The sequence below is a fragment of the Passer domesticus genome, chromosome 32 (genome assembly GCF_036417665.1).
Source record: "Passer domesticus isolate bPasDom1 chromosome 32, bPasDom1.hap1, whole genome shotgun sequence".
Classification (NCBI taxonomy): Eukaryota; Metazoa; Chordata; class Aves; order Passeriformes; family Passeridae; genus Passer; species Passer domesticus.
This window is the reverse complement of record NC_087505.1, coordinates 1,900,761-2,172,458: the sequence shown is the minus strand read 5'-3', so window position 1 is coordinate 2,172,458 and position 271,698 is coordinate 1,900,761. Positions and strand designations below refer to the sequence as shown.

The following is a 271,698-nucleotide window of genomic DNA, read 5'->3' as shown; positions in this document are numbered from 1 at the left end:
GCCTGTTTAACTGCAGTTCTTGCCTTCCTGTTTCCTTTCTTGCTGCCTCTTGTGAGCTAATTGTTGTTTTTTTAACATATCCTCCATGCTGACACCAAGGACTTTTAGTTTCCTTCTGTGTGGTTTCTGGATCAGCAGGACCTGACTTCCTTCTCTTTTGCAAAGCCCCCTTCCCTAAAACACACAGCCAGTGCTCATGTTAATGTTGCTCTTCCTCTCTGGCATGGGGCTGGCATGGGGCTGGCATGGGGCTGGTTACCAGCCCTGCTTTGCTGTGGCATGGGGGCAATGCTGCCAGGGGAATGTGGCACCCAGGAGGGATGCAGCACCCAGGGCACGTCCCTGGCAGGGCAGCATGGGCAGTGCCAGCGAGTCCCCAGCCCCACGGCAGGCACAGCTTAGCATTGTTTAGCACCTCTTTATCTCCAAACCGAGATAAAAACCGCACAAACACGCTCGAGTCTCCTCCAAAGCTTCTATTCTGGTTTCAGGATGATGCTATCTGGGTTCCTGTGTCGAACCTCCAGATGCAGGCAGGGGGAGGGGAGAGGAAGGCGGCCGAAACATGGCTCCAGAGCAAACCTCCTGAGCTGCTCAGAAACGCAGCTGCCAGACCCTGCCCGGGGCCAAATCCCACTGGCCAGGCAGGTGCCAGCCCGGTGCTGAGCTGCCATCCCTCCTGCACACCTGGCACCCATGGCAGGGTCCTGATTTCTCAGGGATGAGCGGCCAAACCAGCCCCCAGCTCCTGCTGCCTGCAGGAGGGAATCAGTCCCACCAGCTGCAGGTAGCTCAGGGGAGCAGGAGTGAGGCTGGATGCAGCCAGGCCCCCGAGGAATCTGAAAGGCACACATATATTCCTGACCCAGATTCAGGCATTCTCTGAAGAAAAGCAGATGCCAACGGTGCAACCAGCTCTGCTGAGCTGTAACAAAACCTCACATCGTGCCAAGCCCGGCAGAGGCTGAGGCAAAGCACGGTGCTGGAGAGCTGGTGTCTGCTGAGCAAGGGTGGCTGAAAGCAAGGATTTAGGGGAAATTATTAAACTGGGGTTGATCTTCTCTTCCCCCGCATTGTGTGTGCCAGTGTGGAGTCAGACAACATCATCACAAGGATGACAGCCCCAACATCAGCACAAGAGCTGGAGGCAGCACCCAAAACAGGAACCCTGGTGCCCTACACCCCAAATCACAGTTTCATCCCACACCACGTGCAGCCAGGGATGCCAGCACATCCAGAGAACATCCAGCACATCCCAGACTGGGGATGTGTTCTGCAGAGAGGGTGACAGCAGGTACAGCCAGTGACCTTCTCTGCACTGCCAGCACGGCCAAAGACAGCCGAGGCTGGAGGGGACACAGGGCAAGGAGGCTGGGCAGGAGCTCCAGGCAAACCCACAGCCCTGCCTGGTGCTCTTCCAGCCAGGGAACCCTCACCCAAGGCAAGGATCCAGTTTCAGGAAGGAAAAGCCTGTGGGACCAGGACAAGCAGGGACCTGCAGCCCCTCACACCACGTGAGGCAGCTGGTCCTCTCTCCTGGAGATGCTAACAGGGACAAATCACTGCAGGGTTTGGAGTTAAACAGGAGGCCTTGGACAGTCCCCTGCCAAAGTGACCTTCAGAGCACCCTGAGAGCAGCAACCAAAGGCTGATGCAGCTGCCAGATTGAGCCTCATGACCTTGAGCAGTGACCTTGATGGTGGCATCCTCGCAGCAGAGGTCACCCACCACCCTGAACCTGACTGTGGTCTCCCAGGTGGCCCAGCAGCTTCCTCAGGGGTGTGCACATCCAGGCTGGGAACCCTGCATGCCCCAGGGGCTCCCCAGTAGGCACACAGCATCCCCTTCCCCAGCGGTACCAAGGGCATGCACAGGGCAGCCCTGTGCCATCTGCAACCTTATCCAGCCTCCAGCCCCATCCATCCTCCATCCCCATCCAGCCTCCATCCCCATCCATCCTCCATCCCCATCCATCCTCCATCCCCATCCACCCTCCATCCCCATCCATCTTCCAGCCCCATCCATTCTCACTCCCAGCCACCTTCATCTCCTTCCACCCTCCATCCCCATTTACCCTCCAGCCCCAACCACTCTCATCATCTCCATCCTTGTCCATCCTCCAGCCCCATCCACCCTCCATCCCCATCCATCCTCCATCCCCACCCACCCTCCATCCCCATCTACCCTCCATCCCCAACCACTCTCATCACCTCCATCCCCATCTATCCTCATTCCCAGCCACTCCATGTCCTTCCACCTTCCATCCCCACCCACCCACCCTCCATCCCCAACCCCTCTCATCCCAATCCACCCTCTGTGCCCAGGGAGGAACATCCAGACCCCCAAAGCCGCTCCCCTTCCCCCATGTTCTCCATCCATCACCAGCTCCAGAGGCAGAGGCTGGGGGTAATTTTTCCCTCTGCACTAAGTAGGGTTTTCTAAGTGATGGGAAGCAAGAGCCCATTATCCAGCTCCAGTGCCCACCCCCACGGCTCCCTGCAGGGCATGAAATAACCACCTGCCAGCTCCCCGGAGCCCCGCGCCGTGGCAATGAGATCTCAGCTTCCCCTGTCACTATTGTCAGAGCAAAATTTAGATACCTGGTAATGAGGAGGTTTAATATGACAGATGAGAGGTTGACTCATTAAAAAAAAAAGAGCGAGAAGGAGAGGGAGCTGAATTTGGGGTCGGATTCTTCACTCGGCAAATCGGGAGGCTGTCGCAGCCCGCCCCGCACTGCTGGGGAGCAGGAGCAGCTCTCCACCCCAAACCAGCCCCACACTGGGGACTTGCACTGCTGCTGAGGCCACAGGGAGGGAAGGGGAGGCATGGAGGGGCTGGACATGGCTGCAGTTGTTGGGGCCACCCTTCTGCTCCCCTCGGAGCTGCCTCCTGCTCTGGGGTGGATCTGAGCCCAGGAGAAGCTGCAGTGTTTCACTCTGAGGCTTTTCTCCCTCAATGAACAGCACAGCAGCACCCCAACATTGCCTCCACCCTCCCTGGCACCCCATTCCTGAGGGTGCACCCATCCCCCAGAGCAGCCCTGCTGCCAGTACCCTCCCCATGGGTCACCATCACCACCGTGGTCACCAAGGACATTGATGATTTGTCACACAACAAGCACTGCCTTCAGCTCCAGCACAGGGCAGGATCTCAGCACTGGGACCCACTGGAGCCCCCAGGGGCAGCTCAGCAGCATCAGGGCAAAGCCCTCCCTGCTGGGAATTTAGGGGCTCTCCATGAAGGGGGTGGATTCCCTCCAGTAGCACAGGGGACAACTCTTCTGCCGGGGGGTTTCACCCAGGGGAAATTCCATCAGACCCAACTGCTGCTCCAGGCCAGCTGTGGGAGTGATGGAAACCCACAACAGCCCCACAGGACACGGCTGAGAGTGCAACTGTGCCAGTGAAACTCTGCCCTTCCCTCCTGGGTCAGTGGGATGGGGACTGGGGAAGTGTCCTCAGCAGCCAGCCTGGCACATCCTACTGCTCCTTGCACAAGGGCACTGTGGCACAAATCATGAAATCCTAGAATGGTTTGGGTTGGAAGGAAACTTAAAGCTCATTCCAACCTCTACCCCATGTTTCTCCAAGCCCTGTCCAACCTGGCCTTGGACACTTCCAGGGATGGGGCAGCCACAGCTGGTCTGGGCACCCTGTGCCAGGGCCTCACCATCCTCACAGGGAAGAATTTCCTCTCAGTATCCCATCTAACCCTGCCTGCTGGCAGTGGGAAGCCATTCCAGGCCCTTGTTCCTCCCCATCCAGGTCCAAAGCCCCTCTCCAGCTCTCTTGAAGCCCCTTTAGGTGCTAGAAGGGGCTCTAAGGTCTCTCTGGAGCCTTCCCAACAGCCCCAGCTCATCTCCATGCCCAGCCCAGACACGTTCAGTGACTCTGTGCCCCATCCCCACCCAGAGCACCCCAGAGCAGCTTTGCAGACCCTCCAGCATGCCAAGCCCAGAGTGGGCTCAGCCTGGGAGCCAGGGCTGCCAGAGGTCCCCTGTGCCACCCCAGAACTCAGCCCACGAGCACAATCCTCCCTCCCAGAGCACGACCTCAGCAGCACCACTCCCAAAGGCTCAGCCCTTCCCTAAGGGCCACCAAGACCTTTCAAAGCCACCTCCCACAATCATTTCTTTGTTGGTTTTGCACCCCCAAGCACTGGTGAGTAGCAGCCCTGATGCCCAAAGTCACGGGGCCGCTGATTTGATTTGATTTGCATGAAGGGACTGCTGACTGCATCCATGCCAAGGCAACCATCCCTTGTGTCGGGTCCCAAGCAGGCAACGTAGAGGAAGATGTTTCTCCTGCATTCTCCATCAGGGTTTAAATGTCTTGAACTCCTGGGGAGGAGGCACCAGGCTCCCCAGGGGCTGCAGGGTCCAGCACTCATCTGGGGTGCAGAGGAGCTGGCGAGGTCAGGAGCTTTTGGGAAGGTGATGGTGGTCACCAGCTGCACTTGAGCAGCAGAAGGATAAAAAGCAGAAGATCTTAATTAGTCACTGGTATGGCAATGCTAATTACTGTGAGGGTGATGCCGTAGCAGAGCTCACTAGAAGGAGACATGGATGGAAAAAATCTGGCCAACACCAACAGGACCAGGCACGACCATGCTCCTGCCTCCACACTCCACCATCACTGCTCCAACCTGCCCGTGGCACTTCCAGCCTGGAAACAAAGCCACGAAGATTGTCACCCTGGCCATCTGCCTCTCTGTGAGGTGGACATGCCCACCCATCTTCACACATTCCCCAAAACCCACTTTGGTCCACAGCCCAGGCTCCTGCTCGGAGCACACTGCTGTACTACAGCTGGAAGCTCACCATCAGACACTGTTATTTCATTTAATAAAAGAAACAAAGGCCCAAATCTAGCATTGAGACACACTGTAAAAGCACATAAAACAGAGATCAAGGCGCTGGGCATGGGAACCTGTCCCTTGGCCCCAAGACCTACAGCTGAGCAGGAGCCACCAAAGCCCACCAGGAGGCACAGACCATGGTCTGGCTGCCACTGAACCCCAACCCAACTCACTCTGAGCAAACAGGAGGAACTGGGACAAGATGCCACATGGCAAAGACGGGTTTAACTTCCTCTTCCCCTGCACTGCCTTGAAAACACGGTGTCTGCAAGCCAGCACATAAATAACATCAGCCACCACCACACTCTGCTATCCAGAGCCCACGCAGGGCACCACTGGAGCATCCCAGCTGCTGCAGCCAAAGCCAGCCTGGGCAGAGACACAAACTCATCCCCAGCATGACTCGGGGCTGCTGGGACCAGGGGATGCCCCCTGTGCCACAAAGGCTTTGCCATCAGCTGGGAGCTGACCCCGCTCCCCAGCTCAGCCCCAGCTTGTACCCACACGCATCCTGAGCCACATGCCAACGAGCCAGAGGGGTGAGAATCCAGCCCCAGCTCATCAGGCAGCTCAAATCCACCAGGACAGCTGGTTCTCAGCTGTTGCTGCTCACTCACAGGACACACATTCTTGTCCTAGGCACACAAATCCTGTCCTCCTGCTGCCCGGCACCGCCCGGGCCACGAGGTCTGCTGACCCCACAGACCTGGAGGATGGTTCCCACTGAGACAGATTCATCCAGAGCCCAGCCTGGCACACATCCTCCAGGAACAGCATCCTGTCCTCAAAAGGGGATTTTTTAAGGCCGAACTCTGTGTTTCAGCAAGGGGGGGTTTAGGTGGTGGGGGGAGGTCCCCAAGCAGCTGAGCCCCTCTCTTCAAAAGCCAGAGGGATGATGATTTTGGCCAGCCCTGGGGATGTGGATGTTGCCCATCCCAGCAAAGCATGGATGATGCTCAGGAGAGCAATGGGAAATGCCAACATTTGGCACTTTCCAGAAGCACTGTGACATCCTGGGTCTGGCACACTCCAAAACCCCGTGCTGGAGAATCACTGACACATGGCCAAGGGCTTGCCATGGCTCCCAGGCACCTCACCAGAGGGATGGCAAAAAAAGCCACTGGGATGCTCCTGCAGCACATAGGAGATGAACCCCGAGGGCAGGTAAGAGCCATTGTGAGTGCAGCAATGTCCTGGATAAACACCAGTCACAATTCCTCTTGGAAAAAGGAAAATATTGGGGAAGAAAATCCAAGACAAGTTTTTTTGCCAATACTCCCCATGCAAAGGTGGGATGGGAAAAAGTAAGGCATGAGTTTGTAGAAAGAAATGAAAATATTTCAATCACAATTTTTGCTGAAGGATGGGGATGTAAAAATGTATCAATAAAGAGTTGCCCAAATGGGTTGTTTGCCCAAAAGAGGAGGAGGAGGAGGAGGAGGAGGAGGAGGAGGAGGAGGAAAAGGCTCTGCAGCTGTTGTTGCTTAGGGCAGTACTGCGGGCAGCCACTCAGTTCCAAAAGCAGAAACCTTGGGACCCTGTAGTGGTTCCTACAACAAAGGAGACCACCCTGTGCCACATTCCCTCCAAGCCCAATAGAGGGGAGAACCCACCTCAGCAATGGGTAAGGGGCAGGGTTTAACCCAAAGCACACCCCAAGTTTATCCTCCATGAGCATCAGTTAGAGCAGCACACGCCTGGGAAGGGAAACTTCTCCCTCCCTCCCTCTTGGGAGGGAAACACTAAAAGCACTTCTGAAAGATCCCCTTCCTACAGGCTCTGCACCTTCATTTTCACCGACATGGATATGAACATTATCAGCATCATTAACCGTTACCCCAAAGCAGCAACAGCACAAAAACCCTGGAAAAATCAAATGGGAACGGATTTTTCTAGGATGAGCCAAGCTCAGCCCTGGTCCCAGCCTCACCACATCCATCCCCACCACATCCACCCCGGCCAGGCTGGCCTCTGGAGCAAAACAAACATTCAGGAAACAGCGAAGGGAGGAGAAGGAACTGGAGAGAGCCCCGGGGTGACACCTGGCCTGACAGCAGCGCCTGGTACCTGCCTCACCTCCGACGCATCCAGCCCTGGCCAAAAGGATCCAGCACCAAGCAGGAAGGTGTTAAAAGTCCCCAGCACCAAGCTCCGAGGAACCACAATAAATAACCTCTGAGTAAACACAGCGGCTGCTCCCCATTCGCCTTCCTGTTTGCTTTCGCAGATCCGGGCTGGGACGTCCACTTCCAGCTGCTGGCCCCATCCCGTCCGGAGCTCCGGGCGGCACTGGCACCCTCCACCCGCACGGGGCACCGTGGGCACAACCCACAAAGGGGTTTATCCCCCGGGACAGGCACTGATCCTGCATCCGAGCCCGTTCCTGCTGCCCCTTCCTTCCTGGTCTGTGTTTGTTTTGATTCCCAGCAGAGGAAATCCCAGCTCGCCCATTCGCCATCAGGGAGCCATGCCCCACTCTGTGCCTCAGTTTCCCCCTCTCTCTAGCACGGGAGGTCCTCATCACTCAGATTCTCCTCGCTCTCCCTCCCTGCCCAACCAGCACTGGAAAAATTAATTTAAAAAAATAAAAAATTAAAAAAAAAAATAAAGCAACGGGTCCTGATTTAAGGGCACTTCTGTGCTTTACCACGAACACAAAGGAGAGGGAAAAACAACAACTCACAGCGAGAATCTGTGTCAGGAGCAACAAGGGGGTCCGGGGCAACCCCCCCTGGCAGAGCAGCGCCGACCGTGGAGGCTGACAATAGATAAGGGTCTAAATTGGGCGCTGGGCTCCGGCCCCGGCTCTGTAAGGCGATCGGGGTGGGGGAGTGCCGAGCTGTTTATTTGGCTCCAAACTCCGCACCGACACTGCAGCGTCACCCGTGTTTAAAATAGGAAGGAACGAAAAGAAGGGGGGGGGGGGGAATAAAAAAATAAATAAAGAAATAAAAAGGGAGAAAAGTGCATGCACGCGTTGAACAATAACAACAAAATAATAATAATTTTTAAAAAAAATCAAGAGAAAAAGAGCCGGGGGAGGGGGGTAATAAAAGGAAACCCAGTTGGGCTGGCGAGGTTTAAAGCGACGCCTGCCTTAAAAAAAGAAGTTGCTAATTTTAACTCTCCAGTGGAAAGAGTGAGAGGTACTTACAGGAGACAGGGTGGCTGCGTCCTTCTCCGCGGCTGCTGCGCGCTGGCGGCCGGGAGGAAGCGCCGGCCGGAGCCGCCATCCCCGAGCGCTGCCCGGCCCCCGAGCCCCCGAGCCCCGATCCCTCTGCAGCTGAAGGGCAGAGGCAGATGCGGAGGCAGGAGGGGGCTGGTGAAGCCTGCGGGGGGAAGGGAGCGGCCGGAGGCGGCCAGAAGCAGCGGCCGGGCTCGCTCCCTCCGGCAGCCCCAGAGCCGGGGCTGGCCCGTGGCGAGCGGGCGCCGCACGGACCCCCGGGGAGGCGTGAGCCAGCTGCTGGGTCAGATGACATTTCTGCGCGGACCAAGCTGGCTTTTCCCCAAGGGAAAAGGGCTTTGAAGACACGTTTTTATCCACCTCCCTCCTCCCGCCAGTGGTAAAATAGCGGATGAGCTCAGAACCCAAAGTGCAGGGCAGTGCCATGACCAGAGAAGGCCACCCGGCTCCACGGGGACTGGAAAGGTGACCTCCAACAGCTCAGCCACATTTCAGCTGCGGCAAACACGGCAGGAACCCGCTGCTTTACCAAATTCAATATTCCACATCCAAAAGGGTCAAGAGTGGGGATTTGGTTTCAGTGTGCCCACTGGCTGGATTTTACAAGCTCTCCCTGGAGATCAGGAGGATCTTGCAAAGAGCAAGGTGCCAGGTGAGGTGGCACACTCACACCTCGAGCACAGTGGGAGCCTGGAACTTGTGAACTCCAGTTGCCAATGAACCTTTAAAAGAACACAGGCAAGGCCTCAGACAGCAGAGGAACAGACCTGGTGACCCAAGGGCTCTTCCCAAGCAGCTGGAAATCAGCCTCAGGATGCAAAATCTCACTGGGAGAGAAGCAAGATGGACACGTGATTTACCGAGCGTGGCTGCAGCACAACGATGTGACCATCCTCAGGACACGAAAGAGTCGATTCAATTAAGGTCACAGGCCCTAGAAGAATCTTCTGTCACAGAAGAAGCTTTGCCTGGTTCACCTCAAACGGGGCTGGCCTCAGACAAAATGCCTATTGATCGCAGGCAGCGATGCTGCACGGCCAGGACGCGAGGACGCGGCTTCGCTGGGATGCAACCGCCCAGTGCCGGCCGTCACACGCTTCCGAGGCTGGGTCGATACTGCTCCTCTAATTGCTCAGCTCCTGTCACTCGCACAGCGAAGGGGACAAGGCTTCAAGCAGTCCCCAGAGACGCTTTTTCCAAATCCTCCTCCCCGAGCGCACCGCTCGCCGAGCTGCTCCTTGGAGCGAGCAGTTCTGCTGTTGCGGCCATCACTGAACTGCTCCTCCTCGCTCAAAACTCTGTGCTGGCACCAGTGGTGGCACGAGGGCTTTGAGGGAGGGCACTGCCAACCCAAAACCCAAGAATTTGTGTGAAACTGGAAAACAAGGAGCTGTTGTCAGTGCTGGCAGAGTTGGGCAGATGAGGGGGAGAAGGCAGTGACCGAGAGATCCTGCCACCGCCCACCTGCATCCGGGCTGGGGCACGGAATGGGCACGGTCCAGGGTCCTGCCCTCCGTGCACACCCCACAGCAGACAGACCTACAGCCCCAACACTCCAGGTAATCACTCACCACACCAAAACACGTGCCCCTGAGGTAGTGTTCATCCCACAGCAGCCCCCAGAACACTCCCGGAGCACTCAGCTCAGCCAAGCCCTCAAACCCTCCTGTGCCCTGGGCACATGGCTGGCACACACCAAGCACCACTGAGACACAGCAGGGCCCTGCTGCTGCACTCCCCTGACCCAGCCTGGGGAGCTGCTCTTGGTTTCTGTTAGCAGATGAAGCCCTTGGTGCTGACCTTGCAGAGGACGCAGTGATGCTGCCCCCATCTCCCATCACCAGGCCTCCAAATAAATTACCTGCCCCCTCTCCAGCACTAAAAGTCATCACAACCCCACAGAAGTGCTCACTAAGCAGTCGTGACAGAGCCCCCTCCGTTCAGGAGCTAGGGGCATATTATTTTTAAAAATCTTTCCTTTTATTGATTTCACTCTCAGGTACAGAAGATGCATTTCATGAAACCATAGAGCCCTCATAAACCAGCCCGCAGTGGTGTCTGTACCACAACCTCACTGCAGACACAGGAGACACAAACATTTACTGTAAGAGCAGTAAACAGGCCAAGAAGGTTGAAAGGGAAGAAAACCTGGACATGAGGCCCTCTCCCAGCAGCACCTTATTTTAGAGGAATGCAAGGAACAAAATAACAGCAGGTTTGGCCACAAGTCTTGCCCACACAGAAGAAAACAGGGCAGGAAAACCTTCATTTGCACTGATACACGGGGCTGTGTTGCAAAACACCCAAAGAGCCCCAAATCAGTGCTGTGGCTACGGCTGGGAGCCATCAGAGCTGTGCCAGCTGGGGAAGTGAAGGGGAAGACGGGCACTGGAGAACAGCAGCAGCACCCACTGCTGGGCACCACCTCCCTGCCCTGCTCTGGGGGCTCTGCTGCCCACCCCACACAGCAGGACCCCCTTTGCAGAGCAGGGGAGGGGTGCACAGTGCAGCAGGGTGCTCCCTGTGCCCTTCCTGCAGCAGACCTCACTGGGTCTGCTCAGCACCACTGTGGGAGCCTGAGACCCTTGAGCTGCACCCTCTGTGGGACCCTCTGCAGCTCCCAGCCTGCAGCAGGGGAGACAGCCAAGCAAACCCACAGGGAAGGCAGGAACCCAGAGTTTGGGATTTCCCCCATACCTGCTACGCAGCCTCCTGCATCTTCTGCTCCTGGCAGGGATGAGCTGCAGCCACCGCTCCTCAATGCAACTGCAAAGACAAAGCAAGCAGCCGTCAGCCTGAGGGGACAGAGGCAAGGACAGGACTCCCCACGTGTCCCATCAGATGGAGGGAACAGCGAGGGGAGCCCAGTATCCCCTGCAGACCCGGCTGATGGGCCAGGGGCTGCAGGGTGCCCTCCTGCACTGCCCTGATCCTCAGCATCACTGGAAGGGCCATGCAGGCTGGGCAGGCACCTGCAGGGATCCAGGGAACCAGGAGCCCCGGGGCTACACAATGTGGAAAGCACCTCGGTGAGACCAGAGGGAAAGAAATTTAAAAGAGTTCAGCAATGAAACAAATCATAAACCAAAAGTTAACATTAACAAGGGATGTGGACCAGGCTGACAGTGTGGCCAGCAGAGAATTACTCAAATTTTAGATGAACTTTGTGTTTTCTGGGAAGATTCTCAGGCATATCCCACAAGAAAAAGCACTGACCAGCTTGCTCAGACACTGTCCCAGGGAATGCATGCAGCACATGTGCCTGGTCTGAGGAGAATCTGCCATGGCCCAGAAGGAAATACAGCTCCTAAACTCATCCCACTCACCACTGGGAGATGGGAGGAGACCCATGGGGCAAAGCCCAGCGGCTTCAGCTGGCCTTGTGCTGGTCATCTACTGGTGGTCACAAGCATCTGGCACTTGTGCAGAGCCCATCACCACAGCACACTGCCGTGAGGGGAACGGCGCCGAACAAAAGGGAAACTGAGGCACAGAGGCCAGCAGCCTCTCTTCAAACGCACCGCGAGCTCCCAAGCTGCAGCCTCACCCCCAGCACCTGCAACAGAGCGAGGAATTGTGCTCAGCTTTCCGGCATCCTCATCCTCCGCTCCAACCACAAAACCAGCCTTCCTCCCCCGGCTGCCTCCCCTCCCACAGCCAGCTCATTTCCTGACATTACCAAATTCCCCCTGAACAAAGCTGGAGCGAGGAGCGCGTGGCTCCGGCCGGGGCTGCCCCTTCCTCTCGCTCGGGAGAGCGCAGGGATCAGCCCTGAACAGCCTCAAACCTCCCAGCACTCGGGCTGGAGTCCTGCAAAGGGACCAGGCACGGGGATCCCCTCACCAGGACAGACAGAGGAGTCTGTCTTCCACAACGGGGAGCAGCAGGGACAAGGATGGGGGTCCAGCTGCTGCCACGCTCGCACCCATTAAGCCCAGACCAACCTGTCACCCTCCCAGGACCACTCCTTTATCCCCCTGAATAAAACAGAGTCCTGCAGAATGACTGACCTCCTGGGGACAGGGACACCCACAGAAGAAGCACCACGCTCCCAGCCAGGACGAGGGAAGTGGTGTTTAATGCAAAGGGTCCCTCAGAGGGCTCCTGAAGCTCCTCTCGGTGTCCCAGCAGCTCCCACTGGTCCAGCACTGCAGAGCTTTGTAATGCTGGTGGCAGAGCCACGTGGGGACTGGGGACCACAGGCTCCTGAACCTCCTCAGTGTCCCAGCAGCTCCCACTGGTCCAGCACTGCAGAGCCTTGCAGAACTGGTGGCAGAGCCACGTGGGGACCGGGGACCACAGGCAAGGCTGAGAGGAGGATGTGGCCGAGGTCTGCGCCCAGGCTGGCTCTGCTTTGGGGGACTGGGGTCAGCTCTACAGCCCACTAGGATGCAGTGGGGGATGTGTGGCCAGGCAAGACCTCAGATGTCTGTGCAGAGTTGTTTCCTCTCAGTGGGAGATGCTGCTAGACACACCAGGAATGCCCAGGATGCCCACGGTGCCACGGGACAGCCACACAGTCACCACTCACAGATTCTTGCACTGACAGAACTGCCCATGACTGGTGGTGGGCAGCAGCCACATCCCTGGCTCCCACAGCCCACCAGGCCATCAGGACAGTGACTTCTGGACAATAGCTGACCCCACAGAGCCCCTGGCTGTGCCACAGTCCCCAGATGGTGACAACTAACAGCAGTGCCTTGCCAACCCAATCTGGCAGATGAGCTGCCCTTGTCAGACCAAGGTGGGGAACTCCAGGGGGACCAGGGTTGGTTTGGGGGTCTTCAGCCTGCAGGCAGTTCTGACATTACAGGGTTGCAGCCCAGTGTCACCTGAGACAGGGATGAACAGCACACGTGGGGTGACAGTCCTGGGACCCTGACCCTCTCCAGCCCAGCAGCCCCAGGGCTGCTTCACACCCTGCCCAAGCTGCAGAATCCGCTGCCCTTTGGACCTGGTGGGACTTCCAGCACCAGCAAACCCCAGTGAACCCCCAAGCCCCCATTTTGCAACATTTTGAGCTGGTACAAAGGAGCAAAGCCCCCACTCACTGGCACTGCCAGCTCCCTTGCCTGTCCATGCTCGTCCTTTGCCCCGCCAAGCGAGTGTCCTGGCACTGCTCCCAGAACCTCTGGAGGATTTCCAAAGGTGACCAATCGACCTGCACAGTGAGAACGGGCCCTGCTGAGTGGGCTGGGGCTGGGTCAGGCCACTGGCCACTCCCAGGGCTCCTGGGCAGGTCCCAGCTCTCACCCCACCACACACGTGCCTTCGAAACCTTCTCGTTGTAAACAGAGAAATGCTGCCCAGGGAAGGGGGAAAGGAACGTGCTTTCAAAATGTTATTTATGAGCTGAGGGGAAAAACACATAGGAAAGGGATGGAGGTGGCAAAGGCAAGTGAATTCCCCTTTCTGAGTGAAAAAGGGGTAAAGACAAGACAATCTTTATGTCCAGCTTTGGGGCAAAAATGCTGAGCAGGTGCTAACACTGTTCTTATTTGAAAACCAAAGCTTTGGCTTCACCAGCAACCAACCAAAATTCCTGAGGGTGGGAGAACTAGGGGAACCTCTTGGGATCCCCATTTTTAACTGTTGCAGTTAGGCTGGCACAACCTGCCATGCAAAGGCAGCAGGGAGCTGCTCCAACCTGCCCCTAAGGATCCTGGAGGATGTGAAGGAATGGCTTTTGGTGACTTCCTTGGATATCTGCTCAGCTGATGCTCAACAGCTCCTGTGCCACAGCCAGTCTTTGCTTACACCCTCAAACACATATATAACTCCCCAAAATATATATATATATTCCCATATACATAGCCCTCTCAAAACACACATATTCCCATATATGCAACCCACCTATATATATATTCCCATACATGTAACCCACCAAACAGATATATAAATATATATATAAATATATTCCCACATGTACAGATAAACCTGCAAATATTTATTCCCATGTCTATAAACCCCAAATACATACAACCCTGCCTACATCATATATACATAAAACAGCCCCAAATAAATAACCCATGGCCACTGCCATGGGGACTTCCAAGCACACAGCTGGAAAGGCCAGGGGAGATGGATGGGCAGAATAAGCAGTTTTGGGGCTGGAGGGGCCAAGAGGGAGGCGCAGATTGCGGAGGGGAAGAGCCCTGACCGCAATCTCTCCTTCCCCTTTTTTCATGTTTCCTCTAGCAACGGGCTCGGGGCTGCAAACACTTGGATGTCAAACCCAAACTTCCTCACCTCGGGCTCCCAACCCAGCCCGCTGCTCCTCTGCCAGGTGCTCAGGGACTGCCACCCCAAACTAGGGAGACCCCAGACCCCATTTCCCAGAGCTGTGCCATGTCAGTCTCAGGGAGTGCCAACAACAGCAAGGAGCAGACAAAATAAAATAAAAAAAAAAAAGAAAGAAAAAGAAAGAAAGAAAGAAAGAAAGAAAGAAAGAAAGAAAGAAAGAAAGAAAGAAAGAAAGAAAGAAAGAAAGAAAGAAAGAAAGAAAGAAAGAAAGAAAGAAAGAAAGAAAGAAAGAAAGAAAGAAAGAAAGAAAGAGAAAAAAGGAAAAAAAAGTACTTTCTCCATTTTCTCCATTTCCCCAGTCCACGAAACTAAAGCATCTCAGCCATGGCCCAGGCTCCAGTTTGCACCAGCCACTGGGAATATCCCCAAGGTTTAATTAGACCTGTTCAGCCTTTTCCAGCTGGGTTTCCTCTGGCTTAACACCAAGAGGTGGGAAGGAACAAACTGGGAGGGATGTCACTCCAAGCAGGAGCACCAGGCAGGACAGGCTGGCAGTTAAACACAGTGAGGAGCTCCCAACCATCCAGTGGTGCCAGCGTCCCAGCAGCACAACACCAGGGCTGTGCAAAGGGGGACAGGAGGAGAAAATCCATCTCCAGAGGCACGGGAGGCTCAGCTGCCCAGCAGGACAGCGCAGAGGTGAGCAGTGACCAGGAAGGATGGCACAAGCCAGCTGTGCCAGGGGCACGTGCAGAGCGTGACCACTGAGCTCCTCCAAACCCCGCAGAGGGGTGGCATGAAGGCACCCCAGATCAAGGCAGGGTAGGAACTTTGGGGTCTCACACCCCTGCTCCACCAGGGCACCCTGCATGGCACCAAATGCAGCCCTGGGTTCGGGCAGGGCTCTCCAGGAGCAGCCCTGTGGCACAGCTGTCTCTGCAAGTGCTGGCAGTTAAACACAGCGAGAAGCCCCAATTCCAAACCATGCAGTGGTGCCAGCGTCCCAGCAGCACAGCACCAGGGCTGTGCAAAGGGGGACAGGAGGAGAAAATCCATCTCCAGAGGCACGGGAGGCTCAGCTGCCCAGCACGACAGCACACCAGGAAGGATGGCACAAGCCAGCTGTGCCAGGGGCACGTGCAGAGCGTGACCACTGAGCTCCTCCAAACCCCGCAGAGGGGTGGCATGAAGGCACCCCAGATCAAGGCAGGGTAGGAACTTTGGGGTCTCACACCCCTGCTCCACCAGGTCACCCTTCATGGCACCAAATGCAGCCCTGGGTTCGGGCAGGGCTCTCCAGGAGCAGCCCTGTGGCACAGCTGTCGCTGCAAGTGTTGCAACAGCGGCTGCTGGCCCTGCAAGGACCACGGGGACATGAGGGGGCGTCGGGGGGGGGTTGGCACAAGTGCAACCGTTGGAGCCACCGAGTTTCACTCTCGCTGGCTGAGTTCCCCTTGGGCAGCAGAGATGCAGAAGTGAAACCTGCAGCTGTATGGCCGTGGGGGCGGCCCGAGGGCTGGGGAGGGGAGCAGCACCCAGAGCAGAGCCACGCACCACCACACCAGTGGCCAAAGGCTGCCGGGGGACCAGGGCAAGCAGAAGGAGATCAGAGGCAGGCAGGGGTTTCCTCTGGTTCACAGAGCCCATCTTGCTCCTGCCCTCTCTGCACAGCTGGGCCACCCAGCTCCTCGCAGCTGGCACATCTGGTGGGAGCAGAAATACCCCTGGGCGTGCAGGTACCCACAGCTGGGCAGGCTCCACGAGCCCGTCCAGGGGCTGACACTGCTGAAGGACAGTGCAATCCCAGTCCACTGGGCAAGGGCTGGTCAGCAGGACCATGACTACCTGCATGGAGTGGTCCCAGCACCAGCAGCACCTCATAATGCAGGGAAACTGAGGCACAGAGAGGTGAAGTGAACCACAGAGCTGGACAAATCCCAAATCCCAATTTCCTCCCCCTGTGCAAGCCACTCACCTCCTTCCTTGTCCCAACCTGCTGACACAGCAGCACAAGGAAGACCCTAAAACTGACCCCAGAACTCCCAAGGACATCGTGGGGGCTCCTGTAAGAGCACAGGGATACCAAGATGTGGGTGCCCCGTACCCCAAGCACCCAGTGCTTGCCCTCACCCTGGTGACAGTGACAATACTTCAGGCCACATTGCCACCTGCTGGCACCAGCCCTGGGGGCTGACAGCGCTGGCACCTTCCTTGATGGGGACAGCAAGTGGCTCTGGGTACAACACTGCCATATCCAACTGCAGCAGCCACTCCTCACTCTCCTGAACTCCTTTTGTCGAACTTCATGGCAACCTGGGACAGTGCATGTGGAACCCAGACCCAGGCTAGAGGTGCCCAGAGGGGCTGTGGGTGCCCCCACCCTGCTCACACACCCCATACTCCCTGGAGCACCAGTGAAAGTGCTGCTCCAGGAGACTTCACAGCAGCAGGGAGAGCTGCTCCAGATCTGCACTTCCAGCTCCTGCTGCCATTCCCAAGGCAGAGGTAAAGCAGAGATGGCACCATCAACTGTTTTGCCCCCCAGACTCCCTGCAAACCCTCCTGATGCCCCAACAACCTCTCCTGTCCACTGCTGCCTCTCCCCAGTGGCCACAGATCCAATTCCCACCTCTCAGGCCATTCTCTCCCTCCTGTCCCACGGGGGGACATATCCTCTGTCACAGCTCATCCAGCCACGCACGTCTCCCATCCACACAAACCCCACACGAGGCACGGGGGAGTGGAAATGCCACCTGCACACACGCTGACATAGCCCAGCAATTCATCCCTGACACTCCACGGTCACTGACTGACACAGCCCCACCATGGCTTACACAACCAGAGCTGCAGGAAAACCTTCGAGAGCCACTGTCCCCAGAGGGCAGCAGGTGTGGGAGGCCCTGGCAGGGGCACGAGGAGCAGGGGGGTGATGTTGGAAGGGACCCCAGCCACAATCTCATCCCAGCACCCCTGTGCATCCATCAGCACCTCATCACAGGCAGGGCTCATGTGATGCCCAGCACGGGCAAAGCACACGGAGCCCTGGCAAGCAGGTGCCAGCTCCTCTCACCTCGTGCTTTGGGAAGGATCCTGCACGGGGCAGGTCTCCAAGGACCCCACGGGAGCTGCCCCAGGCAGACACAGCACTTCTCCCTCCCAGAACATGAGAACCTGGCTCTGGTGTCTCCACCCTCGCTGGCGTGGAGGCCAGCTCAGCCCCAGCTTGGCTCTGCCAGCCAGGTCCAAACTCCAGGGCCACGGGGTGAGGTGTGGCCCGGCAGCGTGTGCTGAGCCAGGCGGGGGAGACAGTCACCATCACCAGGAGCAAAGCCCAGGCCATGATGGCCTTGCTCTGCCATCACCTGAGCCAGGAAGCACCAACCCTGGGCACCTTCTTCATTGCCACAGCCTTGGCAGGTGGCTCAGGGCAGCCCCGGTCACCTGGCCTGGCCTCTCCCCATGGAAACCAAACAAACATGATCACCCGTGTCCAAAACATGATCACCCGTATCCAAAACATGATCACCTGGGTCCAAAACATGATCACCCATGTCCAAAACATGATCATCTGGGTCCAAAACATGATCACTCGTGTCCAAAACATGATCACCCGTGTCCAAAACATGATCACCTGTGTCCAAAACATGATCACCCATGTCCAAAACATGATCACCCGTGTCCAAAACATGATCACCCAGGTCCAAAACATGATCACCCGTGTCCAAAACATGATCACCCAGGTCCAAAACATGATCACCCGTGTCCAAAACATGATCACCCATGTCCAAAACATGATCATCTGGGTCCAAAACATGATCACCTATGTCCAAAACATGATCACCCAGGTCCAAAACATGATCACCCAGGTCCAAAACATGATCACCTGTGTCCAAAACATGATCACCCATGTCCAAAACATGATCACCTGGGTCCAAAACATGACCACCCGTGTCCAAAACATGATCACCCAGGTCCAAAACATGATCACTCGTGTCCAAAACAAGATCACCCATGTCCAAAACAAGATCACCCATGTCCAAAATCTATGTCCAGAACTTCCAGCCCACCCACCTCCCCACTCTGACAGAGGGTAGCAGATCCTAAGACACCTCTCAGCTGCAACTGGGTGACATGCTGGGCTGGCAGAGGGCTTCACCAGCCTGGGCTGCCACATGATCCCCCAAAATCCCTTCCACCAGCACTGCAAAGGCAGAAGGAGGAGGTGGGCATGTGAGGTAGGGGGACCAGCTGCTGTCCCCCATCCCAACGCAGCCCTGCAGCCTTGCTGGAAGCTGAGAGCTTTTTTTAAACCTGTTTGTAAGGGCAACTTACAGACTAAAGAGAGAGGAGAGGGGCTGCTGTCAAACACCAGCACTGGGAGGCTCACACTTCACTCTGGGCAGTGCTGCAGCCCCTCTGGTGTGTCCAGAGAGGAGCCAGCCATGCTGCACCCTTCAACAGCCCCTCCTGCAGCCAGCCCTGGGCAGCAGCACCATCAGAGAAACCCCTGCGAGCAGCTGGAAAATCACCTGGCACAGGCATGATCTGAGCCAGAGCCAGGGCTGCTCGGCCTTGGGAAGCAAAAAGGGTGTTCACCCCCCAGGCTGTGCAAACCCTGACCCCTCACACACACACTGGAGTCCCGTGGCTGAGCAGGGCTCCTGGCTGGCTGCAAAGGAAGCTGCATCCACCAAAGCAGGTGGCACATCCTGATGGAGCAAGGCTTTGCCACCCAGCTGCCCCAGGGAAAAACCCTGAGCCAGGGAAAAAATCATCCTTGGGGTCACCCAAATGTCCCAGGTCAAGCCCCAGCTCCCTTCACATCCTTGGCAAATCTCTGTGGGGAGGGTACCTACTCCCCAAACTTCAGATCCACTATTTTAAAAAAAATTTAAAACACACAAAAAACGCCCCAAAACAACAAAAAAAAAGGTTTAAAATATTTCAACCCAGCGAGGTGCAGAGAAACACACATTCGGTGCCGTCGTCAGCAACTCCTACACCACCCCCCACGTACACCACTGCAAGGGGGGAGCACAAGGGGGTTCACAGGCACCCACAGAGAAAAAAGAAGATTTCTGCCTAATTTGGTTAATCAGTCAACCGAAGAGCAGGAATCCATAGGAGACTGGCCTGGGCTCCCCAAAGAGCTCAGTCCACTCCGTGGCCAGTGCAAGCATCACCTCCCCCTGACAGAACTGTGACAGTGATCCTTGGGAAGTTCCAAATCCCAAATGCTGCTCCCGGTTTAAATGTACAACAACAAATGAAAAAAAAAAAAAAAAAAGAAAGAAAGAAAAATAAAAAAGAAAAAAAATGGGGTTTATCAAGTCTTGGAATCACCAGAAAAACTCATAGTGCTGTCAAAGGGGACCATGGACCTCAGAATCCTCTGTGATTCTTCTCCTCAAAATAATTCAGTGGTTAAAGTAAAAATCAGAGGGAAGGGAAGGGAAGGGAAGGGAAGGGAAGGGAAGGGAAGGGAAGGGAAGGGAAGGGAAGGGAAGGGAAGGGAAGGGAAGGGAAGGGAAGGGAAGGGAAGGGAAGGGAAGGGAAGGGAAGGGAAGGGAAGGGAAGGGAAGGGAAGGGAAGGGAAGGGAAGGGAAGGGAAGGGAAGGGAAGGGAAGGGAAGGGAAGGGAAGGGAAGGGAAGGGAAGGGAAGGGAAGGGAAGGGAAGGGAAGGGAAGGGAAGGGAAGGGAAGGGAAGGGAAGGGAAGGGAAGGGAAGGGAAGGGAAGGGAAGGGAAGGGAAGGGAAGCAGCTCACTGGCCCAGAAGCCAATTACAACAAATGGAAAGTGTTTTGCTTTTTAATCTCATGATTTTTTTAGCTAATCTCTCCTTTGGACAGGGACGATCAGCTCAGCAGCAGGATGCTGCCAGGGGGATACAGCACGTGTGGAATGGAAACTCAAGTCCTTGCTCTCCAGTGCTGTCCTTTTGGGCTGGATTTATCCTGTTTTGGATCAGAACGACTGTACAGGGACAGAGAAACGACAGCAAAATTTTGGGAAACTTCTGAACAGGGGATTTTGCTGTGTTTCTGTCTCTCTTTTCTGAAGAGGGGAGTTTTCTCTTTTCAAAATACTTTTTTCACTTTGAGTTTTTCGCCAGTTTGCACAGGAGGATTTGGAGGTGGGAAAACCCTCCCCAGCTGCTGCAGACCCTTCTGCTTCTGAGGGCTTTGCCCTCCTTGGAAGAAAAGCCAAGTCCTACTCCTCACCTGCCCAGAGATTGTGTAATCACAGAATTACAGAATCATTTCAGCTGGAAAAGACCTTTAAGGTCAAGAAGATGATCTTTTTCCTGCAGCAAAAGAAGTTCCATTCTGGGGAAGTTGATAAAAATGAGAAGTTTTAGAACTGAAAAGGACCACACACACCCAAAAATGCCTTTGTTTCCTTCTCCAGTCCTGGGCAAGACCTCAACAAGATCCAGCAGAAGGGGAAAACCAGACCCAGCAGTCCAGGACAGCACACCGGAGCTGGGAACCAGCTGGAACCTTTTCACCCACCCAGACTCTCCCAAGCACGTGGAGAGCCAGAGGAGGGAGGAGGCCATTGGATGCCATCCCCAGAGCCCATAAATTACAGCAGGGAACAGACTTGCATTTGCCCTATTTCTTATCTGCTTGGAAATTGCTCTGCTTTCCCAGCTGCAAAGGCAGCTCTCTGTTCCCAAGAATTTCAGCAAAGCCATGACCTCTTTCCAGGATCGTACAGTATATGGTGGTGGCGGGGAGCCAGAGCTAATTATAGGCACAGGAAAAGGAGAGAGGCATTTGGAAAAGCTCTACCTTCCCAGCCACGGGGAGCAGGGTAGCACAGCCACAGCCAAGCCCCAGACAGGGCTGCAAAACCCAGCAAGGAGAGAGAATCCCAGGGATCCAGTCCTCCTGGACTTCACTAGCCACAGGTTCTGGGAAAGTACAGAAAGATGATGGAAAGATGAAAGGCAGCATAAACCTCATCTCACAATACTTCACAGTTCCAAGGTGCTCTGGTGGAGAGGGGAACCCCCTCAGGGGGAAAAGGGACCCCCGATGCCCTGACAGAGGTACAGCAGCACCCCAGCCCCAGCCAGAACCAGTCTGTCATCCCACACCCCAAATCTGAGTGGCCTGGGTACCCCGCAGAGACCCCATCTCCAGAAGGTGAACGATGCCACGAGCCCCTCACTGTGCCCTCGTGCCCCAGCACTGCCCAAAAGCACGACCTGCAGAGATGCTCCCCAATCCAGAGGCAAATAAATGTGCATGAATTTACACCTCGGGCAAAGCCACGTGCAGGCTTAGAGACAAGTTCATTGTCACTCGCTGAGCAATGTCACAGGAGCCACCTCCCTGCCTCGACCCACTGCAGAAGTGGACAAGGACATGGTGACACATGTGCCCACGAGACCTTCCAGCAGGGAGGAGGGCAGGCAGGGAAGTACAAAACAGGCAGCAACTCTTTTAACCACCGGGCTCCTCTTCAGAGCCACATTTCTGCACGAAACAAAAACCGGGGAAGGTAAAAAAATCCCACCTAATGTTTTCTTTGAGGAAGGAAAAAGAAAAGGCAGGAACCTTCTCGCTCGCCGCAATGGGTTTTCATTTTCCACCAAATTAACTCAAGCCTCGGCTCTGGCTGCTGGCAGATCCCCTCCTGCCTGCTCGCTGCCTGTGTGCCTGCGCTTGTGGGAATGTGTGGGTGTGTGGGTTTTGTTTTGCTTTCTGCACTGGCTCTGCAGACCATCTCCTGCACGGCTCAGCCCAGCTCCGTGGTCCAGCAGGGTGGGCATCCCCCCTCTCCAGCTACAGCCTCGTGCGGGGCTGCTCTCCCCCTCCAAGAACTTCCAGAAACATGGCCTGCAGGTATCCCAGCCCTCGGGGTGCTGCAGAGCTGCTGCCATTGCCAGTCACACCGAGAAGGGCCCTGTGTGGAGGGGAGGGTGCCCTGGTGGGTGCTGCGAAGTGCTGGCATGGCTGTGCCCCCTGGGACAGGGGACTGGCACCAAGCAGGGCACCAGCGCAGCCTGCCAGCAGGAGAGCACCTCTCACTAAAGGAAGGAATCTGCCTGCCCATGCTGGGTCCAACTGATGACCTTTTCCAACGCTCCCACGGCAGTGGGAAGGGGGATCAGGGGATCAGTGCACACCCTGCTCCTGGCGAGACCCTTGGGATCACCTCCTGCTTCCTGGATAACAACCCCAGCTAAAACCCTGCCCTTGGTGCCCGGCCCCAGTGCTGGAGGTGCTCCCAGAAACGCTCTGAAGACTGACCAAGCCTTGGTACAAACCAAAACCAGCACTTTCTACATGACACTCCCCCTCCCCAGCTCCAACACTTCCCATCAAGGAACGGACGGGAAGGCAAACAGAAACAACTTCCCCACAGCACCCACCCCACCCCAGCAGCAGGACAGAGCACGGAATCCCATCCCCACGGAGCCCACCTCGCTGGTGCTGCTGGCACATCCTGGTGCAGCACGTGGCCTTGGCAGGAGGACCAAAGCAGCCCCTTCCCACCCAGCTCGGCGGGCGCCGCCACGCACGGCTCAGCCCTAACGGGATAACAAGCTCACAATGAGATCCTAATGAAGGATTAGCCAAATGCAGTTTAAAGAGATTAAGGCTGGGTGCAGCACTGAAACTTTTTTATTTATTTTTTTTTCCCCAGCAGAGGTGAGACACAGATTACAGCCAACAAGGATGGAGCTGGCGTTCGCCGCCGGCTCCGGCGACTCGCGATGGTTTTCGCATCGCGTTCGTGCAGAGAGGGGCCAGGGCTGTAAAAAGCATGGAGGAACACACAAAAAATGGCTCGTGGCGCCTGCAAGCCCTGCCCAAGGCGCTTCACAGCCAGCCAGAGGCTTCCTTCATCTCTCCCCTCCCACATCAGTCCCTTCCCATCTGCATCCCAGCTGTGCCCGATGCTCTCAGTCCCGTTCGTAATGACTGTTGATGTTATCCGCCCAAGCCGGAGCCTTCCAAGGAGCCCCAGGGAAGCAGGTACTCAGCTCTCATTCAGGGAAAGTTATTAATAGTAATTTCTTGGCTCTACACAAACAGAGCAAGAAGTCAGCCCTGGCCTGGGAGAGCTTGGCGTGACTGCCAGCCCCACGTGCTCCGAAAGGTCAGGAGTCTGGTTCGCCCCCAAATCAAACGAGGATGTTTAAAATAGAAGGCAACACATCTGGGGTTGCTTTTTGGCTTGTTTTGACCACTCGTATTTTTTTCTTCAACCACCAACACCACACATTTTCTCCTCCTGAGAAAGGGCAACGTGACTGTCGCCCCATCACGGGCAGCCAGGAGTGGGAATTTGCCAAACCAGCCCCAGGAGTGCTGATGCCCAGGGGGAAATGGGTGAGCAAGGCTGGTGCTGGGGGACAGCCTTGTCCCATGAGCAGGGGGGCAATGCTCCAACCCACCCCCTCATTTCAGCCAAAAGCCACGCGACAAGAGGGAGGTGGGGAGCTGAGAAACATCCCTGTTGAGAGACTACAAAACAAATCAAATGAAGATGTTTGGAGCAGATCCAGATGTTTATTAGTGACGCACATGGAGGTATAAATAATTATCCGGTAGGAATTTTGTTCACAGGCAGCTCTCCCTTATCTAATCAGATCTCAGTGCGACATGGCCCCGGCCTCCCCCTGCTTAAAAAGTCTTGAGAAAACCAGATGCAAAATAAAAAAACCTCACTAGGGGCACCAATTTAATCCCATTAATCACTGGATACTGGGAGCAGAGCTGCCAGCACTCAGATCTCATCCAGGCACAGCTTAAGGGAGGATTTTTTTCCTCCAGCAGGAGCACTGGCAGAGGGTCAGATCCTGCACGAGGGTGCAGGGAAGGGCCAGGAGCTGAACCCTCACACCCTGCCCCATGTCCAGCACCAGGCATGGGTAAAGTGACATCTGTGGGGACAGGAGCCACCGTGGCATTGGCTGGGCCCCTCCACACCAGCGCAAGGAGCTGCACAAGCTCTCGCCTGTAAGAAACCAACTGCTTAAAATACACTGGCCAACAAACCACTCCCTGTCCGGCTGCGTGGTACAGAGCGGCCTCTCCAGCGCCCGGACACTGCAATTACCTAAAAATAAATGGACCACAAACCTCGAGAGGCCAAATGGCTGAGGGGGATGAGGAGAGCAGGGAAAGTGCCCCAGCAGCACCGAGCCTGGCTGGAGGGACCAGCAGCCATGAGCACCACCACGAAGCCCAAGACAAAGGGTTCACATGCAACCAAAAAACAGGTAGAAAAAAAAGGCTTTAATTGCTCAAAAGCACCACCTGAGCTGATTTTTCCTGGCCCTTAGCATCACCTAGCCCATGGGAGGTGCCGGCCCACTGAGCTGCACCACCACCCCCCGCATCAGCAGCCCCTCACCCTGCCAACCCCCCCAGCACTGGAAATGCCAGCATTTCCGATGGTTTTCCAAAAATTTAACCAACCCAACCCACCACAGCAGAGGCTGCAGAGGGTTTTGCAGTGGCCAGAGAGGAGCAGTGTTGGAAACTTACTGTAGGAAATTGGCCGCTCGGCTCCAGCTCCTTGTCCCTACTGGTGGGAAAGTCTATAAATCTCTAATAAAGAAAAAAAAAAATCCCCTCCCATTTTATTCCTTCTCTCTCCCCCCTTCCAAAGGATTGCGAAACTGAGAGGGCAGCCAGGGCTTGGATTCGCAGCATTTCTGAGTTCCTACAGAGTCTGGGCTCCCTGCCACCAGCAACAGCGGCTCTGGGGGTGTGGAAAAAGGGAGGAAAAAAAAATGAAAAGAAGAAGAGGAGTAAAAAAAATATATTAAAAAAAGTCCTGTTTATTTTGGGGGATGAGAGAGAAAGCTGGCACTGCACAAAGCGGGGTGGAGGGGGAGCAGGGCTCTGGCACTCCTGCAGGCACCACGCGTTTGGGAATCAAAAGGGCTTGGTTAAAACACCTCAATATTGGGTGGGAATCCTGAGCTTGCAGAGGATGCTCCTTCCCAGAGTGTACATGGGCAACAAGCAGTCTCATACAGAGGAAAGCAGCACCTCCCAGAGCAGCTGGACCCCCTCGAGGGCACCCATGGGTGCCAGGGGCAGCTCTGCCCTGCCCTGGCCTGACGCGGCCCCGGGCGCTGTGAGGGGAATTACTGAAGACAGGCTGGAAGAAAAGCCTGCTCCAGCCGTGACCCAGATTCCCCTCCAGCCTGATCCCTCACTGAAGTCATAATCCTTGGAGGGCTTCTGGTCTTTTTTTTTTTTTTTAAATACATCCCTGAGCGTTGCCATGGTGACGAGGGGGATGCTATAATTTCAGCATTATAGACTTCAGCGCGAGAACAGGAGGGAGAAGGTGGTGGAAATGTGGATGAGCTGCACTGGTAATGCATTTTTAGGGGAAAAAAAAAGAATTAAAAAAAAAAAGAAAGAACCAAGGCAGCACCTTTGCTTGGGCAGCAGAGGCTGGAGGAGCAGTGCCATGTCACAGCTGAAGGGATGCAGGGGATCGTGGAATCATGGCATGGTTTGGGTTGGAAAGGACCATAAAGGTGTTCTCATTCCAACCCCTGCCATGGGCAGGGATACCTTCCACTAGACCAGGTCGCTCCAAGCCCTGTCCAACCTGGTCTTTGGAACTTCCAGGGATGGGGCAACCTGGGCAACTTCTGCCTTACCACCCTCAGAGGGAGGAAATTCTTCCCCATAGCCCACCTAACCCTGCCTTCTGTCAGTGTGAAGCCATTCCTGCCTCATCCTGTCACTCCAGGCCCTTGTCCAAAGTCATCTCCAACTCTCTTGGAGCCCTTTAGGCACTGGAAAGGGCTCTAAGGTTTACCTGGAGCCTTCTCTTCTCTGGAATGGGGACCTGCTCCTGTGCCTCAGCCAGAGTACCCACTCTGGGGCATGGCTGGTGCAGCAGCTCCCCTGGGCAGGGGCACTCCAGACCCTGCAGGGCTTTGGGGGATGCAGCCTGCCACCCTGCCAGCACACAGCCACAAGTCCTAAATCCCTCCCAAAAACCTTGTGGAACCCCAGGGGCCCCTGAGCAGGACCTCCCTGTTTTGGGGTGGCCTTAGCCCAGCTCTCACAGCTTAGCATGCAGCCAATGCCAAAACTTTGCAAAGAAGCAGCTCCAAAAGAGCTGCCCCCCACTTTTTACCTCTATTTCCTGCCACCTTTCCTTTCCACCCCTAAATCCCTCCCAAAAACCTTGTGGAACCCCAGGGGCCCCTGAGCAGGACCACCCTGTTTTGGGGTGGCCTTAGCCCAGCTCTCACAGCTTAGCACGCAGCCAATGCCAAAACTTTGCAAAGAACCAGCTCCAAAAGAGCTGCCCCCCACTTTTTACCTCTATTTCCTGCCACCTTTCCTTTCCACCTGCAGGTCCCCAAGGTATCCCATTGCGAGCAGCATGTGGGAGACCCTGTGCTCCTGTCCAGCTCTCTGCTGGAATAAAACCCACCATTGTCCATGTTTTTGCAAGGACATGATGTTCTTAACATCACACCACCTTGGTTCAGCCCTAGAGAGCCCCTGGGCTGATGTCTGTGAGTTTTCAGGCTGGTTAAGTGACCCGTGACCCCACAGGAGGGATGAAGCAGGAACCCGATGGCTTCAGCCCCCCCAGACCCCAGGGAGCTCAAGCTCTCCCGTGGCACAGAAATAGCAAAACTGCACGAAGAGAAGCCAAGCCAGTTTTAGCCACGTTTCCACCCCGCTCGCAGCCTTCCCGCCCCACTGCCGGGCACTGAACCGGCACCTGCTGTGACGAAAAATTTCCGAAAGACGCGCAAATAAAAATAAGATCACACACAAACACCTCTGCCCAAACCCAGACCAACGGCCCATGACCCCATCACAAGAGAGACGGGCTGCCAGGGACTCACGGGGTCCCAAAGGAAGCCAGGTTGTCCCTGGGGATGCCACGTCCACACCACGCACAAGTGGGGAGGTGAGAAAAAGCTCTGGTCTGGTGTGCAGCACTCGGCACTGCATCCTCTGGCCAGGCAGCCTGCACCCCTCAGCCTCTCTGAGGGCTGGGAGAGGGGTCCTGACCACAAAATCCAGGTGGTCAGTGTCAGGGACACTGAGACATCGCTGTCTCATCCTGCACTGGTGCTCTGGTGCCCGGGCACAGCTCAGTGGGGATCCTCGAGGGCAGCTGGGATAAAAGGGTCTCCTGGGCTCTAAAAGCCTAAATAAAACCACAGCACACCACTGCAAAAGTGGGAACTCCAGTGCAGGCTGGCAGCAGGTGCCAAGGACCCCCTACCAGGACTCCAGGCGCTTGTTCCTCGCCGCAAAAAATCCTGTATAACCCCAGTGGAAAAAATATTGTGACCGTTTTGTTTCCATGTCCGAAGGGGAGCCAAACACACAAACTACCACCTTCAGCATCTGACCTGCCAGGCCTTGGGCCATCAGGGCGCTTTCAGCAGTGCCCAGAGCTCCAAATTTAGCCTCGAAGGTATTTATCTCTGAGAAGCTAAAACCAAACCTTCATTTGCATAACAAAAAGACCCCGATGCTCGGTGCAAGTGCTGCTGGCAGGGCAGAGGACATGCAAAGCAGCCTCTCTCTCCAAGCAGAGGCGCTGAAGGTCACCCAGGCAGATGCTGAGCTCGCTGTGGCTGGTCCTCTCCACTGGAAAGGACAAGGCAAGAACATCTTCCCAGAAGGAAAGCATCTTCCCAACCTTCCCACTTCCAGTTGGAGCAGCTCCCTCCAGCACAAAGGCAGGTGTGAAATCCTGCTCGATAAAGCACACACTCACATCTGGCCCCAAAGCTGAAAGACCTGAGGGCAACTACCAGGACTTTTCCAAACCTTCTCAACCTGTGTTGAGAGATGGGCTCATAATTTTTGTCTCCTGGGTGCCAGTGGCTGGCGTGAGGACAGGCAGCTTCGTCCCCTCAGGAGCAGTGCCCATGGGGAAGAAGGAGAGAAACCCTTGGAATTTCCCCAGCAGCACCCCAAGGCAGCCCCCACGACCCCTGGGGCCCCCCAGGAGGCACCAGGAGCCGAGCCCACCCCTCCCCTGGGAGCAGGCACAGCAGCTCCGTGCTCAGCTGTCGGACACCAGGTCAGCACCTGCTGCCACGCGGTGCCGGCGTGCCCGCAGCTCAACCCAGCACCTGTCCCTTTGTTTTGGGACAAAGTCCCTCCAGGAACCGGCGCCACCCGGCCACGTCCTCCTTATCTCACACTGACTGAATCCCCTCCTGCCCTGCCATCCTCACAGCTCACTCGGAGCTCACCCGTGCCAAAACCCCGCGGCGCCGCACCGAACCCAATAAAGCATCGCCGTGCCCCAGGCCGCCCCAAGAGCCAGATGTTCCCCTCTCCCCCCGCAAGGAAATGCCAGCTCTGGGGAGAGGATTGATGGAGGAGCAAGAAGCAGCCACCAGCTGCCGCGGGAAGAGGCCTTGGCTGCCTTCACCAGCAGCATCTTGCTCCAACCATTTGTTCTGCTTCTATTTTCGAAAGCGCTGGGGCTCAGCACTCGGCAGATCCCAGCCTCCCTCCCAAGCCTCCCCACCGCCGAGCAAGGCGACAGATTTCTGCTAAGAGGCAGCGCGGGCTCCGCTCCCCGTCTTGGCAGCGCACCCATGCAGGACTGGGGATATTTTTGAGCGAGCGAGCCGAGAGGTGCTAGTTTTCCCGGCGGCTCGTTGCCGGCGCGTGGGAAGGACGGCCGTGGAGTCAGGGAAGGTTGAGGATGGATACGTGATTGATCCCAGTGCTTAAAAGCCTGGAGATGGGGAGTCAAATCCTCCTCGGTCATGAAAAGAGAGATGTCCAGTGGCACTGGAGCTCTCTGGGAAAGCACCAGGCAAGGGATGAGGCTGGAGATAAGGCCTGGCTTTGGCTGCATCCCAACCCCCTGAGCCTTTCCTGGAGCCCCCACACTGGTGCATGCTCTCAGAGGAGAGCTGGCATGCACACGCTGTCCATGTGATCCCAAGTGCTGCTCCTCACCGGAATACTCGATGGAAAACTGCCCCACATCCAGGTAAGCCCTGCTTTCACCCAACCCTTCCACATCCTGCTCAGTTATTGAAATAAACTTGCTGCTACCGCAGGGCTTTCCTCGGGGCAGAGTCATGTCTCCAGGGAACATGGGGTTTTCCCCCTGGGATCAACCCAAGGGTTGGAATGAGATGATTTTTAAGGTCCCTTTCCACCTAAACCATTCCATGAGTCTGTGATAACTGTGCCTAGAGGCATCTCCTCACCTCCACGACCTCCCCGGTGGTGCCAGCACCAGAGACTTGGTGACACACAAACCCCTTCCTTTCCCCCATGGCTCTTCCAGCAAGTTCTGAACCACTCCAAGCACCACATGTCTGACAGAGCCGAAGCCAGAGCTCCCTGCAGGAATTCCCAGCAGGAGGAGGGTGCTTGGGGCAGAGCCAGGCTGCAGCAACACCGGGATTTTCACAAACTGTGGGGTGTTCAGCCACCCCAAGCTGCCACCCATCATCGAGCCGAGCAGCAGCAGGGTCCCCAGCCAGAGGAGGTGTCACAGGACACTGCACCCCGGGATGGACACCATTCCCAGCCACTGGCATTCAGACAAAGTGGCTGCTCCTCCCAGGGCTGGCAGCTCGATCAGATGCCAGCGAGAAGCCTGAGGGTACCAGCTCCATGGGGATATTTATCACGATATTTAGACAAAGCATGACAGCTCAGCCCTCACCTACAGCTACACAAACAGCCACTCTCTGCCTCTGTGTACCCAAAATGGGTGAAAAACACACACTTCTGGCTGTCCCAGAAGATCCTTCCCCATGGATGCCACCATGGACTGAGAGCACCCATGCCTGGAGCATGATCCCGGCCATTCCCTGCCCAGCCCCTCATCACAGCAGTTCACCTCCTGCTCCCAGCACTGAGCACAGCAGCTGCGGGGCAGGACAGTCTCGGTGACTGCCCCTGCAAAATAAAAAAAGCCTGGTCAGTCAAAATAATTTGTCCACATTCTTTATTGTAATTTTTTTTCTTCCCTTCCAGTGGAAACTCCTGCTCCGGCACCATGTCTCAAGGTTACTGCTAGGGGTGGGGGAGGATTTCAGGTTTTACAACTGAAAAATTCCAGACAGAAACCCAGAAATGTTGCCAGTCTTTCACCGAACAGAAGTTCTTTATCCAATTAATTTATTTAACTTTTTTTTTTTTACACCTGATGCCGCAGGTTTAAGCAAACTCCTGCCCCTCAGATTTTGTCTGCTTTGATAGAAAATTCTCACCAATGTCATGAACATTTCCAATTTTCAATTTCCTTTTTAAGGAAAACCAAACCAGATGAATCTGACCCCACATATTTTCCCCACCTGCACGCCATGGGATGTGTTCCTGGGTATGGCGCCTAGCAATTTTTCCCTGAAGCCTTCCAAAAATTAGAAAGGAAAAAATTTAAGAGTAAAAAAAAAGAAAAATTTCATCTTCAAAATAAGAAGACAAAAAAGATGCTTTCGAAAAGAAGGGAGGAAAGTCACTTTGTTCCAAAAGGCACTTCCATTTAAAAAAGAAGATGAAAACTTCCAAGCAGGGCTATTTATAACCACTGCTTATATCCATCAATAAAACCTTGCACCTGAAGCTCCACCACATCCTCCAGAACAGGTACAGGTACCCCCAGGCCCACAGCCCCAGCACCCCCGGGACCATGAGCTGCAGGATCCATCACACAGCAGATGCTGATAATCCCCCTGTGGCAGAAGGAGAGAGAAGGAAGAATCCCACTAGAACCCCTAAAATGATCCTTTGGCAGCCCTGGGGTGGGCTGGGGTCAAGAACCTGGCCCCAAAGGCAGGCACCGCTTCTGAAATCTCATGACTACTTTTTGGGGACGGGAAGAAGGTAAAAAATGAATTTAGGAGCCATGGATTTGTCCTGACTCCTTCCAAAAAAAAAAAAAAAACCAAAAAAAGGCTGATGCAACAGCAGTGCTGCAGTGGGAGGTCACCCTTCCCCAGAGCCCCCAGCTCCCAAGCCGTGCCCCAAGCACCCCAGCCAGGGGGGCTGCAGGCACCTCCTCCTGGAAGCGGTTTGGGGTTTGTGCCGGACGCTTGCAGCAAGCTGTTTGAAGCTCTGGAAAGAGAAACGATTCCTCCTCCTCCTCCTCCTCTTCCTCCCTGCCCAGAAATAGGTCATTTAATTACCCCCTTTCCAACCCCAACCACCAGTGACTCAGGACAGGAGGTGGGAGTGCTCCCACCCTGCGCCAGCAGCAGCCCAAAGCCACTGTGCACGGCTTTGACCTTGAGCCAGCGTGCCAGCAGCACTGGGCACAGCCAGCACAGATGGCAGGGGCTCAGCTCCCCACCTCTGCATTCCAGCTCGTGCTGGTCACTCACAGCAAGGAGGGTCGGGGCACGGGTGCTGCTGATCCCCTCCACGCACAGCCCGGGAAAACCAAGGGGAAACCAAGCTGGGAAATGCTTTGTGTCCTGCTCGGTCCAGCTGATTCGGCGTGGGACACCATGGTGGCGCCTGGGTGGTGGCTGGAGCCTGGCACATCCCAGCACAGGGATCATCCTGCCCTTCCAGCTTGTCCTCACTGTGCACCAGGACATCGGCACCACTCCGGCTTCGCGTGTGGCACCACAAGAGCAGCACCACACGCCTGCCCTGCTGGGCACTGGAGGGGCACGGAGCTATTTAAAGTCCCACTGGGCAACGTGGCAGTACCCAGCACTGGGAACAGGCCCCAGCAGCTGCTCCAGCATTCCAGCAGTCAACAACCAGGACATCTCACCCTGAGCAGAGCCCTCTGGGTGACACAGATGGTGGCAGCAAGGACCCAGCACCACTGCATGCACCTCATGTCATTGCTCCCTTTTCTACAGGGGAAGGTGCTCACCCATAGCTAAGAAACAGCCTGGGAATTACGGAGCAGCTGCTGTGTCCCCCCAGCCTTGTTGTGACCCACACAAAAACAAGCCAAGTTTCCCCCAAAAACTGCTCCCATGTAGCTCAGAGACCCAAGTCCCCCACCTTCTGAGACCCCATTTAAGAGAAAGCAAACCTAGACCCCACCCCCCCCAAAATAAATCACTCCAAATTGAGGTATTTATCAAACCTTTGCCCTCCACATGGGCACTTTTTTCAGGATTTTTCAGAGGATGTGGGCTCTTGTCTGTTTTGCAAGCAGTGGGGAGCTACAGCAGGGAGACACCAAGAGTGAGGGGAAAGGAAAAATTAAAGAAGAACCACAAGCAAAGCAAAGTGGAGTGCAAGATGCAAACCGACAGATCCGGGGAGGCAGAGCTGCTGGCAGGCAGACGGCGAGATCCATCTTGAAAGCAAAAGCAAACTGCTGCTCACACAGGCAGAGGGAAAAACCTAGAGGTCTTCAGCACTGCCTGAGCTCTGATCAAACAAAGTGATTAACAAATCTCAGCTTTCTATTGAAAGCTTCTCTAATTAGAGGAAAAAAGGAAAGGAAAAAACAAAACCAAATCCCTGAGAGTCACATCGAGTGAAGTCCCAGACAGTGCCGGGGAGAGGCGAGGGGGTGATGCACCCCACAGTCCTGCTGGCACAAGGAGAGGGCAAGCACAGCCAGGGGCACCCTGTGCCACACATTGCCGTGCCTCCCCAGCCTTCCTCCTCCTCCCCTTCCTCCTCCTCACTTGCTCTCTGCTCACCGTGGCGGGCTCAGCAGCAGAGCGGAACCTTCCCGGGAGCAGGACTGTCATCTACAATAGAGTCACCTCTGACCCCCGGGATGGCTCAGCCTCCAGGAACTGCCAAAATAGCGATAAAAATAAGAAAGAGCCCCCGGCCTGAGGAGCTCACCCTCCGAACAGATGGGATGGCGGCAGGGTGAGGCAGGGGGATATTTTTAGCTCTGGTTGCAGATGGGGAAGTCCAGCACGGCAGCCCCACCGCCGCCTGTGCAGCTCACCATGCCTTGGGTCACCTCCATGTGCGCTCCCGGGTATTAACAGGATTTAATGGGATGCTGCCTGCTCACTTCCTGAGCCTCAGGCACCACCTTCCAGGCCAGCTCACACCATCACAGCTCCACATGGCATCTCAGCACCACTGCCAGGGGCACCCAGTGGGGCACGGTGGTCCGAGGCAGCGGAGTCAATGTCAGCAACCCACACCCCGCTGCCTCTTTCCCCTTCATTCCCAAAAAGACCACATCCCTGCAATCCATCACAGAGGAGAGATGCCACGCAGCACCCCATGGCGGGTTCCTCCCAGCGCGCTCCAGGCGATGCCAACCTGACCCTGGCAAGCACTTTGCTTCAGAAAAAAAAAAGCGAAAAGCAATTCCTGCCCCTCACCACAGACGCTTTCTTAGGTTCAAACGACTCGCCCAGGGTGTCGGACACACAGCTCACAGCTGAGCCCTCCACACCTAGCTGAAGCCCTCCTGGTCCTGCCAAGCAGCATCTCCCCCCACCCTCACGCCCATCCTTGCCTCGTGAGCCAGGGCCTGCACCAGCAGGGACACCTCCCTGCCGGGCAGCTGCCGGCACCAGCTCCGGCACACGCCGGCACCGCGGCAGCTGGGTCCCGCTCCCGTACTTTTCGTCCGACACTTTCGGCTTTGTTCTCCCTCTCACAAAGCCGCCGTGAGGCTGCCCTGGCAGCACGAAGGGACCTTGAAGTGGATGCAGTTTATGACCATATTTAGGCTCCTTTATGTTGCCAGAGTCACAGTAAAGGGCTGCAGCATTAAAATGAGACTCAGACCCCACTTGTTTCACTTGGCAGCCTGGGAAAAATCCACCCCGGGTGACTCCAGCACCGTCCATGCCTCCGCCCTGCCCGCTCGGGGACAGCACAAAATAGCAACAGCCCTTTCCAGCTCTGCAGTTGCACCTCCCAAGAGGAGCCAGGAGCCCCACACCAGTGAGGAGGGGGAAATTAAAACGCATTAACCACCTCCCCCATTCCGAGAACACCACCAAAGTGTGGGGAAGCAAAGGGACGTGCCCAAGGTCACCTAGTGACAAAACCAGCACTTCCCAAGGTCCCGAGAGCCCCCCAGCAGGACTGAGCACACACAGGGACGTGACCACGAGGAGCCCCCCGAGCCGGTTTGTGCTGGGGGAGAGCCTGGGCAGGAGTGGAAACCCCCGAGCGACCTGACACGGGAGCTAATGCCCCTTCAACACGAGTTAAATCCCTGCTGTGGCAGAGGCACCAGCGAAACCCGAGCAGCGGCCCCACCGCTGCCGCGGGGACATCGGCCACCTGCTCGGAGCCGGCACAAGTGCAGATGCCTCAGCTCGGCGGAGCCGCGACAACTGCAGGGGCTGAAGGGCAAGGTGGTGGGAGTGGAGAGGAGGATCCATGAGGCCCACCCAGAGGTCTGTGACCTTCAGGAGCCCGCTCCAGTGATCCCGAGGGCAGCGCCAGCAGCTTGCTTTGGAGCTCCAAAGAGACAGGGGCAGCTCAGTGCTCCCACAACAGGACCACCAGTACCGAAATCAGCTCAGGGAAGGAAAGAACATAATGAGAATAACCCTTACCTAGAGCCACAACCTGAACCCCTGGCCTGATGAGCGTCCCCGTCGCACTGAGGCCAGCACAGCCCCTTCCCCGTCAGCAGCAGGATTTCAAGCTGGCTGTCCTGGGACAGTGGTTTGAGAGCACCCACCTTGGTGAAGCAACACCAGCCCAAAAATCCAGACACGGCCACGCACGGCGGGAGAAGGGGCTTTGGAGGGATAGGATCAGGCCTTCCCGGGGTGGGGGCAGGCAGAGGCGCTGAGCTGAAGTGCCAGGGGAATTTGCAGCAGCACAGGTGTCCCTGTCCCTGCCCAGACCCCTGCCCACAGCAAGGGGGAGTCACCAGCCAAAACCGCGTGGCAGCTCCGACACTTGTGGAGGATTAGGAGGAGGGGACAGCCCAGCTGGCGGCCGTGCAGAGCTGGGGGTACCATGGGGTACCACGGTGCAGGGGCAAGAACTGCGTGTGTGGCACGACTGACTGTGCGTGAGGAGAGAAAAGGCAAATAAATAAAAAGAATAAAAACCAACGTCAAAGCCAAAGGGGGTTTGGGAGCTGCAGGGAAGGGATAAGCTGCGGTCGAAGCGGCGTCACAGATGCCGAAGAGCCGCAGATGCCGGACGCCCTGTCACCGCATCCCCGCTCAGCATCGCCGCTGCCTCCGGCCAAGGAAGCGCTCGGCACCCCGGGGAGGCCGCGGCAGCGGCTCGGCCCCGCCACGACACCCTGCTCCGGCCGCCGTGAGCCCCTCCGGACAAACAATCCCAGCTGTCGGCTCCGGAGCCGGCGCACGGCCAAGGCATGGACGCTCCGGGACTCGGTTTACCGCCGGCTCTCCCAAAATCTGCTCTTGCCAATCAAACCGCAGCCCCCCGGCGGCACCCGGAGCCTCGCCGGCGGGTCCCCCCACAGCCCCCATGTCATCACCCTGTCCTGCCAGGCAGAGCACCCCCTAACCCCCGAAACCCACCGGGCCCTGCTTCTCCCTGCGTCCCGCCAGGCCGCAGCGGGTCCCGCTCGGGCTGGACGCGGTGTCGCGGGTGGGCTCACGCTCTGTCACCACGGGGGTCCCACGGGGGACACTGCCCACCGCCCCGCAGCGGGGTGGGCACCCCCGAGGGCTGCCCCCACCCCACCGGCAGCACGCAGCGGGGCCATCCCCGTGTGCCGCGCCCGTGTCCCGCATCCCCCCCGCGCGTGTCCCGCGTCCCCCCCGCGCGTGTCCCGCGTCCCTCCGCGCGCGTCCCGCGCCGCCCTCACCTGTCCCCGCAGCGCCCAGGCCGAGCCGCCACCTCTTCCCCTTCCTCCCGGCTCCCTCCTTCACCTCTGCACCATTTTGGTGACGGTTTGTTTTGAAGCCGAGGGGGGGGAGGAGGGAGGAGGGGGGGCGCGGGGGAAGGATGTGCCGCTGCCGCCGCCGCCGCCGCCGCCGCTGCGCCCGCCCCCGCCCATCCCCGCGCCTCGGGGCGGCTCCGAGCGCCGCGGGGGTCGGGGGGGGGGGGGGTCCCTGCGTTCCCCCCACCCCGAACAGCGCCGGGCGGAGCGGGGCTCCGCGCCCCCCCAAGGCCGCCCGGGGAAGGAGGTGGTGGTGGGGGGGGGGGGGGGTTGTTATCGGAAGTAAGCGCCAGAAACGTTAAAACAAATCCAAAATAATTAAAAATAATAATTAGAAAGGGGAGGGGGGGGGAGAAGCGCGAGAGCGGGGGGGGACCCACCTGAGCGGGGCGCGGACCGGCCGCTGCCGGGGCTGCGGCGGAGCCGGCGGGGAGCGACCATGGCCGGGCCCGGCCCAGCGTCAGGGGCGGCGGCGGCGGCGCGGGCGGCCAATGGCCGCGGCGGGGGGGAGCGAGCGGGGCCGGGGGAACGGGGTGGGCCCGGGGCCAAGCGGGGCTGAGCCGGGGGGGAGCCGAGGCCTAGCGGGGCCGAGGCAGGCCCGGCGGTGCGCTGAGCCGGGGACGGGGAATGGCAGCCGGGAGCTGGGCCGGGAGCTGCCCTGTGCCACCCTCAGGGTCCGGCCTGGCCCCACTCGTGTTCCCCGGGCCGGGCAGCAGTGTCCGGCCCAGCCCCGCGTGAAGGGGGCATGGTGGGTTCTGCCCCAGCTGCCATGGGGGTTCGGGCTCAGCGGGGCCCAGGTGTCCCTAAAGCGACACAGGTGCCATCAGCTGCCCGTGAAGGTGCCAGCTGCGCTGCCAGGATAATGCATACAGCGCTCCGAGGCAGTGGAAGCGCCCAGTTGTGTGTCCAGCACGGTACAAGGTACGATGCTGTCCGGTGTCCGGACACAGCCCAGCTCCAGGAGCTGCTCCTGCCTCTGTTATCCTCACTGCACTGGGCTCCCGGGGCTCCCAGCCCTTCCCGAGCACACGGCACCGGCACTGGGCTCCCTGTGCTCGGCAGCCCAGACCCTGCTCCAAGCTCTGCGTTTCCAGCTCCTAAAGCAGCTGCAACCCAGATAAATCGCTCTGTGCTACCCGCAAGAAACCAAACAGTCTCTATTTGACTCCCCCCCTCCGTGCCACGACAGTTTGGGGCTGTGAATTTGGGCAGGAATCTGGTTTTTAGGGAGTTGGGTGGCCAGTTCTGTTCCTGTCTCGCCTCCATGTCCAGCGTTGCTTATCCACAGCCTCAGAGCAGTGTCGGTGGTGAGCACAAACATCCTTGGGGCTGGGGGGATGGAGACCACCCACCTACACCCCATGTCTGCACTGGTGGGAGCGGGTGATCCTGCTGGATGAGCTCTCCCAGCGCTGGGAATGCTGGAGGAGTGCCATATGGCAGGGCTGGGGGTCAGCATGGGGCACAGTCTGTCCTTTCCCAGGCATGGCGAGCCTGGGCAGGCTCCCATGTGCCACACAAAGCAGTAAAAATAAAAATCAGGCTGGCGTGGGACTGCTTTTGGCAGAAGAAAACTGGTGCCAGGGGTCAGAACCTCCATGGTAGATGTTTCGTGGGTTGCCCTGGCTGGCAGAATGCAGCCCACCTTCCACACTGGTGACACGAGTCTGGTGCAGCTCCAGCGCTCCATAAAAATACCGAGCGATGGCTCTGTCACACACAAAGCCACTGTCCCGGCTCAAGGGGGGCTAGGGGGCTGTGACAGCGATGTCCCAGCCCTGTTGGGTCACATTCAGCTGGAGCACTGAGAATATGAGTGCAGGAGCTGCCAGGCAGGGGGACAGAGTCACTGTTGTCACCCAGATGATGCCCAAAGCCATTAATGCAGCAGCACGCAGTCCCCATGCACTGGCCTCCACAACACAGGGCACTGCACAAGCCCAAAACTCCCAATTTCCTCCCCAAAGGCCTGGGGTGGCCTGGGATGGGGCTGGGGTGTGCTCCCACCACAGCTGTTGGCCACGGCCGGCTCTGCCCTGAGCCCCATCCCAGGCCGGGAGGGCAGGCAGAAGTTCCCCGATGCCAGTGACTCAGCTGAGGGGGTTGTTTTGCAACACGCTGGGTGTGGGAGGCTCCTGGTGTGTGGAAAGTAGGTGGCAAATTATCCAAATGATCCAAGGTGTGCGGTGAGCTCAGGGCCCGGGGAGGCTGGAGCAGCCCTGGGGGCGATGGACCCGCACCCCGAGCTGGGGCGGGGGATCCCCCTGCAGGGCTTTCAGAGGGTGCTGGAGGCTGGGATCAGCTTTCCCTGGATCTGGAGCCTTCCTCACACTGATCTGGGACAAAGAAAGCGAAGGCACAAGGGTGAGAGGCAGCGATGGTCTCAACAGAGAGGGCAGATCTGACCGAGCATCACTGGTGGCATGGCCACCCCTCTGACTCAGTGACACAGTTTCCCGCTGGCTCCTTCCCCCATCCCAGTATGTATTTCTAGTGGACTTTTCAGTGTGTTTGGCTTTTTGGGGCTGTTTGTTGTCAGTTAGTTATTTTATTATATTTATTGTTAGAAATAAGACTATTTTTAGGACGCTGTTGGTTTAGATAGAGATGGGATTAGTCATCTCACCAAGAGCTGTTTGCAGTCTCTCCTCAAGGATTCTCTGGGGTTTGTTTTCCAATCAACTGAGATCATGTATCCAAAGATATAAAAAATAAAAATAGTCAGAATAACACGCAGCAGCCGTTCTCTGGTGCCTCTTTGCGAGTTACAGGATGAAAACGAGGGAAGGATCCAACCCAGGATATTTATGAGACAAAGACGAGAACATTACTATGAACCTCAAAGTATTTTGGAAAGTCAGTTTGAGCTGCCTTTTTTTTTCTTTTTCTTTTTTTTTTTCTTTTTTTTTTTTTTTTTGTCTCTTGGGAACCAAATGCTGAGTAACTCCCTTCCCACACCAGGCTGCTGCTTTGTACAGCTGGTGCGCAGCCTCTTGACAGTGGAAACTGCTTTCCCTTGCCCTGTGCCAGCAGGAAGGAGGCAGGACTCCTGGGTCCTCCAAGATATGCAGCCACCTACACCCTAAGGCTATTAAAACAAAAACAAACAAAAAAAAAGGCACCCAAAAACCTAAAGTGGGAAAAATATTTGTTCCTCTCCTGCACAGAGCTCAGGGAGGGGAGTGGGGTGAGGGCTGGAGGCAAAGCCAAGAGGCCGAGAGCAGAGCCTTGTGCTGAAGAGCAGCATCTCTATCCTCCTTGCCACGACTTTTTGTCTCTCTCTGCCCATTCCTCCCTCTGAACCAAGTGGGAGCAGAGCTCCATGCGACTTTTGGGGAGACCAGTGTAGCTCTTAAAGACTGGGGTTGGACGCAGGGAGGAATCACAGTTTGTGGCTCATCTCATCCCTCCCTGGAGTGGAAGTGCTGATCCAACTTGTCCCTGGGTACGCTGAAAGCTCTGAAAGAGCTTTGAAAGCTCTGCAAGAGGGAGGGGATGGGGGTCCTGCCATGCCACAGCGGCTGGACCCTGGCCCGGGGTGGGGGTGATGCCCTTGGCAGCGGCACAGCCCAGCTCGGGATGGGGAGAGGAGCAGAGCCGTGCACGGAGGGGCACTCACGGGTCATTCCCACCTCTGCCAGGGTCTCTGCCAGGCCCGTTCCTGGCCCACCCATGACCAGGTCATTCCCAGCTCCCCACCCCAAGCCGGGGGACAGTCCTGATGACCACCAGGGTCTCTGCCAGGCCCGTTCCCACACCATCCGTGACCGGGGTCATTCCCAGCTCAGGGACAGCCCCGGTGACCACCAGGGTCTGTGCCAGCCCCTTTCCCAGGCCATCCATGACCGGAGTCATTCCCATCTCGGGGACAGCCCCGGTGACCACCAGGGTCTGTGCCAGCCCAGTTCCCAGGCCATCCATGACCGGAGTCATTCCCATCTCGGGGACAGCCCCGGTGACCACCAGGGTCTGTGCCAGCCCCGTTCCCAGGCCATCCATGACCAGGTCATTCCCAGCTCCCCACCCCGAGCCGGGGGACAGTCCCAGTGACCACCAGGGTCTGTGCCAGCCCCTTTCCCAGGCCATCCATGACCGGGGTCATTCCCATCTCGGGGACAGCCCCGGTGACCACCAGGGTCTGTGCCATCCCTGTTCCTGGGCCATCCATGACCGTGGTCATTCCCAGCTCAGGGACAGCCCCAGTGACCACCAGGGTCTGTGCCAGCCCCGTTCCTGGGGCTATCCATGACCATGGTCATTCCCAGCTCCCCACCCCAAGCCGGGGGACAGTCCTGATGGCCACCAAGGTCTGTGCCAGCCCCGTTCCTGGCCCACCCGTCACCTCCCGCCTGCGCTGGGCTGGCACGCCCGGGCACAGCACGGCACGGTCGCTGCCTGCCCGACCCGCGCGGGGACAGGAGTGGCACACGTGTGGTGACAATGCGGGGGGGGTGGCAGCGGGCAGGGAGGAAGCGTCGCCTTCACGTGGCCCCTGGGGCCCCCCCGCCGCCCACCCCGGCTTGGGCAAGGGAGGAGGAGGAGGAGGAGGAGGATTATTTGCCCTCGCAGCTGGCCGAGGTCCCAGCCCATGCCGGGGACGGGGGGGCACCATGGCATGGCCGCAGCTGCCAGCGATGCTCCGGGGCCACCCTGCCCGGCTGCGTGCGGGGTCCCTCCTGCCCCGGCCGTGCACCCCCGCCCCTGCAAACGCTGCCTTCCTCCCTGCCCCCCCTTCCTCTCCCAAGTCTAAATTCTCCCACAGCGTCCATTGACGTCCTGCCTGCGTCACCGTCTCCAGCACAACCAGACAGCACGTGGGAGAGGCAGGTTAAAGCGGCAGGGCCCTGGGAGGGCTCCAGCTGCGCGCCCCCAGCAGCGGGGCCGGCTGGGGAGGGGCCCCCCGAGCCCCCCACCCAAACGGGACCCTCTCCCGGGCGGTGTTTCCCGGCTCAATCAGCGCGGGTTGCGGGAAGATGAGGATTTTTCTCGCCCCTCGCAAGGCTCGCACGGGACCGTGAACGTTTTGCATCCTCCCTGCCGTGCTCCAAGCCCACCCCAAAGGGGGAGCGGCGGCTCTGCTGGCCAGGGAAGGCAGCTCGCATCGGCCCTGCGAGCTCCCCGAGCCCGCTCCCAAAGCCAGAGCCAGACTCGCGATGTTTTTTCTCCCGGCTGCCGGGCCCCCAGCCAGTCCTTGTGCCTCCACATCTGGGCTTTGCCTCTGCCCGAGTTACGGCGCAGCTCAGCTGGCTCCTGGGGGCTGGGAGCGGGCTTTGCACGCAGGGAAGTGCCAGAGCTCTGCCAGGGCGTGGGATGCAGCGAGTTCTGCAAGGGCTCAGCTGCCGGTGCGCTGACTTTTACAAGGGCTCAGGTACCTCCCCTTGAAGCCCACTCATCATTTCTGCTCCAGGATATTGCCTGGCAGCCGCAGCACTGCAGGACATCCCCCTGGCCGTGACTCCGGGAGCTGGGATGGGCAGGAGAACACCCCGGCACCCCTGAGCACAGCCCCGCTCCCTCGCCGTGTCCACGCTGCAACTCGGGGGGCTATTTTTGTCTCATCCCTTCTATTTATTGTGCCAGAGCCGTGTGCGGTTGGAGAAGGCTGTGGTGTTTGCTTTGTGATTGCTTCCTTCCCGCCCATAACCTTTTGCCTTAAAACGGGATTCGCCCTGATCCTGGACCCAAGGCCGGGAAGCCTGGGCAGCGTGCCACGGGCGCTGGCACTGCACGGCTCTTGGGGGACAGAGATTCCTGGCTCTGACCCTGGGTTTGATGCAAAGCCGAGAGCAAACACGCTGCCCTTCAGCTCCCCACGGAGCAGCCCTGAATCTCCTCCCCTGGAGCACCCCCAGTGCCTCCAGCAGTGCCAGGCTCAGCTCAGAGGGGTGAGTGGGAACCATCGCGGTGAGCCCTCAAACAGGAACCACCACACGAGAAGAGGGAAAAAATAAAATAACTCAAGCTGCAGAAAGCAGCCACACTAAGTGAGGGCCACCCCTTGCAGGCCACAAGGTAGCCCTGCACACCCACTGGGGACCATCCTCATCCTCCCTGGCACACCGAGCCAAGGGGACAGTTCCCAGTCCTGAGCTGGGCTACCATGGCTGCTGTTTGGAGCACACCTCATCAATTAAAGGAGGTGGGGGAGGACCCCACTGCTGTTGCCTTGGCCTGGCCCTGGTCAGGGCTGTTTGCCAACAAGCCCAGCACACCACTCATCTACTGCTGATGGTGATCCTGCACCCTGCTGCAGGGCCTGGGGTCTGCTCACCAGGGCTGACACTGTGGGCAACCACCAGGGCCAAACCCTGGTGGGAAATGTCTAAAGGAGAAGGATTTGGGGCTGTTGGGGACTGAGAAGCTGGATGTCACCTGGCAATAGAAACTGGCAGCCACTACAAGCAATGCTGTCCCACCTGTGTGGGGCTCACCCACAGCGTGGGCAGCACCTAAAGGGGGGATTCTGCTCCTCTGCTGGGCTCTGGTGAGACCCCACCTGCAGAGCTGCCTCCAGCTCTGGGGCCTCCAGCGCAGGAAGGACATGGAGCTGCTGGAGCGAGTCCAGAGGATGAGATATTAGAAGGAAATTCTTCTCTGTGGAGGTTGATGAGGCGCTGGCACAGGTTACCCAGAGGAGCTGTGGCTGCCCCATCCCTGGAAGAGTTCAAGGTCAGCACGGTTGGGGCTTGGAGCAACCTGGGATAGTGGGAGGTGTCTCTGCCCATGGCAGGGGGTGGAAGGAGATGAACTTTAAGGACCCTTCCAGACCAAGCAAGCCTGTAATTCTGTGATTCTGCAGGCAGTAAACCCAGCTGGGGTTTAGCTCAGCCCAAGCTGAGCTCAGCCCAAGCTGAGCTAAACCCAGGCACAGCAGAACTCCCCATCTCTGCTGCTGGGGGTTTATCAGCTAGGTAAGCATCTTTTAGCACATTTTAGCACCCCGGAGGTTTAAGCCCAGCACAATGTTTATCAGCTAATGGAGACTGGGCACACTTTGGAGCACCTTGCAATTTTAAATTCGCTTGATCTCCCCTTTTTCTTCCCAGCATAAAACTGCAGCCCTGTGTTGGTGCAGGCAGCCAGCGGGTAGAGCTCCAGAAGCTCCCCAAGCGTGTCTCCTCGGTGTGTAGGAGTAGCTGCTGACTGGGAGCAGCCCAATTTCCAAGAACTCCCAAAAGTTACAAGCCTTCACGTCGTGCTGAATCAGTGCGAGATCCAGAGCAGCTCCACGCTCAGCAGCTCGGAGAAAGCAAAGATCCTGTCTCTGCAGCCACAACCTCAGTGATGAACACGAGTGTCTCATCCCCTGCTCCTCGAGGTGCTCTCTGATTCCTGCACACACACACCCGGCCCTAATGAAAGGGCCCAGCGCCTCCCCATTGCCCTGGTCCCAGGGATCTGCACAGGGAAGGGAGGCTGGATCCCTCCTGATCCCAGGATCTGCACAGGAAAGGGAGGCTGGATCCCTCCTGATCCCGGGGTTCTCTCTGCACAGGGAAGGGAGGCTGGATCCCTCCTGATCCCGGGGTTCTCTCTGCACAGGGAAGGGAGACTGGATCCCTCCTGATCCCAGGGATCTGCACAGGGAAGGGAGGCTGGATCCCTCCTGATCCAGGGATCTGCAGAGGGAAGGGAGGCTGGATCCCTCCTGATCCCAGGGCTCTCTCCCACAGGGAAGGGAGGCTGGATCCCTCCTGATCCTGGGATACTGCACAGGGAAGGGAGGCTGGATCCCTCCTGATCCTGGGATACTGCACAGGGAAGGGAGGCTGGATCCCTCCTGATCCCGGGGTTCTCTCTGCACAGGGAAGGGAGGCTGGATCCCTCCTGATCACGGGGTTCTCTCTGCACAGGGAAAGGAGACTGGATCCCTCCTGATCCCAGGGATCTGCACAGGGAAGGGAGGCTGGATCCCTCCTGATCCTGGGATTCTCTCTGCACAGGGAAGGGAGGCTGGATCCCTCCTGATCCTGGGGTTCTCTCTGCACAGGGAAGGGAGGCTGGATCCCTCCTGATCCCGGGGTTCTCTCTGCACAGGGAAAGGAGACTGGATCCCTCCTGATCCCAGGGATCTGCACAGGAAAGGGAGGCTGGATCCCTCCTGATCCCAGGGATCTGCACAGGGAAGGGAGGCTGGATCCCTCCTGATCCTGGGATCTGCACAGGAAAGGGAGGCTGGATCCCTCCTGATCCCGGGATCTGCACAGGAAAGGGAGGCTGGATCCCTCCTGATCCCAGGATTCTGCACAGGGAAGGGAGGCTGGATCCCTCCTGATCCAGGGATCTGCACAGGGAAGGGAGGCTGGATCCCTCCTGATCCTGGGGTTCTCTCTGCACAGGGAAGGGAGGCTGGATCCCTCCTGATCCCAGGATTCTGCACAGGGAAGGGAGGCTGGATCCCTCCTGATCCCGGGATCTGCACAGGAAAGGGAGGCTGGATCCCTCCTGATCCCGGGGCTCTCTCCCACTGGGAAGGGAGGCTGGATCCCTCCTGATCCCGGGGCTCTCTCCCACTGGGAAGGGAGGCTGGATCCCTCCTGGTGACCCTCCCTAAGGCTGTGGCCAGCCTGCCCTCGCTGCTGCTCACTTGATCCCGTCTCCTCCCCGCCTAATCCGCGCTCCCCTCCCGGTATCCTCTGCTCCACTTTAATGCCAGAGTTGGCCGGCAGCCACTCGGCTCCGAGGACGCCTTTTTTTCCTGGTTATGCAACGCACGGCTGAGCTGTTTGCCTTTCTCCGTGAGGAGTTTTGGGAGGCTGGGCTGGCCACCCTGTCCGGGCAATGGGCAGGCCCTGGGATGCCCCAAATGGGGGTCGAGAAGCTGCACGCTGGTTCCCCCCTCTCTCTGTTGTCCCGTTCCTAATGCAATCCCCTTCTCCTCTTCCCAGGTATCCCCCAGGGTTCAGCCCTGCTCCCTTTCTACATGGCCTCTCCATGCTGCAAGAAGAGTTTTCTTCAAGCTCATGGTGTGCTTGGCACAGCATCCCAGTGAATCCTGCCACACATCCCAGTGAGCCCTGCCACAGATCCCAGTGAATCCTGCCACACATCCCAGTGAGCCCTGCCACAGATCCCAGTGAGCGCAGCCACAGATCCCAGTGAGCCCTGCCACAGATCCCAGTGAGCGCAGCCACAGATCCCAGTGAGCCCTGCCACAGATCCCAGTGAATCCTGCAACAGATCCCAGTGAGCCCTGCCACAGATCCCAGTGAGCCCTGCCACAGATCCCAGTGAATCCTGCCACAGATCCCAGTGAATCCTGCCACACATCCCAGTGAGCCCTGCCACAGATCCCAGTGAGCCCTGCCACACATCCCAGTGAGCCCTGCCACACATCCCAGTGAATCCTGCCACAGACCCCAGTGAATCCTGCCACACATCCCAGTGAGTCCTGCCACAGATCCCAGTGAATCCTGCCACAGATCCCAGTGAGCCCAGCCACAGATCCCAGTGAATCCTGCCACAGATCCCAGTGAATCCTGCCACAGATCCCAGTGAATCCAGCCACACATCCCAGTGAATCCTGCCACACATCCCAGTGAATCCTGCCACACATCCCAGTGAATCCTGCCACAGATCCCAGTGAGCCCTGCCACAGATCCCAGTGAATCCTGCCACACATCCCAGTGAATCCTGCCACACATCCCAGTGAATCCTGCCACACATCCCAGTGAATCCTGCAACAGATCCCAGTGAATCCTGCCACAGATCCCAGTGAATCCTGCAACAGATCCCAGTGAGCCCCGACACAGATCCCAGTGAATCCTGCCACAGATCCCAGTGAATCCTGCCACAGATCCCAGTGAGTCCTGCCACAGATCCCAGTGAATCCTGCCACAGATCCCAGTGAATCCAGCCACAGATCCCAGTGAATCCTGCAACAGATCCCAGTGAGCCCTGCCACAGATCCCAGTGAATCCTGCCACAGATCCCAGTGAATCCTGACACAGATCTCAGTGAGCCCTGCAGCAGCATCCTAACTAATCCTGTCATGGCACTGTGGCTATCCCAGGCACACCATCCTGGCTATCCCTGGCACAGCATCCTGGCTATCCCTGGCACAGCAACCTGGCTAATTCTGCCATCCCAGTTACCCCTGCCAGCTCCCAGCCGGGATCATCACCCACCCTCAGTGTGGCAGTGCCATTTCACAGTGTGGCAGTGCCATTTCAGTGTGGCAGTGCCATTTCAGTGTGGCAGTGCCATTTCACCATGTGGCAGTGCCATTTCAGTGTGGCAGTCCCATTTCAGTGTGGCAGTGCCATTTCACAGTGTGGCAGTGCCATTTCAGTGTGGCAGTGCCATTTCAGTGTGGCAGTCCCATTTCACAGTGTGGCAGTGCCATTTCAGTGTGGCAGTGCCATTTCACAGTGTGGCAGTCCCATTTCAGTGTGGCAGTCCCATTTCAGTGTGGCAGTGCCATTTCACAGTGTGGCAGTGCCATTTCATACTATGGCAGTCCCATTTCAGTGTGGCAGTCCCATTTCAGTGTGGCAGTGCCATTTCACAGTGTGGCAGTGCCATTTCACAGTGTGGCAGTCCCATTTCAGTGTGGCAGTCCCATTTCAGTGTGGCAGTCCCATTTCAGTGTGGCAGTGCCATTTCAGTGTGGCAGTGCCATTTCACACTGCAGTGCCATGGTGCTGCTGGCCCTGGGTGTCATTTGGATTCTCCATGTGACTCAGAGCACTGTGAGCCCCCTCCCAGGCCCACGAGGCACAGCCCCAAATTCAGCACCCCCAGGGCCAAGCTCCCCCAGTCCAGGGCCTCACCTCCCTGCCCTTCCCTGCAGCCAAGGCTCCAGCAGCCCCTTCCAAGCCGTGGGTTTATCTGCTCCAGCACAGCCCCACTTCAGTGCTGGGAGCTTTAGAGATAAGCAAAAGCTCAGGAGAGTGCAGATTTAAGGCTCCAGCTGCTGCTTCCAGGGATGCTGTTCCTGGGCTGCCACTCACAGCAGCATTTGCACCGTGTGCTGGCTGGGAGCAGCCCAATTTCTGAGAACCAGCTGTGCCACCAGCTTCTTTTGGGGTAGATTTCGGGTTCCTGCTGCCAGTGCCCAGGGTGGGCAAGGTGCTCCCAGCCATGGGTGTAGGTCCCAGGCCTTCCTTGCTGCAGCCACAGCTGAGGCTGCTGTGCCCTTCCAAAACCCACCATGGCATAAAAAGCTGCCAAAGACCCTCTTCTGAGGAATGAAAGATCCCCAAATCTGGCTGCTTTGGGAGGAGACATCCCAGCCAGCAGAACCTGGGGCTCCTGACATCCAGCAGCCTCCCTGCACTCCTCAGGAGCCCGTTGAGGGTGGGGAGGAGAAGTTTGGGACACTGAGGACACTCTTCTCCCTGCTCTCCCCTTCAATTATTCTGCCACACATAATAGATATTGGTGCTATTTTTAGGCCTTGCTTGTTTAATTATTGAGAAAGGTTTTGAAGGATCTCTTGAAGGCAAGGAAACAAGGCCCTGGAGCAATCACTGGATTTCCCTTCCTGAAGCACGGGGCAGGAGCAGGGCTGGGGCAGGGGCAGGAGCAGGGCTGGGGCAGGGGCAGGGGCAGGGCAGGGGCAGGAGCAGGGCTGGGGAGCTGCCAGCTCCCCTTTGGCACAGGAATCTTTGACAGCAGCTCCAGCCTGGAGTGTTGGCCTGCAGGGATGGATGCAGGGATCAATGCAGGGATCAGTGCAGGGATGGATGCAGGGATCAGTGCAGGGGTCAGTGCAGGGATGGATGTAGGGCTGGATGCAGGGCTGGATGCAGGGATCAATGCAGGGATCAGTGCAGGGCTGGATGCAGGGCTGGATGCAGGGATCAGTGCAGGGGTCAGTGCAGGGATGGATGCAGGGATGGATGCAGAATGGATGCAGGATGGAGGCAGGGATGGAGGCAGGGATGGATGCAGGGATGGAGGCAGGGATGGATGCAGGGATGGATGCAGGATGGATGCAGGGATGAGGTCTGGGCTTTGGAACTGCTGGGTGATCGTGAGGAGAGAGGCTCCAGAGCCAAAACAAGGGACAAACCCCATTCCCAAACCAACACTTGTCTGGCACGAGGGCTGTGGCAGAGCTGGGAAATGCTGGGTCCCAGCTGACAAAACCCAGTGCAATCCCAGAACCGGCTTCCATTAGGAGCGAATGTGGCCCAGAACTCACCATTTTTATTTTTAACTGCACGGACACTTTTCTTGCTGAAAAATGACCTTATTCTCAGCTTGCCAAGCAGAATTGCAATGGCAGGATTTTTTTTTTTCTTTAAACCAGCTCCTTTCGTGTTTCCACTTACAAAAAGCCAGAGAATGGCCTTTATTTGAGATTAAAGGGGTTTGGTCAACTTGAAATCCGCTGAGATTTCAGCAAAATGGTATATAATGAAGCAAGAGCCAAATCCTCAACTGGTGTCCTTTGCCCTGGCTTCAGCAGCTTCAGCTTTCCAATAGCTCTTTGTACCTGTCAGCAACCTGGCCCAGGACTTCAAGGGAAACATTGATTTACCTCAGCTGCCAGGCTTAGCCAGCTGGGATTAACTTCCCCCAGCTGAGGATATGCAGGGTATCTGTGATCTGTCCAGGTTTCCTAAGGAATATCTGTGTGTACAGTCATGTGTTTGATCTGCTCATCCTCCCCCTCTCGATCCTGTTAGGTACAAAGGTAAAGACGTTCATTTTAATAGTGCAGATGCAGAGGTGCTACGTGTTGATGAAAATAATTATCCTCCAGGACAGAGCCTGGGATAACTCTGACTCCATCCCAGACATCAGCCCCACCACCACAGCAGGAACGGCCCAACAGGAGTGTCACTGCTTCAAACCCCCTAAAACACCTCTGCCACAGCCCCCCCACCTGCGAGGTGGTCACCAAGTGATGCCACACCGCCCCAGAGGATGCTCCAAGCACTGCCCTGGAGGAATTACTGCACTCAGAGATGATGGGATGGAGCCGGCTCCGGGGTGGGGACCCCGTGGCAGAGCCAGGCTGCTCTGGCAGCACAGGCAAGGGGGGCAAGTTGTCAGCCCCTGCTCCTTAACACCCTGACAAGCTTATAACTATTTCATTTGTTACACTGCGAACCTTTTTAAATTAATGAGCAGAAGGTTGTCACGGTTGCCGTGGCGACGACACGTTGCCGGGGCAACGGCAGCGATGCAGAGCCTGCGGAGTGTAATCAGGGGTCAGGCTGAGATGAGCCAGGATGTGTGGGGGCTGTGGGAAGAGGCAGCCAGCCCCAGCTCCCACCAGCCCGTGGCCCCACGCTGCTCCCCAGCCCCCAGAGCAGCCCTGCCAGGTGGGAAATCAGCGCTGCCTCCCTGGCAGAGGGAGCAGCTCTGCCTGCACCCCTCGGGGTGGGCGCCGTGCAAGCCTGGCTGGCTCGTGGGACATCCCCCAGAGCCCATCCCGTGGCTTCATCACCTCTTCTCTCCAACTTTCCCATCCCCTCTGGCTCTGCCTGGCTCTCTGGTCCTTCCCCCCACCCCAGCAAACACCCAAGGGTGGCTCAGGACAAAAACTGTGGGGCAAAAACTGCACCACCTCTCCCAAAGGGAAAAGTCCCTCCAGGACAAGTCCCAGAGGGACATCAGGACAAGTCCCAGAGGGACATCAGGACAAGGCCCAAAGGGACATCGGGACAAGGCCCAAAGGGACATCAGGACAAGGCCCAAAGGGACATCGGGACAAGTCCCAGAGGGACATCGGGACAAGTCCCAGAGGGACATCAGGACAAGGCCCAAAGGGACATCAGGACAAGGCCCAAAGGGACATCGGGACAAGGCCCAAAGGGACATCGGGACAAGTCCCAGAGGGACATCAGGACAAGGCCCAAAGGGACATCGGGACAAGGCCCAGAGGGACATCAGGACAAGGCCCAAAGGGACATCAGGACAAGTCCCAGAGGGACATCAGGACAAGTCCCAGAGGGACATCGGCACAAGGCCCAAAGGGACATCGGGACAAGGCCCAAAGGGACATCAGGACAAGGCCCAAAGGGACATCGGGACAAGTCCCAGAGGGACATCAGGACAAGTCCCAGAGGGACATCGGCACAAGGCCCAAAGGGACATCAGGACAAGGCCCAAAGGGACACCAGGACACCGAGGTGGTTCTCAGGTGGTTTGAAATCAACTGCCTTGTTCCTTCCACCCGGCAGGGGCTGGGGCAGGGATGGAGGCAGCTCAGGCCACTGCTGCAGCCTGGCAGCTCCAGGGCTCTGGGTAATCCAGAGGTTTTTGCAGCCACAAAACTCTTTAAGGGCATTTATTTTCCCCCACACCAGAAAAGAGAGGGAGAGGAGAGGGCAACCAAACAAATCTGCAGGGAAACACCCCAGAATTCAAGCAGGAAAATGACTTTGCAAGATCTCTGGGCACAGGGGCCGTGAGCTTCTCTTCCTAAGTCCAAGTAGAAGGATGGATGGGACCAGGGGGAGCATTTTAAACTAGAAAAGGTTGATTGAGGTTTGATATGAAGAAGAAGTGTTTGACAATGAGGGTGGGGAGGCCCTGGCACAGGTTGCCAGAGCAGCTGCAGCTCCCTGTCCCTGGAAGTGTCCAAGGCCAGGTGGGACAGGGCTTGGAGCAGCCTGGGGCAGTGGAATGAGATGAGCTTTAAGGGCCTTCCAAGCCAAACTATTCCATGATTTTATGGGTTGATGGCCTCCAGCCCCTCTCACTCCCCAGGAGCAGCTCAGCAGCCCCCCACACCCAGTTCTGCAGAGCATCCACCTCTGTGCAAGAGGTTTTATAGTGATTTCTGTGAGCCAGAGAGAAGTTTGAGAAGAGGATCCATGTTTACCCCTGAAAGAATTTTCTACTGAGGTCGTTGACATAGAAACCAAGAAAGAAAGAAGGAGAAATAAGAGAAACCTGTAACTGTGAGCACTTGTTGTCTTTCCTGACCAATGAGTAAATGTGAATTTATGAGTTTTGGAAGAATGTATAAAAAGCATGCATAAATAAAATAGAATAAAACCAGGTTTGGATCCTGCTGGAAATGGAGCGTTGCTTTGTGCTGTGACCATCCCAGCTGGGACACACATCAGGGAGCTCCCAGAGTGGGGACCCAGCAGGGAGAGGGGGCTCAGGGGCCAGCCCGGGCAGGCACAGCCCTGCTGGGTGGGGAGGAGGCTCTGCCCCCCCTGGAATGAGGCAGAGCCATGGGGTGAAGCCTGGAGGGCTGGGACAAAGGGAGTGGGGTGCAGGATGGGGACTGTCACCTCCCCAGCACAGGTGTGGTGCCCGCCCTGTGCTCAGCATCAACACCCCAGGGCGTGAGCAGGACAAAAATGGGGTGGGGAAGGCAGATTGTGGGGCTGGGGATTTCTCTGCCTCCTGGAAAGGGAGGCCTGGCCTCATCCCAGAGAGCACACAGAGAGCAGCTCTGTTCCTCACTGGCATGCCCAGGGTGCCCACAGCATCCTGCAGCTCCACAGGGGGGTTTCACTGGCCCTTTCAAGTGGCCCAGACACCTTCTGATGGGAAAGTGGGGGGCTGGTGTGGACCACAACCACCAGCCCCCTTTCCAGCCCTGACAGAGTGACAGCAAAACACAAAATACATATTTGTAATACATTTACTGCTACTTATTTAACACAAAACTCCTACTACAGTGAGTGAGGGTTAATATGCTGTATATTTTAATATATTACATATATTTTTGTGTACACAATATTTATATATATATATATATATATAAAACCTCCCCAAAACCAGCTCAAACCCATCTTTTTATCCAGATTTTGAAGGCAGCTTGGTGCTGGGCTGCTGGCAAGAGGGGTGAGCACTGACTCTTCACCCTGTGGGTCTCCTGCTGCTGAGGATGCTGTGTTCCCCAGCCTGATTCTTTGTGCTACTTATTTAATACAAAACTCCTACTACAGTGAGGTTTAATATGCTATATTGTATATTTTAATGTCCTACATATATTTTTGTGTACACAAGATTTATAAATATATGTAGATAGATATATATATAGAGATAGATAGATAGATAGATAGATAGATAGATAGATAGATACACACATCAAAAACCTCCCCAAAACCAGCTCAAACCCATCTTTTTATCCAGATTTTGAAGGCAGCTTGGTGCTGGGCTGCTGGCAAGAGGGGTGAGCACTGACTCTTCACCCTGTGGGTCTCCTGCTGCTGAGAGTGCTGTGTTCCCCAGCCTGATTCTTTGTGCTACTTATTTAATATAAAACTCCTACTATAACAAGGTTTAATATGCTATATTGTATATTTTAATGTCCTACATATATTTTTGTGTACACAAGATTTATAAATATATGTAGATAGATATATATATAGAGATAGATAGATAGATAGATGGATGATAGATAGATAGATAGATAGATAGATAGATAGATAGACACATCAAAAACCTCCCCAAAACCAGCTCAAACCCATCTTCTGATCCAGATTTTGAAGGCAGCTTGGTGCTGGGCTGCTGGCAAGAGGGGTGAGCACTGACTCTTCACCCTGTGGGTCTCCTGCTGCTGAGAGTGCTGTGTTCCCCAGCCTGATTCTTTGTGCTACTTATTTAATACAAAACTCCTACTACAGTGAGGTTTAATATGCTATATTGTATATTTTAATGTCCTACATATATTTTTGTGTACACAAGATTTATAAATATATGTAGATAGATATATATAGAGAGATAGATAGATAGATAGATAGATAGATAGATAGATAGATAGACACATCAAAAACCTCCCCAAAACCAGCTCAAACCAGGCAGCTTGGTGCTGGGCTGCTGGAAATAGGGGTGAGCACTGACTCTTCACCCTGTGGGTCTCCTGCTGCTGAGGGTGCTGCGTTCCCCAGCCTGATTCTTTGTGCTGAGCTTTCACCAGCACACGTGCACAGTGCTGTACCACAGCTCTTCCAGCTCTGCTGCCTGTCAGGGAAATGTCTAAATATTTCTATTTTCCACAAATACATTTTTTCATCAGAATTGGAAAGGGGGAAAAAAAAAATTTCAAAGCCATGAAAACACTGAAATCCACAATAGTGCTCAAACAAAAGTGGAGTCTGAGCACTGGGAGGAGGACACACCCGTGGGCCCCAGGGATGGATCCCCTGCCCCTGGGGCTTTGCTGGGCTCCAGGGCTCTGCAAATCCCATTACCATGCTGTGATGGGAGGAGGAGAAGCACACGGAGCCCCAGGGGGACGGCGGGCTGTGCTATCTCCTGAGGATATCCACAGCAGCCAAGGAGCAGCGACCAAAGTGGAGCCTGGCTCTGCCTGTGGCCCAGATAATGCTGTCAAGCCACAGAAAGCAGGCTCGTCCCAGCCAGCTCAGCAGAGGCCAAGGGGTGAAGGAGATATGTCAGAGGCACCCTCCTGCTGGGAAAAGCAGGGCTGTGATGCCCAGGAGGGACGAGTGTCCATGAGAGCTTCCCTGCGTGGCCCCGCCACTGCTCTCTGTCACTCACCAGCAGCTGTGGTGAAAAGCACTCAGCTAAAAAGGAAAAATAAATAATTTTAAAAAGAAATTTAAAATGTGAAAACCCTCCATGACCTCCACAGGTGCTTGGTTTAAGCTGGGGGTGTTTCCCAGGAGCTGAGCATTGCCCTTGGCTGCTCATGGGGTCCCCCAGTCCCTCTCCAGCCACATTTCCTGGGGGGCTCTGAGCCCCTGCCCGAGCTGGGCAGGACACTGCTTCCCTTTCCAAGAGGGTCATTTCCAGAGGCCAAACCATGACCTGGCAGCCAAACCACAGCTTCCCCTTCCCACAGTGCCAGAGTCAGCATCATGTGCCTCAGCGATGCTGCTCGGCAAGGATGGAAGAGAGCAGCATGGCAAAGAAGGAAAAAGGAGCCTGACCTCACTGAGCCCTGCAACTTCAAGCCTCAGAGAGGAAAGGACCAGCAAAATCTGCTCCAGCAGCCGTCAAGGCTAATTAAAGAGCAATTGCAGCCATTCCCAAAGGATGCAGCACTCTCCAGCTGCAGCTGCTGCTGACCCTTGGGCTGCAGCTGACCACTGTCACCTCTCTCAGGGCACCTCAGCACCCCAAAACCTGGGGCAAAGCTCCCTGCTGTGGTCACCCCAGCCTGGCCTGCCTGCCCCTGGCTCAGCCAGGGACTGCTGGTGGCACAGGGCACATGCCAGGGGCTGCCCAGCCCATGCTCATCCCTGATCACGCTCCCACCCTGCAGGTTCCTCTGTCCTGAAGTCAAAGTCGCTCGTGCAGAAGGGCTCTGCTGGCTCTCAACTTTGCTGGGCACGAGGGGCTAATCCTGTTTTGCAGATTAAGGAAGGATCCTGCCACGTGCTGGGCTGGAAACAGTGCCCAGCTCCCTCCCCTGCTCCAGCCCAGCTGCCAGCACCCCTGGTTTTCTCTGGTTTACCCTGATTTACTCTGTTTGTTAGCTCTGATCCCCAGATTTTGGCCCTCCTGTTCCTCAGGGGCAGGGCTGTTTCTCCCAGCCTCCTCACTCCCTCTTCCCCAGCCCCAGGCATCTGCTGCACACCCACCTCTGCTCCTTAATCCTCATCATCCTCATTTCAGCCTCTGCCTCTCAAAGCCCTTATCGAGCTCCCTTATCTGAGTCAGGGGCAGAGGAAACTCAGCATCTCCCACCCCAATCTCTTTCACAGTCTATTTTCTTCCTGCCCAGAGTTGATTTCCCTCACCTAATTGCCCAGAAAGCTCTTTTCCCTTCCTCTAATCAGTCTGGAGCAGACTTTCTCTAGATAATTGTGCTGAGACCTGATCACCCTTCTCATCTCCATCTCTCCAATACTCCCATTTCTTCACTAAACTCATCTGCTGGAGCTGCATTCCTTGGTCTAATTATTTCTAGGCTCCGTTGAGTTACTTAATTGCTAATTCGTCTGGCACCCGTATCTGGAAACTCCCAGAGCATCTGAGACAGGGCACAGGGCTGAGTTATCCTGGTATCACTGCCTTCCCAGTGGATGGGATTGCTCCAGGTGTGTGACAGTGTGAGCCCAGAGTAAAACCTGCTGGAAAAAAAAAAAATTATTATTTTTTTAAATTCACTTGCTCAGCTGTGGCTGCCCCATCCCTGGGAGTGTTCCAGGCTGGGCTGGCTGGGCCTTGGAGCAATGTGGGATAGTGGAAGGTGTCCCTGCCCATGGCAGGGCTGTTGGAGGTAGATGAGCTCTGTGGTCCCTTCCAATCCAAACCCCTCCATCGTTCTGAGATTCTGTGGGAGGCAGAACTCTCTGCTCCTCTTGGTGGGAGCAGCAGCTGCTGGGTGAGGCTCACAGCAGCCAGAGCCACCAACAAACCCATCTTTAGGCCAGGTGTGAACTCACTAAGGCCAAACTGAAATCACCCCCCAATCTCATCCCAGTGCCCCGGGTACCCCCAGCCCCTGGAGGCTCCAGCTGGGACCATTTTCCCTCTTTCCACCCCTTCCCAACTCGCCACATGTTGGGGATGTTTGGAGTGGCCCCCGTTGCCATTATCACCCCAGCCACCTCCTTTTCCCAGGCTAATTGATCCGCTGTTTTGTTTTCTTATCAAATTGCTCTCAGCCTCCGATGCTCCTTTAATCAATGCCCGGCCCTATCAGTTCCAGGGACTGCTGCGAGCCCTCCTCTCGCTGCCACCTCCGTGTCTAATCGCCCGGGGACTTTACCTAATTGGTGTAAAACCTGATTTCTTTCTCTAATCGCTCCGAGGCCCTGATTCACTTATCTAATTGCTCCAAAGCCCAGGCCTTGCACACCTCTCCCATCCTTCTCCTTCCGAGGTTTTTTTTTTTTTCCCTCCCCCGCAGGTGGCCCGGCTCTCTTGACTCCCTAATCCCTCAGCTCTTGATCTCTTCAACTAATCCAGCCGAGATTGGGCACCCTGGCTGCTGACCCAGTGCCACCAGCAGTGACCCCCCTCCCCGAGCCCCTTCCCCACCTCCCACCCACCCCACAGAGGGGATTCTTTGCCTGCTTGTCCCCAGCACTCAGGGCGTGGTGCCACCCCGGTGACGAAGCCCCCCCCGAGGGTCACCCCCCCTGCCCCAGGAATGTCCCCTCTCTGCCGGGACGGGGTGCACCGGCTCGACCAGTTCCCCCTCTGCTGCGCCCACTGGGCTGGGCACAGGGAGGGACAGCAGGGGACAAGGGGAATGTCAGCCCTGGGTGGCTCCTGGAAGGGATGGGGGGGTCACGATGCTGCTCCCCCGGTGTCCAGCAGCAGCAGCCCTGCTCCTGCAGGGACAGAGCCCTCTGCTCCCTCCCTGTGAGTCACGTCCGCTGATTCAAGAGAAGAAATTGGTGGGGAAAACACTCAGCAGTGCCAGCCTGGAAGGATCCCAAGGCTGAGGACAGGGTGGCGGGAGCGGAGGGGAGATTGAGCTGATTTTCCCTGAAGTTCCATGGAAAGTGAGTCCCGTCCTCGGATGCCTCACACACCACTCACCAACCCCCGGAATTTTGGGAGTGCCCAAAACCTGCTCGCTGCTCCAGCAGGCCCTGCTGCTCTCCCTGCAGAGAAGGGGCAGACCCCAGACCCTCTGACCATTGCCCTGACCCTCTTTGGCCGGCGGTTTCAGCCCCAGAGCTCATTCTTTCCTCTGGAGCATCCGGCCTGAGCAAAAGCTTCCCTTTCCCGTGGCTCAGCCCACGCTGGCTCAGCAGCACAAGGTCGCTCCTGCCTTGGCAGCAGCTGCTCAGGGTGACTCACGCTGGCTCCAGCCTCTGCTCAGCCCCTCGTGGGGAGGATTTTGGGGTGGAAAGCGCTGCCCTCCCCTCACCCCCCCCCCCATGCTGGGATGTGGTTTCATCTCTGAGCTGTTATTTCTGCAGTTTTCCTTTGCTCCCAAGACCGGGGCTGAAGCTGCACCCAGAGATGCTGCAAGCAAAGAAATGAGAATTGCCTGATGGCTACAGCAGGGAGGAGAGCTGGGGCCTGATTCCTGCTCTTTGCTTTTCAAAGAGGAAACAGCGAATCTCTTCACTCTGGGATTTTCCAGACCCCCATCCGTGTTCAAGTTGTGATGGAGTGGATGCTACCAAAGCCCCCCTGCTCCGAGGGAGGGGGGATGCCGGGGGAGGCAGGCAGACACCCAGCCCCTCCTGGGTCCCTGGCCTCCAGGAGCACGTTCCCAGAGCCCAGCAGTGGGAATCTGCTGTGTTTATTTGCAATGCAACAATGACCCCAGGACTTGGAGGAGAATGAGTCAGCTTCCAGTTCAGGGCAGGATTCCTCATCAGGCCTGAGGAATTTTAAAAAAAAAAATCACCATTTGGAGGTGCAGCAATTAAACAATCCAATTAAACTGGCCCTTCTGACCAGTGACAGGCTGAAACCTTTCCACGCTTTTTGTGCCAGGCAGGATGGGAAGCAGCAGAGCCCCCAAACCATTGGAATCTCTCCCCAAACCCCGGGATCCAGGTGGGTGGCAATGCCCCCCAGCCTTGAGGAGCTCCTGCAGCCCCCAAAGGGTTAACACTCATCTCTGGAGCTGCACAGAACGCTCCTGGCTCCCAGGGGCACAGCCTTCACCCACCCCCGGCTGCTCTGCCCTGGGGATGCCCGCGGGCTCCTGCTCTGACAGCTCTGCAGCTCCGGGGGCTGCGGGGAGAGAGGGGCTCTGGGAGCACCCCCATCCTCCCCGGGCTGCCCTCGGGCCTGTCCCCAGTGCCACGCTGCCCTTGGGACCCCTTGGGGAGCAGCCCCTTCCTGGGGAGCAGCCCCTTTTTGGGGAGCAGCCCCTTTTTGGGGAGCAGCCCCTTCTTGGGGAGCAGCCCCTTTTTGGGGAGCAGCCCCTTCTTGGGGAGCAGCCCCTACAAGGGCTCCAGGGGACAGAGTGGGACCCTCCCCACACTAACCCAGGGCAGTGGCTCCTGTCCCGGGCAGATGCAGCTGCCCCCCAGCTCCTGACCCTCTCCCAGCCCCTCTCCTGGGCACTGCATGCCCCTGCACACCACCCCTGGTTCACTCTCCTGCCTCTAGACGAGAGGAGAGAGGATGAGCCCAGGCGTTCCCAGGCTCCTGGGGGGCAGCAGGGCTGGCTGCTGTCCCCAAGGACCCTTCAGCCAGTGTCCCTTCACTCATCCCCAAGCCAGCTCCCTCTCGGAGAGCCCTGGGATGAGAAGCAGCACCTCACCCGAGGTGTGAGTGTGCCCCCATCAGTGCCCTGCCCAGCCTGCCATCCCTGCCAGGATCCATCCCCCAGCTCCTCCCCACGCCGTGCTGGTACCCGCCGTGCCACAGCCTGGCATCTCTTCCCGGGGTTGCCAAAGCAACCGCGGAAACACAACAAACAGCAACAACACGCAGCAGACAGTCGGCAAACATTCCCCTCTTATTTTCTCCCCGCTTCGGTTTGTGCTTTTTCCCCTCTCCCACAAGGAAGCTGCTGCCATCAGAAGGGAGCAGCGATATTATTCCTCAGGGAGCCCGTGCCATCCCGGCAGGAGCTGTGGGGCAGAGGCCCTGGCACTGCCAGGGAGGCTGCTGCTCCTGGGGCAGAGCCTGGCATGGCTGAGCTGAGCCCTGACTGCCCCGGGCTCTTTGAGCTGCTCGCCTGCCCTCTCGGTGCTGCTGGGTGAGCAGGGCTGGCTGGAGCCAGGCTGCCCAAGCAGGTGAACCCCGTCCTGGGCAGGGCAGTGCATCCACAGACCCCTGGGGTGCAGCTGGAGGCACAGCCCAGCCCCTGTCCTGTGTGCCTGGGGTGTCCAGGACTCGGAACCCCTCTGCACAGGGCCTGAGCATCCTCAGGACTGCGGCAGGAGCAGGAGAGAGGGCACGTCCAGGTGTGCCTGTGGAGAGGAGCTGGGTGCAGGGACACCCTGGGGTGGCAGGGACACTCAGGTTTGCAGGGACACCCTGGGGTTGCAGGGACACCCCGGGGTTTGCAGGGACACCCTGGGCACTGCAGGGACACCCCGAGCATTGCAGGGACACCCCGAGGCTTGCAGGGACACCGTGGGGTTGCAGGGACACTCAGGTTTGCAGGGACACCATGGGGTTGCAGGGACACTCAGGTTTGCAGGGACACCATGGGGTTGCAGGGACACTCAGGTTTGCAGGGACACCCTGGACTTTGTAGGGACACTCTGAGGTTTGCAGGGACACCCTGGGGTTGCAGGGACACTCAGGTTTGCAGGGACACTCAGGTCTGCAGGGACACCCTGGACTTTGCAGGGACACCTTGAGGTTTGCAGGGACACCCTGGGGTTGCAGGGACACTGTGAGGTTTGCAGGGACACCTTGGAGGTTGCAGGGACACCCTGGGGTTTGCAGGGAGGTTTGCTCCCAGTACCAGCACCCAGCACCCAGAACCAGCACCCAACACCAGCACCCAGCACCCAACACCAGCACCCAGCTCCCAACACCCAGAACCAGCACCCAGCACCCAGAACCAGCTCCCAACACCCAGAACCAGCACCCAGCACCCAGAACCAGCTCCCAGCAGCTTCTCCACCAGGCCAGGCAGGCCCAAGCTGCTGGGGTCAGGACTTGCAGCAGCGCCTTTCTGAGCCCAGTTTAACCATTTTTCATCCCTTTTGGGTGTTGGATTCCTGTGAGGAGGCTGGAACAGGGACAGTGATCTCCCAGCTGTGAACCTCCCAATGCTCCTTCATTCCATCTCCCTCACAAAGCCAGGGAGGTGCCAGCAGCCCCTTTCCCCCCTGGGCCAGGGCAGCAGCCCCAGAGTGGGCACCTTTCTCCTCAGATCACACTTTCCTACACACGCTGAGTGCCACAGGCTGCAGGACTTGAACCAAACCAGCCTGGTGAGAGTGAAGAGCTGAATGCCATTGCTGTTCCCTCGTGCAAATTTCCTCTCCATCTCACACATCCCCACACATGCACATACTTATAATTTTCTTAACCCTCCCTCATTCCCTTTTTATTTTTTTTTCCCAAAGTCCACCCATCTGGCAGCTCGTTTGTGCTCCTGGAGGCAATTTGGCAGTAAGTGAGGAGGGAGCAGGAGCAAGGCTTGTGTTGCTGTGGTACCTGGGGACCCTGTGGCACCTGGGGACCCTGTGGCACCTCCAGCAGCCCTGGGAATGCTGTGTCACAGCTGGGTGTGCAGGGGGGAGTCAGTGAGGGGGTTTAATGCAAGCACAATTATTCCTTTTGCCATGCTGGTGGTGCTGGAGCTGGTCAAGGTGAAATCTCCCTGTGCCTACAGAGGGACAGGAGGAGGAGGAATGGGCTTCACACTGCCAGAGGGCAGGGTTACATGGGATATTGGGAAGGAATTTTTGGCTGTGAGGGTGGGGAGGCCCTGGCACAGGTGCCCAGAGAGGCTGTGGCATCCCTGGAAGTGTCCCAGGCCAGGCTGGATGGGGCTTGGAGCAGCCTGGGATGGTGGAAGGTGTCCCTGCCCATGGCAGGGGGAGGGACTGGATGATCTTCAAGGTCCCCTTGAACCAAACCAGTGTGGGATCCTCTGCTGTGAAACACGAGCCCCAGAGGGAGCCCAGTTTTCTCCTTTTCTCCCCCTTCCCAAACAACACCTCTCAGGTGGGGCAGGACCTGGGGATCCCTTTCTGTGTCCCAGCCTGGGCAAGCAGCACCAGCCCCAGGAAAAACCCCAGGAAAAACCCCAGGAAAAGCCCCAGGAAAAGCCCCAGGGCTCAGGAGAGGCTCTGCAAGCCTCAGCCTGCCTTTGTCCACCCCGGATTGCTGCGGGGATCCATCCCTGGATCTTTGGCCACCCGAGCAGGCACAGAGCAGCCCCGGCAGGGCTGTGCTCGCTTATCCCCAGCTTGCAATGACATCTAGTGGAGCTGGCTCGGGAGGAGCTCAGCCAGCCCCTCCAGAGCTCCCAGGGCTTCATTTTCCCCTCCGACCTCGTCTCCCAAGTGTGTGGGCAGCAGGCAAGAGGTGGCACCCCTGTTTCTGAGTCATGGCTGGCCACACAGACTTCCCGGGAGCCAAAAAAAAAAAAAAAAATCACTTTTTCCACAGCAGCACCAAGTCCCCTCCAGCCCATGCTGCAGCTGTGCTGAGTGAATAGTTGGGACTGTTTTATTAGGTGGAGTTCTTTACCTCAGGCTTCCCCTCCATCCCCAGAGCCCCCCCAAAAAAGGGGTTTTAGCGTGCCAAGTGCTGCTGGTGCAAAGCCAATGGCTGCTTGGCTGCTGGGGGAGGTGGCTGGCAGCAACAAACCACACTGAGCCACAGCCAGAGACATGCTGGATCCTCCTCTGAAGGCAAGGAAGGGGAAAAATAAACAAATATGGCAACCAAAAGATAAAAAAACCCGTGTGGAAATGGGTAATGTTGCAGCAGCAACGTCCCCAGGATCCTGTCCCTGCAGATGGTGCAGCATCCAACAGGTTAATGGCAGCCTGGTCCTATTTTAAACACAGAAAAGTGCTGCAGCTTGATCCCACTTCATTCCTGTAGAGATATAATCATAGTCTTTAGGAGACGTAATCATAGTATTTATTTAAGAATTAAGTGTGTCTGAAAGTGGCCTAAATTCCCTGTGCAAGAGCTGGGTTGGTGCCTCAGCACCTGACTCTGCACTGCTGGCAGGAGCTGCTCCCTGGCCAGGAGCTGAGGGGGCTCCTTTTTTTTGGGAATGAGGGGCTGTAGGAATGTCACCAGCCTCAAACACCTTGGTAAGCAAGGGGAGAGGCAGGTGAGGAGCACAGGGAAATGATCATCCAGAGAAATCCTGCATTTTCTGATCCATCTTTATTTGGTGTAAACAAGCAGAGGCAGCACAGCAGGAATCCAGCAGGGATGGGGATAAAAAAAGCATAGTTTGAGGCATTTCTATGAGAGGAGGGAAATAAAAAAAACACATAAAAACCTCACAAACAAACATCACTTTCCAAAGACAAGACAGAAAGGTCTGGAGGAGGAGCTCACATGGAGAGAAAATACTTTAAATGAAGCCATGGCCAAACACAGCCATTGTCCCACACTTGAAAACTGATTAAACACCAGAGCAAATCAAGAGGGGACAGAGACACCATCCCTGCTGAGGTGCTGCTGTGGGCTTGTTCCACAGCAGTGCCAGGCTCCACTGTGGTCCAGATATGTGGTCCCTGCTCCAGTCCATGGGACAGCAGTGACACTGAGCCTTTCTCTTGTGTCTCACACCTGGCTGAAGAGCAGTGAAATTCATCTTTAAAATCAAAATTCTTCTGTTGCACCTCAATGAACTAGAGAAGAGCTCACAGGGTCTTCACAAGCAGACATTGCCTCTCTGTTCTGGCCTCTCCCTTCCCCTCCATAAAAAGACTGATTCTGACATTAGCCAAGCCTTAGTGTGAGGAAGAAATATATACATACATATAGATATAGATATAGATATAGATAAATTAGATACCTTTATTATACCAGTAAAAGCTGTGTAGTGTCCAGAAATACAGAGTGGGCAGCTGGCTGTTGGCAACACAGGAATTGAACAGCCAAAATACCCAGATAAAATAGATTTTAAAAGCAACACACGCTGCAAAAGCTTTGGCAGCTGCCTCCTCCTGCAGGGAGGTTGGGCACGGGTTCAGTACCAAGCTTGGGGTGCCCAGGGCTGGGGCTGGGCCCTGTGTTCCCCACTCAGGCACTGCTGGCTGCAGATGCTCAAGCACGCTGCATCCATGCAGGAAAGCTCCATGGCCAGCAGCAGCTCCCCTGCCCTGGGGTCTCTTTGGCAGGTTTATATTGCCCCTGTTCCCTCTAGCCCCACCCCTGACCCTGTTACTTCTTGAAGAACTTCTTGTTGAGGAGGAAGATGAGCAGGTTGACATTGACCTTGGCTTTGTCAAACATCTTCATGACTGCTACCCCCTCGTACTGCAGCTGCAGCAGGTCCTGTGGGAGAGGGGACTGCCACTGCCACTGTGCCCAGCCAGGGAAGCCCTCCTGGGTGCCCAGCCAGGCACAGGGAGCTGGGCTTGCAGTGGGAGCTGCACAGCTCAAGGCAGGGCTCCAAGTCCCCACAAGAGCTGCAGGTGGGGGGACACCACCCAGCCCCCCCATACCCAGTTTCCCCCATCTCTCTGAGCCCCAGAAGGTGCAGAACAGGCTCCCCACCTGGTAGTGCAGCTGGAAGTGCTCCATGTCGACCCCCATGAACTTGGCTTTCACCTGGAACCTGCCTGACTCCTCACAGGGGGTGATGTCGAAAACCACGTTCCTGAGCCTGAGAAGACACAGCCACTCACTACCAAAAGGGGCTTCACAGCTTGAACACAGCCAGGGCACCCCCTGAGCACAGCAGCCAGACCCACAGCCCAAACCTCAACTTTCCTGCATTCTCCTACACCAAACAACCTGCCCCACATGGCAGGACAACAGTGGCCCACATGCATCCTCCTCCTCCTCAGGTATTTTCCTCTACCTGCCCGAGTTCTCATAGAATCATGGGATATCCTGAGTCAGAAGGGACCCAGAAGGATCATCAGGTCCAACTCCTGGCCCTGCACTGAGTAGCCCCAAGCAGGAGCCCCTCCCCTGGGGCAGGGTTACGCACTGGCTGGGTGGCAGGTCCTGGATCTCCAGCAGCACGCCCTTCTCCCACAGCTGGGCTGCTGTGTAGTGCAGAGATGGCAGCTTCTTGCTCTTCCCACTGCCCCTGGAAGAGAAGGGACCACATTCTGAGAGCTCATCTCCAGTCATCTGTGACCCCTTGGATTCCCAGCATCTCCAGGACTCACAACAACCAGAGAGCAATTAAAACAAGTAACGGGGTTTTTTTTAAATTACTGATTTTTGGTAAGGAACCGCACTTGTTGCTGGCTGCCAGGTTGTCCAGGCAGGTCTTGATGTACTGGTTGTAATAATCAATTTGCTCCTCATAAAACAGAGTCTTGGCATCGAGGCCCTCCAGGGTCTGCCTGAGCTTCAGGAGCTCCCTGCGGCGCTGCTGCCGGTGCCGCCGCTGGTTCCGGATGTCCTGGAGGAAACAGCAGTGCCAGAAACCCAACACGTGCCACGAGCAGGACCTCTGGGGGTTTGGGGGTGCCCCCAGCTCACCTTGACCAGCTCATCAATGAGCTGCTGGTAGTGGTTGGCAGAGTCCAGCAGCCCCAGGCTCTCCAAGCGCCGCAGGTTGCGGGTGACCTTGCGCTTCTTCTCCTCCATGGAGAGCTGGCTGTTGGCAGCCAGGGAGGGGTGACGCCGCAGCTGGGCAGAGGGCTGGGCATCCCGCAGAGCTCGCTGGCACACCAGGCGCTCGTGGGCAGCTTCCTAGGGATGAGAAGGGGTCAGCCTGGAGCACAGAATGGGATACAGAGGCGGAACAACCGAACTCTGCAGGATTCACGTTCTCTGAACTGAGAAAAGAATGATCAAAACAATTTTTTATCTCATCTGCTGCGCTTTTGTGCCAAAGTAGAATGCAATATGGAGACAGTTTACCCAAAGTGTTTTGTTTTCTTGACCAATCTCTGCAAACTGTCCTGATGGTCAGCAGACACTCACGAGATTTTGTGCATTGAGTGCTTGTGCACTTTCAGTTTAGATGGAGTGTAATATAGTATAGAATAATATAGCATAATAAAGTAATTAATTAGCCTTCTGATATCATGGAGTCAGATGCATCATTTCTCCCTGCCACGGGAGATCACCTTGAATTTGCTATAGAACTCCTTCACCATGCTTTGATCTGGGTCCCTCCTGGCCCAGAACAGGTGACTTTTCTGAAAATCAGAGTTCAGGCACTGCTGGATGGATCATAAGACCAAACCTCTGAGAGGAGCAAGTCAGCTTTTTGCTGAGAACTTTTTTGCCATTTGCCCACAAAGTTTTTCAGTTCTTCCCTAGCAGCAGCCTCACACACCTCACCTCATGCTCTGAGGCTGGTGTCCACAGGATTTCTGGGAGGGAATCTCCTGGCTGGCACTGGATCAAATCCACCAGCATCTGCTTGGTGCTAGAGACCAGAGGGAGATGTCAGGCATCTGCTCCAGACCATCACCCTCCACACAATATTCAGGTTTCTTGCCCACCCTGAGCATCCCAGCCCCCAGTACCCTCCTGGTGCCCACAGAGCCCATCCTCACCTCAGCAGCAGGCTCCTCGTGTCACTCTCCTCGCTGCTGGCCACTGGCACCAGCTTGTTGGTGAGGGTGAGGGAGATCTCTGTTCTGCTGAGCTGGGACAGCACCTGCTCAGCATCACTGTCTCCCAGGCTGCCAACACTCTCTCCTGTGAGGGCACAGAGAGCCCTGCTAGCTGTGTTGGGCTCTAGAGGGCTGGCTTCCCATGCCCAAAGCAATCCAGCTGAAGCTTTGTGCAAGGAAAGTGTGCCCACGTCCACCCTCCTCCCATCAGGTCCCAGAATCCAACGTACCAACCAGGGACTGGACTGTAGGAAGCTCATCAAGATCCTCCAGGAGCTCGTGCAGGGGGTCACTGTGGTGTGCTGTGATGGAGTCCCGGTGCTCGAGCAGGAGCTGGACAGTGCAAGGCATGAATCAGTGGCAAAGGGGATGCAAATGGAGAGTGAGGGAAGGTCACACTTCACACCCACGAGGGGATGGAGAAAATATGAGGTTTGCAAAAGGACAAATCTGCAGAATCTAGGTTATTTCCTTGCTTAGAAGAGGAAAAAAGGGTCAGGAATAGGGAAGCTGTGCCAGGGGTGGAATACAGAAAGATGGGAGGAAACTCAGCAGAAAGCCCAGGGGGTGGGAGCAGAGGAAACAGAGCTTGCCATGAGCTTTATGCCCTGACCTTGTGCGTGTTGATGAGCTCCCCCACGGTGATGTAGATGACTGGTTTGGCCACGGCCACCATCTCTGAGTACTCATCCATGTCAAACCTCTCCTCAGGCTCAGGCACGCAGCAGGCAGCAGAGATGAACCTCCTGCAGGGAGGGACCCCTTTGGTCACCCCAACCCCCTGCCACGGGCTCCTGAGCCACCCTCCCACGCCACCACCATCCTGGGGCCCACCTGAACTTGCTGTGGGTGCGCTCCAGGTACTGGTTGAGCCCGCAGAGGTGGGCACTGTCCCCCTGGAAGGCCTTGCGGGCGGCGGCGTGCTGCAGCACCTTGGCGATGGAGCCCAGGCCGCGGCGCTGCTCGGGCCGCAGGGCCACCCCGGCTGACATGTCCACGATGTCAAAGCCATCGGGGGCCACCACTGCCGGGTTCATGAAGCGGTAGTAGAGCAGGTTCCCCACGATCTAGGGCATGAGACAGGCCGGGGAGCAGTTGGGTTAAGGCCCAAGGTGACACCTCAGCAGGGGAGGGTGTTTCGTCCTTGCTCTGCATGGTGGGGCCATCCTGGAAGATCCCACTCGTGGTATTTCCTTAGTGGCTCAAGGAAAATATTGACTTGGAGGTGTTTTTTAAGTCAAGAGGACCTGACCTTTTGTGGCCCTTTATGTACAGGCACAGCTGAACCCCACCAAACCATGCAGGTGCCCCAGCCCCACAGTACCTTATCAACCTCCTCTGCTGGGGCCTTGGGGAATTTCTCAACCAAGGACATCCTCAGGATTTTGGCCATGTAGCGCATCCCATAGCTGAGGAGAGGTAGGGAGAGGACCATCAGCATGTGGGCCCACCCTGATGACCCAGTCCTATACCCATCATCCAAGAAGCAGCAAGCTCTCAGCCCTGGGGCGATGGAGAAGCCCACAGGTAGGACTGGCAGCTACAGCACCCCTCAGCTCCCTCTCCCACCCTGCTGCCAGCCCAGGCACCTCTGGAGGAGGCCTTCATCCTCTGAGGTGACCACAAAGCTGGCATCCATCTCAAAGTCAGCAGTAAACTGCTCAGAAATGGAGCAGAAAAACAAGCCAGCCCATGAGGCACTGCTGATATTTGGGGTTCTCCTTGCTGACAGTGCAGTAACTCAGTCCTGCAGCAGCAAAGGGGCCAGGAAGCCCCCCCATAACCCAGCCTCCTTCCTAAGGCCTTGCTGGAGACACCTCAGAGCGAAGAGCACTCCTGGGGTGTGCACAGAAACCGTGGGGATACTCACGGGATCTTGTCCACAGAAGAGGTGATGGCAGAGACAAACTTGTCTGTCACTGCCAGGAGATTGCGGATGGAAATGTCCAGCCTCCTCTGGACCTCGGGGTGGCTGAGAGCCTGCTCAGGGCTGACCTCATAGGGCAGCTTGCTGTGAAGGGAGCACAGGACCCCATCACCATCTCAGTGCCCATCACCCTGTGGCCGAGCCAAGCCTTCTTAACCCAGGCTCTGACCTTCTGTGCCCAGTCTGAGACTCAGTCTGGTTGATCCACGCCTTGTAGATGTCCACGGGGTCCGTGTGGATGCTGAGGGTCTTGTCCTGCAGCACCTCCTGCACGGGGCCAGCCAGGATGTGCCGCAGGGCGTTCTGGCCACGCACGTTGCGGTAGAAGCTGACCACGAGCCGGATCACCGTGGCATTGCCCGTCAGGATGTCGTGAACGTGGTCCACCTTGGACCTGGGGACAGAGATGGGGCAGGTGGCATGAGGGGATGGACCGGTGTTTGTGTGTTCTCCAAGCAGGAGGCAGCAGAGATGACAGCATGCGAGCTGATGCAGCTCAGCCTTGCCCTGGGCCCGTTCCCACCCCAGGACACGCACCTGATCTCCTCCTGCAGTGCCACTCTGAAGAGCTGCAGCAGCAGATAAGCCTCCCGTGGGTTGGAAGCGTAGTTGTAAAGCGTAAAGATCACCGACTCCATGAATTTGGTGGACTTGTTCTGGGGCATCTGGAAGATCAGCCTGGCCAAGTACACTGGCTGTGTCTGCAGGGAGGAGGGACACCAAGCTAGCCAGGGGTCAGGTGCCTGCACTGCCCCCCCAAGCTGTGGGGACACAGCAGAGCCCCCCAGCCCCACCTGCAGCAGGTAGAAGAGGTGCTGATAGGCCTCCAGCTTCTGCCTCTTCTCCTTGCTGAGCGTCTTGAGCCCCTTCTGCTTGTCCATGGACATCATCTCTGAGAGCTGCTCCTTGTTCTTCCTGGTCAGCTTCTTGCAGTGGGACACCACCTCCTGTGGTGGGAGAGAAGCACTGGGGTCTGCCTAAGGCTCTGGCATTCTGACCAGTTTTTGGGAGAGCCAGAGGCACCCCAGTGCTCCCTGACCCCTCCAACTGCTTAAGGAGTGAAGCAGAGACAAATCCAAGCTGCGATGCCACGAAGGGCAGGACAGCACGAGGCAGCCAAGCCCTCCCCCTCTCTCTCTACCTGCAGCGTGATCCTGTTCTTGACCAGCAGCCCAATCTTGATGTCCATGAGGTCCAGGTCGCTCTCCAGCTGCCGGCTGGCACGGATCCTCTTCACCACCTCCTCCTGCAGCCGCAGCACCTCCGACTCCTCCCAGAAGTCGTGCTGGCTCTGCTCCAGCAGGTGGATGAAGCGCCGCACGATGCCCAGGGGTGGACTCTTGCTGTGGACTGCAGCAATGCACAGGAAGGCCGTGAATAATTGCCCCCACTGCAGTCCCTCAGACCCCCAGCATTCACTCAGACACCCCATCCTCCTCCCCAAAAAGCATCCTCTTGCAGCACCAGGATATGGGACAGCACGCGGCCACACTGTGCAACAGCCTCCAGGAAGGTTTTGGGGGCACAGGGGCAGCCCCAGGGCTGATGAGCAAGGACCACCAAGGCTCTGTCACCCCTGTCCTTGCCAAGGGGCCACCAGCAGCCTGCACATAACTGCTTGCCCACTGTGCAGGGCCAGCAAGGGAAGAGGCAGAGTCCCCTTCCCAATTAGCCATGACACTTCAGAGCAGCAATGAGCAGGCACTTACTTACCCAGCATCCTGTAATCCCCACGGGCCTTGTTGGCTCGCACAAAAGCCTGGATTTTAATTACAGCTTTAATCTGCCAAGACAAACAAGGGGGTGGGAGATGTTTTTCCATAGTGTCCCTAACACATGTGGGGAAATGAAGGAGAGCTGGACAAGCACCTCGCTGCCTGGTCCCACTGCCAGGAATGTATTAAGGCCTGGAATGAGGGTCTCTACAATACAGGAGAGATTTTGGGATTCTATCATTTTCAGTGGTCATTCCCCTCCACTCACTGTATATCAGAAGCTGCAGCAACTCCAGGGGTGCAACTTCACTTCCCACAGCTGAGACCCCCCCACCTTTTCCCCAAAAATATTTCCTTCCCCTCTTGATGGGCATCTTGAAGTCACTGCTGTTTTTTGATGGAACTGGAGTGGTTTTGCTCTCTTCACACTTTACAGAACCTGAGAGTTTGGCTTCCAGACCCACCAGGTACCTATTCCTTCCCATCTGTCCCCCAGCTAGGATAAATCAGCTCTTCCAGCTGCACTGAGAGCACTCAGGGACAGGGATCCAACTGCTCCAGATCATCCCCCTACATCCCCACCAACAGGGTCCCAGGAGCTGTTTGACTCCCATCCCATCTCTTACATTCTGCCTGAAGTACCGCAGCCTCTCCTGGTACTTCCTCTGTGCCTGCCACATCCTCACAGCTGCCTGGATCTGGGAGAGATGTTCAAACATTTGGATTCTGGAAAGACTTGCTTGGCCAAAGGGAATGGGTGGAGGGGAAAAATCATGAGGACTTCTAGGGGAGGTTTAGGTTGGATATTAAGGAAAATTTCTTCATAGAAGGGGTGGTCAGGCATTGGCACAGGCTGCCCAGAAAAGTGGGTTCACCATCCCAGGAGGGATTTAACACCCACAGGGATGTAGCACTTGGGGACATGGTTAGTGGTGGCCTTGGCAGTGCTGAGATGGACCCAGTGATTTTCAAGTGCTCTTCCAGCCTCAGTGAGCCCATGATAACAATTCTAATCTATGATTTTTTTTCTGCCCTGTCCACTCACACACTGCCCTGGCCCAGCTGCCACAATCCCCCCGGCTCCTCTGCACTGGGCAGGGGTAGATGCCACCCTCACAAGCTGAACAATGCCCAACACGGGAATCTTCCAAACCTTGATTGCAGCCTCTGTGTTGGATTTCAGGTAGTGCAGCCTGTCCAGGTAAGCTCTGCGCTGCCTGTACCCCCTCCAACAAGCCTGGGCACGAGAAGACACCTGAGTGAGGTCACTGTGGCTCCATTGCTTTTTCAGAGAGCACACGAGGAAAGAGAACAACACAGCGTGGGGAAAGAGGAAAGCAGCCACTGTGGGAGGACTTCTAGGGGACGTTTAGGTGCTGCTCCCTGCAGCACCTCAGGAATCCTGAGGTAAAACCAGAGCAGCAAGCGCCGGCCCTCCCCAGACCCGCCAGCATCTTCCCTTGGTGTGTGCCGCTGTTGAGAGCGGGGACAGCTGCTGGCTGTGTCACCTGGATCCTGATGGCAGCTGGCCTCTGCTCCCGCAGGACGTGCCGCCGCGCCGCGAGCTGCCGGCGGACGAGGAAGCCGCGGAGCCGCGCCTGCAGCCGCACCACCAAGGCCACCCTGGAGGCCCAGAGGCGCTCCCGCTCGTGGGCCAGCGTCACTCGGGTGACGACGGACTGCAAGGACACGAGGCAGAGCCGGCTCAGCCCCAGCCGTGCCAGCGGTGCCCGGCCAGCCCGCGCTGCCCGTACCTGCATCTCCTCCCGGCTCAGGTGCGTGGTGTTGAAGGTGCCGCCGCGCGGGCACTGCCAGCTGCCCTCCAGGGTCTGCAGGTTCAGGTAGTACTCGGTGCCATCCAGCAGCCTGTGCCGGGTCCAGGATGGCTTCGTGCTCCCTGCGTGCCGGGATGGATGGGAGCTTGCCACCAGGGTATTTTTATGAAAAGCCTTTGCTAGGATTTTTCTCCTATTCTAGCTGAGGAGCCTCAGAAAAGAAATGTAAACAATAACTCTCTGCTGGCTGTGGAATGTGGGCTGGAGGTTGTTCACCAACAGGTGCATCTTAGATTGGTCCAGGTGGATTGTTTCTACTTAATGACCAACCATGGTCCAGCTGTTTCAACTCTCTGAGCAGTCACGGGTTTTTATTATTCATTCCATCCCTTTCCTTTCTAGCTTTCTGATGGATCCTTTCTATTCTTTTTAGTATAGCATTTTAATATAATATAATATCATAATATAATAAATCAGCCTTCTGAGACATGGAGTCAAGATTCTCATCTCTTCCCTCATCCTGGGGAACCTCAAACACAACCACAGGAGCTGCTGGAGAGTGCTGCTCCCCCTGAACACCCTGGCCAGGGGTGCACCCCAGGCTCCCAGGGTGGGGGAGGTTTTGCAGCCCCCAGGGTTTTACCTGCTGGTCTCTTGGTGGCCATCAGAGCTGCCAGCTGCTCCTGGTAGGCGTCAGCACAGGCGTTCACCACCCCACACAGGGCAACGTCAGGGTTGCACAGCACCCTCAGTGTCTGTGATGCCTTCCCTTCCTTGATGGCCTGGTTGATGGCAGCTATGCCCAGAGCCACTGCGGGAGCAGAGGGGCTCACATCAGCCCCTTCTTGTCCCCCGAGCTCCAGCAGCACCCACATGGGGAGAGCACTCACTCCTCCTGGCTGCCACGGTGTCCTGGTTGGCCTGGCAGACCCCTTCCTGGATTTCTTCCCAGCAAAGAGCAGCTCCACTGTCCTCCGTGGCCTGTGAGATGGGGAGATGGGCTCTAGTGAGCTGGGCAGCCCTGGCTGCACTGCTGGGGTGGGGAGGGGGGATACTTCACAGTCCTGTGACCAAGGCAGGGTACCCTGCATCCAGGGGGGGATACCATGCTGCCAAGGAGATTCCCCACAGCCGAGAATCCCACCCCACCTGGGCTTTCTGCCTCCGTGCCCGGGACAGGACCCGGTGGTAGCGTGGGGCAGAGGGAGGGGCGATGTCGGGCAGGGCATCCCCAGCCAGCAGCAGCAGCGCCGCCAGCGTCTGCTCAGGGTCCTCCCGCAGCAGCGCCTCGTTCAGCAGCCGGAGGGCACGGACTCCTGCCGGGGAGGGAAGGGAGGACACGCCTTTCAACCCTCCAGGCTCCAGGGGAGTCACAGCCCACGGTGGTGTGAGATTCTCCGGTGTCTTACTAGGGCTGGAATCCCAGTGCAACCTCCCTCCGAGGATATCTGCCACCCCCTGCGTGCCCAAACCTCGTGTGGGCAGGACTCACGGTCGTTTTCATCCTGCACTGATGAATTGGTGTTGTTGATGCTGTCCTGAATGTCATTCCAGCTCAGGAACTCAGCTCCTGCTTTCCTCAACTGGCCTTTCAGCTGCAACAAGTCATCAAAGTACCTGCAGGAGAGACACGAAGCAATGACCTGAAGCATTCCAAGAAGGGCTTGGTTCATTCTGAGAAGGAAGGCACTGCCAGTGCCAGCTGCCCAGCTCTTCAGAGGGGAGAGGCAAAGCACAGGACAGGGAGGCTGCTGGAACAAGCCCACAAAAAGCCCAGACCCCCCTGACCAGCCCTTTCCACAAGATTTCTCCACACCAACCCCTAGCACAGAGCCCAGCTCACCGCTGTGCATTTGCATCCTCAGCTCCTGAGAGGCCCAGGGCAGGGCTGACCAGGCTGCTCCAGAGCCTGCTGGGGTTCCTGGCATCCAGGGCTTGGTTAACCAGTGCCACAGCCGAGAGCATCTCCACAGCCACAAACAACTCCTCCTGTGCCAACTCGCCCTGCACAGGGCAGGCAGAGACAATGAACCCCCATAACCTCCTCCTCCTCCAGGCCCAGCTTCCCTGGGGAAGCAGCAGCAAAGGAAGCACCCCAGTCCTAGCAGAGGGCATCCCTGGGGTCTCTCACCCGTGGGTGCTGTTTCTGCAGCAGGGCCAGCTGGTGCTGGTACAAGGGGGCAGCAGGGCCATGCACATCAGGCAGCTGGGCTGCAGGGTCCATCAGAGCTTCCAAGGTTTTGGCTGGCACCCCTTGGCGGACAGCAGCGTTGATCCGGCTGACAGCCTGCAGCACTGAGGGACAGACAGGGGGCTGGCACAGGGGGGCTGCAGGAGGTGGCTGTGTCCTGTCTCAGGGCCAGGCTGCCAGCTCCTGGGATGCACTGGGCAGCAGAATCTGCAATAGGAGTTCACCCAGGCACTCACTGGCTCGCTCCTTCTCGTCCCTCCGGTTCGCTGTGAGGATCCCTGCCTGCAGCTCCTGCTGCTCCAGCAGCTCCAGGTAGCCCAGTTCCTGCAGCAGGCACAGAGGGGTGTCAGCTCTCACAGCTCTCCCTGCTTGTGCTGACAGAGCAGCCGTGCTCAGACCCCTGGCAGAAAGCTGGGGACTCCCAGCCCATGGGACCTCCCTCTCCCTGGGGACCAGGGGCTGCCCCCCAGCACCAGCACCCTGCACCCCAGGCTCCTGCCAGCCCCTACCAGGGCCTTCTCCTCCCGGTCCGTGCTCAGCTGCTCCAAGTAGAGCTCAAGGTTGTCCCGCTGGACGCAGCGCAGGGCCAGGCTGGGGTCCTGCAGTGCACAGTGCAGTGCCAGCACATCCTGTCTCTCCAGGGCATTGTCCACCTCTTCCAGAGCCCCACGCACTACAAGAGGCCAGTTCACCCCAGAGGTGAGCAGGTAAATCATCCCACAGCTCCAGGGAGCAAAGGCAGCTATGGGCTAAAGCCTGCATACCCATCACTTTAATTTCTCCTTGGAAATGCACACCCAGCCCTTCTTGCCACTAGGTCTGAGGCTGGCCAGAGCAGCTTCTTTCTGCTCCTCCCACCACTCTCCCCATGCCCAGGGCTACCATGGTCCCACCATAAGCCCTGGAAAACCCCCAGAGGGAAGGCCCAGCTTTGCTCACCATTCACTTTGTTGATGTTCCCTTGGATTTCAGCCTGGGTCAGACACCAGTCGTAGACGTCCTCTCCTTCAGGGATCACCTGTGGGTACTGGACAGGGAACTCCCCAGCTTGATCTTTCTGCCCAAGCCCACCCCACCATGCACAGTGGGGTGCCCTGCAGATGCCTGGGCTCATTTCTGGGTGAACTAGCCCCCAAAGAGGAATCATCTCCCCATCTTCTGCTCAGCACAAGAGCTCCCAGGCCATGTTTCAGCCAGCAAGCCCTGTAGGTCTTTGTAGGGATCCCTCCACCCACCCATCAGCAAAGGGGCTGCTCCTCTGCCAACCACCCCAGAGCACCCTGAGGTGCATTGCTCACCCTGTTTCTAGCATTGCTGCCCTTCTCCAGCTTGGCCTGGTGCAGCACCTCCTGGTAGGCCCCTGCCAGCTCGTGGCGCAGCCCCAGCAGCATGGCGTGGGGGTTCTGCAGGGCCTGCATCGTCTGGGCCACCACGCCCCGCTCCACCGCCTCGTTGATGGCCAGCACTGCGGCGTGGACTGGGGGAGAGGCAGGGACAGGGTGAGTGACACGGGACACCGAGGGGCAGGACGGACCATCTGCTTTATCCCTGCAGGCAGTGGGACAAGACATTCCACGGGCGAGGGTGGGAACCCGCCCTGTTCACAAGGCCAGCTGCAGTCCCCAGCACCCAGAAGTCTCACAGCAAGCCCAGGGAATACAGAATTCAGGCTGCTGCTGCCTAGCAATGGCTGTGCCAGCACCTGCAGCCTTGTGCCGGGCTGAAAGAAAACAACCAGGTGCCTCCCACTGCATCCATCACCTCCCAGGGCATCCCCTCCCAGCTTGCTGGCCCCAAATTTGGCATTCAGCAGCTGAGCCATGACCCTGCTAAGGGGCTGACACCCAGCCCTGCTCCCCACCAGGCACCCATCACCTGCTGCTTCATCCACTGAGAGCTCGTTGGCCAAAATGCCTCCAATCTTGCTGAAGGCAGGCAGCTGCAGCCCATACTTCTCCAGCTCCCTCTTCATGTTGTTGATCTCCTCCTCTGGAGCAGAGCAGAGGCAGCACTGCTCAGCACCAGCCCCATAGCCCAGTACAGGAGCAGGGGCAGCCAGCAGAGCCCCCACTCCCCTGCCAGACTGAGAGGGGTGCAGAAAAAACCCACACTGGGGTGAGCATCCCTGAGGCAGCTTTGGCAAAACGCATCCAAGACTTTCACTCCGCACACCCCTCCTGCCATGGGACCCCAGAGCACTGGTGGCAAACCCCCCTTGGCAAGTCCAGGCCAGGTCTCCCTGCACATACCTGTGAAGTTCACCTTGCCATACAAGTCCTGGATCGGGGGAGCCAGCCCCAGCTTGAAGAGGTAGAAGCTGAAATACAAACCCACACGGTGACATCACCTGCTTCTCCCTCCTGATGCTTCCGTGTCACCCGAGGCTGATGGGTGACACCACCAAAGGGCTCATGAGCATGAACACATTCCATGAGAGCCAGGCCAGGGCACCCACCTGAGTGCATGGATGCAGTAGACTACCCGAGGCATGTTCTTCTTGTCATAGATGTCTGTGGTCTCTGGGTGGAAGATCTGCCACCAAGACAGAGACATGTCAGGGAGCAGTGGCATCGAGCCAGTCCCCAGGGTCACTGGTGTCAAAGAGTGGGGGGCAAAGACAAAGCCCCCCTGCCATACCAGCACCCCAGTACTGGCACAAGGCAAAGGCCAGTGTGTCCCTTGGCTGGGGAGAGCAGAGGGGAGGTGTTACCGAGGGAAGCCCCACGTGGCTCATGGCATCACGCCAGTAGTTGATGTTATCCGTGTGCCGAAAGTGAAGCCCAGCTGTCTGGAAGAGAGGAGCTGAGGTCAGGCTGAACCCCACTTTCTCCCACCCCTGGGGTCCCCCTTGCCCCCAGAGCAACCCAGCCAAGGCAGGAGGTCAAAGCAGAGGCAATGCCAGTGATCCCCAGCTCAGGGACCCCACTGCATCCACCTGCTACAGAACAGTCCCTCAGTGACTGCTGTCACCAAGTCCCTCCTCACTCTGCACTCACCAGCAAGGGAAAGGTTTGGGGCTACACCCTAAGGGGTACTACACCTTCCCTCCGGTGCCACAGCCTTACCTTGTACCGTGTCTGTTCAGGGTCGTAGATCTTCTTCAGGGGGACAATGGCAGGGGCAAAGCAGTGGCCCAGCTTGGCCAGGAGGACCCCGTTGCGCAGGGTCTCCTCCAGCTCTGTGGGTGGGGGCAGCCCCTCACCCAGACAGGCCTCCATCCACCTGGCAGGGCAGGGACAGGGCACGTCACAGACCCCCAGAGAAAAGCACCCAAAGGACATTTCCCCCCCACCAGCTCCATTCCAATAAATCCTCCCTAGCAGGGGAGCTCAGCCCTCAGGCATTGCTGCTGGGTGGTTTTTAGTTTGGGTGTAGGGCTGAGCGTCCCCCCACAAAAAAACACAACCCCCCAGAAAGACACAGCAGTATTCTGCAGCGCTATTGCCATCCCCCACTCACTGTCCCTCCCCTTAACACCCCTTCTCCCCCCAAATCTGAGCTCGAGGATCTCCCCAAGTGCAACCCCACCGCTTGGCTTCCTCCAGGTGACACAGGTACTGGTAGGCAACGTTCTGCCTCCTCTGTTCGTCCATCTCATCGGCAGTCGGGCGCTCACCTGGGCAGAAAGGGCCCCCCCATCAGAGCCCCCTGCTCAAAGAGGCTTTTTGAAGCCCCCCATAGCCACTGAAACTAAGATTTGGGAAAGGGAGCCGGGCTTTGGGTGCAGCAGCCTCCCACAGCCCTCGTGGGAGTGGCATCAACGTCACAGTCCATGGTGGGAGGAAAGTTTCCAATTTCCCTTTTTTCCAAGTAACGGCCATCGGGGCTGGCACTGGAGTGGGAAGGGCACAGAACAAGCATCCAGGGAGGAGGAGGTGGGGAACACAGGTTTGGGGTCCTTTTACACTGCTGCTCGTGCTGAAGGCACCCACGACTTCTGGGGGGCACCCAGCTGCCTCCCAACAAACCATTCCCCAAAATATGTCCCCCCCAGTTTGTCCCCATGGGCCTGGCACCTTGCCACCGCCGTCCCTCTACCCACATGCAGACTGCCTGTTCCTCCTCCATCCCTAAATCTGACCGCTCCCCCATCCCTCTGCACGCCCAGAGTCCCTGTCCCCCCCCACACTTGTTCCCTCACATCCCCCTGTCCCCCCAGCCTCACATGTCCCCTCACATCCCCCTGTCCCCCAGCCTTACCTGTCCCCTCACATCCCCTGTCCCCCCAGCCTTACCTGTCTCCCCACATCCCCCTGACCCCCCAGCCTCACATGTCCCCTCACATCCCCCTGTCCCCCAGCCTTACCTGTCCCCTCACATCCCCCTGACCCCCCAGCCTTACCTGTCTCCCCACATCCCCCTGACCCCCCAGCCTTTCCTGTCCCCTCACATCCCCCTGTCCCCCCACATTCCCCTGTCCCCCCCAGCTCGCTGCACCCCAGACTTGTCCCCCTCCCGTCCCGCTGCACCCCGGATATTCCCGCTCCCCTCCCCTCATCCTCTGCCTGCCCGCCGTGCCCGCAGCCCCGGTGCCGGTGCCGGTGCCGGTGCCGGTGCCGGTGCCGGTGCCGGTGCCGGTGCCGGTGCCGGTGCCGGTGCGGGTCACTCACAGCGCCCCGGGCCCGCTCCCTCCATGGCCGCGGCTGCTCCGGTGGCTCCGCCCGCGGTTTGAATCTCCCGCCGCACACGTGGCTGCGCGCGGGGGCTGCCGGGCGGGACAGAGGGACAGAGGGACCGAGGGACAGGGGGACAGCGGGACACGGGGATACAGGGACAGCGGGACCCCGGGACACAGGGACAGGGGGACACGGGGACAGCGGGACACAGGGACAGGGGGACACAGGGACCCCGGGACAGCGGCACCCCGGGACAGCGGGACCCAGGGACACGGGACACGGGGATCCAGGGACAGCGGGACAGGGGGACACGGGGTCACAGGGACAGCGGGACACAGGGACCCCAGGGCACCGGGGAGCAGCGGCACTGGGACTGCGGGACACCGGGACAGCGCGACAGCGGGGGACGGCGGCACTGGGACCGCTGGACCCTGGGAAAGTGGGGCACCGGAATCCCGGGACACCGGGGAACGGCGGCATTGGGACCACGGGGGCACCGGGGAACGGCGGCACTGGGACGGCGGGACACCGGGAAAGCGGGGCAACGGGACACCAGGACCCTGGGACAGCGGGACACCGGGGGCGGGAGAGCATGGGACACACACTGGGGAGCTCAGGGGGCACCGGGACCCCGAGACACTGGGACACCGGGGAGCAGCGGCACCGGGACACCGCGGGGGAAACCGAGGGACACACACTGGGGAGCTCAGCGAGCACCGGCGGTGCGGGAGGTGACACACACCGAGAGAGCGAGGGGAGCCTCGGGTTGCCTTGGGGTGCAGGGGGAATTCGTGGGTGCAGGGCTAAGCGAGGACTGGAGGACTCCACAGGCTGTGCCAGACCAAGGACGTGCCACCCGGCCCCGCGGTGCCCTGTACCCTCGCTGCTCTGAGCCTGCTCCGAAGCATGAACCTGCCCCACGTGGAACAAGCCCCCAGCACCTGCCACGAGCTGTTGAGGCAGTTGTGCCATCCATTACATGGCTGTCCTGGCCAGCACACAGTTTTCCCGTCCCTCCATCGCTCTCAGGGCTCACGCTGGCACTGCTGCAGGGAGTTGCCATGGCACTGCACACCCCCTTGGTGACAGGGATGAAACTGGAGCCAGCGGGGCCATTGTGGGATGTGCTTTCCCAGGAACGGGCCTGGCTTTGTCCCAGCCTGTGCCACCGCCTGCCACGCTCCTGTCTCTCAGCACCCGGCCGTCCATCACCAGGGGCTGTGACCTGCTCCAGGCACCTTTCCAGGCAGCCCAAGCTCGGCAGCACCTCAGAAATTCTCCATCCCTGCAGAGAGCCGTGGCTGCAGCGGCGGGGATGCCCTGTCTCCCTGCTCCCTGCTCTCAGCACTCTTTGCGCCTGAAGAGCAAACAGTAAGTGTGTGCAACTCCTTATTCTGCCTCCCAAAAAGGCACCCCAGCAACATCCCACTCCATGCTGTGGTGTCCCTCCTCCTCCCCCAGTGACCCCTTTCCTCTCTCGTGGCCACCAAGGCTTGTGGGGTCCTCCATGGAAAGGCCTTTTTCCTTCCTGAAACTTAATAGCAAGCAGGCTACAAGACATCCCTAATTTTTCATAAATGATATAAAATAATGCTGCTTATTTGAAGTGTTCGCTGGCCGGACCATGCTGGCTTGGCTGGCTAAGCACCTCTGTCTCTTGCAGGCAGGCTGCTGCCCCTGCCCATGGATTCGGAAGAGGCTGCTGACCTGGGAGTGCAGCCCACTGCCCCCACACACCCCATTGTCCCCTCTGCCCCCACTGTCCCCACAGCCCCTTCTGCCCCTACACACCTCACTGCCCCCTGTGCCCCCTCTGCCCCCACACACCCCACTGAGCCCTCTGCCCCTACATCCCCCACTGTCCCCTCTGCCCCCACACACCCCACTGACCTCTCTGCCTCTACATCCCCCACTGTCCCCACACACCCCACTGCTCCCTCTGCCCCCACTGTCCCCACACCCCGCACTGTCCCCTCTGCCCCCACTGTCCCCACACACCCCACTGCCCCCACACACCCCACAGCCCCCTCTGCCCCCACACACCTCACTGCCCCCTGTGTCCCCACAGCCCCCACACACCCCACTGCCCCCTGTGCTCCCTCACACCCTACTGCCCCCTCTGCCCCCACACACCCCACTACCCCTACCACCACCCCCACACACCCCACTGCCCCCTCTGCCTCCACAGACCCCTGTGCTCCCTCTGCCCCCACCATCACCCCTGCAGCCCCCACCAGCTGCAAGAAGAGCCGGCAGAAGAAGAAGGCTGAGGCCAGGGCAGCTGCTCAGGAGGGAGGGGATGAGGCGGCAGGGCGGGTGGGTGCCATCGAGGGCCTCACACGAGCCGGACGCCGGGCGCTGGCCCTGGGCGCCGGGCGGGAGGCAGTGGGGTGCTTCAGGAAGGCCCTGCTCCTCTCCAGGGACACGGTGAGCCCCCAGCTCCACAGGGCTTGTGCCTTCAACCTGGGGGCTGCCTACGTGGAGACTGGGAAGCCCAAAAAGGCCTTTGAGTTCCTCCTCCAGTCCCAGCCCTCAGAGGCGGAGAGCGGGGAGCACTCGGGGAGCCTTTATTTCAGCGTCGGGGCGGCTCACGAAGGGCTCCAGGATTTTCCAAAGGCTCTGGAGTGTTTTGAGAAAGCCTCCAGCCACGGCAGCGCTGCTGAGGCTGGCAGCCGAGCGGGGACCTGCGTGCAGATGGGCTGCTGCTACCTGGGCATGCGGCAGCCGGCACGGGCCGCGCGGTGTTTCCTGGAGGCGGCACAGGCCTACATGGCGGCCGAGAGCCCCGGGGCCGCGGCCGTGGCCCTGAGCAGGGCCAGCGGCTCCATGCTGCAGAGCCGGCGGTTCCGGGCCGCAGAGATCGCCGGGGTGCTCGCCCGGTGCCGCTCGCTCTGCGAGGCCATCCCCGACCTGGCCCTGCGAGGTAACGCCGCGCCGCGCCCTCCGCTCTCAGGGCCCCGCGCAGCAGCTCCCACTGCTTTTCCTCTCTGCCCGCAGGGAAACTCTACAACGACATCGGCCTCGGCTACTCGCAGCTCCGCATCTTCTCCCTGGCTGCCGAGAGCTTCGAGCAGGCCCTGGGGCTGCGCGGCGGGGAGCTGGGCCGGCAGCAGGAGGCCGCGCTGCTGCAGAACCTGGGCGCTGCCCTCAACGCCCTGCGCAGCTTCGGCCCCGCGCTGGGCTGGCACCGGCGTGCGGCCGCGCTGCACGGTACTCACACCGCTGTCTCTGCCTCTTGGCTGGGCCAGGCGCGCCAGCTCGGCATGCAGCCCTGTGTTCCCGATTCCAGGCGCTCTGGGGAACCGCAGGGCTCAGGGGCAGAGCTTTGGGAACCTGGCGTACGCCTGCAGCCAGCTGGGGAAGCACGGGGCTGCCGCGGAGAGCTACCTGCACGCCCTGCAAGCCTTCAGGGACTCGGGTGAGGGGAGGCACGGGCACCCCTGCAGCATCCCGCGGATTCAGGCTGGGTAATGCTGCCTGCCGGGGAGCTCAGCTGAGCAGTGCAGCGGCCAACGCAGCCCTTTGCCTCCCAGGGGACTTGCAGGGGCAGTGGCAAGCGTGCGAGGGGCTGGGTGCAGCGTGCTTCCACCTGGGAGACCCCCAGAAAGCCATCGGGCACTATCAGGAGGCCCTGATTCTGCTTTCCCGCTGTCAGGTAAGGCATGATGGGCATCCCCAGGGCTGGAGCCTCCCGTGCATCATGAGGCACTGGCCTCAGCCCTGGGGCACACCCACTCAGCCCATCACATGTATGGGTTCTCTCCACCACAGGACAGCCCCAGAGCTGCCCACAAACGGGTTGTGCACAAGCTCACAGATGCCATCCAGCACCGACTCCACCTCGGCCACCCGTTCTACCAGGGGGGCTGGGCACCCAGCCCAGCCCTGGTGAGCATCACCCAGGGCATGGCACACTCTGGAGGGCTGGGAACTGGGACCCCAGCAGGGGCTGTGGCAAGAGGTGCCTGAGTTTGTTAATCCCATCAGGAGCCCAGCCAGCTGCAGTTTTGCTCCACACTGCCCCGTGCCAGTGGGACACGGCTCTGGGGGAGCGAGGTGTGAGTAGGAAAGCTGCCATCCTCTCTCTCCTTCCTCTGGGATGAGTTTCCAGATGAAAAACAGGAGACAAGCCTTCCTTCACCCCATGTCCTTCAGGGGGAAAGCCCAGGCTGAGGACGAGCTGTACTGGCCTACACCAGGAGCACATCCCAGGTATTCAGGTGAGAGGCTGCAAACTAAACATGGGGTTGAGCCATCCACACAATTCCTGCTGGAGCTGAGTCTTTGACACAGTCTGTGTTCTTGCCTGTTTGTCCTTCCTTCCTGGAGGCACAAGAGTGGCCCTGACTGGTGGTCTCACGCGGGAGCCTTGCAACCCAAGTGGCCTCCTGGGCACCTCTGGGGAGGATGACGATGGTCCCAGCTCAGCTCCAGGGTACCACAGTGAGCCCCAGGCTAACAGGTGGGTGGGAAAGGGAGAGACACCTCAGTGCAGCCCCTGGCACCCAAATACCTCTGCAGCACAAGGGACCTCTCCTGTTTAACAGTGAAAATCCAGAGATTTTTAAAGATACATAATTCTGGGAGTGCGTTTGGGGTCATTCCAGCTGGATCCTAGGGAGGGTTCAGTCCCAGTGTGACAGGGGAGCTGTCCAGAACCCCCACACAAGGTTCACTTGTCTCTCAGCATGAGGACCACCAGCCCCCTGCCCCCAGCCAAGCTGCCCCATGCTGGCCTCCAGCTCCGTAAGTACCACAGACAACCAGAACATCACTTCTCCAGTGAGCCCAGGCCTGAGGGTCTCACACTGCATCCCACAGGGCACCAAAACCACCAAACCCTCCATGTGAGGCCTCCAGAGAGGTAGGTGATGGCTTGGGGGAGTGGGCAAGGGAGGTTTGGGCTCTGGAGTGTCCTCTGAGGGGAGGGTGCACGAGTGGAGACCCCAGCAGGGCTGTTTCTTGGAATGGACACAGCTCCAAGCCAAAAGTCACAGGGGCTGGGGATTTTGGTGCCTCATAGCCAACACCAAAACCGTGCCCTGTGGATGGGGTAGCAGATCTAGGGGTGATTTCCAGGACCCTGGTATGAACCTCCTGCCCACTCCTGCCTTCCAGTGCTTAGAGGGGCTCCAACAGAGCTGGACAGGGACTTTGGACGAGGGCCTGAAGGGACAGGACAAGGGGGAATGGCTTCCCACTGCCAGAGGGCAGGGTTAGAGGGGATATTGAGAAGGAATTCTTCCTTGTCAGGGTGGGAAGGCCCTGGCACAGAGAAGCTGTGGCTGCCCCATCCCTGGCAGTGCCCAAGGTCAGTTTGGACAGGGCTTGGAGCAACCTGGGACAGTGGAAGGTGTCCCTGCCCATGGCAGGGGGTGGGATGAGATGATGAGATGGCCTTTAAGATCCCTTCCCACCCAAACCAGCCTGTGACTCCGTGATTTGATCATTTGATTACTATTTGATTATTTTGCATCCTGCCGGACACCCTCACTCCCCATGATGCCTCCGTGACCTTGCAGCCCTGACGATGACCCCACTGCCACTGCTGCGGGCTGCTGGTCCCGCCGGGGACCCCGAACGGCCACCAGGGCTCTGTCCCTCGTCTGCAGCCTCGTGTGACCAGGAGGGCACCGGGGAAACGCCGCTCCTGGGGGGAGGAAGGGGAGGGGGCAGGCCTTTGAGCCAACACGGTTTTGACCCTACTCCTTTTCCACCATCCTTTGTATGTCGGGGTCCTGGGGAGGAATGAAGGGGCTGGCGGGACCTGCAGTGTTATAGGCAACAACCAGATAAGGCCAAATGAATAATTTGAGAAAGCCAGATTAAAATTCAAAGAAGATAGATTTTATTTCGCGAATCCAAATACAATCTTTGCCAGCCACAATCAAAGGGACAGCGCCGAGCCCAGGACTTGACACTGGGTGAACACAGATCTGACCCCCTTTTGCATCAGATCTACTGAGTTCACAAATTCTGCCTGGTAACCTGTGGTTATATACTGTTTTTCTTGCCTGGAGCGACGTTTCCTTTCTTTCTCTGTTCCCGAATATTCATGCAGTCCTCATCCCTTGTCCGGTGTTAGATGAATCTTACCCTCGAGTAGACTGAACCATGTCCAGGGAAGGATTTGAATGTCCAGTGTTGGAGGAATTCTGTCTCCTCCTCAGACAAAGCCACCTTGGGAAAAACAACACTGTTGTTACAATGCATGTAAAGAGTTACAGAACTGGGTATTGACGTGCTAGTCCAAGGCTGTCCTGATGGCTTGGGTGTCTTGGGTGTTCCGAAACTCACTCAGACTTTCTGCAGGAGCCAATCCCTTCACTTGCCAATTTGGACTTCTGTTCAGTGAACACCTCTGTGTGTTACAATCTAGTGAGGTAATCGATTTCCCAACCCCTGTGTAAGACATCTAAAACCTAGGTGCTTTCTGCAACATACATTCTAAAACCATGATTCTGTACCTATTTCTATAATTACGAACATACTTATCATATTTACATCAGCATTTAATTTAGTACATTTATCACAGCAGGGCCTGAGGGAGCGGCGGAGCCCCGGCGCGGCCCGCACCGCCCGCGGCCTGTGCGCGGCCTCTCCCGGCCTGGCCGGGCCGTGAAGGGCGCTCCGCCCCGGGGCGGCCCCACGCCTGCTCCGTGGAGCTCCGGGGCCGTACCGGGCTGTACCGGGCCGTAGCAGCTCCGTACCCGCTCCGGGGCCGTGCCGGGCCGTGCCCGCCGCATGCCGGGCCCGCGGGCGCTGCTGGGCCTGGGGCTGCTGGTGGCGGCGGCGCGGGCGGGCGGGCGGTGCCGGGACCGCGCCTGGGGCTGGGGCTGGGATCGCTGCCGGTGCCTTCCCCGCCGCGCCATGCACGTCCCCCGAGCGGGGGCCGGCCCCACGGGGCTCCGCTTCCTCGGGTAGGGCCGGCGGGACGGGGCACGGTGCGGAGGGGTCGGGCAGGGCAGCGGGATGGGTGCAGGTGTACACGGGGGGCTCAGCTCTGTGTGCTGATGCAAAGTCGAGGGGGTCACAGATCACAGCCCTCAGGCTGGGCCTGGCCGGGTTTTGGGGTACCCAGGGGTGCCGTCTCCCCCCCCCAGGCAGGAGGAGGCCCAGGCTATCGACCAGGAGCTCTTCACTGAGTACAAGTTCAGCGTGGATCAGCTGATGGAGCTGGCGGGGCTGAGCTGTGCCACTGCCATCGCCAAGGTGGGGGTCCTGGGGGGCACAAGGGGGTCCTGGCACTGTGGGCTGAGCTGTGCCATTGCCAAGGTGGGGGTCCTGGGGGGCAAAGGGGGTCCTGGCACTCTGGGCTGAGCTGTGCCATTGCCAAGGTGGGGGTCCTGGGGGGCAAAGGGGGTCCTGGCACTCTGGGCTGAGCTGTGCCATTGCCAAGGTGGGGGTCCTGGGGGGCAAAGGGGGTCCTGGCACTCTGGGCTGAGCTGTGCCACTGCCATTGCCAAGGTGGGGGTCCTGGGGGCCACAAGGGGGTCCTGGCACTCTGGGCTGAGCTGTGCCATTGCCAAGGTGGGGGTCCTGGGGGGCACAAGGGGGTCCTGGCACTCTGGGCTGAGCTGTGCCATTGCTGTTGCCAAGGTGGGGGTTCTGGGGGGCAGAAGGGGGTCCTGGCACTCTGGGCTGAGCTGTGCCATGGCCAAGGTGGGGGTCCTGGGGGGCAGAAGGGGGTCCTGGCACTGTGGGCTGAGCTGTGCCACTGCCATCGCCAAGGTGGGGGTCCTGGGGGGCAAAGGGGGTCCTGGCACTCTGGGCTGAGCTGTGCCATTGCTGTTGCCAAGGTGGGGGTCCTGCGGGGCAGAAGGGGGTCCTGGCACTCTGGGCTGAGCTGTGCCATTGCTGTTGCCAAGGTGGGGGTCCTGCGGGGCAGAAGGGGGTCCTGGCACTGTGGGCTGAGCTGTGCCACTGCCATTGCCAAAGTGGGGGTCCTGATATTGTGGGCTGAGCTGTGCCACTGCCAGGGTGGATGCCCAGGAGGTGGGTGGAGGTAATGGGGGAGAGTTCCAGCACTACAGGCTGAGTGCTACCCCCACCATCGACAAGCTGGGGGCCTGGGGAGCAAGGTGGGGGGTGCTAGCATTGTGTACCAAGCTGTGCTACCACCAAGGTGGGCACCAGGAAGGAATAGTGATCCTGGGGGATCATCCCCGTCCCATGGGCATACCAGTCCCAAGTTGGGGGTCTTGCAAATCCCAGCCCCATGGTGTGGGCCCACTCCCCCATCATAACCCTGTGCCTCTTGCCCCCCATCAGGCCTACCCACCCAGCTCCTTCACCACGAGCCAGCCCGCTGTGCTGGTGGTCTGCGGGCCAGGGAACAACGGCGGCGACGGGCTGGTCTGCGCCCGGCACCTGAAGATGTTTGTGAGTCTTGCACAGGCAGCCACAGGGTCCCCGTGAGGGTGCTGGTCCCTGTGGCCTCCAGGGACCGGTCCCCGTGAGGGTGCTGGTCCCTGTGGCCTCCAGGGAGCCACTCTTCTAGCTGCTGCTGGTGCCAGAGTGGGATTAGCTCAGGCTCCTTCTGCTCTTGCAGGGCTACCAGCCAACCGTGTATTACCCCAAGCGCCCCAGCAAGCCCCTCTTTGAAGGTTTGACCACCCAGTGCAGTAAGATGGATATTCCCTTCCTCCCCGAGTTCCCAACCGAGGTGAGGAGCAGCCCCCAGCTTGGCAGCACCTTCCCCTGCAGCTGTGGCCAGCTCTGCCCTTCACCTGCCACCATCCCCGCCACAGGCTGCGTTCATCGACGAGCTCTACGGCCTGGTGGTGGATGCCATTTTTGGCTTCAGCTTCACGGGAGCAGTGCGGGAGCCCTTTGGCAGCATCCTCAGCACTCTGGAGCGCGTCACGGTGCCCATCGCCAGCATCGACATCCCCTCAGGTGAGTTGTGGCTGCACCTGCCGGGGGAAGGTGCCCGGCCAGCGTGGTGCCAGCTCCAGCGTGGCTCGTTGCAGGCTGGGATGTGGAGAAGGGGAAGGCAGACGGCCTCCAGCCCGACATGCTCATCTCCCTGACGGCGCCCAAGAAGGCAGCGATGCATTTCACCGGCCGCTACCACTTTCTTGGGGGCAGGTTTGTGCCCCCTGCTCTCCAGGAGAAATACGCTCTGAACCTGCCGGCGTACCCCGGCACAGACTGCGTCCTGCAGCTCACCTAGAGCTGGGGCCACAGGGGCTGGGGGGCCAGGCCTGGCTTCAGCACTGCACACCAGGGCCAAATTCTGCCCGAGCCTCTGCTAGGAGGGTGCTCAGCACCTCACTGGGCTTCGGTGTGAGCCTGCAGGATGGAAAGGCCCAGCAGGTGGGAGTGGTGAGGGGCTGCAAGGTGAGCTCTCTCTGGGGCTGCTGCCTAATCCAAGTGCTACAGGTGTAAAGGTGAGGGGGTTCTGCCACTCACGGCACCACTCACACTTTGGGATAATCTGATCACAATAAAGATTTATTCATGCCCTTGAAAAAATACTTCAGTACTCTGCAGGTTGTGTCCTTCTGTGACAGGCCCATGGCAAATGGGTCCCTGCCCCAGGGCCTGGGGGGAACCAGGGTCACTCCTGAAGGTTCAGGTGGTGAAGTAAAGCTTGATCCAGCTCCAGACCAACTTGTCCTAGCCCAGCATCCCCAGGCAGCTGGGCCACAGTGCTGGGCTCCATCTGGAAAGAGCTCAGAGCGCCCACCAGGACCAGGACCCTTACAGCCAGGTGGGACTGGCAGCTGCACAGCGTGGCAGCCATTTCCCTTGCTCATTCTGGCTCCTTCTTCCTCTTCTTCTTCTTCCTCTTCTTTATAGGGCTGTATCCCAAGTTTGTCTCATCTGTCTCTTGCAGAGGTACATCTGTTTCAGCTGGCTCTTCTCTGTCCTCCTCTTCCTGCTTCTTCTTCTTTTTCTTCTTTCTCCTCTTTGCAGCCTTCCCATCCTCTTCCACCACCTCCTCATCTGTGCTTTGCTCTGGCTTCTTCCTCCTCTTCATGACCTTCCCCTCCTCTCCTGATACCTCTTCTCCACATGGCTCTGTGATCACCTTCTTCTTCTTCTTCTTCCTCACAACCTCTTCCTCTCCTGTCAGCTCCTCTTCTCTGCTTGACCCCTGCTTCTTTTTCTTCTTCTTCTTTATAACCTTTTCTTCCAGCACCTCCTCCTGTTCTGTGTTTGGTTCCCGGCTCTGTGGCACCTCGGCTCCGTCCCCGGACTGTTTCCTTTTCTTCTTTTTGCCCTGGCTGCTGTCTGGGTGCTCCTGCTGCTGCCCCCGTTGCCGGTACGTGGCCAGGAAGGCTCGCTCCTGCTCCTCCAGGCGTGCCAGCTTGGCACTCATGGTCAGGCCGTGACGGGCACCCCTGCAATGACCAGACAACAAGGACTGGCACCTCCCCAGCAGGGAAGGTGGTGCCCAGCCCAGCCTGGAAGGAGGGGGCAGCCCGGCCAGCTGACCCCCAGGCACTCACTTGTGTGCCGTGCGGCCCCCGCACGCCTGCACCAGCTCCTCGTCCGTCAGCCTGGGGACAGACAAGAGGTGTCACCCCAGCATCTGCGGGGGGACACGGGACACCTTTCAGCCCTGCTCCCTCCCCGTCAAGGGATGGGCCCAGCCTCACCTCCTGACCGAAGAGAGGTCCAGCTTCTCCTCCTCCTCCTGGCTGCTCTCAGAGCCGGCGGGCAGTGCCACAGCCTCCTCCCCACAGGCTGTGAGCGTGGCTGACTGCAGCACAGAGAGACTGTGAGGAAGGGGAGCGAGGAAAACGGGGTTCTGGGGGCCACAGCAGCAACAAACTGGGGGCCAGGCAGCCCCCAGGTGCTGGGGCCAGTTACCTTCACAAAGCGGCCGTAGAGCAGGCTCCCACTGCTGCCAGCCTTGCGTGGCTTCTTATTGCTGATGCTGCCTGCCTGCTCACAAAGTGCCTTCACAGAGATGCCATCCTGGGAAGAGAAAAAAGGCAAAGGCTTGGAAATGATCTGTCCAAGCAGCACCTCTCCACCACCACAGCCCCAACAGAGCCTGGGGGGGATATGGTGGAGTCACCGAAGGAGCCCAAACAGCCTCCCCTGCCTTCAACCCCAGCCCTCCAACCTGCCCGGCCTCCACAGCGATGTTGGCGGCCGCCTCGTTGAAGACGTGGTCCCACCAGTGGAAGGTGAAGGGCTCCGCCGCGTCGTGTCCCACCTGCGGGGCACACAGGAGCTGCCGGAAGGGCTGCGGGGGGCAGCGGGCCCCGGCCCGGGGCGGGACCGGCACTCACCCCCGCCGTGTCGCACTTCACCTTCACCCGGATGGCCTCGGCGATGCCGTCCTGCCGCCTGCCCAGCCCCTGCCCTGCACACGAGGCAGCCGTCAGCCCTGCGGGACCCCCAGGCTGGGGAGAGACCCCAGAGCGGCTCCTGCAGGAAGGAGGGGGACGGGGAGGGGGACCGGGGGCTGCAGGGTCCCGGGGTTTGGGGGGGCACGGAGGGAGATGGGGCTTTGGGGGGGAGCCGGGAGCTGGATGGAGCTGGGGAAGATGGGGCTTGGGGGGGAGATGGGGCTTTGGGGGGGAGCCGGATGGAGCTGGGGAAGATGGGGCTTGGGGGGGAGATGGGGCTTTGGGGGGGAGCCGGATGGAGCTGGGGAAGATGGGGCTTTGGGGGGGAAACGGGGGGAGATGGGGCTTTGGGGGGGAAACGGGGGGAGATGGGGCTTTGGGGGGGAAACGGGGGGAGATGGGGCTTTGGGGGGGAACCGGGAGCCGGATGGAGCTGGGGAAGATGGGGCTTGGGGGGGCACGGGGGGAGATGGGGTTTTGGGGGGGGCAGGGGGGGAGATGGGGCTTTGGGGGGGAGCTGGGACCTGGATGGAGCTGGGGAAGATGGGGCTTGGGGGGGCACGGGGCTTTGGGGGGATCGGAGTCTGGGGGTGTTCAGGGGGGGTCAGGGTGGGGTGGGACAGGGACCCCCGCCCGGCCCCACCTCGGCGCCAGCCGTGCCGCCTCAGCTGGGTCTCGGCGAACAGCATCCCGCGGCCCGGCGGCTCCGCGGCGCTCATGGCCCGGGGGGTCCCGGTGTGTCCCGGTGGGTCCCGGTGGGTCCCGGCACCGCCGCACGAGGCCGGGGCGGGGTTACGGAAAGGGCTGTGCGCATGCGCGAGAGGCGGGGCCGAGAGTGCGCCGGGGGCGGGGCGGGGCACGGGGGCGGGGACAGGGACAGGGGGGACACACGGACATGGGGACAGGGATAGGGACAGGGGGACAGGTAAAGGGCCATGGGAATAGGGGGCACACGGACATGGGGACAGGGACAGGGGGACAGGGGATACACGGACATGGGGACGGGGTAGGGACAGGGGGACAGGTAAAGGGCCATGGGAATGGGGGACACACGGACATGGGGACAGGGATAGAGACACACGGACATGGGGACAGAGATAGGGACAGGGGGACAGGTAAAGGGCCATGGGAATGGGGGACATCCGGACATGGGGACAAGGATAGGGACAGGGGGACAGGGGGTACACGGACATGAGGACAGGGGTAGGGACAAGGGGACAGGTAAAGGGCCATGGGAACAGGGGACACACGGACATGGGGACAGGGATAGGCACGTGGAGACATGGGAACAGGGATAGGGACAGGGGTACACCCGGACATGGGGACAGGAGTAGGGACATGGGGACAGGGGGTACACGGACATGGGGACAGGATAGGGACATGGGGACAGGGATAGGGACATGGGGACAGGGGTACATGGACATGGGGACAGGGATAGGGACATGGGGACAGGGGTACACGGACATGGGGACAGGGATAGGGCTGTGGGAACAGGGGTAGGGACATGGAGATGGGGGACACAGGGACATGGGGACAGGGATAGAGATATGGGGATGGGGGGATACACAGACATGGGATCAGGGAAAGGGACATGGGGACAGGTGTGTGCATGCACGAGGGGACAGAGATGAGGGCATGGGGACAGGGGGACACACGGACATAGGGGCCACGGCGACATGAGACATGAGCATGGAGACGTGGGATACACGGGCATGGGGACACACATGGGTGTGCACACAGGAGCACACACAGAGCTGACCTGTACACAGACAGACAGACACACACACAGGGGTGACCTGTACACAGACAGACAGACAGACACACTTTTCCAAGCTGTCCTACTCCATAAGCTCCTAACCCCAGGATGTTTCCCTCCTGACCTTCTCTTGAGTCACTTTGAACTTGCCCCTCCATAGTCAGGGCTGTGGCCACAGGGAGCTGCCCATACCACGGAATTTGGTAACAAAAAAAATGGTTTGTTGAAAGGAATGTAGGTGTTGGTTTCCTGCCATCCTTCTCTCCTCCGCATTTTTGAGGTTTGATTTCAAATTTGGAAGTGTTACACTGGGACACTGGGGGAAAGGCTGCAGATCCCCTCCAGGGAAAGGGGGAGGAATGAAATATAAATATATCCTTGACAGCAGAAATCTCTCCCAATCAATCAGCCGGATTTGCCACTACCTGCTGCTGAAATCACTTCATTCATTATGTTTTAAAATAATTAATTCTATGTATCAGAGGAAAATGAGAGGAAACAGCCAGTGGGAACACCTTTGGGCAAACTCCTTGGGGAGGGAGAGATATGGGAGTGAGAAAGCGCAGAGGTTCCTTTGGAAGGGGGCCTTTGAACAGCACATTAGCAGGGATTAGGGAAAGCTCTGGAGGGGATTAAGATTTCACTCAAAGGCTCCTTCTCAGCAGCCTTCAAAGCTCCTTTTCCTCCGGAGCCTGGGAAGGCCAAATCTGCACCCCGTGGGTACCAGAGCAGAGCCAGCTGCATCCACCCTGCAGCCCCCTCCTGGTGATCCCAGTCCTCTCCCAGTGACCCCAGTCCTCTCCCAGTGACCCCAGTCCCCTCCCGGTGATCCCAGTCCCCTCCCAGTGATCCCAGTCCCCTCCCGGTGACCCCAGCCCCCTCCTGGTGATCCCAGTCCCCTCCTGGTGATCCCAGTCCTCTCCTGGTGATCCCAGTCCTCTCCCAGTGATCCCAGTCCCCTCCCGGTGATCCCAGTCCCCTCCTGGTGATCCCAGCCCCCTCCCAGTGATCCCAGTCCCCTCCTGGTGATCCCAGTCCTCTCCCAGTGATCCCAGTCCCCTCCCGGTGATCCCAGCCCCATCCCAGTGACCCCAGTCCCCTCCCAGTGATCCCAGCCCCCTCCCAGTGATCCCAGTCCCCTCCCGGTGATCCCAGCCCCATCCCAGTGACCCCAGTCCCCTCCCAGTGATCCCAGCCCCATCCCAGTGACCCCAGTCCCCTCCTGGTGATCCCAGTCCCCTCCCAGTGACCCCAGTCCCCTCCTGGTTATCCCAGCCCCATCCCAGTCCCCTCCCAGTGAACCCGGTCCCCTCCCGGTGATCCCAGCCCCCTCCCAGTGATCCCAGTCCACTCCCGGTGATCCCAGCCCCATCCCAGTGACCCCAGCCCCCTCCCAGTGACCCCAGCCTGGCTGTCCCACCCCCGAGGACTCAGCCCCGACCCTCCCACCTCTCCTTCCTGCAGCTCTGCCCTGGGAGCAGCACCGGGCAGCTCTGCCAGGCTGCTGGGGGAGGTGGCATTGGATGGGCACCAGAGGCTGCCCCGTGTCTCTGTTTCAGCACCTTGGCTGTAGGGCTGGCAGCAGGGGAGGAATGAGCCCGAAGTGGCACAAGAGGAGATGCTACAGTGTGGAGAGATAGGGGAAATTTGTTTTCCCACTTAAGGACTGGACAGCCTTTGAGGGCTCATTGTGGCATTTCAGGAGTTAGAGAACTTGTTAAAATGATGGACAAAGTATTTTTATATGGAGAGATAATGATGACACAAGGGGAAATGGTTTTAAACCAAAAGAGGGAAGACTTAAGCTGGATATTGGGAAGAAATTGCTCCCTGTGAGGGTGGGGAGGCCCTGGCACAGGGTGCCCAGAGCAGCTGTGGCTGCCCCATCCCTGGCAGTGCCCAAGGCCAGGTTGGACGGGGCTTGCAGCAACCTGGGACACTGGAAGGTGTCCCTGCCCATGGCAGGGGTGTGGGATGAGATGAGCTACGAGGTTTCTTCCCACCCAATCCTTTCTGGGCTTCTCAAACTCCTGTGGACTCTCCTCAGTGCTTCACATCCACTGCAGCAGGATTCCTCCAGCATGCAGGGACGCATTTCCAGCCAGCTCTGGAGTCACCAACCTGCTCCATCCCTCCAAGCCCCTGTTCCAGCACACACTCAGAGCCCCTGCACTGTGGTGACCGACACCAGCACCTCACACCTTGCTGGCACGCTGAGGGGGTGGAAGGATGATTTCTGCCTGGCCAGAAACACTGCTGGGGCTAATTTTGCTCCTTGGGGATTCAAACTCACCATAGGGCTGTATCCCTGTGCACCCTCCCTTCCCTGCTTGCACAGCCATCCATCCATCCATCCATCCATCCATCCATCCATCCATCCATCCATCCATCCATCCATCCATCCATCCATCCATCCATCCATCCATCCACAAGCACATTCCTTACAAGAGCTGGCTTGTGCAGACTTCAGTGCCATCAGGGGACGCTGCAGAGATCCCGAGGCTCACAGGCACTTTCAGGAGAGTGTTTTGAGCTGCAAAGGGACCAATCAGTAACATTTGGGAAGAGCTCTGACCCTGCCAGTGCCAACTGGGACCTCCAGTCCCATCCCTGCACAGCTTTGTGCAAACTTCCCATGTCTGAGAGGTGCACAAAGCACTGCACACGTTTGTGCACAGCCTCCAGAAGAGGTTAAAGCTGCTTTCTAAATCCTCCTCCAAGGGATTGCAGGCTCATTAGGATGCACACACAGAGGCAGGGGTGTTTCCAGCCCCGTGTTTTCTCCACCACCTACACTCTGAGCAACACCGACACCCATCCACCCCAGCTCCAGCTGGGTGCAGCAGGTTTTACAGGTATGCAGCAAACCTCCTGTTCCCTCTCTGCCCAATCCTCCCACACTGAAAGAAACTCAAAACTCTCAAACAACACTGACTCCCAAGCTCTCAGCAGTTCCAACAGCTGCTAATTGACAATTCTAATTCAAAGGGAGCTTCCAAACTGGCACTTTAGTGTTTGGGAAGCTCCAGCAGCATTCCTGAAGTGTCAGAGGTTTCCTGGCCGGGAGGGAAGGACAGCACAGCACAGATTAATCCCAAGTAACTGGGAACTGGCCCAGCTGAGCCAAGGATGAGACAGGGATGCAGGGAGACAGATGGTTGTGCGCATTTATTTTCCTTTGATAAAAATGGTGTATGCAAATTACACAGCCATGGAGGCTCCTGGGAAACACCACCCTGCTGGTCCTGGGGAGTCTCTTGGACAGTCTGAACATTCAAACACACCAGAATGGAAGGGGGGCTGGAGGATGGATCTAAACTGGGAGGAACATGAACTTCAACATTTTTCAGTGAGGCGAAAAGACCGTTAGCTTATTTTTCCATTTCCTTTTTAGTTTTCACACTTGTACAAATGAGCCCACTGAGCACAAGAGTCAATGCCCCTGGACACCTCTGACCAGGAACCACATGACTTGGGCAGAAACACACCTTCCAAACACCTTCCTCTGCACAGCACCTTCAACTCAAGCTCAAGAACGGCACACCTGGTCACTGCACACCCCTGGTTTCCACTACAACACCCCCAGAGTGTAAAGAGGCCACACTTCAAATGCAGGTTTTGCACCCACTAACCCTCTACCAGGAGACTGGAGGCACCTGTGAGTGAGGGACACGGGCTCGGTTCATCCCAGGAAACATTAAGACAAATGACATCAGAAATTCTCAGGTAATTTCAATTTTTCTTTTGATCCATTCCCAATAAGACACTGAGAGAAATAACCAATCCCCAAACTCGGCTCAATTTTTTAAATATTTGCCTGAAAGGAGGGCTAAGGGAAGGAATCATGTACAGTTAAAATCAAGCTACTCAAAACACAATCATTCAGGTAAGTAACTAGAAGTATCGCCTCTACCATCTAGAGAGAGAGAGAAGAGTGTCTGAGACAGGGCATATTTAGGAAAAAATACACATCTGAAGTCTCTGTGGCCACGATGAGAACTGGAATCCACATACAAGCCAGTTAAAGAGCATTTCAACATGAAATCTTAACTTAGTAGGAAGGTCAGGGGTTAAGCTGTATCTTTTTGTTTTAAATACATGGACAGCTGTCAGATATGAAAATGACGGCGGGCTTTCCGGAAAGATCCCCTGTGCATGTGTATGGATGCGTGTGCTGACGTCTGTGGGGCAGCAGGGCAGAGTTTAGGAAGGCTGGGAGCCCAGCAGTCTCTCGATAGCTGCGTTGATGTCCCCGCCGGTGGCGATGAGCGCCTGCAGGTTGGCCTCGCGGTTGATGAAGCCCATGGCATTCAGCTGCTCCAGCTGCTGTTGGAATCGCACTTCGGGACTCTGCGCCTGCGAGGGAGAGGACACGGACCCTGCAGTCAGAGAGCAGGCACAGCAACCCAACATGGGCACTGCAGGAACCCCAGCTCAGCTCCATGTCAGTCCTGCTTCTGTACTGGCAGTGGCACAGACCCTGCAGTCAGAGCAGGCACAGAATCCCCAAAGGGGCACTGCAGGAACCCCAGCTCAGCTTCAGGGTCCTGTGGGGACAGTCTCCATGTCAGTCCTGCTTCTGTACTGGCAGTGGCACGGACCCTGCAGTCAGAGAGCAGGCACAGCACCCCAACAGGGGCACTGCAGGAACCCCAGCTCAGCTCCATGTCAGTCCTGCTTCTGTACTGACAGTGGCACAGACCCTGCAGTCAGAGAGGAGGCACAGAACCCCAACAGGGGCACTGCAGGAACCCCAGCTCAGCTTCAGGGTCCTGTGGGGACAGTCTCCATCTCAGTCCTGCTTCTGTACTGACAGTGGCAACAGTGCAGGCAGAAGGATCCCCAGCACGCTGAGCTTAAACCTCTTAAAGGTTTCAACACCCCAAGACCCCAACACCAAACCTGGCCTAGAGCACCACAGCCACAAGAGGCTGTTGGGGACCACATCCCCTGAGTGGGGTGAGGTGGGGACCCCCCTGGAGACCTCCCTGCCCGTGCCAGCACCCACTGGGCATTACGTACTTGAGAGCTTCCTCCGGCCAGCAGCTGGATCATCTGCTGCATGAGCTGCTGTTGAGGGTTACCACCCCCAGCTGGAGAGGCACTGGCCGGCGTCGAAGCAGAGGGAACGGGGTTCTCCGGGATTGTGCTTCCTCCTGTGGAGGCCGGGGGCATCCGGGGCATGCCGAAGGAGCCAAGGCTGCAGAGGAAGGCAGGTGACACAGCTCAGGGTGGCACTGGCAGTGGGGCAGCAGGGCAGCCAGCAGGCGTGACCAGGCTGGCCCTCACTGAAGGCCCTGCTACAGGGCAGCTCTGAAAACTAAAGCAGCTGCATCCATGCTCTGGTCACACCTGGCACTGGGGGTGAGCAGAACTAACAGAAGCCTGCAGAGAACTGCTGTGATGGAGCGTGACCCGTGGTGTAAGCAGAGAGCTTAGAGATCAGCCTCCCCCAGCACTCCCACCCAGCCTTGTGTCTGTCCATCTCATACTGCTCTCCAGAGATAAAGTTCTTGAGTTCAGTGCACACCAAACACAGGATGGGGGAAGGACCAAGTGCATTCCAAACCTTTTCTCCAAAAAGAAAGGGTCAAGCACTTCCCAGTGAAGCACAAGCAAGCAGCGAGTGCTAATTAGCTTGCTCAGAGGGGCCTGCAGGCACACAGCAGCACAAGTCCCCATGAGGTGCCCTAAGCAGATCTCCTGGATGAATCCAGAGCCGGTTCTGCCTGCTGGTGCTGGGCACGGCCCCGCTCTGGAGCGCTCCGTACCTTGGCACTAATCCGGGCGCCTCCGTCTGCAGCGTCTGGAGTCCCTGCTGGATCTGCAGCAGGGCCTGCATGGCGCGGGGGTTGGTGAGGATGGACAGCGAGTCCGGGTTCTGCATCTGGGGACCAAGGCAGAGAGACACCACGGTACCAACCGGGGAGAGCTCAGGCAGCCAGAGCTCCACCACTGTCACAGCGGGGCCAGCGCCTCTGGATCCTCCTCCGAGGCTCCAGACTGCAGGGCTCGCCTGCAGGGACACTCCCAGAGCTCACAGCAGCTTTCCTAAATGAACTGGGTGAATCAGATTAGAACTGGGGACATGCCTTTGGATTCTGATTTACCTGAGAACCAGCTGCTCTAGCACAATTAACTGTGTAATTTTTGTAAGCTCTACACAGTGACAGACTGTCTACACAGGGGTTCCAAGCAGCTTAACAAACCTAATCTGGAGTCCACCATTCAGTAATTCAGATGAGTTAATTCAGACTACCTTTTCTAACAGAGTTCTTCCTCTTTGTCTCCCCTGTGCAACCCCCTTCCTTCCTCAGCCCGGCCCCCCAAGCCCACATGCTTCCTGGTGCACTCAACCGAGCAGCTGAGATCCTGCCTGTCCCACAGAGGGGGAGAAGCTCTGGAGCCAGGGGCTGAGGGCAGCACAGGGCCAGCCAGAGGCCTTTACCTGCTGCAAGAAGACAGGGAGCTGAAGGCGGAGCTGTTCTTGAAGCTGTGGATTCCCAGCAAAGAGGGGGACATTTACCATGATCTAGCAAGAGACAGCACATGTAGGTAGGGTCAGAGGGTTGCTGCCACTTGCTGTTAAACCCTATGCAACTAAGCCATGAAGAACAGGTCACTCGTGTGGCCCCTGACTCCCTCCCTGGGCTTTCAACATTGCTCCCCTGCTGCAGGGGATCAAAATGGGACAGCTCAGTTCCTGACAGCAGTGTTGAACAGGGGCCTCCCATGTCCCTCTGAGAGCCACCTCCTGTGTTAGGGGCTCTGCAAAACACACTGGGCTCAGAGCTGGGGCTGCCTTCAGGCTATTGAGAAATACAACCAAACTGTGTATTCACCTGCTCCAGTGTCTGCAGGAGGAACCAGTCTGACCCCAGCAGCAGACTGACACCTCACACTGAGCTCATGGCCTGCCTGGCAACAGCAGACACCTGCAACACTTTTACCTGTGCTGCAAAGTCCGGGTTCTGGGCAAGAGTCTGCATCATGCTCCGCATGTAGGGGGCAGAGATCATATTCTGCATCAACTGGGGGTTTTCAGAAATCTGCTGCAGGAGTCCTTGCATCTCTGGGCTGTTGAACATGCCTGCAAGGGGAAGGGAAGACAAAGAAAAAACCCTGATGAGCCTGAGCACCACTGCATTGCCTGAAACACAATGTGACAGGAGATAGCACTGCCTGTGCTCCATCCCCTGGCTAGCAGCAAACATGGCTGTGGACAGCCACGGCAGTGCTCTGCTGGCCACTCCTGCTCCTGACCTTCAGGGACAGCAGAGTTCCCAAAGGAACAGTCTGACAATCACATCAGACTAATTCAATGGTGTCTGCAAGTAGGTTAGACCCGTTCCTATGGATAACAGCCACAGACAGGGCTCAAATGCCAGAGGAACCAACCCTCCAAGGAAGCCTGGGTGAGCTGCTCAGCCAGCAGCAGCCTCCAGCTCCTCCCGTACGTACCAGCACCGATGCTGGCAGCATTCAGCCCAAAGGGGTTGGACACAGTTGGGGTGCCCTGGGTGGTGGCCGAGCCCGTGCTCCCTTCACTGCTGGGTGCCTGACTCTGGGAAGCAGGGGGCGTGGGGCTCCAGGGGTTTGGCAATGGCTCTCTGTTCTCTGTCCGCAAAGGCTGAGAGCTCGAGCTGTCAGAATTCCCCGTCAAGGAAGAGAAAGGATTGCTGCCAAACTAGGGAGAAAGAAAAAAAAAAAAAAAGAAACAGATGGAATCAGTTAGTCCCAGCAGACCAACCCCAGCACTGAGTGAGCCAGGGAACAGCAGATCATATTCAGCCAAGTCCAGAATTTGCTAAACATGTGCCATGATCCGCCTCCTGAGAAATCTGCAATCCACAACACACCTCACTCAGAACAAGACCAGGCTCAGGAGTGGCCACAGCCCCAGATTCAGCTCCCAAATGCAGGGCTTCAAAATGCCCTTGTAAAACCAGCAGCCGGACATAGCAGGAGGTAATGCTGGACTGGAGTATGTCTGCACAGCCCTCTGCAGCCAGGCCTGTGCTCCCTCCTCCTGCACTACCAGCCAACTGGATCTGAGCCAGCTCCCTACTGAAGGCGTCAGGCTCCAGCTAATCCAGGGAGCAGAGGGCTGGGCTAACAGTGACAGGGCCTGCCTATCAGTCAGGGCTGGCATCCAGCTGCGGGCCTGGAGGAGCCAGAGCAGGTCTCTCCTCTGACACCTCAACCCATGTCATGAGAGGCACTGCACCATGTTCTCCTGCACTGGAGAAGAGCCACACTGTAGGAAAACTGCCCCAGCAGCACAGGGGACAGAGAAAGACCCCTTTCCCACACTTCACCCCACCCACAGAAGGCAGCCATACCTGCTCCCTGGCTGCACTAAACATGGGCTCCTGGATGTCTGTGTACATCCGGCGCAGGGCGTTGTATCCCCCTGGAATGCTCTCGAGGTTACTCAAAGCACGGTCCTGGTTCCGCATCATCTCCTGCATCATGGCAGGGTTACGAGCCAATTCCATCGTCTGGGAGAAGGAGGAAAAGGTGCAAAGCTCAAGCTCCTCTCCCAGCAGAGACAGAGGATAATTAAACCAAATTCACAGGCAGAGAGGAGAGAGATCATTTATCCAAGCAAAGAGAGCCCAGGGATCCAGGCTCCTCCCAGGCCTTGCTCAGCTCTCTTCCTGCTCAGCCTCTGTTCAGCTTGATGAGATTGTTTTGTTCCCAAGCAGCATCAGGACATCCAAACACCCAGCACCCATATGTTCCCACTCAGACTGGATGGACTACATACAACTGGGAAGGTGGATCCTTCCACCCTCTCCAGACTTTTGATGGGTCTCCCCTGCACAAAAAATATTCAGGTCTCACTTGAGGAACTGCTCAAGTAGAGATTCTTCACAATTTAGTCCTGCAGCTCTGGAATTTCATGTATGGCTGACAGAGTTGAAAGCAGAATAACTGAGAAGCAGATGGAAACGAGGCCCATTCAGCACAACCCTCTTTACAAGCCTCCCCAGGAAACAGCAGAGTCCAGTTAATGGCTATTAACACCCAGATTCTCACTGATCCCTTAGGACTCCCTTCTGATGAACCTTTGGTCTTCCAGATAGCCAGGGCTCTTGGACATGGGTCCTCTCTGCTCTGGAAAAATGAGAGCCCTCTGGGATCCCAGCCTACACTAATGCTCCCCACTGATACAGGTAGTGAAACATTCACTGTACAGCTCTGGAGTCTCTAGGTAATCTGACCAGAGAACTAGAGAGAAACAAAGAACTTTTGCAGTAGCTTCACTTCTCCAGCACTGTTTTTACTCCCATTCCTGAATCATAACACAGTAGCCTTGCTAGAAAAATCCCAGCATCCCTTTTTTCCCAATACACAATGGATTCAATAGCCCTGAAAGGGAGATAAGAGTTGCAAGGATGTGGGTTGAGTATTTAGTATTCACATAACTCAAGACCACCATCTGTTTGTGGGGAGCTCACAGCAGGAAGGAAGAGATCTCCAAAACCACTGCTCTGGCATTCCCACTCCTCCTCTGCAGTACAGACACTGATGTTGGTCCACAAAGACTCTCCTCAACACTCTTTACTGAGCCCTGGTGTGACTCACCTGCCTCATGAGCTCTGGGTTATTAAGCATGTGGCTTATCTCTGGATTTCGCTCCATGAGCTGCTGCATCTGGGGATTGGCCATGATCATCTGCCTCATGAGGTCAGGGTTGGACATCATGTTCTGCACCAAGGGATTCTCCATGATCTGGGAAAGCATCTCCGGGTTGGACATCAGCTGCCGCTGCATCTGCTGCTGGAGCTCCATGAAGTTGGCAGAGCCCATGCCAAGGTTGCCCAGCCCAGTGATGCCACCAAAGCCAGCTGGAGAGGGAGCAACACACAGCAAGAGAAGCATGAGTCAGTAACTGTGAGCAACTGCAAAAGAGGACAGGCACAGCAGCTGAACTGCATCCCCACAAATCCAGGAGTATCTTGTATTCCTACAGCAGCCAGCCATAAGTAAGGACAGCCCTACACACACTTCACCAAGTGGCATTACCTTGTGCAGAGACACAGAGCTGTGCCCAAGGAGTATCCTGTATTCCTACAGCAGCCAGCTCTGAGTAAGGACAGCCCTACACACACACACTTCACCAAGTGGCATTACCTTGTGCAGAGACACAGAGGTGTGCCCAAGGAGTATCCTGTATTCCTACAGCAGCCAGCTCTGAGTAAGGACAGCCCTACACACACTTCACCAAGTGGCATTACCTTGTGCAGAGACACAGAGGTGTGCCCAAGGAGTATCCTGTATTCCTACAGCAGCCAGCCATAAGTAAGGACAGCCCTACACACACTTCACCAAGTGGCATTACCTTGTGCAGAGACACAGAGGTGTGCCCAAGGAGTATCCTGTATTCCTACAGCAGCCAGCTCTGAGTAAGGACAGCCCTACACACACACACTTCACCAAGTGGCATTACCTTGTGCAGAGACACAGAGCTATGCCATGGGAGCGACTCATGCAAAGCCTATGGCAAGCAGAGACAACAATCCCTTGACAAGGGGTCAAGAACCCCATCTCCTTGGTCTAATCCCACAAAATTCTTCCTTCTCCCAGTGCCCACTTACACAGGATGGATGCAGCACTGTTGGGGCCTCCATCTCCAGGACCTCCCACGCTCCCTGACCCGCTGCTCCGTCTGCTGCCGCTCCCCGCGTCCGGACCAGCACTGCTGGATGTGGAGGGCTGAGATGGGGCAGCAGGAGAAGAAGGGTTTGCACTGGGGGCAGAAGCAGCATTGGGGGCAGAAGCAGCAGATGTTGAATCCTGGACCCTGCAAAGGATAAAAAGTATTAAACTCCTGGCACTGGGGAAGGGCAAGGGGAGTCCTCTGCGGGGACACGGGATGTGCACCCCACGATGACCGGGATCCCAGCCCAGCTTCCACCCCGTCTGTGCCTGCTCTGATCCACAGCTGTGCTCCCAGATGCCTTCCATCTGCTGCAATCTGCTTCCCATCCTGAGCACTGCAGCCCCTGACATGTCCTGGCCCAGGCAGAGCAGCTGGACAGGTCTTACCCTGAGCTGTATCCAGCTCTTCCTTGAATCCCACTGAACTATTTACTGCGGGATATCCTTGAGCAATGAGGGTGCTTCAAACAGCAAAATCCTTCTGCTGCCCCCACAGAAAGCACAGGAGGTTACAGCAGGGCTAGTGCATGGGGTAAACAACAATGTTCACTTCTGAGTATTCCTACCAGTGCTTCTGGGGCAAAAAGGAGCATCAGCATTACTGCACAAAGAGGGAAACTGAGGCACGAGGCAGGCAGCACCCATCTCACAAAGCCATGGAATGTTTCTGGCCAGCTGGGCTCCAAATTCCCAGCTCTGCCACCTTGATGCAAGGCTCCTGCTCCAACACAAGTTGTCTGGAGCTTCTTTTAACCCACCCAAACAGACACTGTGCTGTAAGCCACCACGCAGCAGGCGCTGGACATCAGCTTTGCTGAACACACCAACCCAGGCTGGTACCTTCTTACCACAGTTACTACTCCTCAAGAGTGTTACAGGAATTTGAAAGAGAACATTTAAAAATTTTCTGAAGCCTCTCCAGTCATGACAGTGAGCCCTGGACTAGTGTTGAAGAGCTTTCATTAAATCAGACCACAGAATTCACTTTACTCACCTCGATAATGCTATTAAATCTCTGACAACAAGAACAATGATTTAGTGATTTTTTTTCCCAAACCAAGAATTATTCATTTTCTCTATCTCCCTTTCCTCTTTTATTCTTCTAGGACTTGAAAAATCAACCCTGAAGGCCCCTGTCCTCTGTCCAGACTGACCTGACAGCTGCTGAAAACCATTGGCCACTGACAGAGGCAAAGAGTGGGAAAACACAGCAAATGGGAAGCTGAACAAGAAAGGAAGAAGGAAGCCAGAGAAAGAGTACTTGGTTTCTCTCAGCCTCTTCCCACAGGAAGAGGCTGTAATGTCTTCAGTAAGCACTTTCCTAGGACTATTAGCAGGAGAAAAATGAGCAGCCCAGGACAGCTCTGACTGCCCTTTTGAAATGGTTCACCAACACCAGATTTATACTGCAAACAGCAGGAACAGCATCAGGCTCCCAGGCTACCTGCAGAGGCAGAATCCAAGGAGAGACTGCAGAACCTGACAGCACAATTCCTTGTGTTTGTAAAAGAACAGGTGGAATTAAAAAAAAAAAAAAAAAAACCCATCTTGATTAATGCAGCTGCCCCAGGGGACAGCAGAACTGCAGAGACAGCCCTGGAGCTCCCTGGGAGCTGGGGCACGCTGTGGCCAGAGCCTGAGGCATGGCTGTGAAGAGCCTTCCAACATCAATGAAATGTGGCTGTAACCAAAGCACAGCAGCTGTTCCCAAATCCCTTCCTCTCTGGAAAGTGCTGGGAAGAACTAAACCTGCAGGACCCTGAGGTCTGTGGTGCACCTGAGCCACATCCCCACAGGGAACTGCCAGGGAGCACCCACATGAGTGAACCCCACTGTGCAGTTGTGCCTGCAGGGGCCACACAGGGCATGTGTGCCTCCTGTGCCACCTCACAGAGCCTGAGGAGGCGACAGAAAACCCAGGTATTAACACAAATTCACTGGGAAAGTATTTTTTTTTTTAATCAGCAACTTTTCCTAGGATTTTTGCTGGTTTGCTAGAACCAGTATCCATTTCTGATGAGTTCTTCCAACACACGAGTAATGTTAAAGCACCAGCCCCTCCAGGTACCTGCCATACACCATCACAGCCATCCCTGCACAGGTTAGTGACAAACTCCACTGCTGTGTGCCACAGCTGGGGCAGGGAAGAATCCTCACCATCAGTCATTCCCACCCCCATCTGAGCCCAGCCCACCCAAGACCAAGCTCTTACTTCTGCGGAGTCTTAATGACCAAGTGAACAGTGAGCCCATCTTTGATCCCATGTTGATTCAACGTGTCTCCATCCTTCAGGATCTTCCCAGCAAAGATCAGAACCAGCTGATCCTGTTTGGCTTTAAACCGTCTAGAAATCTCTTCTTTGAACTGAAAAACAAACAGCATTTTTCAGGCAAAGGACTGGTACCAGTAACAAAAAGGGCTCACATCCACTCTGGGAGCAGCCCAAGGAACTGAGCAGCCCTCAGAGCCCATGAAGGTATCACACAGTCACCAGGGGCTGGTGATGTCTGAGGAGTTCATGAAAACCAAAACAAAGCAAAGACAAGCTCTGAAATCACAAACTATGCAGTAAATCTCAGAAAAAAACAGAGCCATTCCCTCAGAAGAGCTGAAGGCTTCCAAAGCCAGACCAGCTGTGCTTCAGGCCTAACCCAAACACACCATTTATGCTGAATGGCTGAACTGGTTTCATCTGCTCATTTGAGTTTTTTTCTCCTAAGGAAAGCCAAACTCTGATTTAATACAGGACAGAGCTCTATGGAAAAGGCAATAATCCTTTACCAGCCAATGGAAGTAAACTAGGTCTTCTCCAATTCCTATTTCTGCAACTGAATTCCCTGTGAGCATGCCACAGAGCATGGACACCTCTTCCTCACTGAGTGCTGTGCTGGGATTTACACCTGCAAGCAAGACACTGCTGGGGCATCCCCACATTGATTTGGAGGAAATAAAGCCTTGGAAAACACAAACCAAAGGGAATTCAGAGGGGAAGGCCAGGATGCAGAGTGAAACACACGCAGGTTGCAGAGCTCTCAGAACTCTAAAATCAAGGCTGGGCACAGCACAGCCCGACCCCAGATCACCCTGTGTGTGTCTCTCCCCACGCAGCTCTGTGTCCCTGCTGCACAAAACCCTCACAAAACCAAAGGATCAGGAGGGCCACACGTGCACAGCCCCTGCCCACGCCACGAACTGCTGCCCGGAGGTCCCTGCCAGGCCCTTCACACGCCGACCTCGTGCCCTACGCCCCAGCAGAGCGCAGAGCCAGCCCAGTGCAGAGCCCATGACACCTTGCCCCAGTGGGCATCGCCACTTCCTCAACGCCAGGGCCGGCCCTAGAGCCCGCCCCTGCCAATCCCAGCCTTTGCCAAGCCCGGCTCTTGGCAATCCCAGCCCTCTCCCGCTCCCTGGCAGGTGCACAGCCCCCCCCCCAGCCCACCCATGTTTCCTTTCCTCCACCTCATCCAACGCTGGCCACAAATATCTGCCCGGTTCCTCTCCCCTCACCCGGGGGATCTGCCTCCAGACAAGGACAGACGTAGGCCAGGACCCCCAGATGTGCCCCCGGCAGCCCCTCACGCCCCTGCCCACATCCCCAACACCCTTCCCACCCCTCCGCTCAGGGAACACTCTCCCCCGCAGCCCAGAGACGGGCCGAGCCCCCAGACCCCACCCCGGCCCCTCACAGCCCTCCCACCGCCACCACCCCCAAAGGCGCTCTCCGAGCCCCTCGGCTATTGTGGTTGCGACCCCTCCCACAGGTGAGACCCCCAGACCACCTCCCACCCTCGGGGTTTCCCCTCCAAAGGCCTCGAGCACCTGCCCCCCTTCACACCTCCCCGTTCCCTCCCACCCCGGCTCCAGCACGGCCCGAAGGCCCCGAAAAGCCCCCGAAGCCAGCCCCAGGCCTGATCCGGCTCTCCAAGGAGCCCCCCGGACCCTCTGGCCGCCCCCCAGCCCAGAGCACCCTTCCCCCGCCCCTCACGCCCGCCCGAAATCCCTCCCCGGCCCCAAACTCAGCTTCCTTCCCCAAAAAACGCTTCAGCCCGCTCCTGGACCCCTCAGCCCCCGCAGAGCAGCCGCCGCCGCCGCCCCTCAGCGCCCGCGACAGCCCCCCCCAGGCCTCTCCGCCTCCCCGGCCTGCCCCCGCCCCCACCTCGCGCACGGAGGCGCCATCCGCGATGACGATCTCCTCCTTGTCCTTGGGGGTCTTCACGGTTACGCGGATGAGCGCCCCGCCGGGCCCCGCCTGGCCGTCCCCGCCAGACCCGGGGCCGGGGCCGCCGCCACCGCCGCCGCCACTCGGCTCCGCCATCTTCGCCGCCCGCCGCCAGCCCGGGCCACCGCCACCACAGAGAGCCGGGAGCGGCGCCGCAGCGCCGCCTCGCCCCGGGACAGCGCCTCCCGGCGGCCCGGAGGAGCGGCGGCGGCGGAGGGCTCACGGCGGGCGGAGGCGGAACCGGAGCGCAAAGAGGCGAACAGAGCCTGGGGAGGGCGTGCCGCCCTCAGCGCCCCGCCGGTGCCCCCTCCGACCCCCTTTCACCGGCGCCATCCCCGATCCCCGCGGTCACCGAGGGCCCACACCCGCCCCGCACTCCCTCCCGCTGCCGAGGCCCCTCTGGAGTCCGAGCACCCCCAGGGCCGGGCGGGACTACATCCCCCAGCATGCCCCGCGCCCGGCGCTGCGCCGTGACGGCCCCGCCCGGCGCGGCCTCACCCCCGCCCCGCGGTGCCGGCGGCGGCCATGCTGCGGCCCAAGGCCCTGACGCAGGTGCTGAGCCAGGCCAACACCGGCGGCGTCCAGAGCACGCTGTGAGTGCTGCGGGCCGGGCGGGGGGCGGCCTTCCCCGAGCGGGCACGGCGGGCAGCGGGCGCTCCGCGATGCGGGGTGACGCCGCTGCGGGGGGATGCTTTCCCTGCGCGGGATGGTTCCCTCGTAGCTACCCCGGGCGGATGCTGCCGCTGTCCCTGCCCCAGGGGATGCTGCTACCATTCCCCTGTCCCTGAACCTGCCTGGGCCGTGCTGCCCCTGTCCCTAGCCCAGGGGATGCTGCCTGCCCCTGTTCCTGTAGCAGGGGATGCTCCCTGCCCCTGCCCTGGGAATGCTGCCCCAGCCCCTGCCCCTGCCCTGGGAATGCTGCCCCTGCCCAAGGATGCTGCTCCTGCCCTGGGAATGCTGCCCCTGCCCCTGTTCCTGCAGCGGGGAATGCTCCCTGCTTCTGCCCGGGGAATGCTGTCCCCAGCCCAAGGATGCTGCCTGCCTTTCCTCAGCCCCTGCTCCTGCTCTTGCCCTTGCCCCTTCTCCTGTCCCTGCCCAGGGGATGCTCCTTGCCCTTGCTCCTGCCCAGGGATGCTCCTTGCCCTTGCTCCTGCCCCTGCCTCTGCCTGGGGATGCTCCCTGTCCCTGCCCAGGCCCTTCCAGGGGCAGGCGTGGGACTGACACCACTCTCCCTGCGTGGTGCTGGGCTACAGATGGTGCTGGCACTGTGCACAGCATGTGGGGCTCCTGATGTCTGGTGCTGGGATGCCTCCTGCACAGTGCGAGGGCCGTGCACAGAGCTGGGGCTGTGCACAGTGTTTGTCCCCAGGCTCATGCCCAGCCTGTGGCAGGTCCTGCTGCTCCAGCAGACTGATCCACCACTGCCCTGCTCGGGCCTGGGGGCCACTGCAGAGCTTTCTGGCTTTGAAGCCCCCCTGCCAAACCCCTGTGGAGTGGGAGTGTCTTGGGAGCAGTGCTTGGGACTGGGGGTTTGTTCTACCCCTGGTCTTGAGAGGGTGTTAGAGGCATCAGTTTGCCCTGCCGTGTCCTCCCCAGGCTGCTGAACAACGAGGGCTCCTTGCTTGCCTACTCGGGCTACGGGGACACCGATGCCAGGGTCACCGCGGCCATCGCCAGCAACATCTGGGTGGCCTACGACAAGAACGGGCACCAGGCCTTCAACGAGGACAACCTCAAATTCATCCTCATGGACTGCATGGTACGTGGGGCTGGAGCCTGCCCTGCCCTGCCTTGATGCCAGCACCGTGCTGGGGGTCCAGGCCAAGCTGGGGTGCAATGAGTGCTGTTTCTCCCTGGGCAGGAGGGGCGAGTGGCCATCACACGGGTGGCAAACCTGCTGCTCTGCATGTACGCCAAGGAGACGGTCGGATTTGGGATGCTGAAAGCCAAGGTAATGGCTGGGGGGGTCAGCAGGGCTGCATCCCTGCTTTGGTGTGGGAAAGGGCTCTTTCTTTTGGGATGGAAGGGCTGGAGGAAGCTGCCGTGCCTGGGATGCTCCTTGCACCTTGCAGAGACTCCTCTGTCCCCTGTGCCTGCCCAGGCACAGCATGACACCTTTCTAAGGTTCTAAACTGAAATATAAATTACAATAAGCAAGCAGGCAGTGGGCAACACGTGTTGCAAAACCCACCTGAGCGTGGCTCATGCCATTCTCTGCTTGCAGGCACAGGCACTGGTCCAGTACCTGGAGGAGCCCCTCACGCAGGTGGCCGCATCGTGAGCAGGCAGTGGAGGGCTCTGAGGTGCCACTGGGCCCCGACAGCATCACCATCACCACCCTGGGAGGGGCATGAGTGGCCCCACGGGCATCCCGGAGCTCCAGTGTGGTTAAAAATAAGGTGGCAGGATGCGGAAGCTGGGGGAATAAAAGCATGTTTGATGCTCGTGTGTGTTGTGTCTGTTTTGGGGGAGCTGAGGGGTAACACAGCTGGACAAGGTGCCCGTTGCCCTGGGGAAGACAAGAAGTTGCAAGGGGCTGTTGTCAAAGGAGGGGGGTTACAGCAGAGCCGAGCCCCTGCACAGCCCTGCTGGTCACACTGGGATAGCTGGGGGTGGTGGGGGCTCCTTCCCATCCTTATTTCCCTGCCTTTCACACGATGGCAGCAGAGGCGAGGGAACATTGAGAGCGGCGGGAGCCGGGCTGAGCGGGGGTTCTGCTCCTGGCACGGCTGCCCTCGCTGCCATCCCACCCCCCTCCGTGCCCTGCTCTGCCTTTGCTGCCATCGCAGCACACGCTGCCCTCGGTGCCATCGCTGCCCTCGGTGCCATCACACCCGTGTCCTCCCCACGCTGCTGTCCCACCCGTGCCACCCTCCCAGGCTGCCCCTGCTGCTCTCCATGTCCTGCCCGTGCCACCCTCCCTGCCCTGCTGCCCTCCGTGTCCTTCCCGTGTTGCCCTCCGTGTCCTGACTGTTCTGCCCTCTGTGTCCTGTCGGTGCCACCCTCCCTGCCCTGCTGCCCTCCGTGTCCTGCCCGTGCCACCCTCCGTGTCCTGCCCTCGCTGCTCTCCCTGCCCTGCTGCCCTCTGTGTCCTGCCCGTGTTGCCCTTCCAGCCTGCCCGTGCCGCCCTCCGTGTTCTGCCCGTGCCACCCTCCGTGTCCTGTCCGTGCTGCCCTCCCAGCCTGTGCCACCCTCCCAGCCTGCCCGTGCCACCCTCCGTGTCCTGCCCTTGCCACCCTCCCTGCCCTGCTGCCCTCCGCGTCCTGCCCTCGCTGCTCTCCGTGTCCCGCCCGTGCCACCCTCCGTGTCCTGTCTGTGCTGCTCTCCGTGTCCTGCCCGTGCCACCCTCCGTGTCCTGTCTGTGCTGCTCTCCGTGTCCTGCCCGTGCCACCCTCCGTGTCCCGCCCGTGCCACCCTCCGTGTCCTGCCCCCGCTGCCATCCCAGGCTGCCCGCTCTGCCCTCGCTCCCTCCGTGCCCACGCTGCCCGTACCGTCGGCGCTGCTCCCGCTGCCCCAGCCCTCCCCGCACTCAGGACCGGGCCCTGGCTCCTCCTCCAGCCGCCCCGTGACGGTCCCAGGGGTGACACTACCTGCCCAACCTGCGCTGCGACACCCAGTCCCACCCCTTGAACCGAGCGGCCGCGCTGCCGCCAGCTCGGCCTGTGTCGCCTCCGCTGCCCCGGACCCCCCTCGCCCCCCGGCAGAGAGGAACCCTCGGCCGCTCCGTGCCCTCGCTCGGCGCCTCCGGGATTCCGCCCCGCCGTCTGCTCGAGGCTTGGCAGCGGGAAGGAGGAAACCCGGGGCGGCCCTGCGGGGCAGGCGGCGGCGACATGGGCAGCGCCGAGGAGGACTATAACTTTGTCTTCAAGGGTGAGTCCTGCGCTCCATGCGACCCCTCCTTCCCCAAAAGGAGGGGAGCAGAAAGCCAGGGGCTGCGGGGAGGGAAGGAGGGTGCCCTTTCCCCAGGGCAGCTGTGTCCTGAGCTGGGGCGTTGTTGACAATCCCTGAAGCTGTGGTGGGCACCGGGAGCTACGGAGGGTCAGGGGACCGGGGGGACAGGCACGGTCTGCTGGTGGCAGTGAGGCCAGCCAAGTCCACAGAGACCCGGGGAGATCCACACTCACCCCAAGTCTGGAGCTGTGCAGTGCCAGGCAAATTGCTGTTATGGGACAGGGGGGGCTGTGAAAGCTGGGGCTGAGTGTGTGAGACAAACGCCACAAGAGCCTGTAACCCCCGAGAGCAGTGGGCATTGAAAAATCACTTTCTGCAGTGACCTGGGCAGTGGCACATGCAGAGGACATGGGGGTCAAAGCTGAGCTGGAGAAATGGAGGCACAGCCTCACACCTCCCATGCTGAGCTCCTTGGGCCCACCTGGTCTCTGCCAAATACTCTTAGCTGGAGCTTAGTGCTCACTGTGGGCAAGTGGAGGCAGGCTGTGGTGTGCCAGCTGTCCTGGGTGCCCACTGCAGCAGGGTGACCCAGGGCTCACCAACATCCTTGCCCTGCTCCTGCTGCCCAGAGGCCGCAGCCATGACCCTCTGACCAGCTCTGGGGCTGCACCAGCCCTAGGGAGCACAGCTGAAGGCATGACCACACCAGGGGTTAAACCCAGCCTCTGCCACCAGTCTGGGGTCACCGGACATCGGGCAATGCCCATGCAACCAGTGCTGGTAGCTGCAGCCCAGTGGGATTTCTCCTTCCTTCCTTCCACAGTCGTGCTGATCGGGGAGTCTGGGGTGGGAAAAACAAACCTGCTGTCTCGCTTCACCCGCAACGAGTTCAACCACGACAGCCGCACCACCATCGGCGTGGAGTTCTCCACGCGCACCATCCTGGTGGGAGACGCTGCGGTGAAGGCTCAGATCTGGGACACGGCCGGGCTGGAGCGCTACCGCGCCATCACCTCCGCGTGAGCACCCCAAACCCCTGCCTCTCCTGGGGCTGGGGGTCAGCCCCACGGGTGAGGATGCCGTGGGGAGGGGGGATCTGGGGCACGGAGTGATGGTGGGGTTCTCACACAGGTATTACCGGGGGGCTGTGGGAGCCCTGGTGGTGTTTGATATCACCAAGCACCAGACGTACGACGTGGTGGACCGCTGGCTGAAGGAGCTCTACGACCACGCCGAGGCCAGCATCGTTGTCATGCTGGTGGGGAACAAGACCGACCTTGCGCAGGCTCGAGAGGTGCCCATGGAGGAGGCAAAAATGTTTGCAGGTACAGGGCTGGGGGCTTGAGAACCTCCCCCACCAGTGCAAACACCTCTAAAGGAGCTCCAGATTGGAGCCATGTCCTCACTGGGGTCTGCATCGTCTCAGGGGTCTCCTCTCCTTGCAGACAACAACGGGCTGCTGTTTGTTGAGACCTCGGCGCTGGACTCCACCAATGTTGAGGAAGCATTCGAGACCATCCTCAAGGGTACAGGCTCTGGTGCCGTGGTGCAGCAGGTCCCAGGGCAGTGCAGGGTCCCTTTCCAAGGATGCAGGGCTGGGAAGAGGATGATGTGCAGCACTTCTCCCCCTGCTCCACTTGAGCTGCTTAGGGCTAGTTTCATGAGGTCTTTTGGTGTTTTCTTTCTGTCTGCTTTGGTTTTCAGCCTTTGGTGCTGGGCGTTTCACTCCCCACACCCGAAGCTTTGTTCTCACGGCCCCTGGGCATCCCTGAAGCCCCAGGGGCTGCTTCTCCCCCGTAATCTCCAGTCTCCTTCCTGTTGTCCTGGGCTCATGACTTGGTGTCTCCAGCATCCTGCCAAACCGGCTGTGGGGACCTGGGGGGCCAGGGATGGAGTCCAAGAGCAGCTCTCCAGGAATGGCAGCTGGACAGTGAGGTGTGCCATGCCATGCTGAGCCGTGCCAAGCCATGCAGAGCCATTCCATGCCGTGCTGGGCTGAGCCAGCCTGGCCCAGTGAGCTGCCAGCCCCAGCACAGGGTGAAGCACTAATCCCAGGTTGGGCAAGAGGAAATGGGCCAAGCACAGGGTGTTCCCCAAGCGCTGCAGGGATGCACGCCTTGTCCCTTGTCACCCCTCAGGTGGGGGGGTAAATAACTCCCTCTGCTGTGTAGAGGTGAAGGAAAGCCACCAGCACGCTGAGCAGTGGGGGCTGCAGGCTTGAAGCTGTCCCTGCATCCCCAGGGGGCCTTGGCTGACACACAGACCCCCCCAGCACTTCTTCTTTTGCAGAAATCTTCTACAAAGTGCAGAAGCAGAAGCAGAGGAGCAGCCAAAGCAACACGGTGGCACTTGCAAGTGAGAACCCTGCAAGCACGGCCCCAGCACAGGCAGAGAGGCGCCCGTGCTGCGTGGCCCTCTGAGCCCTCTGAGCACCCCAGGAAGTCCCCAGGGAACCCCACAACCCCGGGACACACCAGCGGCCACCAGCACAAGCTGGTGTCACCCTGCCTGCAGTGCCACCCCTGTCCTGGTGCAGTGGGGACCAGCAGCCTGGACAGGGTTCAAATTCTGCCATAAGCAGTGAGAAGCACCAGTTCCAGGAGCTCTTCTCTCTCTGTTGCATTTTTGCTGGGCCCTGATTAGCATCACCACTGTCACGCACCGTTTCAGCCCTTCTGGACCTGCAGGGCAAAATGACCAGGACACCCCCGAAGCCAGTAGGTTCTGGGCAGGATCATGCCAGCAACAGGAGCCTCTCTGATCACCTCTGGCCCTGGGGTTGCTCCTGTAGGGCCACCCTGTGCCGTGCACTGAGGATGAGGCTGACCTACAGGTGTCTGTCCCACCAGGGGCTGCTCTAGGGTGTGAAGTGGCAGCACTCGGCCCTTGGCTGTCCCAGCAGGGCCCGGTGCCACGGGGCAGGGAGCAGCTCTGTGTCCAGCACGGGCGTGACGCAATCATTAAAGGACTTGTGAAATGCAGATTTACTGAGCTGGAATTCCTGCGTGCTTGTGGTCAACGCCCTGGGTCCCCACCTTCATAATGTGCTGAAGATCCGTGGCCTCCAAAGCAGCCCAGCTGGATGCCACGGCTCCCCTGTGCCCCCTCCCACCCGAAATCCATGCTCCCCCTGTGCCCCCTCCCACCCGAAATCCATTCTCCCCTTGCGCCCCCTCCCACCCGAAATCCATTCTCCCCTTGTGCCCCCTCCCACCCTGAAGCCATTATCCCTCTGTGCCCCCTCCCACCCTAAATCTATTCTCCCCCTGTGCTCCCTCCCACCCTAAAGCCATTCTCCCTCTCTGTGTGCCCCCTCCCACCCTAAATCCATGCTCCCCCTGTGCCCCCTCCCACCCTAAATCCATGCTTCCCCTGTGCCCCATCCCACCCTAAATCCATTCTCCTCTTGTGCCCCCTCCCACCCTAAATCCATTCTCCCCCTGAGCCCCCTCCCCTTGCAGCCTTTCCCAGTTTAGGTCCCCTTGTTTGAACTTTATCAGTCCAAAGGATGACGCAGCCTCTCCCGGTTATCTGAAACCCCTCGGAACCGGGATAATTCCTGCCGGATTCTCCGTCTCTTCCCTCGCTTTCCCTTGGCACCACGCCCGGCGTGCCAGCCCAGCTCCGTGTCCCACCCACGGCTCTGTGCGGGGCTCGCTGTCCCCATCAGCAGCACACACAGGTGGTGGCTGTCCCCGCCCCCCTTACCTGCCCAGGTGAGCACACCTGGGTGTGACGGGCAGCCCCGGCCGCCAATGGGTGCGGAGCAGGGAAGGCTGTGGCCACCAATGGGTGGCAGGGCACAGCCCCTGGCAGGGCTGGGTAAGGCCCGGAAATCCCAGCTGGCCCAGTGGCACTGGGGCTGTGGAGCTGGGCGACATGCGGGGCAAGGACGATGAGTACGATTATCTCTTCAAAGGTGGGTGTGCTGCTCGTGCCCGGCCAGCCTGCTGCTGGCACCCCCGGCCTGGGACTGGGACTGGGACTGGGACTGGGACTGGGACTGGGATAGAACACTCAATTCCCAGTTCACAGGACGAGGAGCTGGGGCTGGGACTGGGAGAGAGCACTCAGCTCCCAGTTCATGGAACGGGAGGGGGGGCTTGGACTGGGATACAACACTCAGCTCCAACTTCATGGGATGGGGGGGCTTGTACTGGGATAGAGCACTCAATTCCCAGTTCGTGGGACGGGGATCTGGGGCTAGGACTGGGATACAACATTCAGCTCCCAGTTCATGGGATGGGAGAGGGGGCTTGGACTGGGATAGAGTACTCAGCTCCCAGTTCACGGAGGGGGCTTGGACTGGGATAGAACACTCAATTCCCAGTTTACAGGATGGGAGAGGAGGTTGTACTGGGATAGAACACTCAGCTCCCAGTTCTTGGTATGGGAGGGGGGGCTTGTACTGGGATAGAACGCTCAATTCCCAGTTCACGCTTGGCTGGGGGGGCTTGTTGTGGTGTTCCACTGTGCTGGGAAGGAGGGTGGGTGCTGGTGAGCCTGGGGCTGAAGTGCTGCCGTGGTCGGAGGGTTTGCTGGAGCTGCTCCCGTGGTTTGTGGTCCCGATGCTCATGCCAGCCTCTCCTGACTCCTGCGGGAGGGGCTGCAGCCCCAGCCGGGGTGCAGTGCCCTGGAGGGTGGCAGGGTGGCAGAGTGGCAGTGGCTGTGACAGGGTGGCCCTGGCAGGGTGGCAGTGGCCGTGGCAGGGTGGCAGTGGCCGTGGCAGGGTGGCTGTAGCCCTGGCAGGGTGCTGCTCCAGGGGGTGCTGGGGAAGGCTGCTCCGTGGGACTCTGTGGGTGCTGTTTCAGCCCCTGAGCACCCATGGGTGCCCTGCTCTGCGGCGCTGGGTGAAGCTGAGAGCCGAGTGATCTCCCCCAGCAGAGAAAGCCCTGCTGCTCCTCAGCTGCAGTGGAGGGACAGGATCTGGGGATCTGGGCTTGTCCTTGCTGGTGCTGGACGTGCTCTGACCTCACTGCTGTGCCCCGTGAGGGTGGGGGACAGGGACAGGCTCCTGGGGACACGACGTTGGCATTTCTGCCCATCCCTGTGTGCCAGGCTTCCCCGCGCTCTGCTGTGCCCAGAGCAGGTGCTGGGGAGGCAAAGGGACATCTCGGCAGTGCCGCAGCCTCCTGAGCCATAAAATCCAGGGTGTGAGCTCACCGGTGGGTGGCTGTGAGTCAGCCTACCCACACAGGCCTGCCCGCCAGGCCCCGAGTAATTCCAGCCTCCGACAGGACGTAATTCCAGCCAGCCGTGTGCTGGTAGCCCCTGGCTCCTTGCACACCTCCCCTGGCTGCTGCCCAGGAAAATCCTCCTGCCTGCAGTTACTCTGGGACCTGCTGTGGGGAAACTGATGCTGAGTGGTGCCTGGATGCCCTGGCAGGAGCTCTCCCAGCTGCTTTGTTCTGTGCTTCCCACCCGGTGCTGTGCCAGCTGCGTGGCTCTGAGGGGGCTTCAGTGCCTGGTGCTCGTGTGTCTGTCCGTCCCCTGTCATTCTGCAGGAGCCAGGGCTCACCACAGGCTCTTCATTCCCCTCCTGGGTCTCAGGGTGGTCTCTGGAGTCTTTAAAAATATAGAAGAATTCAGTTTTCAATGCAAGGGCAGCTCATCCCTTCCAAAGCAGGGGAATGCAGAGTTCAGGGGCATGGAGCTGGGCTGGTGCTCCCAGGGTCCAGCAGCTCTCCCCCATGAGAAAAAGGAGATTATCCCAGCTGGAAGCAGCATTGTCCCGAGTTCCACAGAAATGGGAGCATCAGTTGCTGCCAAGCACAGTGCACATTCCAGCTGTGCAAGGCCCTGGCACTGCCAGAGGGGCTCAGCATGGCTGAGGAGCAGCTCTGGGCATGGCTGCTCCTCAGACCCTTCCTTGGGGCCCTGTGAGGAGCTCCGGGCTCTTTCCATCCCTGCAGTGAGACGTGGAGGGTGGCAGTGGGGACAGAACGTGTCAAATGCTGTTGTGCCTGGGGTGGGGGGTGCTGCTCCAGCTCCTGAAGCCGTTCAAGCTCAGGGACATGGGGCTCATCACCCCCACAGGCTGCAGCACCCACCCTGCATCCCTGGGGTGGCCCAAAGCCCTCTGGAGCCTGCCACGGAGCCTGGCACTGCCAGGATGGGGATTGTGGCCGTTGAGCTGGGGAAGCAGCAATTTCCTGTTGGTAAAAAAACCGAGCTCGGATCAAAACTTCAAAGCTGGCTAATGAACCTGGCCTGCATTTCCTACTGCCTTGTCCAGGGCAGTCCAGGTGGCCCTCTCACATCTCCCTGCAGTGGGCAGCAGCTGAGAAGTCTCCCCGGCAGCTGGGAAAAGGGTGAGGGGTGGGATTCTGCCCCTCTGCTCCACTTTGGTGAGCCCCCCCCCAGCACAGGAGAGGCATGGAGCTCCTGGAAGAAGTTGAGGAAGCCACAGAGATGCTCCAAGGGCTGGAGCCAGGCTGGGGGAGCTGGGGATATTCAGCCTGTAGAAGAAAAGGCTCTGGAAAAACCTCAGAGCCCCTTCCAGTGCCTAAAGGGGCTCCAAGGGAGCTGGAGAGGGACTTTGGACAAGGGTCTGGAGGGACAGGACAAGGGGGAATGGCTTCACGCTGCCAGAGGGCAGGGCTAGATGGGATATTGGGAAAGAATTCTTGGCTATGAGGGTGCTGAGGCCCTGGCACAGACGCCCAGAGAAGCTGGGGTTGCCCCTGGATCCCTGGTGGCTGCACTGGTGGAGCCTTTGCAGCATGCAGGGGACCCATGTCTCAAGCTGGAGCTGGAGGGAAGGAGTTACCCAGGACCAGGAGCAGCATCCTTGCAGGATGGTGGCTGCTGAGGTAGCAGAGCCTTGCTGAGGCTCCTGCATGGTGACATCCCAGTGGCCCCTTGCTGTTCCTGTGTGCTCCCCAGCCTGCTCACTGGATGGTTGTGACCTCAGCCGTGCTGTTGTCCAAGCCTGGTGGGGACACATGTCCCACAGGTGGGTGAAGAGTCTGAGTGCACCTGGGGAATGAACAGGATTGGCAGTGAAGGAATTAAAAGTAACTTTAAAAATAAAACCAAAAACCTGTTGAGTCATAAACTCAACAAACTTGACTGGGGAGGTGTGTGATAAAGCTCCCCAGAGCCTGTTTCACCAGGTTTTACAGGAACCAGCCCCATCTGGGACAGGCACAAAATGCATTTAACCCACACCCAGGGACTTCCCAGCTGGTGGGCTGGACCAGCAGCAGAGAGGAGGATGCTTCCTTTCAAACTGTGTCTTCAAGTCTTCCAGCGTGCCCTCAGGGCTGGAGGGCACTCAGGGTTGGCAGGAGGAGCCCCAGCTCTGCCTGGCCTCTGCACAGGTCCTGATCCTGCTTTTCTGCCCACTTTGGGTACATCAGTGCACATGGTGCTTTCCCATCCTGCAGAGACAGAAACTTCTGGTAACTTCCCAGGGATGGCAGGGATTTTCTCAAGGGGTTTTTACAGGCAGCAGTGATGCTGCTGGGAGGCGTGGAGGCAGCTTCACCCCTCCTGGGTGAGATGGAGCTGGGGTCTGGAAGGGGGGGCAGATGGGGGGATTGGAGATGGGTGCCTGGGGGAGCTGACCCTGTCTTTGTGCCCACCCAGTTGTGCTCATCGGGGACTCGGGGGTGGGCAAGAGCAACCTGCTCTCACGCTTCACCCGCAACGAGTTCAACCTGGAGAGCAAGAGCACCATCGGGGTGGAGTTTGCCACGAGGAGCATCCAGGTGGACAACAAGACGGTGAAGGCTCAGATCTGGGACACGGCCGGGCAGGAGCGCTACCGCGCCATCACCGCCGCGTGAGTTTCCTCCCTCCCAGCCTGGGGCCTTGCCCGGGGCTCTGGAGCCGACCCAGGTCCTGCAATGGCTCCTTGGTGGTCAGAAGCCTGAGCTAGGAAGTGCCAAGTCATGATGACTGGGCCTTAGAAGCCCCTCTCCTCTGCCTTTGGACCCTGCTTATCTCTCTGTAAGCCTATGGGTCACTTTCCTTACTATTGGGCAATTTTCAAAACATCTGTATCCTATATAAACCCCTCCTTCTGCCCAGTTCACTGGAAGAGCTGTCACTGAGAGCCTTCGTAGAAGACCCCAATAAAGAATTCTCTGGAACCTCACACAGCCTTCTCCTCTCTCTCCCTGCATCTGCCTGGCACTTAGCAAGCTAAAGAGCTGAATTCGCCCTTGCTTATCTCTCTGTAAGACTCTAGGTCACTTTCCTTACTATTGGGCAATTTCCAAAACCCCTGTAAGGTACATAAACCCCTATGTCTGCCCAGTTCACGAGAAGAGCTGTCACTGAGAGCCTTCGTAGAAGATCCCAATAAAGAATTCTTTGGAACCTCACACAGCCTTCTTCTCTCTCCCTGCATCTGCCTGGCACTTAGCAAGCTAAAGAGCTGAAATCACAAATGAGCTGATAATTAATAAGTTCTGATATAATTTGAGCTTGCTACAGTTGCCTGTGGCTAGCAGCTGCTTGGGAGCTCAGACAGGCTGTGCTGAGCAGGACTGAGCTATCCAGACCAAGGCAGCCCACCAGGCATCATACCTTGGCTGGAAAGCCACCAATAGGGCCCTGCTGTGACCCTGTCCCCTCCCTTTTTATATTTTCTTTTCCAGAGCTAGGTCTAATAAGCTCTCTGAGAAATATAATACACCCAAGGATAGCTAAGCTGTCCTTAAGGGCATAAAATAAGCAGGATGACTTCTGTTGCAGTGTTGGAAACAAAAAGGTTTAATAAAAGGCAAAATAACAAACAAAAAAACCCAAGCCAAGTGCAGAGGTCTGCTCCTGGTAAAAACACCTCACAAAAGCCCCTAGTTCCTTTGTTCTCTTCTTTTTCTACCCAATTGGCCAAGCGTGACTTTTTGGCTTCTATCCAATTCGCTGCCCTTAAGTTTTATGTGAAGTCCCATGAAGTGGCTTTTCACCTAATCACTGAGAGAAACTTCAGGGCTTCTTCCCTTTTTTGGGAGGCACAGGATAGTTTTGCCAGTCTGCCAACAGAAGGCACATCCCTCCCCTCCCTGTCCCCCAGGTACTACCGAGGGGCAGTGGGAGCTCTGCTGGTCTACGACATCGCCAAGTACCTGACGTACGAGAACGCGGAGCGCTGGCTCAAGGAGCTGCAGGACCACGCCGATGCCAACATCGTCATCATGCTGGTGGGCAACAAGAGCGACCTGCGGCACCTGCGGGCCGTGCCCACCGACGAGGCCAGGAGCTTTGCAGGTATCTTCCCCATCCCATCATCCCATCCCATCCCATCATCATCCCATCCCATCATCCCATCCCATCATCCCATCTCATCCCATACCATGGATCCCATGGATCCCATCCCATCCCATGGATCCCATCCCATCATCCCATCCCATGGATCCCATCCCATGGATCCCATCCCATCATCCCATCCCATCATCCCATCCCATCATCCCATCCCATCATCCCATCCCATCATCCCATCCCATCATCCCATCCCATCATCCCATCCCATCATCCCATCCCATCATCCCATCCCATCATCCCATCCCATCCCATCCCATCCCATCCCATCCCATCCCATCCCATCCCATCCCATCCCATCCCATCCCATCCCATGGATCCCATCCCATCCCATCATCCCATCGTCCCATCCCATCATCCCGTCCCATCCCATCATCCCATCCCATCATCCCATCCCATCCAATGGATCCCATCCCATCATCCCATCATCCCATCATCCCATCATCCCATCATCCCATCATCCCATCCCATCCCATCCCATCCCATCCCATCCCATCATCCCATCCCATCATCCCATCCCATCATCCCATCCCATCATCCCATCCCATCATCCCATCCCATCATCCCATCCCATCATCCCATCCCATCATCCCATCCCATCATCCCATCCCATCATCCCATCCCATCATCCCATCCCATCATCCCATCCCATCATCCCATCCCATCATTCCATCCCATCATCCCATCCCATCATCCCATCCCATCATCCCATCCCATCCCATCCCATCCCATCATCCCATCCCATCCCACTGGAGTCATAGCACCCACCTGAGCTGACGCTGTTCTTGCAGAGAAGAACGGGCTGTCCTTCCTTGAGACGTCTGCTCTGGATTCCACCAACGTGGAGACAGCTTTCCATAACATCCTCTCGGGTAAGGGGCAGCCAGGAAAGGGAGGGACAGGAGTAGAGATGGCTTTGGGCATCCCTGGGGGCCTGGCTGTACTGGGTGGCATCTGGGTTGGAATCCTGCTCCCCTGCATGGGGAGAGGTGGGCATTTGCACCCCTGCAGCTGTGCGTTTGTGGAGGGAGCAGTTCCCCCACTGAAACACTTCCCTGAAGACCTTTTTCATCTGCTGGCAGAGATCTACCGCATCGTGTCTCAGAGGCAGATCACGGGACAGCCGGAGTCCGAGTTCGGCCCCTCCACCTCCATTGAGCCCATCCAGGTGCTGCCCACGCAGCAGGAGGGCCGGCAGGCGCCCTGCTGCCAGAACATCTGAGCCCCCGGGCTGCCCCCACCGTGACCCCCCAGCACACGGCGGCATCGGGGGTCTCACAGCCCTGAGCAGAGCAGTGAGCTCTGGCTGCTGTGTGTGCACCACCACCCTGCCCACGTGCTGTGTTTGTGTAGGACCAACAAAACCAACGCATCACAGGGTCTCCCCTCTCTCCCCGAGGCCATCCCCTGTGTCCCTGCTCCCTCCAGCCCTGCAGGCGCAGTGGGTGGCACTGAACAAGCCTGAACGTGGGGAGTCCCTGTTGGTGACTCCCCGTGGGGTGGGGATGGAGGGGGACGCTGGGTGCATCCTTCTCCTGCCTGGTGAAGCCAGCAGTGCTGTGGCCTGTCCCCCTGTCCCTGCAGCACCGAGAGCTGGGAGTGCCTCTGGGTGCTGCTGGGGCCATCCAGGGAGGGGTGTGGGTGTGACACCGTTTTTGTGCAAAGAGAAAAGCTGTGACTCTTCCATGGGAATGGGCTGGGGGGCCCTGGCCTTTGGGAAGCCCCGAGGAGGGGACAGGGGAGCACCAGGGATTTGGGGTTGAGGGCAGGGATGAGGTGCTGAGGGTAGGCAGTGGTCCCTCTGCACAGGGGGGAGCCAGGGTCAGCACTGGGGACCCCCTCAAGGTCCCCCTGGCATAGCTTGGCCCTTCCCTGCTCCAGTGTTTGGCTGGTGGGCATCACCCAGGGTACTGGCACAGACTGTGCTGAGCTCTGTGCTGCTGTCAGGATGATTGGCAGGTGTCAATCAAGAGGGTGCAGGTGGGAAAGCCTGCATTGACCCAGTACTGGGAGTGTAGCCCCTGTCACGTGGGGTTTTGGGGGATCTTTCTCTCCACAGCTGCCCCCAGTCTCTGCATTTCCCTTGGCTGTGCCAGTAGGATCCGGGCCACGGTTCCCCCTTGGGGCATGGTTTGTCAATGAAACAGAAATTGAGGCAAAATCCCCAAATAAAGCTGCTGCTGAAGCCTTTTCTGTCTCTGCCAGGTCTCTCCTTGAGGCAGGAGCAGTGCCAGCCCCACACGGGGCAGCTGGGAAGCATCCACAGGCAAGGAAGGGTGAGGAGGAGGAGGAGGGCTGGGAGGAAGATGTGACTGCAACCCGGGCAAGGGGCTGTCCTGCTGGGAGGCCAGAGGGGAGAGCTTGAAATTCAGGCTTAGAAGAGGTGGGATCCTGCTGCTGGTCCAGAGGTGCACAAATGGGGTGCAGAAGCAGCCACACCACAGGGGTGCCCCTTTTTATCCACCCCAGCCCTGGCAGCACCTTAACCCTGGCTCCAGCCCCCTGGCACTGTGTCCCTACACCATGGCACTGCCCCCTCCAGAGGCAGCCTCATCCCTGAGCTGGCCAGACCCATCCTCTGTGACCCCCTGGGTCTGCCTGCAGCTGGGGGCTGTCCCCAGCTGGATGGTGTGGCCCCTTCCCCACGGGCTGGGCTCTACCCCATGCCCACCTCAGCTGGAAAAGCCCTGGAAACGTGCAGGAAATGCCAGGCACCACCTCCTCCCACGCCATCTGCCCACACCAAAGCACGGTGCCAAGAGGTGATGTCAGCCCCACCGGCTGGAGAGGTGGGCATGTGGGGGATGGATGCTGCTCCACAAAGGGACAGGGCTCAGCCAAGTGTCCCTGGGGCCTCCCTGCCACAGGATGTGCCATCAGCCGGGCACTGGCAGGGGGTGGTGGGTTCATTTAGACTCATGGAGGCTCAACAAGCCAGATTTGTTCCAGGTTTTTCAGTTTTTGGGGTGTTTTCTGCTGGGATGAAGATGTGGGAAGGGTGAAATGTGGCTCACAGACCTGCTAGCCCCAGCTCTGGGAGAAGCAGCTGCCTCGGGAGGGGGTCACCATCTCACAAGTGCTTTAATGAACCCCAAGAAGTGCTGCCAAAAGCACGTGGGAGATGGGGATGCAGGAGGGGTGGCAGAGGGAGGTGCAGCCCCACTGCCCTGGAACTCAGCCCAGCAGGGCTTTGTTCCCAACCACTGCTCCCTAAAGTGTGAACAGACACAAATCAAGAGCAGATACCAAGTTTCTTAAGTAATAATACTTTAATAAAATTAAGTTCTTAATGTAATTTAGCACATTTAATACATTAACCCTTTCCCTTCTTTGTTTTCTACAAGTTGTGCAACATCATTATTTTAATTTTATTTTATTTTAATTTTTTTTTTCCTTCTCCCATTATACTATATGCCTCAAAACTCAGACAACAAGCCTAACTCTACTTCTATGTTCGGTTATATCTCTCTCTCAGGCCTTTATTTTTTTGCGTAACGCCAGAGAGATGAAAATACCTGGATGGAACATGTGATCGGTTTCCAATAGTAACAATCCCGACTACAGGTTTCCTATGATGTTAAAAGAAAAGAGGAAAAAAAAAAAAAAAAGGCCAAAAAAAAAAAAAAAAGCAAACATAAAATACAAAATACTAGGGAATGGACTTTCAATGGAAGGGCCACAGAGTCAGGGGGCTCCGTGGCCAGCTGGCTCAGCATGAGGTGGGAGAAGCGTGGGGCAGGAGCGTGTGCCAGCGCCCAGACCCGAGGGACAGCGGCTACACAAAACTTGTGCATGTCTTCTGGGGAGAGGAAGCCAACGTGGTGCTGGGCAAGCAAAGCCAAGAAGGGCTGGGGAGGGCTGTGCTGCCCTGGGTGGGTGTGGGGGATCAGCTGCTGCAGGGACCCCGTGGCCTGGGGTGGTTCTAGCACATCTCCTGTGGGAAATCCCACTGGAGCTGCTCTGCCGGAGTCCCCAGGCAGCAAGTGCAGCCTGGGTGTCTTTGATAGCAGGGCAGAGCCAGAGGAAGTCCTCTGCAGCAGCAGGGGGATGCTCTGGGCATCCCTGGGGATTTCCTTGGCTTGCCAGGGGTTGGGATCAGAGCTGGGATCAGAGCAGCCAGCCCTCGTGCCCATTGCCTTTCATGTTTGCTTAACACTGCTTTCTAATCAGGAGCAAATCCCACACTGCAAAACAGGATCCAGCCCCTGGTCCTTTCCCCCCCCTTTTTTTTTATGATTATCTTTAAAAGAATTCATAAAGAAAAAGGAATGCTGATGGTTTCACAGATAAGCAGAACAGCGTGTAGCCATGTCTTGTGTCCCAGCTCCTGGGAGCCAAGAGCAGATCTCACTGGCCACACCACACTGCTACACCTCACCACTCTGTTTCTCTGCAAGTTGTTTCAAAAGCATCATCACAAGCCCAGAAAGCACATCCTGCTGTCAGCAACCCGGTGCCACCATGGGAGGGGGACTTCATTTTCGCACAGGCAGTAGTGGAACTACTCCAGATTTTACATTAGTGTCACTTTACTGGGGGTGACTTTCAATTTGCTCCATTAGCAGCCCTGAAGCGATGCTGGAGCAGATCCAGCGGGGATGCTGCAGCCTGCCAGGGCTGCAGTGACTCCAGATTCCAGCAGAGTAACCCACTGGAACAGGGGAGTCACAGGAGAGGGAGGCAGGAGCTGCCCAACCTCTGCTGTCTCCTGCTGGCACGGCACGGGCAAACCAAAGTCTGCCTAGCACAATCCCAGCTGAATTTTTCACTGGGTAAGCTGACAGCAGAACGTGACTTCAAGTTTCTACAGGATGTGAAAACCCACCCTAAAACACAGAGATTGCTCCCTAACATCCTAGAAGGGGTTTTTGGAAGAACCAGCCCGTGCTGGCTCTGCTGCCACCAAGGACACCTTGCTGGGGTGGGACGGGACCCACTGTCCTCACACAAGTGACGATAAAGTGCATCCACCCTCCAGTCCAGGGCACCACTGCACAATGTCCATCACTGACGCTTCTTCAAGTATCAAATTAAAAAAAAAAATGAGGTAAAACAAAACTGAAAGAGCAAACAGGCCGCCTCGCCGCCCCGGCAGGGAAGGACCAGGCGCTTGATTCACCGAGCATGAACCCCCCCAGAAGAGCAGGAGCCGTCCTGCCCTGCTTCCCGAAACGCCCCAGCAACCGAGGAGGCTCCCGGGGAGGGAATCTCAAGATTCACAGTGCTATTTATACGCAGAAACCGAATGAGAACTGTCTTCATTCCTGTCCTGACCTATTGCATGGCTTTGCTGAGTGGTGAATGCTGGTAGGGGCCAGCCCAGCCCCCCGAGGCAGGCAGGGAGCGAGGGGCGGCCGCCGCGCTTCTCAAGGCATCTGTGCGGATGCTCCCAAGCTGCAGGAGATCCGTGGGTTTGCTACAGCTGAGCCACAACTCGGGGGAGAGGAGCAAAGGCCAAACCCAGAGGGAAGCAACTCCTCAAGGGTGTTTTCTTTGCGGCACTCGGCTTTGCTGGTGACAGCGTTGCCGGCTCGGATGTTCCTTTCCGAGTTCTCTCCTTCAAGCAGAGATTTTGGTGCAGTGAAAAGCATCACCAGCACTCCAGAGAGAAGTGCTGGCCTCTCTGTGGAATGAATGGAGCAGCTGGCAGGGGCACGGGCCACGTCCTGCCCCAGTGCTGTGTTGCCCTGCCCTGCAGTGCTCAGAGTGGGTTTGCCACTGCAGCACCCTCTGCCTGCTGCCAGCTCCAGGAGCTCTTGCTCCTGCTCTCGGCACTGCAGCGACTCAGATCCATCCACAGCCAACGTGCTGTGCTGGCTAGGAACAGCCTCCAGCCTCCTCTGTGCTCCTGCAGCCCAAAACCAGGCATGTGCCACGAGTGTCACTGTCCCCGAGCAGGACAGCAGCAGGGCAGCTGTCAGAGAGCAAAGCTGTGGGATCAGGGATGTCGTGGCCCATCAGGGCTGTGCCTCTGGGGCCAGCAGGGGCTTTTCCAAACATCTCACCCAGTGCTCAAAGCTGGTGTTTGGAGGCCAAGCAAAGAAACACCCAACAAACGGAATCTCCTGGAAGATGCCACGTGCTAAAAACAAGCGAGCTCATCTCGAGGTGCACAGCATCTCCCGGTGCAACGCCACCAGGGTGAGAGAGAACCAAGCAAAAGAAAGAAAACAAAGAGGGAACAAACCAACCCTAATGCCCTGGCACTGCCCAGTGCAAGGGCAGAGCCTCCTCCTGGCACCTCGCTGCCTTCCAGCTCTGTCTGTCACCTTACAGAGGGGAGATCACCCAATCTTCCTTTCCTTCTCCTTCCCACCTGGGATGGTCCCGCCTGCCCATCCCAGGATCTTCCCACACCTTTGGTGCTTGGAGAAGTTCAAAAACCAAGAACAGCCCAAGGAAAGTAACAGCAACTTGGAACATTTTTCTGCAATTTCCTGCTCCAAGCCCAAGGCTGGAAGTCAGAATAAGGCAAAAATTAATGGCCTAAAACTTCCTTATTTTGTTCCATGACTAGCCAAATCTGCCTATTTTTTATTAAAAAAGCAACACAAACCCCCAAACGTATCTTTTTAAAAAAATACATATTATTAGATCCTTTTTTTTTGTCTTTTTTTTTCCCCTCTATAAAAATAACTTCAGGACTTTGATTGACAGAAGGTACCAGTTGGTGGTTGTTATTTTGTTAGGCTTTCGGTCATTTATTTGTTTGCTTCAGAAAAATAGTACCAAAAAAAATGGAATTCCTGGGGAAGTTAACAATGATCATGTTCACAAGTTTATTTTACATTCTGCTCTGTCTGGGATCACTTGGATCTACTATAGATTAAACAATATGGATAGTATCTACTATTTGAACTAGTTAATTTTTTTTTAATCTTTACTCTAGGATTATATGAAATAAATTTGAGTGTTTATTATTATTAACATTTTTTTAATACCCATCAACGCAAACCTTTTTTTTCTTCTCATTTTTGGTTAAAAACAAACAAACAAACAGAAAAAAAAAATCTTTTTTTTTTTTTTTAAATGCTTCTTTGAAAGGCAACAGAGCAGAAACATCACCCCATCACCCTGCTGCTTTGGGAGGGGAGCAGGGCTGGATTTGGGGTGTGAGGGGGACAGACTTCCCCCAGCCCCCAGCCCACAGGGGCTGCTCAGCACATCCCTGGGATGAGATCCATCACACTTCAGGGTGTGCTGGAGCCACGCCGAGCTGCTTTCCTGGGAGCTCAGCACCCAGCCAGGGGCGCTCCCACTGCTCTGGCTGTCCCTGCCACGGGTGCCAGCAGCAGCTGTGCCCTCACTGCCTTGGGGAGCAGATGGGGGGGCTGTTCCCACCCAGGATGGGCTGGAGCTGGCTGGGAGCTCTGCATGAGCTCAGCCCCTGGCTGCTCGGAGCACCAGGACGAGCGCAGGGCTCTGGTGTGGCACAAGCTCCAAAGGAATCACCAGGGATGTTCTCAGATCCTGCCCGGCCTGAACACTGGCACCAAACCCTCCACCCAGCTCAGGAAAGCCTAAAGGGGGGCACCAGAGACCACCCAGAGCCCCCAGGAGCGTGCCCAGGGGGTGTCTGTGCCAGCATGGCCAGCAAGGCTGTGGAAAGGACCACAAAGCCTCAAGTTACACTGGGCTCTCTGCAAGCAGACCGAGGACAAAACTGCTCTGGCTCCCTGGGATGGGATCAGTGCTGGAAAAAGGAGGAGGGCAGGAGCTGGGCAGTGCCAGCTTTGCCCTGCCAGCACCAAGCTCCTGTCCCAGGGAACCACAGCAGGAGGGAAATGTGCTCCCCAGCCCGTGGGGTTGGGTCGGGTGGGAGCCTGGCATGCTCAGGGTGCCCAGGGAGGGCTGTGCCACAGCAGGGCTGGGGCTGGCCAGGGCCACTGTGGGGTGATGCTGCCCAAAGACTGCCCCAGAGCCAGCCCCGAGCCAAAATCCACCCAGACCTCGACCCTTTCCAAGGGTCCCAGATGGAGCAGCCACAGGCTTGGGTTTATAGTGGTTTTTGTCTTCTACTTCTCTGTTTTTAATTACCTTTTTTTTAATCTTTTTTTTTTTTTGTTTAAATACATCCAACTGTGTTAATTTCTTATTTGTGGAAAGGGCTATCTGCACCATAACTATCACCTTTACATACACACACGCACACACGAAAAATGAAACATATATTAAAAACACTTTTTAAGCAATACTCTGGATACAAATGTATTTTTTAACCTACATATATTCTAAACCTTCTAAACTTTTAAGGATCACTTTATCATAAAATAAAATATCCTTTTTTCTTATAATAAATTACCTAATAAAAAGTATTTTTATTAGCCCAGTTCCTTGCTACATTTACATGTAATAAATGCATTTATTAAAATAGAATATTAAATTATAAAGAAATGTTCTAATTTTAAAATCTTAATCTTTTTTTCCCTCCTCTCTCTCTCTTTAAAAAACACCAGGAAATGCATCAAAATAAACCCTTCAAACACCAAACAAAACAAGTTGGAGTATTTTGATTTCAGAGGTTAACAATATTAACAGTCTGAGCCTTTGTATGTATGAAGATTATTATTTTTTTTAAGAAAGAAAGAAAAGAGAAAAAAATAATAGATATCCCTCCAGCTGAAAAATACTTTTGCAAATGGGAGCTAGGACAAGATATTTTTATAGTATCTCCTCATTAACTATAAATCCAATTTTGGTTCTTTTTTTCTTTCTTTTGTTATGCATTATAATACACACTATTCTCTATATAGTTTATGTCGACGAGGATGACATCACAGCATGATTTTACTTTATCCCTCCGTTTCCCTTTGTTGCGTTTTGTCACCCGCTCCCCCGCACCGTCCCTTGTCCTGCAGGCGCCGTCCCCCCGCGGCAGCTCACAAGAATGCAGATTGCAGGTTTGGGGACACGGCACAGGATGGGGGAGCCCTGGCTCCCCCAGCCCTGTCACAGCTCACTTCCACAAGGAAAACTGGCAGGGTGAGCCCCAAACCCAGCACAGCCCCAAGGCCCCGCTCCTTGTTTGCAGCCGGTGCCAAAATCGGTTTGGTAAAGCACGAGTGGAAATCCCAGTGCTGAACTGGGAGCACACCCCACCACAGCCCCTGTCCCCCTGTGGGGCTGAGCCTGCCTGGACCTGGACATGTCCTCAACAAACCTGGACACATCCTGCCTGGATCTGGACACGTCCTGAACAAACCTGGACACGTCCTGAACAAACCTGGACACGTCCTGAACAAACCTGGACATGTCCTGCCCACACCTGGATATGTCCTGAACAAACCTGGACACGTCCTGCCCAAACCTGGACACGTCCTGAACAAACCTGGATATGTCCTTCCTGGATCTGGACATGTCCTGAACAAACCTGGACACATCCTGAACAGATCTGGACATATCCTGAACAAACCTGGACACGTCCTGAACAAACCTGGATATGTCCTGCCCACACCTGGATATGTCCTGAACAAACCTGGATATGTCCTGCCTGGACCTGGACACATCCTGAACAAACCTGGACACCTCCTGAACAGACCTGGACACATCCTGCCAAACCTGGACACGTCCTGCCCAAACCTGGACACGTCCTGAACAAACCTGGACACGTCCTGTCAAACCTGGACACGTCCTGCCCAAACGTGGACACGTCCTGAACAAACCTGGATATGTCCTGAACAAACCTGGACACGTCCTGCCCACACCTGGACACGTCCTGCCCACACCTGGACACGTCCTGCCCACATCTGCACACATCCTGCCAAACCTGGACACGTCCTGCCCAAACCTGGACATGTCCTGAACAAACCTGGACACGTCTTGCCCAGACCTGGACGTGTCTGCCCTCTCTGCTCCCAGCCTCGGGTTTTGGGCACCTGCCCTTGGTGGCCCTGCTTGTGCCCTCGTGTCGCTGCCTCACAAAGACCACCACCACCAGCATTCTCACGGCACGGCATGGCACGGCATGGCACGGGTCACCGCGGTCCCCACCTTGCCTCCAACATCCCTAGGGGCTGATGCAAACCCCGGGGATAGGGGATACCAGCAGTGCCCATTGGCACCAGCCCCTCTCGGGGGGTGCCCGTGTCCTGTCATCGCTCCCAGGATCCCACCCCGCTTCGGTGGGATGGGATTTTGCAGGATGGAGGTCTCACAGACCAGACTTCCCACAAGGGTCCTGCTGCTCCTAATCCAGAGGGAGGAAGACCCAGTTTGGCGTTTGGGGTCCCGGTTCCACCTGCCTCCCTCCAGCCCAGGCGCAAGTGGGGCGTCCCCACGGCTTCAGCACCCCGAGGGTGTCACCCCAAAAGCCTGGCAGGGATGGTGGGGGCAGCTGAAGCCAGCGAGGTCCAGGCCAGTTGGTTCACACTGCAAGAAGGGGTCACCTCGAGGTGGGAAGGAATGGGAGAAGCTCGAGGAGCCGGCTCGGTGGGCGCTGCAGAAAAGGGATGGGTGCAGGAGAAGGGGGCTGTGTTTAGTTATCGTTATTGCTGGTGAATTAGACCAACAAGCCATTTTTAGTCACCTATCAAGGAAGATACAAGTCAGAGCAAATAGTTAAGGTCATGGGCATTTTTCTTGTTTTTTGTTTTTATTATTTTTTTTTTAAAGATTTTTATATATATACATATATTTAAAAAGAGGAAAAAAAATTACGCAAATTTGTTGTTTAAGCCCCGCAACCGGGCTCCCCATGGATGCCAACAGGCAGGGCCCAGGCTGCCCCTCTCCGGGTGCCCCACGGGGCCAGGGAGAGGCCCGAGCCCCCCGAGTTCCCTGCAGCCCCCACTCGAGGCAGAGGTAGCTCTCGGTGCATTTACAGCGCCTGTTTTTTCTTTCTTCCAAAGTTGCTACATCAAAATATGGAGTCGGTGGGGGGTACAGCGGGAAGCAGGGGACAGGGGAAAATCAAAATAAAAACAGGGGCCGAAATACTTCTATTCATTTTAAACTAGAACTGCTACATCAAGCTTTTTTTTTTAATATATATGTATATGTATATATATATGTGTATATATATATATATATATAAAGGTTATTGGAACTGAAGATTTTATTAAAGGCCAACTTGGAGACTTGAGTAGGAACGTCATCTGCAGAGAGGAGCAGCCCCCCCAGGACAGCCCCACTCTGGTTCCCAACAGCAAGCATTGGACGTTTGTTTGGGTCATGATTCTTTTTTTTTTTTTTTCCCTTCTTTTTTTTTTTGTTTTTCTTTTTTTTTTTTTTAAAGAAAGGGGTTTTGTCTTTTTCTCTAACATTTTTTTCAGCATGCAGGAGGCTTTTACATCGTTTTCGCTTGTTAAGGTGAGGGAGGAGGTACAAGGAGCAGAGGAGAGCCCCCTGTACCTTCCCCATTCCCCACCCCCTACAGTCAGTGCTAGAACAGGTCCCCCCACCCCAAGTCCCCAACACAGGGGTCTCCTTCCCCCCTCCCCACTCCCACCCACCTCTTCACAACCTGGCATCAAATAAAGACATTGATCAAGAACTTGCTCACATTACCACGAACAGACTCCACTCAGCCAAGGACGACTACTCACTCACTAACACGGGGGCTGCGGCCGCCCCCTCCAGCCCCAACACCAACGGTTCTGAACGCCCCTCCGAAGGGTGGCTGACCCCCCTGCCCACCCCCCGACCCCCGCCCCCCGCCCCCCAGCTCCACTCTCTCTACATCAGCAGGAGAATTCTGCGCCGTGAAGGGATAAAATGCAACCCTGGGGTGGGGAGGGCAGGACGGGATGGAGGAGGGGGCGCCGGGGAGGGGAGAGGTTCCCGGAGAACAGCAGTGCCCCCCTCTCCCTTCCCCTCCCTTCACCGGGACCAAACGGAGGCCAGATTTTGAACGAGAATGGGTCAGTTTTGGGAAGGATGCGGCCAGGGCTCCTTTGCTGAGGGGAGGAACGGCTGTGCCCCAGGACAATTCGGGACATGGGGGCTCTGGGGGTTCATCCAGAGCAGCCCAGACCCCCATCACCCTACAGAGCCCACACCGGAGGGTGCAGAACACGGCGCCTTCCCCCAGGAAGTGCTCGCATCCCAACCTTCTCCTGGTGTGAAAGGCTCTGCTGCAGGGCCGGGACAACCGCCTGGCCAGGGATGTCCTGGAGCTTTGGGGAGGAGGGGAGTACCAATCCTGCCTACTTTTGTCTTCACTGTTTCCAAAACATCAGCATCCACTACAGCCTGGGAACATTGTCCACCCCTCCAATCTGCCCCTACGGAACGGATTAGCATCGATGCAAAACAGTGGAGGCGTGCCACCACCCCACCATCATTCCAAACCCTCCAACTGGTATCTGAAGGTCAGAAGTGGATCTTTACCAGCACAGATAAAGCACCAGCACCACCCGCCCCAGCAGAGTGAGCTCAGCCCCTTCAGTGACTGCAGCCACGGCTGGCATGAGCCCGCTGTGCCAGGGCACAGGCAGCACTGGGAGCAAGCAGCAGCAAACCAGAAGGGAGGATGTTCCCAGGAACATTACCACGATGAAAAGAAAGTCTCCTGTAACTGAAGGGAATAAAAAAATCTCAGGTGATTTTTTTTTTGCTTGTTTGTTTGGGGTTTTTTTTTTTTTTTTGTGTTAGAACTGTCTGCGCCAAGTTGTGAAACTTGTTGGTTCAGTTCTAAATCAGGGTCCAGGATCTGTGAGCAGAAGTTGAGGGGTAGGAAATGGGGGAAGCGGTGGTAGTGGGAGAAAAATTATATATATGGGTTTATATACACACATATATATATATATAGGTGCTTGATTAATTAAGTGCCTATATATATATATACACACATATATTTATAGCTGGGTGTACTGGTACTCAATAGGTCAATCCAACACATTTTGAACATCACAGCATTTTGGCATCCACAGACCAGCTGAACAAACCTGATGGAGTGAAGGTGCTGGCCTGCACCTTGCATGCGTTGGCACGGGAGCCAGATCTGAAGCCCATCCTCTCCCACTTCCCAATGGTTTTAAAGTATCTCATTTAACAAAACCAGGAGTCTTGAAATGATTAAAGGATGTTCAACAAGGCAATTTTTTTTTCTGTTTTGTTTCGTTCTGAAAAAAATATAATATATAAAAGTGGCCAACCTCAGGAAGATCCAGGAAAAGGACAGCTGAAGAGGTTTTGGTCCATAAAGAAATACTTTTTCTTCTTTTTTGTTTTTTTTTCCCCTACTTGGTTTGGGTAACAAAAGTTTTGGTCCAGTTTAAAAACGACGACAACAAAATTATCTCTATAAACTCGGGGGTTTTTTTTTTTGCTCTCTGTTGGGATGCATGTTGGTTTCATATGGGCTCATTTGCCTGTATTGCATGATCGTCTCTCTTAGGTTTTGGTGCAATAGGTATGTTTTTTAAGAAAAGAAAAGCACAATGTTCTGTGTGTGTGTGCGCGTGTGGTGTGTGTAGCTGCAGCTGGCATCACTTGGAGGAAAGAATGAAGAGTGACCTAAGGAAACGTGGAAGTCGCTGCACTCCCCCCATGGACGGGAACTCGGGAATGCTTTGGAAATACCCTGTTAGTGACTCCTGATTGGACTGATGAACAAATCCCTGCTTGGATAAGGAAAAAAGAACAAAGTTCCAGACTCCACGGTGGCTCAGAATAACAAAATAAATGCTCGTCGCCTGGTGTGATCCCAGTAGGTTCTTCCAAACCTTCTTCAGTTTCACTGGCGTCGTTTTTATTTCTTCACCTTCTTTTTTTGATTTTCTTTTTTTTGTGTTTTTTGTTTGGGTTTTTTTTAGAAAAAAAGGAAAACAATAAAAGTTCTTTAGCTGTGATTTTTTTTTTTTTGTTTAAATCTTTGAGGTAATACAGTTGTGCCCTCGTTCTAACAGGTTCCCAGAGGTTGATGGTTTCTTTCTTGTTCTTCTAAATCCCTGTCATCCGTTTTCCTTTCTTTCTGTTGTTTCTTTCTGAGCTCCCAGTTGGGCCGACAACCCTGGGGGGAGGAGAGTGGGGGCTTCAGGCCAAGACAAAGGTTGAAGGTGGCTGGAGAAAGGCTGGCAGGGCCCTCCCTGCATCCCTGCTCCCTCCCCGCTCGATCCAGGTGTCCTGGCTTGGTCATCGCCAAGAAGTCCCAATCTCACCACCAAAATAAACTGAACTAAACTGCTTTGCTTGCGAGATCCGAGTGTGCGTTCTGAGTACTTGGTTTACAAAAGACATTGCAGGCTGGAGCATTGTTCGCCCTTCAAAATTTCTGGCTTTGCTATTCATTTTAATTTTATTATTCACTTATTATTTTTTTTAAAAAATAACATACATTGCTTGTAAAATAATTTCTTTTCTTTTCTTCTTTTTCTTCTTCTTCTTCTTCTTTAAATTAATTTATTCTTTCATTCTTTTTTTTTTTTGTTCTTCAGATGTCATTATTATTATTATTATTATCATTATTATTATTATTATCATCATCATTTTTCTCTCACGGACCCCCCCCACTCTCCCTTCCTACCCCCACCCCCCCCCAAAACGCCCTGCTCTGTCTCTTTAGGAAAATATTCTAATGGCCTGAGTGGCTGCCGCGTGGCAGACGGGGCACTCGGGATCAGTCCTCTCGCAGATCCTCACGGCGCACTCCATGCAGAACAGGTTGTGGCCGCAGGGCACCAGCGCGGCCGTCACCTCGCTCTCGAAGCACACCATGCACTCGCGGCTGCTGCCCACCGACGTCCGGGCAGCGGCGGGCGTTCCCAGCTTGGAAAAGCCCTGCAGAGGCTCCCCCTGCGAGCGCCGCGGCAGCCCGGACAGGCTGGGCTCCGGGATGGAGGAGGACGGCGAGCGGTGCGAGTTGGGGTGGATGGCGCCGGTGCTGCTGGAGCGCTGCTGCTTCGAGAAGAGCACCGAGACAGGGTTGGTGTTCTCCTGCCCAGCCCACATCGGGGCTCCTGACTCCGGCACCCCGTAGTACAAATCCTGCTTGTTCACACCGTAGTTGGGGAAGAGGTAACCGTAATTGAAGTCGTTTTGGTCGTTCAGCCGGGGGGTCTCATAGACGGGGTCAACAGAGCAGTCGCCGATGCAGCCCAGGCTGTTCTGGCGGAAGGTGGAGAGGGGCTTGCAGCCCGGCGCGGGCGTGTGGACCCGCCAAGCCTCTGAGTAGCGGTTCTCCATGCCAGAGTCGGGGCTGCTGGAGAGGAAGTCGTTCTCGTTGTTGTACTCCAGAATCTTGCCCGTCCTCACGGCGATGTGCGTCTCGATCTCCTCGCGGGCGCGCTCCACGTTGCCCGGCGCGCCGGTGATCTCAAAGACGGGGTCCCGGTCTCGGCTGGGCGTGATGATGTAGGTGTTGGTCTGCTGCTGGATCCGCTTGATGGTGGCTCCCTTGGGGCCCACCACCAGCCCCACCACGCGGTAGGGCACGCGCACGCGGATGGTGACCTGCCCCGGCAGGGTGGGCGCGCTGCCGAAGGTGGTGCCCGCCTTGTTGCGGGAGGCCCTGATCATGGAGAAGTGCTCGGCCGCCGAGATGATCTCCCGCCGGGCCATGGCCACGTCCTCCCGCCGCCCCGTCACCATGAAGACCGGCTCCTCGCCCCGCACCGGGGTCTTGATGTAGGTGTTGGTCTTTGCCCGCAGGGCTTTGATCTTGCAGCCTTGGGAAGAGAGAGAAGAAGGCACAGCAGTTAACCAGGCTGTCCCACGGCTCGCCCGGCTCTGCAGGACACCGGGCTGAGCGGCCACAATCTCCTGTGCCACCTGGCAGCCACTGAGCAGGACGTGGAACAAGGGAAAGGCCCTGTCCCCATTAACCCTGAGGGGAAATGCCAGAGGGAGGCCCAACCTCACCATTCCCAGAGACTCCCTCCCTCAGGAGTGCCATGCTCCCTCAGGAGTGCCATGCTCCCTCATCCCCCAAAACGGGGATCACCATTTTGTGTGCTGCAGCCCACCACACCATCCCCCCCGACTGCTTTCCCTCAGCAATCACCCCTAAGATCTCCCTTCCACCCACACCAACACCACAGACTAATGGGGGACCCACCCCAGGTGTCAGTGTCTCTGTGATGTCCCCAGAGCCCCAGGGTGGCCCCCAAGAGAAAATGTCATCCTTGGGCTCTGGGGACAGGGCTGATGCATGGGGCAGCCTGGAGGTCACAGGAGAACAGAGGGATGCTGACCCCACAGCCTGGAGGGCCAATGTGGAACCCCCTGGCCACCCTGTGCCAGCTCCCAAGGGTGGTCTCTGCCTTGACTCCAGAGGATTTTGGTACTACTGAGGAGGTTTTGGGGGGAACACCGTGAACTTCAGGGGCACAAATCTGGAGGGGAGTTGCAGAGATGTAGCAGTTTGGGCCTCCCCAGTGCAGATATGGCAGGACTGCAAATGCCAGCAGAGCTAGCTGGCCAGGGGCAGCAGGAGGCCAGGATGTGCTTTGGGGCTAAAACTGCAAGAAAATGGGGCAAGGCTGCCCTCCTGTGAGCCCCAGAGCAGGCTGTGCAAAGACTCCTGCTCCAGGTGCTCAGACCTTCTCCCGAGATCAGTGGCCAAGTGGTGCTTTTGTGCACCAGTATCCACATCCCAGAGCACACTGAGCCCATTCCCCAAATCCTAGAACTGACCAAGCCCATTCCCCCAGCTCCTCACAGCTCAGGAAACAGCTTTCTGCTTTCCCAAAAAGGCCAAAAGACTTTCCAGTGTGTTCTGGCTTCCAAATGATCTTTTGGAGGGTCTTGATCCAGCTGATTGGCTTCAAGTTCCCAGATGGCACCAGGATGCCATAAAGAAACTGAGAGTTTTTACAGTGGCATAGTTCTCTAAACAACTCCTTGCTGCTGTCCTGCCCCTCAGACCCCTCTCAAAAAGCCTCACTTGGTGCCCCAAGGCATTTCTGGCACCAAGCTCCAGTGCAGGCTGGGGGTTCCTCTGCAGGAGCTGTGCTCTGAGCTCAGATCTCAAAGGAAAGTTAAAACCTGTGATTCTCCAGTGCAGATGAAGTGAGGTGAGCACTTTGCTGCGGTTTCCCGAGGATTCGGGTGTCTGACAGAACCAGAGGATGAGGAAACAACACTGGAATTTCTGTGAGATCCCCCAGCACCTCCTACCCCACTTTCTCTCCCCAAAAAGACCATCTCCTGTACTTCTGACTACTGACACCAGCAGGTTTTCCCCCACACGCTCCCCTGACATCACACCACAACAACGACCTGCACACGATGCCTCTGCCACCACCCAACGCAGATTCCTCAGCTCCTGGGCTGGAGCATTCTTCTTTACACAGACCCTAATAAACCACAGCACCTCTGAGGCTGCGAGCTCAGGGCTGCCGCTCATCCCCAGCGCCCCTGTGAGCCACGGGCTGGTGGCATCGGGGCGTTCCCTGGAAAGCAGCACCCCGAAATGTTGGCAAGGACTGCAGCCCACACCTGTGGGGATGGGAACAGCCCGGTGCCACGAGAGCTGGCACGAACGACTCCCAGGGCTCACAGCGCCGTGGCAGCTGTGGCATCGAGTGGTGCCCGGCGTGCAGCACGCTCAGCCCGGCCAGCCGTGCTCGTAGAGCTGGCACCACAGGGGCACTGGGCATGGCAGTGCAGGGACATGGGCACGGCAGCACAGGGGCAGGGCATGGCACCACAGGGGCACCAGGCACAGACAGGGCACCGCAGGGGCACAGGCATGGCACCACAGGGGCATCGGGCATGGACAGGGCACCGCAGGGGCACAGGCATGGCACCACAGGGGCATCGGGCATGGACAGGGAACCACAGGGGCACAGGCACGGGCAGTGCAGGGGCACCGGACACAGGCAGGTCACCGCAGGGGCACAGGCACAGCACTGCAGAGGCATGGGCAGGGCACCACAGGGACACGGGGCATGGACATGGGCAGCACAGGGGCACAGGCACAGCACTGCAGAGGCATGGGCAGGGCACCAGGCATGGGCAGGGGCACGGGACATGGGCAGGGACCTGCAGGGGCACGGGCAGGGTACCACAGGGGCACTGGGCACGGGCAGGGCACGGCAGGAGCATGGGCAGGGTACCACAGGGGCACACGGCACAGCACCGCAGGGCATGGGCATGGCAGCGCAGGGGCACTGGGCATGGGCAGGGCACCGCAGGGGCACAGGCACAGGCAGAACAGGGGCACGGGACATGGACAGGGCATTGCAGGGGCACAGGCACAGCACCGCAGGGGCATGGGCAGGGCACCACAGGGGCATGGGCACAGACAGGGCACCACAGGGGCATGGGCAGGGCAACACAAGGGTATGGGACATGGGCAGAGCACCGCAGGGGCATGGGGCACAGCACTGCACAGGCACTGGGCACAGCACCACGTGGGCACCAGGCATGGCATGGCATGGGCACCAGCACCGCACAAGCACCAGGCATGGCACCACACAGGCACTGGGCATGGCACAGCATGGGGCATGGCACCACAGGGGCATGGCACCACACGGGCGCTGGGTATGGCACTGCACAGGCACGGGGCATGGCACGGGCATGGCACTGGAGGGGCATGGGGCACAGCACCACACAGGTACCCAGAACGATACCGCGTGGGCACTGGGCATGGCACTGCACAAGCACAGCGCCACGTGGGCACCAGGCACGGCACTGCACTGGCCCTGGGCATGGCACCACGCGGGCACCGGGCACAGCCCTGGCCAGCCACAGCCACACACAGCCCCTGGCACAGCCATGAACCCACTGCCCCTCGGAGGCTCTTGGCAGCAGCACGGGACACACGCTGGTAAATCAGAACTTCACTCTCAGCTCCCACTGTGATTTTTAACTCCTCGGAGCTGCCTCAGCTCCCGGAGCCTCATTTCCCATTTCTGGAGCAGGAATAGCTGTCTCCTGCCTTGTGCTCCTGCAAAATTTCCTCTGAGCGCTGCTGCACTCAACCCATCTCTGAAACAGGAATTCCAGGGTCCTGGGGAATGGAAATGCCAGGCCTGGCACAAAGAAGGATCTGGGAAAATCCCCAAATCCGAAGCCAATCCACCCCCTGCCAAATCCAGCGTTGCTCACGGGTTACTCCCCAGAGTTTGCACCGTGAGGTAAATTTGTGATGCTTTGTAGAGTAAAGTTTCCAAAGGGCCCATGCGGACCAGTGGTCACCCAGTGGTGTGCTACCAGCTCCCAGGAAACTCAAAGGACAGGAATTCATGGAGCCAGGCACAACTCAACTGTAGGATAAACCCACCCAGGCAAAATCCATAATAAAGGTGCCCCCCAAGGAGAGCTGGATCAAACCCTGAGAGGTCACCCGTGCCCTCTGGCAGCCCTGGCAGGGTAGGCTGTCCCTGACCCACCCCTGGCAGACATTTCCCTGCCCCGCTCCTGTGCTGCTCCCTCCCTCTCCAAAGAGGGAGATTCCATCTTAGGAAGATTAACCGAGATGCCACCATTTCCCCGGGGATATCACATGGAAAGACAGGGGTGTTCTCAGCAAGCATCCAGCTGAAAACGCCTCCCCGTGCATCACCCCGGGCTGCGGGAGCTCCGTGGAATTCCGCAGTGACCCGCGCTCTGCCTCTGGAGCGCCAGGCTCGCTCTCCTGTGCAGAAAGGACCTCGGGCAGGCGTGTGGCACGGCTGGCATCCGAGCTGTGGGACAATGCCTGCGTGTGGGGGACAGGGATGTGAGCCTGGCAGGACAGGGAACAACCCCGGAGCCCACAGGGAGGGTCAGGCAGAGCGGTGACAAAGGACGGGGGGCTCCGTGCTGGGGACAGATGGGAGGGAGCAGTGGCAAGGAATACACATGAATGAGGGCAGATGTAAGCACGCTACACGAGGGAGTTGGGGATGGAGCAAAGGTGGTGGAAATTGAGGGAGAGGCACACCCCGATCCCTCCAAGGGAGGAGGAGAACGAGGCGTGGGGGAGCAAAGGCAAGGCACCCCAAAAACGGCAAAGGGAAGGTGGGCAAGGAGAGAGCACGGCGAGAGGGAGGGGAAGGAGGATCTGGAACGGACAAAAGGACGCGTGGTGCAGTCGGTGGTGTGAGAAGGGGGGGAGGAGGGAGGGTCTCTGTGCAGGCCTGCAGACGGGAAAGCCAGCTTTGTGGAGACAGACAGATGGGGATCCTGCGCTTAAAAAACTGGAGAAAATCACCTCCTAGGAAATTAGACCAACTCCAGCACGCCCAGCAGCCCTGACCTCCAGCAGCTCTGAACTGGCACAGACAATGGGCAAACCATCAGCAGCCCAAACCCAGAGAACTCCACAACTTCCAGGGGCGCTGCACTGGTTTACATCAGCTAAAACCAGGCTGGGCTCAAACGTGATTTACTCACTTAGTGCCAAGGCTCCGGGCCCATCCCTGACTGCTTTGCACACCAAAAAGGGGCTGAGCCTCCTTTGAGATCACCCTGCTTCTGATGGGGCACAGCTGGATCAGGATGTGATGGGCAGCACACCCCAGCGTGCTTATTCCAAACAAAATTTGTCCTGCATGGGGTGTTTTTTTTTGACACTTTCCTTTCGTGCATAACCGAAATTTGGAAACACCGTGTAACAAAGCATTTTACTCAGGGGATTATTCAAAGGGGAGGGAGGTGGAAGGGAGGGAATGGCCTGGCAGGTGGTGTCAAAATGAAGCTGAGGGAAGAAAGGGACCTGTGAAAGCAGCACTAATACATAACTTGGTGTATGTTCTCCTCGTTATGGCAGAGCACAGACATCAGTGTGGCGATCCCTGGCAGACCCCTGCCACTTGGATTTTTATATTAAACAGAGAATTAAGCCCTTTCTTATTGTGTTTCCACAGCCTACCTTCTATTACCCTGGGTTTTGTCAATAATGCAGATCCCAAAGCATTTCATGAAGGAGGCTATAAGCTCGGTTCCTCCCCTCACCCTTTTTTCTCTTTAATTTCACTGATTACCAATTGACTCAAAGTAAACGTGTTTGCAAATTACCTGAGTATACATCACAAACATTCCTACACAGGACCAAGCCCTGGAGGAGTGGAGAGCCTCTGGTGCCCAGACCAGTCAGCTAACTGGAATTAATCCGCAGAGCAGCCATCTCTGGCTGAAAACATAGAAATAAATTGAGTCTAGACATTGCCAAGATGGGTGGTGGGGGTCAGGGGGAGATCTGGATGCACAGCCACCTCCTCTCTCTCTTTCCCCTGCATCAGGGCAACAAATCCATCACAATTAACAGAGAAGGCTCTGGGAGCTTGGTTCACCTCTCCAGCAAAGACAGCTGCTCACAAGGGACACCAGGGTGCTGCACGCATCTGATCTAGCTGTCGTTTCCTTGGCACGAGCCCATCCCAAACGTTCTCACTCTGAGCAGCCCCAAACCAGTGTGTTTTCACAGGAGCCCAGCAGGGTTTGCCCCAAGGCTCCCAGGAGCTGCTCCACCAGTGGGCAGAGGACGATCAGAGCATGGAAGGGACGTGCCCAGCCCAGCACCACGGTGACAATGCCACCAGGACAGCGCAGTGGCACAAGCAGCTGTGGAGCAGCAGATCCCTCAAATAATTTCACTTTGGTGTAAATTCAGAGTTAGACCTGCTGATGACCTTCTCCTGGCTGCTGGGACAAGGCCAGATCTTGCACAGGTATATTCTGCTCCTGATGCAGTCTAGAGGCTCCATCCTGGCACCAGCTGGCACCTCCAGCCCAGGAGCATGACCCCGACCCTGGAAGCACCAGAGGAGCTGTACCAGCCACAGCAAACAGCTCCGGAGCCAGCCCCGAGGGGGATCTTTTTGTTTGATTGACTGCGTCGTGGTTTTATTTTGGAAAACACACCCCACAAATCACTCCAGGTCCTGATATTTCTCGCTTTCATCAGACACAAAGTAATCTCTACAGACAAAAGCTTTTTAAGCCCTCTTCTCGTTTATGGCAAGGCGCTGCACAGATACAAATTACACCTGCAAATACCCCACGCAATCCCTTCTGGCACTGCTGGTGGGGTGCAAGAGGGTCTAGGGGCAAATTAAAACTTGATCTTTTTTTCTATTGTAGTCATAAAATTGAAGAGGATCATAAAATAAACAACCCTCAGCTACCTCGGGTAAGGTGGGGCATTCTTTCCCCCGTTAACATGAAAGCCTTGTTGAAAGACAAGCACACAAAGAACTTCACAAATAAACCCTCCTGACGGCCTGTGGGGTAAGGTTTTTGCTGCATCGAAAACCTGATGAAAGTGGCGTCAAAAAACACCGAAGGCACACAAAAGGACCACGACCAACCAACTAAACCCCTTGGCACGGCGGGTTTATTGTCCTGATGATGCAAGTTGTGTTTACAAGAAGGGGAAAAACCACCACCCAACGCACGGTGCCAGGAAAACCAGCGACCGCCTTGTTCCAGCGCGGCGGCGATTTCTTTACGCTTTGCCACATTGCGATGAAAGTTGTTTATGAAACAACAACAACAACAACAAAAATTTAAAAAAAATTAAAAAAGGAAAAGGGGGGAAAAAAAAAAAAACCCCACGGAAACACCCAAGAGAAACAAACCCAGCAGCAAAGGAGGAGCAAAGTTGGGAAGCGATGCGCGGCGTGGGGTGGGTGTGCCCGTGGCACACGCCGGGCAGAGCAGAGCGGGGGAAGCGGGGCACGGCGAGGGGAGGGGGACGAGGGGAGGGGGCTGCCAGACAAAGGCGGGGGCCCCCACCCAATGGCAGCACGCTTGCTTTCCCACTGCCCTAGATTCCGGGCGGCTGCGCTGCGGTTCACTCGGTCAGCGCGGCACCCGGCCCGAGCCGGGAGCGAGCGTGTCTCCCTAGAAAATTCCCTTTGTCTCTCTCTCTCTCTCTGCCAGACCCGTTCCTCCTCCTCCCACCCCCGGTTCAAACGGCACAAAGTCGATCCCGCTCCGCACTTTTCCCCCGGTGTAAATTCAGAGCGATTCTCATTAACACTTTGTAACAACCCGCTGCAATATCTCTTTCCTTTCGGGCCCATCCCGAGCTGCCGGAGCAGAGGTTGCCTTCAGACCATCCAAGATTTCGGTGAAGCAAGGAGAAAAAGAAGATCTGCCCCCCTGGCTGCTCCTCGGATGCTGTACATACATCCACCTCCACAGGGTGGGTGGGGGAGCTGCCATCATCAGACTTCCTCAATGGAAAAGGCTTCCTCGGACTATTTTTAAATGCTGAAGGCATTGGAGCATGTTTGGAGCTACACAAAGAACCCAATCACCTGGGGTTTAGTGGAGCCTCTTGTTATTTGACTTCACCTTGCCAAGAAAGAGCAATTTATGTTAAGATCCTCTCTCGCATAATCTCATTCCTGGTGACAACAGGCTGGTTGGAGCAGGCTGGGAGATGCTGCATCAAAGGGTGTCTGTGAGTACAGGTGACAATGGATGCTATTACCGTGATGAGACCAAGAACCCTTAGAAGGACCAAAATTCCTTAAAGAGTCCAAAAATCCTCATAGGGAAAGTCTTATCTGGGAGTGGGCGCAGCGTGAAGCCAAAGCAACCCCACACCTTCTCCTGACACCTGCACACGCCAGACACACAAAGAAGCAGCACCACGTCTCCCCAACCACAACATCTGGCCCCAGATGTGCCCTTCAGCCTCTCCCCTGACAGCAGCCCAGCTTGTCTGTGGGAGCGGGCACAAAAGTTGGATACAAATCTTGATCTGGGTAATCCACACCCACCTCGGGTCGCTTCTAGGGAAGAACTGCAGCGACTGATTATTTCTGCCCCTTCCTCATTTTACAGCCTGCACAACCAAAACATGATGCCCTTCAGACACTCTCCATTCCTCCCAGCACCACACCTCACCCCTTGGTGTCCCACCACCTCCTAAAAAACCTGCTGTGAGCCCCTCCAGTGCTTTGTCTTTCCCATTTCATCGGCGTGGCCGTGAGAGCCAGCACAGCCACGGACAGGCTCTTGCAGGCAGGACACCCACAACCCGAGCTGGCAGGAGAAACACAAGAGCCACCAAGCACCCTGACGTGCCACGCAGGCCCCGGGGAGCACTGTGTGTGCCATGGCACACACCGAGGAGGTTTGGTCACCCAAACTCAGCACAGCTGCAGTTCACACACATGCCAGGGGAATGACCTGCAGGAGCCCTGAGTCAGGCAGAATCACCCCTGCCCCTCAGTGCAACAGGAAGACAGGCGTGGAGGTCACGGCTCCACTACCAGCCGTGCCCAGGGGTCAGAGGCACCAGTCAAAGGGATTCTTGTGACTTCATCCCCTCATTCTTCCTTTCCCAGTTTCCTGCCCTCCAGTTTGCAAAGCAGCCCACCAGCCACCCAGCTCTTTGCCACGGACCCCGGGGCACCACGTGGAGGAGCCAGGATGGCCAGTTCCCACCTCACCCCCTTCCCACAGCCCCCCACCTCACCCCAGGCAGTCCCCCCCCACCCCTCGAATTCAGCACACAAAGCAGCCCCAGCACAAACTGGAGCAGGGCTTCCAGCAGGCCACTGGCTCCTCGAGGGCACGTTCACGGCTCCTGGGGAAAGCAGGAGCTGCCAAGCTCAGGTTGAGCTCCTGCAGCATCCTTGCTTGGAGTGAAGCCACCCCCCCTGCCACGATTCTTCACAAACCACCCTTACACACATTCCAACAGAAGTACATCGGGCTTGAGCCTTATTTACACTTAAATGCCTTTTCACTCCTTTGGCAAAGCCAGGGGTGGCCTGATAGCAGGTGGAATTCCCGTGGCCAGGTGTGTGCACCAGGGCCCCTCATACCCACACCTGCCTGAGGAACACTTTAATAGACATTTGATGTTATTATAAAATAATCTGAAGGGATAGTGTGTTTCTTCAGAAAATAATAAGTTGAAGAAAAAGCTAAACTCTGTTACCAAATAAAGCCGTGAAATAATTTTTATTTCATCGTTGCTTTTTTTCCCCCCTCCCTTTTTCAAGATGTTTATCACCCTGTTCACAGGTACCCATAAAAACAATTGTTTTCCTAGAAAACCATCTGCAACAGGAGCAGCACTACCAAGGGATGACAATCTGGCATTCTGGCATTCCTGGTCAGGCATCCATGCGAGTCCAGGAATCAATCCCCCTGGGAGCCCCACACCCAGCTCCAGACCCTCTTAATCCGGTTTTCTACACAAAAACAAGGCACAGGAGACAGTGGAGACATTCCTACAGGCCTTTAGAAACAAGTGTGGGCCACGATCTGTGCTGGAGTGTGCTGAAGGAACCCCCAGCACAGGATCCATCCCACCCACCTCCACGGTGGGGCACAGGCTGCACCATCTGCCCCAGCAGCCAAAGGAGCACAGCCACAGCTGCATCCCCCACAGCTCCAGCACACTGACATTTCAGCTCCCCAGATGTGGGAAAACCCTCAGACACGCAAAAAAAAAAAAAAAAAAAAAAAAAAAAACGTGGGAAAAAAAAAAATCCAGGTCTGCACGTTGCTCTCCATCGCTCTGGACACAACAGGCACGTGCTGCGTTCTGAACACATCGAAACACACCCCCTTCTCCAGCAGCGAGGTCCTGGAAGAAAACAGCCCTGGCACATCTCCCCTTGGTTCCGCCTGCCCAATCCTCTTTCCCAACTTTATTAAACAAAGGGGGCCTGATTCTCCATGGCCTCACACACAGCCCAGCGCAGAGCTGGGGCTGAGCCTGCCCGCGCTGCGCTCCCGGCAAGGTGCAGGGTCAGCATCGGGGCCAGTGGGATCTCCTGGGCCAGACCCTCACCCCTTCCTGCCTCCAGGCCCCCAGCGAGGGGCCCCCATCCCGCTGTGAACGCCAGAGCAAGAGCTGCTCCCTCGGCTGCAGACGCCCCAAGTTTTGGGGAGGTCAGCACCCCCGGACTCCTGCACTTTGCATCCCGGAGAACCGGGGCCGGTGCGTGGGAAGCGGAGCCTGGCCCCAGGGCTGGGAGCGAGCGGAGCCTCCGCAGGCCCCATTGTTCCAACCGCACGCCCTAGCGTCAGAGATGTCCAGCAAGGAGCCATTTGTGTCCCTCTCCCCGCGGCTTCCCCTTGCCCACCTCAGCCCTTCTCGGGGCGCTGGGGGTCATCACCCCCCGGGTCCCGCCCCAAACCCCCTGCTCTGGGCCCTTCGATCCCAACCCACAAGGGAGCATCTGCCCATGCAGCCGCAGGCTCTGCCCATCGCACTTCCAGAGCGTCAAGTTACTTGTTCAGAGAAAGAAAAAAAAAAGAAAAAAAAAAAAGCCCAACACTTAGCCGCACTATTATTATTTTTTTTTTTTTCTCTCTGTAGCGACACAAAACTTCTCTCGGCAGCGCCGTGCCCCGACTCCCGCAGTGCCCACGGGAGGCGCGGGGCCCCGCACCGCACACCCGGGAGTGGTGGGGGTGGGCGAGGGGTGACTTAAGAGTGGGTGTGGTATGGAGATATATATATATATATCTACAGATAGATATATACATGTAATTTTTTTTTAAAGCCCTCCTCCATTCCACCTCGCTCCGAACGGAGCCGTGAGAACAAAAGCATCACTGTGGCGGCGCGCGGGCAGCGGCTGCGGGGGGCCCACGCGGGACGGCGGGTCCCGCTCCGGGGTCCCCCCGGCTCCGGGCTCCCTCCTCTCCCGGGGGCGGCGGGAGGAGCTCGGCTCCCACCCGCTCCACCGGCCGCTCGGAGCGAGCCCCGGCACCACCACACCCCCTCCGCCCGGCCAACAAAGGGGGACTCCGAGGCGCGGGGCCGGGCTCAGCCTGCACCCCCCGCCCTTCCCCCGCCTTATTCCCAGTTTTTTTTTTTTTTTTTTTTTTTCCTTAAGGAGAGCGCGGTCGCGATCTGCTCTTTGGCAGAACCGGGGAGCGGCGCGCGGGGCTCCGGTGCCGGCAGCCGGACAAGCCCCGGCAGCATTCCCACAGACCCCTCCCCATCCCAAAACCCCCGTGCCGGGAGCGCGGCCACCCGCCCACAGCCCGCCAGCCCCGGGGCTTTGTCCCCGGCGGGGCCGAGCGGCCCCGGCCCCGAACAATGGGCGGGAGGGAGCGGCGGGGCCCCCCGGCCGCGGGGGAGCGTCCCGGGGCCGGCGAGCGGCGCCACCGGGGCAGATCGGGGGGGTACCGGGGGCCCGGCGCTCACCTTGCCGTCCCACGATCTCGGCCACGTGCTCGGAGCTGGGCACCGGGACGCACTCGGTGGTGTTGGAGCTGCTCTTGAGCCGCAGCTCGGCCTCCTTGTAGAGCGCGCACAACTTGGGCTCCGCCGCCCCGGCGCTGGGCGCCGCCGAGCCCTTCGGGGCCGCCGGGGGCGGCGGCGGCGGCGGCGGCGGCGGCTGCTGCGGCGGCGGCGGCGGCGGCGGGGGCTGCTGCGGCGGCGGCGGCGGCGGGTTATTGTTGTTGTTGTTGCTGTCCTCCACCAGCACCACGGCCGAGGAGGAGGAGGAGGAGGAAGGCTCGCCTAGCCCCAGCAGGCAGAGCTGGTCCAGGGCGAGCTGCAGCGCCCGGTCATCCTCAAGCAGCGCTCTGTCTTTGCCGCTCCCACCGAAACAGCCTAAATCGCCGAAACCCCCGTTCCTTTCCATTATCCCTGGGACTACCAGGCTAGGCATGGCTAACAAAGGCTTGGGAGGGGGCTGGGGGCTGGGGGGGGGGGGGGGGGCGAGAGGAGGGGAGGGGGGGGGACACAAAGAGCTCGGGAGGGAGAAGGGAAAAAAAAAGGCAGAGAGAGAGAACGAGAGAGAGAAAAGGACCCTCCGCCCCCCGCCCCCCGCCTGGCCAAGCCCCTTTCCCGTGTAACCCGAGCCCCGCGCCCGCCGCCTCCACCGCGGTCCCCCCGCCGACGCCCCCGCCCCCGGCCGCCGCCGCCGGGGGGTGCGGGGGGTGCGGGGGGCGCGGAGCGGAGCGCGGCCCCGCGGGGGGAAACTCTTTTGTTTGAAGGCGGCTGGGCGCTGCGGGAGCGGCCCGGCCCGCGGGCTGCTGGGGGATGTAGTCCGGTGGCGGCACACCCCCGCCCGCGGCGGCGGGCACCGGGGCGGCGGGGCCGGAGGGGGCGGGGGGCTAGGCGGTCTGGGGAGGGGGACCCGCTGTGACACTGTGGGAGGGGGATGCGGGGACCGGCGGGGACACGAGTGGGATGTGGGATGTGGGATGTGGGGGACCGGCTGGGACGCGGTGAGGGGGCTGCGGGGGACCCGCGGGGACACGAGTGGAGAGGCTGCACGGGGACCCGCGGGGACGCGGGTGGAGGGTGGTTGGGGACCGCCTGGGACACGCAGGGGGGGCTGCTGTGGGGAGACACATCGCGCGGAGGATGGAGGGGCTGCGGGGGCACGCACTGTGCCACCGGGGTAGGGGCTGCAGGGGCACCACGCGGTGGCACCAGGGGAAGGGGATGCAGGAGGATCCACCATGTCACCGGTGGAGGGGCTGCGGAGGGACATGCCGTGACGTGGGTGGGGGGTTTGGGGGGTACACAGGTTAGGGAGGTGCGAGGGGACCAGCCCTGCAGTGAACCGGGGGAGGGGGCTGCGGGGGAAGCCACTGTGACCCGGCTGGAGGGTGATGCAAGGGGATCAGGCATGGGTGGGAGGGTCTGTGGTGGGACCACTGGGCTGCAGTGGGATTCCCTGCCCTGTGTCACACGTGGAGGGGGCTCCTTGGGGTGGAGGGGGCTCCTCGGGGTGGAGGGGGCTCCTTAGGGTGGAGGGGGCTGCGTGGGCACCCACGGAGACACAGGTGTAGGGGCTGCGTGGGCACCCACTCTGGGTTCCCTGAGTGTGCACACGCCCCTGGCAGAGAGGGATCGCAGGAAAGAAGGGTCTGTGAGGGAACCCATCGGTTGCACCCAGCGTGGAGGGGTCATGAGTGGAAGGGGTCTGTGTGGGGACCCACCATGTGCCCCCCACTGTGGAGGGGCCATGGGAAAGGAGGGTTTGTGTGGGGACCTGTTGCTCACTCATGGGGGGTGCTGCAGAGCTGTCCAGGGCTGGGGTCCCTCCAGAGACCCACAGGGGGTCCCTGGGAGGGGTGGTGGCTCTGCAGGGACACCTTGGGTACACCCTAGCAGGCCACCAAGGTCAGCGGGGTGGCACAATGGGGCAGGACCCCCCCTCCCATGGACAAGGAGCTCCTTGTGAAGGAGGACATGGCCTTCCAAAAGGGTTCCCCACAAACATGGGGACCTCAGTCTTGCCGTGGGAAGACCCCCAACACGGCCAGGGACAACACTGCATGTCCACCCTGCCTGGGAATTATGGGAAACAAGAAGGGGGAGCCCCCCCAGCCCCCCAAGGCCTTGTAGTGGCCCCAGGCACAGCCAGGCTTGGTGAGGCTGCCGGGGCTCAGCTCCCCACCCTTGGCTCTGTGCCTCAGCAAAGCCCCCTCCTGCAGACTGGGAATGCTGGGGAGGGGGCCGTGGGACAGCCCTGCTCCCCGGGCTGGCCTTTCTCATTGAAATGAGGAGGATTCAGGCGGAGGGAAGCACTGACAATTGCTCCCCAGCTCCCAGCCAGCCGGGGCTGGGCGGTGAGTGTGTGAGCGCGCCGTTCTCCCCTCGCCCCTTTCTTCTCTTTGAATCAAACCAGATGTCTCCCATGAAATGAGATTGCCGGAGCTCACACTGGAGAGGGACAATGCAGAGGGATGCGAGCTCCCGCCGAGCCACATCGCGCTGCAGCTCTGGCAATGGCCACGGCTGCGGCGAGGGCTGGGGGGGTGGTGGCACCGGTGCCTTGTCACCGGGGCTGGACCTTCCCACCCCCCCTCGCTGTATCCCGTGTGATTTGCTCTCTCTGGCTCTGGCATCCTTGCGGGAAGGTTGTTTTTTTGGTTTTTTTTTTTCTTTCCCCCCCTACCTCCCCTTTCTGGGTTTACCAGCAGAAGATCTCAGCTGCGCCTAAACTCGGCAGATGGGGCACCCAGCACAAGGAGATGGCTCATCCACTGACTCAGCCGGTAAGGTGCTGCTGGAGCTCTCCCTGGGAGTTTGCCCAGGCACTTTGGGAAGGGGAATTTCTGCTTTCAGTTTGGTTTTGGCATCCAGGTTTCCTGATGGGTGGTACAAACTCAGGGAGATGCTGGGACACAGCTGGAGGGGCAGCTCCCCTCTGCACGGGACCCGGCGTGGAGCTGCTGTGGGTTAGAGCTGGTGGTGTGCACAAAAAAAAGAGGGAAAAAAGTAAAGCTATGGGCAGGAGAACCCACCCACTGCTGTGTTTCATGCAGCTCATTTTGGTCGTGCTGTAGAGCACTGTCCTGAATTGGGCTTTATTTCTTTTTTCACCCTTGTGTGGTGATGGGAGTGCTGAGAGCGGCAGTTTGGGATGTTTTCCTCCATGGCAGTTTGGGATACTCCTTCTTCTAAGAGGAATGTCTCTTTGTTTTGGGATGTGACGGATGGTGGCTCCATAGGGCACACACACATCCCATGGCAAGTTTTAACACGGGCACTTGGCTGGGTGTGCCCCATTAAATGGCCAAAAATGTGCATTTAATGCACGTGGACATTCACACACACACACACTGCTGGTTCCCTTGCACACACCTGCTGGCTGTGGCTCACTCCACACTTACAACCAGGTGAAACCCTTGTGTGTGTCTGTGTGAGCATGTGTTACAGTGCAAACACAGAATTTTGCCCAAAAACCACACGTATTTGTGTGCACACACGTCTCCATGCAGGGGTGTTCCCAGTGTGGGTGAGGATCATGTGTGTGTCCATGTGCTGGTGGTGGGAACTATGATGTTCTGCCCTGTAAATTATGGACTTTTCACTTGTCCAGCCTGGATCTTACATGTCATGCTCATAGCAATGCCTGCTATGAGGCAGCACATCATTTTAGGGACACGGTTTTGCTTCCACCTCCATTTTAAGTTGTGTCACGGAGGTCTCGGGAGAAGAAAGTGCTCCTGGAAATCAGAAAGTGAAAGGAAAAAAGGGAAAAACTATGGAGCTCCAGCTCTGAGCATTCCAGCAGCATGAGCCAGGCCCAGAAATCACCAAACTGATTAAAAAGTTTGTGTGACTCCAAAAAAAAACCCTGAAAATTGAGTTTCTTCTCATTTGCCTTCTCCTAGGGCTGTCGGATTTCACTCTGGTTACATCACCTTGCTTTTCTGCACAGCCACAAGGTCTAGAAACTTACTTTAAAAACCAAAAATTCATACTCACACAGATTCACATGACTCACAGAGCTGGGAATTTAAGGCAACCAGAAACGCTCCTAGAAAAATCACAGGAATTGGCAACATGGGCAGTGACTAATCCTGATGGGTCCCTGATAGCAGCATCTCTCGGTTCATACAATATTTTGGGGGCGTAGCTGGGCTACAACCAAGACTTTGATCCTCTTCCCAGTGATAGCAGCTGCTTGGGAATGATCTTACCTCCCGTCTGGCATCGCTGCCTCTGGGGAAGCTGGATTTCAGGAGTAATTCAGGTTAAAGTTAGCTCTGCCAGGTGGCTTGAGCCAGCTCCGTGAGCTGGAGTAGGTCAGAGGGGCTCACGTTGTGGAGCTGTTGGATCATTCCCAGCTCCGTGGATAGTGGGGTAAAAGGTTATTTTTGGGGGGCAGGTGGTGCTGTGAGGATTTCACCATGGGTGTAGTCTCAGCACAGCTCTATCCACTCAGCGAGGTTTTGGCAGAAACGCGGTGTTTCTAGTCAAAAAGCGGGTATTTCCAAATGTTTGAAAATCCACATCCCCGAATTACTGTCAGGGAGGGGGAAAAAAAATATAAATTAAAGCCAGGGATGGCAGCGGAGTCCTGGGAGCGGAGAGGTCTGGATCAGGCAGCGGCATCACGTGCCCCGTGCCGAGGCAGGAGGCTGCAGAACGATCAAAGAAAAGGGAGAAACTGCAAACTGCAGCTGCTGCCGGTGCCAGAGCCATCGGGGAGGGGTGGCCAGGCACCACGGCTGGTGACAGAAAGTTCTGTGGGAGGCAGCAATGAAGCTGGCATTGACTGAGGAGGTGCCAGCAGCCTGTCCTCAGGCAGAGCAGCGGCTTAAGAGTCACCATCAAGAGCTAACGCAGGGAGAAACTTTCTGGATGGATTTGTGTCATCAGTGTGAAGCCGAGTTTGGCACTTCCCAGTGCTGCATCCCTCTGCCCACCAACATGACCCAAGTCTGGGGGAAAGGTGGCAGCTGCTAGGAAAGGGTTAATGCTGTGGAAGCATCCCATGTCCCACAGGCTGAGGTGATGAGCTGGTTATGGGGAGGACAAGGGGAGCAAACACCTGCTAGGAACCAGGACATATTTTTTAGGCTTTTCTTAATTTTTATCTTACATAGAATCATAGAATATCCTGAGGTAGAAAGCTCAAGCTGGGATAACATTGCAACGAGTGCTTTGAGACATCATCTCCTTGTCCCTGGACAGCTCATTTCAGCAACTGCTCAGCTGCACATGAAACAGAAGTACCCCAAATGCTGGGAAGCTGTAAGGGCTCCCTTCCACTCTGAGCCCACGTGCTGGCCATTCCCTGTAGGACACGGTTCAGGGGGGACTCCGTGGTGGCCGATCCACCCGGGATGTCCCTCCATCCCTGCCTGTGTCCATGCAATTCATCTGCTGCCTGTTGACATTAAACCTCTTTTCTTTGTCAATGGGACTGGCAGCAAGAGGAGTCTCACTGTCCGTGGAAGGATCCTGAAGTGCTTTGCAAACATTTGTTAATTAAGCTGTTCTATGAGATAAGTAAATTAGCGCAAAGCCTGATCCAAAGCTCCTTGAAGTCCATTGGTTTTGGTGAGCCCAGGTCCATGGGATCAGGCCCAGGAGACCAGGTTTTAAAACCCCTCAATTTTGTTAAGAGCTCAGCATATTGGCTGCAGATGGGTGCTAAGCTACAGGGACAATCTGGCGCTGGGATCGCGGGTGCCGCACCCTTGGCAGACTTGGTTGTGTTCATAACGTGGAGGCTTTGGACTTTCTAGTCACCAGGGGCTTGTTTTTAAAAACTGAAGAGTCTTCTGCTGAAATCTGGATAATTTTAGGTCTGGGATCAAAAGAGAGTGTTCAGTTTCAAGGTCACACTCTCCCCTTATTCTTGCTGTTTATACATGTAGCTCATTTTCCAAGGAATGCGTTTTCCTCCTATTGGAATCCCATCTTCTGCAAGCAGATAATTCCCAATTTCGACTTCCAGAACATCAGTATTACCATGAGTTTCCTTGGGTATGTCCTCTTTTGAATTTTATCCAGGGGCACGTTGGTGTTTTGGCACTTACCCGTGTCTGACTTTCCAGAAATCAGCCCAGGAATGCCGGCACAGCCACGGATCAGCTCCGTGAGGATCACAGCCACCTCCACCGTGGTGCCAGTGGGGCTGGGCTCCTGCACGTGCTCCCTCTGCCTGCCTGGTGCATCCACCATCAGTCAGATGCTTCCTGGACATGTCAAGCCCAAGGCCCATGTGTTGGCCAGATGGTCCATGTGTGCCCAAAAACACGTCCAGGATGTGTTGGATTCGCTGTGTGTTCATTGTCAAGCTGCGCAGCGCATGTGCACGTATTTCTGTCCAGGAGACCTTGAAGGGAAACACTTCTTCATCCAAGGGACTCGCCTGTCTCCTGTTATCCTGACAAATGAGCCCTCTCTGTAAGGGGCCACCTGAGAGAGAGGGATGGGCCATGTTCTGAGGACAAAAGGAAATGGTTTCAAACCAAAATTAGGGGAGATTTACGTTAGGTATAAGGAGGAAATTCTTCCCTGTGAGGGAGGTGAACACTGGCACAAGTTGCCCAGAGAAGCTGTGGTTGCCCCATCCCTGGAGGTCTTCAAGGCCAGGTTGGGTGGGGCTTGGAGCAGCCTGGGAGATGTCCCTTCCCATGGCAGGGGGATGGAACTGGGTGAGTTTTAAGGTTGTGTCCAACACTGCTCATCCCATGATTCCATGATTCTATGAATTCCAGTTTCACGACAGGAATGTGAGTCATGGAGTCAAAGCAGCTTGCGCTAGGTGCAGCAAGAGTGGCGCTGGCATTTCCGTGAGCCGCACACGAGCTCCCTCAGCACAGTCACATCTTCCCTCTTGGAGGCTCAGTGCACCCACTTGTAATGCTCTTTCTAGTTATGAGTTATTTTAAATGAAAACAGGGCAAGTTTATAGGAGGGGTGATGCCCAATGACATCCCATTCTTTCAGGAACATGGCTGTGGGTGGTGTTGGCTATTTTTAGCCAAAGAAGGCCAACAAAGAGTTTTGAAGCATGGATTTGGTGCTGGGGAAGAGTGACACTGATTATTCACACTCACAACATATAAATACATGTAAAAGAGATTTTTTTACCTTTTATTTGGGTGTTTTCTTGCTGTTTATAAGTCTTGGGTGGAGCTGGCACGTACAATCCTTAAGTCTTTTGTGTCTTTCTAAGCAATTTGATTGAAGTCATGCAGCAGGTCCGGGGCACAGCCTTTCAGGTATGATTGTCACACAGGGCGTAGTCCAGAGAGCCAGCATCCTGTTTTTTCTCCTCTGGACAAGTGCTCACTCCAATTTTGTGCAGAAGCACCTTCCCCTGTCTCACTGCCTCACTTTTCCCCATCATATTCCACAACGGTCGTTGCACATTTTGACAGAGATGAGGAAAGTCATTACGTTGCAGGTGATGCCTCCTTTCCAGGGAGGCTCTAATCATCCTGTCGTGCTCCAGAGCTCTTCCTGTCGCTGCTAATTTTAGTCTCATGGTGGAAGTTGCTGCCGGGAGCTCGGGCTGGGATGGAGCCTGAGCCACGCAGGTGTTGCAATCCTAATGCTGCACGGCAGTCTGGGTGCCAGACCTTGCTGGGGAAAGTCTAAGGAACCCATCTCAGCACTTTTTCAGCTGTTTTGCACTTGCTTATGCCAGTCCAGGGATGGCTGATGCCTCTCCAGAACCACAGCAGGGACGGTGGGGACCTGCTTTTCAAAGAGTTCAGTCTCATGCAGGCGCATAAACCAAGGGCCAGGTTTTCCCAGGTGTTCACATCCTGGCTCTGCCTGTCTGGGCAGGCTCCTGAGGGAAAACTGAGCGATTCTGAGAGAGCAGGTCCTTGCTCTGCCGTGCAGAGAAGACCTTGTCAGCACAGGGACTTTGGGCACAAACAAGCAGGTGACGCTGTCAGGTCTTTGCATTGATTTTCTTTCTGCAGTTTCAGATTGTTTTGGAAGCACCTCACAGCTTGAAAAGAGGGTGTTTTATAATGGCTCTGGGCTCAGCCTTGCACTGCTCTGCTCTGGACACTGCTTTGGGTGGTCTAGGCTGGTGAGTGGGACACAGGGACCTGAGGTGTGAGAGACAGAGCAAGGGAAGCTGGGGCTGTCCCACCCCCTTGGCTGCAACCAAATTCTAAGGGAACTTAAAGCTCATCTAGTCCCAGCCCCTGCCATGGGCAGGGACAACTTCCACTATCCCAGGTTGCTCCAAGCCCTGTCCAACGTGGCCTTGAGCACCTCCAGGGATGGGGCAGCCACAGCTGCTCTGTGCCAGGGCCTCCCCACCCTCACAGGGAACAATTTCCTCCCAATATCCCATCTAATGCTGCCCTCTGGCATTCCCCCTTGTCCTGTCCCTTCAGGCCCTTGTCCAAAGTCCCTCTCCAGCTCGTTGGAGCCGCTTTAGGCACTGGAAGCAGCTCTAAAGTGTCCCTGGAGCCTTCCCTTCTCCAGGCTGAGTTCGAGCACATTAAAAGTTTCTTGGAGTTCTCTTCACCTCTGCCTCCCAGGGGTTAACAATCCTGGAAGTACTTTGATTTCTAGGTTAAAAACCGGGAGGAACAAGGTGTTTGTCTAGCCTGGCATCAACTCCTGCTCTCAACCCACCCCAGTTTTGCCCTGGCACCACCACCACCACCACCACCACCACGTGCTGCTGCACCAAGCACACAGCAAGGCAGAATCAGGCCCTGAGCCAATTTACCCCTTCTTCTTATCAGTCTAGACATCCTCATTATCCAGATAAAAGTCTGATCCCTCCCTGAATCCCACTAAGCCCCTGCCTGTACAGTACTGGAGGCAGAGGGCACTCGCCCTCACCCAGGGCTCCCCTGCGGGTGGGAGATGCCGCCCCCAGCCCCAGTTCTGAGCTGGGAGCAGGTCACAGGGTGAGCGTGTGTTATTCCGAGTGCCTCGCCAATTACAAGTCATTACTAATGCTTTTATTACCATTATTTAATAGATCGTGTTAATTATTATTATTAATTTGCTTTAAAAGCAGTGTTTCCATAGCAACAGGGAGATGTGTGCTGCTTTTCAGGCACATCAAGTGGACACTTTCCCATCCCTTCCCCAACGGGCTGGCAGCCTACCACAGGGCTGGGTGATGGAGGGGGCTGTGCTTTGGTCCCCCAGGGGGTGGCACCAGCAGAGCCATCCAGGAAAGATGAGAGCACCATCTCTGTCACCGGAGAGTCCCTTGTGCCATGACAAAGCTCCTGTGGGACGCAGACTTTGTGCCCAAATGCTGCAGCTGCCCCAGGAGAGCAGAGCAGGTGTGGAAATGTTTGTGCCTCGGTGTGACCCAGGAGTGAAGGTGCTACTGTCTGTTCCCACCTTGCTGATTCCCTGGACTCCCTCAGAAAGTGCCTCGTCTCCTTTTATGTTTTCCAGCCAGCTGCAGAAGGAGCAGTTCTTGGAAGCCAGGCTGAAGTCCAGCAGAGCTGGCTGCAGGACTTCAGGAGGTCTGCAGTGAGCTGGGGGCTGCTGCTGGTGTGCAGGGAAGCTCTGAGCCTCAGCAGGAGCTGCAGCAGTTCCAGGGGTGATGGAAGGACCAGCCAGGATGCTCAGGTGCCACTTTCCAGTCCAGACTGTCTACAGGTTCTGATCCAAGTATCCCTGTGGTCAGAGGGAAATGCTGGGGTTGGTGCTGGTTCCCCTGGAGCATGCTGAAGGCTTTGCCATGGCTGGGAAGTGCACGCTGCTCTGTAGATTTACACACTAAAGGGGTTTAAACACTGAACCCGTGTTTAAAGCTGGCCTCTGACCCTGTGCCCAGCTGGCCTTCACCCCACACTGCCACAGTCTCTCCCCCCAGGAGGGATGTGCCTCGTACACAGCTTCTGGGGTGTCATTTGATGGGGACCGTGTACCCTGTCCATTCTGGGGGTACCTCCCTGTCAGGCTGTGTCCTTGCGAGAGGAGTTCACAGCACAGGAGGTGCAAGAGGCCAAGCTCAGCCAGGAGAGGTCTGTCAGGGCATGTCCTGAGCCCCAGCACTGCTCAGGGAGAGCCTGCACCCAGTGATCACTCCAAAACAAGCTGGAGCACTAATTGCTGCCAGCCAGAACACAAGGCCCAGCACTGGGGAGCCCTTGGGGGCCACGGCTCCATCTGCCCAACCTAAAGGAGTCCCTGGAGGGCTGGAGCCAGACATGCTGTCACCTTTTCCTTGCTGGTCCAGGCGGCCCCAAGGGCTGCTCCAGGAGCAGACACACATCCCCACACCGGCGGGGTGCCCTGCCTCTGCCTCCTGCTGGCAGCTCATCACCAATTAACCTGCCCACTGCTTTCTGCCTTAGAACACTGGAAATCCATCGTGTTCATGAAGGTTCCAAAAGGCCAGGCCTGGATCCAGCAGCTCCTCAGTGGGGGTTTGGAAGCTGCAGCCTTAAGGAGGTGACAGCAGTGACACTGGGGGCACGCAGCAGCACTCGAGGCACTGGCTGTACAGCTGAAAGCACTTGCTCCACATCCCACACCACGTCAGATCACCCTGCTCTCCTGGGGCAGTGCGTTCTGTGGGGCTGGGACGGGGGATCACCCTGTTCACCCTGCATGTCCCCGAGGAGAGCAGCTCCTGGCAGCGTTTTGGGGTCAAAACTGGGGGTGGGACACTGTCACTGTCACCCCCCGTGCCAGCTGGGGCACTCCTGGGGCTCGGGGGGTCCGGCTGTCCTGGTGTGGGTAGGGGGGTGCGGGTGTGTCCAGATGGGACCCCCGGAGGGCGGTGACACTGCGGGGACCCCCCTGCTGCCACTCCGCGCTGCACAAAAGCTGCCGAGGCCCCCGCGCCTCCCCCTGCTCCTCGAGAAGTGAAGAAACACAAAAGAGAGAGGCAGGAGGGCTGGGAGCGGTGGGAGAGAGGGAGGGAGGGAGGGAGAATCCCCCATGCCCGGAGCTAATCCCAGCTCCTCGAGGAGAGGGATCTCGAATAACAACCGTCCGTGGTCGAGGCCAGATGGATTTGATTTAATAACAAAGCAGGGGGGCTTGGGATCATTTCGGATCCTGGGCAAGCAGCAAAGGGCCCTCCCTGCGGTGTAAATCCGAGCGGGAGCTGCAGGCTGCTCTCCTGCTTCCCAAAATTCCGGGATTGCCCTGGCTGTGGGGACACAGAAGTGTGGGGACACCTTCTGCTGCCCAAGCCACACCAGGGGCTCTGTGTTTGCCACGTGCAGGGACAGCCAGCAGGGAAAGGGGATTGGGAGGCAATTCCTGAGGCTTCCACAGCCCCAGCCGGGGGGGTCTCACCATTCAGCTCTGCCCTGGGCTCAGAGCCCTTTGTGGAGGCTGCTGGTCCTGATTTGGGCAAGTCCAGTGCACCCCACAGAGGCTGAAGCCTCTCGCTCCTTAACTTCAGCATCTCGGGGGCAGGGAGGTGGCTCAGGACAGTGTCACCCTGCCCCTGTGCCATGCCAAAGGAGGCTGTGGGGTAGGAGAGGGGGTAGAACCCAGGGCAGCAATGCTGATCCCAGGTGTTACCCTGCTCCTGCCTCAAATTCCACCTTGGGTTTGCCCTGGAGAGGGTGGGCGAGCGCAGGGAGGAGTTTCCTGCACATGGCAAGAATTCAGCATTTGGGCAAAGCCCTCCCCCAGCTGTCTGAGGCCCCTCCTGCCCTCCCAGGAGCGCGGGGCCCTGTTCCTGACCCTGCAGTGGGCACCTTGGGCCGTGCCTGGCCCGTTCCCCTCCTTGGAGCAGCACCGAGCCAGTACCAGCAGGCGGGTTCTGGGCACCATCTGGCTGAAACAACACCAAAATCCCGGTATTCATTCCTGTCCCCCGCCCTGCCCCGGTCCTCTGGGATGCTCCAAAGGCGACAGCCCTGTGGCTGGCAGGGTCGTGGTGCAGCAGAGCAGCACCTCGCTGCCGGGCCATCCCCACCGCCCTGTCTGCCAGTTGGTGCTCGGGCCAGCAGCCTCCCCGGAGATCTTGTTTCTGGAAACCGGAGCAGCCCTGGCTCTGCCTCGCCAGCTCCCCGCCAGCCCAGCACCTGCAGCTCCGCCTGCCACCCTTCCCATCCCGGCGCCAGCAGCGACACGAGGGCTCCTTGCTGCTCGGGGACGTGCCGGGCTGGGCTGGAAGGGCAGCGGGAGCAGCAAGAGCTGCACCCCAGGAGCAGGAGGGAGCCTGTGGTGCAGGAGCTCTGGTGCATCCCGTCCCCGCTGGCTCGGGGCGCTGGGCTCAGCTCTGTCCCCGTGCCACAGTGGCACTGCCACCAGCTGGGTTCTGATTGTCGCTGCCACCCGGTGATGCTGCTGGCAGCGTGCCCGTCTCCTGCCGGCTCTCCGGGACTATCTGCGGCCGGGAACCTTTTTCCCTTCTCTTTAAAAAAGCCTGCAGGGAGAAGCGGCTGTGCTGCCACTGCTGGGTCAAGGCGTGGCTGTTCATCAAGGGGGTGTCCCCCAATGTCCCCCGATGTCCCCGCGATGTCCCCCCCTGAACGGGGTGTTCAGAGCCTCAGGGACAAGCGCTGCCGGCAGTGCAGAGCCCGGCGAGGGGCGGCTTCTCCCCTGGTTCCCTGGGGAAACGCCAGCCTGGAATGGGAGCTGGGGAGCCCTAATGAGGAGCAGCCTCTCCGGCTTGGCCCCGCGCCTGCAAAAATGAATCCAAAAAAATCCCCGAGCAGGGGGGCTGTGCTGGGGGCGGCACGGGACAGAGAGGGGATGGCACGGGACAGCGAGGGGATGGCAGAGGACAGCGAGGGGATGGCACGGGACAGAGAGGGGATGGCACGGGACAGAGAGGGGGTGGCACGGGACAGCGAGGGGATGGCACGGGACAGAGAGGAGGTGGCACGGGACAGAGAGGGGATGGCACGGGACAGAGAGGGGATGGCATGGGACAGTGAGGGGGTGGCACGGGACAGAGTGGGGGAAGGGGACAGCGAGGGGGTGGCACGGGACAGAGAGGGGATGGGACGGGACAGCGAGGGGATGGCATGGGACAGAGAGGGAGTAGAACGGGACAGCAAGGGGGAACGGGACAGCGAAGGGGTGGCACGGGACAGAGAGGGGATGGCAGAGGACAGAGAGGGGGTGGCACGGGACAGAGAGGAGGTGGCACGGGACAGCAAGGGGGTGGCAGGGGACGGCAAGGGGGTGGAACGGGACAGAGAGAGGGTGGCACGGGACAGCGAGGGGATGGCATGGGACAGAGAGGGGGTGGCACGGGACAGCGAGAGCGAGCACCCCCGGGCTGCTGGAGCCGGAGGGCTCTGCACGGGGGCCGGACGATTGCCGCTCCGAGTCTCCAGGCTGGGACTTGGCAGAGCCCAGTGACACCTCTGTCCCCAGTCCCGGGGGAGGCACGGGGCGAGGCTGATGGTTCCACACGCCGGGTGCCGGGGCTGGGCTGCCCGCTCTGTACTGCGGGGATCAGACGCGAGATGGAGCTGCCGATCCCTCCTGTGCCCTGCCGGGCTCGGGCTGCGCTCCGCCGAGCCTTGGCCCCGGCCGGCCGGGCCACGGAGTGACCTTGGCATCACCTCCGCGGCTGGAGGCTCCCCTTGGCCGGGTCTGGGGGTGCGAGAAGGGTCTGGGGGTGCAGGCAGGGTCTGGGACTGCCAGCAGGATCTGGGGTGCCAGCAGGGTCTGGGGTGCCAGCAGGGTTTGGGGTGGGGCAGGGTCTGGGTGTGAGCAGGGTTTGGGGGAGGGCATGATCTGGGGGTGCCAGCAGGGTCTGGGGGTGTGGAAAGCGTCTGGGGGTGCCAGCAGGGTTTGGGGGTGCAGGCAGTGTCTGGGGGTGCCAGCAGGATCTGGGGGTGCCAACAGGATCTGCCCAGCCTGGCCTGGAACAATTCCAGGGATGGGGCAGCCACAGCCTCTCTGGACAGCCTGTGCCAGGCTCTCCCCACCCTCCTCCTTTTGCAGAGCCTGCAGTGAGGACGATGCTGAATAATTAATAATTAATGACACATCGCTTTATTTGCATTATGGTAATTTCCAGCGTCCTCACAGGAGAGCAGTCTTGGCTTTGCCAGGGCCACGTGTGGAAGCCCTACAGAGGGGACAGGTATTCATGGGACCTGCTGGTCACCAACACACGTGAGCTCCTCAGCAGCATCAGGATTGGAGGCAGAGACCACACACCAGTGGAGTTCACAGCCCCGGGGGATGCGGGACAGGCAAAGATTCAAGTTAGGACAGGAGCCTGAATTTTAGGAAAGCAAACTGCAAGCTGGTCATTGGGTGCCCAAGAAACTGCCCTGAGGGACAAAGGGGCAGAACAGAGTTAGATGGTCTTTAAGGACTCTTTCCATAGAGTGCAAGAACTCTCAATCCACGTGAGAAAGAAATCAGGAAAGGAAAACAAGAGGTGGGGAGGGACAAGAGGGGAAACCTGCTGGTCTACTGGAAGTGTAAGAAGAAAATGGACAGGCAGTGGGAGCAGGGATCATGGAAAGAGGACAAATGGCAACAGATTTAAACTTTAAAAGAGTAGGTTTAGATATTAGGAAGAAATTCTTCCCTGTGAGAGTGGTGGCACCAGTACAGAGTGCCCAGAGAAGCTGTGGCTGCCCTGTCCCTGGAGAGCTCAGGGCTGGGCAGGGTTTGGAGCAACCTGGCCCAGTGGAAGGTGTGCTGCCCGTGGCACGAGGGTGGGAAGGCTTTAAAGCTTCTTCTACCCCAATCAGACTGTGATTCTGAGGTTCTGTATGCTTGAAGAGACCACCCCTATGCAGTCAAAGCCCCAGGTGTTGAGAGAGTCATGGAAGAATGGAAAAATGGCAGAATGTGCCCAAGCCAGGCTGGCAGAGGGAGGCATGGACAGATGAGGGAGGCATGGACAGAGCTCATCATTGACAGAAGAGCTCTGAAGAGCCCAGGCCTCTCTGGAGGGTGGAGGGGATGCTTCAGCACTTGGGCTGGGCACTGCAGACCAGGCAGATCCGAGCACCCCGTGAGTGGGGCCAGGCTTTGCACACAGAAGGGCAGAAGTGGAGGCAGTGGAAAGAGAAACTCACCTGCAGCACGGAGCAGGAGGGCAGTTTGGTGCTCCCTGCCTTTGTCGTTGGAGCCAAGGGTGTTTTCTGATTGTCCAGGAGTCATTCCCAGAGGGATCTGTCCTCCAGCCCTCCTTGTGCAGTGGTTCTTGGGGCTGGTGAGTGTCACAGCACCCTCTGCTCCTGCTGCCACTGGCCCCCAGAGCCTCCATCCCTCTGCTCTCTGCAGCAGCTGGGGTCTCCAGCCAGCACAGCCCCCTTTCCTGGTACCACAAGCTCCATCCTGCCCAGTCCAGCCCCACCCTGTGGTCTCAGCTCTGCCCTCAAATCACATCAGGGATCCCCGGGGCTTCCCCATCCCAAAACCTCCCGAAAGAGTGGCTGAACCACAGGGCTCCCAGCTCCCAGCCCACAGCCACGGGGCCCTTGGCAACAGGCAAACAAACAGCCCGGCGCTGCCTTCGTCAGCAGCGTGATTCACGGTGGGGCTGGGAGCCTGCTTGGCCACTGGGCCTCTCCTGCTGGGACAAACTGGGATGAAACACTTCTTTTTTAATCGTGGTTTTCCTTTGATGTTAATCTGCTCACCTCTGCTGCCTTTTACGTCCAAACCCCATGAGGAGAACTGGGAGAACTCGAGCTGCTGCTGCTCCCGCTGGCCTGGGCGTGCTGCAGGAGCAGCTCCAAGGGGCAGAGCAGGTGAGTTTTGGCCATGGAGCTGCTCTGGCTTTGTCCCCTGCTGCCAGCCCAGGATTCCCCCTGCAAACCACAGCTCAGGCCCTCCCTGGGGACATTTTGGGGCTCCGGGTGTTTCCTCAGAGCCAACACACAGAGCTTTCTCTGTGGGGCGGGTTTGTTCACCCTGCTTTGGGGAAAGATTTCTACTCCCAGCCCCAGGGCTGTGCAGGGGTGGGGGTGAGTCCCACACCCCCTCTGCACCGTGCTCTGACTCCAGCTTTGTGCAGCCTCCTGCTCTGACTTCTACAACTGAGCCCAGTTTCGTTTTCTCCTTTAATCTGAGGGGATCTCCCAGCACTTGGGTTTAATACTATTTTGAGTGCAATTTTTTTTTAAATTTGGTTTTCAGATCACTAAACGTGATAAAGCCAACCAGTCACATCCAGCTGCCCTCCACCCCACTGAGCAGGCCAGGAGGGAGAAGAGCAGTGACCAGCAGAAAGCAGCCCTGCTGCAGAGAGCACTGGGGATGGAAAGGAGTGGAAGTGGCTGTGGGCACACCTGGCAGGGCTGGCAGGGTTTGCCCCGTGCCAATGCAAAATGGACAGCAAATTTGTAGGAAATACAGAGAGTAAAGAGGGGGAAAAGGTGCTCAGCACCCCCACGGCCCTGGGCTGGTGTCCATCAGAGCCCTGGGCTGGTGAAGGAGCATGAGCCTTGGGACAGGGAGAGAATTCCCTGAGGGAAGGGCTGGAGCTGTGCCAGGGAGGTTTAAGCTGGATATCAGGAAAAGGTTCTTCCCCCAGAGGGTGCTGGGCACTGCCCAGGCTCCCCAGGGAATGGGCACAGCTCCAAAGCTGCCTGGGATGAGGGAGACAGAGCCACATCCTGCCCGTGGCACTGCCAGCCCTGCTGGGGCTCCGGTGCTCTGCGTGCCAGGGTGAGCTGGCACAGACTGCAAAACCTCCACAAATCACATCCCTGTCCTGGCATCCCCTGCCACAGGGTGGAGAGGCAGTGCCACGGGACTGCCCGGGGGCTCCAGGGGGTTCCCAGCTCATCCCTACCTGGGAGAATCCCAAGGGACATCCCATCCCATCCCATCCCATCCCATCCCATCCCATCCCATCCCATCCCATCCCATCAATCCCATCCCATCCCATCCCATGGATCCCATCCCATCCCATCCCATCCATCCCATCCCGTCCCATCCCATCCCATGGATCCCATTCCATCAATCCCATCCCATCCCATCCCATCCCATCCCATCCCATCCCATCCCATGGATCCCATCCCATCCCATCCCATCCCATCCCATCCCATCCCATGGATCCCATCCCATCCCATCCCATGGATCCCATTCCATCAATCCCATCCCATCCCATGGATCCCATTCCATCAATCCCATCCCATCCATCCCATGGATCCCATCCCATCCCATCCCATCCCATCCCATCCCATCCCATCCCATCCCATCAATCCCATCCCATCCATCCCATGGATCCAATCCCATCCCATCCCATCCCATCCCATCCCATCCCATCCCATCCCATCCCAGGCTGAGCTGACTCTGCTGCTGCAGTGTGGGAAGCAAAATTAATTTCCAGCTGTGCTCAGGGTCCCATAATCTGCCCCAGGTGTCTGGGCAAAGCACAAAGGGATTTTTTGAACTCCTTTGAGTCCCCTTCAGGATTGATGGGGCTGAGCCAGGGCCCTGCCAGTCACTGCAGGTTTGGGGGCTGCTCCAAACTGGCATTTAATGGGGCACATCCCGGGCTGGTGCCTGCGTGTGTGTGAGCCTCCATCCCTGGTCTCGTGCCAGCCCATTGTCTTTTGGTTTTTCCTGCAGGCACCAAGCTCACTGCTTGGGAAAGCTGCTCATGAGAACGTGAGTGTGACCCCAAACCTGCGGGGCTGGGGGCTCTGGGGAGCAGGAAACTGGGGTGTTTTTGGGAAACTGGGGCTGTGGGGAGTGGGAAACTGGGTTTTTTGGGGAAACTGGGGGCTCTGGGGAGCAGGAAACTGGCTTGTTTAGGAAACTGGGGCTGTGGGGAGTAGGAAACTGGGGCTGTGGGGAGTGGGAAACTGGGTTTTTTTTGGAAACTGGGGCTGTAGGGAGTGGGAAACTGGGTTTTTTGGGGAAACTGGGGGCTCTGGGGAGCAGGAAACTGGTTTGTTTAGGAAACTGGGGCTGTGGGGAGTGGGAAACTGGCTTGTTTAGGAAACTGGGGCTGTGGGGAGCAGGAAACTGGGTTTTTTTGGGAAATTGGGGCTGTGGGGAGTGGGAAACTGGTTTGTTTAGGAAACTGGGGCTGTGGGGAGTGGGAAACTGGGGGTTTTTTTTGGAAACTGGGGCTGTGGGGAGCAGGAAACTGGCTTCTTTGAGACCTTATACTCAGAACCACTTCTTTCAGTGAAATGGGATATTTTGAGCAGATGTTCGTGTGGTCTACTGACTTTATGGAAAATAGGCTGATCCTGCTTGAGAGAAGGATCAGCAAGGCTGGAAAGGGGGTGGGAGGGCTCAGCACCTCATCCCTGATGCCCCGTGAATAACGAAGCCACAAAGCAGCACACGAGAACAGCTTTTCCTTTAAAGCCCTCCCCTTGGGAGGGCTGGTGGGAAGCCATGAGATGCATTTTCCATTGGGTCACCACTTGCCGCTTGGCAGGAGGGTCTGGCAGAGCTCGGAGCAAGCTGCACAGCCCTGAGCACACTCCCCTCTGCCTGGCAGGGCGGGTGGGCTCCCATCCTTGCACCCACGGGTGCCTGCTGTCTCCTAAAGAGAGGTTCAGACGCTGGGTTATGGGGATGGCTTTTCTGCATGGGGATGAGGGGGGACATGGGCTTCCCTACAACCTTTTCTGTGGGCAGACATCTGCCCCAGCACGTGCAGACAGAGCTGTTTCCATCTCAGGATCTCCAGAGGTGACTTGTTCCAGTGTCCCCAAGGGACACGGCAGGGACACTGTGAGCCTGAGCCTGCACCCACAGAGCTCATATTCCCATTTTGTCTGTCTGTCCGTCTGCTCTGGCCGTGGGGCAGTTTGCTGGTGCTGGTGGCTCTCAGATTGTCCTGGGTGGAGGGGCAGGACCCACACCAGAGAGGTTTGGTGGCTGCTCTCCTTCCTTTGTTGGGCATCAGAGCAGAACCACCAGCGCTGCCACGCTGCCAGTCGCAGCTCCTCAATAAATACAACTGGTAAATCTATTAATTTTACAGCTCTAATTGATGTATTGCTGTAATTACCTTTTATAACAAGGCAATTAAACCCTATTAAAGACTATTAGCTAATTAAAACTCCTCTATGCACACACCCCCAGCCCCCTTATGTGCACAGATTGTTGGGTGGGGGGAACTGGAAGCCCTTTGCAGCTGGGTCTCGAGGTCAGCGTGATGCACGGCGTGATGTGATGGGTCAGGGTGCTGGATGGGGAGATCATGGAACCACAGGCTCGTTTGGATTTAAAGGGAACTTAAAGCTCTTCTCATTTCACCCCCTGCCATGGGCAGGGACACCTCCCATTAACCCAGGTTGCTCCAAGCCCCGTCCAACCTGGCCTTGGACACCTCCAGGGATGGGGCAGCCACAGCTGCTCTGGGTAACCCGTGCTGATGCCTCACCACGGGGAAGAATTTCTTCCCAACATCTCCTGTAAACCTTCTCTTTTTTCAGTTTAAAGCCATTCACCCTTCCCCATGTCCCATTCCTGCGTGTACCATCACCTGTCTCTTCATTCTGGGGTGTGTCACCTAGCCAGGGCTCTAAGGGACCAGGATTGCTGCCTGCATCCAACCCAGAAATGTTCCAGCTTCTGGGATCAGATGGGAAAAAATGTTGAGGCTGGGATCTTCTCCTCCTGGTAGTGAGGCAGATGGGGGTGTAGGGCTAAGGATGGGCCCTTGGCCAGAAGAATGGGTTTAAAGGGGAAAAGCCCCACTTGGAGATGGGGTGTGAATGCCTGGGAAAGGAGAAATGGCCCTGTGCTGGGAGCAGGATTGAGGGGAACACGTTGGAAGAACTTGGGAGGTTCTGGGAGACAGGGGTGGCTCAACCCTGCAAAAGCAGGTGCCAAAAGCTCTGCAGTCTAAAAAGTGAACCCCAGGCTCCTTGCAAAGATCCTAAAAGACCTGAAAAGCCACCAGCAAAGCAGCCCCCAGGGACCCTGCCTGACCCCGTGGCTCAGGGGGGTCCCTGGAGCTGCAGCTCCTCTTGTCGCTCCCAAACTCGGCTTCATCTCTGCCCTGGCGTTGTTTGTATCACAAAATTGTATCCATGACAGGCCCCAAAGCTGGGCTGGTTTTGGAGGCTGAGGAGCAGGAAGTGCGTTGAAATTCCAGGGCTGCGGCTCCTTTCTGCCTTCTGAGTCATGTGAGTCAGATGCAGCCTCTGCTGAGGGCCTCTCCTCCAGCCCCAGCCTCCCATCCACGCCTTGTCCCTCAGTCCATTACTCTGCTCAGCGTTCTGCACCCCAAATTCCCCCAGCACCCCCAGAACCTGGAGAAATCCACACCAGTGGATCCTGGGGAACCCACGCCAGTGGATCCTGGAGAAATCCTGTGCTGAGGGCCGTGCCAGAGCCGTGGAGCACAGCCAGTCCTCCTGGCTCATCTGCTTTGAGTTAAGCCCTCCTGCCTTGCTCGGGTGCCAAGCACTCTGCCGGAGGCAGTGAGCAGCTCAGGGCTGTGCTAGCTCCCTGTCCCCGTGTGGAATTGGGATGCCCCTGCCCCTGGGGGTCGCTGGGGAAGGGCAGCAGCATCTCCACGTGCAGGAGAAGGAGGTTTGCAGAGCAGCAGTGTGGGGACAGCACTGTCCCCCCCATCCCGGGGGAGCTGCGTGTGGAGCAGCTGCTGCAAAGGAGCTGAAGCTGACCCTCCCTGGGGGCTTTTCACTCCGGGCTGCCAACAGCTCTGGAGCTCCCCCAGGTCCCCCCTCGATGCCCAGCCCGAGGGACCCCTCGGGTTTGGTCTCTTGGGCAGTGAAGGGTGGGATACTGAGCTGGGGCAGGAGTTTTGGGGAGGAGCATGGGGTGCCAGGAGTGCCAGATCAGCCACAGGCTGTGCCAGTGACCCTTAGCTGTGATTTCCAGCTGTTGCCCAAGCTGGTCCCTTCCCGCCTTTAGCCTGGATGCCGTTTCCCACACTGAGCCAAGCCAGCTTCGGCCCCGCCGCTGGTGACCCTGGAAACGCTCCAAGGTCTGTGCCCCCGCGGATGCCCAGGACAGGCGGGCACCTCCTGCTGAGGGAGCACCAAACGGCCTTTGGCTTCCCCTCCGCGGCCTTTGGCTCTCCCTCCCACCCAGGGAGGGAAGAGAGAAAGAAAGTTTTTTGAAAGAAAACATCGCGGAGCCGCAGGGCGGGCGGGCGAGCCGCGCGTCCCGGCAGCCTCCGAGCGCTCCGGGCCCGCCCTCCGGCCCTCGGGGCACGGGCACCGTGCCTGCTGCCATCGCTGCTGCCATCCCTGCGGCCATCCCTGCTGCCATCCTGCCCTCCTGCTGTCGCCTGCCGCGGTGTGTGACACGCACGGGTGTCCCCAGCGCTGCGGTGTCCCCCCCGCCCATCAGGGGGAAGGAAAGGTGTGGGGAAGGAAAAGCAGCCCGGGACAGGCAAGGAGGCAGGAAAGGGGGGGATTTGTGTGGCACTGAGCTAAGGGGTGGGGTGGAGGAGCGCAGACCCCCCTGGAGAGGCAGGGGGGACAGAAATCCCTGCAGCGCTCGGGGGGCTTCCCCAGGCAGAGAGGAGCCAGGGTGGGGAAGGGGATGTCGCAAGACAGGGGGGCAAGGAGCGGGGATCCCGACCACCCCCTTGGCAGTGCCAGGAGGGCTCTGCCCAGCTGACCCCCCCCTCTTTTCTCCCCTTTCCCCTCCCGTCTTTGACGTGGCGCTGGGACAGATTTCCCGGCGTGGAACTGTTGCTTTTTCAAAGTTTGACCCCTGGCTCGTTGCCTTTCCCCACCCCGCGGCTGCCAGCGGGTTAATCATTGCCGGGCAGCGCACACGCGTGTGTCCCGTGTGTGCCCCGCGTGTTTGCGTGTGTTGCTCCGTTGCTGTGTGAGTCATCCCCGGCCCGCCTGGGGCTCTGCTGCCCTCCCCGAGCGCAGAAGCAAACTGAGCTGGGATTGCAGGAGGAGCCGGGCGGCTCCGGGGGCGGCTCGGCTCGGCTGTGCCCTTGACCTTGGACCCCTCTGCTCGCAGCAATGGCTGGGGGACGTTGTGCTTTGGGGTGCTCCGGCGTCGCCAGCTTCAAGGTGCAGCTGCTTTCCTTCTTTCCTTGCCGCAGCTTTCCAAGCGGGAGGAAGCTGGATCCCGCCAGGATCCTCACCCACCCCTCATTTCTAGGGTGTCAAAGGGTTGTTTTTCCATTCCCGTTTCTCACACACGGGAGGGTTTGGCTCCACAGCACAACGCAGGGAGGGGGATGAAGTCCGAGGAAGGGACATCCTCTCTCTGGTGGCACTGGGAGTGCCGGGAAGCATTTGGCAGATCTGGAAATCACGAGGTGCCCGAGTCTCGGCAGAGCTTCGAGGGAGACAGAGCATCCCGCACCTACTGGGAGCCACCCGTGCTGGGAGCTGGACATGCTGGAAGGGTTGAATGGAACTGGAGAGGGCTGGGAGGCAGGAGAACAGGGAACAGGGAGTTGGGGTGGGGACACAGCTGGTGCTCAGAATTTGGGGAGCCACAAACTGGCACAGAGGAGAGCTGGGAAATGGGGAATAGCAGTGCTGGGAGAACTGGGCAAAAGCAGTGCAGGGAAGTGGGTAGGTGGGTGGGGGCATTCTTTGGTGCCCCAGATCTCTTTGTGTGGGACGCCTCAGGATTCAGGGGAACCCAGACCCGGGTGTTTCGGGACTGTATTTGGGTCCCTGGACCCCAGAGTTTCAGGGACCCCAGGATCCTGCCAGGACCCCCACACCCTGGGATCAGCTGCTGAGATGCTGCCTGCCCTGTCCTGTGTCCTGGAGGTGCTCAGCCCAGGAGTCCTGGGGTGCCTGGCTGCTCCTCCTCACTGCAGCCCCCCTCAAGGTGCCAAGTCCCCCCAGTCTGCAATGCAGCCCTAGAAAAGCGTGTGGAAGGGGGTTTCCCCGGCCTGCGACCCCAGAGACGCCCTCCCGAGGCCCCTTCACCCCGGGATATTTTCCCAGCCTTTCCTAAGGAAGGGCTGGGACTGATGCGAGTTGTCTCCACCCAGGTTTTGGATAAACTCCACCCGCCGCCTCCTCTCAGCTCCTCCTCCCAGTGAACAGCCCAGCTGGGATATAAGCAAGTCACTGAGGCCCCGGGAGCTGCCGCGACAGCTGGGCGGGTGGCGTGGGACATCGCGCCGTGACCTGAGCCGTGCCCTTCGCCTCGACGCCGGACCCCATGGCGACGCCTTCGCAGAAGAGGAGCACCCGCAGCGGGGCTTCGGGGACCCCCCTGTCCCCCACACGCATCACCCGGCTGCAGGAGAAGGAGGACCTGCAGGAGCTCAATGACCGCCTGGCCGTGTACATCGACAAGGTGCGCTCGCTGGAGCTGGAGAACGCCGGGCTGCGGCTCCGCATCACCGAGTCCGAGGAGGTGGTGAGCCGCGAGGTCTCGGGCATCAAGGCTGCCTACGAGTCGGAGCTGGCGGATGCCCGCAAGACCTTGGATTCGGTGGCCAAGGAGAGGGCTCGGCTGCAGCTGGAGCTCAGCAAAGTGCGGGAGGAGCACAAGGAGCTGAAAGCCCGGTGAGTGCCCTGGGGACGGCGGGGACTGCAGCGGGACGGGTGCTGTCGTCATGCTTGGCAGGGAGCCGGGAGGGAGGAAGGAGTGACCTGGAGGAGGCAGGGAGAGAGAGGGGAAAAAAAAAAAAAATCCCCGGCCTGGCCGAGGCTGGAGTGTCTGTGGCAGGGACCAAAAGAGGAGAGAAGCTCTCTCGTCATTCCTGCTCTCATTCCAAGCGCCATCTTTGGCCGGGATGCCCTTGGAGCGGGGATTTGGGAGCGGAGCTGGGGACATTTGGGGCAGGGGCTGAGCAGACATGCCCTGGGCCCCCGGCAGGGCCGGTGTTATGCGGGCTGCAAGCGCCGGGCTGGCGGCCCCTGTGCCTTCGTCATGCTGGAGCTATTCCTAAACACGCTCCGGCACAGCCCGGGAAGCCGTGCCAGCCAGCTGGCTCTGTCCTGCCTACAGATTTCGCCTGCTCGTCCTATTTTCCTTTGCTGTCTTTGGCACCGCTTAAAGAACCTGCTCCAGGTTTTGTTTGGCCTTAACCCTCCCTGTGCCAAGCCGCTCCCACTCTGCGGGGTTTTGGGGGAAGCAGTGTGCGGGCATGGCTCGTGTCCCCCTCCCTCCAGCTGTCACCGGGCACTGTGCTCTCGTTGAGGCACGAATTTCCACCCATCTTTCCCTCCCTGCCGTCAGAAATGCCCCCCTGGTGCCCCTGGGTGCCTCTGCCCTGCTCGGAGCTGTCACCGGCACAGGTCCCCTGAGGACACGGGGCTCCCTGGCTAATGTCACTGCTGGCCAAGCAGGGGCTGGCGCTGGGCTTCCCCCGGGCTCTGCCAGCCTCGGGACGCGTCCCCGTGGCGCTCAGCTCCCCGAATGCCGCTCCGGGGAAGGAGCGAGCGGATCCCTTTCCGTCATCAGCCTTGGCTGGCAGCCGCGCTCGGGCTGGGCAGTGGCGGGACTGCCCCTTCTCGCTCCATTTGATCTTTTGCCTCTTATTCTGGACGCCTCGTTTTGAGCGTGTACCAAATGAGGCTAAAATTAACTTCCTTAGCAGATGCCATAAATATTCTACCTGGGAGGGACTGTTAGAGCCGTATCCGAAAGCTGGCTGAGGTTATATTTAGCTTTCTGTTTCCCGTGCGCCGCTGCTGCTTCGTCCTCGGATCAGGCTCGCCAGATGCCTGCTCCCGGATCCCAAGGATCCGGGTGCTGCTGAGAGAAGGAGCTGAGCTGTCTAAAAGCCTTTTTTTCTGCCTTATGCAAACCCAGAACTATCTTGGCCACGATCTTTCGAGGGCTGGAAAAAAATGCCCGGCCCGCAGCCGTGACTAAAGGGGAGCTGGGAGCGGGCAGCGCTGCGGAGCCCTGTGGAAAACGGATGTGGAATTTTTCCCTGCTCCGGGAACTGCTCTGCTTGTTCCCGAGCGCTGACAAATCCCCCGAAAGAGCGCTGTGACTGGCGGGGGTTCCCGGAGAGCAGCCTGTGCTCCAGAGATGGGTTTCGGTGCGTTTGGGGGAGCAGCAGGGGCGCGGGCTCCGGGGGCCGGGGCTGGTTCTGGGTTGAGTCATCTCTGAGTCACGGTGAGATGGAAGAGGTGCGGGGGAAGCCGCTGCTGTTCATTCCTGCCTCTGGCTTGTCCCTTCTTCACAGGGCGCGGTATGAGGGCTGCTCTCCAGCCCCAAAAACCCTGCAAGGAGGCTGCAGCTCATCTCGTGTCCCCGGGCACCCGCTCGGTGTGCCGGGGCTGCTCAGAGAGCTGCGGTGCTGCTCCTCGGGATCGCTTTGGCTGGGCTGTCCCGAATTTTTGGGGCATGAGGGAATGGGGCAGCCACGAGCCCGAACCTGCGGAGGGGTCAGAGCTGTTGCATGGATCAGGGGGACCCCGTTCTGACCCTGCTCTGCTCTCTGCCACCCCCTTGGGTAGGGATATGCCCGCTCTGCCGGCTCTCCCTGCCCACCCTGAGCCCTTGGGTCGGCACCGGGGCCATTTCACTGTCCTTGACACGGTGAAACTTCGGCTAATAAGTGACTGGCAGCTCTCTGCAGCCCTCGCTGTGCCCGTCAGCCCCGGAGAAGCGCCGGGTATCTCCGGCAGGGCAGGCGCCCGGGGCGGTGTTATCAGCACCCACAGCATCGCCGCTGCCTCATGCGGGGGTTGTCTCGGCAGCACAGAGGGAGGGTGGGGGGCCGGGATGCCAGGGCATGATGTGACACGGCCCCGGGGGCTGGGTGCTCTGTCTGGGGTGGGGAAGGAGCTGCTGGCTGGAGGGGAACGAGCTGTGCAAACAGGAGACCAGTCTAACCAGTAGCAGTGCAAGAGCTGCACGGGTGGAGGAGGGTCGGAGAAGAGCTGGGCTGCCTGCCCTCTGCCTCCTGCCACCCCTCTGCTCCTGGCCGACTGCTCTTCTCTTGGCAAAGTTTCCAGCGGGATCTTCCCACTGCCTGCTTGGCTGCTGCCAGAGGTGATCCAGCAGGGGTTTCCCAAAAAAAACCTGGCTCTTGGCACGGGGACCTGGTGCTGGTTGTGCCCCAGGACATGGGGCAGTCCTGCCTGTCCTGGTGCCACATGTGTCCCCAGCTCTGCATAGCCTCTGGCTGTGCTGCAGTCACGCTTCAGGCGAGGCACAGGGTGTGGGGAGGGTGGCTGGTGACTCAGGGGTGCTGGCAACACCGGCATCGTCCCCTCCCAGGCCACGGGCAGAGATGGGACTAGGCTGAAATGCCCCTGTCCCTGCTGTCCTCAAGCTTCTGTCCCCTCCTTGGAGCACACCTGGATTGCAGCATGGCACTGGGGGTTGGAGGGTGCTCTGTGCTGGGTCCTGCCCGTTGCCCCCTCTCTTTAAGCTGCTTCTGACTCACAGGGTGAACAGAGCCACAGCCCTTGCCTTGCTCCGTGGGAGTTAATCCCATCCCAGCCTGGGCATGCAGGGGTGTAGAACGCAGCCCTTGGCACCTTCAGTCCCACGAGAGACCCCTGAGGAATTCAGTGCCCACCCCATGGGCGAGGAGTGGCCATGTGGTGGCCACCAGTGACCAGCTGCCCTCTCCAGGCAGGAACCAGCCCTCGTTAGCAGCACGCTGATGAGCAATGCCTTCCTGAATTGCAGCCCCTAACCTGATTAAGGCCGTGCCTGGGCAGCGCCTCTTCCTCCCGGGGCCCAGATCTCATCCCTGGCCCTAATGAGGACAAATCTCCTTTTTCCCAAACCTTGTTGTGGAGGGGGGAGCTCATCCAGGGGCAGAGCAAGGGTGTGCCAGGAGGTGAACTCCCCAAGCCTTCCCCAGCCCGAGGGGGTTTTGCCCCGTGCTTTGTGACCCTCCAGGCAGGAGCAGGTAAATGAAACCTGTTTAGTTGAAAAAAAGGGAGGAAAAAGAATTAAAGCTCGGTGCTGTGAGGGGGAGGGGGCATGCACTTCCTTCAGCAAGCCTGGGTGCTTGTGCTGGAACATTTTGCGTGGGGTGAAACCTCAGGCTCCTGGGTTTCTCCCCCGTCTGCCTCATGGAATCCCTGCCAGGGAGGGAATGCTTTGGCTGGGAGGAGGCTTTGCCCTTTTGGAGCAAACAAAGAGCAGCTTGTGCAGCTGGGGATACTTTGGGGGGAGTCATCAACACAGAGCTGGGCTGATCCAGACCTCCGTGGCCCTCTGGGACCCTCTTAAACACGCCAGCCACCCTGAATCTCCAGCCCTGTGGACACACTGGCTGTGCCCTGACATCTGCAGCCAGCAGCTCAGGATGGCCGGGCGTTCCAGCCCTCCTGGCACGCTGCAGGGCTGGAGGGCTCCGTGGCAAAACGTTTCTTCCAGGCGAAGGTTTTCATTAGCTGTTCCCAGTGGAGAGGAATTCTTGCCCGTGCAAACATCCAGCCCCTCTTTTTCCAAGAAAAATTGTGGCGGAGAAACGTGCTCCAGCACTTTTGGTTTGTGACCTCGCTCCCATCTCTGCGTTTGCCAGTGTTTTCCAGCCACAGCTCGTCCCCTCGCTTTTCCCAGGATTGAGGGGGAGTCTGAGGAAATCCTGCTGCCTCATATATATTTAGGATGGAATGAAGGACCTAGAAAATCCTGGAAAATGAAGGAGCTTATCTTTGGAGCTGGGGGTTAAAGAGAAGCGATTGCCAAGAGAGTCGGGGCTGAGTTTGGTGTGGGAAGGGATCCATCCCTGACAGCCCCTCCCAGCCTGCCCGGTCCCACATGCTGCCACAAGTGTTTTCCAGCCTTGCACGTGTCACTTCACTTGCCTGAGTCCCATCAACACTGAAACTCTGGAGCCCAGAGAACAGGGAGTTCCCCTGAGTGGTGCTCAGGGATGCAGACAGAGAAGGTGACACAGCCAGGGTGGGACATGTGGGGCGGCTGCCAGCTCCTTATTCTGCTGAATTCATGGCCTTTGGGAGGGGTAGTTTCCTTTTGTGCTGCTGGCAGCCAGGAAAGGAGGAAGTCACCAGAGTTCTCCCTCTGGTCCTGGCCAAAATTAGAGCTGTCGTGGAGGATTCCCCAGGAAGTGTCAGCCCAGTGGGTTCAGGGTGAGCTGGGAATCACCTCCCACTGTCCTGCCACTGGCTGCGTTACCTGTTTCACCATCCTGCTCTCTGTGAGGCTGTTTGCTGAGCCTGTTCCTTTGTGACCAGCTCAGCACGTTCCCAAACAGCTGAGGCCGGTGCCATGTCAAACCTGTCTGTGCTGACAGCTGCCACCAGGGCTGGGTGCCCACCTGCCTCTGCTCCCTTCCCCTCCCTGCCAGGGTTCAATGTCCCCAGTGTGGAGCTGAACAACTGTGGGGGCTGGCAGGGTCCCCCAGCCCTGCCTGGCGCAGTGGCAGCTGCAGAGACATCTGTGTGACAGCCAGACTCTCAGCTGCCCAGGAGAACCCAATCCTTCCAGGGATGGGGCAGCCAGAGCTTCTCTGAGCAGTGCCAGGGCCTCACCACCCTCGCAGGGAAGAGTTTCTTCCCAATACCTCACCTAAATCTGCCTTCTCACTTTAAAGCCATGCTGCTTTGCCCAGAATCTTCACTCCACAACCTTGATAAGAGTATAATAAAATCCCCACATTTTTCCTTGTTCCTGTATGTGAAGGATGAGCCGTGGTGTGATATCCAGAGCTGTGGGTGCTGGGGAAAGCCGAAGGGTGTGGAAGTTGGTTAATGAGGTGCATTGAACTCAGCCCACAGAGATACCACAAAACCCAGCTGGGGTTGGGACACCTCTGTTCCTGGCGAGGCTGAGTCAACATTTCACATTCTCTGTCATAAACCAATTACCTTTTCCCAGTGAAGGTGCCCTTGGCTTGGGGTGTCTCCCAAGCTGCAGCCAACGCTCTATTTCTTCCTTCCATGGTTAGGAGAGCTAGGAGTTGCCAACAGCAGCAGGGACAAAGTTCCCAGCACACAGGGTGGGTGCTGCCCTGCCTGTACTGTACCTTCTTTAATTATGGGCTTGCACCTTGCAGGCGTTGGTGCTGTGTCCCTGTGGAGAGGTGGCAGAGCCAGGGTAGGAACAAACATGGGCTCTCCTGAAGCTGTTGAATTTTTGTGTCGGGGCTCTGAGTGGCTCAGAAGCACCTCTGTAGGAGCGAGGTTCTGATAGCAGAGGTCTCTCCTCCCTCTTGCACCAAAGCCACCTCCAGCCACTTGTTCTGGCTGCTGCTTTGCACACACACACACGTCCTCCTGTCTGTCCTCCTGCCGTCCAGTCCAGTGCCACCATCCTGGCCAGGCTGCAGTGCTCGACTGGAGCTAAAAGCTTTCCGTTTCTTGGGGTTATTTATTAACAACTTACAGACACAGTTTCTCCCTGAAACCCCCTTTAAGTACCCTGAGCCCAAACAAACACCCAATGCTGTGGATGTGCAAAGTGAGCTCCAAAAGGGGTGGGAGCCCAGAGGGAGCTTGGCCCCGGTGCCCGGGGGCACCGAGGGGTGTTCAGCTGCCTGTGCCCTCCCCGAAGAGCCGTGTGCCCTCCCTCGCAGGGCCGGGATGGGAGCAGGGCGATGAGTCAGGCTCAGCCCGTGTCCCGGCGCTGCAGCAGGGCGCGGCTCCGGGCTTTGGGGGGGCCCCCCCGGTCTGGCAGCCCCGCTCTGCCCCTTCCTTCCTGGCACGATGGCAGATAGCCCAGCAGCATCCGCGGGGTGCCAGGGTGCTCCCCCCGCGCACACCAGGCTGCACTGGGAGAAACTGGGGGGGTTTTCTGAGCTGAGCCTCCGAGTCGGGGGCTTTAGGGGGAAGGGGGGCACTGAGGAGAGCAGCCTGGGCATCGTGCTTGGTGTTCTGAGAAGTTGAGGTGTTCAGGTTTATAATGAGATAAAATCACAGAATAGTTTAGGTTGGCTCCAGGATCATCGAGTTCCCCCAGCCCTGCCAAGGCCACCACTAAGCCGTGTCCCCAAATGCCACATCTACCTGTCAAATCTCTCCAGGAAGGGGAAGCTCCACCACTGCCCTGGGCAGCCTGTTCTAATATTTGGTGACTTTTTTCCTGTGGAAAATGCAGTTTTTTCAAGCAAGGAAACTCTCAGGACCTGCAGGGACACTGGCCAGGTTTTCCCAGTGCCATGTAATTCCCAATCTCTTCAGGAGCAGCTCTGGGACAGGGCCAGGTTTGCTAAATCAAGTTTCAACTGGGGTTGGTTTGGGTGCTCAGTGCGTGGTGGGGAGGTGATGGGGAGGCTGGAGCATCTCCTGGTGCTTCTGTTCACAGGCAGTTCTGTGCAGCAACTGGGGCTAAATGGTGCTTTCTAGGGATGCCACATCTGCAGCCCTTGCTCTGGGGAAGTGCTGATTTCCTGCCCACGTGCCAGGCAGGTCTGGGTTCTGTCCCTGCACAGTTCAGGCTGGCAGGGGTAATTCTGGCAGCTCTGCACGTGGCAGCGCAGCAAAAAATAAGCAGTCACCTTGGTGGCTGCTCATCCCAGCACTGAGCTGCATTTTCCTGCTGGAATCCCGTCCGTATCCATCCCCACAGCCCCTCCAGCAGCAGCTGGAGCTCCCTGTGCCGGCAGTGACTCAACAGTGCAGCCTGCCACCGCCACATGCAAACAGACCTTGTGGCAGTGTAAACACCTTGTCTGCCTTTATCTGCTGCTGGAGCCGGCGTAGCAAACCCTTTTGTTCCCAGGAGTATGCGTGGCATCTGCACCCAACAATCCCCTGCTTTGTTTCTTAAGCAAATGCTGCGGGCCAGAAGCTTTGCAATTTATGGAAAAAAAACGGGGTGAGCTACTGCTGCTCCTGAAGAGAAAAAGGAGGCCTTGAACTCATCCCTTGTTTTGCCTCTTTCTGCCTTGTCCCACCTTGCACAGGGCTCTGGTTTCCATAGTGGATCGGGGTGACCTCCCCATCCCTTCCCACCCCTCTTTGGGCTCAGGAGCTGCACGTGTGAGCAGAGGGAAGGGAGTTGCAGCCACATCTGCACAGTGGCAGATGTTTCCTTGCTCCTGGGGCTGGGATTGCCCTCCGTGGTTCTGCATCCCTGCTGCACATCCTGGCTGTGTCGCCAGCTCCTAGCTAAACACGAGTTTAGGGCTGTTTTCCCCCAGTCCCCAAGGCATGACTAACACAGTGACTCAGCTCCCTGTTTTTAACTTCCTTTGCAAGGCTCCCACCGTGCCCCATCTCCCAGGGAAACACCGGGAATCTCTGCTTTGTCTCATCCTTTGAGGTGGTGCTTTATGGGCTCCGAGTTTCTCCTTCATCCAGGGAAGGATGTGCTGAAGTGAACGGAATGTTCTGGGGCTTCCCTGGAGGGGCAACACTCAAAAAAAGAGTAAAACAGCAAAACAGAGCTGTTCTGGGTGGAAAAAAACCACCAAACCCACAACTTTCCCATTAAGTTTTAGCCCAATTATTCAAAAGCTGGCTTTTGCTGCGTTGGAGTAAGATAATCAAGACTGGGCAAAACTCCTTCAATTTCATCCAGTCCAAAGCTTAATTGTTAATTTGTCATTACTTAACGTGTAATTTAACTATATTAATGGTACAAACCTGACTTGTTAAAATGGTGAGTGTTCAGAGTAGTGGCACGAAGACTTGGAATTTCCTTCTTCCCTCCTCTTCCCAAAGGCTTTGGCTTTAATCAGCAATAGACAGCGCTGCGAACTGTTAGCAAATTCTGGATTGGGGAAAAAAAAGCTGACAACGCCCTCAAGCACATGGGGGGATTTTTGAGGCTGTCCTGTGCAGGAGAAATCGATGATCCTTGTGGGTCCCTTCCAACTCAGGATATTCCATGACCTCAAAGGTTTTTTCTCGTGTCTCTCCTACTGAAATCTTGCCCTCAGAAGGTGGAATTGAGCAGTGTGGAAGGTGGTGTATTGACATATTTGAGTTGTGTCTAAAAAAATTCTCTTTCCAGCTCAATTCCAAACTTTTGTTAGCAAGTTTCTTTTTCTTGATAAAGATTGCTTTAATCTATATTTAGGATTGTTCAATCCCAGGCCATCAAGTGTGTTTTAGCTAACCCAATTCAAGATTTCATGGGAAGCTAGGAAAAGGCAGGCTGGCATGTTTGGAATTGATGGGTTTGGGTTGTGCTGAGCCTGGGCTGTGAGTGGGGTTGGCCAGTGTTTGATCTTGGTGTTCTGAGAAGTTGAGATGTTCAGGTTTATAACGAGGTAAAATGACAGAATAGTTTAGGTTGGCTCCAGGATCATCGAGTTCCCCCAGCCCTGCCAAGGCCACCACTAAGCCGTGTCCCCAAATGCCACATCTACCTGTCTGTTAAATCTCTCCAGGAAGGGGAAGCTCCACCACTGCCCTGGGCAGCCTGTTCAAATATTTGATGACTTTTTTCCTGTGGAAAACGCAGTTTTTTCAAGCAAGGAAACCCTCAGGACCTGCAGGGACACTGGCCAGGTTTTCCCAGCGCCATGTCATTCCCAATCTCTTCAGGAGCAGCTCTGGGGCTGGGCCAGGTTTGCTAAATCAAGTTTCAACTGGTAGCACTTTGCATGTCACCCCAGGCTGGAGGCTCATTCCAGGTGAGCCAGGGCTTGGTGCAGGCATTCCCCACAGGGAAATCCTGCCCTGGTTTTGCTGGGCTCCCTGTGCTCTGGGGATTCCAGTGGCTTGTCCTCCTTGCACTTTGCAACCTCTTTGCCTCCTGGGGCTTGCTGCACCCTGGAAAAGCTTTTGCCAGGCAGCTGGAAAAGGAGTTCTGTGGGTAACAGGGGATCCCACAGGTGGCAGGGGGTCTCCCAGGCAGCCAGGCACAAAACTGGGGTGTTTGATGCACACTCCAAGCTAGGACACTTGTCCATGGAGGACAAGTCCTGCCCTTTGTGCAGAGGCACGGATTTATGCCTGACACAAACCTCCCCCAAAAACACAACGTGGGCCGCAGAGAAACAAGTCCTTCCCATTCCCCCGATGATTCCCACGTGGCAAAAGGGCAAAACCCCCTTTTCCAGCTCTGAAAGCCCTCTGGTGAAGCCGCCCACCCTCCAAAACCACGGGCTGTCCTGTTACTGTGGGGGACTCAGCCCAAAGAGCGGCGTCAGTCGGTGACTTGGGATTTCCATTCTGGTGAGTCACCAGCTTGGCGTGACAGCCTGGACAGGGAGGGAGCCACACCGGGGCTCCCCAGCCAGCTCTGAGCTGCAGCATTGTTCATTCTGAACAATTCATACTCTATCTGTTGTCAGAGATGTGCTTGGAGCTCTTAAGCAGCGCGTGGCTGTTGTGGTGCTGCTGAAGATGTGCTGCTCCTGTGGCAGGAAGGGAGGCTGAAGGGTGACAGGTCTTTGGTGCATCCAGCAGGAGAAAAGCTTCTTCAGAGCTTCAGGGGGGTGTGTGTGGCTGATTCCTGGGGGTGTCAGTATGGTCAGGTGTGCACCCACAGCTCCCAGCAGTGTTCCTGGTGATGGGAGCTGTGGAGGGATGGGAACATGCTGGATTTGGGGAATCCTAGACAGGGGGATTGGATTTTGTTTGCCTCCCCATTAAAGGCTTTTTCCTGGTTCCCAACAAAGCAGTAGTTTTGGTTCATCTCAAGGGTGCAAGGAGAGGCCAGATCCCAATTCCAGGAGGGGAAGCCCAGCTCCTGGGAGATGCCAGTGAGCTGTTTATGCTCCACTGGTGCCCCGTGGGGCTGGACAAGCCCCTCAGCCCCATGGCTGAGCATGCCAGGGGTGTTTCAGGAGCGTGTGGCAGGCCCAGCACTCACCCTGGCACCGGGAAGGGTCTTTGGCACCGCTGATGCCAGGTGTGGAAGCTGTTTCCATGCACGTGTGCACAGGGCTGGTGCTGGCAGCTGCCCCTGGTGCCCCACAGGATGCTGGCTCCATGCAGACACTGTCCTTGCTGTACATCACGCTGGCTATTTCCAGCTCCCCTGCTAGGAGACCAGCCCGTGTTTATCCTGGTGATTTGGCAGAGCTGCTGCGGCACAGATGAGTCAGAAGCTGGGAGAAGCTGCTTTGCCACATTCCCATTGCCCCACTGCGGGGCTTTTCCAGCTCTGCCTCTCCTCATCCCGTGGGGCCCTGGTCCCTGGGGTGGGGGAGCAATCCTTGAGGGAGAAACGACCCCTGGGGCTGGGCAGCAATCCCTGCAGAGGGGTGATGATCCCTGGGATGGGGGAGTGATCCCTGGGACACGTGTGGTGATGCTGGGACAGATCCCAGGCACTGGAGGCAGTGCCATGGAGAGCAGCCTGCCCAAGGTGGAGCAAAGCACATTTCCTGGGTCCTCCCAGCAATCTGAGACTGCCAGGGGCACACACAGCCACTCCTGCCCCAGGTTCTCAAGCTGGAAATGTGTCCAAGCCTTTTGTGGGATAGCAGCAGCAGGCAGCTGTGGCCCCTGGCAGCCAGGTGGGACTGAGACCTGCAGGCTGGGGGGATTTGCAGAGCTCCGTAAGGATTTATGGATGGGGCAGGAGCCAGCAAGTTCCCTGAGCTGGCACCTTTTTCAGGGTGGGGCAGCTGCAGTTTGGAGGCAGGGAAGGAGGGGAACGCCTGTGCCTCTACAGCTCCATCCCTCTCACTGCTCCTCTTCCAGTGCTGCCCGTGCTTCAGGAACACTTGTGGGGATTAACAGTGGAGAGGGAAACCAAAGAGTGTTTCCTAAAAATGCTCTGAGTGGGCTCTGGCACCTCGGAGAGGGTTGGCATCTTTCCAGCAGCCTGGTGGGCTCAGCCTGGAGCTGTTCCAGCCGGCTCTGACGACTCTGTCCTGTCTTGACTTTTCCAGAGGGAGAGCCCGGGCCTGCCAGGTTTCCTGGCTGGGATTTTGGGGCAGAGAGGGGGGGAGCAGTAGCAGATGCTGCTCTGTGGGGCCGTCCCTGAGCCCTCTCTGACTTCGCAGCCTCGCGTCTGTCTGCAGCCAGAGCCGATCCAACTTTCCATTAACATTTGAATTTTCTGGCAGCTCAGCTGCAATTTTCAATCTTTTTTTTTTTTTTTTCCTTCTTCCTGCTTTTAAAAGCTAAAAATAAAATGTCTTGAGGCCCCTTTTCCCTCCATCTTTTCTCTTGAGACATTTGTTTCTTGAGGATTTGATGCCTCTGTTGTTTTTTCTCCTCTTGGATTGTTTTCACCCGTGGCTCTCGCAGCACAGGGGATCAAATCCTGTGGGATTTGGAGGCACCCAGCCCTCCAGAATTCCTGCTTCCCTTTTCAGTGGAGAATTTGGCATCTTGTGGGCTCTAGCAGGCAGCATGGAGAGGCCAGTGAAACCCTCTGGGGAGGAGGAGGAAGGTCTGTCTTCATCCTCCCCTCCAGGGAAGTGGGAGTGACACAGCTGCCATGGAAGTTTTTATTTTTAGCCCAGCGCCAGCTGGAGCCTGTGAGGCTTCCCGGGAATAAAAGCAGGACCTGAGGGCAGGAGAAGGGAAAAACTCAAACCTTGGCTGGGCTGGAGCAGGGATCAACAGGGCTGGTGTGAAGGGGTGGGCTGGGGGTCCCCAAGGGCAGAGGGGACTCACCCGTGTGCTGCTGCCTCATCCTGACACTTGGGTGTGTCTGGGAGGAACCTGGGGGAAATGCTGAGGCCCCAGGGAGCCAAATTCTGCCAAGCACTGACCCCCAGAACAGAGGGCAGGAGAGGATTTGTCTCACCCCTCTCCTTCTGCAGAACTGCTCCCACCTCAAGCTCAGAGCTCCAAGCTTCTGGCTCTCCTCCTCGCACTGGAATCCAGGGCTGAGCACAGGAGGCTTCCAAGCAAAAGGGATTTGTCCTTGAGTCATCTGGGATTTACTGTGGGGCTTTCCAGGCGCTGGTGCCCAGAGCCCTGGATGCTTCTGGTCCCTGGAGAGGGCGAATCTGCTGCAGGCACAAGTGTAACCCTCACCATTTTTCACTCTGTTTTTTATTTTTTTTGTCCCTGGTCAATGAAGCTGCTGTCCCTTAAAAGAGTGATACCATCCAGGTCATGCTGGTCCTCCAGCTGTACCCAAACCCCCAGAGCCAACATGGCAAGCAAAGAGCAGCAGCAAACCCCCAGGGATGAGCAGGGAGCAACAACTAAACCCAGGAAAGAGCAGAGAGCAGCAGCAAACCCCCAGGGATGGACAGAGAGCAGCAGCAAACCCCCAGGGATGAGCAGGGAGCAGCAGCAACCCCAGGAATGAGAAAAGAGCAGCAGCAAACCCCCAGGGATGAGCAGGGAGCAACAACTAAACCCAGGAAAGGGCAGAGAGCAGCAGCAACCCCAGGGATGGACAGAGAGCAGCAGCAACCCCGGGGATGAGCAAAGAGCAGCAGCAACCCCAGGGATGGACAGAAAGCAGCAGCAACCCCGGGGATGAGCAGAGAGCAGCAGCAACCCCGGGGATGAGCAGAGAGCAGCAGCAACCCCGGGGATGAGCAGAGAGCAGCAGCAACCCCGGGGATGAGCAGAGAGCAGCAGCAACCCCAGGAATGAGCAGAGAGCAGAGGCAAACCCCCAGAGATGAGCAGGGAGCAGCAGCAAACCACCAGGGATGGACAGAGGGCAGCAGCAACCCCAGGAATGAGAAAAGAGCAGCAGCAAACCCAGGAATGAGCAGAGAGCAGCAGCAACCCCAGGAATGAGAAAAGAGCAGCAGCAAACCCAGGAATGAGCAGAGAGCAGCAGCAAACCCCCAGAGATGGACAGAGAGCAGCAGCAACCCCAGGAATGAGCAGAGAGCAGCAGCAACCCCAGGGATGGACAGAGAGCAGCAGCAAACCCCCAGGGATGGGGAGAAGCCACATGGCACTGCTCCGGGAAGGACAGGGCTGGGGTGGCCACGCTGGCCCAGGGGCTGAGGCAGGGCCAGATGGGAAAGCTCAGCGAGCCTTGGAGCCTGGGACCCGCTCCCAGTTGGCATTCTTGTCCTGTGAGTCACTGGCACAAAGGAGTGGGTTGAACAGGAAGGAGCTCCAGCAGCAGCTCCAGCAGTTGAGGCTGTGGTTCCCTGGAAAAAAGGGGGGACCAGCAGCATTTCTTGGTCAGTTATTCCGCTGTGGGCTAAATTCCAAATTCTCTAGACTGCTCAAATGCTATTTAGACATAAAAGAGGCTATTTTATGGAATTTATGGTCTATGAAATCATACTCTGTGCATAGCATCGAGACCCTCTTACCTTGAGAGCCCCAAACATTAAAATGTGAAAATCCGACCACAGATACATTCTAGAATTCATTACAAATCCAACATGTTTCACTGGGCCCTTTACACCACAATACAGAGTGTTCTGGGCTGGGAAAGGAGCTTTCACAAATTGAAAGAAAGGCAGAAGACAGATCTTCACTCACTTCCAAGAAAAAGTCTGCGAGCTGCTCCTGGATTCCCAGAGGTTCTTGGGCTCTGCTTTTCCTGACAGCAGCACTTTAAATGATTTTGAATTTCGTTACTGTACGTGTAGGAATTATTGGGGTTTTTTTTAAACTGTCCTGAAGTGGAATTCCTGCTCTTTTAACATGGAATATCATGGGATTTGAAGGGAGCTTTGCACTTAAAAACAGTAGCCTGGCATTTTGAAACCCGGGCTTTTGAAACCCAAAACAACAGAATAACTTCTCCGTGCTGGCTGGGGTCGGGGAACAAAAAAGAAATACAGGATAATCTGCTGCTGGCCAGTCCAGGAGCTTTCCCCATCCCGCATGTGCGAGTCTGGAAGCGCCGTCCCGCCGCTCCCGGTGGATCCCGGGATGCTGCTCTGGGACCGGCCGGGTGCCGCAGCCGCTCCCCGGGTTTGTCACCGCGGTGTCCCCGCTCGGGTGCGCCCTGCTGGCCCCAGGGATGCCCGCACTGCCGCTGCTCGGCTCCGAGCCCTCCTCGTTCCGCCCCCCCGGCCCCGCACCCCGTTTTTGGTGCGGTGACATCCCAGCCCTTGGCGGCTGCTGGGGGGGGGGGGGGGCGGTCGGGTCTTTTCTTTTTATAGGACCTACCAAAATAGCTTCAGGCTGTGTTTTGGTGGCGCAGGCAGATCGGGTTTCCCCGTCACACGGTGGAGGGATCCTGCGAGGAGCGGCTCTGACCTGCTGGCAGAGGGCTGGAAAAGAGAGGGGGGCAGGATGGTGGGGTGCTGATGGCAGAGGTCGGGCTGGGGGGGCTGAGGCACCACAGCTCTGCATCCCCCGAGCACCAGAGGGGCTCAGGGCGAGGCACAGCCACAGCAGTGCAGCTCCTGATGCTCCCTGGCTGCTCCAGGAGGGGCATGGAGCTCCTGGATGGTGCCACAGACTCCTCTGCCTGGCCACCAGCACAACCACGGGGCAGTTTCAGCTCCTCCCCAGCTGCTGCTCCACCATCCAGCCGTGCTGAGCCACGCTGACACATCTGACTGTCCCTTGCCGTGGTGCAGCTCAGTGTCCTGCTGTCCCCCGGCGTCCTGCTGTCCCCCCGTGCTGCCCTGCATCCCCACACGGTGCCAGTGCAGCCCCAGCCTGGTCAGGGCTGCTCTCTGGCCGTGCTGTGGGTGTGCAGATTGCACCCTGAGACTCCTCCTGCCCTGCCAGCCATTCCCAGCCCTTCCTGCTCCCCGTATCCCAGCTGGGAATGGGTGTGAGCCTGGCTGGATGTGCTGGTCCCCTTGGTGGGTGGTTCCTAGGGACAGCAGAGCAGCCCTTTTGGGAGTGATCAGAGGGGGGCAGGAGTGGCACTCTTCGTGCTCAGGCTTTTCTGAGAGCAGCCCTGAGGAGAAGAACTTGGAGGTTCTGGTGGTTGAGAAGCTTTACAAGACCTTAGAGTCCCTTTCAGTGCTTGGAGGGACTAGAAGAATTTGAGAGGAATTTCAGACAAGGGTCTGGAGGGACAGGACAAGGGGGAATGTCTTTCCCCTGCCAGAGGGTGGGGTTAGATGGGATATTGGGAAGAAATTCTTCCCTGTGAGGGTGGTGAGGCCCTGGCACAGGGTGCCCAGAGAAGCTGTGGATCCCTGGAGGTGTTCCAGGCCAGGTTGGACAGGGCTGGGAGCAGCCTGGTCTAGTGGAAGATGTCCCTGCCCATGGCAGGGTGTGGAACTAGATGAGCTTTAAGGTCCCTTTGAACCAAAGCGACTCCATCATTTCCTGATGACTGTGATTATTCCTGCTGTGCCACTCACCTGTGCCACCCTTTGCCCTGCAGGAATGCCAAGAAGGAAGGGGACCTGCTGACTGCCCAGGCACGCCTTAAGGATGTGGAGGCTTTGCTTAATTCCAAGGAAGCTGCTCTCTCCACGGCCCTGGGTGAGAAGAGGAATCTGGAAAACGAAGTGAGGGACCTGAGGGGACAGGTGGCCAAGGTGAGCAGTGGCAGCTGTGCCTCCAGCTGACCCAGGGATCCCTTTTCACCCCCCTGCCTGGGGCTGCCAGGCCCCTGCCATGCCAGGGGCTGTGGGGCAGATGCAGTTGGGTGCTGGGTGCCCAGGCACGCCGGGTGCAGTGCCCAGAGCCCGCTGTGATGTTCCTTCTCCATTCCCTGCCAGCTGGAGAGCGCCCTGGGCGAAGCCAAGAAGCAGCTGCAGGACGAGATGCTGCGCCGCGTGGACGCCGAGAACCGGCTGCAGACCCTGAAGGAGGAGCTGGAGTTCCAGAAGAACATCTACAGCGAGGTGAGCTGCGACGTGCTGCCGCGGGGCTGGGGGCAGGAGTGGCACTCTTTGTGCTCAGGCTTTTCTGAGAGCAGCCCTGAGGAGAAGAACTTGGAGGTTCTGGTGGATGAGAAGCTTTACAAGACCTTAGAGTCCCTTTCAGTGCTTGGAGGGACTAGAAGAATTTGAGAGGAATTTCAGACAAGGGTCTGGAGGGACAGGACAAGGGGGAATGTCTTTCCCCCGCCAGCAGGCAGGGTTAGATGGGGTATTGGGAAGAAATTCTTCCCTGTGAGGGTGGTGAGGCCCTGGCACGGGTTGCCCAAGAAGCTGTGGCTGCTCCAAGATCCCTGGAGGTGTTCCAGGTTTGATGGGGCTTGGAGCAACGTGGCCTAGTGGAAGATGTCCCTGCTGTCCCCAGGAACTGCGGGAGACCAAGCGGCGCCACGAGACGCGGCTGGTGGAGATCGACAACGGGCGGCAGCGGGAGTTTGAGAGCAAGCTCTCCGAGGCCCTGCAGGAGCTGCGCAGCCAGCACGAAGCCCAGATCAGGCTTTACAAGGAGGAACTGGAGAAAACCTACGGGGCGAAGGTGAGCAGCTTCCCCGCGCCGCTCTCCTCTCCCCTCAGCCCCAAAGAGCGTGGGTGGGCCGTGGGTGCTGAGGTGCTGACGGCTTTGTCCTGTCCCCCAGCTGGAGAATGCCAAGCAGTCAGCTGAGAGGAACAGCAACATGGTGGGTGCTGCCCACGAGGAGCTGCAGCAGACCCGCATCCGCATCGACAACCTCTCCTCGGAGGTCAGCCAGCTGCAGAAGCAGGTGAGTTGGGACCAAAAAGTTCCTTGGGATGTCTGCCCTGGGATGGTGCCAGGTGGAGTGGCCCGCCCTCACCTTCCCTCCCTGTAAGGATGTGCTCCCTGTTGATGGAGTGGCCAAATTATCCTTTGTGTCCTTAAAAAGGAAAAAAGCCCAGAAGTTTCTCTCCTCAATCAGGCAAAAAGACACCTCATAGAACCTTGGAGACTTCACCTCAAACTTAAGGATAGCCAGTTGGACAGAATGCAATTTTGGTTTCTCCAGCTCTGTCCACGGATCCCAGAACTGCCCTTTCCAATTTTGGCATCTCCAGCACAATCTGTGGATCCCAGAACTGCCCTTTCCAATTTTGGCATCTCCAGCACAATCTGTGGATCCCAGAACTGCCCTTCCCAATTTTGGGATCTCCAGCTCCATCCACAGATCTGAGATCTTCCCTTCCCAATTTTGGCATCACCAGCCTGTCATGGTTTGACGCTGGCACGATGCCAGTGCCCTTATGAAAATGTATTCTCCCTAGCGGCTGCTGTGAGATGTGACTAGAAATAGAGCAAAGCGGGCTCCAGCTTAAGAATAAAGGGAAAAAAAAAATTATTAAGTTATAATACATGAAAAGGAACAGACACAGAACTCAGAATGAAGTCCCACCTAAGCAATTCACTAGAAAAATAAGATAACAAAGGAACTAATCGCTTTTGTGGGGTGTTTCACCAGGGGCAAGAGCCTCTTGCCCTGGCTCGTTTTTTCTCTGTAAAGAGCTTTGCTATTAAAACTTTTCTGTCCAAACACCACCACAACAACCATCCCGCTGATTTTACGCCATCTGAGGTGGCTGAGCTATCTCGGGTGTGATCTCCAAGAGTTTATAAGGCCTGGCTCAGGGAGACCAACCCATCACCTCCCCACAGCTGGCGGCTAAGGAGGCGAAGCTGCACGACCTGGAGGACATCCTGGCCCGGGAGCGCGAGACCAACCGGCGCCTGCTGTCCGACAAGGAGCGGGAGATGGCCGAGATGAGGGCGCGCATGCAGCAGCAGCTGGACGAGTACCAGGAGCTGCTGGACATCAAGCTGGCTCTGGATATGGAGATCAACGCCTACCGCAAGCTGCTGGAGGGCGAGGAGGAGCGGTGAGCGCAGGGTGCCGTGCCCAGCTCTGCGCCACACATGTCCCAGCTCTTGTGGGCCTCACTGGTTTCATCTGCTCTTCTCCCCTGCCAGGCTGAGGCTGTCTCCCAGCCCTTCATCCCACAAAGGTGCATCCCGAAGCCACCTGTCCACCGCAGGCTCCTCCAAGAAGAGGAAGCTGGAGGACAGTGAGAGCCGGACCAGCTTCTCCCACCACGCCCGGACCAGCGGCCGTGTTGGCGTGGAGGAGGTGGACTTGGAGGGCAAGTTTGTCCGTCTCAGGAACAAGTCCAACGAGGTGAGTTTGCCTTCAGGGAGATCCCCGGTGTCCCTGGGGTGAGGTTCAGCCCTGCTTCACCCTACGGGCAGGAGGTGAACGGGACGAGTTGGAGAGGAACCAGGTTCTGAGGGTCGCTGCTCTCTCTCACAGGACCAGGCCATGGGGAACTGGCAGATCAAGAGGCAAAATGGGGACGATCCCCCCCTGACCTACCGCTTCCCCCCAAAGTTCACCCTGAAGGCTGGCCAGGTGGTCACGGTGAGTCCCTGCCTGGTGGAGGATCCAGGCAAGACTCCAAACCCTGCCAGGCCACTTACACGGAGTGGTCGGTGTGTCGCTCTGCGTGGTGACAGATCCCCCGGCTGTGGAGTCTGCAGAGCAGAGAAGTCATTTTCCTCCTGCTTTTCTCCCTAGATCTGGGCCTCAGGAGCTGGAGCAACCCACAGCCCCCCCAGTAATTTGGTGTGGAAAGCCCAGAGCAGCTGGGGCTCCGGGGACAGCCTGCGCACCGCCCTCATCAACTCCAACGGGGAGGTGAGAGCCCCTGGCAGCTCTGGCACGGGGATGGGGGTGGCAGGCACTGAACCCACCCAAACTGACCCCCTGTCCCCTGCAGGAGGTGGCCATGAGGAAACTGGTGCGCACTGTGATCATCAACGATGACGAGGATGAGGATGATGATGAAATGAGCATCCACCACCGCCACCACCATGTGAGTAGGGTGCTGGGGATGCTGCTGTGGTTCTGAGGGGTCCCAGGGGCTGCAGCTTCAGGCAGGGCGGGAGGGAGCTCAGCATCAGACAGGATCAGGAGAAGGCAGTGGGGAGGCTGCTGTGGAAACATCTGCATCAGAGAAACCAACAGACCTCTGGCATCTGGAGGGGATTGCTCCTAAAAACTCTGAAGATGCTCACTAAAAAACTCTGAAGACCTTACTGGAAGTTGTCTCCAACCCTAAAGAACCTTGATGTGCCATGAAAAGGGCCAGAAGAGTCAGAGGGAGGCTGAGCGTTGCTTGGAGGATAGGATGGTGGGAAGTTGATGGACGACACTTCTTGTCAGCAGCTGCTCTGTCCTCTCTGCTTCATGAGGGTGCTGGAACAAATCCAGAGGTGGCTCTGTCCTTCCTCTCAGCCCATCTTTCCCCACACGGAGCTGAAACATGCACCAGGAGGGGCAGCAGGCAGGGGGCAGAGAGCAGGCAGCATGGCAGCAGCAGAGCTGCAGCCTCTTCTCCCAGGGAAACATCCCTGGCTGCAGGGTGTGTGTGTCCTGCACACCAGGTGCCCGCAGGAATCACCTGCAGAGAGGTGCCACCGTGGCCGAGCCGTGCCTCAGTGAGGGTGAAAGATCTGCAGGATGTCACTTCCAGAGCTCTGCAGGAGCATCCATCACCCACTTCCCTTTGAGGTCCCTGGATCTGAAGAGCTGTGCTGAGATTGATATCAGCACGTTGAGCTGGTGGATTGTCCTTCTCTATTCTGCCCTTGTGAGACCCACCTGCAGTGCAGGGTTCAGTTCTTAGGCCCTGAGCACAAGAAGGACAAGGAATTGCTGGAGCAAGTCCAGAAATAGCCATGAAGGTGCTCTGAGGGCTGGACTCTTTGCTCTGGAGGCAGGCTGGAGGAGCTGGGGACAGCCTGGAGAAAAGAAGACTTCAGGACGACCTTAGAACTCCTTCCAGGGCCTGAAGGGGCTCCAAGACAGCTGGAGAGGGACTTTGGACAAACGCCTGGAGGACACAGGAGAATGGCTTCCCCCTGGCAGTTAGAGGGCAGTGTTAAATGGAATACTGGGAGGAAATTGTTCCCCGTGAGGGAGGTGAGGCCCTGGCACAGGTTACCCAGGAAAGCTGTGGCTGTCCCAGTCCTGGAAGTGTTCAAGGCCAGGCTGGACAGGGCTTAGAGCAACCTGATTTAGTGGAAGATGTCCTGCCCACGGCAGGAGGCTGGAATGAGATGAGCTTTCAAGTCCGTTCCAACCCAAACCATTCCATGACTCTGTGATTCTCCTCTGTATTGATTATCCCTGGAGAGAGGAGCCACGCTCCTGCAGCCACCACTGCCCATTCCTCTGGAGGCTGAATCCTTTCCAAGAGCAAACTTCCCGCGGGAGAGCTGCCAGCTCACGAGGTGGCGAGGCAGAGGATGTTTTCAGGAGCACAGTTCAGGTGTCTCCCGTGTGCCCAGAGCTCAGGGTGCAGGCTCAGGGCAGCAGGGCAGGTCACCCACTGGCAGCGTGCTGGCCCCAGCCACTCAGGGTTAGAAACACATTAACAAGGGCTCTATTTTATTATTTTTAAACCACATGGACAGGTGAGAGGCTCTCTTCAAGAGCTCCCCTGGGTGCTGCCACCATCCTCAGAGCAGGGCCTTGAGGCCGTTTTGTGTGTCCCCACCACATCTAGGGCTGCAGTGGCTCTGGGGACCCTGGCGAGTACAACCTGCGCTCCCGCACCGTGGTCTGCGGCACGTGTGGCCAGCCAGCTGACAAGTCGGGCTCCCAGAACGCCGGCATCAACACCATGTCCTCGGGCTCGTCCACCTCCAGCGTGACCGTCACCCGCAGCTACCGCAGCATGGGCGACTCCGGCATCGGCCTCGGGGACAGCCTGGTGTCCAGGAACTACCTCCTGGGGAGCTCCAGCCCCCGCAGGCAGGTCAGTGCCACTCCCGGGCCACTGTCCACTCCCTGGCACTGCTCTGCCAGCTGGCCCCGTGCTGCTGGGTGGCACTGCCCTCTCCCCGCAGTGCTGCAGGGCTCCTGTGCCCTCACAGCTCACCTTCTCCCTGCTCTTCCTCTTCCTCTTTGGGCTCTTTGTAAGGGATGGGGGGTTCTGAGAGGGATGTGGTCGTAGCAGATTCCCACCTCGTTCCATCTTACATTCCCCATCCTCCACATTACTCATTGCACTGCTGTTAGGTGTTCATGCTGGCAATGTGAATATTTCAGCACTTTATATGTTAGATTAATACACAATATATTCCATATTGATGCTCTTGGTCAATATTATAATTCTCATATATTAACTGCCACTAATTCTCAAATTTTGGAGCTGTGAACATTCCAGCTTGGGAGGATTTATTTATCACCCCCCGAGGGCCAGCGTGGAGGAGAGGCTGTGGGCATCCAAAGGATCCCACTGGACACTTTGCAGTCAGAGCAAATGGATGGTGGCACTGGGGTCTTCTTAACTCTCTTTTTTTTCTTTCTCCCTCCCAGGCTCAGGCTGTGCAGAACTGCAGCATCATGTAATTCCATGGCGCATTCCTGTGGTTCCTGCCCGTCTCCAGCTAGGTTTGTTTTTTTTTTTTTCCCAAAGCAACAGAATTTTTTTTCCTTAAAAAACCAAGATATCAAAAACCAAGGTTGTTTTTTTTTTTTTTTGGTTTTCTATAGCAGGAATTTTATATATATATATATTAAAAGTGCTAAAAGATGCTTTGATTTTTTTTTGTAAAGAAAAAATCTATTTCTATATAAAAAAACCAAACCAAAAAATAGCTTTTCAGCTTCAAATATTTTTTAGAACTTCAGCCAAAGACAGCAAAGAACTGTGTTTACACAGCAGCCATGCAGGAGGAGTTTGTAGTTGAAATTCTCCTTCGATTGTACCTTTTTTGCCAAAGCTTTTTACATAGGACAGGGAGAAGTGCAGCCATACCCACTGGAGCTGCGTGCCACAGCGGCTGCTGTCCTGTCTCAAGCGGAGCACAGTGCCTTTACAACCCTTTTTCTTGGGATCTGAAGCCAAAATTCCCCTTTTTTTTCCCTTTTTTGAGTTGTGATTCCTGGCGGTGCTGGCGCGGGGGCTCCTGGCAGCTCGCGGGCGATGCCCACGTCTCTCTGTGGCCATTGCCCCCTCCCCAGCCCCCTGCCCGCCTGCACCCCGTGCTCTATGTACTGTATTCCCCACATTCCCCATCCCAGGCACCTCTTGCCCTTTTTCTTAACCAGCCAAGTCGTGCCTTAGCTGAGGTGGGGGCCGGGCTGGGAGCCCCACTGGAGCCCGGCTGAGCGGAGGTGGAGCAGGGCAAGTGAAAACAGCGGAGCTGCGTTTTGGGACCAGATGGATTTGACAGCTGGGGTGGTGGAGCTCGGTCCCACAAGCTCAGCCCCAGCAGGGCCACCCAGGCCCCTCTTTGAGAGCCACTGCAGCCAGAGGGGCTCACCCCACCAGAGGGGTTCATCTCCCCGAGGGGTTCATCCCCCCCAGAGGGGTTCATCCCCCCGAGGGATTTATTCCCCACTGATCTAGAGGGGTTCATTCCCCCCAAGGGGTTCATCCCCCCTGTATCCAGAGGGGTTCATCCCCCCTGCATCCAGAGGGGTTCATCCCCCTGAGGGATTCATCCCCCACTGATCTAGAGGGGTTCATCCCCCCTGCATCCAGAGGGGTTCATCCTCCCAGAGGGGTTCATCCCCCCTGATCCAGAAGGGTTAATCCCCCCCTGCATCCAGAGGGGTTCATCCCCCTGAGGGATTCATCCCCCACTGATCCAGAGGGGTTCATCCCCCTGAGGGATTCATCCCCCCTGTATCCAGAGGGGTTCATCCCCACTGCATCCAGAGGGGTTCATCCCCCCAGAGGGATTCATCCCCCCTGATCCAGAGGGGTTCATTCCCCCTGAGGGATTCATCCCCCCTGATCCAGAGGGGTTCATCCCCCCTGCATCCAGAGGGGTTCATCCCCCATCTGCATCCAGAGGGGTTCATCCCCCCTGATCCAGAGGGGTTTATCCCCCCTGCATCCAGAGGGGTTCATCCCCCTGAGGGGTTAATCCCCCACTGATCCAGAGGGGTTCATCCCCCCAGAGGGGTTCATCCCCCCTGATCCAGAGGGGTTTATCCCCCCTGCATCCAGAGGGGTTCACCCCCTGATCCAGAGGGGTTCATCCCCCCAGAGGGGCTCACCCCCTGATCCAGAGGGGTTCATCCCCCCGAGGGGTTCACCGTCCCCCTGTATCCAGAGGGGTTCATTGCCACTGCATCCAGAGGGATTCATCCCCCCCAGAGGGGTTCATCCCCCCCTGTATCCAGAGGGGTTCATCCCCCAGAGGGGTTCACCCCCTGATCCAGAGGGGTTCATCCCCCCCTGTATCCAGAGGGGTTCATCCCCCCGAGGGGTTCACCCCCTGATCCAGAGGGGCTCACCCCACCTTCCCCCGGCTGCAGTTACTCAGGCTCATCTCTGGTGGCCAGAGCTCAGGAGCTGTTTCAGGGATTAAGAGGAAGATGCTCAGTCCAGGTCAGAGCTGCTTGGCCAGGAAAGCACCTAGGAAGGCTTTTTGTTCGAGTGAGGTGGGTTTTGGGGTCTGGTGGGTGCAGCTTCCCCCTTGGCAGGAGCCCTCCAGCCACTGGCAGATCTCTTGGCTTTTTGCCTTGATTGGGAAACGCCTGCAGCCCCCCCTGACCTCAAGTGCAGCAGAAGGGTGGGGCTGGAGAAGGTTCCAGGACAAGCCCCCCACTCCGGTGGGTTTTGGGGAGGTCGTGTATGTATCTATGCTTGCAAAGCTTCTGTATTACTGCCTGTATTTTCTTCCAGACTCAAAATACAGCTGAACCCTTCCCACGCTGTGTGCTGTCATCATTGCTCTCCGGGGGGATTTGGGGGTGCTGTGCTGCCCCCCCAGCAGCAAAGGGACCCCCCCAGGGGTCTCTTCCCACCCCACAGGCAGGGCTGGGGCTCAGCACCCACTGTGGGTGGGGGGAAGCAGGGTGGCCCCCCACACCCTGGCTGGGCCAGCTGGGCACGGAGCCCCCCAGAGAGGGACTGGACAGGGGGTGGAATCTGAGGTCAGGACTCAAAAATTCCCCTTGGGGGGTTTAGGGGGCCAAACATTCCCCAGGATGGGATGGGCTGGGGGATGCAGAACCCGAGCGAAGGGTTGCTCCTACCACAGGGACGACCCGCACGCTCTGCCAAGGGGACCCCCTGTGCCCCCCGGGCCGTGCCAGGCACTGCAGCCGGGCAGGAGGGGACGCTGGGGAGGAGGAGGAGAGCTCTAAAGCCGGTGCATAATCGGCTTTACCAGGCACAGCGCTGCGGAGCCGCGATGTGAGGGGACGCAGGCGGGCGCCCGGGGCGCAGGCACAGCCAGGTAGGTGCCCGGGGTGCCCACTCTGGGGGTACCCCTGCCCCTGTGCTTGGATTCCTGCGCCCCCCGTGCTGTGTGGGGCTGCATCACCCCTGCTTTGGGTGCAGCAGGGCTGAGGGGGTGCCAGGGGGTTCAGGGCATTGCATCCCAGCTTCAGGTGAGGCTGTGGGGAGCCAGCAAGGTGCCACCTCCCCTCCCAGGAGAGGGGTGTCCAGGGCAGGTGCTCACAGCGTGGGAGGGGACACGTTGACCCCCTCTCTGTGCTGTTTGCCTCCCGTTTCTGCCAGCTCTGCAGCTGCCCCCACAGTGCTGCAGCCTGTCCCCTCCCATGGGCGTTCAACCCTCCAGGCCTGGCACTGCCAGCCCCCAAAAGTCATGAGGTTGTGCCCAAAATAGCGACTTCTGGAGTGATGGGGGAGGCCAGCCTTGCTGCTGGCATCTTGTGCCACTGCCTGGACGTGTTCCTGGCAGGAGACAGGTCAGGAGACACGGGGACTGCCATGGGGAACTGCCTTGGGGAAATGCAACAGGGAACTGACACCCCATGTCCCCCACGGGGCCAGCGTGCCCTGGCACTCCTGAGCTGGTCACAGTGGGGAGAGGCTGGGCTGGAGACCCGTGGGGGCTCTGCACAGCCCCCAGGGGACAATACTGACATGGTGGGCTCCTTACAGAGCCCCAAGGGGTCTCTGCACAGCCCCCAGGGGACGTGTTGGGTTCCTTAAGAGCCCTGTGGGGTCTCTGCACAGCCCCCAGGGGACAATACTGACGTGTTGGGTTCCTTACAGAGCCCTGTGGGGTCTCTGCACAGCCCTGTAAGGACAGTACAGACATGTTGGGTTCCTTACAGACCCACATGGGGTGTCTGCACAGTCCCCAGGGGAAAATATTGACATGTTGGGTTCCTTACAGAGCCCCAAGGGGTCTCTGCACAACCCCCCAGAGACCCTGCACAGCCCTGAAAGGACAATATTGACATGGTGGGCTCCTTACAGAGCCCCAAGGGGTCTCTGCACAGCCCCCAGGGGACAATACAGACGTCTTGGGTTCCTTACAGAGCCCCATGGGGCCCATGCACTCCCCACAGGGACCCTGCACGACCCCACAGGGACCTCCCACACCCCTGTGGGGGCTTTGAAAAGAGCCTGAGAAACAGCTCCAGTGCTTCTCCAGCCACAGCACTGGCTCAAGGTCAGGTTTGTCCCTCTCCTCCTGTTGTCCCACGGGTCTGAGCCCTGCTTTGGGTCCCCCAGAGTGTGGCAGGAGGGAGATGGGGTCGCAGAGCAGGGCCATGGCCTGGCCTTGCTCATTTGTACACTGAATTTTGGGGTCTCTCAGAGGCACCCTGGGTAGGCAGCAGCACCGGGCTTTGGGCACGTGTTGAGGACCAGCAGCTTTTTTGGGGGAAAGCCCAGCAGAGGAAGCCTTGGAGCAATCAGTGGGATGGGGCAGAGCTGGCACTGAGTGCAGTGTGTCTGGCAAGGCACCAGGGCACGGCTCAGTGGGCGCTGGGGGCCCTGCCAGCCCCACACCAGCCCCTCCAGGCCCCTGCGTGCCCGGGCAGATTAAGGTCACAGCCACCCCACTAATCCCCAGGAGGGGTTGAGATGTGAGCTCGTGCCCACTGCTACCCCCCAGAGCTGCACCCCAGGTCAGAGCACCCCCAAAACACCCTGGGGGTGCCCAGGCAGGGCTGGGGGGCTGCAGCTCAGCCTTGAGGAGCCTCCAGAGCAGGCTCCAGCTGAGCTTCCAGTGCTGCTGGGCACGAGGCAGGGGCTCTGTCCAGATCCCTGCTCCAGCCTCCCACCCCCTGGGAGCTGCAGGGACTCTTGGCTCTGCTCCCCAAGCCTGCTGCAGGCTTTTTGGGGGTGCTGGAGCTGCACCCCAGCTGCAGCAGTGCTGGCAGCTCTCCAGAGCTTGTGCAAGGCTGAGGTGGTGGCTGCAGAGGGGGCAGGAAGTGGTGGCAGCGGATCCTTTTTTTGGGGGCTCAGATTTGTTCTCACACGGCTGGGAAGGGGAAGGGGAAGGGGAAGGGAGCAAGTTCCACAGGAGAAGTGAGGTCTGCAAGCACCAGCCAGGCCGGGCTTTCTGCAAGGGAAATTCCAAGGGGGAAATGCCATAAACCAAAATTTGGGGATGCTGGAAGGGGGTGGGGAGGCACACACAGCCTGGTGCCAAGGCTGCACCCCAAAACTCCTCCTGGGACCCCCCAAATCCACCCAGCATGGGAAGGCAGAGCCAGCAGCACCCAGCTGGGGGGGCTGGGACAGGAATGGGGGTGCAGGGGTGGGGCTGTGGGTCTGGGGGCCCAGGGATGGGGTCTGGGGGTGCAAGGATGAGGTGCAGGGATGGAGTCTGGGGGTGCAGGGATGGGGTCTGGGGGTGCAGAGATGGGATGCAGGGATAGGGTGGGGGTCTGGGGGTGCAGAAATGGGGTCTGGGGGTGCAGGAATGGGCTGTGGTTGTGAGGGTGCAAAGATGGGGTCTGGGGGTGCAGGGATGGGATGCAGAGATGGGGTGCAGGGACAGGGTCTGGGTCTGGATCTGGACGTGTTGAGATGGGGGTGCAGGGATGGTGGGTCTGGGGGTGCAGGGATGGGCTGTGGGTGTCGGGGTGCAGAGTTGGAGTCTGGGGGTGCAGAGATGGGGTCTGGGGGTGCAGAGATGGGGTGCAGGGATAAGATCTGGATCTGGACGTGTTGAGATGGAGATGCAGGGACTTGCCAAAAGCTGAGAGCACAACTGAGACGAAGGACCCCCATGGAGTTACGGGGGCACAGGAGCGGGTCAGGAGAGGATGTAACACACGTGGGGGCAGAGGGGGGGTCCCTGCCCCTCCTGGGGGCGGGGGGTCGGTGTGTGTGGGGCAAGGGGAGGTAGTGCCCACTCGTGTGCCCTGCAAGGGGGGGGTCTCGGGGTCCGCAGCCCCGTCAGGGTCTGCCGGTGCCGGGGGGGGGCCGCGGACGGCCGAGATCCAGCCGTAGCCATGGCGACGTGAGCCGGATGCGGGGCCGGGGGATGCTGCTCCCGCCCGCCCGCCGCAGGTCGGTACCGCCGCACCGCCACCGGGGCCGGGGGCGGCCGGGGGGCCCCGGGGGGGCTGGGGAGACTCCCCGGGGGGGCCGGGAGGTCGAGCGGGAAAGGGGGAAGTCGCCATAGTGGGGTTGGGCTTGGGGGACCCCCAGCGCTGATGCTGGCAGCAACAACAAAGAGGCTGAGGTGCCGGCCCTGGGGAGACCCCCGGTGCCCCCCGGTGCCCCCCGCACTCCCTGCCTTCGCATTCCTGCCAAGCCCTCCCTCCTGTGCACCCCTCCACACCTCCTGCACCCCTCAGCTCCCTCCTGGGCATCCTCCTCTCTCTCACCTGCACCCCCCAGCTCTCCCCACCCTTTGTGTCCACAACCCCATCGACACAATCATCTCCCATTTCCTCTTGCCTACACCCCCCAAATTCCTCCCCTTCACCCTCCCACGCCCTTAGTGCACCCCTTCCTCCCTTGCCTCCCATCTCCCACCCACACCCCCTGCCCTGGGTCCTGCTCTGGATCTTGGGGCTCCCCCAGGCCCTCGTGGGTGTTGGGAGCATTCCTGCACCCCCCAAACCACGGGGATGCTCCCGGGGCGTGACATGGGCAGGGGATTGGAGCCCAGCTGCAGAGAGGGACCAAACTCATCCCTGCTGTGGGAAACTGAGGCACGGGGGGTGTGTGAGCAGCTGGCAGATCAGTGCCACCAGCCTGCCCTGCATCTGGCACAGCCCACCTTGCTGAGCACCAGGGCCTGGCTCCATCCCGTGCTCTGAGCAGGGAGAGTGTTCACTGACAGCACAATACTCCTGGCTTAGAGGGAACCCTCTGGGAGGAGATTCAAGCAGGAGCAAGACCCGGAAAGCCACAGCTGTGGTCAGGAGAAACTGAACCACCCCAGTGCTGGGAGACCCTTGGTCTCCCTCCCATGTGCCAAATCCTATACAGGGACCTGAGACCCTTGGCCAGATCCTATACAGGGACCTGAGACCCTTGGCCAAATCCTATACAGGGACCTGACACCCTTGACCAAATCCTATACCTGAGACCCTTGACCAAATCCTATAGAGGGACCTGAGACCCTTGGCCAGATCCTATAGAGGGACCTGAGACCCTTGGCCAAATCCTATAGAGGGACCTGAGACCCTTGGCCAAATCCTATACAGGGACCTGAGACCCTTGACCAAATCCTATAGAGGGACCTGAGACCCTTAGCCAAATCCTATACAGGGACCTGAGACCCTTGGCCAGATCCTATACAGGGACGTGAGACCCTTTTACAAATCCTATAGAGGGACCTGAGACCCTTGGCCAAATCCTATACAGGGACCTGAGACCTTTGGCCAAATCCTATACAGGGACCTGAGACCCTTGGCCAAATCCTATACCTGAGACCCTTGACCAAATCCTATACCTGAGACCCTTGGCCAAATCCTATACAGGGACCTGAGACTCTTGGCCAAATCCTATAGAGGGACCTGAGACCCTTGGCCAAATCCTATACAGGGACCTGAGACCCTTGGCCAAATCCTATACAGGGACCCCGTAAATTACATGTCCCCAGACCACCGTGACCAGGGGACCCAAAAAAGAGGAGAGACGAGGCTGGGAAGGGATTGCAGCTTCCCACGCTGCCGGAGCAGCCTCGATGCTGCTGTCCCCTCTCATCCTGTGTGAGCCCTGCCTCACGCTGCTTTTCCTCAGCCCCAGCACAGCCTCCAGCCTCGCCGAGGAGCCTCCTCTCCCTTTTCCATCCCCCCTCAGCCTCAGTGGCTGCGGCCCAGGGCAGAACAATGCGGCCGGTCCAAGGCTCCGTGCGTCCCCCGGGCAGCCCTCTGCCAAGTGGGAAATCCGGGGCAGAGTAACCTACTTTCTGTGCTCACAAGGAGCTTCTGTCCCAGCCAAGCAAGGTGGGGAGCACAGCGCTGCCCTGCCGGGGCTGCTCTGGGGGTGGGAGAGGCAGGTAAGGAGGGCCCAGCAGGGTGGGATGCTCCTCAGGTGTGTCCGCAGGGATATTGGGGTGCCTCAGGTGTGGCTGTGGTGTTGAGCAGCTCCAGGGCTTCGGCTTTGGGGGGTTTCTTGCCTACAGCCAGAGCAGCCTGGGGTTAAGGATGGAATCTCCAGGGAAATGGGTTCCTGGGACAGCTGTGGGAGTTTTGTGGGGGTGAATCTTGGCTCTATGGGGCTGTTTTTGGGGTGAAGCTCAGCTCCACGGGGCTGTTTGTGGGGCTGAAGCTCGGCTCCATGGGGCTGTTTTTGGGGGGTGCCCCCTGGGGCTGTTTATGGGGTGAAGCTCAGCTCCACAGGGCTGTTTGTGGGGGTGAAGCTTGGCTCCATGGGGCTGTTTATGGGGTGAAGCTCAGCTCCATGGGGCTGTTTGTGGGGTGTCCCATGGAGCTGTTTTTAGAGATGTCCCATGGGGCTTTTTGTGGGGTGAAGCTCAGCTCTATGGGGCTGTTTTTGGGGTGAAGCTTGGCTCCATGGGGCTGTTTGTGGGGGTGAAGCTTGGCTCCATGGGGCTGTTTTTGGGGGTATCCCATGGGGCTGTTTGTGGGGGTGAAGCCCAGCTCCATGGGGCTGTTTGTGGGGTGTCCCATGGAGCTGTTTTTAGGGATGCCCCATGGGGCTTTTTGTGGGTTGAAGCTCAGCTCCATGGGGCTGTTTGTGGGGTGAAGCTCAGCTCCATGGGGCTGTTTTTGGGGGTGAATCTTGGCTCTATGGGGCTGTTTTTGGGGTGAAGTCCAGCTCCACGGGCCTGTTTGTGGGGGTGTCCCATGGAGCTGTTTTTAGGGATGCCCCATGGGGCTGTTTGTGGGGTGAAGCTCAGCTCCATGGGGCTGTTTGTGGGGGTCCCCCTGGGTCTGTTTTTGGGGTGAAGCTCAGCTCCACGGGGCTGTTTTTGGGGGTGCCCCATGGGGCTGTTTATGGGGAAGAATCTCAGCTCCACGGGGCTGTTTTTGGGGGTGCCCCATGGGGCTGTTTCTGGGGGTGAAGCTCAGCTCCATGGGGCTGTTTGTGGGGTGAAGCTCAGCTCCACGGGACTGTTTGTGGGGTGAATCTTGGCTCTATGGGGCTGTTTGTGGGGTGAATCTTGGCTCTATGGGGCTGTTTGTGGGGTGAAGCTCAGCTCCATGGGGCTATTTCTGGGGGTGAAGCTCAGCTGCACAGGGCTGTTTGTTGGGCTGCCCCTGGGGCTGTTTTTGGGGAGCCCTGCACCCCCCTGGGGGCTGGTTTTCTGGCTGATGCCTGTCCCCATGGGGGCTGTTTTTGGGGATGATGCTCAGGCCTGCACAACCCACAGGACAAATACCATTGCATCCCTCACCCCAAAGATTTCCCCAGCGAGCAAAGCCGGCCATCTGGTCACACATTTGTCCCCCTGCGGAGCATCAGAGCTCCCTGCTTCCATCCCAGCTGCCTCCAGCAGGCTCCGCTGCTGCCGTGCGGGGGTGCGAGGCAGGGGAGGCGGGCGCAGGCACCCACTGCCCCAACCTGCCGGGGCTCGTCCTCTTCCAGCAGGACTTTCAGGTTCCCGCAGTCCCGGCGGAGCCACGCAGGGCTGGGCCGGGCTGGGCCGGGCTGCAGCGAGCCCAGCACGGGCCGGGAGCTCGGCAGCAGCCGGGTGTGGGGCATGGGCCCGCGGGAGACCCCCGGCCGCAGCCCCCGGGGCTCGGGCACCCGCCCGGTGCCCCCGCGCCAGGGCTGGAGGTGAGCGGCTCTGTCCTGGCCCGCCAGAGAGGTAATGTCACCCGCTGGGGACACCGGCAGAGGGGTGCTGGGCACCGGCAGGTTCTGCAGAGGTGGCTCTTCCCCCAGCGCTGCTGGCATCAGCTGCAGGAAGAGCTGCAAGAAGGGGGGTCCCGTGTGTGTTCCCCCATCCCTCATTTTGTGGGCGCTCTGGTGGCTGATGGAGCCAGGCTGAGGAATCCCTGATGGGGATGGGCTCTGAGGCTCTAGGGGCAGAGGCAGGAACCTCTGCACACCTTTGTCCCGTGCAGGAGCCCCAGAGGGTGAGGGGAAATCTCTGAATGTGACAGAAATCTTGGTGCAGGAGTTTAGAAGGTCAGGAGAAATTTCTGAATGTGACAGAAATCTTGGTGCAGGAGTTTAGAAGGTGAGGGGACATCTCTGAATGTGACAGAAATCTTGGTGCAGGAGTTTAGAAGGTGAGGAGAAATCTCTGAATGTGGCAGAAATCTTGGTGCAGGAGTTTAGAAGGTGAGGGGACATCTCTGAATGTGACAGAAATGTTGGTGCAGGAGTTTAGAAGGCGAGGAGAAATCTCTGAATGTGACAGAAATCTTGGTGCAGGAGTTTAGAAGGTGAGGAGAAATCTCTGAATGTGGCAGAAATCTTGGTGCAGGAGTTTAGAAGGCGAGGAGAAATCTCTGAATGTGACAGAAATCTTGGTGCAGGAGTTTAGAAGGTGAGGAGAAATCTCTGAATGTGGCAGAAATCTTGGTGCAGGAGTTTAGAAGGTGAGGAGAAATCTCTGAATGTGACAGAAATCTTGGTGCAGGAGTTTAGAAGGTGAGGGGACATCTCTGAATGTGACAGAAATGTTGGTGCAGGAGTTTAGAAGGTGAGGAGAAATCTCTGAATGTGACAGAAATCTTGGTGCAGGAGTTTAGAAGGTGAGGAGAAATCTCTGAATGTGACAGAAATCTTGGTGCAGGAGTTTAGAAGGTGAGGGGACATCTCTGAATGTGGCAGAAATCTTGGTGCAGGAGTTTAGAAGGCGAGGAGAAATCTCTGAATGTGACAGAAATCTTGGTGCAGGAGTTTAGAAGGCGAGGAGAAATCTCTGAATGTGACAGAAATGTTGGTGCAGGAGTTTAGAAGGTGAGGAGAAATCTCTGAATGTGACAGAAATCTTGGTGCAGGAGCCCAGAGGGTAAGGGGACATCTCTGATGTCGGTGCAGGAGCCTAGAAGGTGAGGAGAAATCTCAGACTGTGTAAGAGATGTTGGTGCAGGACCCCAGAGGGTGAGGAGAAATCTCTGCATGTGCCAGAGATTTTAGTGCAGGAGCCCAGAGGGTGAGGAGAAATCTCTGATATTCGTGCAGGAGCCTAGAAGGTGAGGAGAAATCTCTGACTGTGCCAGAGATTTTAGTGCAGGAGCCCAGAGGGTGAGGGGACATCTCTGACTGTGCCAGAGATTTAGGTGCAGGAGCCCCAGAGAGTGAGGGGACATCTCTGAATGTGACAGAAACGTCGGTGCAGGAGCCCAGGGGGTGAGGGCACGTCTCTGTCCGTAGCAGAGATTTTAGCGCAGGAGCTCCGCAGGGCGCGGGGACCTCTCTGAGCGCCGGTGTGACACGGGGAAGTTGGTGCCCAACCTGGGGGGGACACGTGGGGCTGGAGGCACCCCCCCCCCATCCCCCCCCGCCTCTGCCGGGCTCTGCTTCCCCCGTCTTGTTTCCGCCGGGTGAGGCAACACGCAGCCCAGCAGCGCGTGTGCCCTCCTCACCCTCGCCCTCCCCGCAGGGATGGTGGTGGGACCCTCCCGGGGCGCCCCCCTGGCGCCCCCCGCCTTGCCCGCCGCCCTCCGCCTGCTCTGCGGGGTGGTGGTCCCGGCTGCCCTGCTCTGCGCCGAGCCCCTGCCCCGCGTCACCTTCCCCAGCGGTGAGTACGGCCCCGGGGAGAGCTGGGTGGGCTGGGGAGGGGGCGACACAGCGTGGGGCAGTGTCCATCCCCAGGGCTGGGCACCCAGCGCCAGGAACCTCGGGGTGCCCCCCATGGTATTCCCCCATCACTGACCCTCGGTGGGGTTGGGGGCAGCGCACTGGGGGTGTGGTGGGGGGCGAGGGTGGATGAGACACCCCAACACCCATTAGGTTGGGTCCTACAGTGGTTTTGTCACCCACCTGGCAGCCAGGGTCTGCTCAGGGTCACCCTGGGGGGACGAAAAGCTGCCTCTGGAAGGGCCAGGGCATGGCACGTCCAGCTGGAAAGGCTGGGGGCAAAGCAGGAGCTTGGGGGGCTCTGCTGTGGCAGGGGGGCTGCAGGAGGGTCTGTGCCCCAGGGCAGGGTCGTGCCTTTCCAGCCCTGACTGCGCTGTCACTTCCCTTTCCCCGGGCAGCCATGCCCAAAGTTGCAAGAATCCCCCAGTTTCGGTGCCTGCTGGGGATGAACGAGAATCTGCAGTCCCTGGCTGTGCCCAAGGGCACTCTAGGGGCTGGTGACCACCCCAGTCTGGCACCTCGGGGGCTTGTAATCCCCCCAGGGTGGCACCCTGGGGCAGTGCATCCCCCAAACAGAGCGCTACCCTTGGCCATGGCCCCAAAGCATCGCAGGCACAGCTTGGGGGGAAATGCACCCCATTTCTGGGGGTCTGCAGCTTGGGGATGTTCAGCTCTTGCAGCAGGAGCTGCAGGGGACAGTGGGAAGTGGGACCTGGAGGGTGAAGGGGTGACGGTGATGTGGGAGCTGAAGGGGAAGAACTGAACCCCATTTCCTGTGTGAGAGATAAAACTGAGCTGCTCTGGCAGCTGCTGCCACATCCGCACACGGAGGGTGGTGGGGGGGGGTGTGCGTGTGACCCCTGGGCTCCCCTCACCCCCTCTGCTCCTGCCAGGGGACCCCCGGCGGACCCTCACCCACTTCAGCCAGGACAACGTCTCCCATTATGACATCTTCCTCCTGGATGGGAGCGAGGAGGAGCTCTACGTGGGGGCACGCGACTGGGTGCTGGCCCTCGCTGTTGGCACCCCTGGCAGCATCCGTGCCAAGGCCTCGGTGAGCCCCACCACTTTTGGGGAGGTGGGAGAGGGAGGTGCCTCTGCTGTGTGGCAGTTTCCCCGTGGGGCTGGGCTCGACGGCCCAGGGACATCTTCATTCCCTTTGCAGATAATGTGGGGGCCCACAGATGAGAAAACCTCCGAATGCGCTTTCAAGAAGAAGAGCCAAGAGGTGAGCTGGCCCCTGTGGGGGCTCAGGGGGGTCCCACCAAGCTGCCAGGGTGCTCAGCACCCAACTCTGCTCTTTCCCCCTCAGACTGAGTGCTTCAACTTCATCCGAGTCCTGGTGGCCCTGAACCAGACCCACCTGTACGCCTGTGGCACCTACGCCTTCAGCCCCGCCTGCACCTACATTGTGAGTGTCCCCCCAGGGCAGCGCTCTGGGGGTCTCTGGGCAGGCTGTGGTGTTGCTGTGAGGACCCACAAAATACAGCCCCAGAAGTGAGCTGCGTCACGGGGGTCCCCAGGGTGTGCCCCCTAAGGGATATCTTTGTGTCCCATCTGCTAAAGGAGCCCCTGGTGATTCTCACTCAGCTGCCAGCAACTCTTCCTCTGGCAGGGAAAACCCAAATTTGGGTCCCCTCGGGTGACTCCAGGCTCTCTGTCCCTGCCTCAGTGTCCTCCATGCTGAGCACGTGGTGGGGACCCCCCCAAAATGAAAATGAGGGAAGGTGACAGGACCGGGTACCCCCAGCACCCTCTGTCATCATCCCTGCACCCACCTTGAAGACATGGGCCACCCTATGTCTGCAAGGTATTCCACAGCCATTCCCTACAGATTCGGGGCTGTTTTCATCCCTTTGGCTGATTTTTTCTCCCCTTTTTCCACAGCACCTGGAAAACTTCACCCTGGTGGCCGGTGGCAGAGGACAATCCTTCCTGGACGGGAAGGGGCAGTGCCCCTTCGATCCCCAGCACACTTACACGGCCCTGCTGGTGGGTGAGTATGGGGCCAGCGGCCTCTCAGGTGGGCTCCCCACCCCTGGGATGGAGTGGAGGGCGAGGGTGGGGGGTCCTCAGCACGGCTCAGCCCCCGCTGTGTCCCCGGGCAGACGGAGAGCTCTATGCTGGCACCATGAACAACTTCCAGGGCAACGAGCCCATCATCTCCCGCTCGCTGGGCACCCGCACCCTGCTCAAGACGGACGCCTTCCTCCGCTGGCTCTCTGGTGAGCAGGGGGAAGGGGCTGGGGAGCGTTCCTGGGGAGGTGCCTGCAGCCCCCCACGGCTCAGATTCTCACCCACCTGTGCCTGCAGCCGACGCCGCCTTCGTGGCCTCCTTCAGCATCCCTGGGGATGACAAGGTCTACTTCTTCTTCGAGGAGACAGCGGATGAGTTTGACTTCTTTGAGAGGCTCCTGGTGCCACGGGTGGCCCGTGTGTGCAAGGTGTGACAGCAGGGATGGTGGTGGGCTGCAGTGGGGGTACAGCAATGGGGGATGATGATGATGATGATGATGTGACAGGAGATAATAGGACAGGGACAACGACAGGAGACCAAAACGGGGATGACAGTTGTACTGTGATAGCAATGACAGTGACAGGGGACAGAGGGGTCTTGTCACCTCGGTAATGAGCACCCTCTCGAAGAGCGATGTAGGGGGGGACAAGGTGCTGCAGAAGAAGTGGACAACTTTCCTGAAGGCGCAGCTGGAGTGCTCCCAGGCTGGCCGCTTCCCCTTCAACGTCATCCACCACGCCTTCGCCCTGCCCCGCCGCCACGGCGGCGCCGACTTCTACGCCGTGTTCACCTCGCAGTGGTGAGTGCCCAGGGGCGTGCAGGGAGCCCAGGGGCCCGTGCCCTGCTGCTGCCCACCTGGCTGTCCCTCCCTGCAGGCAGGCGGGCACGGCGGGCAGCGCCGCCGTCTGTGCCTACAGACAGGAGGATCTGGAGAAGGTCTTCGAGGGCAAGTACAAGGAGCTGAACAAGGAGAGCTCTCGCTGGACCGTCTACAGTGGCCCCGACATGAGTCCCCGGCCTGGCAGTGTGAGTGCTGCCCACTCAGGGGCACTGGACTCGCCAGGGGACAACTGGTCCCCAAGAGATGGGCTCTGTGCATCCCTGTGTGCCCGCACTGCAGGCGAGATGAGAGAGAAGGGTCCCTCTGCACGCCCCCGATGCTGGCCAGGGCAGCGTGGTGACACAGCACATCCTCCCCTTGTCTCAGTTTCACAGCCCCCTCTCTCCCCCCACAGTGCTCCATGGGTGCCTCCTCGGACAAAGCCCTGTCCTTCATGAAGGACCATTTCCTGATGGACGGGAAGGTGTCACCCCTGCAGGGGCAGCCTCTCCTGGTGAAGTCGGATGTCACCTACACGCGCATCGCCGTGCACGAGACCCGCGGCGTGCGGGGCACCCCGTATCGTGTCATGTTCCTGGCCACAGGTGGGGCGACCTGGGGGGCACACAGGGTCACCCATCCCGCCCTCCCCTTGCCTCCAAAGCCTCAGTGATGTCCCTCGTGCCCCGCAGCCGAGGGTTTCCTGCACAAGGCAGTGCAGCTGTCGGAGGGTGCCCACATCGTGGAGAGCATCCAGCTCTTTGCAGTGCCAGAGCCAGTGAGGAACCTGCTGCTGGCGCCAGGGAAGGTAGGGCAGGTGTGACCACCCAGACACCAACAGCCCTCCAAGACCAGCCCCGTGGGGAGGCTCAGCCCTGCACCTCTCCCTCCCCAGGGCATCCTCTACGTGGGCTACTCCAGAGGAGTCCTGCAGGTCCCGCTGGCCAACTGCAGCCTGCACCGGAGCTGCGCCGAGTGCGTGCTGGCACGGGACCCCTACTGCGCCTGGCACAGCCCCCAGGGCTCCTGCCAGCCCGCCCGCCTCGCCCCCGAGAACACGTGAGCAGCAGGAGGAGAACGGGGAGGGTCTGGGGGTCCCTGGGGTGCTGACCCCCCTCTCCCGGCCGCAGGAGCGCGTGGCTGCAGGACGTCGAGACGGGGAGCCCGGTCACCTCGTGCCACCGCGGGAGGAGCGCAGCCGTGCCCCGCTCCCGGGGGGCACCGGAGGGTCCCGCTGTCCAGGGTTGAGTGTGGGGGCACATGGGGTGGGACGGGGTCCATGGGGGGCACCGGAGGATCCCACTGTCCAGGGTTGAGTGTGGGGGCACAGGGGGTGGAATGGGGCCTATGGGGGGCACCAGAAGACCCCGCTGTCCAGGGTTGAGTATGGGGGCACATGGAGTGGGACAGGGCACGTGGGGTGGGATGGGGCATGTGGGGGGCACTGGAGGATCCCGCTGTCCAAGGAACACATGGGGTGGGACAGGACCTATGGGGGGTTCCAGAGGATCCCACTGTCCAGGGTTGAGTATGGGGGCATGTGGGGTGGGATGGGGTCCATGGGGGGCACCGGAGGGTCCCGCTGTCCAGGGTTAAGTGGGGGGGCACAGGGAGTGGGACAGGGCCCATGAGGGGCTCCAGAGGATCCCACTGTCCAGGGTTGAGTATGGGAATATGTGGGGCGGGATGGGACCCGTGGGGTGCACCAGAGGACCCCACTGCCCAGGGTTAAGTGGGGGGGCACAGGGGGCGGAATGGGGCATGTGGGGGGCACTGGAGGACCCTGTTGTCCAGGGAACACGTGGGGTGGGACAGGGTCCATGGGGGGCACCAGAGGACCCCTCTGTCCAGGGTTGAGTATGGGAGAACATGGGGTGGGACAGGGCCCATGGGGGGCACCGGAAGGTCCCGCTGGCCAGGGTTGAGTATGGGAGCATGTGGGGTGGAATGGGGCCCATGGGGGGCACTGGAGGACCCTGCTGTCCAGGGGACATGGGGGGTGGGACGGGGTCCATGTGGGGCACCGGAGGGTCCCACTGTCCAGGGCTGAGTATGGGGGCACAGGGGGTAGAACAGGGCACATGGGGTGGGACGGGGTCCATGGGGGGCACCGGAGGGTCCTGTTGTCAAGGGTTGAGCATGGGAGCACATGGGGTGGGACAGGGCACATGGGGTGGGACAGAGCCTATGGGGTGCACCAGAGGGTCCCACTGTCCAGGGTTGAGTATGGGAGCACATGGGGTGGAACGGGGCCTATGAGGGGCACAGGAGGACCCCACTGCCCAGGGTTGAGTATGGGGGCACATGGTGTGGGACAGGGCACGTGGGGGTTATCGGAGGGTCCTGCTGTCCAGGGTTGAGTATGGGAGCACATGGGGTGGGACGGGGCCCATGGGCTGGGATGGGGTCCATGGCAGGCACTGGAGGGTCCCGGTGTCCACGATTGAGTATGGGGGCACGTGGGGTGGGACAGGGCCCATGGGGGGCACCGGAGGGTCCCGCTGTCCAGGGTTAAGTGGGGGGGCACAGGGGGTGGGACAGGGCCCATGAGGGGCTCCAGAGGATCCCACTGTCCAGGGTTGAGTATGGGAATATGTGGGGCGGGATGGGACCCGTGGGGTGCACCAGAGGACCCCACTGCCCAGGGTTGAGTGGGGGGGCACAGGGGGCGGAATGGGGCATGTGGGGGGCACTGGAGGACCCTGTTGTCCAGGGAACACGTGGGGTGGGACAGGGTCCATGGGGGGCACCGGAGGACCCCACTCTCCAGGGTTGAGTATGGGAGCACAGGGGTGGGACAGAGCCTATGGGGGGCATCGGAGGGTCCTGCTGTCCAGGGTTGAGTGTGGGGGCACAGGGGGTGGAATGGGGCCTATGGGGGGCACCAGAAGACCCCGCTGTCCAGGGTTGAGTATGGGGGCACATGGAGTGGGACAGGGCACGTGGGGTGGGATGGGGCATGTGGGGGGCACCGGAGGACCCCGCTGTCCAGGGAACATATGGGGTGGGATGGGGTCTATGGGGGGTTCCAGAGGGTCCCACTGTCCAGGGTTGAGTATGGGAGCACATGGGGTGGAACGAGGCCTATGAGGGGCACAGGAGGACCCCACTGCCCAGGGTTGAGTATGGGGGCACATGGCGTGGGACAGGGCATGTGGGGGTTATCGGAGGGTCCTGCTGTCCAGGGTTAAGTGGGGGGGCACAGGGAGTGGGACAGGGCCCATGAGGGGCTCCAGAGGATCCCACTGTCCAGGGTTGAGTATGAGAATATGTGGGGTGGGATGGGACCTGTGGGGTGCACCAGAGGACCCCACTGCCCAGGGTTGAGTGTGGGGGCACAGGGGGTGGAATGGGGCCCATGGGGGGCACTGGAGGACCCTGTTGTCCAGGGAACACGTGGGGTAGGACAGGGTCCATGGGGGGCACCAGAGGATCCCACTGTCCAGGGTTGAGTATGGGGGCACAGGGGGTGGGACAGGGCCCATGGGCTGGCATGGGGTCCATGGGGGGCACTGGAGGGTCCCGCTGTCCAGGGTTGAGTATGGGGGCACAGGGGGTGGGACAGGGCCCATGGGCTGGGATGGGGTCCATGGCAGGCACTGGAGGGTCCCGGTGTCCACGATTGAGTATGGGGGCACGTGGGGTGGGATGGGGCCCATGTGGAGCACTGGAGGACCCCGCTGTCCAGGGTTGAGTGTGGGGGCACAGGGGGTGGAACGGGGCCTATGAGGGGCACAGGAGGACCCCACTGTCCGGGGTTGAGTATGGGGGCATGTGGGGTGGGATGGGGTCCATGGGGGGCACCGGAGGGTCCTGCTGTCCAGGGTTAAGTGGGGGGGCACAGGGAGTGGGACAGGGCCCATGAGGGGCTCCAGAGGATCCCACTGTCCAGGGCTGAGTATGGGAATATGTGGGGCGGGATGGGACCCGTGGGGTGCACCAGAGGACCCCACTGCCCAGGGTTGAGTGTGGGGGCACAGGGGGTGGAATGGGGCCCATGGGGCGCACTGGAGGACCCTGTTGTCCAGGGAACACGTGGGGTGGGACAGGGTCCATGGGGGGCACCAGAGGGTCCCACTGTCCAGTGTTGAGTATGGGGGCACAGGGGGTAGAACAGGGCCCATGGGGTGGAATGGGGTCCATGGGGGGCACCGGAGGACCCTGCTGTCCAGGGAACATGGGGGGTGGGACGGGCTCCATGTGGGACACCGGAGGGTCCCACTCTCCAGGGTTGAGTATGGGGGCACAGGGGGTGGGACAGAGCCTATGAGGGGCACCGGAGGGTCCTGCTGTCCAGGGTTGAGTGTGGGGGCACAGGGGGTGGAATGGGGCCTATGGGGGGCACCAGAAGACCCCACTGTCCAGGGTTGAGTGTGGGGGCACTGGGGGTGGGACAGAGCCTATGGGGGGCACTGGAGGACCCCGCTGTCCAGGGTTGAGTGTGGGGGCACTGGGGGTGGGACAGAGCCCATGGGGGGCACTGGAGGACCCTGCTGTCCAGGGAACACGTGGGGTGGGACAGGGCCCACGGGGTGCACCACATCACCCCCTTCTCCACCCCCACAGGGCTCAGCCCCCCTCTGAACGCCGTGGTCCAGCTGCCGTGCCCCCACCACTCCTCGCTGGCCACCTACAGCTGGCAGCAGCCCGACGGTGCCCGCGGGCACACGGTGCTGCAGCCCGACCGCACGCTGGTGCTCGTCATGCAGCCGGGAATGGCCGGCACCTACAAGTGCCAGGCCACGGAGAACGGCTACACCTGGACCGTGGCTCACTACCAGCTCGGGGACTCCGGCGGGGCCGCGCCGGGCCAGCGGGGCTCGGCCCCCCGCTCCTACTGGCCGGAGCTGGTCACCGTGGCCGTGCTGCTGGCCGTGACGCTGGCCATGGCCGCCGGCCTGGCCCTCGCGGCCTGCCGCGACCAGCTCCGGGCTCGCAGCAAGGTGAGGGGCTGCGGCGCGCCCCACAGCCCCCCGGCCCGCCACCGGGAGAAGGTGCCCCTCAACGGGGGCACCGGAGAGCCCCCCGCGCCCGGAGGCGCCGCCGAGGAGGAGGAGGAGGATGAAGGCTCCCAGGCTTGCTGCCTGCAGCTGGATGGGGACGTGGATGTGGAGAACAACCGGCTCCACGTGCCGGCGGGGGACACGGCGTGACGCTGCCAGGGGGGGGTCAGGGGTGGGGCGGTGAAAGGGTTTTTTTGGTTTTGTTTTATTTAATATACCTGGTTTAATGTAAGGCTCGCGTTCTGGGGGTGAGGGTGGAACGGGGCCTGGGAGCAACAGAGTGGGGTGGGGAGAGGGTGGAGGGTGAAAAAAGGTGGTGGGGACAGGCAAAGGGTGGGTGGCACACAGAAATGTCGCCGTGGGGTGGGGATGGCTGGAAACGGTGGATGCTGACACCAGGAGAACAAAAAACCAGGTTCCATAAAAACCTCAGCATGGGGCAAGCTGTGCTCGATGGGCCCATCAGCCAGGCCTGTGGGCACTGCCACCCTGCCACCCTCCCCGCAGTGCCACCCGCCCCTCAGCGCTCCGTGATGCCAGCCCTCGTGTCCCCCGAGTGTCACCGTCCCCACTTCTGTCCCCCCGGCCCGCTTCCAGAGCCGTGGGTCTGCCTCTCTGAAGCCAAACGGGCTGTGCGTTGTCCTGCTCTTTGGGGTTTTTTAATTAAAAAAGGAAAACTCGACGCCTCGCGTTGCTGGGTCTGTGGAGCGGCCCTGAGGCCTTTGGGGTGATGTGTGAGGCCTGGGGCGGGGGAACGCGTGTGCACACGTGGGCAGGGACACGTGTGGGCGTGCAGGGACACACATGGGTGGGCAGGGACACGTGTGGGCGTGCAGGGACACGTGTGGGCATGCAGGGACACACATGGGTGTGCAGGGACATGTGTGAGGGTGCAGAGACATGTGTGGGTGTGCAGGGACACTCCTGAGCATACAGAGACACATGTGGGCATGCAGGGACACGTGTGAGTGTGCAGGGACACACGTGAGTGTGCAGGGACATGTGTGAGTGTGCAGGGACATGTGTGAGGGTGCAGGGACATGTGTGAGTGTGCAGGGACACACATGGGTGTGCAGAGACGTGTGAGGGTGCAGGGACATGTGTGAGTGTGCAGGGACACACATGGGTGTGCAGGGACATGTGTGAGTGTGCATAGACATGTGTGGGTGTGCAGGGACACTCCTGAGCATACAGAGACACGTGTGGGCATGCAGGGACACGTGTGGGCATGCAGGTACACACATGGGTGTGCAGAGACATGTGTGAGGGTGCAGGGACACGTGTGAGTGTGCAGGGACACCCCTGGGTGTGCAGGGACATGTGTGAGGGTGCAGGGACATGTGTGAGTGTGCAGGGACACACATGGGTGTGCAGAGACGTGTGAGGGTGCAGGGACATGTGTGAGTGTGCAGGGACACACATGGGTGTGCAGGGACATGTGTGAGTGTGCATAGACATGTGTGGGTGTGCAGGGACACTCCTGAGCATACAGAGACACATGTGGGCATGCAGGGACACGTGTGAGTGTGCAGGGACATGTGTGGGTGTGCAGGGACACACATGGGTGTGCAGAGACACGTGTGGGCATGCAGGGACACGTGTGAGTGTGCAGGGACACACATGGGTGTGCAGAGACATGTGTGAGTGTGCAGGGACATGTGTGAGGGTGCAGGGACATGTGTGGGTGTGCAGGGACACACATGGGTGTGCAGAGACATGTGTGAGGGTGCAGGGACACGTGTGAGTGTGCAGAGACATGTGTGAGTGTGCAGGGACACGTGTGAGTGTGCAGGTACACACATGGGTGTGCAGGGACATGTGTGAGTGTGCAGGGACACACATGAGTGTGCAGAGACACACATGGGTGTGCAGAGACATGTGTGAGGGTGCAGGGACATGTGTGAGTGTGCAGAGACACACATGGGTGTGCAGAGACATGTGTGAGGGTGCAGGGACATGTGTGAGTGTGCAGAGACACACATGGGTGTGCAGAGACATGTGTGAGGGTGCAGGGACACGTGTGAGTGTGCAGGGACACCCCTGGGTGTGCAGGGACATGTGTGAGTGTGCAGGGACATGTGTGAGTGTGCAGGGACACACATGAGTGTGCAGAGACACACATGGGTGTGCAGAGACATGTGTGAGTGTGCAGGGACACGTGTGAGTGTGCAGGTACACACATGGGTGTGCAGAGACATGTGTGAGTGTGCAGGGACACATGTGAGTGTGCAGGGACACGTGTGAGTGTGCAGGGACATGTGTGGGTGTGCAGGGACACACGTGAGTGTGCAGGGACATGTGTGAGGGTGCAGAGACATGTGTGGGTGTGCAGGGACACGTGTGAGTGTGCAGGTACACACATGGGTGTGCAGGGACACGTGTGAGTGTGCAGGGACGTGTGGGTGTGCAGGGACACCCCTGGGTGTGCAGGGACACCTGTGGACATGCAGGGACACCCCTGGGTGTACAGTGACATGCATGGGCGTGCAGGGACACCCCTGGGTGTGCGGGGACACGCTCCCGTGCAGCCTGCACGTGCAGCGAGAGGCATGGAGAGCAGGGAGCGAGGCACATCCCTCTCACGCCGGCCCACCACACCCTCCTGCGGGTGCCTCCGTGCTGTTTCCCCCTCCAGCAGGCGGGACCAGCCTGAGCGGTACTGGCCCTTTAAGAGCCGCAATTCGGCGCGGTCCCTTTAAGGCACCACCCCCCCCGCCGCCCTCTTTACTCCGGGCCGGAAGCGCGCGCGGGGGCACTTCCGGTGCGACCTCTGCCCGGTCCCAAGATGGCGGCGGCGCTCGGGCGCTGACGCCGCCGGTCACTTCCGGCCGGGGAGCGGCCATGGGGCGGCCGGGCCGGGGGCTGGCCGGGGCTGCCTCCCGCCGGCCTCAGGTGAGCGGCTGCCGGGGCCGGGACCGGGGCTGGGGCTGGGGAGAGGCCTGCCAGGCCTCACGGTGGCGGCCCGGCCCGGGACCCTCCGGCCCTTTCCCTGAAGGACCCCGGGGGAAAGGCCCGGAGCCCCCTCGGCGAGAGACCCCCGGGGATTGAAGGAGCTGAGGGGTCCAGGGACCCTCCCCGGGTGCACGGGAAACAGCCGGAGCCCCCCGGGGCTGCCGTGGGGACGGTGGGGACACGCCGCCACCGCAGCCGTCCCGACACCGCATCCCTGCGAGTGGCCCGGCGGTGACCTTGAGCGCATCCCCGAGCGAGCTGTGCCGCTGCTCGCTGCCCCGGAGCTGCTGCGGCCGGAGGGGAGGGTTCACCCCCGGCGGGAGCGGGGGGCTCCTGCCCGCGGTGCTGGGAGGGCAGCGCTGCCGTCGGTCACAGGGTGCAGCTGGCCCGGGGGCTGCGGGCTGGGCTTAGAGCAGGACTGGCCCCCTGTAGGGCTTGGATCGCCTCCTGCCGCGGGGTGAGTGCGGGGAGAGGGTTTGGCTGGGTCAGCTGGGTGAGGTGAGCTGGATGTGGTGCCTCAGCTCAGTGAGGTGGACGTGGTGAGCTGGACGAGGTGAGCTGGCTGTGGTGCCTCAGCTCATCTGGGTGAGCTGGATGTGGTGCTTTAGCTCAGCTCAGTGAGCTGGATGTGTTGCCTTAGCTGGGTGAGCTGGATGTGGTGAGCTGGACATGGTAGCTCAGCTCAGTGAGCTGGAGGTGTTGTCTTAGCTCAGCTGGGTGAGCTGGATGAGGTGAGCTGGATGTGGTAGCTCAGCTCAGTGAGCTGGACGTGGTGAGCTGGTTATGGTGCCTCAGCTCAGCTTGGTGAGCTTGACATGGTGAGGTGGATGAGATGAGCTGGACATGGTGCCTCAGCTGAGCATGGTGAGCTGGTTGTGGTGCCTCAGCTCATCTGGGTGAGCTGGATGTGGTGCCTTAACTCAGCTCAGTGAGCTGGATGTGGTGAGCTGGACATGGTGCCCAGCTCAGCTGGATGAGGTGAGCTGGATGTGTTGCCTCAGCTCAGCAGAGTGAGCTGGATGTGTTGCCTCTGCTCAGGTGGGTGAGCTGGATGTGTTGCCTCAGCTCTGCTGGATGAGGTGAGCTGGATGTGGTGCCCAGCCCAGCTGGGTGAGCTGGATGAGGTGAGCTGGATGTGGTGCCTCAGCTCAGCATGGTGAGCTGGATGTGTTGCCTCAGCCCAGCATGGTGAGCTGGATGAGGTGAGCTGGATGTGGTGCCCAGCCCAGCTGGGTGAGCTGGATGAGGTGAGCTGGATGTGGTGCCTCAGCTCTGCTGGATGAGGTGAGCTGGATGTGGTGCCCAGCTCAGCATGGTGAGCTGGATGAGGTGAGCTGGATGTGGTGCCCAGCTCAGCTGGGTGAGCTGGATGAGGTGAGCTGGATGAGGTGAGCTGGATGTGGTGCCCAGCTCAGCATGGTGAGCTGGATGAGGTGAGCTGGATGTGTTGCCTCAGCCCAGCTGGGTGAGCTGCCTGTGCTGCTGATAGCACCAAGGTCAAGGTTCCATTCCCAAAAGGTTCCCTCCGGAGCCGGCCCCTGCTGGGCCCTGTCCAGCTCAGCCTGTTCTGTGTTTCTGTGCTCTTGGAGGTGCCAGGCGGCCTCGGGCTGACTGCAGATGGTTCCCAGGCTGGTGCTGAGGCATTAGCATGCTGGGCAGGGCACGTCCCTGCCCGGGGCACACAAAGGCCCTGCCTGTGTTTGCCAGGGAATCATCTCTAGCTGCAGCAAGGAGCAGTTTGGGGAGCAGACTGACAGCGTGGCAGTAAAGACCATGAACTTGGGGCTTTATTCTGAGTTATCTGTGTAGGACACTGAGGCTGTGCCCAGATGAGAGAGCAGGAGCAGGGACACCCTGCTTGGTAGCCCCTGCTTGGATTTCCAGGCAGAAGTTCAAGAAATGCTGGTTTGTGCACGGTGGGAAGGAACCACTGAGGGGTGGTTTTGGCACGGAAGCTGCTCCAGAGTTTAAGGATGTGTGAGCTGTGGTGTGCTTGTACCTTGTTTTGGAGGGCAGGTCAGTTCTTAGGAGATGTAGCCACTACTTCTCTCTCAGTCTCCCTAAAATTACCTGAAAGATCATCAAAGAGTTGCTTAATGAGTGTGATGGGATCCCTGAGCAAGGCCGTGGTCTAAATTTCTGGAAGATTAAATGCTCTGAGCAAAACTCTTTATGTTGGCAGAGTGAGAATTGCAGCCGTGCTGGTCATCCCTGGAGCTGCCAGGATCCATCCCTTCCTTCTTCCACCCAGGAGGGACTTTGGGTGCCTCAGAGCCATGGGGTTAAAGTGACTTTGTCTAATTCAGATCCCTAATGAGAGGAGTTATTGGTGAGAGTGCAGAAAAGTACAGCTGTTTCCTCAAGGAGTTGTGGCTTAAATTCTAAACCCAAAGCACTAGAGCACGTAAACCTAAATGAAGATCAAGTATTTATTATTATTATTATTATTATTATTATTATTATTATTATTATTATTATTATTATTATTATTTTGTTTTCCATATTGCAGTAATGAGAATGTTTTTTGCAGGCAGCCCTTCCTTTTCCTTTGTGGGGAGCTCAATTCCATGGTGGTGGCAGAGGAATTTAGAGTATGGACTAAACCCTCAGGCTTCACCAGGGAATCATATTGGCTAGACTCTATTTTAATTTTTTTTAATGAAAAATTAAGCTAGTGGGACTCTCAACAATAACCAAGTCATGTTTTCATTTCAGATAACTTCTGTGCAGGAAGCTTTCTGTGTCACATCATGTCAGCATTAGCAAACCCACTAAGGCTGTAACTGTAACTAAAGCAATCCAGGCTGTGGTGTTTGTTGTGCCTTAACTGCCAGGGCAATTGGCTGGCAGGGTGAAGTGTAGCTCTCTTTACAATGGTAAAAAGGTGATTTTTGGGTGTTTTTAACTCCCCTGTCCACCCACAGGAGCTGTGGTAGCCTGTAATGCTGTTTGCTCCTGTTCAGCAGATATTTTGTTGCCCAGTGGGCAGTGAAATGGTCACTTAATGTGACACCCACCCCTCATCTGCCTTAATTTCATCACTGCAATTTCTTCTCTGTGCAGGAGGTAAACAACTTCCAGTTGCTTTGTTACTATTTCTAACAGAATATCTCTGGCCTGTGTGAGTTCTCCATGAATTCTGGAGTGTTGAGACATTTCCCTAAGGATCCCAGGCTGGTTTGGGTTGGAAGGACCTTAAAGGGCATCTCATCCCTCCCCCTGCCATGGGCAGGGACACCTTCCACTGCCCCAGGCTGCTCCAAGCCCTGTCCAGCCTGGCCTTGGGCACTGCCAGGGATGGGGCAGCCACAGCTGCTCTGTGCCAGGGCCTGCCCACCCTCCCAGGAAGTTCAGCCACTCAAACACCCCAGGTTTGGTTTTTTTTGATGTGAAAGTAAGTCCTTACCAGCAGTGAACTGCTCCATGTTTTGGGTGATTCTCTGAGCTGTGCTTCTCCTGCTGCCTGGCCCTGTGTGTCAGTTCCCTTAGCCCAAGCTTGGTTAATCATGCAGGGTGTTAATTTACTAATTACAGCAGCTGACAGCACCAGGAGCCTGGTTGTGGGGAAGCAGTTGGTGCCTGCTGGGACTGGGTGATGAGCTGCAGCAATTGGGGCTGGGGGAGGCTGAACCAGCCCCTCCCTCCTCATCCTCCCCATTCCTGCTGCTCCTGCACAGCCAGCAGTGGAAGGGGGGTTGTCAGACCTGATGGAGTGTTGGAAGGGAGGGTGAACTTTGCTCATGTAGCTGACAAGCAGCTCAGCAGAGAGATCCTGTGCTGTGATTTAACCCTTTCTTTTCAGGACCTTGGTCAGCAGTGTGGGGACTCTTACATGGCTGACTTGCCTTGTTTTCCCATTGTTGTTCTTTTTACCTTCTCATCACCCTCCAGCTTTAGGAAGATAAGAGTGGAAGTGCCCAAAGAAATGGGTCTAATTCCTGCAGAGAATCTAGGAACTCAAAAGGACTTGTCACTTTCTTCTTTGTACAGGTCCTGGAACTGAAAAGTGACGTCCTGACACCTGGGAGCATGACAGACCTGGAATGACTGGGGAGAAGCTGCTTTCCTTGGCCATCCCTGACTTTGTGTGTCCATTAAAAGGTGTGTGTGTGCTGCTGGAGTGCTGCTCATCTGCTTCTGAAAGCAGGGCAGCTTTGCTTTTCCACAGAGCAGTCTGGGCTGTGGTGAGAGCTGCTGCTGGAGCTCAGAAAACAGCCACAGTGACATCCCAAGGTGTCACCAGCAGGCACATGGTAGGGCCCTGCCTCTGGAGCTTACAATCCCTCTGCTTGATGCTGTGCAAGGGCTTGCTGTGTGCTCAAGGAGAGCCAGCCAGGGTTGAGGTGATGTGGGTGGTTGTAGGGAGTGGGGCTTTGTCCTCTACCCGAGGTTTCTCTCATTTCAGGTACCAGCACTTGCAGTCTGCTTGGTCAAGCCTGGAAGGCCGGGCCTGGATCTGCTGTGGACCTTTGAGGGAGATCTGGACCCCAAGGAGCCATGGAGGACAAACGCAACATCCCCATCATCGAGTGGGAGCACCTGGACAAAAGGAAATTCTACGTGTTTGGGATTTGCATGACTATGATGATCCGCGTGAGCGTTTACCCCTTCACGCTCATCCGCACGCGGCTGCAGGTTCAGAAGGGCAAGAGCCTCTACAACGGGACCTTCGACGCCTTCGTGAAAATCCTGCGGACGGAAGGGGCCGCTGGGCTCTACCGTGGCTTCCTGGTGAACACCTTCACCCTGATCTCAGGACAGTGCTACGTCACCACCTACGAGCTCACGCGCAAGTACGTGTCGCGCTACAACAACAACAACGCTGTCAAGTCCCTGGTGGCCGGTGGCTCAGCCTCCCTGGTGGCCCAGAGCATCACGGTGCCCATCGATGTGGTCTCCCAGCACCTCATGATGCAGAGGAAAGGGGAAAGCATGGGCAGGTTCAAGGTGCAGAGCCAAGATGGCAAACGTCTGCTGGTCTTTGGCCAAACCAAGGACATCATTGTGCAGATTTTCAAGGCTGACGGTTTGAGAGGATTCTACCGGGGTTACGTGGCCTCGCTGCTCACTTATATTCCCAACAGTGCGGTCTGGTGGCCCTTCTACCACTTCTATGCTGGTAAGTGAAAGGAGGATTGAAATGTGTCCTGTTCCAGGAGAGCCAGGAGCCCCTCGGATGGACTCTTGACACTGTGGATTCAGAGTGGTTTGCTTTCTCTCTGGGGGTGGGAGCAGAATCTGTCCTGAGCTGAGGAGCTGCATCTGGGTGTGTGGGAATTCTGTATATGTTGGGTGGAAGTTTAACAGAGCAGCAGTGTTTCAATGCAGAACAAGGGGTCCAAGTGCTCCAGGGCTTCAAACTGGATGGCTCCAGGCAAGTGGGGCTTTGTGCATCTGCTTTAACTTTCTCTTCCACTAATCCCAAATAGTGCCTTCTCCACAGGAGTGAGGAAGGCAGAGTTTTGGAGCCACCAGGTAAGTGTAGTTCATCTTTCAGTTCATGTGAACTCAGGAATCTCATAGGGACTTTTAGAGCCAAAAATCTCATGGCAAAACCAAACAACAGGCAGAGACAAGGGCCAAATCTTGGATTTCTGTCATGTGTTGCTTCAGTTTTGTCAACTTTAAAGTTGGCACTGAGTCTTGTGATGGAAAACTGCACTCAGTAGAAAGTTCTTTCTCCCTAGCTCAGTTCTGGTACTCCTTTGGGTGTTTCCAAAGGTTAAAGGTATTGGCCAGCTAAGGTTTATTTCCACCTCTGATGATCCTTTAGATTTCTGCCATGCAGCTTTGCACATGGTTTTTAGGAGTCTGGTTACCCAATTTCTGCCAAAAGATGGTGGCAATGAGCAGTTTGGGTTTTGCTGTACTGGGCCTAAAGTATTGGAGGTCACCTCTTCTACAAAATCCAGATGTCTCAAAGGGTCCTGTGTGCTTTCCTCTGGTAGCTAGAGGAAGCATTGGTTCTGCATCCAGGCTGCATTGAAATGCCAGTGGCAGCTTGGCATGTTGGTCTGTGCTTTGTGGGAGTGCTCCCATCAGTCTCCACGTCAGCAGTTTATAAGAGCAAAACCCAGAGCAAAACTGTAAGATTTTCATGCCAAAAGGGCTCAAAGGAGGGCATGTGAGAAAAGGCAGTTGATATGGAGAGACCAGAGCTCTCAGCTTCCAGGTGTTTGCTCTGTCATTGTCTCCTCAGTGGAAATTGAGATGCTGGGAAACATGAGCCCCAGCTGTCAATGAATCTGCTCTGGCTGCATTTCCCAGTGCTCTGTCCCTGGAGCAGCAGCCAGGGTCACTGAACCCTCCTGGGGTTCAAAGGACACTGCTGGCCCTGATTCCAGTCAGTGTTCAAGGTCTCAAACAGAGCTGCTTCCGTCCCTCCTGCCAGCCAGGCTTCCTCATAGTCCAAAAAATGGGGCCTTTGAACACTCTTCTGTCCAACTTCAACCAATGAAAGCGTGGGAGATTCAGATCCTGTTGGCCAGGCAGCAGGAGCAGAGTGAGGAGATCTGGGATGAGCTTTTCATGGTGCTTTTCTCCTGAGGGATCCACAGTGGGATACCAGGGTATCTCCTGGACAGTGTGCCAGTGGCGACAGCTTTCTGTACAAATCTCTGCAGACACCTCCCAACAGAGCCTTGTCCTAAGGCTTCCTCCACCTTCTAAAGAGGATGGGTATTTTCCTGCCCTGTTTTGGGGACGTGGAAGCTGATTCTGTCCAGTTTGCCCCACAGGTCTGGGAGCCAGAGGGGAAGCTGTGGGACAAAGCATGGGGAGTGTCCTGGAGCCAGCTCTGTGATGAGTCCTGCTCCCTGTGCTGTGCCAGCTTTCTGGTTGGTGTAGGAGCACCACTTGGAGATTCTGTGGGAGGAGCTGGCAGGCTGCAAATCAGGGATTCTGCCCACTGGAAATCAGCTGGAGTTAGGGGGTGCAGCTAAGGAAATGATAAGCAGCCACTGAAGGTCTGAAACTTTTCCTCTCTCTCCTGTTCCCAGAACAGCTTTCGAGTTTGACTCCTAAAGACTGTCCCCACCTCCTCCTGCAAGCAATATCAGGGCCCCTTGCAGCTGCCACAGCTTCCACCCTCACCAACCCCATGGATGTGGTGAGGGCTCGGGTCCAGGTAAGAGCTCAGCACGCTTGGCACAGGGCAGGGTGGGGTTCAGCCTGGCCTCTCTCATCTCTGTGGTTTCAGGTGAGCTGCTTCCCTGCTCTCCCTGGGCCTTTCATCCTGGGGAGCAGCTGCTTAATTGGCCCTCAGCATTAGCAAGAGGAGCCCAGGCTGCCTGTTCTGCTGGCAGTGCCAGCCTGGCCTGCTCAGACAGGCTTTCCCTTCACAAAGGGAGAGGTGCTGCTCCCTGCTGCCTCCTTAGGACTTTGTGCTTTTTCTGCTCCCCTCCTCAGGGAGTTCTGGAGACCAGAGCAAGGCTGATCTGTTGTCTCCAGAGCATTCAGCTGCAGCAGAGCCCCAGAGCAGCTCAGCACGGAGTCTGGCAGCTCTGTCAATGTTTGTTCTGGCATTGCAGGTGGAAGGCAAGAGCTCCATCATTCTCACCTTCAAGCAGCTCATTGCAGAGGAAGGCCCCTGGGGGCTGACTAAAGGCCTCTCTGCCCGCATCATCTCGGCCACTCCTTCCACCATTGTCATCGTGGTGGGCTATGAAACCCTGAAGAAGCTGAGCCTGCGCCCAGAGCTGGTGGACTCGAGGCACTGGTAGAGGCAGCTGGGGGAGGAGAACCTTCCTGTGAACTCTCTGAGGCTGGACTGTTGCAGGGGAGAGCCTGGGATGCCACGCAGCTGCTGTGCCTTTGTCTCTGGCTGGTTTCACAGCACAAGGCAGATGCAAAAGCAGCTGCACTCCACCTCTTTAGATCTGAGTGTCATGCAATGGTCTGCTGCTGGTTTCGCTTCAACTGTGACCTTTGGCAGTGCTCTTTGCCTGGAACACCCTGTTCCAGGTGTGTGAATGCATCCTGGCAAGTTATTAATTCCTTTTTTCTTTTTTTTTAATTAAAGACTTACTGGCTTAAACAAAAAGCCAGTTTATTCTCTTTAAATTATTTTCATCTTTGCCAAACTTCCAAGGAGTCTCACAGCCTGCAGCAAGACCCTCTGCTGGGATGTCTCTAGTGGCAATTGTGCTGTGAGAAACTGGAAGCAGAAAATAGACAAGTGACTTTCTCCAATTACCTGCTTTTATTTCTAGAAGATGTGAGACAAGAGTAACCTGGAACCACTTCAGACCTGATTTCCTGAGTTTTGAATAGATCTACATACTTGTTTTGTACATTCTTGGAAAATGTTCCCTGTCTCTCATCCTCCAAACAGCTGGCTGATAGCAAGTCAGGAGCTGAGCTGGCTGTTTGGAATTAGCTGATGGCGGTTTTGACACCTAACCTGTGGTTTTAATCTGTTGTAATTTAATTTTTTTTTATTTTAGGGAAGCTTATTCTGATTTCTGGGGAGCTGAATGGTTGTCCTGTGGCCTCGTTCAATGTGTCAATCCTGCATGTTCAGAGTGGCTGTGGCCACTTCCCACCTTAGTTAGTTGAAGCCCAGAAATGCAGTTTGGAAGTGTTTGATCGTGGTGCTGCCAGCAGCTGGATGAGAACTGAATGGGCTTTGAGCTACAATTAGATGGGACGTGGGGAAGGAGAAACCTTGTGCTGGCTTTTGATCCAGTTCAAACCTGACAGGCGTGTTTCTATTGAATGAGAAGTGATGGCTCACTTCACGAGTTTAAATTCTGCTCTTCCAGTTTGGGAAGGGCAAGGATGATGTTTTGCACAATTGCTGGATCAGAAGCCTGAGCTACGGTCTGTGTATTTTACCAGGTGAAAACTTCAGGGGAATGAAACCAGAGGCTGCTTTTCGGGGAGGGGAGGGAGGGGGTTGTTTTGACTGCACTCTGCTGCTCTTGGTGGTTGAGATTTGCCTTTCATGCTGCCAGCCCACACGTGGTGCTCGTCCTGGAGGGTTCAGGGTGCACCTGCACAAAACAGAGCACACCACCTCCATCCCCCTTCTGCCCTAACCAGGAATTTGGTTGAGGTGTTGATCCTGCTGACCTGTGGTTGTCACTGGGCTCCACTTGGCTGTCTCTTCCTGTGGGGACTCACCAAGTGTGGCTCTGCCCTTCGTGCCAGTGTTGTCCCTGCCCAGCAGGCACTGGACATGCCACCACGCCTGCTGGAGATGGAGAGTGCTGAAGCTGCTGCTGCTGAGGTGGGAGAGGTTTCTCTGCTAAGGGCAGGGCTTGACTCTAAGGTGCAGTGCTGTGATGGGGCTGTGGGTGAGTTATCTGAGCCTCTTCATCCCAGTTTTGTTTCTTGCAGTGCTCAGAAAGGCACTGGATGCTGGAACCACTGGTGGAGTTGTTGGAGCAGCACCTTCTGCACCTGCTCCAGTCACCTGTTTGTTGTTTAAAAGTCGACACCAGTCTGCTCTTGCTCTAATAATAGATTCTGCTCTGAAAAGCAGAACAACAGCACCCCAAATCACAAGGCAGCAGGATGCTAACAGTAATTTAGCAGGAACAATAACGATCAACCTCTGCCAGGTGCAGCAGGGCCAGTCCCAGTGTGCAGAGCAGAGGGGCGGCAGCACCAGTGTGGGGAGACACTGTCAAACTTCATGTTCCTCTCGTAACCAGCAACTTGACAACTAATAAACTTGAGAGACCTTCAGTTTGGTGCCTGCATTTAAAAGCACACGACTCTCCACGCCAGGGGAGGCTGCTGCTTTTTGTCGTGTCACAAAGAGGGTTTCACCCTTAGCCTTTGGACTAGGACTAGGGCTAGGAGAGGGACGTGAGCTGCCTGAGAACTCGGTGGCTGCTCAGTGGCCGAGCGAGCCGGGGAGAACCGGCTGGAGCACGTGGAACCAGCCGTGACCCAGGGCGCGGGCTGGCTCCTGCGTGGCTGTCACATGGGAAACGTCGCTTCTTTTATTCTCTAACCGAGCTGAACTTCGCTTCTTCTTTTCTCCTTGAATTCTTCGGCCTTGCTCGTTTTATTTCGCACAAAGTCGCTGGAGGGCAGGGCGGGCATTTCCACGGGGCAGAGAAGGGCGGTTTGGCACGGTGCTGCGCTTCGGGGCCGGGCGCGGCCCCGCTCCGGGAGGCGGCAGCTTCTGAGCGCGGTGGTTTTATCGCGGTTTGCTTCGGACCGGGAGCGGCCGGGTGGGGCGACCACGGCGAGCGGCACAAGCCGCGCTCCCTTCCCGTGCCGCCTTCCCGCGTTCCGTTCCCGCGTTCCGTTCCCGCGCTCCGTTCCCGTGCCGCCTTCCCGCGCGTTCTTCCCGCGCTGGCGGGCGGCGGGGGCGGGGCCCGGCGCCTCAGCCAATGGGCGGCGGCGGCGGCGGCTCGCGCCGGGCCATGGCGGCGGCGGGGAGTGATGGCGGCGGCGCTGAGGGCGGCGGCGCCGATGGCGGGGACGGCCCGACCCCGGGGCGCTCCGAGCTGTTCAGCACCGTGGTGGACACGTTCCTGGAGAAGCTGGTGGCCGCCGGGAGGTGAGGCGGGGGCGGGGAGGGACCCCCTGATCCCCGGTCCCGGCCCTGCCGTGACACCGAGCCCCGGGCCCGGCTCTGGGCCTGGCCCCGACCCGGCCCCGCCGTGCCCCGCTCCTGATCCCGCCCTCCTTGCAGCTACCAGAGGTTCGTCAGCTGCTACCGCTGCTTCTACAAGCTGCAGCCGCAGCTGACCAGGAGCATCTACGATCAGTTCATCTCCCAGCTGCAGGCGTCCATAAAGGTGAGCAGGGTTGGGGACCCCGGGGGGCTGCAGAGGGGTTTGGAGTGTCCAAAAAAGGGGTTCAGTGCCCACTGGAAAAGTGCTGAGCAGGTTGATATTAAGGGCAGCAAATACATTTCCTAAATGCTGCAGAGGGGTTTGGAGTGTCCAAAAAAGGGGTTCAGTGCCCGCTGGAAAAGTGCTGAGCAGGTTGATATTAAGGGCAGCAAATACTTTTCCTAAATGCTGCAGAAGGGTTTGGAGTGTCCAAAAAGGGGGTGTAAAGCTATATGGAAAGTGCTTAACAGGTTGATATTAAGGGCAGCAAATACATTTCCTAAATGCTCCAGAGGGGTTTGGAGTGTCCAAAAAAGGGGTTCAGTGCCCGCTGGAAAAGTGCTGAACAGGTTGATATTAAGGGCAGCAAATGCATTTCCTAAATGCTCCAGAGGGGTTTGGAGTGTCCAAAAAAGGGGTTCAGTGCCCGCTGGAAAAGTGCTGAACAGGTTGATATTAAGGGCAGCAAATGCATTTCCTAAATGCAAAGCAGAAAGCTGTTCTCTCCAGAGTTCTGCCTTCCCCAGAAGAAGCTGTAGGATTGTTCAGGTTGGAAAACACCACCAGGGCTGTGCAGTCCAAGCATTTCCCCAGCACGGCCAAGGCCACCACTAAACCATGTCCCTAAGTGCCACATGCACACATCTGTTAAATACCCCCAGGAATGGTGACTCCCAGGGTGTTCATCATCCAGGATTCCAGGATTCATCCAGGACAAAGCTGGAAGGACTTTGGTTAAGGGATGGACTGACAGGACAAGGGGAAATGGCTTCCCCCTGCCAGAGGGCAGGGTTAGATGGGAAATTGGGAAGGAATTTTTCCCTGGGAGGGTGCTGAGGCCATGGCATGGGTGCCCCTGGATCCCTGAAGGAATTTAAGGCCAGGTTGGATGGGGTTTGGGATAGTGGAGGGTGGAACAAGATGTGCTTTAAGGTCCCTTTGAAGCCAGACAATTCCCTGGTTCCCTGACCAGCCAAGGCTCACAAGCAGAGTGGTGCCTGTGTTTGTTCACCTCGTGTCCTTCCTTCGCAGGAGGAGATCCAGGAGGTGAAAAATGAAGGGAATCTGGAGGAACTCCTCAATTCACTGGATAAGATCGTGGAGGAGGCAAAGGGCCGGGAAGAGCCAGCGTGGTATGGATGGCCAGGGCTGGGGGTGGTGCTCCTGCAGGGGCAGCAGGCAGTTCCTGGGCTGTCTTTGCCTGTCCTGCTGGCCTCGTGCTGCAAGGGAGGGTCTGAAAGCTGCTGTATCTCTACAGCAGTGTCACTGGGGCTAAAACACACAAAAATCAGTTTAATCTGTGCTTCTCTGGGCCCAGGAGCCGTTTCCATTTTCTTCCTTAGTGCAGGGAGGTCAGTGCCACTGAGCTGGGGACAACCCTGAGGGCTGATGGGCAGTTTTGGGCACAGCACCTGTCCAGCAGCAGAGTCCCCTGGGTGCTCTTTGTGTCCCTGGCCCCAGCAGACACTGGGCACTGTCACCAGAAACAAGATTTTGTGTTCCTGTGCTGAGGGGGTGATGACACCTGCCTGTTCCAAGCACCCACCCAGGGCCAACTCCCAGGGGCTCCTCTGGGGTCCCTGCTGTGGCTGTGCTCAGTTCCCTGTGCCAGAGGAGGCTGTGGGAGCCAAGGGCTGATCCCAGCTGGCAGCTGTGTGGGACCAGTGCTGGGCAGTCTGCACAAATCACAAATGGGACAGCACTCTTGGGGAACACCTCTCGAGCTGTTTTACTTTCCATCATCACTCTCATTCCATGGTTGTGACAATGGGAAGATGCCAGCAGCTCCCATCCCCAGCAGCAGACAAAGAACTCAGTGTTACAACTCACTTTAAAAGTTTTTTGACCAATCACACAAAGCAAAAGCATATTGACAGTAGTTCTGTCCAACCACTATAAGCACACCTACCTTTGCTTATTTTGAATACAATACCTGCTTGAAAGCCTTAAGATACAATACAACAGCTTAAATTTAGACCTTCCTAACATCTCTCTAGATATATTTTTCTGCAGCTTAGGGAGTTATTCTAGCCAAGCATTAATATACAGACCTGTGGTCAATACTCCATGTGTGGAGACATGAATTTTGACTCCATGTTTCAGAAGGCTGGTTTATTATTATATATATTATAGTAAAATGATACATTAGAACTATACTAAAAGAATGGAGAGAAAAGGATTTATTAGAAGGCTAGAAAGAACAGGAATGGAATGATAACAAGGACTCCTGACTCCCTGAGAGTCTGAGCCAGCTGACTGTGACTGGCCATGAATCAGAAACAACCACCATGCCCCAATCCCAGCTGCACCTGTTGCATTCCACAGCAGCACGCAGTTATTGTTTACATTTCTTTCCTGAGGCTCCTCAGGAGAAAAAACCCCTAACAAAGGAATTTTCACAAAATATTGCTACGCAGACCACTTTATCCTTTCTGCTCCTCTGATCACCTTCCTGCCGAGCAGGAAGCTGCGCTGCAGCTGCAGCGGCGCGTCTGAGGCTGCCTGCTGCAGCTTTGGGCAGCCCAGCAGCAGTGCAGGGCTGGGTGCTGCGTTGCAGGCGGCCCAGCGGGAGCCCGGAGCGGGACGTGCGCGCTGCGCTGGCGCCCTCGCTGCTGCAGCACCGCGCCCACCTGCGCCGGGCGCTGCGGGAGCGGCAGCAGCGCAGCAGCGGGCTGGCCGAGGCCGTGCTGGCGGGGAGGAGCAGGATTGCAGAGCTGCAGCAGCTGATCCAGGCTCGCCAGCAGGCCTGGCAGGTAAAAACGCACGCAGCCCACCCAGACCAGACCCACCCAAACCAGAGTAAACCAAACCAACCCAAACCAGATCAACCCAAACCAGACTAAACCAACCCAAACCAGACCAGACTGACCCAAACCAGACTAAACCAAACCAAACCAGACCCACCTAAACCAGACCAGACCAAACCAGACTAAATCAGACCCAACCAACCCAAACAAGACTAAACCAGACCAGACTAAACCAACCCAGACCAGACCAACCCAAACGAGACTAAACCAAACCAAACCAGACTAAACCAACCCAAACCAAACCAGACCAGACCCACCTAAACCAGAGTAAACCAAACCAACCCAAACCAGATCAACCCAAACCAGACTAAACCAACCCAAACCAGACTAAACTAACCCAAGCCAGACTAAACCAACCCAAACCAGACCAGACTGACCCAAACCAGACTAAACCAAACCAGACCAGACCCACCTAAACCAGACCAGACCAAACCAACCCAAACCAGACTAAACCAACCTAAACCAGACCCGACTAAACCAGAACAGACCAACCCAAACCAGACCAGACTAAACCAATCCAAACCAAACTAAACCAACCCAAACCAGACTAAACTAACCCAAACCAGACAAGACCAACCCAAACCAGACTAAACCAGACCCGCCTAAACCAGACCAAACCAAACCAGACCAGACTAAACTAAACCAACCCAAACCAGACCAGACTAAACTAAACCAACCTAAACCAGACCAACCCAAACCAGACCAGACCCAACCAACCCAAACCAGGCCATACTAAACCAACCCAAACCAAACCAGACTAAACCAACCCAAACCAAACCAGACTAAATCAGACCAAACCAGACCAGACCCAATCCAGACCAGACCCACCTAAACCAGACCAACCCAAACCAAACCAGACCAAATCAACCCAGACCAACCCAACTCAACCCAAACCAAATAAAACCAACCCAACCCAGACCAACTCAACCCAAACCAACCCAACCCAGACCAGACCAACCCATCCCAGCCCAACCTCCTCCTCTCAGTGGGGCCTGCAGTGACTTCCAAACCCTCCCCTTCTCCAGCACCTCCCCAGCAGCCAAGTCCTGCTGAAACTTGAGGTGTGGGCATGGTCTCTGGGGGTGCTTTTCCTGCAGTGGGTGGGATGTGGGGTGGTCCCAGGGGAGGGGAGGGGAGGGGGTTGTGTTCTGCACCTGCAGGGGACAGCAGTGTGTGCCACACGCCCTGAGGGTGGCAGGGTGGCAGAAGCATCCCGCTGAGCTCTGTGCCTTGTGTTCCTTCCAGGCAGCCAGTAAGGAGCAACGAGAGCTCATCATGACATTCCAGGAGCCCCAGTGAGGCCAGGGGATGTCCCACAGGCTCTGCTGGGACAGGTCATCATCCCAAAGCACTGATGGGACAAGGTACCCAGACTGAGAATCACCCCAGCAGGCCACTGGAGACTGCAGAGGGACTGAAACAGCTGCTGGACTGGCACAGTTTGATCAGATTTGGGGCAGAAACAAAAAAAAAAAAAAAAATTGGGATCTTTGCAAATGGATGGCAATTCCCTGTTTCCTACTCAGCTAGACAGAGGGGAGTGTCACAAAGTGTGGCTGTGCTCTCCTCTGCTCCACTCAGTGCTGTGACAGGCCTGATTCCAGTTTCCAAAGCCACGTTTGGGGGTTTGTTGCTGTTTTAGTTGTGCAGTAGCCAAAATTCAGTGCCCAGGCCTGAGGAGCCCACGAGTGGCTCACAGCCAGGGCTCCTGCTGGGCTTGCAGGTTCATTCAGTCTCTGTTCACACCACTGCCTGTTGCAGATGTGGCAGCAGCTGCTGCCCTGATTTCCTCCTTACCATTCATTCTGTTTGAGTTATTTTCTAGCCCTGGTCCCCTCCCAGCAGCCCGAGGTATCCAGGGATCTGTGCAGAGGGTTGGAGCAGCCCTGCCTCCTCTTTGTGGGTTTGTAGCACAGGGTTTTCATCTTTTCCTGGGGAACCTTCTAGAGCCAGCCTGGTTTTTCCCCACCCAGAGTCGTTCCTGCCTCTTTCTCTTTGCGGGCTGGGGAAGCCAAAGCTCCCAGGATCTCCCTGGCAGAGCCCCAGCAGTGCTGTGCCACTCCAGCACGGACAGGCTGTCCTTGGGGCTGGGCAGGGCGTGAGGAGAGTGCCCTGCACCTGCTGAGGACTCCGAGAGGCTGAGGGCACGGGCTCTGAGGGCTCAGCTGGGATGGGCAGTGGCTGCTGCACCACTCCCCAACCTCTGGGAGCAATTAGAGCTGCAGCAGTTTCCCCTCTGCCCCCCCCTGGCTGTGCTGGAATCTCAATAAACCGGGGCTGTTGTTCAGCTTGGCTCCTGCTGTGCTCTTGGCCCACGTACTCTGTACTTTATGGCTTTGTCTGACAAAGGCTCTGCTTCAGCAGTTCTGGCTGCCCCAAAGGCTCCAGTTCCGCTTCCCGAGACGGGGCTGGGGTTTACAGGATCAGAAAGTGGTCAGGATGTGAAAGAGGAATGTTCTCCAGGGGCTCTGAGTGCCCTGGCCACGCAGCATCTGCCCAGGGCGTGGGCAGGGGGGAGCTGTGCAGAGACCGAGGCACCTGCTCACCCTGCCCAGGGACACGGGCTGACAGTGCCCGAAACAAGCACGAGCTGCTCCCCAAAAATGGGCCAGAAAGCTCCTGCTGGCTCTGCACGTGGAGGGAAACCCCAAGGTTTTGGCAGGGAAGTCTCCCTGTGTCGCAGAAGATGATTCTGGGGTGCAGCAGTGGGAGCTGGGACGGGCAGCGGGTGATGGGGGAGCCCCCAGTGCCCCATCACCCATTCCAGTGGGCACTGGGCACTGCCAGCCTGGCAGGGCTGGGCCCACCAGCAAATCCCCCCTGGCCTGGGGCCACTTTCCCCTCCCTTTGTGGGCTCTGGCTGGGCACAGGGGGACCAAGTTCATCCCAAACCACAATTGCCACCTCTGCCAGCAGCTCCGGCCGTGGCGGATGTGCTGGAAATAACCCTGGGGAGGCCAGGCCCCCCCTGCCAAGGCCACAGGACCCTATAAAGGCACCCAGGGAGCCAGGGCTGCACCCAGCCCAGCACAGGGAGGCACCATGAAGTCCCTGGTCCTGCTGAGCCTCTTGGCCCTGCTCACCCTTGGCCTCTGCCGCAGAGGTACCGGGGAGTCCAGGGCTGCTGGGGCCACTGGGGCTGGTTCTGTGCCCTGGAGGGAGCCAAGGGGCTGGGAAAACTGAGCTTTGGGGTGGGGGGCACGGGGAGATAGGGACTGGTAGGTTGGGGGGGGTCTCGGTGAGGGATGTGAGCTCCAGAAGGAGTGGGGTGGGAGCAGAGCCCCGTTCTGAGCCCAGCCACCCCTCCGTGTCACTCGCAGCTGCCGATGGCTCTGCCAGCACCAAGGACTCGCCCAGCTCCGAAGGTGAGTGACCATGGCTGCCCTGGGGAGAGGGGACAGGACCACCCTGACCCTGGCCCCACTGCCCTGGGGACGGGGGACAGGGGACACGGCCCCGGGAACAGGGGACAGAAACCCCTGACCCCAGCCCCACTGCCTTGGGGACAGGACCACCCTGACTCTGGCCCCACTGCCTTGGGGACAGGACCACCCTGACTGGCCCCACTGCCCTGGGTATGGGGACAGGACCCCAGGGACAGGGGACAGGGGACACGGCCCCGGGAACAGGGGACAGAAACCCCTGACCCCCAGCCCCACTGCCTTGGGGACAGGGGACAGGACCCCAGGGACAGGGGACAGGGGACATGGCCCCGGGGACAGGGGACAGGACCACCCTGACCCTGGCCCCACTGCCCTGGGGATGGAGGACAGGGAACAGGGAACAGGGGACATGGCCCCGGGAACAGGGGACAGAAACCCCTGACCCCCAGCCCCACTGCCTTGGGGACAGGACCACCCTGACCCCGGCCCCACTGCCCTGGGGATGGGGGACAGGACTCCGGGACAGGGGACAGGACCCCCTGACCCCCAGCCCCACTGCCCTGGGGACAGGACCCGGGACAGGGGACAGGACCCGGGACAGGGGACAGGACCCCCTGACCCCTCGCTGTCCCTGCAGCCTTTGTCTCCAGACGCGCCAGTGCCGAGCTGGTGCAGAGGCAGAAGCGCAGTTACGGCTATGGCAGGTGAGGCTGCAGCCCCAGACTGGGGGGGGTCGCTGGCTCGGCCCCTCCCCAGACCCCCCACACCCCCTGGTGTCCCCTTTGTCCCCAGCAGCGCCTCGGGAGCCCCGCGGGACCCGCTGGAGGCCAAGCGCGAGGTGTGCGAGCTCAACCCCGACTGTGACGAGCTGGCCGACCAGATCGGCCTGCAGGAGGCTTACCGGCGTTACTACGGGCTGGTTTAGCCCCAGCCCCGCTCGGGGCAGGGGCTGAGCTCCCACCAACCCGCATCAGCTCCCACCTGCACCCTCCCACCCTTTCTGTTCGCCCTGGAAAGAAATAAACGCACGTGGTAGAGCCAGTTCCTTCCCAAGGTTGGGGTGGGGGTGGCTTCGGGGGATGTGCTCCATGTCACCCCACACGGCTGAGGACTCCTGCTTTCCCTCCCTGTGCCCCCCCGGCTCAGGGAGGAGAGGTGCTCCCACCCCCAGATCCTGCTCCCAGCAGCTGCCCCATCGTTATTCCACTTTAATTGAAAGCTGTTTGATGTAAAGCCTGGCTGTGTCCTGCCAGGCTGAGGCCATCACCAAGGGCTGCAAGGGGACAGGGGACAGAGCGGTGGCAGCAGGGGGGACACGGGGGGCTCATGGGTGCAGCACAGGGCACCGGGGCAGGGGGATGTGAAGGGGAAGCTGGGGAGCCCTGCAGGAGGAGGTGGAGGCAGCAGCCGAGCTCAGCTTCACTCCAGGCACAGCCACAGCAGCAGCAGAGGAGGGTGGGGAGGAGGGGGAGAAGCAGGGGGAGCCCTCGGGGTGGTGGGGGCAGCTGACCCTCGCCCTGGGCCACTCTAGATGGGTAAAAGATCAGGATGTTGTTGTAGAGGAAGGGGCACACCAAAATCTGCAGCACCTTGCTCTGCTGGGGATGCTCGAGCTTGGGGGAGTTGTGAAGGGGGCACGGAGCCCTGTCAGCTTCCACAGCAAGGACCCCACAAAACCCTTGGCTTTCAGCCTGAGCAGGGGGAATCACCAAGAGGAACAAAAAGCTGAGGAGGAGGAAACCTCCACCCCCCGTTTCCTTATCCCAAACATTCTGGGAATAGCAAGAGGTCGGTGCAGATGAAGGAGCTCAAAACAGGCACAGGGACAAAACAGCAGTGCCAGACGTGGCTGCCCCAGGAGCCTGGCATTGCAAACGTGCAGCCTGGGACAGACACACGGTGTCAGGGGGCCTGCACTCCCCGTGCCAGCCCATCCCCGTGCCCACCCATGCCCAGCGAGCCCCTCCCAGGCTGTGGCACTGAGGGCTCTGCAGGCACAGAGGCAGCAGATGGGGTGGGCAGGCACAGGAGCTGAAGAGGTGGGCACAGCTGGGGGCAAAGGGAGAGGGGCAGACAAGCAGCAGGCAGATGAGCAGTGGTGGGCCCAGCAGGTGCCCAGGGAGGATGAGAGCACCAGGCAGTGCCACATGAATCCCTGCTGGCACAGCGTGTTTTGAGGTGAGCTCTGTCCCTGGCCCTATCCCCATCCTTGTCTCCATCCCCTCCTCATCCCTGTCCCTGTCCCTGACCCCATCTCTGTCCCTAATCCCTTTCCCTACTGGGGACTGAGCTGGAATCACCTTTTAGCACCCCCCTCTCTGACCCTCCTGCCACGGGCAGCCCCCAAAGAACCCAGGAGGGAGAGAGAATTATGGCAGTGCCCAGCTCGGTGCCCCCCACCAGGGGAAGCAGATCAGCCATGAATTCAGGACAGGAATTCTCATTTATTTTCTCTCCCTTGGCACCCTCACACAGCCCAATCCCCAGCCTGAAGCCCCCAGCCCGCCCTCTTCAGCACCTTGAATGGACACTGGAAAGTCACACGTTTTAAATAATTTATACTTTCCCTGTCTCCCACTTCTCCACCCCCCTTCTCCCACTAAAAGTGAGCTGGGCCAGCTCCTCGTGCAGGGTCAGGGGTGCTCCTGTGGCAGCAGAGTCCTTCCAAGAGGATGAAATCATCCCAAATCACAGAGGCAGAAAGGGAAATGTTATTTCCATCACAGGGCTAAGGAAGGACCCATGTGCACTCCTTCACAGCAAAGGATATGAGGGTGGATTTACAAATGGAAAATGCACTCGGGCCCTGGGCTGTGCAGGAAAGGTGGGATGGGCTGGGAATGACCACAGGACACGAAGTACAAACATCTGGTATTTTATTAAGCCAGTTGCTGTGCTCAGACCATGGTCAGACATGTGCTGGGAGCCCCAGCCCCTCCTCACCCAGCTGGGCCCCGTGTCCCCTGGATCCTCCCTGGCTCTGCAAGCCCGTGTGCCACACGAGGGCTGAGGAGAGGTGATTGTCCCTCGCCTCTAACTCACTGGGAGTGGCAAGGCAGCACCACGGCCCCTGTGCCAGCCTGGCCAGTGCTGCTGCTCACCAAGAAGGAAAAGAGCCCAAAATTGAAGATGCGAGACAAAATCCGAGGCGTTGCGGGTGGCCTCAAGCCAAGCAAGGATGGGAGCAGAGGAGCTGCTTGGAACAGCCCATGAAACCATGGAGCAGAAGCCCAACAAGCACCAGTGACTGTGTCCACCATGGTTTGGGGACAGCCCAGGCAGCCTCAGCCACCACAGACCTGTGTCCTCCCAGCATGGGCTCACCCCAAAAACCCCGAGCCGCTCAACAGGGTGGTAACGAGGAGAAAAACCAAACCCAAGAAACAAACCAGAACACATGAAAAGTCTTGTTTTCAGCCCACAAGATGGTTTTTCTGTTTGCTCTCCTTCCCAGCACAGCAGGCACTACTGGACTGGCTCACAGCTGCTCAGGGCAAGCCTGGAGTGGGTGCAGGAGCCAGAGCCTGCAGCCTCCATCCTGCCTGATGCTCTCCTGGGGAGGCAGCTCACAGTTCTGGCTTGGACCAGGATGCCTGGACAGGGTGGGGGGCTCTCAGGGAGCCCCCAGTGCAGCACCACAGCAGCCACAGGCTGCACAGAGCCTTCCACAGACCATCCCCTTTGCTGCCACCCCCAGAGCCACTTTGAGCAGCAACCACCATGCCAGGGGAGAAACACAGTGGGCCCTGGACAGAGCAGATCTGTTCAAGGAGGAAACTCCAGCTCATCCTGAGTGTTGGCAGGGGGGCAGAGAAGTGTCTTGCTGTACCCCAGTGCAGGGGATGATATGTTGTGCCCCCTCAGAAGGCCAGGCTTGCTGGAGGACACTACATGCCATCTCCCCAAGCTGCTCTGCAGCCACACTGCTCCCACACTCTGGGGCCTCCCAGGTTTGCAGCTCCAGGTATCTCTGACTGGGATGCAAATCCAAAAATCATTCAGCACGTCGAGCACAGTGCTCTGGACAGGAAGAGGGGAGCACAGGGACCTTTCAGGGGTCCTTTTTAAAGGTCACAATCCCTCCCCATCCAGCCCAGAGTGGAGGGTGCCATGGGGGCAGTCAGGATTCCCCACTGCATGGTGAGGGATGCTTTCTCCCCTCCAGGTATGTAAAACCTTGGAATATTAAACCAGCCCCTCAGGGGACCAGAGCAGTGACTAAGGGAGAGCTGTGAGCAGCCCCTGCTATCACCATGTGGCCCCACATGGGCTCACAGCAGCTCCACTGCCTCTGCTTACAGAAAATGAGTTTATTTACTTTTGTTCTTGAACTGGATGTGCCCACCAAGGCCTCAGTGACTCAGAACACAGCTCCCCCTCAGCCTGGCCAGCTGTGCAGCACTTGGCTCCCTGCTGCCACCCTGCACTGCTGTGGGAGCTGCAAGAACTGAAAACAGCCAGACAGGAATTCCCTCTGGGCTGCTGCTTTACCTGTACTGCTCTTCTCTCCCCTCAAGGACCCAAGGAATGCTCTGGGGTGAAGCTGAAGGCTGCCCCCAGCTCCTCTCTGCTCTGACCACAGCCCAGCAATGCTTCTCTTCACCAAGCCCAAGTCAGGGACAAGGGTGACACTGAGGCTCTCAGGACAAACATGAGCTCAGCCCCAGTGACCTCCAGACTCCTCTGCTGTGCTCAGCAGCCAGGGTCAGGGGGGGTTTCTTCAGCAGCAGGAAAAAGCAGAGCACATCAACTCTCTGTGCCCCCCCACCAGACAAGGAGGGCTTCACCTCAACAACAGTCCCAAAGGAAATTCCCTTCTCTTTTTCCACCCCATCAAACAGAAATAATGAGCTACACCAACAAATGACTTCCAACAGAACCACTGGAGGGAAGAGTGACTGGGAGCTTCACAATCCATCTCAGATCTCCAAGAATCCCCAAGGTGTGCCAGAGTCTCTGACTTGCTGTCCTGCAGATGACCTTCTCTTGGCTTAGCCAAGCAAAATACTGTGAGTTCCAGGAGAAGCTGTAAAAGGGAAGATCCTGCAGGGAAACCCCTGTCCCTCACAGCCAGCCTGTCAGCCTCCAGGGATGGCATTTCCCTCTGCTGTGCTGTAAAGGAGCTGGAACTGGAATAGAAATGAATCCTCTGGTACTTGTGCTGGTATTTTTTTAGTTTTTACCTGAAAACAAGGAACATCCTGCCCCTGCAGTACAGCACACCATGCTTGGAGCCTGCACAGAGTGGAGTATGTGACTCAGCTCCTCATGTTATCCTCTCTGGCTGTAGCAGTTTCTGGCTGGACCATGTGAGAACACAGACAGAAGACTCCAATGGTTTGTACTTGCATAGCTGCTGCTGGTTCATGTGGATGGAGACATCTGTTCAGTGGGCATGCAGAGGCAAGAGGGAGCATGAAGAGACTGCCCAGCCCCTGTCCTGCTGCCCTGTGAGCAACCTGCAGCTTCATAGCCGAGCGACAGCGTGTCAGACACAGGCTGCATGAGATGCTGCCAGCATGGAGGGCTGCAGGACTCCTCCCAGCTCTTCCAGCACCCTTCCAGGCAGCTTCAGCCCTCCTGTTTGGGATGCCAAAAGCACGGAGCAGTCTGTGAGCTCTGTGCTCCTGGGCAGCCTCTGCCAGCCCAGAGGGATGAGAGGAAGGGGGACACAAACGCTCCAGCTCTGTCACCATCTCTAGCACAGCATTGCAGCAGTGGTGCATTGAACAACCAGCAGAAGGTAATGGCTTTGAGATTCTCCTTCCTCCTCCACACCCTATGGAAAGATTTAGTGGGGAAAAAAAAAAAAAGGGAAAAAAGAAAAGATGAAAAAGAGGCTTTGGGTCCTTTGGAGACGTCTGCTCCATCCCAGTGTTGCAGTGCTCAAGCCAAGCATTTGAGCCTTAATGTGTATAAATCCCACCCAGCTCTTCTCTCTCTTTCAGCAGTTCTGCCAGATTCTTCCTTTTCTCCGAGGTCTGATGCATAGTGGGAGAAACTGGGGATGGAGGCAGAGTCCTGTGGCCTCCCTGGAGCAGCGTGGTGGAGCTCGTGTTGCTCAGGAAGCGTGCAGCTCCCAGGGAGAGCAGAGTGCAACACGGGGCTGCTCCCTCCTCACAGGCCAACATCCCTTTGCACTGAGCCCGCTCCACGGGGGCCTGGGAAAGGAAATAAATATGCTTGTTCTAAGACAAAAAAAAAAAATTATATTAAGAGCTTTCCCCCACTTTTAAATAGAGTGTTTCCTTTTCTTTCTGATGTTGGAAGAGTATCCAAAACCCCAAGGGAACTCCTCTTTTTTTTTTTTTTTTAATATTATCCATATATATAAAAACTAAAAATTAAAAGGAAAAAACCCTTGAAAAATAATTCATTCAAAAGGGGGGGTGGGGGTGGTGGGGGAGAAATACTATCCACTTTCCTGTCCCCAGATTGCCAAACAAGAGCAAAACACTCTTTGGATCTTCTTTCCCAAGCCGGAGGGTTCCGTTTCTGCTGCACTGGTTTGGTTTTGCTGAAGTGAAGTCCATGCTTTGAACCACCAGCCTGCTTCTGCTGGCCAAGCAAGCTTTGGGAGGAAGGAGGGGGATGAAGGACTGACTGCCTGTCTCTCGCCCATCTCTGCCCACGGGGAGAAGGGCAGAGCTCTGCCCCGGCCGTTCCGAGGGGCCTCTCTCAGAGCAGTTGGCGCCATCAGAGCTGTACAGCCGTCTGTCTGGTCAGGATGCAGGTGGAGGGTGTCAGTGTGCGTGCCCACTTTGGGTTTTTTGGTTTTTTTTAATTCGTTTGGGTAGGTATTTTTGTTGCTGCTGCTGCTTCTTCATGTCTTAAGTGTCGCCCAGATTGTTGTTTCCTTCGTTCAGACGCTGCACGTTGCGAGAGGGGGAGAGAAAGGTTCACCAACCCGATGCCTTTCTGACCATCAGCCCATCTCTTTCCACTGCTTGTAGAATTCCAGAACATTCTTTATCTCTATGCTGGCGTTGGCGGCTGCCTGCATGGCAGACTGCAAACAAACACAGAAAAACAGGTGGTTAATTTTTAACTTGCCCTGTCAAGAGAGCTGCCATTCCCAACCCGGGGACTCTGGCAGCCTGGCACAGCTGGAAGGCCAAATCCTCCAAATTCTTGTTGCTCTGGTACCAGAGGCCTGCACAGGCATGGAATTAAATTCTCACGTGTGTCCCAGAATACTCTGTATCACAAAATCAAGAAGCCTTGAGGGAATAAGGAATCTCAACATACAAGGTAACTTTGGGGAAACCAAACTTTGGGAATTAGCCAAAGCAAAAAAAAAAAAAAAAAACAACCAGAAAAAACAAAAAACAACTTTAAAAAAAAAAATCTCTTGCCAATCAATGACATTCTATCCTTGCTAGGAAGCAGAATGGCTCAGCTCAGCCAGCCAAGAGCTACTGACCTGCATGGGCACTGAGAAGGAGCTCGGGTCCTCCAGCTGGAAGCCCGTGATGATGGTGACCATTCCCGTGGTGTCATCCTCTCCACTGCCCTGGGACACTGTCAGCTGTTTGCAGCTGTCCAGGATTTTATACAGATTCCTGACAGAAAAGAGAAACAGAGGGGAAGGTCAGCAGGAAAACATCTGCTCAGGACAATAAATGGGAAGCAGGGCTGCTTTCCTGTTCCCATTAAGGACTTTGCTGAGATTTTTCTGAGCACAGAGTGCTTTGTGCAACATGCACAGGTGGCTGTCCTTATCTCCAAGGAATTTCATCATTACTCACATAGAACAAGCTCTGCAATGGGTCCCAGTGCTAACACCTCTCCCCAAAGCCACCTGCCTGCTGCAGAACTGGGCTCAGACAACTTCAGATGCTGAAATCTTACCAGGCATCTAAATCTTGTCTCTTCAATTTATGCCTCTCAAAGCTCTTCCCAACATCTTTCTGGCAACGAATGTACCTAAGGAGAAAGCAGAGTCTCTGAGCTCATATGGAGACTGTCACACAGGCTGAGTCAGTGCTCCACAGCAGCTCCTCTGGGTGCTGCAGGGCTCCCACCAGCCCAAAGGTCCAGGAATCCTCTGTGAATCCCTTTGATCACCTCCCTGCCTCAGCACCACTCCCACATGGTGCTCACAGCACCATGTCTCAAGCCCACCAGCCCTGATATTGAGCCCAGAGATGCAGTTTGTCCTTTCAGCTGTGTTTCTGCAGAGCACCCAGGCCCAATTCAGCTCTTCCAGCACTCTCAGTGCAGTGGCAAAGGTCACAGCAGCAGAGATGCAACCCCACCAGTGCTCAGAAGCAGCTGCACTTCACAGCTGAGCAGCACATCTGAAGAACCAGCTGCTGCATCTGCTCCTTCACTGCCTTCCCATTCCTGAAGTCTGCATTTTCCTTGGCCCACTCCTCATTCTGCTCCAAGGGATCCACAGCCTGCTCCCACCCAAAGCCCACCCATTCCAAAAAGAAGGGAAAATCCCACCCCTGCCCTGCTCTCACCTGTTTCCCTTTTTAAATTCTGCCTCCAGATACCGAATGCTGTCCCTAGCACCGGCGTTCTCCTTTTTCAGGAAGTCTAGGCCATCGATAACTAACAGGAACAAAAAAACAAAAAAAAACCAAAACCATCTTGCTTCTGCAAGTTCTACTTCTGCAAACTAATCCAGAGGTGTCAAGTAGTCCCCATTCCACAGAACACTGTGCAGTGCACAGCTGCCACAGCAGAGGCACGAGGGGAACAGGACCTCTCTCCTCTCAGCTCTTCTGACACTGTCAAAATCCCAAGCAAGGGCCACACACAGAGGCCCCAAAAGCAACACATCAAAAGGATGTTGCAACTGTTCCAGATGAAGTGAAGGATAAGAGCAGGAGGAGGAAAAGCCACCACCCAGGCCCCTGGGGCCTGCTCCCAGCACAGAAGGGACAGGAACAGGCAGCCCCTGCCAGTTACCTGCTGTGGGGTCCCCATACCTGTTCGAGGGATGATGATTATGAACCTCCCACTAGTGGCCAGCTGCTTGACAAGAGCCAGGTGCTGGCACAGGGCCTGGGTGTCCGGAACCAGGTAAGGAGACATGGCTGACTGAGCCTTGGGCTGCTGGAGACTGCCCTCCAGCTGAGACACCTCCAGCTGAAAACACACAGGCAAACACACTCGCTTCACATTTATGCTGAAACAGATCATCAAACAGGGCAAGAATTGCCCTGCAAAACTCCATCAGGCCCTTCTAACCTCCAAGCATACAGAACAGAGGGCTGGATGCAGCCAGAGAAGAGGATCTCATGAGTGTGACCACTCCATCCCAGCCCACACCTTCCTCAAGGGGGCCAGCAAGCAGGAGGTGCTGACTTCCTTCTCTCCAGTGACTAGCAATGGGACATGAGGAAATGGTGCATTTCATTTTTAGCTTCATTGCTGCATCAGGGCAAGTTCAGGCTGAACGTTAGGAAAAGGTTCTTCCCCCAGAGGGGGAACAAGCTCCCCAGGAAAGCAGCTGTCACACCAAGCCTGCCAGAGCTCAAGGAGTGCCTGAACTACACTAGTGGGCATTCAGTTTGAAGTAGCCCTGTGAGGAGCAGGGACTTGGACTCCATTATCTTTATGGAATCCTTTCCAATCTCCACAGTTCAATCGATGAAGAATGGACTTAATGCCTCTGTGTGGGACAGCAGCAGAGAGTTCCCCCTTCCCTTCCCAGGTTCTGACATTCCAGCCACTACCCTGCTGGTTTTTCAGGCTGGAACTGGCATCTCCTACCTGCAGTCGAAGCTGAGCCATGTCTCTCATGAGCCTGTTCCGACGAGCTTCCTCTGCAGCCTGGTTGGAAAACCAAACTTCCACATCAGTTAGCAGGAAACACACCAGCTGACACTAGCATACACTTCCAGAGTGCAAAGGGGACACTGGAATAGCTTTAAGGAACAGAACTTTCATCTCCCCCCAAAGATCTGTGATTATAGTTACAACCTAACAGTAACCTACAGGAAACAAGAGGATACAGAGAATTCATTCACCTCTACCAACTCACCATGTGAAACTGAGCCTGGGCCTGGTGCAACAAGCTGTCTTGCTCTGACTGTGCTATGCTGATGAAGATGCCAAGCTCTGAGTTGAACTGCAGGATGCTGCCTTGCAGGTGGGTGATGAAGTGGCCGAAGCTCCGAATGCAGCAGATCCTCACGACAGACTGCAAGGAAGGGGAGCAGTCAGCAGCCACCACAGGCACGGCGTGGCCTGAGCTGAGCCCACCTGCAGCTCACACTCTTGAAAAAGGCAGGAACTGATATTAAATGCCCAGTTCTGATGGATGTTTGTGATCTCCTCTGAAGTCAGAGACTGCAGGAAAGGCTACAGCTGGCCAGAAGGTTCAGGGGTGCCAGCAGTCAACCCAAGAAAATCTTAGGAAACTTCAGCACACACCTGCTCCACAAACCTCTGCTCAGGCCTCCAGTGCTAGGAAACATAACACAACAATCCAGGTCTGGTTTTTTTCAGGATTTACACCAACTCACCTCCTCAATTGCTGAGAAAATGGGCCGGTCCTGCTCGAAGTTAAACCTCTTGTGTGCATTTTTCAGAGGGGGCAGATTGCGCAGGGCCACGTCCTCAGGGAGCAGCAGGTTGGCCTTCAGGTCTGGGAGCTCAGCATCACTCAGGATGTCCTTGACTTCATCACACAGGGCCAGCCCTGCACAGGAGGGACAAGAAGGGGAGCAAAACAACTCATGAGGGGGCTAAGAGAACTGCTTTAAGGCACATGATCATCTGTAATGGTCATGGGCAGAGGTGTTAATGAAACATGATCTGTGAGCAGCTGCTTAAGGAGCCACAAGACCACCTCAATATAGAGAGCAACTCTCCCAAACTATCTGCCATGGGACTCTGGGAAATCCCCTGTTTGGAGGGCAGCTTTCCCACCTATTCCAAATTATGAGCAGCCCTGTTTAAACTCTGCTTCTCATAAACCATTGGGAACTTCAGGCTCAGCACAGAGCACATCATGAGCAGCTGGAGCTCTGAAACTATTTTCCAGGATTACCATGGCAAAATCACAGCCTCACTCCTGCTACTGGCAGTGAATTTCACTCCTGTTGGCCACACATGGATTCTTACATGCTGGTGCCAGTGTTTCAGTATGCTGCCAGCCACATTAATGCATTAATACAGCATTTTTGTGTGTGATTTCTGGGGTTGTCCTGTCAGGGCCAGGAGTTGAACCCAATCCTGGAGCGAGGTGAGGGGTCTCTTCCAACTCAGGATGTTCTATGATTCCCAAGACCATGGGATAGTATTTAACTGGAATGGTATTTAAACAAAAAAAAAAACAAAACCCAACACATGCATGTTTTACTTCCTATTGTGCTTATAAAAGCTGCTACTAGGAAATCTCCCTCCCTGGCCTCTCACACACCCCGGGAATCACTGATGACTAGGCTTGGTGAAACATGACATTGCCACTTCTTTCTCCAGTACCTGATTCCTGCAGGTCTGCAGCAGAAGGCAGAAGGTTCAGGAGCACAGACAGCCTGTTCCACAGGCTCTGAGAGCTCTGCAGGAACAGAACACAAAAATAGAATAGAAAATGTCATGACAGATGTATACAACAACTAGGCAGCTTGGGCCTTCCAGCATCTCACAACCCTCAGAATACTTTATGAAGAGTAAACCTCACCATCCTTCTTAGGCCCAGATTAGTTTAATTCATCTGGTGGGGGACATAACATCACCCTCTGCCCAGGACTGGGGCCATGGCTGCAACCAGCCCAGGGAAGCTGACACAACTTTGTAGAGAGCCCTGCCACCATCCCTACCTGAGCACACATAATGATGAGGTCTGTGTTTGTCCTCAGCCAGTCCAGGAACACCTTGACAGTAAGCAGCAGCCCTTCATTGGTCACAATCTCCAACTTCTCCTGAAGGGATCGCTCGTTTCTGCAGGATTTGTTACTTGAAATGCTTTCTTCAGAGTCAGACACATCATCTGGAAAACAAAGGCAAGCTGTTAAAACTCCCTGAGATGCCAAGCCCTGCTTGTAAGAACACCAGTGGGCTGGTAATAGTTGAGTTGAAATATTAGGTGCCTCCACACATCCTCACAAAAGCAGTCCCTGTCCCCTGGAGTGTATCACCCCTGCATTTCCTTCTCCTTGGAGGGTTAAAATCTCCCTGTGAAGGTGTGACCAATGCCCAACCTCTGCAGCAGCCTCCACGCTGACAGAGTGGGGCAGTGCCAGCACAAGGACCAGAGCAGTTCCTGCAGGGAACAGAGCCCTGAGGCCAACATGCCCCAGCTTCCAGCCAGGCAAGAGCAGGAAATGGCAGGGCTGTCCTGTGAGTCAGAGAATTTTAAATATTGAACGTGTTCTTCACACTCTTCTAACTCTCCAGAGCTGAGCATCTCAAAGCCATTGCCAGTGGAATCACATGAGACACAAGTGACCTGAGGTCAAGGTGGGAATCAACCCCAGGTTTTGCCACAGACCTATCAGAACAGCTCTGGGCATTCCATAAGCCCTCAGAATCACAAGAAAGGAGGTGATTTCTTCAGAACCCACCACTGACAGTGTTACACCATGAAAAAGCAGTTTGGATACAGCACACATGAGCAGAGCTCAAAGCTGAAATGACACAGTGAACTCATTCCACCTCTCATTTTCTACACCTCTAAAGGTATTGTGGCCACACATTCCTGGAGCTGCAACAGCAAGATAACCACAGAAGGAAAGGGTTAAACACACCAGAGCCCATTTGCTTCTCCCTTTAACCCCCATCTCTTTCATGTGGCCACGGAGCAGTGCCAGGAGCCAGTCAACACTAACATGATCTAATACTGTGCCTTCAAATGCTGGCCCAGGCAAAGCCTGAACCTTGCCAGTGCTGTAGGCCAGCTGGATTTGGCAGCAGGATGGAGAATGTTTCCCTGCTCCAGGGAAGCTGGGAGGGATGAAAAACAAGACTCAACAGGCCCGTGTAGTTTTATGTGAAACACAAACAATTGCCTGTAGTTGATCAGATCTCCCTTTCCAGCTGTTTTTGCCCAGAACATCACTCAGTTGTGTAAGCTGAGTGGTAATGGAGACATGGCAGCTCCACCTGCTGCACATCTCCCAGGGGTTCAGCATGCAACAGTCAGTGAGGCACATCTGGGGGGGTCACAGAGGGGCCCCCAACACCTCTCACATGCACCTGGGTCACATCTTCCACACAAACTTCTACATGAGCATGGGGCTGATAATCTGTCTTCTCATGGACAACTTCCTGTCCCCCATCTGCCACCAGAAGCAATAGCAAGTGTGTGATTAGAGATTTCACAAAGGGAAAAGGGAAGATGCAATTTTTAATACCTGCTGGAAATATCCTCTGGGGCCCAAATGGCTTCACTATAGCAAATCATGCCTGAAAAATTCATTGGCCTTCTACAATGGGGTTACAGCAGTGGAGGATGAGGGAAGAGCAACTGACCTCACCCACCTGGGTTTGTGCAGAGCCTTTGACACTGTCCTGCACAACATCCTTGTCTCTTAACTGGACAGACATGGATTTGATGGACAGACCACTCAGTGGATGAAGACTTGGCTGGACAGTCATGGTTAAAGAGCTGCAGCCAGCACAAGTGGAGAGCAGTGACAAGGGGCATCCTCAGGGGTTGGGACCAGCATGTTTTAACATCTTTGCTGGTGTCACAGGCAGTGAGATCAAGTGCACCCTCAGCCAGCTTGCTGACAACACTGAGTTGTGTGTGGGGGGTCACATGTTGGAGGGGAGGGATGGCACCAGAGGAACCTGGACAGGCTGAAAAGCTGGGTCTGTGCCAACCCCAGAAGGAACAGCAAGGGGAAGGAGAAATGCTGCACCTGTACTGGGGCAGCCACAAGCACAAACAGGCTGGGAGAGAATGGCTGGAGAGCAGCCCTGAGAAGGATTTGGGGGTGTGGGTTGACAAGAAGCTCAGCAAGCCATGGCAATGAGCACTGGGGGCCCAGAAAGCCAACACTGCCCTGGGCTCATCCCCAGCAGTGTGTGAGGGGGGATTCTGCCCCTCTGCCCTGCTGAGACCCTCCCCTGCAGAGCTGCTCCAGCTCTGGGGTCCCAGCACAAGGAGGACAAGGAGCTGCTGGAGGGAGCCCAGGGGAGGCCACAGAGATGATCCAGGGGCTGCAGCTGCTCTGGAGACAGGCTGGGAGAGCTGGGGGTGTTCAGATCAGAGAAGTAAAGGCTCCAGGGAGACCTCAGAGCTCCTTCCACTGCCTAAAGGGGCTCCAAGAGAGATGGAGAGGGACGTTTACAAAGTCCTGGATGGGACAAGGGGGAATGGCTTTAAACTGAAGGAAGGTAAATTTAATGTGGTATTAGGAAGCAACTGTTCCCTGTGAGGGTAGTGAAGCTCTGGCACAGGTTGCCAAGAGAAGCTGTGGCTGCCCCATTCCTGAAGTGTTTAAGGCCAGGCTGAATGCAGTTTGGAGCAACCCAGTGCAAGAGGGATGAAATGACATGGGCTTTAGTGTCCCTTCCAAACAAACTAGCCTGTGAGACAGTGATTATCACAGCTGCTCAGCACTTAGTCTGCAGAACAGCAGTAGTTCTGGTAACCCTGGTTGGCCACAGGTGTTCCCTTTGCTCAGTGCACATATTCCTGCATGCTGGGCAGTAAAAGTAAAGCTCCTCTGTCAGGAAATGTCCAACCCACAGCCTGCCCACCACTTGGGCAACCTGCTCCTCCAGACCTAGCCAAAGGAGAGCTTGCACCATGGGAAATGTGAATTTAGCAAATAGACTGCTACAGTTTGCAGTTTTCTACACGTAATTGCAACAACAAGGCCCTTACCTTGCTCTGCCAAGCTGGGCTTCTCCAGATCTCCATTGACACATGGCTTGCTCTCTATGCCATCCTTCAAGGCAGGTGGCTCACTGTTGGGTTTCAGGAGGATGTTGCTGAAGGTGGGAGCCAAGCGAAAGCAGCGTTTGGTCTGGAACAGCTGGGTGGACATGGCCTGGAGATTACTGGCTATGCTTGCATCATTAGTGCTCAGGGAAGCTGGCCCATTGACTGCTGGATCCACAGCTTCAGTTTTAGAGATGCCTGGGCCCTTGGAGTCCCCCAGCCCACTGCTATCCACACAGTTTTTTAAGGCCTCTTTGGGCCCACTTTTGCCTTGGCTGCTGCCTTCCTCACCGGGTTCATCCTCCATGTCCTCCAAGTCAGACCGAGATTCTTGGCTGTTCATGTCAGAGTCTGTCTCCACATCAAAAGCAGCTTCTGCTTCCTCATCACTCTTCTCTGAACCACTCTCTGAGCCATCACTGCCCTTGATGGAGCTCTGGCTGGAGTCAGAGTCAAAGCCCTCACTCAGGTCGCTCTCATCCACCTTCTGGGGGTGGCGGCGGCGGCGCAGACAGGACAGACGGGAGTACTTTTTGCTTTTCTTGCAGTCGTTCTTCCTCTGTTCCTCACTGGGCTGATGATTGGCCAACTCAGCTTCAGCTTCCTTCTCAATTGAGTTCACAGGCTCCCGTGGCTCCTGGTCATCTGCATTTACAGGGAGAATGTAAGTTAAAGTCACAGTGTGTTCCACAGGCAGCTGCTGGCCAGTCCAGGGAACCAGGGCTGCCAGCGTCAGCCATCACTTCCATCAGTGCCTTCCACCACAGAATAAGCAACCTCCAAAGACAGATTCACATTCTAAAAGCACCTGGGAAGCTGGGATTCCTACTGCCCAAGCTGGGCCACTCTGCTATAGAACACAGCTGAATTCTAACTCACTTCCCCAGCTGTCTACAGTCAGAGCTGAGTGACCCACTGAGCATGGCAGGGACATGTGCTCTGTAACTGCACTGACCTGACCCAATCCCTTTCCTGACCAACATGCATGGAGCCTTTCTAGCAGCCCTGGATCACTGTGACAGCTTCCAAACCTGCAGAGGAGGGGTCATTCATTGCTGCTTTTACCAGGAATTCCCTCACCCTGCATTCAGTGAGGTGTTGCCAATGGACTGTTTGCAGGGAAAAGGTTTAGCAGTTTTAGTCACTGCCCAATAAAATCCCCCACTAATTCAAGAGCCAGCCTTGCCTGAGCAGAACTGAGGTATGCTGAGAGGGTCTGTCACCTTCAGCCCCTCTCTGCCCCCTTCTGCCTCCCTCAGCCCAGGTGTCTCACCCAAGATCATCCCCTCCAGTGGAGGAGGAAAACAGCCAGTAAACAACAGCAAACAGAGACAGACAATAAAATCTCAGATTGGGATAAACAGATGATTAATGAGCTGCCAAGAGATACAGAAAGCAATTCCTTATAAAGAAAGCAACATGTCCATCCTGTGGTGATTCAGATAGGCAGAAAGAGCATCCAAGAGGAGACAACTCAGCACATCACCTTTGGGGATTCCAGATCAGAAGTAAAAGATCAATACACCCCAATACACACTACAAACCCATGTCCAGGGGAAAAAGGGGAGAAAGGGGAAAGACAGCCCTGTAGGCAGGCAACCTGGGAGACCCAGGTGCTGCCATCTCTGTTCTCTTACCTGTGCCATCACTCTGAAAGGCTGGGACAGGATTTTCCCCTTCTTCTAGCTCAGCCTGGAGGCGAATATTGACGTGATTTATCAGGTGAGAGAAGAGAGCCAGCGTGAAGGCAATGGCTGCACTGTACTGCTTGGAACCTGCAAGCAGACAGCACAGGGAGATGGAGGAGGTGAGCACTACACCTCAGACAGCATCCCCAGCCTAACTGTGCTGCTGGATGCCCACCAGGAAATTCCAAACAAAGCTCTGGTTACCTGCCCTCTTGAGGCTGTGAACGCTCATAAGGCAGATGATCACCATGCGAAAGATCAGCAGATCAGGGAGGAAGGAGTAGCCACTCTCATATTCCTCTTCATCTTCACTAGTTGAGCTCAGGTTAGGAGGAGAGGGCAGGTAGAATAAGCACAGGTTGAAATCCTCCAGCACAGACTGACAGAGAGATGTCAGCTCAGAATCCAAAGAGCTTAAAAAGAGTGAAAAATAAATTAGAATTATTAATTCAAGACTCATGTTCCTGGCATGTCTGCCCAGAAACTGAACCAAAACTGTCCTTTAGCACTAGGCAAGATGAAGCACCAGGGAAGTAAGTGACATTAATCAGATTATGTTTTCCTCTTTAAAGCTGCTTAACTAAAGACAAACAATACCTAGAGATGGGTCACCAAAAACCAGATTAATTTTCCCCTGGGAGCTCAGCAGTGGCCATTAAGATACACAAGACACTTAAATGCTAAAGGGAGCAAAAGTTCTAGATGCATTGCTCAGTGAAAAGTATTACACTGCCACACACATGGACTCAGTTTTTCCACCTCCTATGTCTCTCCTGCAGCCCAGAATATTCCAGAATCCTCCACAGCTATTCAGTCCTTCAAAGGAAGCATCCATGAGATCAATCCAATGGGCAATGGGAGCCTCCTAGTTACAAAACAGACCTGCTTGTGAAATTTCCAGCAAAGCCTTTTCAGGGGAAAGTGTGCTTGGGAAGTTGAAGTAATTCCCAAATTTCTTATGTTCTAAATACATGCTGAGTGGATATCAGAGGAGCCTTGTAGTTCCACCTCAGTATAAGGCAGTGTTGGAAAGTCAGTCCCTACTGGGCTGCATGAACAAGGGCAGAGCCAGCAGGCTGAGGATGTGCTCTCCCTCTCCAGCACTCACAAGGTGGCATCTGGAGCACTGAATCTGGTCTTTGGGTCCACAGGACAAAAAAAAACACCAAACAAAAACAAACTGGATTTAGTCCAGCAGAGGAACAGAGAACATGACATAGGAGAAGAGGCAAAGAGAATCGAGTTTGTTCAGCATGACAGACAGAAGGCATGGGGGGTGTCTTCTGTTTCCAGATGCCAAACAGTTGATTACAGAGGACTGAATAAGACTCTCCTTAGTGGTGCAGAGCAAACAGAAGAGAAATTATGGGTACACACTACAGAAAAGAAAAATGAGATTAGATGCAAGGAGAAAAAAATTCTATGTTGAAGGTGGTCAAACACTGGAAAGGAGACCAGAAATGTGTGGGATTTCTGTCCTTGGATCCAGTCAAAACTCAGTGTGATGAGACTTTGAGCAAGCTCATCCAACTTCACATCTGCATCTGCTTTCACAGTGAACACTACTTTGGGGAAGTACCAGGCCCCCAAAAGGTCCCTTCCAACCTAAACCACTCCACAATGAATTTAACTGCAGCTTGTAGCTAAGCCCTTTAAAACACCTGTTCTGTTTCAAGCAGTAAGAGGTTTATTTAACATCCCCTGAAAACCTCCCAGCAGAGACAGAGAAAATCCAATTAAAAAATCTAAAAGCCCAAAATCACACAGCTATACAAAGCTTCCCATTTATTCAAACACAACCAGGTTTTGGTGTTTCTTAAACAAGGTGCTTGGTTACAGACTTCCAAGTGCAGTGAACAGCCCCACACAAGTGTGGACAGCAACTCTTTGCTGTCCCATCAGCCTGAATCCAGGGCTTGGCAGGAAAAAGCATCTGATGACTGCATGGGGTAAGCAAACACCAAAGGCACAGCACAGAGACAGCTGCAAGGCCCAGAGCTCAGCACATACTCAGGCTGGCTTGATTTAGACAAGTCACCAAGGATTTAACCCTTTGGTATTTCAGCCTCCCCTGGAAATACAATCTTCATGCTCCATGCATGGATAGTCCAAAGTCTCAGGCCTTTTGGCAGAAAGCCTCAGCACAGGCACTGTTATCCTACAGGAAACCATCCTTTCCAATTCTGAGTGCCTGCTGCTGGCAGCTGTCAATAGAAGATAGAATCTAGCATAACCTTACCTGCTCTTTGGCTGCAAAAGACTCTGCAGGTACATGAAGCTCACCAGCAACCTCTTAATGTCTTTTCCTCTAAAAAGATAGAGGAGAAAACACTGTAAAGCAGACATGGGCTGGGCTGACAGAGCTCTATTACAGCTAAGTCAGGTCTTAACTGAAAAGTCCATTCTGAGGAAACTGGAGAGAAAGACAACAGTTTATTCACTGCCAACTTTCACCAATATGCCCCAACCCTCATGAACAGTCCCCAACTCCAGGGAAAAGTGAGAAAATCTCTCAATGCAAACTCTACACCTGGCCAGCATTTAGCTTTTCTCCTGAAATTATGACCCAAGACAGCAAGACTGTGATCTAGAGTGGGGCTCTCAAAATTTGGGAACAGCTACCATGCTGAAATGGCCATCTACCAGCTCCACCTCCCACAAAGACATTACTCTCAACCCAGAGGATACACTGCAAACTCTCAGCCTGTAACTCTCCTTTTCCTTCCCTTCTTACCGTTTCTTGCTTGGGGACAACTTCCTTGTCTCACATTTCTTCAGCTGATGATACATCTTGGCTGCTTTGTCATACAGCCTCTTCAGGTTCCCGTAGGCACCTTCGAAGGACACTTCAGACTGGATGCTAAAGCACCAAAACAACACAGCCAAAGTTACTTCTCCACAAGGCTGCTCACACTTCAGGGCTTTAACTCACTAGCAAGTTATTCAGGTGAGCACAGGAACCCAGTGCTGCTGTCTGAACATGCTGGGCAACTAAACTCCCACCAGTGGCTGCCAACTGCACTTCAGTTGCCTCACAATTTCCACCTGCCCTGCTTACACATATTCTCAAATCAGTGCCTTCAAGCCAGGAATTCCACCCAGTTCACACCACAGGGTGCTTCCCTCAGCACCTCCAACCCACTTCCAGCCTGGCTCTCTTTGCTTAGGCAAAGCCCTGCACAGGTGATTAGTAACCAGCACAATGGGTTACTAATTGGGGTTTGGGTTGACCGAGGCTCGCTCTCATTATTACCAGTCCTACTCAAGGGCAAAACAAACTCATCTCTTTCCCTTCCACTGAAATTCATTTCAATGCCAAGTTCAAAGTAAGGAGGAGAGGATCTGGCAGCCACAGCAGCAGTGCATGGCCTCCCTGCTCAGGACATGCAGATCTGCAGGAACTCACCAGCGTAAGTAGCAGTAGGTTGCTTCCACATTGTAGTACTTGCTCCCTGCCAATGTCCCCAGCTGGTTGAAGGGCATTCCTGTCAGGAAGGAGAGGGGCAATGGAATTTACTTGGAATTCTCCAATGGCCCTGGCTAGAAAGTAGATCCTTTCCCTTTCACTACATTTCCACACAAGAGGGAAGCCAGGAGACACAAAGAGTAGTAAAGCTGTAGTACAAAGGTCTGGACTACTCAATCCTTCCACCATCCAGGGTCTGTTTTCCATTTTACAGAGCTTTTAGATCCTCCCCACCTTGTGCCAATCATCTGTGTAAGAGAGAAGAGCAAACAATGCCTTCTCCTTTGTATTAACAGTGGTGTGGCCTTGACTCCATATTTCCTGACACAGACATCACCTTATCAGCATCTGAGAACTCTATTGCAGCTCCTGTGGTGCAGAAACTTTTGCCACTTTTATTTGGGAACAGCCTTTCAAACAGTTCAGTGAGAACTCTGCAAAGATAGCATGTAGAAGACAACTGGCTGGAATCATACATTTTAAGGTATGACACACACTCTACTGATGTGCTCCCAGAAGGAGGCACTTTTAAAGGAGGAAGCAGCACATGAGATTTTTTTTTTAAGGGTAAAAGGGGAAGGTGACTGATAATGCTCTGCTCCTGGCATTGGAGAGCTGGAGCTGTGCTTAGCCCAGAGGTACAGCATCACCACAGTCAGAGAAGTCTGAGCTTCTCAGAGGTTCTCAGATGAGTATGGTGAGGTCACTGGCAAAGAGCACCCTGGCTTTAACTCCTCAAAAGAAAAATCACGTGAAAACCTCCCAGGAGAGACAGAGAAAATCCAATAAAATATCTAAAATCCCAGCAAAAGAAGTTCTCGAAGGAAGCAACTTTAACCAGAGGATAAAATTGCAGCTGCAGGATACAAACCTAACCAGTATAGCACTACATTGTTCTTACGTTGCAGCAACATGATTTTAACAACTATAAATTCATGGCAAGTCACTCACCAACTTGTGGTGCAACAGAAAGGGCTTGATAGTAAAATCGCTCAGCCAGCAGCTCCGTGTCCACACCTGCCAGCTCATTCTGGTAGCGAGCTGAAAGGAAACCACACAGCATGCATCACAAACCCAAAGGCAGCATCAGCTGCAGAGCAGCACAGCTTCCCTATTAGCAACACCACAAAACTTGAAATACTGGCCAAGTGAACAAATCCACCAAAGAACTGCTCTTGGCAAACACTGCAACACGCGGGGTTTGCCAGGCCTGTCTGAACCACTTTTCTTTCACCTGCTCACACCACAACTCCTGCCCTTTCCAGCCAAGGGCAGAGCCTGCCACTCTTGCAGCATCACATGAACAAAAGGAAAATGTTCTTCTGCTCCATGTGTTAAGTGCTGAGTCATCTATCCTTGAAGTAACTCAGAGTTGTGTTTCATTTTCCTGTACCTCAGACTATATTCTAGAACAGCAGGGTGTGAAATCAAGTCAGCTGACTTAATGAAATACTTCACTGTGGCTAGACTGAACTTTATTCATTTATTTTCTCCCTCTTTTTCTTTTTTTTTTTTTTTTTGACAAATGTAGGTATTTTGGAAACCTTAGGTGACAGCACTGTGAAAAGGTGAGCACATTTCTCTCCCACCACTCAGGTAAGTCATTCCTACTACCCCCTCAAGACATTTATTTGCAATGCCATTCTTAGGCTGATTCATATGCAACACTAATGCCAAAAAGCTTTCACCAGCTTGGAGGCAGCAGTGTCAGACACATGTACCTGCAGCACACTTCCAAGAGCTGCTCTCCACACAGCTGCTTTCTCCCTGCCTTTACTCCCACATGTTCACTATCAAGAAGCTGACACACTTACCACACACTTCAGGAGGTCGTGACTGTAGGACAGTCATGCCTGCTATAAAAAGGATGCCACACAGCCAAGCACAATGACACTGGGGTTTTGCAGAGGCAAAACTCTGGAGTGATGCAAAATATTGCCTAAATCTGATTTTCAGTCCCATTGGTGCTGATGGAAGTGGCTTTTTAAGTCCCAAGCTGTCTGAACTGAATTCTCTTTGATCCCTCATACTGTCAAAACAATGTAAATAAAAGCCAAGGCTTCCACTCTCACAGTCATGGCTACAGCAGCATGAGAATTCCTCATCTACCTGACCAAATACAAAGCTCCTGCAACTTGCAGCAGTTCAGCCATGAGGATTTCAGCTCATCCCAGCCTGTGACAAAGGTGTCAGGAAACACAATCTGCAATAACCTTGGCTGTGCCCAACAGCAACAGCCTCACTTGGTGGGTACAGGCAGCATCTTTTTGCCATTTTTAAGGCTGCCCTGAGATCTTGTCCTTACCTAGATCTCCCAGATAAACCAGACATCGGTGACAGGCCATCTGTGCCCACTCCATCTCCTTCTCTGATGCAGACACAGGTTTCTTGCAGCCTACAAGCAAACACAGAATCACTCAGAGCACTGGGTGGAAAGACACCAAAGGCACCCATGCCTCTGCCCAAGACACCCAAAGCAAATCCCCCATGGTCAGACCTCACTGCCAGCTGTGCCATCTTGTAGAGCAGCACCGGGTCACTCTTTGTCAAAATGTGGAAAATAAATGCAGAAAAATACTTCCAGACTCTGCTGTTCATCCACCCCCCCTGGATTCCCTTCCAACAGTCACTGAAATAAATGACTGTCACCTTGTCTGTAAGGTCTGCCACAAAGACCTGGCTTCATCTGCCCTCATGTGAGAGGACAAAGGCCAATTCCTGTCTATATGATCGTGTGATCACATTAACACAGCACTGAACACAAGTAATACTTGTTCAGAATTCATTAGCATGGCTAATGAGGCCTTCATGGGAGCAGGCACACACACCCCTGGAAGCCAGAATAAACTGAGCACTGGCACTGGGCACCAACACACAATGGGGACAGACCCTCTCCAACAATGAAGACAGAAACAAACTCATTGTCTCAGGACCCAGATGTAGACTTAGTACTGACCAGCCAAAAAGGGAAGAAGTTAAACAAGGAAAAACTAGGACAGAAATCTGTGCTGTAGGCAGGGCAGCCAGAGTCAGTTAGGGAGAACTGCCTCTGGACAGCAATGCCTTTGCAGTGGGTTCAAAAGGGCAACTGAGCTGGTGACAGGGCTGGAAGGCACAGCCTGGGGAGAGAGGCCACAGACTTCAGGCTTGTCCAAGTTGGAGAAAAGGAGGCTGGGGGATACCTCACTGCTCTCTGCAGCTTCCTGAGGAGGGGAATGTGATGGTCTCCTCAAGGCATTGAGTGATAGGACACATGGAAATGGTTCAAAGATGCACCAAAGGAGGTTTAGAATGGACACAAGGAAGCCTCTTGTGGGAAGGAAGGTGGCCACACCCTGGAATGGGTTTCCTACAGAGCTGGTCACTGCCCCAGACACGTCAGTGTTTTAAGAGGCATTTGGACAATGACCTTGACAAGATGTTTTAACTCCTGGTCAGCCCTGAATTGCTCAGGCAGTTGGACTGGACAATCACAGGTCCCCTCTCACTGAAATAATCTTGTCTATTCTATAGTAAACTTATAAAAAAAGCAATTCAGGCAGTGGAAAGTGTCAAGAGCAACAGAGGAAGGCTGCAGCCTGCTGGTCTGAACTAACTGAAGTCATCAGACATGACTCAGTTCCTGGGCAGTGCACATCCAGGCCACAGCTCAGCCAGCAGAGTAGGATCCCAGCAAGTTAAACCTTTCTTTTGCTGAAGTCACACTAACTTCCCTTAGCCAGGTGCTGCTGCCCCATCACCTGCCAACTTTAAGCACATCAGTTAAACCTTTGCTAATACAGCTCACAAAACAAAGGCTCCATTCCTCACCTGGACACCCCCACAACAGAAACATGTACCCTGAGGCCACTGAGTACAACCCCAGGCAAACCAGAACAGACCATTGCAAGACAATCTAGGATGTGAGTGCACAGGCAGTGCTGAGCTGTTTCAGACTGTAAATACTTTTATTCTTCCTCCTCTAACAGGTACAATACCTCAGATTTTATTGCACCTAAGGCCATGCAGAGGTCACAGGGCCAGCCAATATGAACTATGTGCTCTCAGTCCAAGATTCAGAAGCCACACAGTGAAGAGAGCACAGACAGAAGAGGCACCAAAAGAGGAAGAGTCTTTCATCTAGTGATGTACTGACAGAAACCTGTTGATTTCAATAACCTATTCCCCTGTTTGACTGCTTTAACTAAGCTTTTAAAAACATTCTATACAGCCAGCAGTGCTCTTCAGTTTTCCATAAAAATCTGCCATCACCAGACACTTTTACTAAAGAATTTTCTCACACTGTTTTCTTTCTATTATAAACTCTTTTTCCTTCTCTAATTTAGTATTATTAAAAACAAAAAAGTGCCACGGAAAAGAAAGCAGGACAGTCTGTTTCTTGAATGCTGAAACAAAGATGGACTAGTGCAAGGGGAAGTCACCTGTGGGGGATTCAGCCTTGCCCATGAACCAAACACCCTGAGCACAAACCTATGAGAGGGTCTGTCACGTGTGTCCAGTCGATGCAGCACTGCAACTCCAGCTGGTAATGGGACTGGATGTAGAGCAGGAGGTGCTGGTAGAATCCTATGCCAGCCACCAGGTGAGTCCTGTAGGCACACTCCAGGGTGCTGCGGCTGTGGATGTGCTGGAGAAGGAAAAGGAGCATGTTAATGCAGCCCAGGGCACAGTTTAGGCTTAGCTCTACTGAGTGTGAAGCAAGACAGTGGTAGCTCAGCTGTAACTGGTTTTGCACAGCTCTGTACCTCCTCCTGCTCAACAGTGTACCCCCTAGTAGTATTTACTAAGAGTCAACATCAAGGAGAAATACTTGTAAAAACAAATAAATAAAATCAAAGTATCTAGTTAGAGCACCTTAAATGCATCCAGATCTCTGGAAAGCCAGGAGAGCTCATGGCATCAGAGAGCACTGAGGATCTTCCAGTGATCAACTCTTATAAAAACAATCAGCACTGATAAAACCTCTTAAAACAATCACTCTACCTGGAGAGATCTGTCTTATGAAGAGGGGAACACAAAAAAATCAGCAAATTCTGTTGGAATGCCCTCTGCAATGGCAGGTCTCTCAACAGCACGTTAGTGCTCAACTGCCCACTGCCAGACAAAGGCACAGGGCAGCTCCACAGGAATTTGAGAGTGCCCAGCTCCCCACCCTGGGCTCAGACCACAGATTCTCCAAGCAAATGAAGCTTTACACTTTGCCTCATCCACTGCACAGCTAGAGACCTTCTCATGCCAGAGCCATAGATACCTGCCTTTTTATTTGTTTTAATGAGCTGGATAACTTCATAGTAAACCTTTCTCCAGAGCAGTTCTTCTGCTTTTCTTCCATAATCCACTGGATGCAGGAACATCAGCTTCACACACAGCTCCCGCAGCCTGGGACAGAGAGCAGAGCATTCTCAGTGAGTTCCTGCAGCCTCAAACACAGCTGCCACTACAGAAGCACAGAAGAGGAAAATCTGAATCCATTACAACCCTGAGCCAGGCCATCTGGTGATGGTACAGCCTGGATCACTCCCACACAAGCACCAGGAAAAGCCACATACTTAAAGCAGTGCCCTTTGGGCTCAGCTGGCCATCAGTGACTTCCTGAAGTGCAGTAATGACAAGAATTGGCTTGGCAGCTTAAAAAAATAGTAAGAATAATCCTCCTTGCTCAGCAACCCCAACCCCTGATAAAAGATTTTACACACTTGTAAGAAAGTTCTGCCCCACAGTTTTTATTACAAGGAAAGAATTGGCCAGCACAAAGACAATCCAGGAAAGCCATGGATTGCATTGCTCCAATACAGGTCTGAAATCCAGCTTCTGCTTCCAAAACCTGGAAGGATCCCAGGTCAACAAGTGCACTACAAACCAAACATTAAAACTGCAGATTCAATAGCTCCACGTGTTGCTTCACACGGATTTTCCCCAGCCAAACACAAAACACAATAATGCTGCCCAACTTACTTGTTCCTCAAGCTGATGTTCTCTGGCTTGAACACATCCTGATAAGCTGCCTTATTGCCAAGGATGAGATCCAGCCGGTGCACGGCCTCAACCACTGCCCTGCATGAGAACACAGAACCAAGAGTTTATGGAGAGAATGTCACCCGGGATCACTGCAGGAAAAAGCAGAGTTACACACATTTTTCTGCAGGACAGTGGTTTAATCACCACTTACCGCTTCCTGCCTGATCAAGTATGTCAATTATTTCTACAGCAGCAAAACCAGGAATGTCTCTGGACACGTTGGCAATCTCAGCAATTAAACCTGCTATACCTACATTCAGATTAATTTAAATGTCTTAAACTCTGTGATTAAAAAAATTTGATTGAATTCTAAAAACTACTGTTTTGATGGGGTAAGTTTTAATGGTGTAAGATTCAAACCTCCACCAACTCCTGTTTTCTTACCAATCTGCCGACAAAAGAAGGCAACACAAGTCTCTCATTTGCCAAAACCTCCCCATCTTTGTTACAGGGATTCACTGGTTGAACCCCTAAAATTCCCTCAGTGACAGGTAAGAGATATTCAAACCCAGCCTAAAAGAGGAAATTTGTTCCAAGGTTTTCTCCCCTGAAAGCCAGCCAAAAGGCAGAGCAAGCAACCTCCAAACCTCTGAGCCATGCAAAAAAGTACTTTGGTGAATCATTGCCCAAGACCCTCCTCCTGCAGGAAGAATCCCACACTGTGTGTAAACCTCAAGCACTCAAAGGTTTGTAGCTGTGAACAAATCACACCACAATTCTGAACGCTGCAGTGAAACAAACCCAGGGACTTTCAGCTCCATTAGTGCTGAAGCTCATCAATAGCTCAGGGACAGCTCAATAAAGAACAATAACTGTCAACCCTTCCTGCACAAGAGGTCACCTCCAGCCTCTGCCTTTGCTCCACCTGTATCCAAGGTCACCAAACCCACTCCTGAAGTTAAGTTTCCCCAGCTCTTCCTTAAGCAATAAGCCATCAGCTACCCAAACCCCAGTGGTCCTTGTTCTCCCCCTCAGCTTCATGTCTACCCCACTCATTGTCACTCCTCACTTGCTCCAATTCCTGTCCCACCAAGAGCTGCTGGAGCAAGGAGCTGAAGACAATCATGATGCACTGTGAACACAAAAGAAGGCAGGACCAGAGGAAACTCCTGCCAAGCAGAGCAGAGAGGGGCTGCAGCCAGTCTGCTCCCCCTCCCAAAATCCCCATCACCTGCAGGTTGGAACTCCCCCATGACACTCACAGCACCACACAGTGACTGAGCCTGCTACTCCTGCCTTGATGGTGGATAAATGGAGCACAGGACACCCCCAAACCAAAGCCTGCAAGCCCATGTTCTGGAAGGCTGAAACCACCACCACTTCCTTGAAAACTAAGATGTTACTGCAAAGTAAGCAACAGTTTCCTATGCCAGCACCTTCCCAGCAAGGCAAATCTCTCTGCACAAACTCACTACACCCAAAGGAACCTCCCTGAAAAAAGCCCCAGGACATCTCAGAGTCACAGAGAAAATGTCCCATCTCCTGCTATGCCACAGAAAGCCTCTCATTCGAGGTAAAGAAATCCCATTTGTTTCCAGTAACAACAGAAACTGACAGGAAAAGGGAAGTGTGGGAATAGAAGCATCTCATGCAATGCCTTGGGAGAGCAGAGTGCCACAGACTTGAACTAATTTCTTACTGAATAATCATGAAGAAAACCAAGGAGATAGTTAAGAATCACACAAAAAATCCTGTTACATTCTTGACATCCAGCCCCTCCTGCTCACTGCCCTCTTTCTCATATGGCCTGAAGGGGGTTTGCAAACTCTGACAGCCTCATACCCTCATAGCAAGGAAAGAAGCAAGTAAAATACATTTTGGTTTACAGGTAACAGGCACTGAGTGTGCAGCATGCATGAAAGGTCATATTGGGGTTGGGACAATCCAAAAAGCCCCCCAGTTTAGCTTCCCCACAACAGAACCCCACAAAGCACAGGCAATGCCCATCTCCTTACTGCAGCCTGGGACTGCTGCCCTAGCTGTGCCTCTCAAAGTCCCTTCCAGCACACCAGGAGCTGACTGGCTTCCTCTGCAAAAGGTGGCCAGAGGAAAGAGGAACTGCTGGCTCATTTGATTCCAGAGAGAACTACAGGTAAACTACAATTGTTGATTCCTGACATAGGCAGTAAAGCAGCTATAAAATAACATTCTGTGAGCAACAACTCAGCTGTGTGCATCTGAAACAAGCGCACATGTCCATGACAGCCAGTGTGGGAAATTATCCCAGTGGCCTGCCAAATGAGCAGTACAGAAAAGTTTCCTTCTGGGGACAGAAGGATATCACCTTCCCCTCAAGGTGGCCCAGAGGGCATCTGCCACACAACCCAATTTTCTACACCAGCCCATGGATGGGCACATGCACACACTTGGTATTTCTGCTGTTCTTTCAGTGTTTGTAAAGAAACAGAGCTCATGACCAGAGAGCAGCAAGGCTGACACACTGGGATGTGGTTCATCAGCCCTAAGGGAGCCCCAGCTGAAACACTGCCTTGTCCACATCCACACTGGCCCTGTGGTGCTGCTGGAAGAGAAGGAGACAGGAGAAAAGCAGAATCTGTGACAGCCAGCGACTCCCTGCCAGATCCCACATCTGTGGTGCTGAGGAAAGAGGACTCAGTGAGGACAAAAGGGACAGGAGCCAGCCTCACTCCAGAAATGCTGGGAAACACCAACACAGGTGCTATGGACCATGCACTGCTGGAAATGCACTTTAGCATCTGTGCCCTCACTGGCTCAAGACCACGGGTTGAACTTTCCCTTGCAGTTAAGAGCACAATTCCTGTCCCAGGACTCACTTTTCTACCTGCTGTGTTTAAACGTTGCTTTCAGACAGCATATCAGAGCCACAAAGGAGGCACATCAGATGCCAGTCTATTAAAAGAAACAAATACAGCACATGGTGCCAAGCAGGGTGGAAACAGGCCAATGCCATACAGACACTGATCTGTCCCTTTTCCTCCATGTGATTAACACTCTGGGATGGAGCAGGACAGCAGGGAGACTTATTTGTCCCCTCTGTTTCTTTATTTAGGACATCACTAAGTGTCTGAGGAGTAAGACATTATTAAGAGAAAAAGACCTGCAAGTCATTTAGCTCTGCTGTGGCATGTGTCAGTCCACAAATCACACTGCCTGGAACAGGCTCCACACAGGAACAGCAGCACTGAGTCCACGAGCTAATGGTTACCCAGAAACCTGTAAAATAAACCTGGTCACCTTCCGCTACAACAAGCATTGTAAAAGCACACCCATGATAATGCAACTGCCACATTCCAAGGTGAAACTCTCCAGGAAGACTTGGAAAAGATCAAAGAGTACCCCGTGAGCAGCAATGGGCACCCTCATTTCTGAAAGGACACTCCAAGGACCTTGGAGACCCGAGCTCAGCTCCCACAGGCTGACAACAGGCTGATCCCATGGGATGGCAGGTTGGAGCTGGGACTGTGGCATTCACGCATCTGTGACTCAAAGGCGCCACTTAGTGTGACAGTCATGAGCTCTCAGGCCACAGCCAGCACACAACGGGCTGCTCTGAGGGCAGGAAACTCCCACTTCAGGCTGAAACAGAGAACTGACAGGAGACTTTAAGGTGGGAACCTGCTCAGAAAACTGTCAGCTACAGAGATGGAAATTTGTGGCCACTGCAGGCACTATAAATCCTGTGCTAAAATCACAATGCTTCCTTCCTGCTAAAGAAGAGCTGTCACTGCAGGAGGAAGGTGGTTCTTTTTCTGCTGTAAAAACGCTCTAGAGCAACCACACACCTTATTCTGCTACAAATATTCAAACAGAAAACAACCCCTCCCTTTCAAGGATGACAATCCCTCGTGTGGCCACAGGCCGCTCTCCTGCCGGCTGCAGCAGAACGTGAGCTTCCACCTGACAGACGAGCTGAGCAGCACCAGGAAAACAAAGCAGAACAGGTCTTGAACCACGACAAGGATGGTTTCAACAAAGCACGTTCTGTTTTGCAGGCAGAAGCACACACATCCTGCACATCCTCTCCATCCACGCTCCCTGGGCAGGCGCTCTGCTGCTCCAGCTGACGTGGTGGAGGTCACTGCAGGTGTCTCAGCGTGGCAGCAGCACACACAGAGCTGCCCAGCCCGAGGTGCTCCGGGCAGGATGGTGCAGCCCAAACTTCCAGTGATGCCCACTTCTGACCTCTCACCAATCAACCAACCCACTGACCCTCCAACGTGCTTGCACTGAGCACATTGTGGAAACAGATAAATAACCACCACCCAAACCTGCAGTTCCTGGTGGGGATTCCTGGGCACAGATCCTGCCAGCCAGGAGGCAAACCCCTGCCCTGCTGCAGGAGGGCAGTGAGGCCCCACGAGGTGCAAGGACACAGCCAATGTCATCCAGACAAAAAGAAATGGACCCCCATGTAAAATTCATCTCTTGTCGCCATCACTTTGCTCATCTTTGAGACCCAGAGCTGCTGCTGGAACTCCTGTGGAGCTGCTGTACTGACAGGGAACCTGAGCCAGAAGGGAATGATTTCTGGGCTGCCCTCACAAAACAAGTCAGGAGCAGAGCAGAGGGGCCTGAGCTCATCTGGAGTGCCCCAGTCCTGTTCTCTGATGCCATTTCCAATGCATGGTGTGGAAATGTGGGACCAGAGTCCCAGGCAGTGCTTAACTGGGAAGATCTGCAGCTGGAGCTGTCCTGCCCTCCACACAGCAGCAAAGCACCCTGGCTCACACTCCTGCTCATCACACCCTCCTGTCCAGCACTTCTCACCTAGTCCCTGCCTACTGCCAAAGCCAGGGACACCCTCTCCCTGGATGACCCCACACCTCACCCTTATCCCATTGCATCCCAACAACTCCTTTCCCTTCAGCCCCCATCATGCTCCCCGAATCCCACAGAGCTCCTTTTTCCACCTCCCATGTCCTTACTCATCATCCTGGGTGTCCCCTTACCCCGACCCCCTTCCTGCTCTCCCACCTATCTCCTTCCCCCATCTCTCCATTCTCCCATCTTGCCTGGTTCTCCAACAGTCCCTTGGTCTGATTCACCTGCCCTGGAGCCACCAGGCTCCTTTTCCCCACTGGGACCCCTCCACGTATTGCTTGTCCCCTCTGGATCTCATACAACTCCCTTCACCACATTCCCTTCCCCTGGTCTTCCCTAAACCTCCTCCTTCTCCTCTCCCTTTGCACTGCATCCTTTCCCTGCATTTCCCCACAACTTCGCTTCAATCTTCCCTAAATTCCATCACCTCCTTTCCCCATCTTCTCTGAACATCCCTCCAACCCCCTCCGCCCGAGTCTCCCCTGGATTCAAGACCCCCATCACCCCGTCCATCCCTGCTGTTACCTCAATTCCACCATCTCCTTCCCCAGTCCCCCCTGACAACTCCCCCACCTCCTTTCCTTCCATATTCCCTGCATCCCTCCAGCTCCTTCACCCTTGTCCTCCCCCGCCCCAATTCCTTTCCCTCCCGTCTCCCCCAGTCCCCGCCAGACCCTGCCCAGCCCCATTCTCCCTCTGCTCCCCTTGGGCACCCCGTTACCATCCTTCCCCATCCCTCTGAGTATCCCCCCGGCCCCCTCCGCGCTGGCCCTCCCCAGCCTCATCGGGAGCCGCCGCGGCCCCTTCCCCACACCGGCGTCCCCCCTCACGGCCACTCCATCCCCTCCGGCCGCTCTCCTCACCGGTACAGCCGCTTGGTGTGCAGCACCTTGGCCTCCGGCTCGCCGCTCTCGCCGGCGGCCCCGCCACCCTGGCTCATGGCGCCCGCGGCGGGCCCGGCCCGGCCCCGCGGCCCCTCAGCACCGCCCGCGCCGCCGCCGCCGCCGCCCCCGGGCCCGCTCCGCCGCCATGGCTGCCCCCTGCCCCTCGCTGCTCTCGCGAGATTTCCCGCGGCTGCGCTGCGCCGCGCCGGGCGGGCAGGGCGGCGGCGGGGGACGCCTCGCGAGAGCGGCGCGGCGCGAGAGGCCCGCACTTAGTGCTGGCAACATGGCGGCGGCCGCCTCAGCCGGCCGGGCTGAGGGCAGGGCGGGCCCCGCGTCCCCCGGTCTTGGGAAGGAGCAGAGCTCCTTCCCTGGCTCCCCCCGTGGGGAGCTCTCCCCGTGGGCCGGGAGCGGGGGAAACCGCGCAGGAATCCCTCCCTGCTCTGGGATCCCGCTGTGCCGGGGGTCCCGAGGGTCCTGTGGGGCCGCGGCTCCCCCGGTGGTGTCTGCAAGCTGAGCCTTCGCACCTTTTGTCAACATAACTATGCCGCATGTGATAAAAGTTGCTCAATAAAATAAAAATACTCGGTGCTTCAAGCGTTGTGTTAGGTTTCGCTACATAAATATTCTTTAGGTGGGTGGGCATGGGCATTAGACGGGTTAGTGTAACTTCGTGTCACCGCTGGTGCGCTTGGTTTGTGGAAAACTCCACCTCGCGCTCTGGGAGAACAAACAAGGACTGACTTCTCCGTCTCCTTTTTAAACTGTGTGTGTGTGTTTAGAGAGCTCTTTAAATTGGCAGTTAAAGAACGGCCCGGGGGTCCCGGGCCTGCCACGGGGCACAGCGCCGGGGCTCGCCCCGTCCCCTCGGCCGAGCCCCCCGGGCTGGGACGGGCCCGCCCCTCCGCCCGCCCCACCTGAGCCGGTTCGGCAGGTTTGAGGCGGAGAGGCGGCCGGGAGAGCGCTGGAATCGCGCAGAGCTGCGCCATGGCCCCCCGCCTGTGCCCGAGTGAGTGCTGCGGCCGCGGGGGGAGCGGGGCTGGGGGCTGCGAGAGGGGCTGGGGTCCGCGATCGGAGCTGCGGGTGGCTCAGGAAGGTGCTCCAGCCCTACTTCCGTGTGTGGAGCTCGGAGGAAGCCCCGAGCGGCTCCGTGCCTCAGTTTCCCCACGCCTGTGGCCAGGCCGAGGCTCCTGAGGGTGCAGGGATGAATGTGCTGAGAGGAGTGAAGGAGCGATGTTCATTGCAGGAGACAGGCGACAGGCTTCCCCTAAAGGGTAACAACACGGGAGCTCTGCCTGTGCCTCCTGCACCCATGGAAGGGCACCCAGCAGCCCCTTTTGCCCACCCCACAGCAGTCTCAGCTGCCAGAGACAGCAAACCTGGCTGGTTTTGGGAAGCAGCTAGGTCACCTCTCCCCAGGGCTGCTCCTGGCCCATGAGAAAGCCACCGAGGAGCCAGTTGTATCATCCAGGCTAGGATGTTTGTTCAGCAGGGGAAGCAATTCCCAGGCTGCCCCGTTTTGCAGCCAGACCTGCACCTCCAGGGTTCATCCCTCCCAGGACAGTACCTGACCCCATTGCCATGGGGACACCAGGCACTGCTTTCCCCTCCTAGTGCAAGGGCGGGTGGGTGGTGGGGGCTCCAGGGGTGTCAGTTTGCTCCCACTTTGTAACTGGGGCTGTGCATGTGACCCCAAACCTCTCATTTCTGACGTAAATTCATCTATCTCCTTTCTCCTGGTGCAGGGTGAAAGCAGAAAGGACAGGAACTTTGTCCCCTCTGAACACCACAAGTGCAGGCAGCGGTGTTACCAGCCCCCAGCTGCATCCCTGGCAGTGTGGAACTGGACACTCATGGCTGCTGCAGACCCTGTGCTGCCCCCCGAGGAGGTGGCTCTGCTGGAGCTGGGGAAGGTGCCCCTGGACAAGGTGCCACCAGCCCCAGATGAACACCCAGGGGACCCTGATGCCACCTTGCCATGGGACCAGAGTCAGCACAATGCCCGGGGCCAGACAGAGCCTGGGGAGACAAAGAGGCGCTCAAGTCCTGAGGGGGGCCACGAAGACCCCGAGGAAGCTGTTCCCGCCTGCCCCACAGTCGAGGCCGAAGATGAGGAAGTGCCCCAGCTGCCCGTGATGGCAGCCCACGTCTTTGTGCCCATCGACCCGCAGTGCATCGAGCAGAGCCCCTTCAAGCAGAAGCAGCACCCGACCCCGTGGCCGCGGGAGGAGGGCAGGGGGGATGTTCCCCCCAGTGTCCCCCGCAGTGACAGACCCAGCAGCCTCCACCACAAGCAGGTCTTCCTCCCCCTCGGCCCCTCGCGCTACCGGAACCCACTGGGCTTTGAGGGGCGCGTGGCCAAGCCCCCGGCTGAGGGCTCACAGTGTCCGTGTGCCAGGGATTGTGGCACTGATAATCTCAAGGCCGTGGCATCGGTGGCAGGGGCCCTGCTGCTCTGCCCTTGCCTCATCTATGGAGCCTACATCTTCTTGCCCTTCGATGCCCCGCTGCTGCCCACCGTCAGCGCCCGCCTGGTCTACACGTTGCGCTGTGCCACCTTTGCCACCTTCCCCATCGTGCTGGGTGAGCCATGGGCGTGGGTATGAGCGCTTTGCTCCTGCTCCGGGCTGTGTGAGCCCTGGGGCTGCAGGAGCAGAGCCGGGGCTGAGCTCTTTGTGGTTCTGTTGTTCCCACCAGGAGCAGCAGATGGAGTTTTTCTCCCCTGCTGGTGCTCCCCGAGCCCCACCGTGGCTCCTCTGGGCACCACTGAGTCCCTCTCTCTGTCCCTCAGGAATGATTGTCAGCGGCATCTCCCGCCTCTGCTCCTCTGCCCTGGAGCCCTTTGGAGAGCTCCACAGGGAGGTGGAGATCCACCGCACTTACGTCTCCCAGTCCGTCCACCTCTTCATCCTCTACTTCTTCAACATGGCCGTGCTGGCCACCTACCTCCCACCAGAGCTCCTCAAGCTCATCCCACTGCTCACAGGGCTCTTTGCCATCTCCCGGTAAGTGGCTCCTTCACCCCAGGCTGCTGTTGGGCTCTGTCAGTGCCAGCCAACACCATCCCTTGGAGCAAACTCCCACTCTGGCAGCAGCTCACCAGAGCCAGGAAGGGCTCCTCTTCCTACAGCAGCCATGCCTGGGAAACCTGTACTCGGCACTGGTGAGGCCACACCTTGAGTACTGTGTCCAGTTCTGGGCCCCTCAGTTTAGGAGGGACCTTGAGATGCTTGAGCGTGTCTAAAGAAGAGCAACGAGGCTGATGAGGGGCTTGGAGCACAAGCCATATGAGGAAGGACTGAGGGAGCTGGGATTGTTTAGCCTGGAGAAAAGGAGACTCAGAGGTGGCCTTATCACTCTCTTCAACTTCCTGAAGGGTGCCTGTGGTGAGCTGGGGGTTGGTCTCTTTCTCCGGGCAACAACAGATAGAACAAGAGGACACAGTCTCAAGCTGCACCAAGGGAGATACAGGCTAGACTTAAGGAGGAAGTTTTTCACAGAAAGAGTGGTCAAATACTGGAATCATCTGCCCAGGGAGGTGGTGGAGTCACCATCCCTGGATGTGTTTAAAAAAGACTGGATGTGGCACTTGGTGCCATGATCTAGTTGAGGTGTTAGAACATGGGTTGGACTTGGTGATCTTAAAGGTCTCTTCCAACCTGGAGATTCTGTGATTCTGTGATCCTCACTGCTCAGAACCAGAGTGCCAGCCCCATAGCATCACCTTGGCTGAGCCCGCACCCTCTGCCTTCTCCAGGTTGATTTTCTGGATGTCCTACGCCATCGGCCGCTCCTTCCGTGTCTTTGGCTTCAGCATGACCTTCCTGCCACTCCTGGCCATGCTGCTCTGGAACCTGTATGGCATGTTCGTCCTGGAGCCCGAGAACCTCCTCTCCGTGGCAGCGCCAACGCCCGAGGGCCACTCCAAGGAGAGCCGAGCTAAACTCCGGCACTGGGGCTGAGGGAGGCCAGGAGGTGGGGTGCCTGAACCCTGCGAGTCTGAGCCCTCCTTCATGCCCTGCCTCAAGAGTCCTGACAGCACAGGGGTGCTGGCAGATCCAGCTGGGCCCCTGCTCCCTGCCTGCACACAGGGAGGTTTTGCTGGGCCCACAGAACCAGGCTGCAAACCCCGTGCACCACGAGACTCCTGCTGGAAGGTGAACAAGGCCCAGAGAGGCCTTTTCCCTGGGAATGGGTGGGATTTGCTTCCTCTCCTGCTGAAGCCAGCTTTGCCCAATAAAGCTCTTACCAAGCAGCTCTGTGGTTGGTTTGCAAAAGGTGAGTTAAATTCTGAATGACTCAGAGCTTCACCTACAGGATGCAATCATCCAGCCTCAAAATTATATTTCCAAGAGGGAAAAACGTTTCCCCCAGACTGTCCCTCTCCCAGTCCTGCATCCCACTCCTGGGTCCCTGCATAGCCAGTCTCTGTTTGTCCCTCCTCTTCCTCCTGGTGGAGGTTCAGCACCCAGTTCACAAAGCAGTTGGTTGGACAGGAGGGAGGAAGCCCTCCCCAGGGAGAAGCTGGGCTGGGTGACATGGCACCAGGTTTGCCTCTGGCCAGGGCTAAGGATGGCCAATCCTCCCCAGGATGGGTGCTGAGCCCCTCCTTCTGCAGAATGGACCCCTGGGAGTCACATATTGGATGGCCTCAGTTCTCAGTCATACCCCAAAGCAGTTAAAAATCCACCCAATCCAGGAAAAGGCACTCCAGCTCCAGATCTGCCACGTGTCTGGCTTGTCCCACCTCCCGTCCTGCAATGCTGGATCACAGGAACAGCCCACCCCAACCAGAGAATGGGAATCAAGGAGCTGGGGGACTGCAGTGAAGTTGTGTCAGGGGAGGTGTCTTGATTTCAAAGCCAGGAATCTCCCCTGCAATGGAAAATGTGACCCCCTTCCCTCCAAATTATTTTAGCTCTGAAATCAAAGGGCTTTCAGGAAAAGATATGGGAAAAGTGATATACATACACTTCTTTACTAGTATGTGTATGTATAAATAGGCAAACAACAATGTGAAAACCACGTTCACTCTCCTGTGAAAATTTTAAAAGTTTAATAAAGAGCAATAGGAGACAATGACCATAGAGCAAATGGTTGTTAGGCTACATCCTGGCACTGAACCAAGACCACACATCTTCAGGGATACCCCTTAAATACCTTTTCCCTTACATCAGCCTGTTGCATATTCATAGACCCTTATGCAGAGTAAACTTTTTCCCCAAAGCAGTTTACATGTTCCAAAAATTGTTTTGTTTATCTCCTCCTTGGATCCACCTTTTTAGAGCATGCATATTCCTTGGTTGTGGTTTTAATCCTTTTTTATCATCACTTTCAGTTTTGGTCCCTGGCCCACATTGCCTTCAGATGATGGGTGCTCATACTTGGGATAAATGTAGCAGGTGTCCTCATCCTATGTTCATTGGATGTTTTCCCATCCAAGCAGGCATTTTAACACAAGCATACTTATATCAGCTATTTCACTACTATGTCCAAGCTTAATTAACAACAGAAATAAAAAATAGATCTTTATAACAAAGTTATTTTAACACCACACATATAGAATCTGTTTAAACATTTGTGAAAAGCCAATATTATATGTATCTATAACAAACAACAACAGCAGCAACACGAAACAAAACCAGAAAACCCCATAAAGTGCACTTTACTTAGGTGTAATACAGTACATTAATTACTGTATTTCTTATAACTACCCTTTTAACCCCTTTTACAGTATAATAACCAAACTAACAGTAGTTGTCAGAACCCAGGACATCCCTCTGGATGCCCTGGATAGCTCAAAATCCTGGCAGGGGCTTGGAGACTGGCAGGAAGCCAAAGACACTTGGGAATTTGATCTTAACCCATGGAGCAAATTACCAACTTTGTATGAAGAATTAAAAGTCACAAAAGTTTAGATAGCATAACAGTAGTTGTCACAGGGTGAAAGGTGGCTTTTTGAAGAATTTTACTATGGGGGGTCTAGGGGGCAAGATGGAGGAATTTGGGTGTTGTCCTGTTCTTCCTTCTTCTTCCCAGCCTCCATCTTCTTGGTGATGGTGGCACTTTGGGATTTATGTAGAGTAGAACTGTCTAACATAGATAGGTATTGGAACATAACTGTAAATATCGAATAGGGTTTATAGTATAAAAGACAATGCCAGCCCAGAGGCAGGGAGTGTGCCTTGGACTGACTGGCTGAACAGACCTCGGCAGGCCAGACAGAAAATGTTTTAAATAAGAAATAATAAACAACCTTTAGAATGTGAGCCGAAGACTTCTCATTCCTTCTTCGACAGCTGGGTTGGGGAAAAGAGACTTTTAACCCACCTCGGGGTCACCTTGACCAGAGGAGATCCCGAGATACATGCTTAATGTTAGGGATATGATAGAAATTCCGAAATTCCTGCCTATGAAACATAGGTATATGTATTAAATATGGTATTAAAGGGGGGGACCAAGGTGTAATGAGACCACAGCAGCATTAACATATGAAGGAAACTCATGTGCACAGGAGATACCCGGTGATGATGGCCCATGAAGATACACATCCCACATAACCAGGGCCATCAGCACCTGCCATATGAACACAGGATTCCCGGATCGGAGAAGGAGCATTAATCCCTTCAAGTAAAGAAAAGAACCAACATGAATATGATAAACTTTGAAAAGAGACAAAGGGCAAGAAAAAGAGTATAAGAGCCTTCCCTGCAAAGCAGCAAGTGTGGACAAGGGGGATTCGGTGCGACAGAGGCCGAATCTGCGTCCACCCAGCCTGTATCCCGGCGTCTGTGCTGTAATTTTTTTGGTGGCTGTAATACGGCCGCGAATAAATTGTCTTTGTTTTTAGTTTTATTATGATTGGGTTAATTTTTGGTTTTACCTGTAACATTTAACAATTACCGACGGCCGATTCCCCCGCGGCTGCAGGGGGCGCTGTGGCGCGGGCTCGGCTGAGGCGGGCCCTCACGGGCGGCCGCGCTGAGGGGACACAAACCCGCCCCAAAAGGGCCAAACAAAGAAAGAATTAAACAGAATTGCAGTGCAGGGAAACAGCACACACAGGGGTGGCTGCGGGAACACGCTGGGCGAGCCGGTCCCGGTGTGTCGGCTCCACACGCGCTGGTTCTGAGCTCCCAGCGGTCAGGCCTGTCAGGAAAATTAATCCACAAACACCACAGGTTTATGTCCAAAAAGGAGCCCTGTTTAGTCGAATAAAGGGAGAGGTCATGGGCATTTTCCATGGGGTCTCTCACATTTTTGGAGGACGCAGCCTCCTTTTTATCCTAATTTCCCGGCCGCATTTCCTTCTCTCTTTCCTCATTGCCTGAGGTACTTGTGAGGTACAGACTTCCTGAAATGCCTAAGACCCCCTTGTAATGTAAATCCCCCCGCCTCTTTGTCGTTTCCTTGTATCAGTGGAATTCCTATGGAATTAATAGTTCTTCCCATTGTTTCTTTTATCTCTCAGTGCTAGTTTTATCTACCAGCAGACCCACAGTTTGTGAGGACAAATGCCTCTTCCGTACAGGCCCCAGGGAAACAGGCAAACAGCTCCTTACAAACCCCCAAACCCGCAAAAACCCGGCCAAACCTCCGGGGTAGCCCCTTCACCTTTTTTTCCTGGACCATTTCAATGGAATGTTGCGACCTAGCTACACCTTTTGTTTGTTAATTGGTTAATTGCCCCGTTTGTCTCTCAGGCCCCCCCATTGCCTTTCCATTTCTGGCCCATCCTCAGCGTTCATTACAGGCACCAGGGGCAGAGCACCAGCCCCTTTTGCCCTTTTTATATCAGTGCAGCAGGTAAAGGAGGGGATTCTGCCCCTCTGCTCTGCTCAGGTGAGACCCTTCCCCTTCAAAGAAGAAGTTTTTCCCTGTGAGGCTGGCACAGGTTGCCCAGAGAAGCTGTGACTGCCCCATCCTTGGAAGCGTTCAGGGATTTGAGACAGCCTGGTCTATTGGAAGGTGTCCCTGCCCATGGCAAAGGGGTGGGATGGGTTGATCTTTAATGTCCCTGCCATCCCAAACCAGCCTGTGAATGTTTGAACTCTATGGAACATGGCATAACCTGAAGCACAGAGCAGTTTCTTTCACACAGATGTGAACAAGAGTGTTATTATATGGCCTGAGGGACTAGAGAAAAAAAACTGAAGAAAATTACTACCACCTTTGCCTCTTACCTGCAGAACAGAAAACAATTCCATTTTACAGTGGTGAGTTATTCTGTGAATTGGCAGAATCAGTGGACAGTGTGTTCTCTTCCGAGGAAAAGCCAGTGCACTTTCCAAAAATACTCCCAGAATTTTGCATTTCTGTAGTGGTTGGTCACACAGAGGATTTTTGGTGAATATATGGGAATAGAATTGTGTGTGAGGGAGAGACTGAGATAACATCACAGCGAGGGTTAAGTTCCTTCCTACTCTCTTATTTCCTTATTAGTGCTAAAATCTGTAGCACAATTACCCACAGCACTCCATTTGGCAGCTGCTCGTTGTTAAGTAAACACATATTCCCATCAGATAAATACACTTTGGTGTCATAAACTCACATAGACACCACATACAGCCTCACTTCCAGCGTCCTCCTGTCTCCTGTGCAGATGGTGAAACCTGAAATAAAACACGAGGTTTGCTCCCAAGAGCCATCAACAACGACTTGGTAACATGGTTTTCATTAAGAAATGCAACTCTATTTTTAAAAATTATTAAGCTGGGGATTAATAGTGGAAGCACTCCTAAATTGGTTTGGAAAGCTGAAAGTTGCATTAGGCTTTGTCCCAGAGCAATGAGAGTGGCAGCAATGCTGATTTCTGTAACAGACTCGTGTTCCTGTTGCCAGATTTCAGTGAGGAGCAAGCACAGGGCAGTGCAGCCATGGTCACTGTGAAACTCTTCTGGAAGTGAGGACTGAAGCAGAAGTGTCCTCATTCTTCATCCTCGAAGTATCCAAATCATTTGACAACTAATTCCTGAATCCAAACACTCCACGGTGAAAAAAACCAGCAAGCAGCAGAGAAGTCTCACAAAGGCAATCCTGACAGAGGCTTTCCCAGCTCTGGGGCCCACTGCTGTTAGTCTGCAATTGAATTAAGTGGTGTGATTTAGAGAGAAGCCCATCAAGTGGAGAAATGCCAGCTTCAGTTTTTAAATCACTGCATTTGTAAGCTGTTTCTGCCTTAAGACTGAGCTGTCCACTGCCAATGGGATGGATGCTGTTACAAAAAAAAGTATATTCCTGGAGAAAAAGGAAACATAAGGGATTTATAATTGAGCCTATAATTTACTTTGCCTAAAAATCCAGCTGCTGCTACACAGTGCAGTTAGGGAGAGCAAATGTGCTAACGTGAACATCCTTGTTGTAGTGCAAGAATTCTCTTTATTTTCATTTTATCAAAAGAGAGCAGAGATATCCTCAGAGCACCCAAGAAACAGCTCAGGGAAGTTGAAGCATTTGGAGAAACTTGGAATCCAAAATATTCTGTTTGCCTTTCCCAGTCTCTTTTATTACAAATCAGATTGGTCATAGCTAGGAAAGAGGACGGGGACACACTGGGAGATCAGATCCAGCTGGAGCTCTGTGTCAGGGGGACTCTGATGGGCAAAGAGAGGGCAGTGCTGTGCCAGGCACACAGCTTGCACAGTGCCCATCTCACTGCCCAGCTGCTGGAGGAGCACGAGACCCTTGAGGTGCCATAATGCACTCACAGCAATGTTCAAAGTCATCATGTTTAAGGGCAAGTTCGAATTCTGTAAAAGAACTTTTTTCATTCTGACTGTCCCTCAGCGCCAGGTTTTGGTGCTGACACCAGTCAACAGCAGGAGCTCAGAAAGCAGCCCTGCTGTTCTGACTGCACAGCCCTGCTGTTCTGGCTGCCCAGCACAGGCAGGACAGCAACCCCTCAGCCCCACTCCTGATGGATTTCCAGCAGCCTCTTGGACTGCCAGGACACTAAACCAGGTGAGAGCTCCCTGTCTCACAGCCACAGCCATGCCCATTCCCCCACGGGAAGACCCTGAGCTCAAAATTTGGGGTTTTTCAAAATGGTCCCTTCTGCTCTCCAAACCTTCCCCAGGTCAGGAAAATGCAGCTTTCCCCAGGTCAGGAAAATGCAGCTTTTTGAGTTGGAGCTAAAGGGGCTCCAACAAAGCTGGAGAGGAGCTTTGGACAAGGGCCTGGAGTGCCAGGACGAGGGGGAATGGCTTCACACTGCCAGAGGGCAGGGCTAGATGGGATTGCCATGGTTTGACACTGGCCCAGTGCCAGGCACCCAGGAGAGTCACTGGTTCACCCTCCCCTGCCACAGCTGGGTAGAGGAGAGAAAAAAATTAACATAGGGTTTCATGAACTGAGATAAGGACTGGGAGAAAACACTTCAAGGGCAAAACAGGCTCAGCTTAAGGTTGCAAAGTGATTTTATTACTGTCAGAAT

At 56.9% G+C, this 271,698-nt stretch overlaps 18 protein-coding genes and 1 long non-coding RNA gene across 54 annotated transcripts in view; 13 read left to right on the top strand and 6 right to left on the bottom strand.

Annotated features, from left to right (window-relative positions):
• MEF2D (myocyte enhancer factor 2D) overlaps positions 1-36,534 on the bottom strand; it is an 89,299-nt gene extending 52,765 nt beyond the window's left edge. For 10 of the 24 annotated variants that reach the window (XM_064401713.1, XM_064401712.1, XM_064401721.1 and 7 more), the window contains exons 1-2: positions 35,993-36,264; positions 10,742-10,810 (exon numbers count right to left, since the gene is read on the bottom strand). The gene's annotated coding sequence lies outside the window, so the exon portion shown is untranslated. Of the gene's footprint in view, positions 1-7,543; positions 7,667-8,014; positions 8,136-10,741; positions 10,811-11,370; positions 11,601-24,795; positions 24,837-34,751; positions 34,797-34,879; positions 35,051-35,992; positions 36,269-36,447 lie in introns of those variants that run through there. The other 14 variants (XM_064401734.1, XM_064401735.1, XM_064401715.1 and 11 more) reach the window with 13 other exon arrangements.
• On the top strand, positions 35,346-36,353 carry LOC135288083 (uncharacterized). Its single transcript, XM_064401365.1, has one exon. It carries the CDS (start codon positions 35,346-35,348, stop codon positions 36,351-36,353), a length of 1,008 nt encoding a protein of 335 aa, XP_064257435.1.
• A 25,781-nt stretch (positions 36,535-62,315) lies between the features above and the next one.
• On the bottom strand, positions 62,316-77,348 carry IQGAP3 (IQ motif containing GTPase activating protein 3). The gene is made up of 38 exons (XM_064401647.1): positions 77,286-77,348; positions 76,204-76,291; positions 75,741-75,897; positions 75,386-75,463; positions 75,131-75,207; positions 74,925-74,992; positions 74,551-74,664; positions 73,974-74,152; positions 73,615-73,702; positions 73,185-73,348; positions 72,912-72,999; positions 72,616-72,779; positions 72,328-72,488; positions 71,977-72,101; positions 71,634-71,800; positions 71,375-71,465; positions 71,128-71,295; positions 70,464-70,606; positions 70,218-70,388; positions 69,863-69,946; positions 69,336-69,407; positions 68,708-68,777; positions 68,136-68,344; positions 67,789-67,941; positions 67,532-67,695; positions 67,164-67,388; positions 66,938-67,078; positions 66,392-66,476; positions 65,902-66,134; positions 65,681-65,813; positions 65,298-65,400; positions 65,008-65,152; positions 64,790-64,877; positions 63,980-64,192; positions 63,733-63,899; positions 63,477-63,578; positions 63,038-63,146; positions 62,316-62,815 (listed from the first exon to the last, which is right to left on the bottom strand). The coding sequence occupies exons 1-38, from the start codon at positions 77,308-77,310 to the stop codon at positions 62,702-62,704; spliced, it is 4,926 nt and encodes a 1,641-aa protein (XP_064257717.1). The 5' UTR covers positions 77,311-77,348; the 3' UTR covers positions 62,316-62,701.
• A 2,079-nt stretch (positions 77,349-79,427) lies between these two features.
• Positions 79,428-83,828, top strand: TTC24 (tetratricopeptide repeat domain 24; the record flags this gene model as incomplete). Its single annotated transcript, XM_064401364.1, has 10 exons — positions 79,428-80,214; positions 80,289-80,501; positions 80,581-80,709; positions 80,825-80,946; positions 81,063-81,179; positions 81,279-81,349; positions 81,447-81,511; positions 81,621-81,753; positions 81,979-82,155; positions 82,814-83,828. Coding segments are annotated over 10 exons (1,914 nt in total), but the record flags the coding sequence as incomplete, so codon positions are not given.
• Positions 83,829-83,951: 123 nt separating this feature from the next.
• On the top strand, positions 83,952-86,770 carry NAXE (NAD(P)HX epimerase). The gene is made up of 6 exons (XM_064401618.1): positions 83,952-84,211; positions 84,395-84,503; positions 85,563-85,673; positions 85,843-85,956; positions 86,042-86,189; positions 86,264-86,770. The coding sequence occupies exons 1-6, from the start codon at positions 84,036-84,038 to the stop codon at positions 86,464-86,466; spliced, it is 861 nt and encodes a 286-aa protein (XP_064257688.1). The 5' UTR covers positions 83,952-84,035; the 3' UTR covers positions 86,467-86,770.
• LOC135288263 (G patch domain-containing protein 4) lies at positions 86,770-89,383 on the bottom strand. Its single transcript, XM_064401617.1, has 7 exons — positions 89,244-89,383; positions 88,541-88,614; positions 88,372-88,464; positions 88,113-88,220; positions 87,899-88,002; positions 87,749-87,799; positions 86,770-87,640 (listed from the first exon to the last, which is right to left on the bottom strand). The coding sequence occupies exons 1-7, from the start codon at positions 89,317-89,319 to the stop codon at positions 87,049-87,051; spliced, it is 1,098 nt and encodes a 365-aa protein (XP_064257687.1). The 5' UTR covers positions 89,320-89,383; the 3' UTR covers positions 86,770-87,048.
• A 4,122-nt stretch (positions 89,384-93,505) lies between these two features.
• UBQLN4 (ubiquilin 4) lies at positions 93,506-105,378 on the bottom strand. Of its 3 annotated transcripts, none has more exons than XM_064401501.1 (11): positions 105,181-105,378; positions 103,237-103,388; positions 100,961-101,166; positions 99,948-100,210; positions 98,699-98,857; positions 97,818-98,043; positions 97,307-97,446; positions 96,805-96,888; positions 96,128-96,243; positions 95,379-95,556; positions 93,506-94,712 (listed from the first exon to the last, which is right to left on the bottom strand). In XM_064401501.1, the coding sequence occupies exons 1-11, from the start codon at positions 105,337-105,339 to the stop codon at positions 94,560-94,562; spliced, it is 1,836 nt and encodes a 611-aa protein (XP_064257571.1). In that variant the 5' UTR covers positions 105,340-105,378; the 3' UTR covers positions 93,506-94,559. The 3 variants fall into 3 exon arrangements, with proteins under 3 accessions (XP_064257571.1, XP_064257572.1, XP_064257573.1); XM_064401502.1 differs by lacking the exon at positions 105,181-105,378 and adding an exon at positions 103,806-104,109; XM_064401503.1 differs by lacking the exon at positions 96,805-96,888.
• Positions 105,379-105,683: 305 nt separating this feature from the next.
• Positions 105,684-107,687, top strand: LAMTOR2 (late endosomal/lysosomal adaptor, MAPK and MTOR activator 2). Its single transcript, XM_064401504.1, has 4 exons — positions 105,684-105,836; positions 106,840-107,002; positions 107,105-107,194; positions 107,468-107,687. Exons 1-4 carry the CDS (start codon positions 105,769-105,771, stop codon positions 107,522-107,524), a joined length of 378 nt encoding a protein of 125 aa, XP_064257574.1. The 5' UTR covers positions 105,684-105,768; the 3' UTR covers positions 107,525-107,687.
• Positions 107,688-108,631: 944 nt separating this feature from the next.
• On the top strand, positions 108,632-112,123 carry RAB25 (RAB25, member RAS oncogene family). 2 transcript variants are annotated; one of them, XM_064401673.1, is made up of 5 exons: positions 108,632-109,113; positions 109,958-110,153; positions 110,266-110,459; positions 110,580-110,660; positions 111,424-112,123. In XM_064401673.1, the coding sequence occupies exons 1-5, from the start codon at positions 109,074-109,076 to the stop codon at positions 111,552-111,554; spliced, it is 642 nt and encodes a 213-aa protein (XP_064257743.1). In that variant the 5' UTR covers positions 108,632-109,073; the 3' UTR covers positions 111,555-112,123. The 2 variants fall into 2 exon arrangements, with proteins under 2 accessions (XP_064257743.1, XP_064257742.1); XM_064401672.1 differs by lacking the exon at positions 108,632-109,113 and having other exon boundaries at positions 109,707-110,153.
• Positions 112,124-112,939: 816 nt separating this feature from the next.
• Positions 112,940-120,594, top strand: LOC135288238 (ras-related protein Rab-11A-like). Its single transcript, XM_064401581.1, has 5 exons — positions 112,940-113,053; positions 116,725-116,920; positions 118,160-118,353; positions 119,196-119,276; positions 119,487-120,594. The coding sequence occupies exons 1-5, from the start codon at positions 113,014-113,016 to the stop codon at positions 119,624-119,626; spliced, it is 651 nt and encodes a 216-aa protein (XP_064257651.1). The 5' UTR covers positions 112,940-113,013; the 3' UTR covers positions 119,627-120,594.
• An 11,051-nt stretch (positions 120,595-131,645) lies between these two features.
• Positions 131,646-146,206, bottom strand: MEX3A (mex-3 RNA binding family member A). The gene is made up of 2 exons (XM_064401642.1): positions 145,400-146,206; positions 131,646-134,009 (listed from the first exon to the last, which is right to left on the bottom strand). The coding sequence occupies exons 1-2, from the start codon at positions 145,866-145,868 to the stop codon at positions 132,904-132,906; spliced, it is 1,575 nt and encodes a 524-aa protein (XP_064257712.1). The 5' UTR covers positions 145,869-146,206; the 3' UTR covers positions 131,646-132,903.
• A 14,455-nt stretch (positions 146,207-160,661) lies between these two features.
• On the top strand, positions 160,662-164,347 carry LOC135288207 (uncharacterized). Its single transcript, XR_010351457.1, has 3 exons — positions 160,662-161,100; positions 162,929-162,967; positions 163,998-164,347. It is a non-coding gene; the product is annotated as an uncharacterized LOC135288207 (long non-coding RNA).
• A 3,955-nt stretch (positions 164,348-168,302) lies between these two features.
• On the top strand, positions 168,303-192,550 carry LMNA (lamin A/C). The gene is made up of 12 exons (XM_064401548.1): positions 168,303-168,795; positions 184,309-184,465; positions 184,649-184,774; positions 185,175-185,345; positions 185,446-185,571; positions 186,477-186,697; positions 186,789-186,993; positions 187,126-187,233; positions 187,390-187,509; positions 187,592-187,687; positions 189,383-189,634; positions 190,198-192,550. Exons 1-12 carry the CDS (start codon positions 168,446-168,448, stop codon positions 190,228-190,230), a joined length of 1,965 nt encoding a protein of 654 aa, XP_064257618.1. The 5' UTR covers positions 168,303-168,445; the 3' UTR covers positions 190,231-192,550.
• Positions 192,551-193,052: 502 nt separating this feature from the next.
• SEMA4A (semaphorin 4A) lies at positions 193,053-210,306 on the top strand. Of its 8 annotated transcripts, none has more exons than XM_064401629.1 (15): positions 193,053-193,076; positions 201,588-201,725; positions 202,678-202,838; positions 202,950-203,012; positions 203,097-203,195; positions 203,672-203,780; positions 203,893-204,009; positions 204,098-204,228; positions 204,431-204,600; positions 204,677-204,827; positions 205,037-205,226; positions 205,314-205,429; positions 205,517-205,680; positions 205,752-205,864; positions 209,188-210,306. In XM_064401629.1, exons 2-15 carry the CDS (start codon positions 201,590-201,592, stop codon positions 209,772-209,774), a joined length of 2,307 nt encoding a protein of 768 aa, XP_064257699.1. In that variant the 5' UTR covers positions 193,053-193,076; positions 201,588-201,589; the 3' UTR covers positions 209,775-210,306. The 8 variants fall into 8 exon arrangements, with proteins under 8 accessions (XP_064257699.1, XP_064257697.1, XP_064257698.1 ...); XM_064401627.1 differs by lacking the exon at positions 193,053-193,076 and adding an exon at positions 195,966-196,117 and having other exon boundaries at positions 202,709-202,838; XM_064401628.1 differs by lacking the exon at positions 193,053-193,076 and adding an exon at positions 195,976-196,117.
• A 2,062-nt stretch (positions 210,307-212,368) lies between these two features.
• Positions 212,369-222,266, top strand: SLC25A44 (solute carrier family 25 member 44). The gene is made up of 5 exons (XM_064401440.1): positions 212,369-212,516; positions 216,567-216,677; positions 216,982-217,695; positions 219,575-219,702; positions 220,106-222,266. Exons 3-5 carry the CDS (start codon positions 217,074-217,076, stop codon positions 220,295-220,297), a joined length of 942 nt encoding a protein of 313 aa, XP_064257510.1. The 5' UTR covers positions 212,369-212,516; positions 216,567-216,677; positions 216,982-217,073; the 3' UTR covers positions 220,298-222,266.
• Positions 222,267-222,420: 154 nt separating this feature from the next.
• On the top strand, positions 222,421-227,673 carry PMF1 (polyamine modulated factor 1). Of its 2 annotated transcripts, none has more exons than XM_064401441.1 (5): positions 222,421-223,092; positions 223,228-223,333; positions 224,402-224,502; positions 225,833-226,122; positions 227,422-227,673. In XM_064401441.1, the coding sequence occupies exons 1-5, from the start codon at positions 222,923-222,925 to the stop codon at positions 227,430-227,432; spliced, it is 678 nt and encodes a 225-aa protein (XP_064257511.1). In that variant the 5' UTR covers positions 222,421-222,922; the 3' UTR covers positions 227,433-227,673. The 2 variants fall into 2 exon arrangements, with proteins under 2 accessions (XP_064257511.1, XP_064257512.1); XM_064401442.1 differs by having other exon boundaries at positions 222,913-223,092; positions 225,927-226,122.
• Positions 227,674-228,201: 528 nt separating this feature from the next.
• BGLAP (bone gamma-carboxyglutamate protein) lies at positions 228,202-230,601 on the top strand. Of its 2 annotated transcripts, none has more exons than XM_064401550.1 (4): positions 228,202-229,279; positions 229,497-229,541; positions 230,197-230,263; positions 230,355-230,601. In XM_064401550.1, exons 1-4 carry the CDS (start codon positions 229,219-229,221, stop codon positions 230,482-230,484), a joined length of 303 nt encoding a protein of 100 aa, XP_064257620.1. In that variant the 5' UTR covers positions 228,202-229,218; the 3' UTR covers positions 230,485-230,601. The 2 variants fall into 2 exon arrangements, with proteins under 2 accessions (XP_064257620.1, XP_064257619.1); XM_064401549.1 differs by having other exon boundaries at positions 230,352-230,601.
• Positions 230,602-232,418: 1,817 nt separating this feature from the next.
• SMG5 (SMG5 nonsense mediated mRNA decay factor) lies at positions 232,419-261,423 on the bottom strand. Its single transcript, XM_064401431.1, has 22 exons — positions 261,249-261,423; positions 255,520-255,618; positions 254,820-254,943; positions 254,035-254,191; positions 251,870-251,959; positions 250,516-250,605; positions 249,505-249,583; positions 248,833-248,958; positions 248,338-248,406; positions 246,303-246,511; positions 246,048-246,185; positions 244,354-245,055; positions 241,340-241,509; positions 241,002-241,077; positions 240,041-240,216; positions 239,557-239,715; positions 239,286-239,345; positions 238,499-238,658; positions 238,028-238,118; positions 237,411-237,485; positions 236,983-237,121; positions 232,419-236,568 (listed from the first exon to the last, which is right to left on the bottom strand). The coding sequence occupies exons 1-22, from the start codon at positions 261,323-261,325 to the stop codon at positions 236,485-236,487; spliced, it is 3,150 nt and encodes a 1,049-aa protein (XP_064257501.1). The 5' UTR covers positions 261,326-261,423; the 3' UTR covers positions 232,419-236,484.
• Positions 261,424-261,954: 531 nt separating this feature from the next.
• On the top strand, positions 261,955-265,521 carry TMEM79 (transmembrane protein 79). The gene is made up of 4 exons (XM_064401432.1): positions 261,955-262,275; positions 263,012-263,849; positions 264,058-264,271; positions 265,024-265,521. Exons 2-4 carry the CDS (start codon positions 263,120-263,122, stop codon positions 265,226-265,228), a joined length of 1,149 nt encoding a protein of 382 aa, XP_064257502.1. The 5' UTR covers positions 261,955-262,275; positions 263,012-263,119; the 3' UTR covers positions 265,229-265,521.
• Positions 265,522-271,698: the final 6,177 nt, after the last annotated feature.

What these genes read in the sequence shown, in the direction of transcription:
- NAXE (XM_064401618.1), top strand. Translation starts at nt 84,036, where the DNA reads ATGCCGGGCCCGCGGGCGCTGCTGGGCCTGGGGCTGCTGGTGGCGGCG. An exon ending in CCCGGCACCTGAAGATGTTT is followed by an intron (nt 85,674 to 85,842) that starts GTGAGTCTTGCA and finishes CTGCTCTTGCAG; the next exon opens with GGCTACCAGCCAACCGTGTA. An exon ending in CAGCATCGACATCCCCTCAG is followed by an intron (nt 86,190 to 86,263) that starts GTGAGTTGTGGC and finishes GGCTCGTTGCAG; the next exon opens with GCTGGGATGTGGAGAAGGGG.
- LOC135288238 (XM_064401581.1), top strand. Translation starts at nt 113,014, where the DNA reads ATGCGGGGCAAGGACGATGAGTACGATTATCTCTTCAAAG. An exon ending in TACCGCGCCATCACCGCCGC is followed by an intron (nt 116,921 to 118,159) that starts GTGAGTTTCCTC and finishes CCTGTCCCCCAG; the next exon opens with GTACTACCGAGGGGCAGTGG. An exon ending in TTTCCATAACATCCTCTCGG is followed by an intron (nt 119,277 to 119,486) that starts GTAAGGGGCAGC and finishes ATCTGCTGGCAG; the next exon opens with AGATCTACCGCATCGTGTCT.
- SMG5 (XM_064401431.1), bottom strand. Translation starts at nt 261,325, where the DNA reads ATGAGCCAGGGTGGCGGGGCCGCCGGCGAGAGCGGCGAGCCGGAGGCC. An exon ending in TCACAGCCTCAAGAGGGCAG is followed by an intron (nt 246,186 to 246,302) that starts GTAACCAGAGCT and finishes GTCTGCTTGCAG; the next exon opens with GTTCCAAGCAGTACAGTGCA. An exon ending in CTTTCAGAGTGATGGCACAG is followed by an intron (nt 245,056 to 246,047) that starts GTAAGAGAACAG and finishes CTGTAAATGCAG; the next exon opens with ATGACCAGGAGCCACGGGAG.
- UBQLN4 (XM_064401501.1), bottom strand. Translation starts at nt 105,339, where the DNA reads ATGGCGGAGCCGAGTGGCGGCGGCGGTGGCGGCGGCCCCGGCCCCGGG. An exon ending in CAGTGCTGCATCCATCCTGT is followed by an intron (nt 100,211 to 100,960) that starts GTAAGTGGGCAC and finishes CTCCCTCTCCAG; the next exon opens with CTGGCTTTGGTGGCATCACT. An exon ending in ACCCGGACTTTGCAGCACAG is followed by an intron (nt 96,889 to 97,306) that starts GTAAAAGTGTTG and finishes GTCTCTTGCTAG; the next exon opens with ATCATGGTAAATGTCCCCCT.
- LOC135288263 (XM_064401617.1), bottom strand. Translation starts at nt 89,319, where the DNA reads ATGAGCGCCGCGGAGCCGCCGGGCCGCGGGATGCTGTTCGCCGAGACC. An exon ending in GCGGCACGGCTGGCGCCGAG is followed by an intron (nt 88,615 to 89,243) that starts GTGGGGCCGGGC and finishes CCTCGTGTGCAG; the next exon opens with GGCAGGGGCTGGGCAGGCGG. An exon ending in TCGCTGTGGAGGCCGGGCAG is followed by an intron (nt 88,221 to 88,371) that starts GTTGGAGGGCTG and finishes TTCTCTTCCCAG; the next exon opens with GATGGCATCTCTGTGAAGGC.
- SEMA4A (XM_064401624.1), top strand. Translation starts at nt 199,373, where the DNA reads ATGATGCTCAGGCCTGCACAACCCACAGGACAAATACCATTGCATCCC. An exon ending in TGTCCTGGCCCGCCAGAGAG is followed by an intron (nt 199,839 to 201,587) that starts GTAATGTCACCC and finishes CCCTCCCCGCAG; the next exon opens with GGATGGTGGTGGGACCCTCC. An exon ending in TTACACGGCCCTGCTGGTGG is followed by an intron (nt 203,781 to 203,892) that starts GTGAGTATGGGG and finishes GTCCCCGGGCAG; the next exon opens with ACGGAGAGCTCTATGCTGGC.
- LMNA (XM_064401548.1), top strand. Translation starts at nt 168,446, where the DNA reads ATGGCGACGCCTTCGCAGAAGAGGAGCACCCGCAGCGGGGCTTCGGGG. An exon ending in TGAGGGGACAGGTGGCCAAG is followed by an intron (nt 184,466 to 184,648) that starts GTGAGCAGTGGC and finishes ATTCCCTGCCAG; the next exon opens with CTGGAGAGCGCCCTGGGCGA. An exon ending in AGGCTGGCCAGGTGGTCACG is followed by an intron (nt 187,234 to 187,389) that starts GTGAGTCCCTGC and finishes TTTTCTCCCTAG; the next exon opens with ATCTGGGCCTCAGGAGCTGG.
- TMEM79 (XM_064401432.1), top strand. Translation starts at nt 263,120, where the DNA reads ATGGCTGCTGCAGACCCTGTGCTGCCCCCCGAGGAGGTGGCTCTGCTG. An exon ending in CACCTTCCCCATCGTGCTGG is followed by an intron (nt 263,850 to 264,057) that starts GTGAGCCATGGG and finishes TCTGTCCCTCAG; the next exon opens with GAATGATTGTCAGCGGCATC. An exon ending in GGGCTCTTTGCCATCTCCCG is followed by an intron (nt 264,272 to 265,023) that starts GTAAGTGGCTCC and finishes TGCCTTCTCCAG; the next exon opens with GTTGATTTTCTGGATGTCCT.
- BGLAP (XM_064401549.1), top strand. Translation starts at nt 229,219, where the DNA reads ATGAAGTCCCTGGTCCTGCTGAGCCTCTTGGCCCTGCTCACCCTTGGC. An exon ending in GGACTCGCCCAGCTCCGAAG is followed by an intron (nt 229,542 to 230,196) that starts GTGAGTGACCAT and finishes CTGTCCCTGCAG; the next exon opens with CCTTTGTCTCCAGACGCGCC. An exon ending in CGCAGTTACGGCTATGGCAG is followed by an intron (nt 230,264 to 230,351) that starts GTGAGGCTGCAG and finishes CTTTGTCCCCAG; the next exon opens with CAGCGCCTCGGGAGCCCCGC.
- RAB25 (XM_064401672.1), top strand. Translation starts at nt 109,831, where the DNA reads ATGACCACACCAGGGGTTAAACCCAGCCTCTGCCACCAGTCTGGGGTC. An exon ending in TACCGCGCCATCACCTCCGC is followed by an intron (nt 110,154 to 110,265) that starts GTGAGCACCCCA and finishes GTTCTCACACAG; the next exon opens with GTATTACCGGGGGGCTGTGG. An exon ending in GGAGGCAAAAATGTTTGCAG is followed by an intron (nt 110,460 to 110,579) that starts GTACAGGGCTGG and finishes CTCTCCTTGCAG; the next exon opens with ACAACAACGGGCTGCTGTTT.
- LOC135288083 (XM_064401365.1), top strand. Translation starts at nt 35,346, where the DNA reads ATGCCGGACGCCCTGTCACCGCATCCCCGCTCAGCATCGCCGCTGCCT.
- SLC25A44 (XM_064401440.1), top strand. Translation starts at nt 217,074, where the DNA reads ATGGAGGACAAACGCAACATCCCCATCATCGAGTGGGAGCACCTGGAC. An exon ending in CTTCTACCACTTCTATGCTG is followed by an intron (nt 217,696 to 219,574) that starts GTAAGTGAAAGG and finishes TCCTGTTCCCAG; the next exon opens with AACAGCTTTCGAGTTTGACT. An exon ending in TGGTGAGGGCTCGGGTCCAG is followed by an intron (nt 219,703 to 220,105) that starts GTAAGAGCTCAG and finishes CTGGCATTGCAG; the next exon opens with GTGGAAGGCAAGAGCTCCAT.
- PMF1 (XM_064401441.1), top strand. Translation starts at nt 222,923, where the DNA reads ATGGGCGGCGGCGGCGGCGGCTCGCGCCGGGCCATGGCGGCGGCGGGG. An exon ending in AAGCTGGTGGCCGCCGGGAG is followed by an intron (nt 223,093 to 223,227) that starts GTGAGGCGGGGG and finishes CCCTCCTTGCAG; the next exon opens with CTACCAGAGGTTCGTCAGCT. An exon ending in GGCCGGGAAGAGCCAGCGTG is followed by an intron (nt 224,503 to 225,832) that starts GTATGGATGGCC and finishes CCTGCCGAGCAG; the next exon opens with GAAGCTGCGCTGCAGCTGCA.
- LAMTOR2 (XM_064401504.1), top strand. Translation starts at nt 105,769, where the DNA reads ATGCTGCGGCCCAAGGCCCTGACGCAGGTGCTGAGCCAGGCCAACACC. An exon ending in GGCGGCGTCCAGAGCACGCT is followed by an intron (nt 105,837 to 106,839) that starts GTGAGTGCTGCG and finishes TGTCCTCCCCAG; the next exon opens with GCTGCTGAACAACGAGGGCT. An exon ending in TCATCCTCATGGACTGCATG is followed by an intron (nt 107,003 to 107,104) that starts GTACGTGGGGCT and finishes CTCCCTGGGCAG; the next exon opens with GAGGGGCGAGTGGCCATCAC.
- MEX3A (XM_064401642.1), bottom strand. Translation starts at nt 145,868, where the DNA reads ATGCCTAGCCTGGTAGTCCCAGGGATAATGGAAAGGAACGGGGGTTTC. An exon ending in CGAGATCGTGGGACGGCAAG is followed by an intron (nt 134,010 to 145,399) that starts GTGAGCGCCGGG and finishes TCTCTTCCCAAG; the next exon opens with GCTGCAAGATCAAAGCCCTG.
- IQGAP3 (XM_064401647.1), bottom strand. Translation starts at nt 77,310, where the DNA reads ATGGAGGGAGCGGGCCCGGGGCGCT. An exon ending in GCCACGTGGGGCTTCCCTCG is followed by an intron (nt 75,208 to 75,385) that starts GTAACACCTCCC and finishes TCTTGGTGGCAG; the next exon opens with ATCTTCCACCCAGAGACCAC. An exon ending in CACGGAGGCAGAAAGCCCAG is followed by an intron (nt 71,466 to 71,633) that starts GTGGGGTGGGAT and finishes CCCATCTCACAG; the next exon opens with GCCACGGAGGACAGTGGAGC.